Here is a 209,393-nt window from a genome sequence, read left to right as displayed (position 1 = left end):
CACAAAAGTAGTGCAGGCTCACAGTATTTAATACCTTCTTTAACCTTTTCCCCTGTTTTCACAGAAATATTTTACAGGATGAGAAGAAGGCAAAGATTTTTTCTCTCCATGAACGACACACCCAGTGCAGTTGAGCGCAACAGGCTCAGTGTCTCCATGCTAAACTGTTTAGGTATCAATCTTTGATGTTCAAGACCACTTCATGTGTATAGAAACATAAATATAGTCATCTCTAATACCTCGATTTAACCCAAAACTTCCTTTTGGTAGGAGGCTGCTCATTACTGTAGTGTTAGGGTGTTGTACTGTACACTACTGGTACACAGGCTACTTAAAGCTCAGCTGAGCTCACTGACTTCGAGGCAATTCAATATTTTCAGTATTACTTTCTCTCAAGTGTGCAAATGTGACAACTGAAAGAAATTGTGGTGACAAGCAGGTAAACTTCAAATCTGAAGTGATTAGGTTACGCTGATACTTTCCCACTCTTCTGCAATACGAAGTAGGTGTGCAAAGATGACAAAGAACAGAATCTATTCTTTACCCACCCTGCAATTTCTACAAATTTTCCGGAATAAAATCTACACTGGCTTCTGCCCCATGCAGTGCCACTGACTTCAGTTTAGACATTGGCTTGGAGCCCAGTATATTCCAGCAGAATTATGAGACAGGCACTTATTTCCTATCCAGTTGTCTCTATTCATAGTCTTCAAAAGCTGGCAGGTATTCTCACAACAGTCTTCATGCCTGGCAAAAAATACTGGCAGGCCCCTTCTGTACTTATCCTTAACTCAGGACCTGCTTGTGACTCTCATCACGGAAATGGGTAAGAGAGCTTGGACATCAATTCCTACTGGGATTCCAGTTACTCAAAATACAGTCTATAGTGAATAATATTTGGTGGGTCACCTGTGTCAGTATGTGCCTTTAAGAACAAGTGTTTGTTTCGCGAGGTATGGAAACTCCCAGTAAAACATACATGCATAACAGTAATACCCAAAGGAGTAATATGTGTCTGTCTATATATGTATATGCAAATATACAGATATAAATATGCATATCACACGTACAGCCCGTACATATAAATACACACCTTGCATGTCCTGGTGATAAAGCAGAAATATTCAACAATTCCAAAACATCCCAATTCTTAACTTTTCTAATTGTATTTTCATGATGGATAATTTTATCCGGCAGAGGAAGTTCACCAACTTTATACATATGCAGAAATAAAGAACTATGAACAAAACCTCACTTCATTGCTCTAAAGAAATTAATTCTGCCTTAGACAAAACGGTTTTGTTAAAACTAACAGTTATGTTACAGTGGAAAACAGGAAAAAGCCTGGCCAATGAATTACTAAGTGTAGAGCAAAATGCTCTCACTATATGCTTTTTTTATGGGTTCAAGATTGCAAATTCCATCCACATGCAGTATGTCTCCTGCACACTATTTTAGGAGGGGTGTTACTGAACTCAGTGGGGCTACTTTTCTTGGAGGCTACGACCAGGCGAGGTCGTTACTCTGCTGACACCTTCAGTGTTAGCAACCAGGGAAAACTTTTCAGTCATTAAACCTTATCCTAGAGCATGAATGTCTGAGTTTTCTACAGCGGCATGGGATTGATTAGGTAATATTTATTACCTATTTAAATTATTTTCCATAATGTAGAGATAGACAAGAATTCTCCAAGGTTCCTGCCAGGATGATGTGGGGAAGAGCTACCTGTTGTACCTTAGGGTTGCCAGTCACGGTGACTTCAAACATGTGAGCAAGACGGGTTCTAAGAAACAGGGTTGTCTTCTCCACCTCGGGAGTACACTCTTATCCAGATATGGACAGTTTCTGAAGCTTGAGAAGATAACACTGATCCCCAAGCTGTTACTAGCTAATAGGTAGTGAAGGAAAAACATCCTCTCCATCCCTGCAGGTAATGAGCTGAAGCGCTGCAGAAGGAGGTTTCCCTACAGTCATCGTCTGCCAGCAAAACTGTGGGTGTGTTGGGCACCTCTGGAGGGCAACGCAGACAAACCTCTTCCCTCCACACCTCCCAGGGGGAGGAAAAGAGCAGAAGCATTGAAATCCCTGCACGTATGAGCAGAGAATTTAAGTCAAAAGCTGCTTTAAAGCCTATTTACAATACGCATTCTGAAGCCTCTAATTGAGAGGCAAAACTTCATCTCTTCTGATGAAATTATGTCGGCAGTGCTTGGAAATTTAATCTCATATAGAGGTTGAATTCATTCGTTGGATCTTGTTATTAATTTGATACTGAGGTAGAAAAGCACCCTGATGTAAGTAACTGCTGTGTATAAGTACTGATACACAGCGATGAAGTAATTCCTCAGCCTTTTGACTTAAGGACTCCATTTCCCTGAAAGCCATATTTAAACACTTTGAGTTCATTAGCACTAGGAGTTTAATATTCTTACGTTGCTGTTGTTTTCCTCATTCCTATGGGCATAGTGTTAGAGTAGAATATGTATGATGATTCTTCGGTTTCTATCAAACAGTGCATTTTTACTTTTCTTTCATCAGTTTAGATACATCTTCAGCTTCTATCAAACAGTGCTTTTATACTTTTTTCCATCATTTTCAGATATAAAGTGTTACTGAAAAAAAAAAAAGCCCTTTTCCCCCCTTATTTTATTTTACCCCAAAGCCATTCCACATAAAAAAATGTGAACTGTCATTAAAACATAGTGTCTTTGCAATAAAAAGTTTGAAATGTTTTCTTCATCTGGGGACTATCTCTTTCATTCCAAAGCTTAAAAGAGGAGACCTTAATCTTCTTCGGAAAAGGGCGTATTCTGTACTGAAATATATGCAAACCGCCTGGAGGGCTTTCAGCTTGCAGGGTTGTTGCAGTTGCTTACTCAGCTCAGGAAGGTGCTTTGCTTTTGTCTGTGGTGGGGCTCAGCAGCGGTGTACCCTAGAGAAAACCAGCACATGATGCTCTGACGGTCTTGGGATGATGGTAGAAGGTCAGGACATGCGAGGTGCCTTCCTGGGGGTGTCACAGATGTGGTGCTGTGCCTTCAGCTCCTCCTTCACCCGATGCTAGTTGGCAACATACACCTTCTCTTGTGAAGGGTTTGAGGCCTACATGTGAAAGTACACAATGTTGTAAACGTGATTTGTTACTATAAAAAATGATACTCTATTGGAACACACAGATTGTGAGACAGAGGCAATGAGATACACTATTTTATTTCAGAATCACAGTATCATCTAGGTTGGAAAAGACCTTGGAGATCATCCAGTCCAACCATAAACTTAACACTGACCATTCTCAACTCCACCATATTCCTCAGCGCTGGGTCAACCCGACATATATATTTATTTAATTGTTGACTATGCTCTGTATTACAGAGAAAATTTACTTTTACATTAGATAGTATAGTGTGGAGCAAAACAGATGGTTGAAGCTGCTCTTATTTGTACTCTTACCCGGAGCCATAACATTATACTTCTCGGTACCAACTCAGAGTCTCAGGGTGACAGTCTAAGTCACAGTCCATGATGGGTGCAAGTGAGAAAGCTTTCATTCAGTTATAGCAAGGTCCCAAAGTACATTGCAGTGCCCTGCCCTCAGCTCACACTTCTCTCTTAGCTGTGGGTGATGCTTCCCATGCTGGGGCACCCCTTGGTGTCAGGGCTCTGGGTTTGTCCTTCCAGCTGTGCCAGGTGGTAGGTCGAGGCAGTGTGCCAGGCGGCGAGAGTCCCACTGCTGGTGCCACCAGCCCTTGGTACCCTCTCCTTGGTACCCACTTACCTCCAGCGTGGAGAAGCTCCCACATAAGCAGCAGAGTCTTAGACCGAGGTTTTTAATAGGAAGAACAGTTCTGCAGGTGGAGACCCAAGCAGCAGGGTCTAAAAATATAGTTTGACGTTAGAGGAGTAACTACAGGGGCTCCTGGTACAAGGTCAAAAATGTCACAGCCCCATGACATAGAGTCCATCATCAGCACAAGCTCATTCGATAATTTCAGATGGGGTCAACATTTTTTCCAGCTTACTTTCGCCCTGGCAGGCGCCATGCCAGATCAGGTATCACCCAGCACTCTGCAGCTGGCACGGAGGCGGCGTTAAAGCTGAAAGATGGTGCGGGCTCCAGAGCCCATGTCCTGGCTCAACCAGCTGCAACGTGACTGCGTGCCCACACATCTAATCCTGACCCAGCCTGTGCTGCTGGGGGATGTGGAGCTCAGCCCAAGGAGCACCTCTTCAGTGGGACTCGGCCCCGCTTTTCGGGCAGCTGGTGGGCAGCCCCCCTCTGAGATCCCAGGGGCTGAGCTGGGCATGTGGGTCATCTCTGCATGCACCCAAATAACCATTAGCCCTGCCCAGGAGCCAACAAGTGCCAAGAGAAAAGCTGGTCTGGCTTCTTGCATGGGGGCAGGTCAGGGCACTGCAGGAGCCGTTCTCTCTGGGAGCAAAATTCAGCATTACCTTCAGCGCAGAGGAAATGGCCCTTTCTGGCCCAAGGCTGATGGGCCAGTTTCATAAGCCTTAAGGATATATGCTCAATATGTGGTTTATTTTGTAAAAGCAAAGGGCTTTCTTGTTCTCTGTATAGTCAGGGAAAAATTTGCAGGGCTGGGAAGTAACATATTGGTAGCCATTAAAAAATGTACAAGAATTGAAGTGTATGGAGACCCTGGTTAACAACTAAAATTGTAACTTTTAAACTCATAAAATAAAAGAAACAGTTATTAAAGATTTATTAAAAGGTAAGGCTGGCTCTATAAAATTCACCATATTACATTACACAATTTCAAAACAAACCAAAAATAACAACTCTCTGCCTACATTTAAAAAGGAAAATAGAAACACCAGTTACCATTTCAGATTATCTAGAAGGAATGCAAAAATCTTTGAATGTTCAGATTTAGGAAATGTCTGAAATTGTAAGGTTCTGGTGACATTCCCAAATTCCAGCTTTTTATCTTGTTATTGTCCCCTTCCTAGGCTGTTTCTTGAGTGCTTTTTTACATCTCTTTCATAAAAATTCTTTTGTAATGTCAGGTTTGTTTCTGAGCAGATGATGCCTGTCATCCTTCCAGGACAATCCCCATTTTTACACCTCATTGCTTCTGAGGAGCTCTTAGTATCTCCCAGCACGATCTGCTTTTTATCGCTTCCTTTGTGTCATCCTGCAAACTCTGTTGCCTTCAGTAATGTCACTTTTTATTAACATTGGAGGAGAGATTAAAACTGACCATTGAGATTAAAGCAGCTAGAAATCTGGTCCCAACCCCGACCAGATGTCAATGTTTGTAACTTCCAACTGCTCTAATTTTTAATACAGGCAGTCAAAGTCTGTGGGCATTGTACACATGATACAATGAGTTACTGGTGTAAATTGTGAATATTTTGTCATCAAAAGCTGCCCAACGTGGGTCACACCAATTTAAAATACTTGTGTACTCCATACTCTCTAAGATTTACACTTTTATTGAAGTTGGTGCAAGAATAAGTCTTTTTTAGTATGTTCTTGATTTATAGACACTGTCTATGAAATCTCCTGTTGCCAACAGCACCAATCCAGAAGCCACCCTGAACCAATAATTGCTGATGGGGGCAGGGAGAGACCCAGAGCCGGAGCCACCTCCAGCCCCATCGAGGTGGGAAACGGGGTTTTGTACCGAGATAGCAGCCCCTGTGCCTGGGCCACAGCGAGTACCCACCACAAGGGTGGTGCAGTCATGGCCTCTCCTTCTTGGCCCCCAAGGATGCTTTAGGAGATAACCATTTTTCTTTGGAGCCCTTTTTCTAAGCCCTGCTGCCGTCAACAAGTACACCCAGGGCTGAACATGGATGGAATTCAACCGCTGCTGAAAATTATTTAACTGACAATGCGCCCAGCACCACTCCAGATATTGCTCTAGCTTGTCTGGCTTTTCAGCATTTCCTGTCTCTCCACAGATTTTCCACTCTTGCTAAAACCAGCTCCACTGGTTGTGGCAATAGCTTCAAGGGGTTGTGTAAACTGTAGCACTGCCAGGTCATCTGCACCTCTGCTCAGCCGGTGGCCATGCTGGCGTCTCTGCTCCCTGCAATCCCTCATCCTAAAGCAGACAGATGTTGACAGCTGTTCTCATGCCAAACGCTACCTTTGCCATCAAGTACCGTGCTCACCCAGCCATAATTTATCTGAGTTAACCAGGTGGCTTTATGTTTCAAAGATAGAGACCCTATTTCCAAGGTAAGCGGGTTGGATTTTTGTTTCTCCTGATATGGCAGCATTTCCAGAGGGTGTACTGGGCTGCTCTGTGACATTTTAAGATTTTTTCAATGATTATTCTGTAGGCAGCTGGGTGATGAAATACGTCAATCTTTTTATATGACTGAGTGCAATTCTTTTATTAATGATGAAAAGATGACTGGTTCTGTCAATCCTGTTTTGTCTTGGGGAAAATAAAACAGAACTAACTTGCCCTATGGATCATTTGGTAGGGTCCTCACACCTTGGAAACATTTAAAAGCAACTGTAATGGCATTGGCCACATATCTGACTGGGAATGACTTCACTACTATGAAAATACCTCTGGAGATGTTAAGTAATATTCTATGAACCAGTAACACAATGGTGAATTAAGATTAGAGAGGAGTAAGGTAGAGCTGATGCAGGGGAGAAAAGCTAAAATAAATATTTGATGGCAATTAAGATGCATATCTTTCTTTTTACAGAGATTAATTGAGTTATAGTTTTGTTAAAAGCATCTTTCAGTTTTGTTGAAAGCAATAAGAACCCAACAGAAGTATCTTATGGCCCTGTTCAGAATTAATTATTAACCAGCAAGAGTAATCAAAATAATTAAATAAATTTGGCTCTCTGTTTAAAGCATAGCAGCATGGTTTGCAGCAACAGACTATGGCCAGATCTGACATTTCTAAGGGAAAAAAGGGTGGGCAAAATAGAGCAGCTGGGTTTTGTGGCACGCACTGGGAGAGAGCAGAGGTGGACCTGTACTGGGGGGCAGCCCCGAGCCACGCTGGGGCACAAAATTTCCCCTTAGGGAACAGCCCTGCGGGGTGGCCTTATGTAGTTGCAAGTAATGGCACCCTTATCTACCAACCTTCGAGTCTGTAAATTGTTTTACAGTTTGAAGCTAGCGGATAAAAAAGTGTCCCATTCGCTTAACAGCAAACAGTTCCCTTGCTTGGAGTTATACTGTCATTTATTCCTTTTGTGCCTCTTGCGCTTGAGAAATTGATAACGATCGCTGCTGGTGACTGGGGAATGTCAGTGTTACTTCTCCTGGGTGAAGACTGGGAGCACGGTATGGAGATGGCTCTTGGATGTGCGGGAATGGTGGCACTCACACCGATGGGCACCAGCCCAGACTGGTGCCTGTCTGCTGGGGAAGCATCCTCCTCCTTTGATGCTAGGGAGCTGTCTGAGCACCAACTGCCCCTGGCTCCTATGCCCTTAATTTGAGTTGTTTAAATGAAGAGGCTCCTGTGAATGCTATAAAACTGCAGTTTACTGAGAAATCAAGGACCGGTGGGCTGTGATAGGAAGCCAGTTTAGGCCACAAAATGCAAGAGCCGTGATAAGGAAGAACAAAGGACAAAAGGAAAAAAGGCAGAAATCATGGCTAACAATTATATGACTAACCCACTCACTCCTCTGCCGCGATTAAACATTAAACTCCCACAAGCTAAGTAAACAAAAAAAAATACCCTCTGAATTCCCCTAAGGCTTTGTCTTCGTAGCAAGGTCTGAACTTGAGGGACGAGCGCAGCCACATCCTCTGCCGAGCTCCCCTCCACCCTGGCGGTGGGGGTGTCTGTAACGGGGGTGTCTCTGCCCGGGCTGGCCATAGCTTGGGGTGCTGAGCACCCAGTGTGTATAGCTCCCATACCATCCCTACAGATGCAGCAGGGTGTCAGAGGCTCTCTCCCTTTGCAGAAAAAGGGGCTCCACTTTATCTGCATGGGTTCTAGCCCAAGGAGGCAAAATGGCATCTGTTTTTCCTACAAAGGAATAATTCGGGTTTACCTCTCCTTAGCTGTATTAAACCCACTAGCTTGTCCTCCTTTAGCTTCATTTTATTCATCAGGAGCATCCCAGGCACATGCAGACTGCCTGTAGCCTGAAATTTGGCTTTTGCTACTTACTGCTTCCCTTGTTTGCCAGCACACCTTTAATCATTCTGACTAACTTCAAAAAGCAGAAAGAGATTTAAAATCTCTACCAAGCAAGGAACGGAATTTGCTTTTACAGAGCAGCCTTGCCAAAACAAAGACCGCAAAAGTGCTTCTCTCATAGGTGGACTCAACCACCACTTTATCAAAGAAAGGAACAGAGCAGCCGGCTTCCCACACAGCTCCCGTCCCGGCTCCAGCTCCTGTCCCCGCAGAAACCCAGCTTCTCTCGGGAATGCAGCGCAAGCATGCACAGGCATGTTGGAGCGAGCAGCACGCAAACCAATCTTTCTTTCCAGGGTCTCACAATGCGCTTGCTTAACGAAAAGCTCATCTTTCCACCTCTGCTTTGGTCGGCTGCCTGTGTTTGTGTTGCAGGCTGTAAATGGGGTCAGCAGCAGTTGCTGAGGTTGTGATTCATTTTTTTCCTATGGAAAGCAATGAGTCACTGGAAAGAGGGTAGGGGATGGATTACTGGCAGCGAAGGCTCTGAGGTGGGGTTATCCCAGAGGCAGGTGTCTGGGGGAGCTGGAGAAAGGGGATTGAAAGTCCTCAGTTGCTAGCAATGAAGACTTTCCCACTGGAGCATCTCCACTGCTGTCTGGGCAACGGTGCAGCCGTCGGGTACCCAGGAAGGTCTGGGGCCATGGTGAGACTCCGAGAAAGAGCTATAATATGATCCCAAGTCACCACTTCTAGGCAGTAGAGCAGGTAGACAGAGATGCCCTGGCTGCACACTTATTCACAAATACACCAACTTTGTTAAATCACCATGATAAATCAAGACACACAAAAGGTCAGGCGTGCAAAAGGGATTTCTGTTTGCAAAACCTGAAAACACCCCACTCCTGAATCTCATCTCTGAACACCATCATTTGGAAGGGAACGAGTTATCCAAAATCATAATTAGAAATACGTTATCATAAATGTTTGTTTCTTCGGTGCTGTGGCCAGGCCCATGTGGCACTTACAGTCTATGCCTGGCTGATATAAATGGGGCTGTAGTGTAATGGGACCATTCCTCAGCAGAACTAAAGGTAAGGCTAGGCAGTTGCAACTGGGCAAGTTATTGTGTCTAATAAATTAATTCAGCCACATGAAAGGGTAGCTTAAAATATCTATTTTCTTTTAAAATGTTTGCAATAGGCTATGGGCCTGTTTGCAGCTGGGGAGAATGATTCAGTGAATGAGAAGTGGCATATTAAGCTCAACTGCTTGAACAAATGTGTGTGCAAATAACAGTGGTGGATTAAGGACTTAGTTTTTAGGAGTAAAACTGTAGACCTCTAAGGGAGTTAGGGAGCTGAACAAAGGAAAAGTAAATTAAAATGGTAAAATGGGAGAGAAAAGCAAGAGAAGAGGGAGAAGTAAAAAAAAAAAAAAAAAAGAAAGAAAAAAAGAAAAGAAAAAAAAAGAAATTATGGAGCACACAAAACCAGAGGAGATTACTAGGAAGAAAACAAAACCGAGCAGAGACTGGCTTGTGTCCTTTCAGATGGTGATGGTGAAATGAAAAAACCTCACTGGAACCTAAAGTGGTCACTTCAGTTCAGCTCCCCCAGAGAGCCTCTCAAAACCAGCACGATGTACCCAAAGATACAGAAAACAGCAAGTACCGCAGCTGTGTAATCTGTTTTCTTTCATTTGATGGAGGTCATGGCTTTGATATTTTCCACCAGACTGGCCCAATTTGGGTGTCGGGCTGTTTGTTTGTTTACAAATAGAGAAATATCTCTGACATCTGTCTGCATTCTCCTAGCAGCTACCTCATGTTTCTTACACCTTCCCACCCTTGCCCACAAACCTTTCTTGGAAGGTTAGTTTGGTTTGAGTTCATTAAAACACCCTGTAGCTGAACTCACTTAACACAACACCAAAATGATGAAATTTCAACAGATGAAAACTGTCTTAGCCTTTACGGAATTTTTTGCTAATTTTAACAAACAGGTTGAGTGGTAGGAACTGGTAGGGATGCTGAGGAGCTGTGGAGAGATTACATAGTCAGATATTTCTGGAAACGTCTAGATTTCTAGAAACACAGATGAAATCATAACGAGATCAGAGCGCAGCTGTGCAGAGAAGACACAACTCTTTTTTCACCTCCATCGCCAGGCTATAATTAGTTCAACACCAGTTGGAGAAGTAATGTGGTCACTTGGCTTTACAGCAGCTAGAGCAGAAACCTGTGAAATGGCCACAAGCTGGGGCTGGGGCTGGGTAGTAACGAGTCCCTTGAGCCCTTGGAGCAGCTCCTGGCTCATCCCCGGGCGCATCCTGCAGCAGAGTCAACCTGCAGCTCACCTCCTGGGGCATCCCTTGGGGTTACCTGGTGCCACTGCAGGAAACAGAATTAATTTGGGAAGTACAGAGAAACCACAAGGTCAAAGCCATGCGCAGAAATTTTCTGAAGAAACAAGCTGTTCTCTGCACAGCCAAGTAATAACCTTGTGGATGTGTCTCTGACCCTTATCCCCACGCTGTGAAGCTCCCAGCTCCTTCCCATGTCCCGGCCGTCCCCTGGGGTGGGCTGGGGCTGTGGGCAGCTGCCCAGCAGGCAGGACTGCAGCCAAAACCCACGTGTCCTCTCCACCAGCATCCTGATACACGTCTCTCCTCCCTATCCCCTGGTAATTTTTATCTTATGGGCAGGGATATCATTATCTTTGGGATTTCTTAGGCTCTTGTAAATTTGATTTTAATTAGCCAGCAGGTTCTGAATTTTGACAAAATGAATTGTAGCCTTAATTCTCCTTTAAAATTGGATTCTGTGTAAGAATACTTGAAAAATTATATGTGTGAGCTTAGGAGCTTACTACCTATACAATTTATCTACTAACGGCTATCCCTAAATGTTTCACATTTCCTACAGTATGTCGGTGTTGCAATTGTACAACTAATTGAACAGGAGTTTTATTGAACTAGCTCTAGGAACAGTTTACTCTTAAATACTCAGCCAACTCTTAACTGCTAAAGCTTTTACAGAAATTATTGCCTTAAACTTCCTTTCAAAATTGTGATTTAGTGCAAGCATTTTTTTAGCCAGCAAAAAATAAACTTTATTCTGTAGAAATGTGCACATGGTCTCCGGCAGACTGTTTTCCTGACCTCAGAAAACTTTGAAATTACTATTACTAAAATATTACTATGAAACATGTATTTTAAATACTGAGAATCTTGAGAGTAAATGTATTTACAGGAATGAAAGCCTGCCCAGAATGATAAATGAATCTGGCGTAATCAGAAATAAACAGTGACCTATTCATAGCTGTTTCAAAAAGGCAAGAATTTTGCAGATGTTGTTAGGTCCAGTTATATAAAAAGACAGCTTATAACGAGCAGAAATGTGTGCTAAAGTCAAGAGAATTCTTCACAGACACATGTTTTTCCCATAGCTACGTGACTTTATTCCCCAGTGGCATGGCTTCGTTTTGATACATGCCTCTCTTCATCTCTGACCATTGCACCATCCCCTTGGTGGTGACATGGCTGGAGAGCACAGTGAGAACTTGGAGAGACACAGGAAACTGAAGTTTAGGCTTAAATCCCTTAAGACATCCCAATCCACGTTCACAGGACGCATGCCCAGTGCTGAGCAAAACCTGCCCCAGGAACCTGCACTGCCCAGATTTTAGGCAAGGTCAAACATGATTTTGACGTATCCATCAGTGCCCCCACGGGTGCCCCCTCCCTGTGCGTGGGAAATGCTTGCTCAGAAGGCAGCTCCGGCTCCCACGGGCAAGGCTTTGTGTGTCTGGAAATGTAATTTTAAGAGCCCTACGTCTGGAGTCCAGGAGGAGTAAAGAGCTCATCTAGAGCTGGAGCAGATTTTTGTCCCATCTCAAGTGATGGGAGAGTCAGGCAAAGGGCTGCAATTCAACTAGCAGTGGGGCTGGGGTGGAGCCAAGATGAGCTTTTAAAGCGCTCATGAGTCGACACTGATTTTCATTTGAAAACCGTGATTACAGAGTATCTGCACTGAAGCCCAGAACACCAGGACCTGTTCACTGGCATGGAGCCCAACACACGCTTCATTAAGCCACATTTCATTTATTCTAAATAAATAATCGGCATCCTTTATGGCACCATAATATATCTCAGGTAGTGTCTCTGCTGTTATTAAAGCAGAAGAAGAGGGGAAAGAGATTGATAGCTGAGTTTCATGTGCTGAAAGGCAGAATTAATCATAACCCAGGTACAGGATGGCACTGCTGCATCAGTTCTGGCCTGAGCCTGCCTTTCTGTATATCAGTGTTGCACAATATTTCAGCTGCAACACAGAAATTTTGGAATAGAGTCATCCTGGAAAGAACAATTTATACCCAAGATGTGGATCTCATGGCACTAAACAAGATGGAGCGAGTCTAGAGGAGGACATGAAGACACAGGAGGGGCTGGAGCCCCCCTGTGAGGACAGGCTGAGAGAGTTGGGGGGTTCAGCTGGAGAAGAGAAGGCTCCGGGGAGACCTTAGAGCGGCCTCCCAGGGCTGAAAGGGGCTGCGGGAAAGGGGGGAGGGACTCTGGATCAGGGGTGTGGGGATAGGACAAGGGGTCACGGGTTTAAACTGACAGAGGGGAGATTCAGATGAGACGTGAGGCAGAAATTCTTCCCTGTGAGGGGGTGAGGCCCTGGCACAGGCTGCCCAGAGAAGCTGTGGCTGCCCCCTCCCTGGAAGGGTTCAAGGCCAGGTTGGACGGGGCTTTGGGCAACGTGGGCTGGTGGAAGGTGGCCCTGCCCGTGGCAGGGGGATGAAATTGGATGATTTTGAAGGTCACTTCCAACCCAAACCAGTCTGTGATTCTATGAAGATCCCTTGTCTGAAACAGGCTGTATTTTGTCCCCTCTGAAGGCAGCAGGGCTGCATGGGTGGCTGTAGAAGTCAGACCTGCAGGGACCAGAGCCTGCCAAGAGTCATCTGTTAAAATACAGCGTGTAGAAGTGGCATAGGAGGAAGGGACACAGGCTGGAGGGTCAGAGAGGGCACAGAGTAGCATGCAAACTCATAAAGATTTACAGAAACAGTTGCACCAAGTGATATAGATTGAACTCAGTGGGTTTTGTAAAGTTAAAGCCCACTTGGAAAATATTCAATCAAAAAGAAATTAGAAAACCTGTGTGGAATTGTAGGAAAGCTGAGATGTGAACACCCCCAAACTTTCTCTTCCTATAATCCAGGGCCAGGTTTTGTCATCTGAGCCCATGCCTTAATACAGAGGAACTTGCCAATTTTCAGCAAGAACCTACAGTTAATAGAAACGGGCTGTTGATCAAATTTACCCTTCAAATGAGCATGACACAAGGAGAGGCTGCAGTTGCTCCGTGACAATTTTTACTCCGTGACAAACATGATTAGTGGGCTAAACTGATCACTTCCACTTCACCAACCCCATCAGGTGCTAAAATCAGTTCTTCAAGAGAGGAGACACTAGGACTGGCTGGAAGAAGAGAAGCGTGGGTCACGTGGCTTGGAACGGATGGTAGCCATGCTTCACCACCCACACCCAAACGCAAACCAGGATCCATATTGGAGGAACTGATCTAATTTATTAGTAATTTGAAATTCTCAGATGACTTCTGGCTAAGCATTTGGTTTGGTAAAATAACTGCAATCTCATCGCTTTGAGCTTTTAGCACAAAGTCGGTTTCTTTTTAAACGAGGAAGGGGTAGCTCTAGGCACTTTGTTTTCCTGCTGTGAAGCAGACAGGGTGTAATCTATACCTGAAATCTGAGTTTTGCAGACAAGGTGAAAAGAAACACGTTTGAGTTCTGAGTAACTATTCAAAAGTCCTGACATAGATGCACACAGAGGAACCACAGACAATGTCTCTTAAATAACTTTTTGCAAAAGCTACGCAAGTGATTCACAGGTCTTCACAGGAACTTGGTATTTTGCTGGGGAGCATAAGCTTTCCTAATACTGTTAATTTTAATAAGCCCTTTCTTGTCTGGTGGTTAAACCACACGTCTACAAGTCATAACACAGGCGTATCGTTCCTGCTCTTCGTTAGCCCTGTGTCTCACCTCAAGCAAGACACTTAGATCGTTACATTTCTCTGAACCTTCAGCTCTAAAACTATAAAATATTTGCCCATCTCTATTGCTCAACTGAAAAAACATTTGCAGAACACTTCGGGTTGTCAGAGGAGACACGTTATTTATTAGTGTAATTTCAAATTTCGGTTACGCCCACACAACCTGCTTGTTCATGTGGAACAGCGTCATTTCTCTGACTTCCTTTCTGTGCAAAGGCTTGGTGTTATCTGCGTTAGGAAGTATGATTAAGGAAAGAAGTATGCTTCTTTTTAAAGTTTTTTTAGCTATATCTACTTAGCATGTGCTTTTCCTTTCACAGAAGTGATTTTACGTTTTTTCTAAGCTGAAAATCTCGCTTCGGTGAGTTACTTTCCTGAAATAACCGATTAGCATTTTCCATGAGAGCTTGAGTCCATGTGCCACCAACATTTTCTTTGAAGTGCTGAGCATCTCCCTTTGTCAGTAAAAACTAAGGGAACTCTAATACTCCAGAACTGAATCTTGGGTAGAATGATTCTTGTGGAGACTGCACATGCTTGGGCATCCCTTGTAGAAAGCACTGGCACCGATGTACAAAGTTCTTTATTTATTCATCTATGCTTATCAACCATGACCCTTGAAACACTCTGCAGCTTCTAGAAAAAGCCAAGTTAGTTAATGGTCATATGTACGAGTGAGGATCAACGGGCAAAAGCTGAAGAAGTAAGTCTAGTGAAAAAAACATGTCGGCAGTCTGTTGAATCAGCTCTTTAAACAAACTGCTGGGTGTCAGTGTAGGATTTTGAAGTCTTACGTGCTGACAGGCCCTTGTACCTGCCTACTAATGGCAAAGGCATTATATTTGTCATCAGCTGAAGAGCAATAATTGGGGACAGCATTTTTGTCATGGACTCTATAGGTGTTGCAACAAGCCTAATGTTTCTCTGGTACTCCGCATCTGCCACCACATTTTAAAATTCATGAACTATGCCTATTATTTTTTTAAATTTTTTATATGTCATATATGTCCAAGCTCTTTTATGTGCAGTAAGCATTTACTGGCCACAAATCCCACATCGGTGTTTAGACATAACAAGAATAACTGTGGTAGAGTCTATCTTTTCCAAAAGCCTTTTGCAAGAGGATCATGCCACTCCGGATTTTGGTTGAGCTGATCAGTACCCATCGGTGTGTCTGACTCTCTAAAGGGGCAGTGAATAAAATTCAGGCAAAAATCTGTAATGTGTATGGGAAAAGTAACTGCTATGTATTATTTGTGTCAACTGGTAATTGCAATTTCGGTTGGGAGACTGTAGCCCGTGGTTATGTGTGGCTTTTTTGAGGTATAAACAGAGATAAAGTTCTCCAAGCTGTTTTCAGCAGGAGTGAAAATACCACGTCCCATGCCAAGATTTGCACAATGTGTTTGATTTCCCCTACCATTTTTGCTTTAGTTCAAGTTAATGGGATGCTGTAGAGTTTTGACCCGGGATCATGGAGTCTGCAAAATTGCTACAGGCAGGTTAAAGAAGAATGTGTTTCTGTCCAAAGTAAAGAGATTCTCTGTCAGGGATGGCCATCCCTGCCAGCAACGCTGGGAAACACATTGGAGAGGACCAGGCAAACACTTTGTGCTGTCCTGAGTGAGAGATGCACGTTCCAGACCTGGACACCTTGCCAGTGTTTCCAGTGTTTGTACCACACCCAGACTTGGCCCTGCAAATGTAAATTATTAAATGTTTGGGCAAGAAGGAAGATCAGTTTTGGTTCAAAATGTATCTCCTCCATGCTGCTTCGGTGTTTAGTTCCGAAGACTTTTGTTGAATTGCTCCTGTGTGAGCCCAGCCCTGTGAGCACAACGTTTGTCTCTGTGAGGGCTGAGACTGAGCCTGGTAAGTTCCAGAAGTTCTGGAAACCCCCGAGCAGCAGCAGGATAGCAGCATAACCTGTGTGCTGTGGAAAAAAAAAAAAAAAATATTCACCACCATCATCACCAATATTATTAATCGGCCCACGGTTTGCTCAGACAGGAAATTGTTACTGACCACTTTAATTTTACTAAACAAATGAAACCACCCCATTACTCATTCAAATCTAATAAACCACAGAACACAGAGGAGGAAGTGAGCACTTTAAAATGGCTTGGAGAAAAGTTCTCACTTTGTTTTGCCATTTAATTAAAGCCAGGCTCTTTACAGGAAAGGGAATAATTAAATGGCAACAACATGTGTACTATGATAATCTTCTCCATCGGTATCTCCACATGCAACTTGCTACCAAAGGCAGAGGGACTTTTTACTGTGCTGCTCTTTACATTCCCAGAGCTGCTCCTCAGAAAGAAGAGAATTAGAAAATACATTGAGCACCAGGACGGATCTCTTCTGTCATGACCTGTTGGGTGATACAGGGCTTCGTTAGAAAGAGAACGCTGAAATAAATTTCCTGACACTTACATGTCTGCAGATGTCCAGAAAGCAACTTCCTGAAGATGGGCCCTGCAAAACACCTGACGATCAGCTGTTTGATCAGTGCCTTGGCATTTCCTGATCGTCAAGTGTTTTAAAATATCAACAAAATATCATTGCAGTTTTAATGTTTGCAGTTCTAGCACTGGTTCAATATGGGATATGATTTGTGTGGATATGTAAATATTGTCTTTGCAGTCAGAAGGCAGAAAAAGCATGAATGTACTTGCACCGCAGAGAGCGATTGCTGTAATTGTTTGCCTTTCTTCTCAACATCAAATTACTACTTTAAATGAAGGCAATTTCACAAACAGGCAGAAACACCATTTTCGCTATGGGAATTCTTACTCCAGCATAAAAGCTGTATGATGAAGCTTCATGTTTAACTGCTTCTACCTGAAAGAAGAGTTCATAAATGGGAATTATTCCTCTGTGGTGTTTTGGCTCCTAAAAGATTATGAAAGAAGAAAAACACTGGTACGAGATAACCTCAATAATAAGGGCAAATATCACAAAGAAACTAACATGCAGCATGTTTTTGTAGCACTGCAAAGGCCATGAAGGCTTTTTCAAGTATATACAAGTTTGTTCCCGTCTGTACAACATGTGCTCTTTGGGACTGTTGGTGTTTGGCTCCTTCATGCTCAGAGGGACAGAGAGTGTTTGCTGGAAGGTCCTTGCCAACTTGGAGCCGGACTGAAAAATTCTCACCTGGTTTGCTGTAGGCATTCGGTCTACTGCAGCCTTAATCAACGCACACAGGAGCAAAGTCAACAGGAAGATACATTAATTGTAGTGCATATTAAAGAAGCCCACATACTTAGTAAAATTCCCTTTCAGTCATCATCAGAATGAGCTGGTGTCTGATAAGAGAAACCATCCTTGTTACCGTGCATCAGTCCCATGCAGGGACTGTGTTAGCTGCAGGGCGCTGGTGTGGAGCCGGCCCCTCTTCCCTTCCCCATCATGGATGCGCTGCAAAATGGGATGCAAACTCTACTTCCCATTCTTCAAAATATTCTCCCTGACAATTTAGTTAGTCTTACTTAATTTGTTTTGCTATTTGGAAGGAGTTACAGATTTGACATCCTAGAAAACAGATGTAATTTTTACAGGAAAAAAAGTATGTGATTCATAATTTTCCAGAAATATGCGCATTACACATGTGGCGTATTGGCACCTTCTAAAAAAACCACGCTAAATCTTGGGAGTTGTACCATATTGTTTCTGTTTCTTTGCTTAACGTACTTGTTCAAACACCACACCGAATCTCACAGCTCGCAACGAAAAATCTTTGTGGTCTCTTGAGCAATCACCATTCACCAGCTGAAAGGGAAGTGACTGCACCTTACAAAGAAAATTATTCAAAATGGTGCCATTTTGTAATGGCATTTTCAAGTGACACAAGGGAACTGTGGAAGATCCAAGGAGATGGAGTCTCAGGAGCTGTAGGACAGACCTTTTTGCTAAGCCAGAATATGCAAAAGAAGTCCATAATGCAGTTCTGATTCACTATTTAATTTCAGTAATCACTTTCTTTTCCTTTTTTTTATTTTTTTTTTTTTTTCACCCTTTTCTTTTTCAAAGCAGCATCCTCAGCTTGCCTCATCAGGAGCCATAGGTGGAAATGCTGTGACAAAACCAGACTGTCGTGACAAGGGTCCTGAGGGAGGTCAGCAAGAAATGCAATGGAAAGGTGTCATGGCCAAGATGACCCTCAGTTCCATCTTCCTGCTTGCCATTTTGAGAGGTCAACTTGCACGTGCTGTACAGAGTGGAAAAAACTCATAGATACTTGAAAAAATATTTATAATTAAACATGGTGTTGCATAAGAGGCCGGTGAACTCACTCAGTCTCCGAAGGAATGGCTGGATGTTTTGAATAATGCACTCTTCAGAAACCTCCAGAAAGTCAAAAAATTATTTATGAAGTGCATGTAAGGATAATAGTAGTCTATCCACTAAGCTAAAAATGTGTTTCTTTCTGTCCTCTAATTTTTAGCATCATTTGCAGAGTACCTTATATCCCAAGAGGTACCGCCAAAGCTATTTTATACATGTAACAGGCAAATAAAAGCTTTGCAGTTCAGACATTTTTTCTGACACCCTTTTTCTTGCCTAAATCTGTCCAGGACTTCAAAGCACTTTGTAAGGATGCAATACAAAAAAGTAGTAATATGAATTTCAAGGAATACCCTCCAACATTTTCTGTTTCTGTTCTGCAAGTGATTCTTCCATCTCAGTGCACGGCGATGCTTGGCTGGGACCCCACCAGCAGAGGCACTGGGAAGAACTCAGCCCCCTGCAAGAGTGCTTCAACAGCTCGATGCCACCCCAACAGCCCATGTTCTCATGCACGGTGTTATTAAGACAGTGGTATTTCCTGCTCTGAAACTGTACATTCCTATCATTTCCTCTGAAAGAATATCTTTGGAGTAAGTAAATAGCAGCCTTCAAAGGGAGATTCCACTGCAGCGCCGCTGAACCTGGCTTGCCGCAGCTCTGGAAGTTCCCAAGCACTCGGTGCCACTGAAGTTTTTCCCTGCAGATCCCCACCCAGCTGTGCTTCCAGCAAAGGGGGACGGGGGGAACCCCAGCCAGGGCTATTTTCCTCCTCTGCACACTCTTTTTCTACCCCTGGGCTGCAGGAGGCTTCAGGAGTAGAAGTTCCTTGCGAGGGCTCCCCAGCAGAGCAGGTACCAACAAAAAAACCTCATTATACAAGTGCTGAGGGTCCTCTTCCTCTCCCATCACTTCTCCAACAGTTCTAAGAAGTGATGGTATAGCCCTGTTAAACAAAAAAACCCCACCAAGCCCTCAAATTTCAGAGGACTTTCAGAATCCTTTCCAGTGTACCTCATCCTTCATGCTTGCTTAAACAATTGTTTAAACAGTTTGTGTTTGCTTAAGCAACTCGATTTATATCCTGGATCAGTAAATAAACCTGTAACTGTATGCTCTCCTACAGTTTATTCTACCCTGATTATTGCAAAATAAAAGTAGGAAAATTTACATGTATACAAAGAAAACTCATGTCTTTAATGAAAAAAAAAAAAAAAAAATTACAGATCTGGTTTGATGTATGCAAACAGACACACAGCCAGTCATGGCTGCTTAGCTCCAGGATTTAAGTTTAGAAGTGTCTCTCTAAGCAAAATGATGTCCAAGCAAAAATTTTAGGATAGATGATAAAATATGAGTCCAGAAAGTCTGTGGGTTAGATTTTACTTTGGCTGGAGTTGCTGGATTGAGGAGCTCTGTCTCCTCTGGCTTAGACATTACATAGCAGAGCTCATAATTTTTCATCTGTTCTGGAATGCAATTTTGCAATAAATACCAAATCTAACAACTAGGTGCAAAGGAATTTTTAAAAATAAACTTTTACATTGTCTACCTGTGTTCAGAGTAGGTTAAGAGTTTGGAAGGAAGGTGCCTCCCTACCTAGGAGAGAGGTGCTGCCAGGAGCTGGGCTGTGCACAGACCTGGTACTGGCACTTCAAATCTTTCCATCTGAAAATAGGAGCCGGTAAGGTTTAAATCACAAACACACGTACTTGAAATGAGTCCATGTAAACGAAGGGATTGAAAAACAGCTATGTATCTCTGTCCTATTTCCCTTTCCAGGAAGGAACATCTCTTGGGTAATCTAAAAACAAAACAAAGTAGCAGAAAACTTTACTTAACCTCTAGCTAATTTCCTATCCAGACTAAATTTAGCTGTTTGGATTTTGTTTGGTGTATGTGCCAACGTACTGACTTTCAGAGGGATGTTTTGCCATTTGCCTAAAGCAAAGTGTTGTAGCACTCCGGTTAAAACTGGCTGATTGAATTTCACATCTTTGCATTAATTTTTAACGTGAAAATGTCACTTTATGTTTGCAGACGGCAGTGCTAGAGTGGCAGCAGGAGTCTGGTAGAGCTGATGGCTGAATTTTGCTCACTGGAAAAGCCCAACCACCCACACAGCAAACAGCTGCTGGGAACTGACATCCAGCGTCTTCTGCCTCTCCAAGATCAGGCGAGGGAGAGAGCAAGAGGATAAAAACATTATCATAAAAGCTTCTCCACGCTTATTTTGAAACAGACAGTCATTAATTCAAGGAAGATCAAGTCAGGGACCAGCCCAAAACACTTAGATTATTTTTCCATGAGTCAAGAGTTATACTCAAAACAAAAATTAGCCTACAAATACCAAGGCCACGCTGGTGCACGAAGCATTTCCCAGCACAGGTCACTGCTGCCAGCCTCCTGCTACAGAAAAAAAATGATCTGACAAACGGTTTGGAAAGTTTTTAAAACTTTATTCATTCCGTCTGTTTCTGTCTTTCTAAAACCTTTAATTTTAAGGCCAGAAATTATTTGTACCGCTGTCAGCTCAAGGTGTATAATTTCTGGAAGGAGCATAAAAGAATGACAAGTACATATAGAAATTCTCTACAGTTGAGAGCAAGGAGTTCTTCTGGATGTAAGAATTTGAGGAAGTTGGAGACCATAACAAAGTGCTTCTTCCCATACCTAACTAAGAATGACATTGTCTTTGTGGTGCAAGTCTTTCCAGTGTAAGGAGATACCAAGTTACCAAACTGTCACTGAAACTATGACTAAGTAGTGTCTGCTGCTCACCTCAGTCCAGTGATACCAGAGGAAGAAGAGGAAGGAAAGAAAAGAAACGATTTTTAAGCAAGTGAATTTAAAAAAAAAAAAAAAATTACAGCAGCTTGTACAAGTAAAAAATAATTCCTTTATTAAAGTACTGCTTGAAGTTTATATTAGAACAAACACTGTCTTTGATCCTGAGCAAGTAAAATTATTGAAAGGGAATGACAAATGCATTGACAGACTGGCTAGAAAAGGTAATTTCAGGTTACATTCCTGCTTCACGTCACCTCCCAAGACCCACAGTGTCCCCCTGCCACAGCCCCTGCCCAGGCTCAGCCCGGCGGCTGTTTGGCTTTCCAGCCTGGCATCCAAGGTCCCTATTTTGTTACAAATCAGAATTTAAATGCTTGAAATGAAATAAAAAGCTTTGTGCGCTTATAAATCCAGTGGCACAGGCTTCAGACATCTTTTTCTGTCATGCTGGGAGGAGCAGCACCCGGCACAGGCATGTGCACCGTGATACCGGGCATCCCACTTTTGCCAGATCAGTCTTTTTTTTCTTGTTTGTGGTCAGAAAAAAATTAAAATTTAAAATTAAATTGCATAAACCACCCTTGTTAAATCAGACCTTAATTTTCTTCATTAACTGAAAGAGACATTTAAGATTTTGCTATTCACACTAATGAATTGTAGCAGCCTGAGATGTAAATGAAAAAAAAAAAGCTGCACTACATTTAATGCTGGCAGTTTAGTCTTCTGTAATCATTAACACTCTTTCCTAAGTCCATAGTTGATTCACTTTTTTTTTTTTTTTTGTTGGTGTGAGAATGTAGGTCCCTGTCTGATTTACAAAGTCATATAACCTCTGTGAGATGAATGAGACTGTGCCAGATGCAAGCCAGGACTGAAGATGATTTAAGATTATTTCCACTCTTACAGCAGTAGCTTGTCTTTCTATCTCTGCCATTAACAAATAAACACAATTACACGCAGGGCAAGATGCAGCAGCTGGTTACTAGTAGGAAATGAAGTGGAAAATAATTTAAACAATTAGCTTGAGGAAGGAAAAAAGTAAAAAAATTGGTTTACTGTAATAGTTATATTTTTCTTCCGGTGACACCTAGATCTGGCGGAGATCTGTGAAAGTGATTCAGGACTGGTTTTCAGAGTTAACTGCAGGTGGTGTCAACAACTTCAAAAAAAAGCTATGAATAATACATAACTAGACTTTGGTTGAGTAATTATTAATAGGAAACACCCGATTCAAGATAAAGAAGTCTCTCAGATGGCAGAATGTGGTAGAGATCACGGTAACACTGAAGTTATCAATCCATGGGGCTTAGATGGCACCCAGCAAAAAAGGAAATGTATTTTCCTTGCTAGTTCCCCAAATAGTTGTGAGTAGAGCAAATCAACATCCGCCGAAGGCAAGAGAAAAAAGTCTCTAATTCTGATGCAACTTCCCAGATGTTTTCAATCAGAATTTTCCATATGCTGCCTTTTGCTGATGCATTGTGAAGCGATGTAAATGCTCTGATTGCAAAGAATACTTAGAGATACGTATTTGTGGGACAGCTGAACACTGCCACTGCTACAGCTTCTGAAGGAAATGAAAGATCAGTCATTTGCTTCTCCGAGTAGCTGTGCATTCGTGGGTCCTGGAAACATAGGTACTATTTTGCAAAAGGATCATTACAGAAGAGAAACGAGCTGTAACTCCATCGTATCTCCTCCCTCAGGTTGTGAAAGGTCATGGTTGGCTGGGTCCTGTTGTAGCTCAGCTCAGAAATTGGTAAAGGAACTCAAAAGTTGTTTTTCCCACCAGAAAAAAAAAAAAAAAAAAAGAAAAGAAAGAAAAAAAGAACAATTGTACACCACTTCCATTTTCTGAAGAGGAAATGGTGATTTGTTTCAGCCATGCTATTGCCTGGGAATTCAGCAGCCTTTGGTAATAAAGGGGTTAAACACCAAGTTCATCTTAACTCTGGAAGAAAACATGTTGTTTGAGTTGCTCCTTTCCAGGGTAAATAAGCGTTACTGCTTCATAGCACCTTTTCTCTCTGAGGTGTCTCTGGCTTGGCTGGTTTTTATTGAATCCCACCTCAGGTCTCACACAACTAATGCGCCACACCTGAAAGATGCAGCCATGCTGCACAATCTCAGCCTAAGTAAAACAAGAAATGCACTGAAACGCTCTGAAATTCAATCTCCTGAGCAGATGTGAATTCCAAGGCTTAAATTAATTACATTATGTGGGTTAGCTCATCAGTGAGTCGTGGTGGACACCCAGACAAGTATCCAGCAAATGGGTACTTTACTGTGACTTTTAAAATGCAGTGAAGCCTCAGAGCCTCTTTCTCTTTTGTTCTGAACCAGCCCCTCCAAACCATGCTGTTAAATTTCACTCCAGGTCTCATCTCCAAATGCAAATCTGTTCTGTCTCCTCAGCATGAAATCCTATATAATAGCTGTCCTTTTGACAAGTCTTTTTCCATACTTACTCTTTTCAACCCAGAACGTGCACTCCCATCCCTCTGACAGGGGTGATGACACATGTACTAAAGCTGATCCAGTCCCTCTGGAGAGCATCTCCTCTCCTCCTGTGCTTATCACAACTAAACATAAGGGAAGTCATACACAAAGGCACATTAAAACATGAAAATAAGTTAAGACTACCCCAAAAGGCACTTGGGCAACCTTAGATCAGCCTCACATAAATCAGCCCAGTGAACAGCAGTTCCATGACACTACTTTCTCTTTTTACAATGTGACACCTGCCTGTTCCCCTGCAGAGGATGGACCTGTTCTGGGCACAAAATCAGGCTTGTTCAGGAAAAGAGGTTAGGTTGCTTCCAACACCTGGTACCTTAATCAATTCCCCACATAGTCACGGGTTACTAATAATCTACTTTCTGGACCCCTCTGATTCAGAGCTCCAGAGCTGTCAATAACTTCTTGTAACTGGGGTCAGCAAAAGTTTCACGTGAAATAAATGGAATGCTGAATATCTCTAAACCCTCTGAAAGAACCCCAAGTCCCAGGCAGCAGCTGAGCAGAGAAGGTGGACACATCTGATGTTCATTTCCCTCTGTCCTTGTTCCCCGAGAGGGTAATTCAGAGGAGTTGAATCTTCACACATCAAACTGATATGAAAGTACATTATTAATAAGCATCTGCAATGTTCACTGGGCAAGATTGGGATGAGAAACATCATAAACCTGATGGTGACATTAAATATCATGATTTCAAGAAAGTTTTTAAACACGGTATGGCAAGATGCATTAGGCAACAAGAGGACAGAACACGCCGACACCTCATTTTTGAATGCTTTTCCACTCTGCAACAGAGATGTGATGATAAAAATGGTTCTTCAATTATTTATTATAAGGCTTTATTATAAGGCTTATGCCAGAGGGCCCTGGATTAAGATTGCATAGGAAGTTTTAATCATGTCATTTCATTGTTTTTGTGGACCTGACTATGCCAGTCCAGTAGCATTCTTCCCTGAAATGTGCATCCTGTGCTTGCAGAGCATTTGCTTGTCGCCAACTGTTGGCTTTACGAAGAAAACTGTGTGAAAAGTCTTTATTTTTCCCTGCATTAACAATAAACAAAACCCCAGCTCACAGTAGCAATATATATATACTGTTCTACTCATTGTTTGTGTTCTGAAAAGGAAGAGGAATGGGGCCAGGCTCCTTAAGAAATGAGGCAGAAACGCCACTGAGATCTCGTTTCCTGTGCAGGAGCTTGGGAGAGTTTCAGTCACTGCAGTCCTATGTTGGGTTTGAGTAAGTCGGGCTTGTAAGATCTGCAACCTCTTCCCAAAATCACTATTCAAGATGAAAAAATGGGCCTGCTTTTAATTAGCGAAAGAGCCCTAACAGCTCGAGCAGATTGAGCTGAGGGCAGTCCCTTTGAATGGGGAGCAGAGATCCCCTCACCTCTACTCCTGATGAAGAGGAGGAGGGAAGCCTCAGACACCTCTGCAGCTAGAACAGCCTCAGTGTGCCTGGTAATTAAGAGATCATCCCTGACGTGTCCAGTGATGGTCAACAGGGCCCTGGTCTCCTCGCCACAAGCAGCACAGCATATGCCCAGTTGGACGTCAAACCCTTCTGAAGTAATTGTTTAAAGTAGCCGCAGCCAAGCAGAAATAGGAAAATGTTAGATGCTGTTTGTGTGCTGGTTGTACACGCCACCACTCAGACTCATTAATCAGACTCCAAAAATGGTGGGATGGCTTGAAATGTTGTTGTTTGTAATTATAGTTTAGGGGCTCTGGCTTTCTGTGATTTGAGAGGTTTTAAGGTGGTGCGTGCTGCTTTAGCTGCTTCCAGGGTGTGGGGCTTTTGAACCCATTCTCCCTCCCAACTCAACTTGTGAAAAAATTGCAAGTTGGCAACACTATGTCTATTGGGTGGCTTTTATGGGAGAAGAGGTCAGTGATAGTTTCTACTTTCCTCCATCTGTTTGCAGTCTCATTGCCACGCAATCTTATCACTACATGGTTGCAAGAGTGTAAGTTGAATCAGAAATGCCAGCTGCACTGTAAAAACCCATCTTCAAATCCAGAAGCTCTTCAGGGACAACAAAATGTATGTTCACTTCAACTGAGAGGAAACGTTCTGAACAATATTTTAGTTTCTTTTTTTATATATATATATTGTGGCCTTTTCTGGGAAATTAGTTTCCTCATCTCCTCTTCCTTTGCCTCCCCTCCCACCTGAAGTGATGGCCGCTGTAAAAGAGACTTCTTGATCCCAGATGTGTTCAATTTCCTGCAGTAAAAATTAAAACCATTGCCTTTTTCATAAATATCTGCCAAGGATGGAGATGCACTACTTAAGAACTTTCTGCAACTGCTTTAGTTTGAAATTAATAAATCAGTAGGATTTGATGAGCTAGCCAGCATTTTCTAATTTGTTTCTACTGGCAAAAGTGCCACAGTAAGTTATATCCAAACAAATTTGGTGGCAGCATCTGCTTTATAATGACCTAAATGTCTAAATCTAATTTTAGAAAGTGACTTGCAAAGGGTTCAAGCAAGGCTTTCAGAACTTTGTCCAGATTTCATTTTCACTCTTAAGTGAAGAGCTGATTCATGGCTTGTACACAGTTGCTGTTGATTTAGGGATCCATGGTGGGGTCCTGAGCCACGCCGAGCTGTGACCCATCAGCATGAGTCAAGACCCCCACATGTTCAGAGAAGCACATCAGCGCTGCTTGTGATAGAGATGGAGGAGGGTCAACCCCTCAAAGCCACAAATGGTTTGACATACTGAAAGGCAACCCTGTAGGGGGAAAGAATATGTCTCAATACTCTACCTGACAACGCTGAAGAAAAATGGGCAAACCTTTGTGCTTAGCAAACCTTCAGCAGTTGAATGGTTCAAGAAATCCTGTCTCTGGGCAGTCTGTGAATGTCTTTGATCCCAGGACCAACCTTTCCAGGTCCATTGGAAGTATCCCCACTACAGGCAGCAGTTGTTAGGTTTCACCACCTTGATTTCCAGGAGGATTTTGTTGGCTTGGCCTGGGCTGCCTTTGGGGTCTGCCTGTTGGGCTGGAGCTCAGGCAAACAGCACTGCTGGAATTGTCTGGCAACTGGAAACGGTTATAATTCAACTGGAGTTAATGCTAAAATACCCAAAAAATCCTTCTAATGAGAAGGCCTCTGCGTGTTCTTCCAATTCTAACCTTTTTTTGCTGGGGCCCTTCCATCTGTCCCCAATGGATGTGGCTTTAAGGGCTCTGCCTCTGGCTAGCGCATCGGATTTTGGTTGCCAGGTTCTGGTCTGATTTGTTCTTTTATCATCCGGAATTCTGTTTTATTCCAAATTTGGGTTTCTGAGTTTAGATGGGCTGTAGTGCCCATATCTGTTCTTTTTATATATATCTATGATTTTTACATCCAAGCTATACAGAAGTTTAAAAAGGTGCCTCATGGTGTTGTTTTATGCACACATAAAACAGTGTAAATGCATAAATAATACCATGTTTCCGAGCCGTATGAGAAAATATACACTTGAAGGGAATTTTAAATAACTAAGGTATCATTCTGGAATAAAATTTATCACATTAATAATCCTGATAAAAATAAAAAATCAACATCAAAAGATATAAAGGATTATTACTTTAGACAATGTAAAGAAACCACTGAAGAGCATGTTCAGCGTCTCGAGTCACATGTAGCTTTGATTATGTGCTGTAGGCATTGTATTGTATGATTTTCTTTTTTTCTAAAGCTAGTGGCCAAAACATGTCTCAGGACAAAATAGTAAATAATGAATCACCCACAAATTCAGCTCATTTCCTATCTCTCACTGAAAAAATGTTGATTCCAGGCATGGGAGCATAACTTTGAGCCAAACAGTAATTTCTTTATGGTGTGCATGACTCATAGGAAAGAATGCCTCATGGGGATAGCAGGAGAAAAAACTAAATTAAAAAAAAAAAACCATAAGTAAATTCGCTTTAAAGAAATAAGCAATCAAGTAAAGGGTAAAAGGTCAGAAAAGGCCCTCGGCTGTTTTTGCTTTGCTCCTGTGGTCTTCACGGTGTCCTCCATCTCCTCTGCCCTGCAAGGAGCTGCCGAGGCAGGGTGGGCATCGGTGGGACAGCACCCCAGAGAGGGAAGGTCTGTGGCACTGTGGGACAGCTCAAGGGCCAGCCTAGCTCATCAACTGGTTAAAGAAGCCAAAATCAGAATTAAGAATTAATTTCACACCATCTTACAAGACACTGAGACTAGATGCTTTGTTTTTGTCTTTTTTTTTAATATTCAATACCTTTTTAGTAAATTCACTTAAGTGTCTCTTTTGCATTACTCTGTCCTTATCCACAAATGTGAATAAAAAGCAGTTTATCCTCCTCCATCAGTTTCTTTGCAATCTCTTGATGGGCCTTTAATTATGACAAATATTACTTGCCTTCACTGGGAAGTGTCTCCTCCCTCAGGCAGATTTATTCAGCAGGGTAAATCGATATTCATCGCGCATATTTCATGAATGGTGATTGTGAAATGAAACAGAATTTCAACTCATCTTTCAGCAGCAATCTCTCATCTGATTTGCATTTCTTTTTTTTTTTTTTTTTTTTTCCCCCAGAGTGCTAATGGATGATTAATTTCAACAAGCATTGCTATGTACATTTACATAATTATTTATGAGTAATTAAAACATCTTGTCTCCTGTTCCAGAGTCAATATCACGTGGCCAGGAATACAAAATGAGACAATGATGCAACATTAAAATGTAAGGTAGCTTATTCCTGTATGGTACCTATGTGCTTCTTTAATGTCACATATTTAAAGCTGTGCTTAGGACCAATTAATTTCAGTCTGCGAAGACTAAGAAAATTATTTGTATTATCTCAGTACAGATCATTATTGTCTCCCACGCATTATAGGAGCTCTCAAAAAAATGTGATTCAGGTTCCAGCAAGATATAATTTGGGGCCTGAGGGTAATTTCCTGCTCAGGACCTTTTCTTCATAGAGGTGCTGCAACAAATGGACTATACATTTATTTGCTATAATCGCTATAAGAAATAAAACAGATTTGTCTGGTTCTCCATGAACACTTAAGAGATGAAATAAAAATGTGTACTTTGAAACACTTATTTAAGATTCTTGGTGATGTAGGAAAATGCATTAATAAAATAAAAATTTGCATTTCAGAGAGAGCATGAAATGGAATTGAATTCATTTCTTTCCAAGCAAATTCACTTCCTTACCTGCTAAATACAGCAGAACTGTTTCACGGTCTGGAATTGTCTGGGCAGTTGGTTTTATCATTAGGAAGAACCACCAGAGAGTTGTTTTCAGTAGGTGAAATTCGTGGAATGTAAATAACCTGCAGGAAGAAAAGATTTGTTAATAACAGATTGGCATAAGTTATTTATTCTATATTACCATGCCAGGGAGAGATCAGCCCTAAGACACCATTTCCAATCACAATATATTCGGAAGCATTGTGTGGGGAGTCGTAGACCGGACTTCTACAACTATTTGGGAAATCATAAGACTGTGGCTTTTGCTCTGGAAAATCTAATACAGCTGATCTCTCACTGCATCTCTGCTGGTGAAGGTCCCAGGGTAAGGGCTAGATCATCTAAAACACGCTTGCTGTTGGACACAAAGCTCTCCAGCCCCGAGCAGCTTCTCGCAGACCACAGGTGAGAGCCGAGTGCTTTCCTGGTTTGGGGTTGGCTTGGTTTTATGTGGCTTCAGGGGTGAAAGTGCCTGCTAGAAGACACCGAAAGAGCAATGATAACAAACCTTTCGTTTCAGAAAGCACTGCAGCAGCGTCACTTGTACCATCCCCTTGGTGCCCATGGCAGCACTGGCAACTCATCACTGTCCTGCATTAGAGCTTGCAAAGGGGTAAAATACTTGAGTCTTGAGTGCAGAAGCCTATTTCTTCACATGTCCTTATCAAAATTATAAATACAATAGATTTCTACTGTGTCTTCACAATTACTAGAGACATACCGGCCTTCCTTGTTTATTAAATTTTCCTTCAACATAAGAAACAATTTCTATTTTATATAGTGGCTACCTGATTAATAAGGAGAAGAAAAGTGACAGATGATTTACACATTCACAGACAAAGGGAGACAGTTGGACAGTTGGAGTGGTGAGACCTACACCATGACTTGCTGTAGGGCGTGAGGATTTCAGATCAGCTGGGGAGCACCGACACCCTGGAGGAAGAGTGAAGTTTATGGGTGATGCTTTTTGGCATCAGAGGGATACTGGGTACTGCAGAAAGGAGGTTCTGGAACAAGCTCAGGCTGGAGGAGATGAAATGCTAGGAGTCCTGTAGTCCATATCCAGCACTAACCTGAAAGGCAGAACCCAGGGAACTCATCCGAGCCTGAGCAAGCAGATTTTCTGAGTGAGCAGTTTCAAGCCAGAAGACAGAAAGAATCCCTGGCTGACCGTAAGGAAACCAAGCCTTGCCAGAGAAAACGTACACGTCAAGGACGTACCGCTCGAAAAGTGAGTGCGTGTGTGGAGGAATCCAGTGGCCACAGGTGTTTGTGATGACAGCCGGTGTAAAGGAAAAAGTACTGAATCTCCAGTGGAAAAGGCGACGTCATGATGAGTTACATCAGAAGTCAGAAAAGCAAGCTTTGTAGTGGAGGGGCCTAACAGGAACGAACAGCCATGTGTTTGTGTTTGTGCTCAACACTTGACGTTAAAATTGGAAAATTTGGGTTGAGAATGGAAAGACAATTAGTACAACTGGTAGCTAACGCGTTAAAATCCTGAAAGAAATGGCAGCCTCTGCAAAGGAAGGATCGGATGGTGCACAGCAAGTTCTAGATGAGAGTACAGGTCCTTTTGAATTAAACATCTGTCCCGTATTTGCCTGGATTACAGTAACCCACGCTTGACGCCTCCGGTGGAGCACAGGACGGCAGGACACCCCCACCCCTAATTGCAGCAAAGAAATGCGACGGCTGGTAAATAACAAATGTGAATGAGCAAAGGAGATAGATAACTTTGCTTTAGTATCAGTCTTCACTTGGGTGTCCCCGAGAAATCAGTGAGGATGCTGTATTACATTTCAGATAAAGTTCTACAGCCTACTATTTCATTTCGAGTTAATTAACATTAATGAGAATATTACATGGATTAGGGGGTGGTTCTTGTTTACCAAAGTGCTGGCTATGTTTATCTATCAAGACTATTCTCATTTAACTGACTTTCAGATCCTCATTAGATATTAAAATCAGGAACCTGAAGGGAAAAAGCCCTTCACCACATTTATCCTAAGTCAGTCTTTGTGATGAGCAGGTTACGGCACTCTCTAATCATTGCTAACTTTCATTAAGTTTGAGCTTCTTATTAGAACAGAATTAACCAGATGGGCTTCTGTTAGAGAGAAACTGCACCTAATATCAAAAAATTGCACTGCAGCTGAAGGTGGAAGAGCTTAGAAACAAAAGCGGGGGAGGTTAGACTGTCAATATTTTGAACGTTCTTACAAATCTACAGACTGTTTCATTTTAAAAGGGCAGCAACAACAAATCTTCCAGAAAATTAGCTTTCATGTTTTCATGCCCATCGTCATTTCTTTGCTGTTTGTTTGTTTTAAAATGCTCCACTCCATGGTATGCTATGTTACAACACAGTGTTTCCAGACATGGAAGAATGTTTATAAATCTGTGGGGAAAGATTTAGCTATCTTTTAAAAATAAGCTATTTATGTATCTGGGTGTAAAAGGCTGATGTTCAGTTCAAAGCCTCATCCCATCAGCCTTCCCTCTGCTCTGGATCCCTGTGGTCATGTTTACAGGGTAGACCTGGAACTATTTTTTTATGGTTGCCCTTGTAGCTGTTAAGACATGACGATGAATTTCAGAGCCTTCATAACAAGTAAACTCTTAATGATGCCAATATCACGCAGAATGGTTGCAAGAGTTTGAAATAGGTCTAGATAAAATAGCTAAACAGAAGGAGGAGGTTTTTAATATTTTTTTTTTTAGGTAAGATATTACAGTCAGTGCAGTGTAAGAGTTCTCACTTTGAGTACAATCCATTACACCTGCCTTACATATTGATCTTTTTATTGGCCACTCAACAGTGTATTTGCCTGAGTCTACTGCACTGGCATAAAGACAAAGTCATTCTGTGTAAGGGAATAACTAGAGCATAACCGGTCCACACACCAGCCTGGTGTCTCTGCAGAAAGCAGAAATTCTGAAAAAGAGCAGGAGAAAACTCACAAGCCAGTACTCACCCCATGGGGAAAGGCTGGTGTACATTCGCAGCACTGCTCCAGTGCTCTCCGACTGCATCCCCACAGACGTGCCATCCTTTCTGTCCTGGAGGCAGGGAGCTGAGGTGGGAATTAATGTCTAACAGATCTAGTATTTGCACACAGGGACATCTGGCAAGGGACGTGTAATAAAAACAAACCTGCAGGCACCTGGTTTGGGAAACAGGTCTTCTGATTTAACTTTTGCAAGAATGCTTGCAAGGTCACTCAAGGACAGAAGGAAATTGGTCGATTTGTGATGTAGCACATTATTATCATCCTAAAATAGCATGGACATCTCCAAGAGCGTTTTAGGATTTTCGTGTAGAAATGCAACTCGTGGGGAACTCGCTCCCGCGTTCTGGCCAGGATCATACTGGAGACTCAGCCCCGCCCTTTACATTTGTACAGCCCCAAACAGACCGAGGCCTGGAGGTGCCTGGCTCATCTCAGGCTGGCAGTGGTTGCGGTCATCGCACGGGTGAGGTGTGTGTTCAGCACATGATTGCTTTTGCAGGACGCAGCAGAAATGGCCAGTGCACAATGTAATATTTAGCAGGAAGCATTACTTTTGAGGACAGTAAAATAATGTCGCACCTGAAGTAGGGGACCTACAAGCCAGTCTGACCTCAGGGATGGAGTGTGCAAGGCACTAAACATTGGGGCAGTTTCCCTAGGCAGGTCTGTCAGGGGAGCTGAGGAACAAGGTTTGCTTCAACCATGTCCTGGGCTGCACCCAGAGCAGGGTGGGCAGCAGGGCGAGGGGGGGATTCTCCCCCTCTGCTCCGCTCTGTGAGACCCCCCTGCAGGGCTGGGTCCAGCTCTGGGGCACCAACAGCAGAAGGACACGGACCTGCACGAGCGGGGCCAGAGGAGGCCACGGAGATGCTGGGGGGCTGGAGCCCCCCTGTGAGGACAGGCTGAGAGAGTTGGGGGGTTCAGCTGGAGAAGAGAAGGCTCCGGGGAGACCTTAGAGCGGCCTCCCAGGGCTGAAAGGGGCTGCGGGAAAGGGGGGAGGGACTCTGGATCAGGGGTGTGGGGATAGGACAAGGGGTCACGGGTTTAAACTGACAGAGGGGAGATTTAGATGAGATGTGAGGCAGAAATTCTTCCCTGTGAGGGGGGTGAGGCCCTGGCACAGGCTGCCCACAGAAGCTGTGGCTGCCCCCTCCCTGGAAGGGTTCAAGGCCAGGTTGGACGGGGCTTTGGGCAACCTGGGCTGGTGGAAGGTGGCCCTGCCCGGGGCAGGGGGTGGGACTGGATGATCTTGAAGGTCCCCTCCAACCCAAACCATTCTGTGATTCAAGCCGTCTTTTGAGGTCTGCTGTGTTTGCTGGTTAAGCAACTAGGGGAGAGCCCAAGCCCCCGGGAAACCATTTATTTGTAAATCCCGGGTTCCATCTGCTGGTGGGCGCGGGGAGTGCGCGGGGCCGCCCGCCCGCCTGTAATTATTGTGATTTTATTATCATATTGATTTCATCACATTGTTTCATGCTTGTAACATTCAAACTCCACAGAAAAGAAATTCATCTACTTAAAAGACCTCACTGCAGATAGGCATAAACTGATGGGAGAATTATTCAGCATCTTAAATTTGGGTAGATGCTATAGTTAACAGATTTCAAGCCCAATTTTTCTCAAGTAACGTAATACAAAGACTCATACAAATGTTATGTGCAAGACAGTGCATGTGAAAGGATTTCTCCAAGGGCTTCGAGGTGTCTAACACCAGTCTGAAGGTTCCCGAGCTGGTTCCCAGTTTGGTCACCTTGAGACTTCCCACCCCAAGGAATGTTCCCAGGCCTCAGTGGTGTTTGTCTCACCTGGCTCAGACATAACTGAGCAAACTCCACGCTTCGTGATGGACTGACACCTGCAATACGGAGGAAAAAAAATATTTTTAAAGTTTATTACAAGAAATGGTTTTATTCTGTAATCAGAAGCCAAGAGATGTGAGTTAAAAGGTGATTTTAATAGTTAAATCGGAATAGGTTGAGAACTCTCATTACTAACAGCTGTTTGCCAATAAAACATTCTCTGGCATTTTTTTTGAGGAAACCTCGAAAGATCTTTTCACATTAACAGTCTCCAGAATGGGTGTTAAGTTTCCTAGTATTGTAAGCAGAGCATGGGAAGCCTGATACCCTGCGTGGGAGACAGCCACAGGGCCAAGGCGGGCAGCAGCTGAGCAACAGTTGAGAAGTCACAAAGCACCGTTGCCAGTTGGACGAAAGAAGGAATTCCTGGGAAAAAAAGAGTTTTCAGAAGGAATTTGAAAATGAGTTGGGGTGACGGGAGCATGAATAAGTGATAGCTCCATTATTTCAGTATATGGAGGAGAAAGAAAAGGGGAAAAAAAACGTTTTAGTGATTCTGAAGAGACCAGAGTGGCCAGGGGTGACAAGAGAGGAGCTGAGGAGAGGAAAGAGATGCAGCACTGCAGAGCAAGCCGGCTGCTAATGCCCTCCATAATTCTAGGGAGAACAGAGAAAGAGGGAAGAGAGAGTGTTTGAGAAAGTCTGAGGTAGAAGTGGGGTGCTCGTCTGAAGGGTTTCCAAAACCTCAGATGAAAGGTGCTTTAACTGTTGTATAACCTTATTTCTAAAAGATAATATTACATTCCCAGGACCACACATAAGACCCCTTGTAAAACATCTGTCTGATTTTGATATTGTCAGAATTTATTTGTTCAATTTTATTTTCATCAGTATGAAAAGATAACATATATACTCCAGTTCTTCAACCTGTTGGGTGGGTTTCAGTGGGTATCTATATTTGTACGTGTATCACTTGCATTTATATATGTTTCTCCAGAAGCACTGATTTCTTTTTACTTGACTTGAGCATGAAAGCTCCTCTAATACTTCTCCTGTTTGGAGAACATCAGGCAGCTGTGAAGTAATTTAATGAACAGAAAATAAGTGATTGCTGATGATCCTAATCAGTCAGTTCTCTATTGCTCTTTGATATGTTGCTCCATCAAAGGAACAAATGATGAATGCGCAAATTAAGTGCGATTTAAGGACACTTAAATATTAACAGAATGGGGCTACAGATGAAATTGTAGTGGCTTTGATTCTTAATTTTCAAAATTCCTGTCAATCACTGTCATTGCTGTCATTATTTTGGATGTGTAAAAATGAGGTTTCCAAGCCAGACGGCTGAATAAATCAGATAAGACAAATACAGACATATGAAAGAGACACTAATAATTTCTGTCTGTAAAAGAAGTTTATCTGGTTGCTGCTTGTTGAGAGGTTTTTGTACTCTGATAATCCAAGAAAAATACTAAGATTTTAAGTTTTTATGCATTACTTCTAATTAAAATACCAAACCAAGAGGACTTGTTTCATGCATGTGATCAACATTCATTTCCATGTACTGCATCAAGGTAATAGAGACAATAATTTTTTGCCATTCTCTCACTCTAGAGATGCTGTGGGTGAGGCTCTCCTGTCGAGAGACACAGAAAATAAACACCTGAAAAGGAAAGTGGAGTAAAATCCAGACTATGGGTCAAAATGCCGTTCGGTCACCAAGGTCACCACTGTGAGTAAACAGCAGCACAGAAGTGCTAGCAAAATTCGAGGAGCAGCAGCCTAACGTGCATCTGAGGGACAGTAATGTCTGAAAATTATCATGTGCTTTATCTGAATTTCATCACTGGATTCAGAGAGCACGGGAGCGTTTCCACTGATGCCTTCCCACTATGGGTCAGCTCATCCCCTTCCTTGTAATGAGATAACTACTGCAGATCAAGGTGATTTGACAATGTGCAGATTTTCCTTCTACTGCTGCTTTTTTTTTTTTTTTTTAAATTAAAAAAATTTTTCATTCAAAACATCCCCATCTTTCACAACCAAGATATCGCATCCCTACTATTCAGGGCATGAAATGCTGAGAGGAACACACACTATGTCAGGGATCACTCCTCCTGCCTGGGATATAGTTTTGTAGGCTGCTTTCATTCCCTGCTAGCTTTACCACTGTAACAGAGCTATTCTATATCATCGTATATATAAAATTATGTGCTTCAGCTATCTTGAGAGAACAGCTTGGCTTCAGAATTGGAAGTATTGCTAGGGAACCGGTCCAGCAAAAAGCATTTCACGGATGCTGAGCAGCAAATGGATGGCTAACACTGCTGCCTGCCAGCCCCGTCACAGTGATGGGTAAGTGAAAACTGCTTATTGCTGCCATAAACGTCCCTCTGTGGCTTTTTTTTTTTTTTTTGTGCGTATGCTGTTCCTTTGCCATCAGTGAGATTGTTTGACTTTTCACGGGTTAACACAGTGCTTTGTGTATACTTCTATTTTTGAAAGCAATTAAAAAGCTGAGCGATATCGCACAGCGTGCTCCCGTGAGTCTCTACTAATGAAGGTGGTTACCTTCATCTAACCTTAGCATTTTTGATTCCGCTGAGATATGCATTTCTACTTCAAGTAAGCATATCTGAACGACATTTTACAGTATAAAAAATACCACAAAACAAATAGCTCTTCCTGAGAAATACTTCACTTCAGCAGAGCCAGCGTGGCTGAAAGCTATTTTCATTTTGTCCTGTCTTGAAACCCTGATCACGATCTGTGAGGGCTGCAGCTTCTGTACCACCACCCTCCTTCCCAGCCCTTTTTTTTCCTGCTTTTTCGCAGCTCAGTGTTGAGGATTAGCAAATCAAACATGCAGCTAACACCTCTGGAAGTTTTTAGATGTACCCCGTCCTTCTGTAGGTGTGAGAAGCAGGGCAGCTCCCATTTCACTTGAAGATAATGCAGTACAGTGGGCAACAGCAGGTCTTTGAGATGGCTTGCAGCCAATATTCCAGGATAAGACACATCACAACCTGCCACAGCCAAACCTCCAGCAAAGCCACGCTTGAATGGGCCTTCCCAGACCACGGTGAGCTTTGTTAGACAAAACACATAGCGATTCCTTCGTATGGACATCTGTGCTCATCATGCAAATAAAATAGTGTAGGAAAGCCTATGGAGGTGTAGCTTTTATGGGTGGTCCTTTTTTCTCTGTCCTGTCCCCGCCCTGCTTTAGTCCCCTTTGAAATGCTTCAAGAAATTAAGCTGCCAAGCTTTTTTCCACTTTTGAGGAGTTAGTTTTCTGATGTGTTATCTCACTCCTGCAGAAGAGCAGAAAGGCAGCAGCAGGAGTAAGGCTGCTGGCAGAGGGAGGTTGGCAGTGGCCAGCCTTAGGTCACTTGGTCTGCAGTGTCCCATGTTCCCCATTCACTCCTGCCACTGCCCTAAGAAGCTGAGACTGAGTTCAAGCTTTCAGGAGCATCCAAAGAATGCAAGCAATGCAAAAAGCTCCAACAGTTTCTGGATTTAAATAAACAGACCCAATGAAGATTCCACAGGAAGCCCAACACTTCAAGGATACTTATAAGGAAAAAGTTAAAACATGCTTTAAAAACCTGCTACATGAATCAGGGAAAATAAAGTGCAATTCCCAAGGCACATCTCTCAGATGAAAGTTTCTGACTTGGACCAGCATCTTCTGTGATCTTCTGCATGTGGGCAAAAACAATTCCTTTGGATGGGGTTTCTGGGTGTATAACCTAAGAGAAGGAAAACTTAAATATTAAGAGTTTTCAGATATGCAGAAGGACTTTTGTGCCTGTTTCTCCTTCCAGTTTTCTTAGCTGGCCTCAGTGCAGACTTCCACCTCCTCCCAAACCTTCCCCCACCTCTGCCTTTAGTCTGTCACCCCTGCAAGAGCATTTTCCAAAGCTTGTATTTGTATTATATATTGTTCTATTGTAAATTTCTGTTGTTTCTATGTGTTTTTTTTTTTTTTTAATTTGTACACAAATAGCAAAACCATAAGATGTGTTTGTGTTACCTGTCCAGCGTGCCACCCTTTTTTGGAGGCCACGGTGGTACATAGATCTGAGGAGCTCATCCATCCTGTACGTCCCAGCCCAGACGCCAGAGCTTCTGTGCTGCCTGGGGACACCGGTGTGCCTCAGCTGAGGGCTTGAAGACAAGCTTTCTGTTGACTGAGTGGAATTACATTGATTAGGTGACACCCTAAGGAGTTTCTCTTGTAAATTATGCAGCAAAGCAATGAAGGTGATTTTACTGCAGAAAGAATCAAGAATGAGCGCACTGATGCTCAACAAAAACTCTATAAATGAGCCCCTGGTTTGGCACTGCAGCCTCTTTAGACTTTTCATGCCGAACTAGCAGAGTCTAATCCAATTTAAAATGCATCCAAATTCCCAGCAGCCACCGGCAGGAAAGCAGGACAAAGCTGACATCCAGACGGCCGGCTCTGAGAGGGGACCTGGAGCTGAGACAGAACTGAGACACCTGAGGGTGGGTGTCTGTCTGCAGGCAACTCGCCTCAACCAGGGCAAACTTCCAACAGCAGCAACATCGCTAAACCTTGTCCTAATTTCAGCCATCAGCTCCAATCCTATTTCCTCTGCCTGACTGGGGCTTGTGGATACCTTGACCTTAGTTTCCCAGGTATGAAAATAAAATAACGTGAATGAAAACACTTCTGTAGTTGCTGGGCAAATCTAGAGCAAAATTGTTTTTTTTTTAAAAAAAAAAGAAAAAAGAAAGAAAAAGAGAACTATCTTAAGAACTATTTTAAGCGCTGTGGCTGACTCTGTATTTCTCGAGACCAAAGCAGCCCGCAGGCCATCTGTCTCCTGGAGAACTGGTCTGTGAGACTGGGCACAGAAAGATCCTCATGCATACCATGACTTAGAAATCAGCTCCAAGACAGGGAGGACTGTTTTATTTGCTGGCTTGGAATACCCCATCCATGGGCTAGTAATCCTCTCTTCATTCTCCTGATGAGAGCAAGCTGAGAGGTCACCAGGATTTGCCCCAAATAGCTCCGGTTTGCAGTGTGGTCTGGAGCCAGTTTGGATAAGCATAAAAAGCTTTGGGTAAGCCATGTTAACGTAAAGGTCAGATGAGATCACTAGACTGCTGATCATTCATGACCGAAGTATTATTTTCAGTTTCCACAAGGGATCCTCATTTTTAAGCAGGCAGAAGATGGCTTTTTCAGGGACTGCTTCTCTCAAATGTTAACAGGAGGTGTCAGATCAAAGTTATGTTGTTTTTTTTTTTCCCCCTACCTGTCATCATCCTCAGAAGAGTCTCATCGAGGCCAGCTCTGAAAGCCTTATTGGCTTGCACAGTTCCTAAAATATCGCAGCTGAAATTGTCAGCAATTGGTGAAACCTGCTTAACTGCAAACCCACCCTCATTTCGAGAGCACCGCACCCTGAAAACACACAGATTTTTTTTTTTTTTTTCACACACATATCCATCTCAGGACCAGGGTTTTGACCCCATGACTGTGCTAGGATTCAGATCTACTAAATGTAGAAAAAGTCAACAGAGCAGAGCTGCGTCAGGAGGATGCTTTAGCAGAAGCTTCTCCCTGTCCTAAACCTTGGGGAGGATTAACCAGACCAACCCAGGGATAAGCCATTCGTTTTCATCTGCTGCACAAAAGCAAACCAGCCTGGTAGATATCTCCTCTTCATGAGCTCCTCTTATGCTTGATTACAGGAATGCTAATAAACCCACTGCCAATGCCCCACGGGCACAGCCCTGCTCGGATGACTTCCCGATGAACATTTTTCCTGGCTCAGTTAACTGCCACACTCATGGATTTGTTTCATCCTGGTAACTGATTTGCTCTTTCCAGAGTCATATTCATTGAAACTGAGTATTTAACAAAACCAGACATGTTTATCCAATATGAGGAGTCATAGCTGGCGGGGAGAATGTGGAAACTGAAGTGACGGAGGTTGCCAAATACTCATAAGCACTGTTAGCGGTGCAGTGCAAAAGAAATGTCCAAAAAGATGGCTCCTGAAAGTAAAGCTTAACCCCTAGAAAGACTAAATGGGGAGAGAGATGGGGATTGTCGCTAACTGCTCTTACCTGCCCACGTACAGCTGGTGGGAGCAGCTTTCACAGATGCAGTGAAATACAGAGGCGAGACCAAAAAAAGCACTGAGGACATTTGATACTGCAAAGGTGCTTATGTCTCTTCTGTGGCAGTGGATTGCTTTAAATGGGTGTCTTAACCCCCAGCTCTGCAGCCCCCGCAAGGCTCGATGCTCACAGCTGACCGTCATTTAAAGGGATCCTGCTTTAAACGCAGCTTCTGGGTGTCTGGCACCCCGTCCTGCTGGTGGGGCAGGGGTTTTCTCTGGAAATAGGCCTTAGCTATTAAATCTTCATATACCCAGCATAAAATAATATAGAGCAAATTCTATCATGCTGATAAAGACTGAAATCAGTAATCAGCGTAAGAGTTGGGAGACACAATTTAGAGATTATTATGCTATTAGAAATCTGAAGTCCCTTGACACCTACACATGAGAATTTGAAATTAATAAATACATCATTTTGGATATTTTCATTTGATAAAAGTCCTCCACAAGCTGCAAAGAGGGATAAGACCAAGTTACTAAAGGGAGGTAAAGAACATCCTCAAGATCGCAAAAGTTCTGTGAAGGATGGGAGAGCACAGGAGCAAAAAAACCCGCGTGAAAAAATTGTCTTTGAGCAAAATCAGGCCCTGACCTGGCCGAAGAGATGCCACGCAGTCTGTCTGAGCTCCAGGTCTCTTCTGCAGACTCTGACATTTTGCACTGAAAATCCGAAACTGAGGGTGACCAGCACTGCTTAAAATAAGATGACAGACATCTCTAATGAAGGCGGTAGGAATCAGTGACTGCATTTGAGCACCAGCCTTAATTTTTTGGCCAAGTCTTTGTCAGTGTCCAAACACCTCCCCCCTTGAGTGTTTAAAGCAAAAAATGAAAAACATTTTGGTGAGGATGAAGGGCAGGAAGACTTCAGAAAAGGGAAACAACTTCAAGTGAGAAATTGCCCTTCGCCTTTCAAATGATACCTCATACTTACAAGTCCTTTGAGCTAGCAGCTAAAAGGGTAGTTTTCGAAAGAAATACTGCCTGCTGGGCTAAAGCAGGTTGCTAGAAAAAGTGTAAGCAATTTTAGTAATAGTGTACTCCTTCACAGATTACTGGTGCTAAGTGTGGAGCAGAGGAGGGTTCGGTGGGTACAAATGCCTACAAAAAAAATGGGTACAAATGTGAAAATGCTCGACCCCATCCTCCCATTCTGGGCTTTAGTTTTGTCCCAGAAAAGTGCATTACCGGTCTCCCTTGGAAACCTGTCCCTATGGCAACATATAGGGTGACATATAGGACTATCTTGATGCAGACATGCTAGTACTTTGACAGCCCCTTCTTTTTGTGACACTTCTTACAGTAACATCCTGAGATTGTCAGAAAGATGATGTGAGATCACCCATGTCCAAGATAACATTTGGGTGCTTTTCTGCTGTGAACTTTTTTTTACAAGTCTTTCACTCTTCTGGCTCCTGAACTCTCAGTCTGCGTATCACGACTGCAATTTTATCTGAAATGTGTTGCAAAATCTATGTATTTGCCTTTATCAGCAAAAAATCCGTAACCTCAAATGAGATGTTTTTGACAAGACCTACTTTCCATAAAGTCACGCTGCCAAGTATCACGTGCTGCTTCTGTGTTTTTTTCTGAACTGAATCCCACATTGGCTTTTCCCTTGTTTTGTTCAGATGCTCACAAAGTTTACATGTACCTACCCCACCAACATGATGAATTTCGAGCTACACTCTTTATACACAGTTAATTGGATTAACACTGTTATAATTTTTTTTTCACTCGGTTGGGAATAAATATGCTACGTCTAAGCACATCATAAATTTACCAATTAAAAATAACCCGTGTGCTGCTGGCTTTGGATGATAAGAGGGAGTGTATGTGTATGCAGGGTGATAACCTTGATCCATGAATTGCAGTCAGGACTTCTGATTCCAAAATCATAAAACCCCTCCCCAGGGGCAGTCACCAGCCACAGCCAACAGTTCCGGGCTACGTCCTAAACATCTACAGACTTCAGAAAGGTTGAGACCCTTTGAGGTGATGCTCACGATGAAACCTGTCACAGTGGGGCTTCCACTGCACACAGAGGCGTGATAGCACAAGGCACAAGGGTGTTCGTTTGCATCCCTACTGAACAGAGCCAGATGACTAACATTTCACATTGAAAAAAAGGTTAAAAATAAAACTGTGGTCTGTGACACCAAGATGCAATTCAAATTTCTTCCATTAAATAGCAGCGCGGGTACTGAGGTAATCTTCTCTGGATTTTAAAGCTCACGAGCCTCCAGAATTCCTTATTCCTCACCAAGAACAAAGACAGCTTGGAACCTTGCTCTCACTGCAGGAAAAGTAGGAAAAGTCAGGTGTGGATGAATATTGACACAAATTAAGTCATACATTTGCATTTATGCTCTTTGAGAAAGTGCAGGGGCACTTTGATCAGATGTGCCCTCCTGGTAGGTCCCAGAGGCTCTTGTCTTTGAGAAGGCTGGGAAAATAAGAAAAAAGTGTCTGTACTGCCAAAAACAAGAGGATATAAAGCAATCATGGAGTTATTTGGGGCCATCTGTGAGACCAACAAGCTGTATTTTATAATTGAGAGTTTCATTTATAAATCAGAAATTAAGAATCTCTAGCTTTCAAGATCCTTCCTTGAAGGCGAGAGGTCCACATTAAACTCAAACCCGGTACTTACTCAGCTTATCCACTCCACAGCTCCAACTAATACACCAGACAAAAAAGAAGTCCTATCATTTTCAGCCGCAGCAGAAGGCATTTCATCATCAGTTTCTGCTCCCTTTGTCCCAACTGTCTGTCAACATTGAGGAAGACAGCAAGAGTGCACCACTACACCAGGATTAGACTTCAGAACAAGCAAGCTTTCCACAATTACTTTTTATTTTACATATGACTGGGAATAGTTCTGCAGAGTCATGGCAATGGAAACTTGAAAATATTTTCTGTATTTTTAATGGGGTTTTAAAAATATTCCTTCTGGTTTGTTCCATTTTTTTCTGTGCTTGTCTTCCTGTTAATGTTTGTGCCAAGAACCACTGTGAAGCCTCTCTGGTATCATCAGTCCATAAATATCGTTTATCAATTCTAGATATATACATGCATGCACACTTGGGCTTCATAATTAGGCAGGGAAAATGTCAGACCCATAAAAAGTAAAACACAGCCCGTTACGTGCTGGGTGGCAGAATCAAACGGAGGCAGTGGGAGGCTGTGAGCTGCCTGAAGCTCCGAGTCCTGGCTGTAGTCAGGAACAACAGATGGTGTTTGTCAAGAGGATAGAGCCTTACCTTCTTATTTTATCGTGGAAATAACACAGTAAGAAAACTATCAACATTCACTATTTTATCTAACAGATTTAAGAACTACATCCCACAGAAAAAAACCCAGAATTCCTGCTAGAATACAGAACACCAGATGCAACTGGAAATCCCAATTAAAAAATGCAGTTTTGTTTTATCGAGAGACATTGTCAACCATTGTATGTATTTTATTTTCTCATTAAGGAAATGCACTGAGCATATACAGAGATTACATTCAATACAGATTTATCATTACAGAACAATCAGCAAATAAAGATACAAACAATACATATTTCCTGTAGCAGAACAGATTGAAGGAACTGATTCAAGCTGAGAATGAAATGAGAAATACTTAAACCAACGTGATTTTTACACAGATGAGGTATTTAAGTCTAAATTAACATTCTCGGCCAAGATCTGTTGCATTGTTGCAACCTTTATAGTCAACAGCTTTATCAGACTTGTGCCTAGCAACTAAGCACAGACCAGAACCGCCTTGTCTGAGAGCCCAGTCTGAAGCCACAATCTACATACAATGATGAGAGGATCCATACTGAGGAAAGAGTACAATAAAACACGGAGACAGCTTGGTCCCTGTGCCAGGCAACAGCTACCAGGCAGGTTAGGGTTAAACTCTACAAGGAGGTTTCACTGATTTCACTTGAAGCAGCTATAGGGTTTGCAACCTTAATAAAATATTTGTGAATGTGCAGAATTCTATGACATGCTGCCTGGAATTGATTTTTCAAATAATTCTACTGAAAAAAAGTCACAACACGAAGCTAGTGGAAAAGCCACTTTGCCACATATTTTGTGAGTTCCATAAACTTAATGACCAAATCTTCCTCCAACTGTGCAACTAGAACTCTAAAGACCACCTCTACTTCATTTAAGCCAGTCCTACACATGTGTCATGCCAGAGATTCAATCAGACCATCACAGCTGGACATTAAAATCTACAAATATCACTCAGCTGCTTGTCTGTCCCTCTTGAGTTTTGAACCAAAGGAGGTACCACCCTGCTCTCTGGTACCATAGACCCTGCGTAGTGCGGTCACATCGTGCATTCTGTCACTCCTTGTCTCGCCTAGTTTCAACATATCCACTTCAAAGGCCCGTCTGCCTACTAGCCAGTGATGCACAATGCCTTCTACGATGTGGCCTGTTCTGGATCATTTACTTGGTAAAACTGCAATGAATGGGATTATTAAAAATGCTGATTTAGTTCCTTACATCTCTGAAGATCTCCAAGTAATTTCATTCACTTTGCAAAATGAAAAGGATACATAAACCACCACAGATCAACTCAATCATGTCACTGAAGGGGCAGATATATACTCTTACTCTCAAAGAATGAAGTTTAGGACAGTGAAGAATTAACTACAGTTGAAACAGCAAGAATTTGGATTAAAAATAAAAGTTATTACCGGAGTTATAATTTGCCTACAAAACAGGGATTAACCACTTGTTCTCAAATGGGCAGTAGAGGTAGAATGAGCTGATCTTTGGAGAGAGTTTACCAGTACAAAAGAACTTCCAAGCTTTTTTTTTTTTTCCTTCTTCCTCCAATGTTGTGGTAAGATTCTCAAAAGATCAGGAAAGAGGACTGGAAGGGCTTTTTGCAGCAAATATACATAACACACCTCCTTGCATTGTTCTTAATGACCTTCTGAGTTTGTAGTAATACTAAATCATCTTTATTTCAAGTTTTCTGGTTTTGTCAAGTTCGCAAATGTTCTCTGAAAGACTAATTTGCTTGCTAGAATTTTCTGTCACTTTGTGCTTGAAAATTCTAGCTTGCTTTTGAACGTCTGCCAACAGTAAACAGCATTTGGAAGATATTGATCCTTTACCCTACTATGGGGCTACTTGCAGCTAAGATTTCTTTTTCTCTTTATATGTACTATCTAAATTGTAGGAAAATGTTACATATTCACACAATCAACCCCTTACACACAAGAAGAGGGCAGCGTTACTTACGTATAGGTCAAGACATATTTTGTAGATGAAACAATTTTTATCTGAACACCTGTCAGGTCTGCCTACTGCTTTTTTGCCTGAGAAATATAGTACATGGAGCAATGTGATTAGGAAATACAATCATCCTTTTCTATAAAGGCAGACTTGTTGCTTCAGGACACTCTTCCCCCGACTCCTCCTCTTCATGTCAGCTTCAACAACGGGTGCCCCAACAATGTAAAGACAAGGAGAGAGAAGTAGCTCATGGAGCTGGTGACTCCTGAAGCCAAGCTTTTTGCATTGCAGTTGCTTGAGTAGCAGCAGTGAACGCTCACCCCAGGTGCTCTGGCCCCGTCCCTCCATGCCCGCTCGCAGAAGGACCTGAACGAACAGGACTTCATGATGCCACCTGCAACAGAGCCACAGTGAACCCAAAGGGCCCTGCACCTTCCCCATCACCCGCTCCTGCCCACCCACCCACCCCGCACGAACCTGGCCATCCAACACTCAGCAACATTAGGTTTGGCCGTTCCTCACAAGTGAATAAACGTAACTGCATCCGATTACAGCACACTAACAAGCTCCCACTTCAGCTGAATAATTGTAATGTATCTTAGACACAACTGATGCAGCTTAAGTATCTCTGAACATGCTCAAGTGCAGCACCTCTCATTAGCTTCTTTTCCTTCTTAATTTCCAGGTAAGCCATTTATGTTGAAAAGAACAGATTTAAGGATATATATATTAAAAATAACATATATATATATATATTAAAAATAATAGATTTAAGCAGGCCAATACTTAAAATGCTTTTTTACAGCTTTCACATAGTGTGGATCTGGCTCATCAATGCATACTGACAAATCAAACTCAGTGGGATTTTCCATAAGATTGCTGTTAAACCAATAAAATTAAGGACCGAGATTTATTAATAGGGTTTGGAAACATTTCCCTTTGTTTTTCTGCTTAGCTTACTATATACTCTTCTCTTTCCAACACTGATTCTTTCTTTCTACTATCAAAAATGGAGTGAGTCTGAACTGTTTGTGACCACTTACTTGCTTGTCCTCTAATGATCGCACACGCATCAGAGTACCCCGGACATTGCTGAGTCCCTTGTCTGTTACAGTCTTCATCACTAGAACCTACACAGGTGTAACACTGCAGTGCTTCGCCTGGCATTAAGGAAAAAAAGACCACTTATAACAGTCGTGTTTAGAGTTTACAAAGAATATTGTAAAATATCAGCTACACAGTCTCATTTTGTTTAAAGCACATGCAAAAAACAAACAAACAAAAAACCAAAGAGCTTTAAAAAAAATCTATAAAGATTCTGCAAATCCTATCAATTTTTTATTTTTTAGTAGTGGTCCGGATACTGATTTTAAAGATAAAAAAACAGCCACAAATTGTTATAATCTGCACTTAAAATAATCCAAGAACTGATGTTCTGTAATTGCATTCACACCTTCTTGTAACATTGTCAGAGCAGTCCGCTCCAACAGCTTGGGAGTATGATTTTTCCCCTCTCTGTCATGATCTTTGGTCCACAGTACCATGAAAAAGTACGTTGTAAACACATAAAATCTTACTATGACCCATATTTAATTTCTTTTCTCTAAAATACCGATTCAGCCGAAGGCACAACAGTGTACCTTAAGAGTTTTGCTTCGGTTTAAACATTACATTACAACCGTAACGCGATCCTCTTTCTTTTCCTTGGTTCCAACTACACGGTATTTTCTAAGGGATGCATGAATTTTAAATATATTTAAAATGCCATGCTTCAAACTTGCAGAGCAGAAGTCACGCTTGCTGTCCACAGGGACATTTCAATCTGTTAGCATACATATTTATGTTTACATTACATAGCAGAGGTGAAATTCTGTTAACCACATACACAAAATCATCTGAAACCAAACCAACCCAGGAGAGAAGCCCAAAACAGCAAAGAGGCTCGGCTATGCCTGAAGTCAGAAATTAAAAAGAAATAAATAAGGAAAGAAAAGGGAGTTGACTTACTTTTGAGTACAAAAAGGGAGCTGACAAGAACCAGGCTGAAGAGTGTCCACATCATGGAGATACAAGAGATGTACCATTAGCCAGAGAAAGCAGTTTGTTTGCTATTAAAGCCTTAATGCTTGTCTTACACACCTAATCCTCTGCAGAGGATAACTTACAGGATAAAGAGGTGTGCGAGAACGCTACTTATCTAGCTTATTCTGGTTGTACTTCTAATCACACATACTTTATCACCACAAACCCTGCAGGCAAATTCTTCCAGTAGCAGGAAGAAGAAAATAAATTCACCTTTCAGTGATAGACATGCTTCAAAACCACCACCCCACCATCGCACGTCGCAGGCTCCAACTCATGCAAACAGTCTCCTTACACTGGCCTACGGGATTTGCTGCATCGGGGTCAGAGTATTAAAGAGTTTGGAGGATTAAGACTATGCTTGAGACCTGAGTGGTCCAAATCTAGTGCATATATATATATATATATATATTTAGAGAGAGAGCAAGGTATAACGCGCACAAGTAGTATATTCTTGTGACCCACGGAGTGCTCCACGCAGAGACCCGTGAAGTGGTTTCTGTGAAGGAATTAGTTAATACAAGCTGCTGTGTCTGGCACTGCACATGGAGTAAGCAAGTGAAATGCATAAAAGAGCCATACTTATCTTCAACTTTCAACGAAAAAATTTATTTACAATAGAGAATTTCATTTAAGTGACATGCATTTTCTTTTTTTTTTTTTTCATTTTAAATTTTATTTTACAAATCAGCAAATGCAGATAAAGTTTACACTCCTTAAGGCAAGAGTCCCCATGCAAGTAATACATGTTTATATTAAATCCAAAAGACATCCAACATGGGAACTCATGTACAAAGGGAAGGCTAGGATCAGCAATTTGTAATTTCTTAGAGAACTTGACAATCTCCCTGATACAGGAACTTTGAGATCAACTTGCTATGAATTATACTATGAAAATGCAAACAATAGCAAGAAATTCTGATAGTCATCTTAGTACTGCATACAATTAAATCAACTTTATTTAGAAAGAAAATACAGTAGTGCATACGAAAAAGTGAAAATATAACCTGTCCACATAAATGTATGGACATCAGTGTGCCAATGGTCATATTGCACTCAATATCGAAGTCCAGAAATTTGGTTAAAAGTTAGCTTTTCCCCATTTTGGCAATCAGTTCATCACAAATCTTTGTTAATTCTTCTATCTCTTTATTCTGGAAAATAAAAGATAATATTAAGTATCATGAAAAATATGATTGAGTTAAGGTGAGGTTGTTTTTTAAATTATCCAACCCTTGGGAGAAGTGTTGGACAATTAAGTTTTCTCCAATACTGGTAACAGAATATCTATACATATAGCCAGATATATATATATAAATATGCATACATATACGTATAATGCATTCAAACAATATACTTATTTCCTCATACAGCTTCTCTGACTTCAATAAATACAATTTAGCACTAAAGCAGCCAGTTTTATAGCAGTCATTCCTAGCACATGATAATAAGATACAGTGTAAATTTGTTTCTAGGCTGCACTTTTACAGCATTATTTTCACCCTGTTTTCCAGGGGCTCTAAGCAAGGAAAAGCTGCACTATTTTGAAAGCAAGCTCCTCTGCCAAGCTAGAGAACACGGGATATAAACAGGGATTTCCTACAGTCACTTTTGCCCTAAGCTGTACAGATCGGTATCTGATCATTCTCTCTGTGTTAACAGTGGAGGCACATAAGCTAGCACTGCAATTACAGCTAAAATGAAAAGTGGAAACAAAAACTGAAAGAATTAAACCCGAGAACCAAAGCAAAGCAAGGGCCCTGCCTGGCACACAGATGCACATTGAGCTCTGAGCGAGCCTGGATGGGCCCGAGCGCAGGTCCAGGGCTGAGATCAAAGCCTGACAGAGGGGTCTGTTTGCCTGAACCACCCAGTGCAGGCAGCTGATTTTGTTCTAAGCTGATTTTGCTCTCCCGGGGCCGGGGAGCTGGACGTGAGGAGAAGATGGGTCCTCGAGCAGACCCTGGCTGCAGTATGAGCTCCAGAGGAGAGCTGGATGAAGTTCCCCTAACCCTGGGGAAGTTTCACCTAACTCTAGTTATCCCGTTGACTTCTGTGTTAAAAGAGCTGAATTGCTATTTACCTTTTGTTCCAGTGTTCTTTCCAACGCGTCCACCTTCAGCTGCTCTTTACGAAGGCTGGCCTGGTATGCTGCTTGCTCTTGCTGAGCCTTGCCTCTCACTTGTGCAATTTCAGCATTGGCTCTAGAAAAACACAGATTTTTGTCACGTCAGGTTCTCTACAGGAAAGGAGAGTGGGTACTGAAGGATGGACTGCATCTTAACAGATGGGTGCTGAGGGCAGGGCTACTTTCTGAACGTCTTTGAAAGTATTCTGAGATTTGTCCCTGGAGACTTCTCGTAACTCCTTCTCTTGCTCAGAGGAGGCTGCAAAGTTTTTTCTTAATGTCTGTGCTGCTCCCTTCATGCTTCTCTCAGACATCTGTGCTGGGGTCACAAATATCACTTTGGTAGAAGTGTTTTATGGCAGTTTTGAAACCTGATCTCCAGCTCTTACAGATTAGACTCACAGCTGGGATAACAGCTGGAAAGCAAATCCAAGTCTTACTTTGATTTAGGCACTGATCAATCCTAGCGACCCTTTGGAAACATCTCTTGGGTCTAGGGGACTGTAATACGAGTCCTGATAACCCCTAGAAATTATCACAGAATGGTTTGGGTTGGAAAGGACCTTAAAGCCCATCCAGTCCCATCCCCCTGCCATGAGCAGGGCAACCTTCCACCAGCCCAGGTTGCCCAAAGCCCCGTCCAACCTGGCCTTGAACCCTTCCAGGGAGGGGGCAGCCACAGCTTCTCTGGGCAGCCTGTGCCAGGGCCTCACCCCCCTCACAGGGAAGAATTTCTGCCTTACATCTAATCTGAATCTCCCCTCTTTCAGTTTAAAAGGGCTTAATTTCAGTTCAAATTCCATTTATATTCAGTTTAAAATGCTTAATTGGTCATTGCATGGAAGCATAGGACAAAAAAAAATAAAAATAAAAATCCAGAGATGCCTCTCTTAAGCCACAATCTCACCTTTGCTCCTTAACAGTGGCTTAAGGAGTTACTATGCATGGAACATGTGGCACAATCTTTTGTACAACTATTCCTTGTTGCCCTCAGCACAAGTTGGGCTGATCCCACTTAGGAAACTGGTGCTATGAGGGACAGATGGCCTGACTGACTCTGCACTGGAACAGCTGAGCAGCACTCACATGGTCAGTTCTGCTGACTGATACAGGGGCAATAACAGAGCACAGGGGCAACAGCACATGTCTGGGGGCAGGAATACTGGCTGCAGGTACAAATACCTGAGCACAGCTGCATAAACCTAGCTAATGGTTCCTTTCTTGATCTCCCCTAGAAAATATGTTAAAGAAACATGAAGACATTCAATAAAGATGGAAAATTAAGGTGTTCTATATGGTCAGGAACTAGAGGAAACACCTGCACATTACAGAAATTCTCAGTACAGCATTTCATTCCTCTCTCCATTATAGAGCAGCCTGTGCTCTGCACACTGAAGAAGCAGGTTTGGGAATTCTCCTGAAGCACAAATCCCCAAAAGATACGTGTACATACAATTACCTGTCCAGTTTTTCCTCAGCGTGAATTTTGAGCGCTTGATATCTCTGCTCTTCCTTCTTTACTCGTGACAAATATTCCTGCGCACATTTCTTCAACACTTCTTCATTCTTAAATGAGAAGATGACATTAAATTTAATCCAAGAGGTTGAAGTGTAGGACAGACACCTATTTGCAGGAGTGACATTCAGATATTTGAAGGGCTGCACTGCAGTCTAACACTGACACCCTGCACAGAGGCCATCTGAAGCAATATTGCACAGCTTTACAATTCTTCTGTTTGCATTTGATATATGGCTGCAATACTTCTTCAATCTATGCACTTCAGACATAACCTCGGACCCGAGGAGTTCACATTCTAGCTTTTAACAGAACACTCAGTCCAGAAGCCAGCCCTGACAGAATCACAGAATCATCTCAGTTGGAAAAAACCTTGCAGCTCCTCCAGTCAAACCACTGACCTCACACTGACCGTTCCCAGCTCCCCCAGATCCCTCAGCGCTGGCTCAACCCGACTCTCCAACCGCTCCAGGGATCCCAGGGACTCCCCCCTGCCCTGGGCAGCCCATTCCAACGCCCAACAGCCCCTTCTGCACAGAAATCCTTCCTCAGAGCCAGCCTGACCCTGCCCTGGGCAGCTTGAGGCCATTCCCTCGGGGCCTGGCGCTGGGGCCTTGGCTCCAGAGACTCATCCCCCCTCTCTGCCCCCTCCTGGCAGGGAGTTGCAGAGGGCCAGGAGGTCTCCCCTCAGCCTCCTCTTCTCCAGACTGAACCCCCCCAGTTCCCCCAGCCGCTCCCCAGCAGACCTGTGCTCCAGACCCTGCCCCAGCTCCGTTGCCCTTCTCTGGCCACGCTCGAGTCATTCAATGGCCTTTTTGGGGTGAGGGGCCCAAAACTGAACCCAGGAATCGAGGTGCAGCCTCACCAGCGCTGACATGTGCTCAAGTCCCGCAGTTCTACGACATCTACTGCGATCGCAGTGCCACAGATGGGAGCAAGTTACTCTTGATCAAAATCCTTTCAAATGTATTCCAAAATGAAAGCACAAATGTACTTTCATGCTCCCCTTCCCCCAGCACACTGCAGTCTAATGTAGTACATCGGATTTGACTGGAAACAAAGACGTGCCTTCTGTTTAGCAGCACCGGTACACACTAGCCTGCTCAGCTTCGCTCTTTGAAGAAGGAGACTTTAACTTGACTCACCTTCCGAAAGCCTTCCAGTACTTCTTTCATTTTTTCATATCTCCTGAAAAGATCTGCCAGTGATTTCTCCACTGAGTTCAGATCTGCCAAAGCTTGTTCCTTCTCCACTATCAGCTGCTGAACAGTGTGATGGGAGACAGATTTCTCTCTCTGTTCATCCTCTGTTAGAAATAAGAGAAGGGGAGGAAAAAAAAGCAATTTTCAGAAGGGTAACAGTAGTAAGAACACTGATTTCACTCTCATCTATAGTTTCTACTATACTGTGCTCTATGTTGTGTATTAGTAATTTTGTGGGATCCAGAAAAGGCCTTTTTATAAAAAGACACAATCCTGTTTTGGAAAAAGGGTGCTAAATACAGTGGTATTTAAATATTTTGATGTTAGGGGAAAATGGGAATATATCTCTGCACTGATGAATTTATTTCACTTGAACTCAGCTGTTCCCATGAAAAAGGCAGGTGTTGGCTTTTCCTTGTTTGACTGAAGATGCACTAGCTGAAGGAACATTATAGCACTAGCACTGGCAATATATTATTTGCCACTGCTGATAGATGCTTGTCATCTCTTGGCAGCTCTTCTAATCCTGTACAAACAAGGCTCTTTGTTTAAGGGAACTCAACTCAAATTCTTCCCTTGGAAATACAGTGTTTTGCAAACTCTCGTTCTTCGGATTACTGCAGCAAGTGCCAAAAAGGAAATCTAACATTAGACAGACTTTCTAAGTTCTGATCTGTAGATAACATCTTCCAACCTTCCCCTGTGTATAGTAAAATTTGAGGCAGGGATGGTGGGAAGAACATATTGGGAATCCAAACCCGTATGGAAGAGAACTTTGCAGAGGAATTGACCTAGTAATAAACCGGAATACCCGTATAACACTGGAAGAAAAGGTCTGGCATTGTCTTCCAAAGTGCTCTGTGGTTTGCTTCACGTCCTAAAATATGAATCCTGTTACCATGTTTTAAGGGCTACTTTGAATAATACTGAAATAAAAACCAACCCATTTTATATTACTGTTTCCCTTTGTGTATGATGGAAACTAAAATAAGGTACAAAGTTCTCCCATGTAAAAAGCATGGGGCATTTCAGAATCTGCAACTTTTCATTCAGGCCGTTTATATTTTGAAATACAAAGAAATAAACAAGAGTTTATTTTTTTTATTTGAATAGAAGCCTTCATCTAAATTACGAATTTCATAGTGCTGGTCAGCTCTGAAATGTCAAAGTTGATACTCTCAATTCCCAAACTGAGATTAATCTCTTCCTTTTGCATATTCAGTCCTTTCATACACGTTTTTGCTAACCTAACTAAGCCCGGAGCAGCACAGCTGCCACACCGTGCGTCAGCTCGTGTTGGCTGTTCTGTGCTCCTCTGCACACCTCGTGACTGCATCTCGCTGGGGCAGAGCCGGGCTGCAGGTTATTTTCTTCTGTGTGATGCACAGAGATCAAAAGAACCAGAGAAGCTCTCAGGTCCTGAGCTGAGTTTGCAGCACGAAGCTGTAACGCCTTTATTTTACTGGTGAAGCTTTGATGTGGCAGAACCGAGAAACCCAGAGCCCCGTAATGCCACATCAGTTTGATAATATTTAACATTTCATAAAAAATAAACATTCTTTTTTGGTTTGCCTTCTTGAAGAAACTCTGTGATCATCTGTAATGTCAAAATGTATTCTCAAGTAAAATGAGAAAAGCATTTGTCATCTTTCGTTTATTTTCCTAAATCTGAGAAGTTGTCACCTTGTGTTCCAGCACAAGATTTGTTTAACCACACTGGAGATTACACACTGTCTAGCTCAATTCCAAAACACTTACTGGCAGGATCCCGTTCTTTGGCAAAAACCTCTGCTGCTGCAACTCCATGCAGGGGAAGGGATCCATTTGCATGGCCACGTAACGTACTTGCATGGATTTCATGTCACAACTTTACTTTATCTGAGACTGCTGTCTGTGGTATTTTAGCGACTTCCTTCTTACTTGTTTCTAGGGCAATCTAGAAAGTTAGTAATTCGTGACTCGCTCCCTCACAGCTACGGAGCTCATCCTGGCCCTGCCAGTGCAGCGTGGTGCCCCCCTCTCTCCTCGGCCAGACCAGCTCCTCAAACACTCATCCCCAGCCCCACTTCTACTTCCACAAGGGAATTAGGGGCAAGTGATACCCAACGCTGCATTCCTCCTCTGCCTTCCACTACATGCTAGAGGTGCCCGTGGAGATTAAACCTGAGCCCTGCATTAAACTCCAAGGGGAAAACAGGAATTTATACCGGAGAAGGGAGTGACATATGAATGGAAAAGAGGGGAAGTTCCCAGTGAGCTTTAGGAAAGGGGCATCTGATAACCTCAGATAACAGTTAAGACACGTTTAAAACCAAAGTGGTTAAATACTACAGAAAACAGAACCTGGCATCTGGCTGGAAGGGCACTCGAAGATCTCTGTGGTATTTTCTAAAAGTGTGATTTAGCTTTAATGAAAAAGCTGCTTAGTGGAACTCTGCTGGTAATAGCCTGCCAGTCAAATCTTAGCTAAGGAGTTACTTATTTCTAAATGTATTTATGAGGTTATGTGATTAAAATATTTTAATTAAATGGCTTCCATGCCTGCAACACACACTGTCCACGGCTCACCAACAATAACAACAGTATGCTCGGGACTAACACTATCCAAATTGACAGAATCAGAGCACCCCCACAGCAGATCTGCTTTCAGGCTTAGCTCACTATTACTTACATTACTTCATGGGAATGCAGCAAACGGAGAACAAAAGCAAAAGAAACTAAAAATGCAAAATGCTGGTGTGAAAGTTGGTGAAAAGCTTTACTTACCAGGCTTGCCTGTTTTGTTTTTGCAAGCAAATAGCAAGAAGCAACAAAAACGGAAGCAAAACAGAAAATCAGGAATTGTTAGGAAAGCAGAAAACAAGTAATGCAACAACCTGTAATGCACAAAGCAGAACATCTGTTTGTTTTTCATAATGAGAATTTAATTATGTATTTAAACGTACAAGTATAAGGATACATTTTTAACAAGAAAAAAAACCCAACAAACCCAGCATTACAAATCCATCAATAAAAAGAAAATCCAGGACAGGGATTTTGGAAGGGAGCTGTGGATGGCTGTGATCAAGGTGTGTGTAGGGTGGGGTGCAGTGAACATCGGGGTCACGCAGGCTCCGTTCCATACAGCTGTCAGTGCCACGCATCGTGAGCTGCAAAACTTGGCCAACAAGTCAGCAAAGCAGCAGCACAAGCAGCAGGCTAGCCTGGGAAGCCTATTCTTTTTTTTTTTTTCCTCCTCCCCCCTCAGTATAAGCAAGAACGTGTTAGGGGCTGAGGCAAGTGTAAGAAAAAGGGAAAAAAAAAGCACCAGTAAAAAAAAATATGCAAAGAGACACTGACAGGGATCTATACACTGAAAGCTTGAAAACTCTGGCTGGACAGAGTGTGGCATGAAAATAATTGCATAAGCTAAGTCGGGTAATACTGGGTTCTGTATGCATATGACAGCAAATACTAGACCTGCCACAGCCCTTGAAATCAAAGGTAATTACTGCTTGCAATGCATGTGTTCAGTGCCTTTGTAGGCAAACATACACAATCGTGTATTGTTAACAGGGAATATTTTCAATATTCATTATACATACACAGGACAACCTACAAAAAGCTGAGCAGGACCTATCAGCCACACTGAATATTCATTAAAGGGATCTGTGAAATCGGTTCCACCTGTAATGCCCTCCTAACGGGGCTGTATAAACAGCTCGGAAGGGTTCAATCATACATAGAGACAGCACGGGCATTTCTTTTGTTAAAATGTCTATTTTGCATCAGCAGTAAGGCCTTATTGTGGTAATAGTTCAGGGAAGTATATGCAAATAGCACACAGACAATCACTTTCCCCTACAACATGGCATTTGGATGAGTGAATCCCTTTATCAAAAGGGATAGTAATTTACGACAAATGAAATGAGAAAGTGGGACAATTAGATCAAAAATTTACATTAAATGCAGGGAGAGGAAGTCTCACATCTAACGTATTACCATGCAGTAGAATTTGCATACTGCTCTAATTAACACATGCTTTCGGTGCCACTGTTGTTTCAGTTCCTTTGCAAATGGACAGCAAATAACATCATTTATAGCCATAGCTCTTAAAAACTTGCCACAGATCATTTGAAGGACGGACTGACACCCTGGATTTGAAGCTTAAAGATCTATTTCCTCAGTGGTCAATGGCCCAATGCTTTAATTATCTTTGCTTTCTTTGCAACAAGAGGAAATGGCAATTGTAGAATTTACTATGTACGCCACAGCTGTGCCTCTCCCTTAAGACCCCTATTCTATACCTTCTTGTTGCACTGTGCTCTCAAAATTAGAAGGTTTTTTTTTTAAAAAATGTGTTTCTAAAAAATATAATTTGAATTTTTTATCAAAAAGAAACTTCTCTTGCTAACCATATGCTTGTTTGGGAAAAAAGGACAGGTCCTGTGTCCGTACATATGAATGGCCAGGTTCAGGGACAATGTCTTATACGTTTAGTGTAAAGCAAAATGAATTAAGTTTTTTGCATACACTGGTCATTCCTATTTTAACACTTGTATGATGAGAACGACAGACGTTATGTCAGAAGGCAGGCAGATTTGCTCAGTTGTACATACAAAAAGGCAACGGAGGCATAACACCATAGAGAATGAAGCCAGGCATGTTGTTGTTATTATTATTATATATTATTCATTACTATATATTTTATTTAGTTTATTTATTATTATTGAAATAACTTTTATTTATTTATTTATAGCCCATTTTTCCCTTCACTTGAAAGGAGGCTGAGGTGTCTCCCAATGGCTGAGCAATGCAGGAAGGCAGCAAAACCACCCGACATTGAACCACTTCCCCCCACTCTCTTTGGTCAAAGATAAGCAAATTCACTACAAACGTATATAAACACAAATCAAGCATTAATTTAAAAAAACCCCAAAAACCCAACCAAACCCAATTTAAAAGAAACCAAAAATTTTGGAGTCACACCATACTGACTGCATATGAGGGGGCTGCCAGTTTTAAAAGGGGTGAAACAATATGATATGTTAATAGCTGTAATAAAAATCCTTCCCTGGTCAAAACCTGTTTAGAAAGATGCAGGGATGCCTGTTGTGCTCCTGGCACTCTGTGACAGTTCTCTCAGGGGTGTAAGGGGAATAATTTCTTTCTTTTTCAACAAAAACAGTGCAAACAGGCTGGATTCATACCACTAGCTAGGTCCAGGCCTTCCTCCTGCATCTCACAGCCCAGATCTAACTCCGAGGCTACTTCCACAGGCTTTTAACAATATTTCACAGTTCTCTGCTGCTTTACTCGAGCTTGTCCAGATAAGCCTGGTCCTGCTTTCTCATCAGCCCCTGCTCTTCCCAGCAATTTTGGCCACAGAGAACCCACGACCCTGCTCAGCCCGTCTGGGACACAGCTCCAGCTGAAGGAGGATGGGGCAGCACAAGCCACTGATGCTTTCTATAGCCAGACTAAGAAAAAGAGCTTTGGAAATCCTATGAGGAGTTTTGAAATCACATCCCAGGGGCCAGACCTCCTGTGCCAAGGAAACACACGAGTCCTGAAACCTTTGCTTTTGAAATGCTACTGCACGTAGCATTTTTCATTTGTGGGACATGCTGTTAACAAAGGTGGGTTTTAATTTTTGTGCAGCAAAACTTGTCATAATTTAGATCTTAAAGGAGACCCCTGTGTCAGTAAATAACTGGGAAGGTGGATTGGCCACTCATAATCTCTCAGCTGGGATGGCAGTTAATCTAGGTTTTGGTCTGACCCCTGTACTTAGCACAGATAATCCCTGTTGTTGTAATAAGCTAAGTTTGGTATCTCCTATTAATCAGTTGGGAGTGGATGGCTAAAGGATTTTTAGGTCACTGCAAGTCTCTCCTGGAGATACCCATGAATTCTGGGCAAAGCATTTGAACATGTTTCCTATGGGACAGTTTGCTTTGACACAGAAGGAAAAGCTCTGATCTTTCTGGGTTACCTGGACTGCCTCGGGGGCTACTTTCTGTAAAACGAAGCCCTAGCTTTTCATCACAACTGAGCAGCACACACTGGCGTCCTCAGATGCATTCACAATTCCCAGCAGCATCAGCAGATGTAGCTAGCATCAAAATGAAGCCCACAGACTTCAACCACGTTTCTAGGCTCTCTTCAGAAAAATCAGAGTGGAGAATAGCATCTTTCAGAGTAGAAACACCTACCTATCATCTGAGCAATCGTCTTCTCGTACTCTGAAACTATTTTCCTGTAAGAGGGAAAAAAAAAAAAGAAAAGCTTTTGGCAAACACCATAATTGGAAATGCTTACTTAGTAAATAATGCTACTCAGTAGCTGAACTACAGTATTTTGAAAGAGACACAGAGCCCCTTCACACTTTTATGTGCTCCTTATCACCTGGGTAACAAATAAAACTGACAGTTCAAACATTGCACCTGAATTTTAATCCTCCGTGTAAATCACTGTAGGTGCGTGGGGAGGGGGGGGAAGGCGAGGGATTGCTTCTAAACAAATTCTGTTATTTGAAATGCCCAAAGTACATTACCATTCATGATTTAAATATAAACATAATCACATTGGTCTCATTCAAGAGTTACAAAGAGTCTGATTTTTCCATTAGTTTCTCCCCTCTTCTCCATGTTTGTATTTGCTTATTTTTAATGTAAATGTTAAGTAAAGTTATAACTGGTAGCAAGTAAACCTAACAGGAGTGCAGCTGGCCCTCATCCAAACTATATCTAATCTTCCACTCTCCAAACGTGTCGAAATGATCCATTAGCACTTAAGAGAACAAGAACAAAATATTCGATTATGTAGCGCGAAATCCATTGTGTCCTATTTCCCAAATCTGTTTTTGAAACAGAGGTGGCAAAATCGTGCTTTTAAGACTATTTTATTTCATACACTCACGGTAGGCTTTGAATTTCCTTCTTGAAAAGAGGTTAGCCAAAATAAGCAGATTAAATGTGATTTAGAAAGATGATCCATCATTTCCCAGAGCCAAATAAAGCTAATGAAATGAGACTAGCTTGATCTGTGCTTTGATTCATGAGCCACGTAGGACTGTCTACAAAAAACAAAATTACCCCACACTTCAACTGAAGTGGATATTCAAAACAGCTCAATGGTATTTGAATAAATCTCTCTCTAAAATCTTAGCTCACTTTCACTTGCTCCATTTTAGAGAAATCTGCTGCAGTTGGTGAGGTTACAGAAAGGATGTGGGAAAATCCCAAGATAAAAGTCAGTAAGGGAAGGAGAAACTCGCGGAGCTCCCAAAAAACTAATGCAGTAACTCCTGTACTGCCTGTCTCAAATGTGAATCACAGAGCCCAGGAGCCCCTGGGAAGACCACTTGCCCCAAAGGTCAGCAACTCCTCGCTCGCCCTGGTCCTGCAGAGCTCTGGGCAGAGCAGGGGCTTTCCAGCTGCGCACCCCGCTGACCTCGCTCAGGCTTCAGCGAGGAACAATTTCCAGTACTGGGGCCAGAGACTGTCGCCTCCACTGGGATCTGCTTGGATGCTGCTTTCCCTTGCTGTCTGTCCTGTTGTTTTAATTGGCTTTTTACTTTTCTTTTTTTTTTTAAACAAAAAAAAACCCCAAACAGAAATTGCACTTTTGAGAGCAAAAACAGCTGCAAGGATTTTCCCCTAAAAGGAAGGGATTGGTTTCATGTCCAAAGAAGATTACCTCAAAAGCCTGCTGTAAGAAATAAGGATTTTAAAGCCATGTCATATCCTTGTAATGCCAAGCACCTTTAGGAAGCTTTATCATCCTAGAAAATGAAGTCAAGGACTCAGGGCAACGAACACATTAAACACTGTTACAACACTATAGCAATTCCGAGCCTAGGCTGCACCATGGAAGCTGGCAGCAAAGTGAAATAACATTATCTATCTCTTATTTTTACTGCCTGAGTCTAGTTCAAGTAGGTACCACATTCTCTGCATTATCCAGCCTTACGAATCATGTGGCAGCTGTTCAACAGAAGCGGGTACTGCAACGGCACATTAATTTTAATAATACTCAACCTGGAAAGCAAGTAGCCAAGTGAGATGGTGTTCCAGATTCACGGCAAAGGCCTCTTTCTGTCAAGAAGCCTAAATAACAGTCACTATGGCTGGGGGACCAAAGGATGCTGGTCACACCATTCATCTCTGGGATGGCACTTCTTAACTCCAGCTTGACATGCTGCATAGGCTTAACTTCTGGTATTTTAGACATTCAGTCTATGTATTAACTTCCTACAATTTCATCAAGTCATAAAAACACCAAAGTCCAGGGCTACAAAGGATCTTAGAGGTCACCTGCCTGACTTCTCTTTCTGAGTATAATCAATTAGACCCCAAATAACCGTATTTAAATATACCTTGCCTGCCTCTAGTTGTACCCTTGAATTATAGTATAGCCCACCCTGGTTTAGCTCTTCAATAGTAATTACGTTATTACAACTTCTCATCTTGGCTACTGTTCTCTGGAGAGGAATTTCCTCCAGTCTGACATTTTTCTGGAAACACAGCTGAACTCAGGATATTCCAGGTAGAGTATGCAGGACTTGGGTCAAGGAGCATTGCTTCTCCTTCTGTGGAAAGTGATGCTTTTGTGCTCGCAGCTCTAGACAATCCCTTCACTTCTTGCTTATCATTATGTCAGATTTAATTGCTGCATCTAATTTACCACACATGGACTGTTTCAACATTTAATCTTCCAAGAGAAATCTTTCTTTGTGCACACATGCATATTTTATCATTTTGTGACAATATTAGTCAGATTTGTTTTTTCACCCATGTGTTCCAGTGATGTGCCTGTGGGAAATTTGGCTGAGATAACATCGGGGTTTTTTTAAATCAAATTTTATTGAGGGTATAGACACACAAGCAAATTACTGTGAGGAAGATGAAGGTACAGATCTACAGTGTGCCAGCTGCTCTGTGTCACCCCCTGCTCTCCTTTCATGAAGGAATAAGCAACCTCTGTCAGTGCCCATTTGCAGCCAGCAGACACGTGCACCCAGGCACTTTCTAGAGAACGGACCAAGTACCGTGCCTGAGCGTGTGCTGAGCGCTGAGACATTCCTTACACAATTCCCAATTTTGTTCATTCCTTTTCTTGCATCCTTGGTTTGACTGCTTGCAGCAGCTCCTTTCCAATTTGCCTCATTATGCATTTGAGGGCCATGCCAGGGTTTTGTTTCCTTTCCCAAGCAGAGTGCAGAGAGGTGAGAGAACTCAGCTGGGCACTGGGAGATGCTTTTCTGAAAGAAATAAAGCCCCTGCCTTTTGCAGATGCTTCTCTTAAGATGCTTTGGCTCAAAGCCCTGTGCTGCCGCTATTCAAATCCGCCATGTGTGACTCTGGCATCCATGCTCGCATTTGCTGAGTTCTGCACCACAGTTCCCTTTTACCCTTACTCCCTAAGTACACTCTGCCTGGGTATAAGCAGGAATTACATATGCAGGTCATCTCCTCAAACAGCTCATTGACTTTAGCTTTAAATCACCGAGACATTTAATTTTAGGAAGAAGCTGGTGCTAGAAGTGGTTTTGAAGAAAATTCAGTCTCAGAAGCGATTGCAAAAATTACTACTCAAAAGAAGGATGCTAAAATAATCTGACAGTTTCCTTTTATTTATGAGTTAAGGAGAGGGATGGTTTTTCTGTTTGTCTGAAGGTAGTAAATAACAGGCCTTAGAGACTCCATGAAATATTTTCTCTCTTGCAACTGATCACCTTCTCAGATTCAGACTGATGAGCAGGTCAAGCTCATCAGTATGTCGTTCTTATGGTATTACCACTGTAAAAAAAGAAAGGCTGAAAATTTCAACTGACTAAAAGGAGAGTAATAATGATTCCTGGAGCAACACTGCTCACCTCATCCACTACAGTGATTTTGTTGTCACCTTTGCAAGTGGTAGAACCTGGGCTGGGAAGGAAGGCCAAACCAGTTATGTTCCAGTATACAGATATTTAATGTAATAGAGGCATGTTTGCAAGGAGAAATAGAAGAGATACAACCAGAATAAACTCAAAAATTCAGGGTCCTTCCGTCAGCTCTCAAATGGAGCAGCCAAATCCAACACAACAATTGCTTATCTAAGATCAAGCTGAGTGCGCGCAGTAATTAGAAAATCAGCTCAGTTCAAAGAAAAGAGTGTAGAATCTCCTTGAAAGTCAACACTCAGAGGACAGAGTGGTTTCTTTGCAAGAAATGTATTTCTACCACCACTGGGTTGTTTTCTTTTGTCCAAGAAACCTTTTACAGTCATGTCCTGGAGGGAGCCAGTACTACTCACACCTATCTGCAAACCTTCACTTTTTTTCTTCTCTTGGCAAAACTATTTGTGGAGAGTGAATTTTAAATTAGCCCATGCATACCTGTGCCAGCTCTGCTGGCAGACTCGTTCAGTCAGGCAACAGAAACCTCACTACGCAGTGCACGTGAGAATTCACAGCACAAACTGGAGGAAATTCTTCTCTTACATTAACCTAGATTAACATCTCTCTTATCTCAGTATTTTGACGATGCAAATGAGATTAGCAACATAGAAGTTTTCAATGATCACCCTGAACTGGGGTGCCCACCATGCAGAGCAAACACAAAATATCAGTTTAGGATCAATCCAAATCCTGCAGTTAAAAATAACCAAAACAGTTGTACAATTACGGTACTCTGTGTACCACCCACAGGCTGAAATGAGACTCTGTCAGTGTGATTAGTGACAAATTAATAACCCACCTCATTTCCATCACTTCCCTTCTGCTTTCTTCATATTTCTCTTTCCACTCGGATACTTCTCTTTCCTTGGCCACAATCTGAAACAAAGAAAGCAAAGGAAAAAAAAAACCAACAACAAAATAGTAAAACCAAGTGATCCATTAAAAAGGAAATTAAATAACTGTACAATATTTGATTTAATATCAAATCCTAATTAACAGAGGTATAGTTTTCAGGTGCATAACGTGTTCAAATATAAGCATCCTCAGCAACCTTTTTTTCTTCTTCAGACTGCAAAGTGCAATTAAAATGTTCAGATGTGAAATCGTACTCAAGTTTTGAAAAACTAAGTTAGGAAAGTAGATGCAATGTTCTTGTTTCATGTTTCATTCCTGATTATCAGAAGGAGACGTTTGACAAAATACTGTATTACACTACACTGCATCTGGTTTGTACCTCTGTACACGGGTTTGGAATGTGGTGCCCTGGTTTGTCCTCTAAGGGGGTTCTACTGGCTTCTGCCTGCATATTTAGGGCTGACTGTCCATGGAATTCTATACCCAAAGGACTGTGTTCCTTCATGCTCCTTGCATTCACACAAGCCATCATAAAGTTTGGAGTACCCTAACGCTAGATTGTACCTGTTTTTAAATTGTTATCATTAGCCAGACTAATCTTATATGTAGCTTTGGAAAACACGTAACTTTATTCCTATTTCTAGCATCTTACGATTTTTATGTAATTATACAGCAATGTCAAGATGTGCAGAGTACACCTGAGGTTAAAACCAATGAAGATTTATTTCATATAACGCCTGCTTTTCACTTATGCCAACAATAGTAAAACTGACAGTATGGCACCTTTTGCTCTGGTAACCTCTAGCATGGCTTTAGCACGGCTGAGGATGGTGACAAGAACAGAACAAGTATTCATCACATGAATCATCTGGGAAAAAAACAGGAAAGAAGGAACCCACAAGGAGCACATATTTCCTTTTCCAAATTCTGAAGAAAATTACCTCTGCTCTGGCAAGTCGTAGTGCAGCGTCTAAGTCTTGCTGAGGGTAGAGGAGACCTGTGGTGTTTTCCACATCTGAGGTGCCGATCCGGGAGTACAGTGCACTTTTAGAGATGGAAACATCTGCTGGGATAGCAGGTTCTCTCTGTGTGTTTTGTTTTTTTAAATACAAAGAAATGAACCATTAAATACGTGTTTATTTCATATGTCTTCTGGGTGTAGTGCTAGGCACCAGGGTCCTGAGCTAAGACTAGAATCATGTGTACCACTAAATTGTAACAGCAATTAACACTAACAAAAAACTTTGAATTTAGCAATCATAAAATACATATTTAAGATCCACAGTAAGCACCAAGAGAGCCATATTACCCTTACAGTGAGAAAATAAAGACATCACTTCACCACCAACATCTTAAGGTCCTATATTAGAATATTTTCTACTTTCTGATGCAGAAATTCCACCAAAACATCCACAAGAAATACACGTCAGCAGAGGAAATTAGAACTGGAGGCAGAGAGCTTGTTAAGGGAAATTCTGCTTCCATAAAAAAAGATCAAGAAACCAGTAGCAAGAGGACAGCTTGCTTTCTTAGGTCTGACCTGCCAATATACTGTATCTATCATAAATTACATGTAAAGTGTGGAGATACGAGTGACGCTGCTGCCCCACTGGTGTTCAGCATGCGATTAGTACGTTAAATGAGGTTTTATTTGCAGCTGCCAATTTTGCTCATGTCAGCAGCCCAGATTAAAGCAGGAGGAGAGCAGCACGTGAAATGAGGACGAGAGCAAACAAGAGGTATGTGACACCGAGATGCATGAGCTGTCTTGCAGACAACTCTGGATACAAACACTACAAGTTACAGCGCATTAAAACCAAGGAGATGATAAAAGACAGTTTGGAAGATACTAAAAAAAACCCCAAAACAAAACACCCCATTTTTAGGCACCATCCGTAGCCACCCCCTGAGAGCAGACCCCTCTGCAGCAGATGTCCCTGTGACCCCAACCTACGCTTTGCATCTCGCCATCACCCAGCTAACACACACGTGCGGACCGCCTGCCCGGCTGGGCGCTGCCTCTGGAGGTCTGGGAAACAAAATGTTCCTTCTCTCGGCTGCTGGCGGGTCACAAAATAATGCTGGGGTTGGATGTGACATTATCCCTGTTGTTGGGGTTTAAACTCACACTCCTCTGTGAAATATGGACAAAATTGGCCAAAGGAATCGGGATTACTGGTGACTGGGGAGGAAAGGGGCAGACAGTACAGACACAATGGCCATCGCCAAAACACTCTCCTTACAACACTGGACTAAGGCTGGAGAATCAAAATGTTACAAAAAAGTAAAATAAAGCTTTATTTTTAAAGCGGAAACCCTCACAGAAACCAAATGGGATAGCAAGTTAATGGTAAGAGGCATCTCTATGAACTCTGTTATGTTTCCAGGCTCCAGAGCAGAGAACACGGATCCCCTCTGCCCGCGCAGTGCTGGGACGCTACACTGCACAGGCACGGGCTACATGGGGATGATTCTGTGAGACAGAGCAGCTCCACTTCACGGGCTGAGGATCCACGCTGGTCTCTGCATTGCCCAGAGCAGCCCCATCTCGGGGAGCACCGTGGGGGAAGACGGGCTTAGCCCCAGCCAGGGATGTGCTCTTGCACTTATGAAGTATTTCCTTTTCTTTTACTCTTTATGTGAAACCCTTCTACCAAAAGAAGTTTCATAGGGAAGATCCTGTATCTGAGTATGGCTGAAATTCCTTGAATTTCTGTGACCCAAGAAGACACTTCACGTGGTACAGAACATTCAAACACACTGACTTCAGTGGGGAGGGCACGAACGCCCAGAAATCCCTCTCTCACTGTGTATGCATACACACACCACTTGCTAAGCCAGTATCAAACCTACATTTCAAAATATGGAATTATTTTAATTTTTTTTTTAATTTACCCTGCAGATTCAGTAGCATTTTTTTCCAGTGGGCTCTCACGACAATTAAAATTGTCTCTGATGTAGCCACAGGGAGGGCTGGACCATGGCCCACAGTTTGTATGGGTGAGGAGGGAAGTCAAGCTGATCAATGCCTTTTCCCATCCACTGATGGAAATGGATATTCACATACAGATTTTCTGGTACAGCACTCCCTTGCTGCTGAAAAGGGGATAACATATTTTTCCAGTTCACTTGTTACCTTTGGGCATAAATCAATATATTCTGTTCCTTTAAGTACCACAATGCAGTACCATAGTTTTTAGGCTTTATCTGCCATAATTAAGAGTAGTAATCAAGACTTTTCAATGAGTTTTTTACATAAAAGAGAGAAAAAGATATTATTTTATTGAAAAGAAGGTTGGTGGGTTTTTAGCTGGTTTTGATTTTGTTTTTAAATAAAATAGCAGAGCCACACTCTACTGCTTGAAGCACAGGAATATGAAAGCGAGTAGATAACATCTGAATCAAGGTTCTGTCCTCCTCTCCACAACGTGCACCCAAACAGACCTCATTAATTTCAACACCACATGCTCTTGTTTCAACACAGTTAAAGGAAATTTTGTCAGATGCCACTCCATAAATCATTCACTTGCTCACAGTTCTTCTCGCATAGCCTAGAATAATGGAAAGGATCCAAACCCACTGTTAATTTTGTTGCAATCTTTCTGAGTTCTCACATCACACCTTACTGGAGAAGCTCTATTAAAAATTACATACAATGTTCACTTGAGATAAATACAGGACTAGATAGATGTTCTGGATATCACATCTGTAGACAGCATGAAGAAACCACACCAGCAACATTAAAAGACTGGGCAAGAAAATTTCACTAGAGCAAGAATAAGCTAAACAGTACTTATAAAACACCTCAGTGCATCGTTATTTATGTAAGTCTCACTAATTTGCTTTCTATTTTTTGTTCATTTTTAAGCACGGGAGTCAACTGACTATTGCCTCTAGCATTTATGGAGCAGGCCATACTTTCTCTTTTTTGCTACATTTAACCATGAACACACAAAATAATAATCAATTCTGATATAATTAGGAGATGCAACCTCAAATCCAGCAGATTTTCCTACCTGAGCAAAAATCTATCAAAATTACATAGCCTGTATTCTTGAAAGTATCTCCCAATATACAACAACTATGCAGGAAAAAATACGTCTGGGACACAAGCTCAGACATCTATGTAAATGCATAAATAAAAAACACATGCTGTACACACGTGTGAGTAAAGGTAAAACAATGATTAAGACTACTGCTGCCTCAACTCAGTATCCCAACTTCAAAAAATTGTACTTTAGTTCCTCCTCAAACACAAGGCAAGAACAACTGAGAGATAAAAAAGAGCCATTAGATCATCAAAGCTGTCCTCAAAAGAAAGGCAATCCTGAAGATCAATCTGCTAAACTCTATGTATCATATTTCAAAAGCCTCCTGCGGCTTAATTTGCTGAATCTCATAAAGAGATTGCCTGAAAATATTAATTGTGGCAAAAGAAACACAAATTTCCTCAAGCTCATATAAAAATAAGTCAAAGTAACCGCCTGGATGATAAAAATTTTTAAAGAAAAAAGAACATTTAAAGGATCTAATACATACTTATGTGTATTTCTATATAGTGCTTAACACCATACTAATATAGTTATGTTTTCTCTAGTACTCCCTTGCATCTCAGTAAATTGTACAAAAGAATAGTAATAACGACATGCAAAACAACTTAAAATTGCCAAAGATGACTGTAAAAACTCTTGGAATTTAACCACTGAGCAGAAATGCTTGCAGTAGTGGTCTGACCAGTATTGTCCAAACTCTTCAAACACCTCACACGAGTCGTAACTGGGTTCTTTGGCGGGAGCAACCAGTACAAGTCCTTGTGGTTTTACTTCAAAAGCCAATTTTACAGAGCTCCAAACTGATGCATAATTCAGTAACTGTTATTTCATGCCTCCAAATATTCCTATCCTGAGAAAATAATATAGCCTGACCAACAGGATGATGGTCTTACTCAAAGTAACTCTGTCAATGCTTCAACAAGGTTCAACACCCAATTGCTGAGAAGGTAAGCAGTTAATTGGGGTAATAATAACTGTAGGGATTTGTGTCACTGAACTTCGCACAGAAAGAGTCTGCTGGGGAACTACTACTAAATGTAGGTCACTGCAATCTTACTGTAAATATGTGAAAGCCCAACACACTTCTCTTTCCAGCATCTTTCACAGAAACCAGATATCTGACCAGAAAGGCAATAAATGCACATTGATTAACCAGCTGCCTCAAGGTCAAAGTGAAAGAAAATAGAGAAAGACACTGGAATGAAAACAAAAACCAGTTTTTATCATGCTGTTTAGAGGAATATGTATTTAGCCCTGCTGAAAATGAGCTTGCCCCTTACAAGCACTCAAATACTGCTCGGCTGCGTATCAAATGACCTGCTGTTTTAACTAATTGATGTGCGTGCAGGCAGGTCAATGGAGGCAAAACAAGATCTACTTGTGCTTGCAAATATACTGAAAAGCAAGTAAAATCCAAGCATAATTTATCTGCTTGTAAAGTTCTACTAGAAAAAATGGTATCCCTGTTTGAAGGCAATATTCATCCTTCACCACCATGACAGCCCCCCAAAGCTGTGAAGGACTAATCCCGTTTCTGCCAATGCTTTTCCTTTCAGTTTCTCTCCTTTCCGTGGATCTTATTTCAACACCCAACTCTACATCACCTCGGCACCTGCAAGGTGGTGGGCACAAATACTATCAGCTTTCTGTTCCAAGTTGCACCTATCAAAAAAATGGCCACAAGACATTGTAACGGCATCTCTTGAATAGAGAAGTGTTAATTCATCTCAGTGCTGGAAAACAAAACTCTTTGGCAATGTAAGAGTAGAAGACTAGTCCTAATGTTGCTGACGTCTGTGACAAGAAGTTTGGGAGTGGGCAAACAACTTCCCTCTGTCTGAGAACAAGAAACTGCACATCCTTATTCTCAACCCTAGTACTAGCAGAAAATGTCTGCATTTAATCTTTATTTTAGGTGATCTAACTTATCATAACAAGTGCCTGTGTCTTTATTTAGCATTTAGCATAGATTCTTGCTACCCATCCTGTAATGGTTTACCAAATGTTAAACGCAATTATACCACATTAAGAAAAGAACTGAGGCCAGCCAACCAGCAGGGAATGCTGGTTAGCATCCAAACAAGTCACTGCAGTCATCTGGTGGATCCCATTATACTTAATCCAGGCCATCAGTCACTGCAGGTCACAAGGGTTGTCATCATAGGCTAATTTAACATTAGCAACCTCCCACTGAAATAGTAAAGTTACGCAAGGACAAGAGTCCTTCCCAGCCCAACATGACACCCACAGTATTCAGCTAAAAGCATTCCAATGACTGGACCAACACAGGGCTTTGAGAATGTGAAAATGCTATCAATTCTCGGTCAGAGGGTGGAGTTCTGCTTATTTTTCTCTCCTCATTTCTGCTTATTGTTTTTGTTATCTTTGTTATACAGATTAATGGCATTTTCTAAAAAATCCCAAGAAATCCATTCCTCACTTCTAAGTTCTAAAGAGTTAATAAACTTGTTCTGGACAAAATAAAATGCTGCAATGATGTTTAAAAGCATCTTTAAAATATAACTCCACACAACTGAATACATACTACAGCATTTTTGCAGCTCAGAATCTACCCTGGGTTACACACAAGAATTCACAAACGGATAAACCTATTGTCTTCCATCTAAAATAGTACAATTTGTGAGTTTCTGAATTGCTGGCTGGTAGCAAAAATGAAGATGTTTAACAGAAGTTTTTTGTACAACCTATGAAGAGCATCTAGGTATTATTATGTGTTTCATCTCAAGTGCTTCCTGGTGCTGGAGCCTGACTGCTGCTGTTACAGCAAAGAGCTGGGAGGGCAAGGAGGTAGAGAGAGTAAGGAAGTGGAGAGGATGGGAAGAGGATCCCACCTCACCCTCTTCTGACACCCTCCACTCAGGGCAACAGGGCAAGGGGACACCGTCACACACAGGCTAGAACTCAAACAGGAAAATGGTTATTTATCCCTGTACCGTAAGAACTGTATCTTACCCCTGGGCTCGGCACTGGTGAGGCCGCCCCTCGATTCCTGGGTTCAGTGTTGGGCCCCTCACCCCAAAAAGGCCATTGAATGACTTGAGCGTGGCCAGAGAAGGGCAACGGAGCTGGGGCAGGGTCTGGAGCACAGGTCTGCTGGGGAGCGGCTGGGGGAACTGGGGGGGTTCAGTCTGGAGCAGAGGAGGCTGAGGGGAGACCTCCTGGCCCTCTGCAACTCCCTGCCAGGAGGGGGCAGAGAGGGGGGATGAGTCTCTGGAGCCAAGGACCAGCGCCAGGCCCCGAGGGAATGGCCTCAAGCTGCCCAGGGCAGGGTCAGGCTGGCTCTGAGGAAGGATTTCTTTGCAGAAGGGGCTGTTGGGCGTTGGAATGGGCTGCCCAGGGCAGGGGGGAGTCCCCGGGATCCCTGGAGGGGTTGAAGAGTCGGGCTGAGCCAGCGCTGAGGGATCTGGGGGAGTTGGGAACTGTTAGGATATGTTAGGATAATGGTTGGACTAGGTGATCTTCAAGGTCTTTTCCAACCTAGATGATACTGTGATATTTATTTTTTCATTCCTTTAATTAGAAGGTTAATATTGGTTTCTAAATGAAGACAACGGCATGTTTTTCTTGATTAAATAAAAGATTATAGCCACACACGTTAAAACACACATAAATCTCCAAGGAATGAGTTTACTTTGGCAAGCATATGTGCACTATAGAAACAGTTAGCTTGTGGGCTATTTAAGGTAAGAAATAAATCAAATACCTTTTTTGTTTTTCATAAAAGTACAGTTAATCTAAAAAAATTTATTTACATTTAAGAACTAGCTACCTTATGACTGATCTTTAAAGCACCAAGAAATTCTCCGCTATACCCAGCACAAATGTTGTTATAATGTAATGAACTCAGGATTATGCAGGATCAGAAAAAAGACTTCCCACTGACTTATTAATGGACAGTATAAGAAAAGAAAGGTCACTGGAGAAGGACTGGCCAGAAGCACATTCTCCTCATTTGGAATAAAATGTCCCACTGCAGCAAGACACTGCCATCCCATCAGCATCTCATTCACTGATACCACCTCCCAAGAAAGCCACTAACATTTCTGGCTTGACTTTTTTGTTAAAAGTACCATGAAGGTCATCATAAACTGGCTGTGCAACTGGCTAACCACCAAACTCAGTGCATCACAGCAAGCTTTTCCAACCAATGTTCCACACACAGTGAAGATCACGTGCATCCCTAGAGCAGTGCAGCGTCACTCTGAGGCAGAACTAGGCAACGCAACCTGGAACTAGCAATTAAAAAAAAAAAAAAAAAAAGGTTTAGATCTTCATTAATAAAGACACATAGTGTTGGGAAGCCTTTTTTCCTTGGGAGATCTATAGCCCTTTCAAACCTCCTGTAGTCCCTTTCTTCAGACACCTGAAGGCAGGATTGACAGAATATCCTTCTTCTAAACTCTGAGAGTCAAGGTGTGTGATTTCAAGCTGAAAATACCAACAAAAGGCAAAATGTCTCTGCAGTCAAAATCTAGAGCATCTTTGTAAGAAGCAGGTTTGGTATTGGTTTGCCATCAAACCTTTTAGGACAAATCTTGCTGTGGACATATGACAAATCATAGAATCACAGAATCATAGAATTATTTAGGTTGGAAAAGACCTTTAAGATCGAGTCCAACCGATAACCTAGCACTGCCAAGGCCACCACTAAACCATGTCCCTAAGCACCACATCTACAAACCGTTTAAATACCCCCAGGGATGGTGAATCCACCACTTTCTGGGGCAGCCTGTTCCAATGCTTGACAGCCCTTTTGGTGAAGAAATTTTTCCTAATATCCAATCTAAACCTCCCCTGGTGCAACTTGAGGTCATTTCCTATCACGTGTTACTTGGGAGAACAGACCGACACCCACCTCTCTGCTTTCTCTCCTTTCAGGTAGTTGTAGAGAGCACTAAGGTCTCGTGCTCCAGACCCTTCACCATCTTCGTTGTCCTTCTCTGGACACGCTCCAGCACCTCAATGTCTTTCTTGCAGTGAGGGACCCAAAACTGAACCCAGTGTTCAAGATGTGGCCTCACCAGTGCTGAGTACAGGGGGACAATCACTGCCCTAGTCCTGCTGGCCACACTATTGCTGATACACGCCAGGATGCCATTGGCCTTCTTGGCCACCTGGGCACACTGCTGGCTCATGTTCAGCTGCTGTCGACCAACACCCCCAGGTCCTTTTCCATCTGGCAGCTTTCCAGCTGCTCTTCCCCAAGCCTGTAGCACAGCATGGGATTGTTGTGACCTAAATTCAGGACCTGGCACTCAGCTTGTTGAACCTTGTACAGCTGGCCTCAGCCCGTTGATACAGCCTGTCCAGTCCTCCTTCCCACCCTCCAGCAGAGCAACACTCCCGCCCAACTTGGTGTCATCTGCAAACTTACTGAAGGTGCACTCGATCTCCTTGTCCAGATCTGATAAAGATATTAAACAGAACTGACCCAAATACTGAGCCCTGGGGAACACCACTTGTGACCGGCCACCAACTGAATTTCACCCCATTCACCACAACACTTTGGGCTTGGCCATGCAGCCAGTTTTTTACCCAGTGAAGAGTACATTTGTCCAAGCCATGAGCAGCCAGTTTCTCCAGGCAAATGCTGTGGGAAATGGTGACAAACTAAAGTCCAGGTAAACAACATCCACAGCCCTTCTCTCATCCACTAAGCAGGATAGAATATCAGGTTTGTCAGGCAGGACCTGCCTTTCATAAAACCATGTTGACTGGGCCTGATCATCTGGTTGCACAAGCTGTGTGATGGCACTCAAGATGATCTGCTCCACAGCCTTCCCCAGCATTGAGATCATGCTGACAGGCCTGTAGTTCCCTGGATCCCCCTTCCAACCCTTCCTGTAGATGGGCATCACATTTGCAAACTTCCAGCCAACTGGGACCTCCCCGGTTAGCCAGGACTGCTGACAGATGATGGAAAGCGTCTCAGTGAGCACCTCCACCAGCTCCCTCAGTACCCTTGGGTGGATCCCGTCCAGCTCATGGACTCGTGTGTGTCTAAGTGGTGTAGCAGGTCACTAACCATTTCCCCTTGGGTTATGGGGGATTCATTCTGCTCCACATCCCGGTCTCCCAGCTCAGGGGGCTGGGTACCCCGAGAACAACTGGTCTTACTGTTAAAGACCGACGGCCACCTGGATTGCAGAACCTGTCTCCTGCGACAGGCACGTGCCAGCTTCTTGGCGTTGAATTTGCCTTTTGTTAATTTGGCTGTAGCAGTACTCTGTGAGTGGAGCAGGTGACAGCATTTCTGTGTGCAGCACTGCTTCCAGCATGCTCTTTGGTGTCACACTGAGGTGCGCACAACTCAGCACTGCACTCCGAGAGCCTTAGTTACCTTGTTAAAGAAAAAGCATCACTCAGTTTCTTAGTCTGTGCAGACTCACACACACATGGCAGGCACAAACCAGATACCTCGGAGCGGAAAGAAGACAGGGTAATCTGCCTGGCTAACTTCAGTGCTTCTATCCTCATTGCAGCAAACTCTAACTCCTCCTGTCAAGTGTTTGGTTGTGGTGAGCAATCCACAGAAAAAAATGTATTAAGAACATAGCAGAAATGTTTAACACATTCAAAAATGGAATATTATCTTTTAATGTATAATTCTGACAATTCCTGGGTGACAAACACATCCCATATGCCTTTCACGACTAGAACACTGATACAAAACTCCAGTTTTAGTTTTGAGGTAGCTGTAAAGACAAACAATTTTTATTAGGGGTTAAGCATGAACAATGCTTTGGGTAAAATAAATGTTTTCTAAAGCTAAAGATGCTTTTGACAGAATTCTCTCATTTTTATTTTATGTGAATGTATGCCAGCTGCCGCTCTCAATTCAACATTTACTGTTTTAAAATGTCACTATAAATATTCTAGAAAATATGTCCTGACATACAGAACTGGTCTGCAGATCAATATGCTTTTCCTAGAAGAAGCCATGCCAAATTCTGCATTAGATAGATTACTAGAAAAACAAAGCCTCATTTTCATTTCAGCAGAATTAGGGCTGAAATCTCTCAAAATGAATCTATACATATAGACCTACTAAGGCAAGGTGTCAAGACAGCTCTCCACACATCAAGTCCTGTGTTCAAGCTTAAAAGATTTGCTTTACAAAGACTTCTGCAAAATATATACACCAGTGGTATAGCTGTAAGGATAGCTGAAAGTGCTGGTGAAATTTATGTATTACATGAATGAAATTAAAATATCTCTGTTCATTAAGTTCCTGAAAGGCCAAATGGAAAATATTCTTTCTTTGGAAAAAATTAAATCATTGTTTTGCTTCTTTCCCACCTCCCCTCCAAGTCTCCCCCCACCCTTTTCAGATGAGGCAAAGCATTCCTCTACCTCTGTATAGACAGACTTAAAGAAAAGTGACATTCATATTTCTGCTACGAACCTGAAGTTTCTGAGCAAATACTGGGGGGTTCTTTTCTGCTAAGTCAGGATCTAGATATTCAGGCTGATCACATATTGAGGTTTTCTTAGATATCCTATTAAGAAGAGCATCAGCAGAGACAAAGGAGTCTTCAGGAGATGTCTGAAGGGTAAGGAGGATACAGAATAAGCAACAGAGTACTTTGCTCAAGTAGTTCAGGCCAAAAGCAACATTCGTGTCTGCGTATCTTTGATTCCGAGTTATCTCATGCCCCACTGAAGATTACTTTTGCATACACGATTCATAGGTGTAACGATAAATACCAAGAACAATTTTCCTAATTTAAAAGCTGAGTCAATTTTCCAAGACTAACATGAAGTAAGTAATTCTAGCACCTCTAAAGCAATGGCTCTCAAACCATGAACCACAGCCCACTCTTGATATTTCTACAATAGTCTTCATAGGTTTTGTTCATACCACAGCTTATGTTCAGTTCAGGCGTCTCTAAGGCAGTCCAAAAGCTTCGAAGACCACCAAACTGAGGGGGGGAACCTCAGCAAGACTTTTTTTTGCAGTCTTTACAAAGTCTTTTAGCTGCTTACTGGGGATGAACTATGTTATGTTCACAATTATGATCAGGATAAACACACAATATGAGGGTGGACAGAATCGGAATGACAAAACCAAGATCACTGGAATGTGAATACCCAGAAGTCCCTGCAATGAGAGAAGTATTCAAGCTCATAAAAAAAAAAAAAGTTTTGCAAGATGGTATCAACAGCATCATTAACACAAATTAAGCATAGTATTAAAGTGAGCTGCTTCTTGTTTTGACTCCTCAGTAAATATATTGTCATACAGCTTAGCATGCCTAGTGCTGTAGGCATTTATGAAACTAGTTTGCCTGGAAAAGTGGAGGCCTTGAGGAAACCTTCATGAATTTGAGAACCAATGCTCTGAAGTCTGTACGCAGCGCAGGCTGGAAGCAAGGAAGGGCTCACTACTAATTCAAATCCAATCCAGAGAAGCCATGAAAAGAAGTGATTTAACTAGAAGGTGGAATGAGTTCTAATGATCAAAAAAGTGAATTTTACATTATTAGTATCAGATGACAACAATACGGTTAACAGTTTACACAAGAATTTTTACCAACAAAATTTTGAAATTTCACAGTACATGCAACAGAACAAAACATGTCTCTATGTCTGTATCAAACCCCTGATTTTATATATAAAATATTTCTTCAAATATTGCGTTAAAACACACTGTAAGAAGGCCTGTGTGAGAAAAAAATCACTTCAAAGTGTCAACTTGGCATAAGTTATTACAGGAACACGGTGAGCTACGATAAGAATTCAGTAAATGATTCTGAATTCCATCAGTTGCATCATCCTACCTCCCTCATTTGGGTCCTACCGCATCTTTAAGTACCAGGTTGAGTTTCACTCTACTTTTGAGATCCACCTTTGCTACCTCTTATATGAAATGAGAAATTTCTGCGGGAAAATTATTCCCAAACTCTTATCATAAATCACTTACTATTTCAATAGCCTCTGGAGTTGTTCCTAGGGTCATGGGCTCTAGGTCTTTCTGCTTTGACTTGTCAGGTGACTGTAAGTGTGCCTCTTGGCTGGCAGCTAGGACTCGGGAAGCTGGGTGTTGTATTTTAATTCCAGAGGTTTGCTGGGCTTCAGGGTCTTCAAAACTTGACCTGAGAAAAGATTGTGTACATGCTTTCAGGGTGACTGCGAGGCCCTTACAATTCTGCTTCTGGTAACAACTAAGCAAGTACTCTTCATTATTTTCATGGGAGTGTGTGTATATATATACATATATATACACACACACACACACTCACACATTGTTTCAGCTCAACTTTATATCATTATATCTCATAACACTTTGCAATATCCTTTCAAAGCACTGCACTGGAGTCATCTACACAAAGCCAGTTCTATCAGAAATGTTAGGCACATTCCTTAAATATTTCTCACTTGCCTTTTTACCCCTGTCTCATTGTGACCTACATCTCTCCCAGCAATCAACTTTTACTAACAAGAACAGATGTCCTTAACAACTAAAATTTTTGGAAGTAAATACAACCCCCACATCCTGTTCTTATGAACTAGACGCCTTGTTCAGAAAATATATCTGGGAAAGGCCAAGTGAAAAGTTGCAATTAGATTTCCAGATTGACATGAAAATAACCTCAATATCTGAGAAAAACCCTGCAAGTAGAAAGCCATTGTCTAGTGAAACAGTTGCCACACTGACTCTAGTAAGAATATGAAGGAGAAATAAATGTCCTTATCCCCTCCCTTCATAAAACTTCTGTATCTTTGTCCTTTATTCTCTATCAATATGTGTACACAGATGTGAATCTATTTTTAAACAAACAATTCGGCAACACAGAGGCAGAGAGAGGAAGAATTGCCTGTGTACATGCTATGACGGTGACCCATTTCCCCGACATCCTTTTCCATTGCTGAATTTACTTGCAGTGACATACCCTGAGCATGGTGTTGTGGAATCAGACAGTCTGATGGGCGGTGATTTGACTGGGCTTTCCTGCTGTGCATCAAACATTAGATATAAAGATTGTTTCTTCGGGGTGCTATCATCCTGCTGGCAACAGGAAAAGAAAGACTCATTAAGCAACTCAACCATTCTCCATTAAAGCTAATTCAGGTCACTGAAGCCTTAAGTGACCAAATTACTTGACAGAAAACTAATAATATAGGATGTAATATATATGCTAACTGGTACTGAGAAGATTCCTTTAAGGAAGAAACCATTAAAGAACAAAACCTAAACAGTTCACTCTTTGTAATGGCTCTTCTTCTACAACTTTGGGGTTAATCAGATTTCTGGTCCTGTCAGGCAGGAGGCATCCCTTGACTGCAAGTGTTACTAAAATATTCATTGAAACTTCTCATCAGTTTAAGCACTTGACATACATGCTTGATTTTTCTAACTTCCCTTGTGGATATACCCCCACTGGATCTAGTCAGGCTATCATGAATTAAATAGAAGTAAGGCAAAACAACTGATAACGTATAGTACTGCATTCCATATTTCACATTCGTTCTGCATTCTCTCCTGATCCCCTCCATCTTCTTCAAAGCTTTACTCTCAGTTTCTTAAAATAGTTCAATAGCTGGTGGAGACAGCTCTGTACTCTACACTGCTGGAAATACTGATTTGCTTTTAATCTCCAGAAAGAACCACTATGATGCTAGCTTAAAAATAAAGTAGTAAAATGGAACAAGCTCTACAGGATACAGGACAACAAAGCACATGCAATTTACTCCAGTTATGCCAATTTAAAGGAACTGGTTTTGCAAATCTGCTGCAGGCACATTATAATTAATTTAAGGGGTAGTGAGGCTGATGGCATTATCAAGGTAGTATATTATGACAAGGGAATGCAAATGAATGGAAATGAAAGTGAGGACTTACAGGCACAGAAGAGCCTATTTTCTCCATATATTCTATTTCATATGAGTTGCCATATTCCAATTCTGCAACAGAAAAAAACAAACAAAAAAGAGCCATTAAATACATGCCATGAAATTATTTTTGCAGAAGTAAATGAGATCTGTTCTCATTTACAAGGGCCATTCCCATTCTGCTTAATACTTTTCTATGAGGTATTAAAAATAGAATATACAGAGAGAAAGCAGAAGGTGCACTGATTTTCAACAGTGAACCTATGACACATTTCAGGCAAATTAATTTGCCTGAAAAATTTCAGCTTTGCTAATTTGCTGAAGATTCTTCCCCAGAGGCCAGAATATTAAGAAAGTTTCAGAGTGCTTTCAGAGTGCAGATAACTCTCCTCTATCATGTTAACTTATCACAGAAAACACATTTTTCAATAACTGGTAATGCCGATATCAGTTTCCTTTAATGTATGCTAAAATATTTTAAAAGCTGTTGAGAAATGAAATAATTTCTGTTTCTTAATGTTTATCACAAAATTCTTAATTAAGAAGGATTACTGTGGTATCACTTAACATAAAAAGATACATAAAATACTTGTATGCTCATTGAATAACGGGTAAGAAAACAGTCCAGCTTACTGGGCTGTTTCCAAATTTTAGTTTCAGAGAAAAAGCCTAAGGCAGGAAGATTCATAAAGAACCCTAAATCTAAACCCTGATAAAAATGCAAATCTTTACTGCTTCTCTACTTCTAATCTCCTAATTACACTGGAGGGAATAACATCATTTCTTTCCAATCCATGGTCACTCAGTAGCTGATATAGAGGCAGACAGAGAAAATACAGCCAAATGGAAGAGAGAGCATACCTTCCTGCCCCCAAATAAAAGCAAAAACTTTGTCCAATTACATCTTAATTTAAAAATTAAAAACGTAATTAATTTGTCCTAATGCTGTATTTTTACTGTTTCCACAAATTAATTCAATAAACCACTTGTATAATTTAATCTCCTTTACAGATAAATTTTAATAAAGGGCACACTAGCATTTACATTATGATAGAAGTATGTGCTATGATTTGCACAGCTTTTAAAAAGCAGGGCTTGTATCAGAAAGATGGTAACCATCATTGAAACGTTTGTTCTTTAAAAACAAACCCACCCTATGACAATCTCTTACCTGTTTTGTTAAAAAAAAAAAAAAGTTTCAGAAGGTGCAGTGTGAGTTTACAATGCTTGAAATTTTTGTGTAATAAAAAGCACCATAGAGTACAAGCACTGCAATTCCACAAGTCTATGTATTTTGTCAAACAAGCACTGAAGAGGAACAGAAACATACTCTCAGTACCTGACACGTGGGAGATATTAATAGTAAAACGCCTAAGTGAAGAGAATGCTGTAACAGCAGCCTCCTCGCGTTTAAATTCCTAGCATCATATGTTTGTTAGTAATAGGGAGCCAGGCAAGATGGACAACGTCCTGGTATCAGATACAAGCTTCTTCCTACTGAAAGCAAAACCAAAACCCAAAGGATGAGATTCAAACCACCTACTAGATGCAGAATTGCAGGAGAAAGCATGAAACAGCAAGTAACAGCATCCAGTGTTTAGTAACTGCCTTTCTGCATTTCGTTTATCTTCACGCTGCCCAACGAAGTGCACCACAAAGGTTTGTGGGGCAGCTTTACGACCCCAGAGAGCAATCTGTGAGTGAGCACGAAGGGATCCTCACGGGTCGGGCAGGGGATGTGCTGGCACTGTCCTCTGCTGGCACAGCCGGCAGCGAGCTTCCACCTGCCTGTGGGGCTGGCAGCAGCTTTGCAGTTCCAATGCAAACTGGGGACAATGCATACTTAACTTTACTGATTAAAAAAAAAGGCAGGAGAGACAGATGGAAATACTTCAGCTAGAAACAAAAGGAATAACATGGCTCGATAAACACAGTTTGTTTTGTCTCATTGCTCCCAGGAATTTCCAGCACAATTAGACTCTACCTCCTCTAAGACATCATCTCCCCTCCAAAATCTTAAGGCTCCGGTTATCTCTATACATTCAAAATTACAAATGCCCAGGATATCCCACGAAGATAATTATCTTTTATAAATACATACAACAGACTTACTAAGTGATGTCCTCCAACTCCTCCTACAAATAGCTGCAAGATAACATCAGAATTTTCTGCTAATAATTACTGCTTATTTCTGGTCTGTGCAACACGAAAATGGCAGCAGTTATAAGCAGCGCATGCAACAGATGAGAGCTGGATGTATTGGCTGACTCAGTAGTTGGGCTGTATCTGTACAAAAGCCGTGTTAGGTTACAGGATAGCACTCATACTAGTATCTCAGAGGGGTAAAAATATTCGCGCTGAGAAACAGCCCTGAAATGACTCAAAAATTTCTCAATCCCACAGGAACAAGACTGTTAAGGGGGAAAAAATTATTATTTTTGAGAGATCTGAAAAGCGGAAGCATTGTTGATTATAATTATCATGTAATCTGAAACTCCGACTATACCATGCAGCACACATGAGACAAGACAATTAGCATTTAATTAGGAGCTTTGCTCACTTTCTTCTACTCACTTTGATAGCTAAAATGATTGCCTTAGAGTATCTCTCACTATTCTTTTGTTCCACGTCCTTCCCTTATTTTCTAAAAAGTATTTCTTTTAAGTTAATTTTTTTTTTAATACAAATGAAGTGAAGCTGATGTCTAAAATTTGCAATTTGACAATAAAGCTAAATGGATTTATCCAGACTGAAATACTTTTCTGTACAGAAGACTCAACAGATTTCCAAAAAGCCCAGGCCACGCAAACTCATAAGCACGTCCATATGAACATGTGCAGTGCCATTAAAACCACTATGATTATCTGTGCCTTTTAAATGTCAAACACATTTGACCTAAAAGCTTAGCAGTTCCCAATTAGACAAATTAGGCAAAAACTTCTCAGATCCAGTGTAAAATGGCATAAAGTAGCTTTAATGGTAGATTGAGACCTGGGTTGAAAGGTTAGGAAAAAAAAATAAATTCTGATCAAGAAGAAAAAGTTTAAGCCAAGTTAAACTCATACATTCTTCCCACCCACAAAGCTGAAAATCTGCCCTTGGAGCAGATGTTGCAAAGCAGTATTCCCTCTGGTAACCCCAAGGAAGGCCACATGCAAATTTTCTAAATTCTGTCTCTCCCACATTTCACAGACCTGGAATGACAGTTCTCTTAACAGAAACTTCCAGCTTTAGCTCGCAACTGCTTATAGGAAGGTATTACAGGAAAAATCTTAATAAACTGATCTAGAATGAAATTTTATCTGGCACGTGAATGATAACCATCTTATGCAGGAGATATCTTGGACATTTTTATACATAAAGATACCTGGACCCTAGGAACTTGGAGGAGAGACGCCATGTTACGGGTTTCAATGCAATACACAAACGTTGAGCAGAATTTGAACCTGTGACCTCCTCCCATTCAGGTCAGAGGAAGGGGCAGAGGCAAAAATCAGTAGTTCAGTGCCTCTGGATCCAAGAGCACTAACCGCGAGCAGTGTCAGACCCCAGTCTCCCGTGAAGGCACAGAGAGAACAGGTAGCATGCACAGAGCATGTCTACAATCGCCATACAAAGGAAGCAAAACCCTTCCTCTGAAGGCCCCTTTCATTTTACTTTAAGCTTTCTTTTTACTATTTCTTGAAAACTCAAGGTTGGACTATTGGGCTCTTACATTCAGCTTAAGCACCAAGTTCCCCAGACTGGTCCAAAGAGCATCATTTTTAAGGGATCCCAAATAATACGGTTTGCATTCAGCAAAGTACATGCCAACATCCTGGAACAAAGCAAAACCCCTCTCACAATAAATACAACGTTAGCTGGATGCAGACAGTCCTTTTAAAAGCATACCCTCTGTAGGAGAGCTGAACTTAGTCTCATTAACAAATGTAGACAGATCGGACGGCTGCGGGTAATCCTGCTTATCCGTGTTCAGGTCCACAGTCATGCAGGTCCACTTCTGACTGGTCACTGAAGATGCCAGTTTCTCCTCATCTGTCGCATGAACCACCGTGGATATGACGGGAGGTGTTTCTGGAGTAGGCAGTGGAGTGGGATCCTGCAGAAAACAAGTGCCAATTAATTCTATTATCTTTCATTAACACATTGAGTAGTTAACTCTCTGAATTCCTTTTCATGACCAGAGTAATCTTTTTAATTCCGTACTCTTTACTGCAGTTCTGCATAAAATACTTAATGAAAAATATTGAAGTAGTTCACTTAGGACTCTACTAGCAGCACGTTTTCCCAGTGTAACTAAACTCTTTGATGATAAACACTCGCATTGCAAAGCTTCCTTGATAACAAGGAAGAAAGAAATTCCCGTGCCGCTTAAATCTGTTAGGCACTTGACATAAATGGCACACATCACCCATGGCTGAAATCTTTGACCACCAAATCTGACTTTTTAGGTTTCCCTCATAGGGGCAAACCTTCGTAGGTCTGCGAGGTCATGAACCCTTTTTTCTTCGCTTCTAGGCTGCCAAGCAGCACAAATAAAAGGGTAGGATGGATAACAGGAAGATGAACAGCAGCATGGAAGGAGCTGTGCCACATCAAAGCAGTGAGGCCTTTGTAGGCAGAACAGTTTTTGTTAACTTCTCTGCCAAGAAAACCACCTGCTGGCAGTTTACAACGAGGAATAAAACCATCCAAGCACATGTTCCTGGTAGATCAGCCCACTTGTTTTATTTCTACTTCCCTTCCAGCCCAGCAATTTGATGCATTTAGTGTCTTACTTTCTGATCTAAAAATTCCAGGGTGGATAGTTACGTCTAGTTTTTCAGACAACTGATTGAAGATATTTATTCATATTGTCGCTCCATTGTAAGATAGGACTTTCCAGGAGAGTACATTTACTCCTAACTGGAATTCCCAGAGCAAACACTAGATCTAATACACGTTGTATACACGCTTCTAGAGACCAGAAGGTTAATACCTTATGATCATAGCCCAGTGTGCTATATTTGGACACAATACGCTTATATTCTTTATAAAAACCTCTTCTATTAGTAAATGTACAATTCTATAATTAAATAAATCAGATTTCCCTTTTTTGCCCCTACGAGAACACAAATTACATGCATCAAAATAAGGCAGTACTTTACCTGAGAAGGAGGATCAGATAGTGGGGATCTTTTTGGTGATTTTTTCACCCTAAATGTATCACTGAAAACAAAGTTAAAACAGTTAATATGGTAATACCAGCAATAAATAGGTCATTGCACACTAGGTAAGAGACAGCCACAGACAGTGCAACCTCTGTAAGCCCTCTGCTTTAAAATCCCATCCCTTAGGCAGCAGCACCACAGAGGAACATGCCACAGGTACATAATCTTGTCATGCACTTGGAACAGGCCTCAATTCCCCAAAAGCTGAGAAAAGCAGGATTGCCATATTTTTCATGCTGACTCCTGACACATTTACAGAACAGAGCTGCTGCTCAATCGCATTTCAAATCCCTGCTCCACCACAGACATCCTCAGTGGCCTTAAGCAAATTATTTAGCTTCTGTCTGCTTCAGTTTCCCATTTGAAAATTAGGACTAAGCCACAACTTTACCTGAGAATTAAAACTTGGGCAGTAAGCTCCAATGATCCCGTAAATCATTGAGAAAAAAATTGGTATGCTTTCATTGATCTACATGAAAACAGCTGAAGCAGATGCTGTTCCCAAGATGCCAGAACAAAGCTCGATCGTTACAAATGTGCACAATGGAACCTCTTTAAAACATATACAACAAATATGGCAATTCTGCTTCCAGTTCCCCTGACAGCTCACAGTGCACACTGACACTGTAGCCCTTCAAATCCCACAGGTTTCAGTCAGGCAAAAGGAAGGAGGAACATACGTTATGTCTTGGTGTATAATTATGAATGTTGCCTTTATGTTTATTCACAACTCGTTAAAAACATTTTCTAAACCGGGAAATAATTGGTTTAATTATCTACTTGTTCTCTCAATGCATATTGGCAGAGTTATTCAAGCACAATTTATGTTCTAGGAGAGGAAGAAAAATATCACAGCAAACCCACTGATAAAGACTTAAAGTTTGAGATGCAGTGGCAAAAATTACTGCCCACCAGCTCATCCCTGATCAGTGATGGCAAGATCAACACTAGAAATTGTAATGGTAGGTTTCAATCAGTAGAGGGTAAATCAATACCACATCTAGAAGGGAAAATAAATTGGACAGCTGAATATTGGTGTGTTCGATGCTACTAATTATCCAGTTATGCTTCAGAAGTAATTAGGATAATTTATTCCTTTAAGAAGGAGAAAGGCTGCATGCAGTATTTACAAAAGACATTGTACAGTGTTGTTGTACAATGGTAGAAATACAATTTTCATATTTTAGCTCAAGGGTAAAAAAAAAAAATCTATATATTTTTTAAAAGAGGATCTTCTTTGATAGGCAAACAGATAATGAGGCAATAGATTCCTCAAACTCATTCACAGCCAGGCATTTTACTTAAAATAGCTTTCATATGTGCCAGTGAGGTGAATTAGTTAACATAAAAGCTTCATGCTGAATCATAACTGATCATGCTGCAAAATAAATAAGTAAAATTAAAAAGCCCATAAATCAAAGAGGAAACTCGAATTGTTAGCTTAGAATTACTTACAACAGAGAACATACAGACATCACATCTTCTACCATCCTAAGACAAATAAGACAAAGAAAAGAGAGACAGACAGAAGGAACTGACAAAAAAGATAAACCTACAAATACTGTTAATGTGTTAAGGCAATCTGATCATGCATATTTTCTACCTGTATGATCTTAACCACTACTTTTTATTGTGAAATAGATGCGGAGAGAAAAAATATTAATCAAGTCCTTCAATGTTTTCAAATTCAGTGTTACATTTTTAACACACTTTCATCTTACAAAACACATTTTTCAAAGCTGATGCCTCCAAGTTCCTCTGAACATACTAACTGTCCTTGCCTTCCCTGATGGTAGCCACCTGCTTTCTTTTCAAAACACCGTAATTGTTATTTTATGGGATGTAAAACTGTTCTTGAATGGCAGTTAAACTTAAGGAAAGAGCACAGTTATGCAAGGTTTCTTCACATCTGCTGATTTGTTATAACAGTACAGTAAAAGCTACTTGACCATTTCAAATCATTTACCTAACTCAAGAAAGAAAATGACTTTTCTTTAAATCTCATCTACCTTGGCTCTTACTGAAACCTAACTTTGTGTTCGGACAGAACAAATTGACTGCCCCCAAACCAGAAGAATTAATTGCCAAACAATTAAGGCTAAGAAAAGGTTTCATCTACTCATATGCTTGACAGATTCTGCTCGGCTCTTCTCACGTGCAATGCTCCCGAAATCTGGCACCTTGAGTTTCTAAACACAGCCTCCAATCATCCAACAGTTTTGAGAGCAATGTCTGCAAAAGCCACCTATTTTTACTCATCACTATAAGCAGGCATGTGGGATGCATCAGCTGCTCCTTGTTCAGCATTATCTGAGCCATATGATCTACCTCAAAGCAGCTCAGCACTTAGGTATACGGCCAGAGAGTAATTTGCGTCGAGCTGGCATCTCGTCTAAAAATCTCGTCTTTTCACTTGGAGGTCATTGCTTAGACGGATGCAGGTTTCGAGAATAAAAACTGATTATTTTTTATTGATTTAACACAGGTAAGACCCAGCATATGGCACAAATTCAAAGTAGTACAGCTTAGCAATGGCTTAAACTCATGCCTGGTTTCTTCACCTCCCATAGGTCTAATCTAGAAATCACTGTCTTTCCATATGGGGAACACATTTTCAAACTGCTCCACAGAGGTTTATTTCTGCACCCCTCAATAGTGCTAATAAAATCACCCAGCTTTGTAAAATTGGCCATTAATTAGGTTTTAGATGTCCTGGTATATGACAGTATCATTTCCTAACATAAGCAACCTCCTTTCTGCCCCTTGGAGCTGAAGCATTTTGCCCTGGCTTCTCTCTCGTGTCCCACCATGGGAGCATTGCCAAGGAGGGTCCTACACCCCATCTCCCTGCCCGGCCAGGGCTTCTCCTGCACCGGAGCCCATGGAGGAACCACGCCGTGGGCCCTTTCATGGAGAACAGAGAGAGGCAAAGACGAATGAAACCACTGTTTCCCCTGACATCCCCCAACAAGCCTGAGGTTAATTTTCTTCCAGAAATATTATGGCTGGAGGCCGCGCTGTGTATTAATATGCAGATTCTCCTTTTTGTTAGAAACCACTTGCAAAAGTAGGTTACGGGGCTGCAGCGAGCAGACACGTAGCACAAGGCAGTGAAAGCAGTCCCAAGCAAGGGCTGGGAATTCCCACAGCCTCCTGACCCAAGCACCTGTAAGCTTGGCTCTAGGGTAGTTTCACTCCTTCCACCATGATAAAGACCAGCCCTGAACTTTGTGACTGTGGGACAGGGCCTTCCAGTGATGAATTTTCCCAAGGACAAAGGCGGTTTAGCGAACTGTTTGTAACCTCATGTTGCCCCTAAATTAACAACTTTGGAATTCATTCTAATATTCACAGCGGAGTGGACTGATCCAGGTTTATGCCAGGGGTCTGTCAGCTCCACTGCAGCTACTGGAAGACAGAGGGAGACTGGCTGGCTGCAAGTATCAGACTTAAGGATCTGGTGATATTAAAATTCCCCTCCCTCCCTCGGCACTTTCCCAGTAAGATTCAATTTGTTGTCTTTTAAGTCTTCTTGGTTTGGACCAAACCCGTTTGGACTGTAGGCTTGGAAAATATTTCAGCTTCAGCTTACTGTGCATCTTAATTCCCACCTTAATTTCAGCTGCATTTCAGGCATACCTCAAAAAGAAACAACAGCAGAAAAACTAGACTACTTCCTCAAAAAACCACTCAACTATACAGTGGTCTATACTTTCCATAAATCAGAAATGCTCCTAAAAAGAAAAAAATGGCACAAGCTTCCTCAAATGTGGCAAGGGACCGGAATAAGAAGCCTAGAGGGCAGCAGGCTGCTCAGAAAAAGCTGAATAATCTCCATCTCACTCTCTAAGGGAGGTCATCTTCTCTACTGTTTTACATTTACCATGTTATCTTCAAATTGCCAGACTTTTAAAATTTTTTAGTCACATTTTTGTTAGCCAGCTGAAACACTGAAACCATAAAGGGACATGCACCGAGATACTTTCTTACGGATACACACCAGATATCAGTTTCAGATAAATGGGATATAAACTTACTGATTACCAACTCAAAATATTCGAGTCTGAACAGATAAGGCAACAGGCATACCAGCAAGTTAACCATGGAATCAATGCAACTAGCCATTGAGATTTTTAACCAAATATCTAAATACAACAAGTTAGAGAATTTACCCCTCAATTTATCAAGTGTGTCTAAAAGCTGGATATTTCCCTAACATGTAGCCGTCTGGGAAGTTTAAACCCTTCTGCAGAATTGTAAGCTCTTTCACAGAGAGGGAATTTTTCACATTTTGTAGTCTTGTATTTTAAAAAACTTATTTCAATACTGCAGTCTTCTGTTTTTCTTTTAAATGCCGTAAGTCACTGAATAAAACCATCTTCTTGCTGTGTGCAATAGGAGATTTGTCATTGCCCTACTATTTCACATCCCACTCAAAAACTATGATTCATAAAATAGTCTTTACTGGTGTGAACACTTTGATCATCCTCAACAGTATCAAATTCCCAAAGATGAGGTCACAGAAAATTTGGCACAAAATTGATTAAACTGGGACTTAATCAGATTCAAAGCTACGCTGAGCCCCAAGACTTCAAAAGATCTAATTGCCAGACTGGTGGCCTAACCGGGCTTGATGTAGCCCTGATTCTCCCCTTCGGTCTGGAAACATCAAGCTATTGAGGAAACAGGTTGAGGGAGAACACATCCAGTCCTTTCTCTATCCAGATATAAACCAGGTTTAACTGCGCTAAGGGGTAGGAACGTGCTTCTTCTAATTTAGAAATATCTGTGCCCTTTAAACTTACGTTTTTAGTGGCGTCTTCTTCTTTTTTGCAGGTTTATTCGAGTTGTCTCCTTCAGTTCCGTTTGTTTCATTGGCACTGGCTGGTATCTCAAAGGAAGCTGGAGATTTAGAGGGCGAGCTGGCTATCTTAGAAGAAGACTTGAAAGGGTCAATAGAGTCCTCACACATGTCTGGCTCAAAACTGTACGTTTGTTGAGGCAGTTTGGGTGATTCTTGCATTTTTGTACTAGAGGAGAACGGGTTAAAATTGGGATCATCCCACTTGTCAATATCAAAAGTGTAAGAGCCTTTTGTGATAGGGATTTCATTTGGATCTGTGGGTGACTTGGTTGGTGTGGTTGGAGCATTGTCAAGCTTCTCCACTGACTTTTTAGTCTTTGGCCTCCGTAGTGGCATTTTAGCACCAGGCTTTTTACCTGCTTTTTTGGGAGGAGGAGTACTCTCCTGCTGGTCTTCACTCACCCCTTTTTCTTCAGAATAATCAAACTCCAGCCTCACCGCAATGCCTTTGACCGGAGGGTCTTCTTGTCCTCCAGTGTCAGGCGGAGTCACCTCCACAGCCTCTGGTGCCGTTGTAAGAGGTAGTGTTTTCTTATTGGCAGGGGGAGAGTTTTGTACTTTGCTGCCTCCAGTGCTAAATGCACTAATCCCTTCAAAACTCTCTGGATCCAAAGGGCAGGATCCTTCAGGCACAGGTGGGGCCTCCTGTTTCTCAGCAGAGATTTTAGAAGGTTCAGTACATTCGGGCTTTACTGAGTCAGCCTTTGCTTCGGACACTGTTTTATCCTCACCTGGGGCACAAGCTGCTTGGCCAAGGTCAGATGGTTCTTGTGGTGTTTCCTTCACCGGTGGAGCATCCAGAGATTTTTTTGCTGACTGCTTCTTTTTTAAGGAAGCTGGTCTGGACTTCTTTGTTCTCTTAAGGGTACTAGAAGCACTACTTGAACCAGTACCATACACATCTGCTGCCGGTGCTAATGTCTCGCTGTTGCCAAGATAAGATGCTCCATCAAAATCACTAGCTTGCAAGCTAAGAGATCGAGACAATGTAGATTTGGAAACTGGGACTGAATCAGTAGATTTTCTTCGAACATTCGCTTTGGGGTCACGATTCTTCGATTCTGGAGAGCTCGGTCCTAAGGCATGGAGAGAATCAACTAACTCAATGTTATCGAAGTCCAAGTTGTAAGTTCCACTGCTGGCTATTGGCTTGTCCTCATCGAAGACGGTGGAAAAAGAATGGGAAGGGGGACGGAAAGGGCTTTCTTCAGCTGATTCGCTGTGTGACACATCAGTTACGGGTACAGTTTCTGAACATAATCCTGTGGAAAAGAACAGAAAACTCAGTGAATTTTAAACATATTTTTAAAACTGGATCTTAATTGGTTTTTACTGTAATCTAATATTACTACAAGTAAAAAAAAATAAAATCATACAAATGGACTAATCAATGATTAAAGGACATACAAACCAAAGTGGCATTTCCAATATATGAACTAGATGAGGGGAAAAGAAAAATAGTTCTGTTCTGCTCTCCCCAGAAAAGGATTCAAGGCAAGTTTCACGAAAACACAAAATATGCATTTGCAATAGCCTCTAGAGCATCTCTTCTAAAGTAATTATCACTTAGTTAAAGAGATGGCTATTACTATAACATGCTAAATAAGCCAAATACCAGAAAATCTGAACATCAAGCACGTTATTACTCACATTTTCTACTATTCTAAAATGACTTCACAGCATTCTGTCAGAGCTCTTATGCAGAAAATTCCCTGTAAATTGACTGGTGCTTCACCAATTACATGATGATCTTAAGTTTTGTTTCACATGTGCTATTTTTACCAATTTCCCAGAGGAACATGGCTTCCTCTCCACAACCCATCAACGCTACTCCTCTCTCTGCCCCAAGCAGTCAATACACTCCACTTTGACCTCATAATTCCAAGTTTATAATGAGACATGAATCACTGAGTACTTGATATGAAATATATTATGGTAGAGATAAGAAAATTAGGCAATTAGAGTACTGTACAAATATTCTCCATTGAAAATCTTCCTTAAAAAGACTGCTAGAAGCTCCCTACAAATAATTTAAAACAGATTTCTCAAAGTGTAGTTCTAACTCAGCAACGAAAATTTCACAGAGAATTAATGCTAAAACTGTTAAACCGAGAAGCTTTTCTTTGCAATTAAAGATTTGCTTATTGAATGGAATCCTAAACAAAACTTCTAGAAGCCTCTTGACTTGAGATATAATAACTATATTGTACAAAGTATAAAAATATACAGTGTATATCAAAAACAGAGAAAATACATAGGTAGGATTGAGATTAAGCATTAAGGCAATGGTCCTTTATGCCTTCCAGCTCATGAAAGTCCATTACTAAGATGTTTTGAAAAAATATGGTTTGTTCCTGCTGTCACTGTACTGCTCCCTACCTCAGTGCAGCACAGACACCTCCATCTATTGTGTGTGTGTCCCAGTCAGGGTACCAGAGACCTGAGAAATCTCTCTCCAGCTCACAGTTCAAACTGTGGTAAACCAGCTCCTCCGAGCTCTCACCAATATGTACTGGAGCAAAACGCACCGACGTTCCCTCTTGAAGCAACGCAGCGTTCTTCATGTTGTCAATTTTTTAAATTATGCAATTATAATATAAAGTCAGACAAAAATGAATGTTTTTCTCAGCCTTAAATGACTTCAGAGAAATTTCTACACCTCTTTTCCATGCTAATCTTGACATGTTTTGCAAAGTAACTCCCACTTTGCCCAGCGACATTCAGTAATGTTCATAAAAAGCAATACAGATAGAGAATCAATAATTACTTTTAGTTAGAAGCTACAAATGGGCTAAGAATGGAAAAAACCAGTTTTGCTTTGTTTCAGAGGAAATTGTATTTCTGCATGAAGATTACAAGAATTATTATTTACGGATGTAGAGGACAGAAGATAGAAGGAAATCAGACACTTTTCCCAGAGCGACAGCAGGCATTTCCAGAGATTGTCAAAGGAATGACAGCTACACAGTTTCTCTTTTAAGACTGTGGAAATTTACTAAGTTACATCAATTAAAATGCTAGTTTAATGTGTTTTTCCTGCTAAATGAATGCTAACAATATGGCAGGACTTGAGGACAGTTTATTTTTCTCCTTACTCTCCACTGGGTTGGGCTTGGTTTCAGCCTGGCCGAGTGGTCATTAATTAGACTTGATTTGCCAGCTGAGCTGGTCCTCGCTTCACACACACACACACACACACACACACACATCACTTTCTGACACTGCTGGGACTTGTGCTAAGGGGCCTCAGAGAGTGCCATCAAACTCCAGCCTTACGCTGATCTGTGCATTTTACACTGAAACGGGAATGGAAGACACTGAACGGGAACACATTACAATAAACGCTCACGTAGCTCTAGTATGTCAGCAGAGTACAAATGTAGGTCAGCGTGAAATGAAAGGGGGAAATCTTCTGCAATTGTGTGTTTTCATTCCAGCATGCGCCAAAGGCCTCAACAGGATTGAGGCCCCTCGTTCAAAGTCAGTACAAACATGCATTTAAACAAAATAAAAGAAAATAAAAGAAACCCGATGGCCTGCAGGGTTTGGACTGTAAATGACAGGCGTGGTAGGGCTGAGGTTAGGGATGCATCACAGCAGCAAAGAGACCCTACAAGGCTTTCCAGCTCTTCAGAGCAAAACAGCATTCAAATCTGCTGTGCTCCACATAGTGCAGAGCTTTAATCTTCTTTAATTGCTTATTTCACAACTTCCTCCTAATCAAATCCTTGACTGAAGAGTATGGATTTCTGCAGAGTGGCGCTCGACTCGCTACTATGATATTTTTCTTGTTTCTGTATGAAACAATAGGTGAAACTGTCTCAGAAAACATGGCTTTTGATAAATCTGAAATGCTGCTGTTAGCCTCTTCTGGCATTACAACAGAATTGGCTCAGTACTAGTAAGAGCAGAAATGCTGGAGAAGAAGGTATGAACGGTGGAGAAAAGAGATACAAATCTCTTTTCATGATCCCCTGACATGAACAGCATATTCAGAGAGCAGTGCTATTTGTTCTTTTACACCACAGCATTAAGCAAATCAATATTACTAATTACAGTATTTTATTAAAATGCAATCTGATCGCAAAGGAACGTACTAAAACGCAAGCTATGAAAATTAAGTCAGGACTTGCCCTAGAGAGAGGCCAGATTTTAAATAAGGTTTATGCCTTTTATTGGCTCTGACAGTCACCCACAGAATTATACTGGTAAGAGCTGCCCACAGGTAGATATTAGGTTTTATACAGCATTCCAAGAACATGAACAATAGCGGGGAAACTTATGTTGCCATAAAAAACAGGTAATCCCCAACAGAAATCTTCCATTTCATTCATTAAAAAAGGTGGTCCAAGTTCTGCTCGTTCCACAAGGGAATTTCTCTGCTTTCAGAGAGTTTTTGCCTGGATCAGATACAAAAAAACCATAAACAAATGCAGAATGAAAACCAACAACAGAAACCACCAGATTTTTTGTATCCAGGTGATGAGACCTCTAAATGAGAGCTCCATGACATGTTTAATGCTTGGTGTTTTCACCTGTCACCTATTACAGAAGAGACAAAAGTTGCTAGAAAGGTATTGGAAAGCTGTTTGCATTAATAAACAAATTTCTGTTGTTAGTATCAACAAAAAGGAAGCAAAAGAATAAAAAAACCCTTTCTGGTCAACTACAGGAATCCTTTTTTTGTACGTTACAAAATACCAAGATTTTGATGGCGCTTCAGGTGCTCATAAAGCTTCAACTCCCCACAAGACCAGGCAGGCAGACACGTACCTCGCTTAACTCCACCTTCTTTAAATAAAGATCCATAAATGATCTGAGCAGTAACAAATCCCATGCATGTGCTCCAAACTGTCCACTGATGAAAATATCAAATTTTAATTAAACTGCTACCACTGATTTATATTGAATATGAAAAGATAGGAGACATTCGTAGGTTTTGATCAGGATGGGTGTTAGGATTTACATCTTTTTACAGCCTTAGGAGAGAAATGAAAAAACTTGGTGGCAGAAGTTGCACAAGGAGCTACAGAAGCAGCCAAGGCAAGGGTAGATGTGTTTGATTTTGATGCACTATCACCTGCAGAGCTCCCCGTGCCTTCCCCGCTCCCAGCACTGCGGTACCAGCAGGACAGGATGCGGCACCCCGGGGCATCCCCTACCACAGCACAGGGCTGTGCTCTCCCAGGACATGTCCACAAAAAGAAACATTTCCAAAAACTCTGGAGGCAACTTCAGATTTATTTTAAAGATATTCTGAAGAAGAAAATTAAGTATCCGCACCAGCTATGAGCTTACTGAATCTAAATCTGAATTATTTATTTGCAAATAATGAAAATATATTAAGGGGTTAGAACATATAAAGTACTTCCAGCTATTTAAAAATATTTTTCCCTTTAAATCACAACAAATTCTTCTAGCAGTGGAGCTGCACTAAGACAGCTGAGCATCTTCTTCTTTGTTGAAGTGCCTCTAAAATAGAGGGAAATCCAACAAGCTGAAAATAGAAGGCCTTAACACTGCTGAGCTGGAAAACAAAATTAAACCCTATTTTAAAAGGCTTAGAAACAAAATTTAACCCAATCTAATAAATCAAATACAGAAGAAATGAAATTCTAATTCTTTTTTCTAGAGAAAAACAAAGAGAAGCCCTTGGAAAATGCATACAGCATGCTCACATACTCCATTATAATGAAGTAATCCAAAAAACAACACTTTGCCCATAGCATAAAGGAACTGAATTACCCAATACTAGAAATTTTGAAACAAAGTTTACTTCAAGTTCCTGCTTGTTATGAGAAGCCTTTGAAGTTACAAAATCAATTAGTAACGCTATTTTAAAAATGAGTGCAAAAATACTTTTGCCATTTATCCTGAGAGAAAACTTTGGATATAAAGTTTATTTTCAATTTTTCTGTGTTGGGTTTCAAGAGGCAAAAGAGTGAAGAAGAATATGTTCCATCCAAAAAATTTAGTTTGTTTTTGTCAGGGTCATCATCGCTCTACTGGAAAGCCTGACCTCAATTTCCCTGGCACAAGAAGGCCCCGAACAGAGGTCTCCCACATCCTGACCAGCAGGCTGTAATGCACAGAGGGGACTCCAGCTCTCGCATCTCCTTCTGTGTATACTCTGAATTCATTACTTAATTGGGGAAGGTGGCAGGGGGGCAGAAGAAACACCCCTGCCTAGGCAGGAATTCCTGGCCAGGAACAGAAAGGTATTTGGGAGAAAGATCTTGGGGCACCTTCTGGTGCTCAGCTGGCTGGAACAAGGGACAAGAGGACACTGCTATGAGAAGCTGATGAGACCTGTCTCATCAACAATAATGTAAAATACTACAAGAATAATAAAAAACTAAGAGCGTAACCAACATTCCCCACAACAAATGAAGTATTTACAGAGGAACGGGAGGGCTCATTAGTGACACGTTCTGGGGTTCAGAGGGAGTTTCCATACGTGCTCTGTTACTCCTCTTCCCCTCCTTGCCCGCAGACTGACCCCCCTCTCCTGCTCTACTGCTGATGGACTGGAGCCATGCAGCAGGTTTTACCCCACCAGGAGCTGGCACAAACCCAGGATGAATCTAGCTGTATTTCACTTTCATCATAAGCTAGCACTGAAGTCAAACTAATTAAACACTCTCCTCTTGGCTTTCCAGCAGTGGGGTCCAGCTGTTGTGCTAATGATACCATGCAGCACAACTGCAGCCGTCTGCATAAGTAATTATTGTCAGATATAGAGGAAACAATCCTTTGAACACTTACTAGGCTTCATCCTTCCATTCAAACACACACCGACCTCATGTAGGAGACAAAGCCATGCAGCTGGTGAACCAGACACCCAGCTGGACATCGCTGCCTCTCCCTGCGTGTTCGTCAGGCTCTCTGTTTGCCCGTATTCCTCACTCCTCTTTTACTGAAACCGATTTATTTAGCTGTATGGTACCAACGAGGAACTCTGCTTCAACTGCCCATAACCCCCAAGGAAGAGGCTCATTCGCTTTGTGTGCAGCCACATGTGTAACCTATGATGTAAGTAAACTTACAAGATAAGTGTTACTCAAGTGGTTTATAAAGTACAAAACGTTTAACTGTTCGCATTTCTGAAGAAGCATGCAAACACCTAAGCTATGGTCGTAGTATTATTCCTTCTAAAGATTTCCAAAACAAATGAACTCTTTGTGTTGCCCTCCTACATTTGAATACTTTCTGCATTACACATCTTCCTTCCCTCACATAAATTACCCTGTTGTACAACTTCATTTCGCATGATTTTGGAATGCTGAACTCTGTTAGTTTGTGGTAACTTGCCTCCCATGGACAAATCTTATTTACAAATGAAATGTTTTCATCTCTGCCTTGGCGTTCAGTATAATTCACATCGGTTGTGAATATAGATATATTCAGTTTTCCACCTTTCTTCAGAAATATCTGAAAGAAAGGAGGGGCAGATCTGGGACGTACGGAGAAAAGAATCACATGTGCCAGGGAAGCACATGTGTAATCAAGGGTTTGAAGATAATCTACTGCAGTAATTAAAAACACACTCCAATTCCTGTTTAGCTTAGGAGTTCTTTTGTTCTCTCAGCACTTATTTTGTAATCATTAGATTGCAAAAGGTTAGAAAAAGGAAAGAAGATGGAGAAAGAGTAATGTTGTTTGCTACAATGAAGAGGGAACTGTAACAGCAGAGAGGAAAAAGTATCTCAGCACTTCATTTTTATCTTGTGGAATCAGTTTGTCGGGACATCTTTCTAGCTTCTTCTAAACTTGTATCATAAATCATGACCTTAAAGAGCATTCCTTAACCTGTAACTCCCAGAAATACTTTAGGTGGCTTGAGACATTTGCAAGACTTTCCTAAAGGTTTAAAACAAAGCTGGACAGCCTTTATAGTACACATGCCAGCCTTGGACATTTCTTTGCCCACTGCTAAACCCAGTCACTTCTAGAGTGGAAATGGAAGCTTTAAAACACTGCCTGGCAATGCTATACATCTTTCCAAATGAAACACAAGTGAGCTTTAGTCTGCTGAGAGTAAAATTACCTTCACACAATTTAGCCAGGTGATCAAGATGACTTGACTTTCAGATGGGAAAGAAGGCAGCATAATGAGGAATTCAATCTTAAACTGTTGAGCTGTCATCTAACAGCCCAAACAAAGCTATTTTGGGCTAACGGAGTGCTTTCTACTCCCCCGTATTCCATTACTCAATTTGGAGAACAAAGAACACATTTTTTTGGGGAAAAGATTTATTTGGGTTTTTTAAACACGATGCTCCCTTTGTAAAGGTTATATTCCCAGTATGTACTCATTTTTATATATGTATATTACACATACATTGCCACATACTCCCATCTTCCTCCTATAAAGTTAGTATCAGTATTTCTATTGTTCTAATGGGCTTTTTGTTCACCTTCTGTTTCAGGTGACAATCCATTTAAAAATAACATTTTGTTAACTGTCACAGTTAACAGTGCTCACCCAGGTACCTGCATTTGTATCTCATACCTCCTTTTTCTACTCCTCCGACTCTATAAAGATCCTACAAATTCAAGTTTGATTCTAAATAAAGGTTTATCTAGAAAGCTCCTCTTTTCTTCAATACTTGTCAAATGTTACAGACTCTCCAATACTTTATTCCAGAAGGTGACAGGGCTTTTCCTCCCAGCATGGATAATGCCCAGCATACATTAACTAATCTTCCAGAAGACATTTTATTAGCATCAACTCCTTGCCTGTGCTTACACAAACACCTCCCTGCAGCTTCACCTTCCTCAGTAACCTGTCCCACACATTACATGCTCCTTACCTGTGTCTTCCAAGGGCAGCTGGGGTTTTAGTTCTTGTTCTGCTACGTCTGCTACAACTGCTGCTGCCGCCGCCGCTTCGGGGGGTGGCTGTGGAGGCGAAGGTGGTGCCTTTACCGGTGTGGTGGACTCTGGGGTCTCAAATGCTTCTTCAGAGTCAGAGCTCCTGGTGAAAATCAAAGGAGAAACTAGTGAGCAGAGTGAGGATTCACATTTGCAGGTCATACTGGGAAATACGAGGCTTTCTGAACTGATGGCACAGACCTCAGCTATCAGGCTACCTCAGCATTTCCCAAAGGAGATTTTACATTGCAGTATGGTTCCCAGAGCAGAATATCATGGCTATGGTCTTCTCCATATGTAAGTATTTATGTCACTTGAGACTTCTTTGTGTTACAAAAGTGAACACACACTTGGAAATAAAACCATCCTGCAAAGCCTGCTTTCCAGTGTGAAGGTGGCTCAACAACACAGACGTGACACCCCTGTGATAGTCTCTAAAACTCTCCTCAAGTGTACCTAAATCAGTCTAAAAAAAGAAAAAAAAAAAGGATCTTCTCAAGAGAATTTCATAACTTCATTAAAAAAAAATAAAAAAAATCTAAAATAGCCTCAAATTTCTGTGTGTGCTTCTACAGGTGAGAAAGCTGACATGGCGATACCTGAGGTGCAGCAAATCCTTGTGCATCCTGCTCTCATGGAAATACTACATCCTATTTTCAGCAGAATTTTACCACAGGCGTTTTCAAGCAGGAAGTGTATGGCTTTGTTACACAAGGTAAAACAACCTGTAAAATGCACAGAATCCTGGTATTACCAGTAATCCTTCTGTAGCACCATGTGGTCACAGAGACACAAAAATCATAGGGACCACAATGGGTTGGTGCCAGCCCAGCAAGGACACAGCAGCACCCGAAACGGAGCCATTCAGATGATATGCAAGCTTGAAAGGCAGCAACTGTACAAAATGATGGGTAACTAAATACTGAGTGAATATCTCAACCATACAAGGACACACCATTTGCTCTTACAGTACAGCCTTAGGAGACTACCCTTCTAGATCTGAAAACTATAGATCTTACTTGTTCTTAAACCAAACTGAAACCAAATTTTAGCTTTTAAACATTTATTCTTGAAGGCTTTTTTTGGGAGCAAGGAATGCAGTAACAATGGTGTTATATTCAACATGCACTGAACATACGTTCAATATACGTTCAGTAAGAACTTCTGGTGGTCAGATGCAGATTTTTACTGCTGGTCTGTAATAAAGTGAATTGAATATGACAGTTTCCTAAAGGACAGGGCTGATTTGCCTATTTCCAGGGATTCTGTGCAGGGCTGTAGTCTCCACTGCTCCTCACAGCTGTCCACACCCTGCACGCCAATGCAGCGAGGACAAAACCTGCCATGAAATGAAAAGCCATTTCATCCTCCAGAAGCACTCTACAAGCCATCCTGAACCAAGGACTTCTCTCATTTTGTTCAAGTTATAAGATAACTCTGAGCTGCCAGATGCTGTTTGGTTTCTTGAAGCTTGTGATTATTTTAAGCAGCTCGATGTCAGACGTACAAGTACAGGATTTGCATTTGATTACATTTGCCTAAATCTATCTCAGCGTGAAGCCTTCGGCGAGCTGGGGAAGAAAAGAAGCCGGTGTCACCCCTGACAGCTTGAGGAGCACAATGGACCCGATTCTCCCAGCTGCCTCCACAGATCCCAGTGAGAGCTCCCACATCCTCACACACCACAGCCCGGTGCTGATCCCAGTCTCCCCTGTCTCATCACCTCGACTCCTTTGCATAGCAAAAGGATTTCTACTAGCTAGTAGCTTTGGATGTTTGCATTACTCGAGGATTTTTGGAGTGTTGTTTGTTTTTTTTTTCCCCAAAACCTATGTCACTCCCTGGGGAACTGCTCAAAAATAGTGCACCTGGCTTTTGATTATACCTATTGCTGCAGCTCCTCAAAATACCTTCTTTGTGTCATTGCTTAAACCATCCTCATTCATCAGGCCACAGAGCAGTCAAACTGGAAGAGGTAGGCTGCAGCATTTTAAATTATATCTCTTCAAACATGCACCATGTTTTAAGTTCCAAATATTTTAAGCTTAAGGACAGCTGCAAACAAAGAGCTTCTGTAAATAAAGCTGCACAATAGGTATTTAAGAAAATAACACTTTCTCTTCCTTCCACAGAGCTGGTTCAGGAAACTTTTAAGTTAAGTTGAATCTCCAAATCAAAGAGAAACAGAGTCCTGTGCTATTTTCCCAGCACAGAAATGTTTCTTGTGTCATAAAAATAAGCCTAGAAAGTTATCATCTAAACCAACAAAATGAAAGGTAATTCCTATCTCTCGGGCTTTCACATAACTCTGCATTGCGCTGTACTTAATGCTTTACTCTCTTTTCTAAAACCCAAAGTGTTTCAAACCCAAAGTGTTGCTCTGTAATACTGAAACAGTAACAGCTGCACACATTTAGACCCCTTTTTCCAAACTGTCTGTATAGCACATGTAACATATACAGTAAATATACAGACATATATAATATGACTGAAATGGTAAAGTCTCTGTTTTCAAGTCCTGCTCATATTTGTAACTGCTTTGTTAAAACTGACTTTATGGTACAGTTCTGTGTCCTCCCTTACTTAAAGGATGGAAAGACTCTGTGCATGTTCGTCTCCCTTTTAAACGAGCTACCTTGGATAAGGTGGGCATAAGCATTTGAAGTAAAAAGAAATGCCTGTTTGTTTCTGTTCCCTGTATGACCTTCCACTCTGGAGAACCTCTGAGTCCTTGGACAGGTAGCCGTGGTGCCTGAGCTCCAGCACAAGGCTTTGTTTCGCTAATATTTAATCATCCCCAAAAGATTCTGATGCAATACTCCTAATTTTCAGCTGTACCCCTCCATAAGCAGCAGTATAATCAAGTAAGAACTGTCTTAACTGTACATAAATGCAGCTGAGTTTGTTATGAGAAGCAATCGTGCTGACAAAATATGGTATTTAACAAAGAAATATGAAGGGAAGCTGAATACCAGAAAAACATCCTTTGTCATAGCCTGGGATCTGGGAGAGAGCATAAAGCCTGGAAGCACATACCAGGACTATGCTCCAAGGTCTACATTACCTACATCCTGGAAAAATTAGATCTTGTGTTCAGTTTTCCTTAGAGAAAATACGGATGGTCTCTCTTGCGTAGGATTTTTTTTTTTTAAGACCAGTCCTACTTTCAAACTGTAAGAAGAGATTTTCCCAGAACAACAGGATTTCCTGTGAAAAGGAAATTACATATTCCAGCCAGTTCTATTCATAATGTCTTTTCTCTGAGAAATACAGAGAATACACAGAACAACAACAACAACAAAAATTAAAATGCCGCGAGTAAAGTTTGTGCTGTAAATCAGATTGCCAAATTGTGATAGCCCGTGAGAATCGGCACCAGTTCAACACTGCACAAGGAGCAGCCACCACGAATCCAGCTGTGGGCAGGCTCTCACGAAAGGAAGAGCCCTTCCATCATCCAGAATATTATTCTGAAGTTCCAGGCAAGGATGAAGCAGGATGAGATGTGACGCATGGGTTTTAGAGACGGAGAACCCATTTGCTTGCACCAGCTCATAACATTGTGGAAATGGGGTGTGCAAATACAGACTCTGAGTTTTCAGGACTAGTCTGATGAAGTCAAAGCTACAGGAAGGAACATACATTCATGTGTCCGTTTAGCCAGCTTGGGAAATTATAATGTATGTCACATCTTTCCATCTGTATCCTTTGTTTTTTGTACATAATGGGCAAACCAGTATGAATGTAGAAGCCACAAGATGATTAGGTGATAGTAACAGAGTACAGAATTACTAGAACTATTCTTTCAGTCCATCTCTTTTCATCTCCCTTCTCAAAAGAGCCAGTAAACAGCAACTCTAACACATAGAGATGGGGAGAGAAAGAGGGGACAACCAAGAAATCCAAGAGTCATACTAGACCAATACAAATCTGGCAGCACTGCATCAACGTGTGGAGCAGGAGCACTCCCACTCTCATCTGGAAACTTTGAGGTCTTGCCCAGCCTGTTACATAAATCTCCAGAGAAAATACCGAAGGGAGTCACTAGGGTTGACTTTTCTTCACCTTTGGCCCTGCGGAAATCCAACCTCGTAAGTTACATTGCCTTTTTTTGTAAACCACAGATGCTTATAATTTTAAGTCCTCCTCTATTTCTGAATGAAAAATTGCCTTTTTGTCACTGTAGCTGGAAATCACTCAGCAAGCAAGAACGAGGTTTCTTCATTCCGCTGCCTCTCTGCACAGACGGCACTGTTTGCCGTCTTCAAGCACAGCAGCCACTGAAGTGAGGTCATCCCAGTTGTCACTTGGAAACTTGATTCATTAAAAGGTAGTTTGCAACAGAGCTGTGGCCTGCAGCCACGTTGGGAACCCTGCCATGTCTCTTGGGTTCTTTTAATATTTACGCTAAAGCAGTATAACCGATGCAAGTGTGCACTCCGGTTTTATTTTACAGGAATGAAAGGGATACATATATCTATATATATCTAAATGATATGTATGATATATAAAAGAAACTGAAAAGCAGGGCTTTGACACAAGGACTGAGGTCAGCAGCATCACTACCTACGGAAGGGCATAAGGGAGCAAATGTGGAACTAGTATGTGCCAAGGGAGCTCCACAGCCTTTTGTAGAGTTACTTCACTTGAAGTCAAACTATATAGTTTTTATTTAGCGTATAGCCCGCTTCAGGAAAAAAAAACCAACATGCACCTAACTATTTTATGGAGCACTGATCTATTAGCGTGCAATCTGGAGAAGAATGGGTGTTGTGATATTTGGAAGTTTTGAAGCCAGGAGCTGGAGTTGCATTATGAGAAGTGCTGCCCGTGCTGGGCGTAGGGAGAGGTGAATGGAGCCAAAGGAGCTGCCCGCCACCACCCAGGGCTGCGGAATCACAACATCGAGACCAGCTTCAGAGGGATCTGCTCCATCAGAGCTAAGGTGAACAGCCTCTGTCCACCTGTATGTAATTCTGTATATTTTCTTCCAAACTTTGCACTTAGTAAAAACTTCGTTAATTTTGCCTTATTAGTGGAACATGTCCCACATTAATGGAGGTCTCATACCTGTCAGCGATACCACTGATGCCCAGCTAGCACTCCTTAAACTCATCCTTCTCGCTGGTACTCAAAGAGCTCTATTTGCTAATTGTTTTGTCTCTAAGTACCTTTGTTTTATTGACATGAGACCAGAGGTGACAATTTTATTCTCATGGTGTATTTGGAAATGACATATGGGGAGGAAAAAACTCGGGTAATCTTACAACATGGACACAACACCACCAACACCAAACTGTGCTCCGTTACCACCAAAGAGTGCTTGAAGGGAACGAAACAAAAGCAAGGACTGCACAGCTTTCTTGGAGAGCTGTTGTTTACAGATTGCCCTCTAACTGTAGTTTGCAGGATGTTGGAACCGTACAGAGAAGACTGTCTGAGGTGATGAGCAATTCCCAACTGATCAATTTTAAGAGGCAATAACTTCTAAAGTCTTTTCCTGAGATAATAGCTGTGCTCCCTGAGGAGGAGGAGACAGAAATGGATATTTTGTCTTTTTTTCCATCTTATCTGTGGATCTACGCGTTCTTTACAACTGGCTAGAGCTGCAGTTCTAGGGGAGAGCAGCTGCCCAACTACATCTATCACCTCTAGGCCACATAAAACCACACCAGACCTGTCTGTAGATCTGTTTCCTTGGGCCTTAAGAATCAAATAACAAATAAGAGGACACAAGGCACATATATCTGTGACCAGAAGGACATCATGCAGTGCTTGGTCCCTGTACTGAGATTTCTGTGTGCCAGAGGTACTATAGCATGGCTCCAAGTCAAACAGGGAATCTGAAGCCGTGTGATGGAAGGACCCAAATGAACAACTACCTGTGGCAACACCTAAAGGCAACACACAGATTCCATCAGACCTGGCCCTCCAAAGCATCTGTAGCTGTTATATCATAAAGTTAAGGTATAAATTTCACATGGATATTTACCAAACAATTTATAATCTGCTGTGAGAGGAATCTAAGGAAAAAAAAAAAAAAAGCACAACTTCTTACAATGTCCAATTCAGTACTGAAGATGAATTTTGTTTTTCATTCTTGTAAATCCCACTGGAAGATGAGCTGGAAGTAAAGAGGAGAAATAAATTCTGTGGTCTCACCTCCATCAATCATTTTCAGAGATTATCCTCATAAAACCTGTATGAATAATTCCGGCCTGGTTTAACGATGAGATCAGAACCAAGGTTGCAGGACTGGCTGAACACTTCTGAGGTCAAACTGGTTTACACGTTACTTAAGCAGGCACATACACTGCCCTGGCAAGACCCACACAGATTGACAGATTGGAAAAGACAGTAACTCTAAGCTTCAGAGTTTCTAAAGTCAGAGAGGCAAGGCGCTCAGAGATGAACATTAATTTCAGTCAAAGCTCTTTCACTGTAAACAGTCCGATAAAATCTTTTCAGACTTCCTGGTGCCATTTTCAATGGTTAAACTGATTTTTCCATACAGTTCTTAGGAAAAAAAAAAAAAAATCAACAAAAAAAAGAACACTGAGGCAGGATGCTTCAGCAGTATGCCTCTCCAAAGATCTCAGCTTAGCTCTGCCACTGGACTGCTGCTCATACACGGTCATGGTGAGTTCAATTCTGTATCCACCTCAAATCTGCTCCATCCACTCAGGCTGGGATATCTCAACGGCATGAACAGCTTCTTCCTGTGGATGTGTGCAGAGTCCAGAGGGGGAAAAAGAACTGCTCGGTACACATTATATTTGAGAGGTTTTTTTCCTCCTGTTTATATAAAATTCAATAACTGACAACCTCTTATAATTCATCTTGTGGTATCACTCATGTTGCACTTACACCGCTCTGCAACACAGAGATACATACAATCTTTCTTTTTTTTTTTTTTTTTTTCTTCCCTTCAGACTCTTAGAAACACAGCTCTGGATCGTAATTCAAAATCACCAAGAGAGCCCAAATGGCAATTCCTTTTCTGGAGATCAAGTTACCAATTTAGGCCAGCAGCCATTAGCTGACCCAAGGGCCTACTCACAAGGACCAAGAATATTCTATAGCTACAACAAAAGGTCAATTTTTTTCATCCCAGCACTAGGCTAGAATAATATCAAAGATGTGTCAACTCTGTATGCTATCATTTTTGTACAGTATTTACCTACTCAGTGACTTCCAGCTAACATGACATCCCAGAATAATTAGCTTCTTTTAACATGATGATTATTAGCTATATCATTGTTCACCTACGTGTTTTAAATACGAAACACCCCTACAGATTATAGGTTTTAATATTAAATTTGATTAGTAACATTATGGAAAACATTATGGACACAATTCATCTGGTTATTTTAGATACGAAATTACTATTTGGTGTCTGAATTAGTCTACCTATCAAACCTAGCATCCAAGGATCTGCTAAACACATGGTATTAAAAAACAACACAAATATAAATGGTGATAGGCATAAACCTCACAAAAAATTCTTCCCTTCTCTCTGATAAAATACACCACCGAAATGATAGAACTTCTCAAAGAATTCAACAGTACAGACAGCTTTGAAAACATTTTGCCCAGAGAAAAGCAAACCCAGTAACCTTAGCCTAGCCTACCAAAGCTCAAGGGTGGGTGACTTTCCAGGGACACTGAAAGCCATCTGCCTTGCTCCTCTCCCCCCACAGGGAATGTTTTCAGTGCTGGATCTGAGGTTTATATTGAGGCAGGAGCTGGGGGAGGTACAAACATGTCACTTATGTGTCACCGGACTTTATTTACAAGACAGTTCCTTTAGGGACACATTTCTGACCATTAACTATTAATGGACTTCTCTCACTGCTGTAAGGGTATTCAGTGACAAGATCATCTATACTATGGTTAAATAAATTCACAACAAACCTATAGTGTGAGGAGACAAACCGCAGAACAAGTCACAAGAGGAGGACGCTGAGAGGGAACGAGTCAGACAACTAACCTTGTCTTCAGCTCACATCCTGCTCCTACTGGAATGATACCATTGTCCCACTGGAACACTGATTTGTGCACACAAGAATGAAGCCTCACAAATAAAATAATGTTTGGTACCCCCAAGGTAGCCACAGGAAAACCAGATTGTATTTTCTCTGAGGATCTGCTCCAGTGAAATGCAGAATGCCCCAGACTACACCAAAAGTCAGTGGGAATTCACAGCTTTCTAGTGCTGAGTCTGTACTAAGCACGTACATCACCTTACGGGGGAATGCTTTTGTCTGCTATCTGATATGTATGGCATATGTACAGAATATCTATCATATGCATACCAGAAAAGGCAATTATGGCTTGTGCTACTCACTGCATCGCAATACTGGTACCATACTTTACAGGTTTCTGACTTGCAAGGTCTGATGATCCAAACAAAACCATAATTTCATCACAGGATTATTCCAGTGATCCCGGAGAGTAATTTTAGCCTTACTTAGCCTAACACCATTGCTGCCCTATATAAATCTTCTCTCTTTATTTTTACTTTAAAACTGGATATGGCTCAATGAAAACCAGGAACAATTCTAGCTTTTTTAATCATAGCAATATAAAATAATTTTATACAAGAAACCCCTGAACTGGGATGAAGTTAATTTCCCAGGTATTTTCATTCTTTATCCCTCTTTCTGATGCATTAAAAAACAGTACTGTAGGAAAGAAAAACAAACAGTAATTTTTTTTAGAAAGGTTTTTGTGAAAGAACATATCCGAAGTTGAGAGGTTTAAATAGGAATTATGTTTTGCATTCATGGGTTTCTGCAGCAGAAGTAATATTCCACAAAATCATCCACAGTTTCTTCCTCAGCAGAGGTATTCTGCCCATCATAAGGGCAGGGATAAATGTCACGTGTTCATTTTATGGCCTGAGCTACGACGCAGCAGAGGAGCATCCTCTGCAGTTCTCACTTAATAAAGCTTTTATCAAATAAATCCTATTACACTGGAACGACAAAGACCTACTTTAGTGCAACGCAATTACACAAGAACTCATATTGACACTGATGTGTGCAGAAAGCAGAGCAGGCACTCCTCTCCAGAGAAGGACTGTAATATTATTTCAGCATAAAGAGCCCTACAAGACCCATGGAAAACACGGCTCCCTGGTAAAACAACCACTGTTACACCGAAGGTGGTACTTCCTGGCCCATAAGTGATGTGTCATGACAGGCACAATGTTTAATTTAGGAACACAAGGGAGGAAGATCATTCTGCGTCGTGCGCAGCAGCAGCCGGTCGGTCGGTCCCCCGCCTTGTGCAGCTTTCTGCTTCTCCTCCACGCCGGGAGCCCAAGGGTGTAATGTCCTCTGCTGCCCAGCGCATCTCACACGGTTCAGCTGAAGTATTAATGATTTATACCAGTGTAAATTCGGTGTGAGTAGGTAAATATGTCTCAGTTACCTACTGCTACTGATGTAAAACTACTGAGCGGCTTCGCTGCTCTTCCACTAACATTTGACCCCCAACCTCGAGTCCTTGGGCAACTTAGTGTCCGAGATGAGATACAAGATGAGATACAAAAGATACAAGAATCCAGATTTTCTTTCTTTAGGTAGGTGAGATAACAGAAATGGCTTCCCTCTTCAGATCATTATGTGGGACTTTCACAATAGAAAATAATACCTTGTGTGTTATCCAAACCACAGAGAACAGTTTGGAAATGTCTCTTCTAGAATAGATTGCAAAAGGAAACTGATGAATCCCTTAAACACTTACTATAAAAAGGCCAATTTTTCCCCTCACAGGATGGTTATATTTAGCGAACAGGATTAGGACTGCAGTGAAGGAGAATTAAAAGGGCATAATCATCTTTAAAATAATGTTGACTTTTGTTTTTTTAGCCTATTGTATTATAAGTAATCTTCCTACCATAACTGATATGGAAAAAAGGAACTATTTTTTCCTGCTTTTTTCTGCTTCGTTATTCAGCAATTTTGAGAACATTTTGTGCAGAAGCCAAATTCACACACACACCCCCCAACAAAAGCCATTTCCTGCTTTCACACAGCAACCAGAAAGAAATGTCTCGAGCTGTGGGAAGCCACATCTGAAGGAAAAAAGACTGAGTGATACAACATGGCATACTCGCAGCAGCACTTCAAACTACTTAAATCGTTTTTCTAACTGATTAGCAAGAAGTTCCCCATATTGCTTTAAATCATATTAAATTTTTCCTTTTTATTGCTTTTCCTGAGATTTAACAGGGTACGTTTTTCAACACTACTGATACAAATGAATAATGAAACAAACCTCCATCCATTCTAGTCTGCTTTCCCTTTACTGGCTTCAGACTGAATAATGAAAACATCTATGACACAGAAACAGGACTCAGAATTGAATTATTTTTTTTTAATCCCTATGCTCTTTTGAGGCAGATGCTTTATTCTCAGAACAGGAAAATATCATTTAATAAAAGGCACTCATCTTCAGATATCACAACAGCAAATAGATACTAACATGTTCCTACATCACCAGAGGCTGCTAAATATTCAAACATATAAATCGCCTAAGAGATGAGAAGAAACAGTACAGATGCAGGTTACCCCAATATCCAAGGTAGAACATACCACAAATGCAGTTATAAGCAGTTAATACATAATAATCCCAGTCAGTGCTGCACTTTGTTCACCCTAGTAGGTCAGCAACTGGTATTTGAATCAGTATAGTTGATGTTTAAGTATTTAATACCCACAGTAAATATCTTTCCTCTGCCTTTAGTACCGAGCTCTAGAGTTTTAATCCAGGCAACAACATCCTGTTAACTATCTTGTCGGAAGGTATGTATGTGCCTGTGCTCGCTGCTATACAGCATCATGCAACGGCTTCAAGGGAAAACAATCAATAATTCATTGGGAGCCAGAGCCATAGGTTCAAAATTGCTTTGTTTATTGGAACTACCTTTTAAATGCAACAAGGCTTTCCAGAGCCACCTCTCAAAAGCAGGACTCAGGGACAAAACAGCAACTGTGAAGTGTAAAGATGAGTTTATGACACCCGGAATCCCTGGGGGACCAGCTGATCTTGAAAGACATGGAGATTTGTGAAAATAGCGAGATGTGGAAATAAGACTGTGCTCTGTAACGCTTACAGTCCTTCCTTTCAGAAGGGAGATAAGGACTACACGGAGGGTGGAGAAGGGAGGTGGGGAGGTGCTAAAAGAGAATGAGGAGAGGAAAGAGCCCCTCTGTCCCCAACCTGCTCCATATTCTGCCTCTTCAGCCTCCGTACAGCTGCGCAGAGCATCACACAGATCCTCACTGACACTTATTCCTCGACTTCAACACGTGAAGCAGCTGCGTGTGTAGAAACACGGTCAGGAAGTGATGGGAGCAAAGGACAAAAAACATCTCAACCCCTTAACAACAAAATATCTCTCATATAGAGATAATAATATATAATATTATAATAATATTATATATAATTTTATTCTAATAATAATAGATAGGCTGTAATAATTTCATCTGCTGACTCGGGCGTCGGCATGATCCTGCTGCTGCTGCTCCAGCCCTGTGTGGCTCTGGGAGTTCAGCAGAGCCACAGCTTTACCTCTCCCGCAGGCACACTGTGCTGCTCCAGCTCCCAGCACAATGAAACCGTCCCTTTCGGTAGGTGCTGCATGAACGCCCAGCTCGGGAAACTGCCAACTCAGCACAACAGCCAGCTGGAAAAAGCAATCCCAGCTCTGCAGTGGCACCTCCCCAGCTGGCACCCAGCTGTAGGGCCCACAGCTCTGCCAGGTGAGGAACAGCGGCGCTGGACCTTCCCTTCCCTTCCCAGGCTCCCGCTTTGGAAGGCAACAGTCCTGCATTTGGGAAGTTAAACAAAGGGATTCCAATTCCTTGGTCATCCTCCCCCTCCTTTAGCAACCAAACCCTTTTCCCAGTACACCACTGGACTCATCTCTAATGAGAGCAATGAACTGTTATTAACAAGACCAATAAACGCAGGTTTCTATGCTGAAGGAAATCAAAACTCAAAAGCAGGAGCTTACACGATTCTAACTACTGTTAGTTTCAGATACAATCTGGTCTATATTTAGCCCTAGCAACAAGCTTCTTTTGTTTAGGAAACTCTATCATGTAAACTCGAACATAATTCTAAGGATTCTGTTTAATCAAAATCAAATAATCTTGAAATGGAAAGCCCCAGATTTTCCCAAAGTTTACATTTCATCCCAACAGAACCAATGGCCCCAGTTCTTCCTCTGGAAAGGAGGAGGCTTCCCAAGCACCCCTTCACCTCCTCAATCAGTCCTCGCAGCAGAGGGAGAGGAGTTGTAGCAAAAAGTACTGCGGGGAAGCAACAAACAAAATTAATGGAGCTCTACAACTACCCTGAGGTCTGTCTCAGACATACCTACAATTGCTTTAGCCAAAATCCAGTTCACATGCCATACGTTTAGACAGCCTGCACTGCAAACTCCACTTTAGTTTCTAGAGCTAAGGAGGGATCTTACCATCTTGTCTATTATCACCATTAGTGAAGACTCTCAGGCCAAAACATGCCTTAAAAGAAACCTTTGAAACCTCAGACTGTGGTGGAAAAAGGAAACTAATTCCATTTCCTTCCCATTTAAGCTGTCTCTCTGGTGCTAATGGGAGTATAAAACATGATATCCAGTCTGCTACTACATTCAGATGGTTGCTTCAGAGCGTTTCAGGATCTGAAGGGAAATGACACCTTTTTTTCTTAGAAGTTTTTCCACAGTAATGTATGTTTGTTTCTTTCTTACAGCAAACACGCCCACTTTCTCAAAGAAAATGCAAGCCGCATTGAAATCCTAGCTGTAATTAAAACTCTGCCTTTTGCCACTGAAAAGCCTGCTTACCTGGACTAAGTTAGAAGGTTGTTACATAGCTGAATCCTTAGAAAGCATCAGAGGTGGATAAGGAAATGGTACCTAAGATATGAGCAAATACAAAAACTCTCCATGGGTGTAAGGTCTTGAAACAAAGGAAATGTGTTTATAATAGACAGAACAGCTTTTCTATGTACTATAATCATAATAGAGAAACATTAAAAGCACCCAGACTATTACCTCTTGAAACACACCGGACTGAAATGCATCTTTGATTTAAATTTAACAAGCAGTTACTTTCACTGCTGGGTCAAGCAAAGCAAGAAGCAAAAGCAGACAGGGAAACAGTTCTGACTGTAAGTGACAGCCCCGATGCATGTGCAGGAATGCCTTTTCATTCATGTTTTTCCTACCTCACATCAGTTTGTATTTTCCAATTTGCCCGTATGTCTTAATACATAATAGATGACAGCAGCTCCATTATGCATGGCACAGGGCACACCATTCAGTGTGGAGAGCTTTATAATATACACGTATTTGCCAGATGTGTGGCATGCCTTGCTAATAGAAGGGTGAGTGATTCTGGGGTCCTTTTATTTTGTTTTCAAGTCTAAACGTGACCTGCCTACTTTTAGTGACAGATGTAGCAGTTGATGTAGTAACCTCTCATATCAAAGGAAGCGCTGTCATTGACTTCAGAGATGAGATCCTTTGGACTCAAATAATGGAGGCTGGAATAAAAGACAGGGGAGCTTGACAGAAGAATTTTCTTGTTACTTCTGGTCCATTTTCTCTTAAGTAAAACACCCCCATGTCTTCCAGCAATTCACCCTATTCAGTAGACCAATCTAGAGATATGTAGAGTACACTCTACTTACTGATGGGGATGCTTACTGACGACTGTCAATAAGAGGAAGAAGAAAACAAATTCACCTAGAAGACAGACAATAGGCAGAACTATCTGTCAAGGGATTAACTCAGACAAAATACTAATTCCATAACAGAAGCCTCCCCTCCTCCCAAGACCCAAATTCTTTTCAATGCTTTCAATATATATGTGTATATATATCCCACTCTTCCATGTGGATATTCGTTAAAATTATTTTCCTATGTATGAGCACATAAAACTGTGCAAATATCTTACCAAACAAATTTCTTTCCAACTTTTAAGAACCATACAGTAGATTCTTTTAAGTCTGGGAGACAGAAAAATACAAAATGTGGTAGCAAGCAAGGGCTGCGTGTTTGTACATATGCACAGATAACTTTTATATATACACACCTATGGATACACACTTACACACAGAACAGCTGCTCGCATCTCTTATGTACAAGGCTGAGTCAATCCAGTTTGAGTTTTTCTGAGTCTTTCCAGCAACCAACCAACAAATGAAAAGACCATGCAGCAGAAGAAATATTGAAAAACAACCCACAAGGGCACCAACGTCTTGGCCTGCTACCAACGATCAGTAACATTCAATTTCTTTCTTGGAGCCTGATCCAGCTCCCACTGAAGTCAGTGGGCATTTCACCATCAACTTCAGTGGGAGCTGGCTCAGTCTTCAGTCATTTTCCTCTTGGACTGGCAAGGGATGAAAATGTTAGAGACACAGCATGTCGAGCTCCTGATGGGAGGAAATAACACATCATCAGCCCTTTGGCTGATCAAGGAATGGGCACTGAATATGAATCCTGCCCAGTTACTGCAAGGACAGCAACCACAATGCTCCACAAAAGGAAGGTGTGGTTCATGCTCAGGAGAAAGGGACCCTTTCCATTGGAGAGAAAAAAAAAAAAAAAAGATTCAGAGATGACAACTGGCTACAAGCTACCAACATTTCCAGTTTTCTAATACTTAAAAAAATATTGCTGAGATAGAAATATTTTACTATTAAAAAGAAAACTACTGATATACAGGCAATAGCGCTTGGCAAGCTGAATTCTTTTCACATCCTCAGTGGGTCAGAAGTGGCGTCTCACCGTAGCACAAGCAGCGCACAAGGATATTGCCACAAGTGCCCGAGATGTAAGTGCGTGCCCACCTGAACAAATTCATGCACACTAAACATCATCATATTGTCATCTGCTTTTCTTTCGACTGAGTCCATTCCTATTATCTGACTGAAACGTGCCCTTGATTTAACTAAATCTGTGACCACCAGGGTGCCTGCTGCAATTTGCAAAGCACATGGCAGCGCTTATAATGTCAATAGAGAGGTCTGAACCACACCACTTTTATCTGCAGTTAACTTTTATTGTCGAGGGCTTCCCATGGGCTTTCCCTTTTTTATCATTCAAAATTGACTTTTTTTTTTCTTTAAATGAAAGGACAATTGTCTACTGTCAATGACTGAGTCCCTAACAATCCACAGTGAACAACAGAGTACCCCAGGCTGTCACTATCAATACTGGGTTTATTATAAATACTTTTATCCTGGCTGAAACAAATTTACATTAAAATTGGGAATTTGGCATAGACATGCAAAAAGAGCATATTTAATCATGGACACAAGCTAAAATCTTCACCTAAGACCCCTTTGCAGCATCAATTCTACCATCAATTTCTTTCTCTGACTCTCCCCAGTGTCCAACATAGGACACTTTGGAGGAACTCCTAAACCAGCAGCTATTTAAGGAATTTGTTTGTCTCTCTTTTTGATGCTAACATAAATCTATTCCAGTAATGATTTCTGATTTACACCCCTCTGATCTAATGAACTCAGGGCAGCCAAAGCCAAGCCCCTTTCCCTTTGTTAAGAAGCCGTCTCCATTAGCAGTCAGCCTCTGCTGATGGCTCCAGTGACTTCAGGGATACTGTAACTGCATGGGCAGTTACCCAGCTTGCCTGGGACACAGCCAAATGTTTTTGTCTCTGAACTATCACTGCCATTAAGGAATTTGCTTGTGTGTGCAAAGTAAGTTAAATGTAACTTCATTTAAAAAGTGTTGGTAAAAGTTAGAGTGATTAGGGTATAAAGTCAAAACCTCTGACCAGAACTGATTACCATGACATCCTCTGAGGACGTTCTTGTTTTCAGAAAACAGACCCGTACTTTCTCAAGGATAAAGAAGCATCCCCGTTCTTATCTCATTTTAAAGCGTATTTAGTTGGTGTGAAGAAAATGGCACACTCTCCTATGATTTATTTAGTACAAGATTAGTAATATCTCTCACAAACTCTCCCCAGGGACATCAACAGTCACTGAATGATGCTCGTGCTGAAGGTACATCTGTTGATTATGTTGGGCCTTAAAAAATCATATTGAAACCCCACAAGAATGACTAACTGCAAAAGATGAGTGTGTGTGTATATATATATATATATAAAAGGAGTTATTGAAAGAGATGACAATGTACTCATGTGCCCTCAAAACATATACACACACACACACACCTTGATCAATATGTTCTTCAACAGAATGCATTCCTAAAAGGCTGTGAAAATTGTAGATAGAACACACTGAACTCTGCTTTAGCTACATCTTTTAGTGCCCAGTCCTTTGATCACTGTTAAAAATCAACACCAGTTTGCGCAGATGAAATTGTAATTTACATTACTTAAAGATAATGAGGCATCAGTTTATTCCACTGTATCATTAAAATAGATGCTGTATATAGGAATGTCAGTACTATACAAGATGTACCTATATAGAAAAAAATCTCAGTTGGTGAAGCTATACATCAAAGGAACAAAGGATGCAGAAATGCTGTTAGGCCTGTACCTTACAAATATAACAAAACAGTTCCAGGCAAAGCTATCTGCTGGTGTACTGGAATATGACAATAGGGAGCATATACCTACTTGTAAGGCCAAAACTATCAGTTACTGCTCTATCATTCCCCAATGACACTCTAGCACTTATCTCAAACATACAAACAATGTCTCAACTATAATCAGATCTACCTTAATAAGCAGACATTACATTAAAAAAAAAATTAAGAGACCTATATAGACCAGCCCTAGTGGATAAATAGCTAAAACTCACCAAAATACATGATCAGAAATAACTCGGATGTTCAGACACGTTAGATAAATGTGATTTATGTAACTGAAATTACAATAGGAGACAAGGCAGTTCTTCTAAAATCCATTCAGAGGCAAGGTCCATGCTTCAGCATGCCAGCTAAGGAGTTTGAGGTGGAGGGTTAGGGAGAAAAGACTGTTGGCTAAGTAAACTGATAAATCCTCAACCAATAAATGACAAAATCCTATTTACAGATGGGAAATGACTCTGCTATTTCTGCATGCACACACACATTTGTGCACTTTCAAATATGATTTATCCATCTGAAAAAGTGATAACTTGTTCTGGACAAGCACTAATTGTTTTATTTTTCCTCCCTCCCCCAGTGAATCTTTCAGAGTTGGCCTTCTGTGAGAAGAGATCTAAGGACACCTTGCTTATGATTCATCAGAAGATATAATACTGTGACAGGGATGGATGCTGACAAGGGTGATGTGACCTGAAAAACAGTATCTTTATAGAGAAAAAGCAAAAAGAAGCTCTGAAAAAAACAGTGAAATGCAGCTCCACGCTGTGCATTTTAAATAGAAAACACAGAGGTGGTGGGTTTGGGAGGGAGAAGGGGTTGGTTTTTTTGTTTGCTGGAAATGGTCGTTGTGTTTGATTGATTACGCATCCAAAACATAAAAAGACAAAACATATGGTACACAGCTATGGCTCAACACAACCGCACCGAGGTGGTCAGCCCAAGCCTTCAATGGAGGTGCCTTCGGTGCTAGGAAAGCATTATAAAACGCAACTCGCAATAATCAGCAAAAGCTTAACGACGTCTCCAGCTGAACGCAATTAGCATTAAACAAAGGCCTGAGACACAGAAGTCAGCTCCTGAACGCACCGCACAGGTTAAGCGCGGAGAGGCTGCGGGCCTGGCAGCACTGGGGGAAAAAAGAGGAGAGAGCAAAGGGAATCCACACTTACATGGCCTCTGACGGTTCCCGGTTGAGGCTACCTGTCTGCGCCTGCTGCAGAGACTGCGACCCTCCCATCCTCAGCGTGCCCTTGGGCTGAAGCTAGCTGCGAGCAGGGCCAGGTTCCTCCGTAATTCCACCAGCGAGGAGCCCGGCGAGCTCTGCCTGTGTAGAGGCTGCAATACTGCAGTGCAGATGGAAACAGCTGCTTGCATCAGTGGCAGCACAAGCAGAAACACTTTAGCAGCAGCTTCTCTTCTCTGAACTGTTGCCAGTTATTTTTTTTTTTTTTCTGGGTCCAGATGAACACTATTTATAAAATAAAATCAAATCCCATCCACTGCGACAGGCTAATCATCTGCTAAACATCAGTGGTCCAAGCAGCTACAGTGCAAGCGCCTCTAACACAGGACTACTGGCTTCAAGAAAAAAAAAAAAAAAGGAAAAAAAAAAAAAAAAAAAAAAAGAAAAGCAGACCCTCCCTTTAAGCACACATTGTCAGCTACTGTGGCTCCCTAAGGACCTACAGGCAGGACCATTATATTGTGTTGACTCAGCTGATTTGAAATGCAAATGCACGTGTGCAGTGGATGCCGTGCATACATTTCCCTCTAATAACAGGCAAGTTGTGCATATCGGGATGATTGCAGAGAGGATTAATAAGCAGAACGGCTGCTTTTTTTTCTTTTTTTTTTTTTCTCCATTTAAACAAATGAGCTCATCCCTCTTGCAAAAAAAAAAATGGAATCTTCCATGAGGAACGTAGGGAGAATATCATGAGCAGCCAAGGTAAACAAGACAATGTGGGAGCCGACCCTACCCCGCGCAGCTCCATCCAACACATCGGTGCACTTAACCATTTTGCTTCTGCCTGCGCAGACCCCCTTGCTGGATGGGGAGGTGGAGAGCCGTGGGGATGCTCATCATCTAACACGGACCTGATTCGTGGTCAGGATCTTTAAGCCCAGAAAGTACAAGCCCAAGCAAACAGGATTTCAAGCTTATCCTTTTGCTACCGCGGAGGTAGGTACCAGGGTACTGGGAATTCACGTGCCTAACAAGCCGAAGGGGCCGGGCACTCTTCACATCACTCTCTTTAGCAAGTAACAGATGCTCCACATACAAGTTATGTTTCACATCACTAAAGGAGAAAAAAAAAAAATAAAATCAGCAGCACTACCATCTAAACTAGGAATTAAGGGACACAAATGGCTTGAAGCTATGTAACAATTCCGGATATGTGACAGGGCAGAGAGGTCAAAAGGATCAGATAAATTTAACAGAAATATTAAAACATACTAACTTCCAAGCACCTATCACAGCATGGCTTTCATGCTTCAGTAAGGTCTCACTAGGCTCACACCTTGAACAGCTTCTGGGTTTTTTTCCTCTGTTTGCATAAAGGGAAATCCAGTAGGGTTTGCTTACTTTACAAAACCAAGGGCTGATGTATGTTACATGTGCAAGGTTCTGCCTCTCTGGGTGCACCTACAACAAATTGTTCGTGGGATAAGAACAAAGAAAGATGCTTAGCGAACACGAAGCATATTTCCTTTCCAGAGACTGCCTAAAATTAAATTCTGTTTTATGAACAGCATCAAAATAAGTGTGCTTTGTTGTCTTTACTTTTTTTAAAAAAAAAAAAAAAACTAAGGGGAAAAGCTAGTGAGCCAGCACTTTGTTTAGCCACAAACTTCCAAGCAAGTTACAATTTTGGGGTTGTTTTGATTGTGATGAAAGCCAAACCCTCATTTCTAGTGTCTCATTGCTCAACACTCATCTCAAGTCCCCCAGAGAAACACTGGCACTGAATCACTTGGGACTGAGTTTTACAATTTCTGGCACCCAGCTGTGTGCCTGAGCCACGGTTAACCCCTGAGCTCAGCAGCAGAGCCCAGCTCTGATGCTCCCTTATCAAGGTGGTGGCAGTTCATTACACCATCAATATTTGCCAGCTCTCAGGAAAGGCCTCTTGCTGCCTGGGCAGCCTGACCCAACCAAAGAGCCATTTCCAGTCATCACCAGACACAAGATGAGGAACCAGACTTGTTCCAGGCACCACCACAACTGTACAGCTCTCAGATAAGTTGAAAATACAGGACAGGTTTGCACTTCTTCTGTGCTAGAGAACCAAAACTGCTTTTTAGCCCTTTCACAGCAGTGTTTACTTCACCAGACATTTACCGGGAGAAGCATAAAATGCCATAAACTGGATAAAATGCCACAAACTGACCAATTTTGTTAATGACAGTAAATCTGGAGAGCCAAATAAAAACACAACTCCGTGTGCTAAATTTTTACGTAGCATCAGGAGCATTCCCAAATAAGTAAAACACAGAATTTGAAGAGAGTGTATGTAAAGCCCCATGTACACTCTGGCAGTAGATTTGAAATGGTTAAGTCCAGTATTTCCATCCAGTATGGGAAATGAATGGTATCAGCCAACAGACTAAAATTACACAGCTGTATTCAGAGACCCTATTAGGTTGAGGTTACAGCTTGGCTACAGTTTTGCATGTGGTAGCTCTGAACTACAGAGGACTGGTCATTTGAATATCTCCCTACTAGATTTCATTTGTGAGAGAGAAAAGGAAGACACGGAGAAAACTAAATTTCCTTAGAAAGACAAACACCATATTGAGGAAGTAAAGCCCTAGCAGGTACCTGGAAGCCAAAAGGCAGAACACAGGCACTGTTCGTCCTGCCAGTGGGCGAAATGGGAATATTGTGGCATCTTCCTAACAAGTGTAAAGAATACAGTGAAAATGCCTGTGTCAACTCCCTCAAGTTTCATATGTACATCTATTAAACAAAAGCCCAATTAAAAAAGGCTTGAATTCTGTTCTGAGGTAGCACGGTCCTGTCAGGAGCTGTATAGTGGAGAAAGTTTTTATTCTATTCTCCAACACTTCTATGCAACAGACTTTCGAGTTCCACTAGAAATTACAGGTCTTGGCTAACATGTTCACTGACATTCTGCAGAATCAAGGGCTTCAGCCTTTGGAACCCAACTATGTCCCTGGCCTCTCTGCACACACCTACTGTCCGGGTTAGCAGGGGGCTCCGGTCTGTCATGAGGGGTGTCACGGACAAGGTATTGCCTCCTCCTTCCCTCCCTCTCACCTCAGTCTGTGTGCATAGCTCAGAGATTCACCACGAGGACAGCTCACCCCCTCTAAGACACTCCTGCTTATAAAGGAGACAGGATTTAACTCTCCTCTTTGAAAAATAATCGTCCGAACAGCTCAATTACAGCAACGTGAACTGGAGCACTGGTAAAAGAAGAACATGGGCTGTAACACAAGCGAGAACTTGACGCATGTGTTTCTGTCAGTTTACTGTCAATACTTCATTGCCTGACCAGAAGAGAGTTGCTTGGTGCCTCAGGAAAATGTTTCAGACCAAAAATGAAGGAACTCAGCCCATTACACCCAAAGGCACCTGCACAGAGAAGTTACACGCTCAAAAGCAGTGGCAGCTCTGACCAAGTACTACATCAAGATCCAGTGAGAGCAACTACAACTAGGAAAACATAATCAAATCAACCATTACATGCAAATTCCTATACTGAGTACAGTTACCTCAGGGGGAGGGAACACACTTAATAATCTTGAAACTCCAGACTGCGATGGTCTTTCAAAAAAAGATGTCCTGTTACTGAGCTTGCAAGTGTTTGCTGACTAAGGGATGCAAGCGTAACAAATAATAGACTGCAGTCTCTGGCCAACACTGTGCAAGAAGCCAGACTGTAGATTTACTTTTGATTTGGCCATAAAATCTGTTACACCACAAAGCTGTCGGTAGACCAACCAACCCTAGGCTGAGGTTTGGGGAGGATCTGTCATTTTGATGGTTGCTACCTTCACCTAAACCCACGTGTTACTTTAAACTACTCTAGATGCTTAGAGGATCTCACCACTCACTTCTTGCACTTCAGAGAGCGAGGCCGTGTAATTAACCATCATGTAACTACAGCACCAAGCTTGCAAACTGGCTTTGGCCTTTGATTTTTCTGTGGGGCAGCAGCACAGAGTCGGAGAGACCTGGAGACTGAGCACAAACGTGGTGTGATCGGCAGCAATGGAAGATTTTTCCCTGCAGCCCGCCCTGATCTGTAAGAAAGACCTCGGATGAGAGGGGAGCTCTCCCTCTCCTGCCTGGCTCCAATCCATCCTCCGGGCCTGCCAAGAAGCATCAATTTAGTACTAAATTTAGTGCTGGCTTTTAAAAATATAAGAACTGTTTTGACACTCTAAGTACATTTTGTAAGAACTTCTCTGGAACCTGAAAAACACACAGATATAGCTCAAAAAGAAAAAGAATTTTTTAAAAATCCCACTGTGGCTTCAAACGACTTAAAGATGCCCCAGGCATTTCAGCCTAGGGATGAACAGCCACATAACAGCTTACTGTGATTCCGCTGCTGGAAAAGGCTATTTAAGTATTCTGTACCATCCTTTAAAATTTATCATTTTCTCTTCCTGCCCGTTTCATCCATTTAAGCAAGAGCCATATTTGGGGCTATACTAAATTAATGTTTTATTGAGATGTAACGTTTATTGGTTAGTTGTTTAAAATGCTGTGCAGGCTCCTAACTATTTGGTCTTATTACATTTCATGTTTATATATAAATTCAGACTTGTGTCACTTGCACTCAATTTGAAATTTTTGGCTTTCATTGAAAAACAGTGCTGGACAGGACTGTGATAAGGTTTATGATATACTGAAATTTATGTTCTGTTTCTTTGCTCTTGGCTTCACTGTCCATTGTGCTAGATGTTTATGCCAGTTATAACCGTACACACACACAGAAACATCAAACAGCCTAGTGAAAGAAAACCCTCCCTCACACATCTATCCCCCTTGGGAAGGAGTGGGTGAATATTAAGCTGTACCTCCTAGCTGCAATGCATTATTGAGGTACTGTGCAGAAATGAGCACCATATAAAGCAAAACGCATAGACAGGGCAAAACCAAACATCCCAGTACAAAAAGGGGTTTCTCTAGTACCCTGAAGGCTGCTGCCAAAGCTTGGAGGAACAGTACTGTCTATAAAAAAAACAAATAGAAAAAAATGAGAAAATGTTAAAAAAAAGAAGATAGATTAATAATTTCCCTCCGCCAGTATTTTTTTTTTTTTTTTGTAATATTTAGATGATACTGCCTTTGGATCCTAAAGCCTTGAATTCAGCCTGGGAAGAAGTTTTGACCCCAAGGACTCCCTTATTTGTAGGCTGCCCGGTATCAAAGGACTCATAGGCTAGGGCATCCACAACATCAGACTGCTAAGAAACAGCAACATCTTCCCTAAAGGACTAAAAGGACCAAACTGCTCAAAAAAACAACACTGTTCTGTACAGACACAGTTGCAAGGCAAACCAGTGCCTCCGGGAGGCTGGCTGGTACCTTTGAGAACACATTAGCACATAAATGCATTGACATCTTTTGAAGTGCAGTGGTGACAGCCTTTCTAGGACACCCAAGGCTGGAGACTCCTGTACTCTAAAACCCTTCCAGGAGCACCAGCCCTCCTCAGCCTTTGCTGATAAGCCACAGGCTGGTCTGCTAAGTCCTTCCCAGAAACAGAGGTGTCCCAGACCAGTGTTGATCCTTATGTTACAGAGAAGGTGACAGCAGACTGTTTTCAACCACGTGGGCACTTAAGGTTTGGAGTTCATCTTTTTAAAGGTTATACAGGAAGCAGTTTTACAGGCTTTTAAAGAATTCAAGCATTCTTCATTATAGGCTGCACAAAAAACCATGGCTCTAAACATGTTATGCACATTTCTGTGCTTCTTTACTCACCATGCATTTTTTCTGTCTTGGGACACGTAGGATTTCCTTTTTGTTGTTGTTGTTGTTTAACCAGTCTGTCTTGCTTCTGTAGCCAGATTTTTGCTCCTTAGTCTTACCTCCATCTCTAAGTGATCAAGAGAGGATCTGTCTTATAACTTCTACTTGCCTTGAGGAGAGTCACTTAAAAGGCCTCAAGCTGCTGAAGCTGTCAGTTAAACACTATAAGGCGTTTGCTATCCTTCACTTTGGTTCTTCACTTTATCTGGTTAACTCTAGTCTTACATTATGCCTAGAGATGGGCCACAAGGAATCTTGATGAGACCACATGGATCTTGCATTTGTTTTTCCAGCCAGGTTATTCCACGATCCAGCTCCCTGCCTGCACTCCTGCACTGCTGTGGAATAGGGACAGTGCAAATACTGACCACTGCTAACCAAATCCTTCCGAAAGTCCCACCTAAGCACAGAAACCAACCCTAACTCCTTCAATCTCTCCCTCCCCAGAGGTGCAATTCTAATTTTTTTTTTTTTTTTTTTTTTTGCTTTAGGGAGTAGCTACTGTATTACATGTAAATAGACCACCATTTAAAATTAAAAATCTTTACTTTTCACCTTTAAGCACAACATCAGTAACTCAAGAAGCCACTACTAATGCTGAGTGCAAGCAGCAGCAAAAATTAAGCACTAATGACTTCCAAGGTAGGGTGTCCATAAAATGAGTGGATACCTCTGAGGTCATCTGTACCAACTGAATGTAAGCGATGGACAACGGTGCCATCAGCTCAGCGTTTCACCAGCTGCACATTTCTAAAAAACATCACTGATGCCAAGGGTGGTTATACAGACGGCAGGTGAGTTGCTATGAAGAAAAGTTCAAGTTATTTTGAAAGAGGATAGCCCAAAGAGAGAACCTAAGCACATGCCACCTCCTGGAGAGCCATGCAAATTGTCAGAGAGGAATGACCTCTCGCTGCTATCAGGTAGCAAGAGCAGTGGAAGAAAAGCAGATTTCTTTCCTTCTCTCCCTTAGGTTTATAGACAAACTTTGTGCTACAAAGGAAAGAGTAAGTATGAAAAGTTACTTGAAATACACAACAAATCCCATTTTGATTTTCTGGCATAAACCAATGAAGTGTTAACATAAATTGTAACACTTATGCTTTAGTGGTGCCTAATAAATAGGCATTTAGTGCAGTTCATGTCCACAGTATAATTAAGATAGGATTATAGTCTATAATTAGCAATTTAAAGGCACATTCATCACCATCCTTCAAAGATCCAGTTATCCCTAATTTAATCACATTTCAGTACAGAGAAATCAGAAATTCAGCCCTAAAGTAAGAATGACAGACCTTTAGATTGAAATCACAGTCTTGTTGGGCTTTGGCTTTTTTTGTAGCTGTTTCTTTTTTCTTTTCTTTTTTTTTTTTTTAATCTACTTAGTGTGGGGTAAGGGTTCATGACTAGAGAGTATAAATGAAATCTGAGCAGTACAATAATTAGGGAGTGTTGAATCAGTTGGATATTCTTCAATATTCTTTTCAAGAAAAATAACAGCAATTCATTCGATTGTCTCTGCATAATACCTGGCATAACACAGCCCTATCTGTGTTACCACGATATAAAATAATACACCACTAAATAATATGAGGAGATAAGGCATAAAGCTTCAGAGATTTAACTTACTGTCGTAGATTAAATACTTTGATAAACACATTGCCTGCTCCACCACTTAACTAGATTAACACGGTGTGAGGGCTTTATTTGCATTGATACATTGTTAGTTCATTAAAAAAAAAAAAAAAAAAGCAAGCACTGTCTCAGAATTTAAAGCCTGAGCACACTCAGAATATTTCCATCTGACAACTCAAAGACAGATGGAATGACCTGCGATGATGCGCCCAGGATGGACTCACAGGAAACAAACACTTGAATGGGATTCTTAAAAAAAAATAAATTAAAAAAATAAAAATAGATGAGTAACTGTGTCCCCCACCCCCACTGATTGCTGTTTGGTTGCTAAGGTCGCTGCTTAATCTAAATTGCAAGTGAGATTAATGGCATTAAGAGTTATGAATAACCAAGATGCCTGCTTAGTTATTGAAATTTCCTGCATGGGAAACCCACTGCAAAGATAACAAAAGGGGCCTCTGCACGGTGCTATTCAGGATGCCAGGGGGGACTACAGTCTTTCAGAGGTCGGCAGTGAATTACAATCAGTAACGTGAGAACGAAACACACCAGAAGACTCCGTGTACAAAAGCTGTTTTATGAAATTAAGAAGCCATACAAACAGGGAGATGAGGTTCCCGAGAGCTGAGCACACCCTCAAGTGTGGACGCCTCTGTGGTGGCTCTGCAGAGATTTCACTGAAGGAACAAGGGGCTCTGTCCACCACGCCGATCTACAGAGGAGACACAAGTTACAGCTTTTCCCTGTGGAAAGCTCTTCACCGCATCATTTTGGGCAGGTTCTGGCCTGTCATTTGCTCCTTGGCTTTCCCCTCCTGCTGAGGCACAGCTACTTCAATTTTGGGTTCCATTTGTATCATGCTACTACTGGTATCAACCAGGCCTGAATTCACTGAATCGCAAACAAAACTTTAAACCCATTTTCCAAATTTCTGGCCCAGCCTTCAGACTGGGACCACAAGCATAACCACACCAAAGGAGGGAGTTTATTTTACTGCTGAATATGCCTCTGCAGACCACGTCCATGAGCGAAATGCCCAAAGCTCTGTTTTCATTTCAGTGCACTGGAGTTTCAAAACCACTGTCAAGAGACCATGGGATCTTTTCTTGCTTCCATGCTTCTTTCTAAGCCTTTAAACAACCTGAGGTGTAAGATCCCTAAGACAGCTGGTGCCAAGCTTGTTAGGAAAGGAGCTGTGTAACACCGGGAGGGGACTGACACTTTTAAGGGTTTTCATGCACGTGCCCCCAAGTGACAGTATCAGCACAAATAACGCTCTCCAGGGCATCTTGTTGCAGGAGATTTCAGGAGGCAGAATCCAAAGGTCTCTTGCCCTCAGGGAAGAATTTGGTTATGAAAATGCAGGATGAAGAAATCAGACAAGAACAGTATTCCCGCCTGGTGCAAGTCTTTGCCGTGACAGCCAACGATGGGTGGTGAAATGACGACTAGGTAACGTCTAAAAGAAGTTAGCTGACAGCTTCAAGTTGATTTTCAAAAAGTTAACAGAAAACTGAAGTATTTTCAGTATTTTTCAGGCGTTTCTTTTTGCTTTTGTTGTTAAAAGATTTAATATTAGAGGTAGAGTGCCCCAGAAGAACAGGCCGTGTTTAAGCACAACACTGATTATTGAGAAATACAAAATACACCTGACTCAATAGATTAAACTCATGCATTACCTATTCCAGGACAAGAGGTGATCCCCTGCAAGTCCTCCCTGCTCCTGGCAGCACCAGGCTCCTCTGGTGCCCTGGGAGTTGTCACCATGGGTGCCACCGTGGCAGGGCACAGCAACCCCAGCCAGGTGTATAATCTCCATCTCGAATCTGTACTGCCAGTTTCGTAAGGGGGATGCAAGATGATTAATGCCATTCTAAAATTCCTTGTGGATGGATTAATTAGTGTAATGACATATTCATTTTCATGCTGCTGAACCTGTTCTAGCAGCAAGGAAATTACCATATATCGCCTGAGGGAACCTGTAAAATGCACAGTAATAACAAGCAAACAGAGGGCAACGGTAGCCCTTTTGTCCACTGCCACATACAGAGAGAAGCTTTACAACACACATAAATAATTGCTCTCTTTGAGCATAAACACGCAGACCGAACGCACCCCAGAGACACCAAATTCTGAACAAAGACATGGTTAGAAAACCAGCGACATTCCCCACTTCTGTCAAGCATTTTGCCTTTTCAAAATGCAGTTACTGGAAGCTATTTATTAAATTAGTGCTGTTTTATGGAAGCTGTCCTCTTCCAGCACACAACACGGGGGTCCCCAGGCACCCTGCCCATCACACACAGGACTGTCGTCCCCCACCCACCTCCTCCCTGAGCCATGGGTTCACCCAGAGGAGCCTGCAGGATCCAGTCCCTGGTCTGGGGATCCCACCATACCAGTCCCACAATGAGCTACAAGAGAATGCACTTAGTCCACAACAGTTCTGGCTTGAAACACAGCAGACATCCCTGTCTGTAACAGACTGAAGACATCTACAGTGAGCAACACAAAGCATCCTCCTGCATGGGGCTGAGCAGTTCTGAACACATCACTCAGGAGACAGAGCCTCTTTTTAAAACTTTTAAATGGATGAAATGAAGGAAGAGCAGGACTATGGCTCATTCCCATCCATTTGTTACAGACTGGCTGTTTACATATGTTCTGCTTCAGAAGACAGTGAATGGGTTTTGGAATTGGCCACAAAGCCTCAAGAAAAATTACAGAATCACAGAACGGTTTGGGTTGGAAGGGACTTTAAAGCCCATCCAGTCCCACCCCTTGCCATGGGCAGGGCCACCTTCCACTAGCCCAGTTGCCCAAAGCCCCGTCCAACCTGGCCTTGAACCCTTCCAGGGAGGGGGCAGCCACAGCTTCTCTGGGCAGCCTGTGCCAGGGCCTCACCCCCCTCACAGGGAAGAATTTCTGCCTCACATCTCATCTGAATCTGCCCTCTGTCAGTGTAAACCCGTGACCCCTTGTCCTATCCCCACACCCCTGATCCAGAGTCCCTCCCCCCTTTCCCGCAGCCCCTTTCAGCCCTGGGAGGCCGCTCTAAGGTCTCCCCGGAGCCTTCTCTTCTCCAGCTGAACCCCCCGACTCTCTCAGCCTGTCCTCACAGGGGGTGCTCCAGCCCCGCCGGCATCTCCGTGGCCTCCTCTGGCCCCGCTCGAGCAGGTCCGTGTCCTTCTGCTGTTGGTGCCCCAGAGCTGGACCCAGCCCTGCAGGGGGGTCTCACAGAGCGGAGCAGAGGGGAGAATCCCCCCCTCGCCCTGCTGCCCACCCTGCTCTGGGTGCAGCCCAGCACACGGGGCCTTTCTGGGCTGCCAGCGCACGTTGCTGGCTCACAGTCAGTTTTCCATCCACTGATACCCCCAAGTCCTTCTCCTCGGGGCTGCTCTCCAGCCACTCCTCGCCCAGCCTGGATTTGTGCTGGGGATTGCCCCGACCCACGGGCAGGACCTTGCCCTTGGCCTTGTTGAACTCCATGGGGTTTGCATGTCCCACCTCTCCAGCCTGTCCAGGTCCCTCTGGATGGCACATCCCTTCCCTCCGGGGTGTCACCGCCCCACACAGCTCGGGGTCGTTGGTGAACTTGCTGAGGGTGCCTCAATCCCACTGCCCATGTCGCTGACAAAGATGTTAAACAGCGCCGGTCCCAACACCCACCCCTGAGGAACAGCGCTCATCACTGGTCTCGTCTTGGACATCGAGCTGTTGACCAAAACTCTTTGAGTGCGACCATCCAGCCAATTCCTTATCCACCATGTGCGCCATCCCTCAACAACATGTCTCTCCAATTTAGAGTCAAGGATGTCATGCAGGACAGTGTCAAAAGCTTTCACAAGTCCAGGCAGATCTTGGGTTTTAGTTTCCAGGACCCAAGCAACTTCATTGCAATGCCTTCATTTTGTTGCTATTATAAAAAGATATCACTTCACTTGTGAAGCAGACACACATTAGAGGTACACTATTACCCAGTTCATGTAATACACATAAAAAAGATAATGTCTCACACCCTCTCTCCCACCAAAAAAATCAAAAAACCTCAGCCTTTCAAAAGGGTTAAATTCATTCAAGGAAAAAGCCTCGTGTTTTTCAATCCCATTTAATCCCTTCTTGGTTTTGATTACATCATTAAAAGCAACTCAGGCTAGGATTATCAGTATAGGTCATAAATAAAGGCAATGCATTGATTTTTATTTACTTAGTTTTACACCAAGCTTCTTCAACGATGAACAAAAGGAGAAAACTTGTTTTCAACATGTGATCAGCAAGTAAAACCCAGAAGTCATAAAGCTTACCCTGTTTTTCTGTGTGACACCAGTAACTCAGCTTTGCTTCCTCCCGGGGAAGTAATATGAAACCACCTTTTGGAAACCAACACCACAGTATGTGGAGCTTTCTGTAAAACCTGTTGTAACTTTTTGCTTTTGGATAGAAAGATTTGTTGCTATCCTTCCTATTGGTTCCAGGCTCATCTCAAGTCAGAGATCTGTATTGAATTTCAGGGATTCAGCGATCAGTAGAAGTTCCCCATCCATCCAGAGTCTCTCTAAATGATCTGACTCCATTCTGGTTTAGCTTCTGAAAGAAAACTGACCCTATATCTAGCAACAAGGAGGACACACCTCTCCAATCACACCAGCCACATGTAACATCACAGGTGTGGCTTTCAAAGCAGGTAGTGGGGCTACAGGTGAGGACTTGCACAAAGACTGCATTTGCTTTTTGCTCTACAGAACGCATTAAACCCATCTCTCTTCCTCACAGGACCATCAAAGGGATGCATCAGCTCTGAAGAGCCTTTCCAGCTCTACCTGCAGGGCTTCCATAAAGGACAAGTCACACTCCCTAGCAATATCTCAGCACTTCTCCCAAATTATGAAGTGTCTGTGACACAGTTCATAACGTGACCATCTTAATCACAGAGGGGACTGAAACGCCTCAAGGATCCATTCTGCAGAAAACCGTGCAGTGGCACATCATTTGCAGAAGTTTAGCACCTTACCATCCAGGTAGTTGCCATAAATGTGACAAACTGAAACATAACTCAATTTGCATGCTTTAATCTTCCATGGCTGATTTGACTTGATACACATGAATCACATAAAAAATGCAAGATAGTCCAAGAAAGTATTTACATAAGGGGCTGTTCATAACAGCAAAGAGCTATTTCAACAGTAATATATTTGCTTTTCAAGAGGATGCAAGAATTATCTTTCATCCCACAGATATCTAATTCTCACCTCTGCATGCATCTTAATTTCCATTAAGATCTATGAAAGTCTGTTCCTGTTACAAAAAGAACGAACACGCAAGTTCAGCTGTAGGGAAAGAAGGCTGTGGGTGATAAGACTGCTATTCTCGAGGTACAACGAGGATGCCTGCCAGTGTTCATTTGACATCCTAGGCTGGATTTTGATTCTGTGCTAAGCAGTTCTACTAATATTACTTAATTACACCATTGTTTACCCTATCCGAGAGATTCTTACACACACATAGACATTTACATTATTAAACACAAAATTAAAAATTAAACATCATTATCAAACCCAAACTAACTTCAGAGGCACAAGCCAATCTAAATACGTGAGCACAGCAGCTCTGCTTGTCTGCTGAGTTCTAAAATTGTTTCTCCTCTCTTTGATGCTGAATTCTAGTGAAAAGGGAAAAAAAACCCAAATCATCTGTTTTGGTGGTTTCAATTTGGATTTGTAAACAGGAGTCATCTGTGATTACACTAAAGCACTCACAGAATGTGAAATTCAGTCCAGGGTATCCATAAAGTTCAAACAGTTTTTGATGATTTTCTGGAAAGAGCCAACATCTTGGGGTGTATATTTTCTAATTTACAACCTCACCTGACCATTTCGCTCCATTTTTAGGGAGTGACCATGGTATCTACCCTTCATGCAGAAAACTCCACACTGGTGCAAAACATTTCTTTGAGCACTTGTTTCCTACCAACTATACACGGGTGAGAAAGTGTGGGTCCAGTACAGTACCATGGAGGAAGATTACACAGAAGACTTGACCTTCCAGCAAGCACATACACTAGAGTTGAGGACACCATTTTCTGATTAAAATCATTAGAACTTTAGTACAAAGAGTTAACCGATGTGTTTCCTAGATATTATACCGTGGATGGTTTTTTGAAAAGCATTTGCTGATAGCTATTCATTGACTGTTCCACAGCAGAACATGTATATTGTGTACGTTTTCATCTGTGATTAAGAGCATCCTCCTGCTGACGCCAGCATCTTTTGACATTTCTGAACAGAGCTTTAGTGGAATAACTGTATTTCCCATGGTGTCTCCTGTCTTGTATCGTACTTACCGCAAGCTGCCAGTCTGTATCTGTGGGGTGGAGAACGCTATTCTCCAGAGAATGGCCATTTAATATTCTCAGCTGTGCTGTGACCTTTTCCATTAATAGATGTCACAATAAGGGCATGCCTTTATTGTCGAGCTACAAAAGCATACTGGTTAATCACCCACAAGGCAGGCGTCATCTGAAGCTCTGTCATGAATATCCAAGCACATGTCTTGTCTTGACTATATCTGAGATGGGAGGAGTCATGTTTGAGGGTTTCCCAAGCAAAAATGCCCTAGGCCATCTATCAAACACTATGGCACCAATCAGTGCAAATCTGAAGGAGAGAAACACTTAACTCGGAAATTACAGTAATTCAACCTTTCTTAGCAAGGGCAAAACCAAGCTGAACTTCTTCCTTTAGTACTGACAACTACAGTGCAAACCAGTTGTGTGAGGAAGATGCCGGGAGCATCTGAAAGGGAATGAATATAACAGTCCTCCTGAACATGACCTGATTTTGCACAGTTTCACAAACACTCCCCACACCACCCCCCCCAAAAAAAACAACCAACAAACCAAATCCTAAACCTGAACTTCAAGAAAGGAAAACATTTGGAAAAACTCCTAAAAACTTGTTAATTTAAAAATAGTAGGAAGATCAGCATAGTGATAACCAGTGTAGTCCAAGCTCCCTCTTCTGGTCTTTTGGAGTAAATATACTGGAAATAGCAGGTCTCCATAGTCGACTATTTGGTTTCAAAATCCAGCAACAAACTATATAACTTAGACAGAACACCTGTTAAAGCCATTCAGCCTGTTTCACACTTTATATTTTCTTAAGCAAAGGATGTATAGACACGGAAATGTATTGTAATGTATGAAATAACATTGCACAATACCTCTTTTTTTCCCTTGTGAAACCTTCAGTTTCTTGAGCAGGCAGTTCTACACCATCACCAGGGGCCGCAGCCAAAGGTACATCTCCAGAAATGAGGTAATCAACTTCTTTGCAGCTATCAGGCTTGGAAGTGCTGCAAAACAGTTATTAAAAATAAGCCGACAAATTTCAGAAGTGTTCATGAAGCTTTACTGAAGTCTCCTTAAAAGACAGAACTTTGGCTGGATTCAAACTAAGGAGCTCTAAGGAGCACACCACACCCTCCCCAATTCCTTCTCTCTTCCACCTCCCACAAATTACTTCTTCCTACAAACCCTATTTCACTTAATTTCTCAGATGACCACGCAACCAGTAATATTGCAAAGTTCTGACGGGTCTTACAGACCATAACGTTAACTGCCAGAGGAATTTAACTGTATATGAAATTAGTAAAATAAATTAATGACTAATGACTACTTTGTAGTTCTCACGCAGTCCTATCTCCTCAGAGTACAATACAAACATTCAATTAAGTGACTTGCGGTTTAGAAAAAAAACAAAATCCGGGACTGAAAAATTCTCTTACTTTAAAAACTCTCTCTGTGCTGTAAAGCTAAAAGCACAATAATCCCTGAACTCATGACATGAATGTTAAGATTACAGGACTGTAATACTGCTGTATTTGTTAATTCCTACAAGTCCCTCTGCTCGGCAAAGCCCCGCAAGACCCAGCTCAGAAGCATGACAGTCATGTAATGATTTCCAGAGCATGTAAATATGGATTGGAAAGACTTGAGTTTCTTCATAGCAAGGGAAGGCACTGTGGGGGCACTACGAGGAGGCACGCCTGCTCCTGGCCCCTGCGCAAGAGGAGCGCTTGCACAGACACGGAGCAGAGCACAGGAGGAACCCCCTCATCTGCCCAAACCCCTGGCACTGAGGGAGGGCAGTCCTGCCATTCCCTCTCCTCAAGGCAGAACACACCGGTACAGCTCCATTGACTTTCTGTTTTCATGAGCAAAACCCAAATTAGAAAAATAGCTTTTGACAGCAGCACAAATAAAACACCTCTCCTGAGCTTTCTCATGGTTTTTAAGAGCATAAATCACCCGTGTATCCAAAGAGGCGGCTTGCTTGCATTTTCCCTCACCTAAAGCAGACTAGTAACCACACTGCTACCCCTGCTCTTGGCCACACTCATTAAACTAATGACAGAAAAGCAACTAAATAACCCGTGACCTCCTATCTCAAAGCAGGAGCAGCATAGGGTCTTGTCAGGCCACGCTGTCCTTCCCAGGGCACCTCCGACGTCCTGGGGTAGCAGCCACACACACCAGCCTCCCCTCCTGCCACCTCCTGCTTGTAGAGATCCAGACGCTTAAGGAAACGGTGGTGGAACTAGGCCTTGGCTGAGAAGATTCTTTTAGGTTTCCTGAACTAAATATAAACAGCTATCTTAGCCATTCCTTTTAAAATTTCCTCTCCCCTCCCCTCCAGTAATTATACTGTAATTGTAGAAGGTAGATTAAATTGTGTTACTGAATGAGTTGGTGAAGTTCAGGGACAGATTGTTCCTTTCTTTAGAAACATGTATACAAACAGAGGACAAACATAAATCACGGCCCTAACTTTAGTTACCATACACGTGAGCGCGAGAACAGTTATTTCCCAAAGTGTTTATCCACCAACCTACAAAGATAACGAAAGCTCTTTCTGAGTGGTTTACCTTGATTAGCTGATATCAAAGGAGTTGCTTTGTGCCATATAGGATAACTACTCAGTTACTCCTCCTGCAAAATTATCTCTGCTTTACGCACTGCTTCCTTCCTTTCTTCCTTCCTTCCCTTCCCCCGGTTTGTCTAAACTGGTCTGACACTGACATAAACTTTCTAAATTTTCAGTCACATCAAGTGAAAATAAATTAATAAATAAATAAAAATTAAAAAGCAAGCTGTTTCCTTTTTCATGCAAAGGACTTTTTCCTTCGCTAAAAATGTCTTTGTCCTAATATAGTAATAGCATCAAATATATACAAAGGCGATGTGACTATATAGGGTCACACGAAGATTAGAGAAAGTTAAGATTTTAAAGCAAAAAGTAAACTGCTAAAAATAAAGCGAATGCTGAACATCTGTTTGGAGAGTAAACAAAGAATTGCAAAACCCAAACAATTCACAAGAGGGCCCAGCCAAGCAAGAATATCAAACACACGTAAAATTATGGACCTTATGTTACGCACACATAAAACCCTCCCAGTTAATTGCTTATAGTAGCACCTGTTCCCCCTCACCCACACCCTTTCACCGGCCACCCTGCCCATCTGCAGCCCTTCAGCTTCCCCCCTTCCAGTCCTCCCACATAAAATGAAATTATTTTCAGGGATACACTTTGACTAATGTCATTCCAACGCTCTCTGCAAAGCAAAACTAGACATCAAAATAGAGGCGTTTTTAGAAGAGCTCTGCTCCCTGGCCTTCAAAAAGCACAGGGCTTACTTTTACAAGCTCTAGTATCTATACATGTTAAAACCCACAAATAATTTCCCTTCAGCTTTCCAAGCTTCATCTAAACCATCAAATACTGGATTCCCAGAAGGACCACGCCTGCCAAGTGTCAGCTGCCTTACTTGTGCAAGGAACACAGCAGAAATGCGGTTGGTACTTGCATTTTCTGTGAAGTCTGGCACCAACACAAGCACCAGGAGGCATCCACCTGCATGTGGTGGGAAGGACTGTAGGACAGGGTGCCACGGGCAGCCTCACCCCTTTTCCCCACTGCTGTCACTCTGACGAGGGGTCCAAAGTACCAAGGAGTGTTGAGCAAGGCCATGAAAAGCAGATTGCAAGACTAATCACACCAGGGCTGGGGCTAATATCGTCACATCACGATTTTGCCACGGTTGGGTACTGTTGGCAGGTAGAATTGCAACAGCTCAGTGCTACTGGTCGTTGCCTATCCCCAGGCAGGTGCTACGTGCAGATGGGTGCTGCCCGCTGGGGGCACAATAAGCTCACAAGGGACAAAACAGAAGCAGAACAGCTCAGAAATGGTACAGACTGCACAAAACTGAGGCAGGGTAGCACAGCACAGCAACCCTGTCCAGAACACAGACCCTGTGTCTGCTCTAAACTCTCCAGCTGAAGTCTACATCAACACAGGTACGTGTATCAACTCATGGTAGCAACTCACAGTACTTGGATCAGCTCAGACATAAAGCGGCTACATTAAAACCTCTGCCTCTCCACAGCTCTTACTAAAAGATTGGACATTAAACTTATTTTCCAACTAATGGTTGTAGCAAGGATCCTACCAAAAGGACCAAGTCTCAGTGCACAATAAACTATACATTGGCCAGCCTTTACCCTGTAGAGTCGAGCTGATTAGAAAACAAACATTTTTCAAGCTCCACCTCTTAAGTAATTCTCGAAAGTCACCTTCTGACCATCTGTGTATACAGATAACCCTGGGTATTCCTGCCTGCTTGTGCTTCTAACACCAAGAAGCACACCCTGAGAGCATCACAGAGCCCCAGGCTGTGAACTATGCAACCAGGGAAGGTCCATCTGCAGATAAAGCACAGCTTTCAGTACATCCAACATCACCTATCACAAATTTCCTTGTAACAGCTTAACGTGCCCACCGCGTAACAGGAACACAATGTTTTCCAACACCAACTCAAGCTCAGAACAGCTCATTCCCTAGTTCACACCAGAGCTGCGACAGCTCTGTCTGGTCTGGACTAAATGCTGTGCTGCAGCTCTGCAACCTCAGCCAGAGATTAAATGCAAGAGCTGCTTGCCTTAGCATGTGAAAGAGACCAGATTGGGTTGTCCTGCCTGTTACCTATGGCCTGACCCTAAAGACAACTCATGCAGCAAATTCTTTCCAAGCTGCCCTTTTTTCCTGGGCGTTTCCAGGGGTTTTTTTCCCACAAGACAGGCAGCAAGTTGAAGGGAACAGACAGACACTGCTCAGAAACGTTTAACGTCTCTAATCATGGACCCAGCTAAACTGTAGTCCTGTGCAGCCAGGGCACTGATCTGCCTTCTCTGCCTTTCCAATCCAAACATTTCTCATCTAAAACAGAAGTCCTGTTGCAGAGCTCTGCACCTGCAGCATAAAGAGATGTGTCTGGCCAAAATTTCTCCTAGTGCAACGTGTACTGGCAAATCACAGTGAACTTGGCCTTTCGGTTTCATTGCTAAACAAAAATGCTTGGCAGAACAGCCAGTGAACTTTTTACCTAATTCTTTTCAGGGCACTCCTCTGTAGATACAGTAAATAAAAATCTACTTACTGAGCAGATGATACCATGCTGTCACTGATCAATATGTTATCAGCAGGGCAGGAGAGAGGCAGACACTCATCCTCAAGAAGCAAAACAAAGATACAGTTTCTTGACTGGACAGATGGAGAGACAACCTGATCTCTTATTACACACTGCCATCTGGAAGACATTAGCACAAACTGACCCCTACCTTACCCGCACCATTATTTTTCCCCTGTCAAAGTGTACACCATGTGCATTCTGTGACACCCTGATGGGAAAATACATGGAAGTAAAAGGAACTTATTAGTAAATAACTAAATATATTGGGGAAAAAACCACTTTATAACTGTACTTTACTGCAGACAGACTGGAAGAGCATCATGCCATCCAGTAAGCCCTGGTGACATTTCAAAGGAACAGCACAGAGGTATAATCAGTAGGCATTGACACAAGAGACATCACATGTGTGTGCATTATTTTTTTGCAGTCATATTGAAAAACAGCGGTGCAGTATTTCTACATAAAATGCCAAAAGAGCAGTGGCTTTAATACAGTCACCTTACTTATACAGGCAAGAATCTGCTCCACGTCACAGATGGAAACAAGATGAGGGATAAGGCAATGACACGAAACAACAAACATCACTGAAATTCTTCCCTTGGCTAAGAAAAGCCCAGTCCTGCTGTTACTGATCCTCACTGTGAGTGTAATCCCATGCACTTTTAACAGTACTACTTTCATTTGCTACTAACATGTTGGTATCAGTTTAGGTCTGACCAAACCCCAGGGAAGTCGGGCGTGTTTGTTACTGCTGGAATAGAGTTGCACCATGCCTGTTTCACACAGGAGCTAAAAGCAGGGGCCCAGCTGCGTTGATATTAACCCCTTTTCTGCCCACCAGCTGCATCTGCGGGTGGGCACACGTGGGAGCTGCTTTGTTTCTTCTATGGGGACACCAAGGAACACCTCTGCAAGGCTCACAGAGAAGCTGGCAAGCAACAACAGCCTGGACAGGAAAGACAGGTACAAGGAGAACAGGTAGGCTTTTATGTCTAAAGCTGAACAAGGATGCAAAATAAAAGAGTAACAAAAACAATTCTGACAAGAGTAAAAGAAAAAAAAAAAAAGTGTACAAAAAAATTCAAACCAACAAACACAGGAGAACCACCTGCAAGCAGCTTCACTCCAGTTGACCACAGCACATTTCTCTCTTTCCTTTGTTCCAGGAACTGAAAAAAACTACCTACTTCCACACTGAATATACCTGGTTTGCAACTTTTTACACCGAACCCTTGCAAAATCCTTGCACCTTCCTCAAAGTCAGGATATGGAAACAAGAGACAGATCCTGTGGTTGATGCAACAGCCTGTGTGCCCTCAGCCCTACTGGGCTCAGCCACCCCGTATGGGCTAACTACAGCTCAGCACCAGCACTCGCAACTGGGATGAAGCAAGGAACCCCGAGACTCACTTTTGGACATTAACAATAAAAATATTTTAAAGGCAGAAGTTATGAAGTAGAACAAAAGAAAAGGTATAATATAATTAACTTGAAAATCCAGATCCAAATGAGAATGTGAACAGTGTGAACTCATGAGGTTTGTAAATTAAAACACTCGACTGCTCTTCCTAAATGTTTCCTAAGGTGACATTTAATCATAGCTTCTGTGCCTTTTCCCCTACAAACAGCAAACTATCACCCCAAGGGCAAGAGAGTCTTCTATTTCAGACTGTAGTCCAGAGACCATATATACATCTTCCTGGCACTTCTGGTGTTAGTCTTTCTCCATTTGTCCGCATTCAGAAAGTAGCTCATAGCTCCACCTCAATTACTGCTCACTCTTTTCTAACTGCCTTGCTACTACGGCCAACAACCCATTAGCAAGAAAAAACAGAATCCACAAAAACCCATCAGTAACCCAATTACATTTGTTAAAAAACAAAGAAACACAACTCTGAGTAAAAACTTACAAGAACTGGAAGAAATCCACATCATTAGCTTCCGGTTGTAAACTTCTCTAGATCATCTTACCCCAATTGTAGGAAAAAACTTGTTTCTCACAGATTCACTCAGCCAGCCTCTTGGGGACGGATGGAAGACAAGTATGGGCTAAACAGCAAAGTCACCCAGCTTTTAAGGTGGATTGAGCAAACCACACAAGCTCCTTTCTCCCTTTGATAGCATATTATTACTACTTCAGCTAACCAATTTAATGCTAGCTTAAATATATTGTGTATGTTTACACTCCACTGAATTCACAACGATTGAAGGGTAAACACACCCGACAAGGCTTCCTCTACTGTTGGCAGTTAAGGCAAACTCAGACACCCTCAGATCCTGATAATCCAACGGCCACCAGCACAAATAAAGCAACACTTTCCCTTCTCAGGGCAAGTAAAAGCAGACAAAAAGCCCAGAGTCCAACAGAGATATCTGAATGCTTTATAATCGGCATTATACTATCAAGGAACTTCTCAAAATTAAAGAAAATGCCCAAAGGATCAGTTACCTTGTACTAATAAAAAAAAAAATAAATTATAAGCATCTCAAAAAATATAAGGTAGCTGTTGCACCTTCACATGTGCCAAAGTGATTCCATCCCAGGGAAAGGTAAACGGCATCTTCCTTTGAAGGTTTTGACAGAAGGAGATTTAAATCCTGGTAAAGATTTCCACTAACAGATGCTCCACTGACTAGAGACAGACTCAACAAACCCACCAGCAACCGGCCATACCAGACATATATCCATCCAAGGAGAGTGATAGCAGTTTCTTGGCTAGCACAGGCCGCCGTGGTCCTCCACCCGCCCGCACCAGCGAGCAGCCTGCAGCTGCTTCCCGCCGCTCCAGCTGCAATGGCTCTGTACAATACCTTGCTGCAGTCAGCTCAGCAGCATCCACGGGGTCAACATTTCCATTCGCCGCAGAAACAGCTAAGGGTTGCTCAGAAGGATCGAGGAGAGGAGCCAACTGTATATCATCACCTGGCCCAGAAGGGCTGTGGAGAGAAAAGACATGGAAAAAGGCAGCCTTAGAGGTCTGAGTTATTGCAGAACTATTGTCATCTGGCTGTCTGAACCCCTGGACTTCAGCATGTGTATGCTAACTTGTGTGTTCGGGAACGCAGAGAAAGTCGGTGGGTTTAATTTAAGTTGGTTTTGTGCACAGCTCTACCGGTCCCATTGGCCTGAAGTCACTGGATTTCTGTCTTGTGTTACAACCGCAGGAGCAATGAGATCCTACGATCCAACAGCAAATCAACCGCATTTTGATTCTGATTTTAAAAAGCACATGAGAAAACGAGCTACTGCTTGAACAACAGCAACAGCAAGACTCCCTTGCTCAGAAACCACGTAACACACAGGGAGCTTGAGTCTGGCTTTCACCTGCCACGGAGCTGCGTGGGGGCTCCTCAGCGGGAGCCCCGACTCAGAGCAAGGTGTCCCGGGTGCTGCAGGGAGCACAGGCGGGGAGACCCCCAGCCCTGTCCCAGAGCCGGGAAAGCAGGGCGCAGCCGAGTGTCAGCACTACACGGCTAAAAGAAAACAACTCAGAAACACACCCTTGAATCAATAAGGATTAAAGTTTGTTTTTAACAGGCACCCTGAAAACAACGTTTCTGTTGCCTACCGCAGCCTGACTTTCCCACGTGGCCACCCAGAGACCAGAGCCCTGGAAGCGTCAGTTCTCCCTGGAACTCACTGAAATCCTCATGGTTTTTGTAAAACATAAAATAAGACTTTTAATTGGGGTTCCAATTTCACCCAACTGGCTCAGTTCTGAGGTGCTGCTTTCCTGAACACCCTTCTGCCCATGCTGTTTCCAGTACTACCAAGTGAATACAACCCCGTACACTGATGGATGGTGTCTCACACAGACAGATTTGAGCAGAGGTGTGTAAACTTTGGGATTTCAGCTTAAAAATAAAAGTCCCTAAATCACAGACAATTTAACACTAGACAATTACTTCCTTACCTAACTGAAAATTCAGTGGATCAGTATGATTCTCTATTATAAACTAATTTTGTTTCAAAGAACAAAGAGTTAAACTGCACTATAATAATGTCAGTATTATTTCAGTAACTTCACACTTCACATATCTTATTTGAAGGATTCTGTAACACATTCATATGGAAATAATAATTTGTCAAGTTTGTTTTCTATTTTATTTTTAATTAATTACACCTGCGATCCTTTGTAAGCCAGTATTTCTGCTTTTCATTTCCAGTGTTTTCACAGCATCATTCCACACTCAGTGCAGTCTGTTTGTCCATGGCATCCCTGACAAGCCAAGTGGCATTCTCCCCTCCGTTACACCGACACTAAGCCACCGCACCGAGTGCAGTTCTCAGATGATGACCTAGAACGTTTGATTATTTTTTAAACTTACAGTATTATTTTTATCTAATTACAATACTAAGCAATTACCTGTCCACATGTTCTCTGGTTTAACCACACCTGAGGACTCAGCCTGTTGTAGGAAGCTTTGAGCAAAGATGTCTACAAGCTCTGAAGTCCTCTGGCTTATTAGTATAAAAAGACCCGTTTCCACTCATCGCTAAGAGTTGCATGGACTTATAGCAAAAGCTATGTTCACTTTGCCTTAAAATTAAGGGTTTAGACTTTGACGACAGGACATTGCAACTTCCTTACATACCTGAGGAGTAAACCGCAGATTTTGTTCTTATTCTGGCTACTGACCGCGCATGAAGGGTCTTTCCTGTGATCATAAAGTACAGCAAAAGCTAAAATTTCAACTGAAGCTGTTGTACTGGTGTGCTCCAACCCGGTGAGCAGCAAAGTGTTTGCCCACCACTACCCACGTCTGCTGCAGGACGAACTCCCAGACAGCGATTTTCATAGTCTACGGACAACGTAACTCGAAACTCGGGCTTGGGGAGGTGATGGCGAAGCTGCTCACTGCCAAGCCACCCTGCTCTGTGCGGCACAAACAATGAAGCTATCCAAAAGCTGCTCAAACTAGTTCCACAACTGACATTCCTGGGCATCACAACCGCCTTCGCCTCGCAGGCGCCTGCCACCAAGGTCCCTGCTGTAAGGCCTCGGCAGCAAGTCACTTTTCGGGCCAATTTGTTTCAAGAATCGAGCTCTGTAAAAAGGCCATGAGCTTTTTCCATTCCATTGCCTGAGTTCTGGGTCAAGCCTGGAGGAGGATATACTTAAAATGACTTCCAAGTTCTACTTATGACAAGCATGACTGAAATACTTCTCAAAGGAAAATACCTCACAGTTTAACAAGCAGTTGCTTACTAACAGCTGCGGCGAGCTCACTAAATTCAGCCCAAAGACCAAGGGGTTCAGGCTGTTATTAGCGTGTCGCAAGTGAAAGATGTTGCCCATCCAGCCTCTTCAGTTTCATAATTTCACTTTTAAAGTCTCTATTTACGCTTGCAAAGAGATTTTTCCGAGTCACTGTTAGAAAACACGTACGCAAACAGCAAGTTTCAAAGCCTGACCCATACTTGTCACTAAATATCAATGAATGAAAGAGAAATTACTGCATAAAACTATGGAATTTCTTCTGTTTAAACACAGAAGGTCTGATCTCCTCCGTCTATGTAAGGAGCTTTCAAACCAAGGCACAAAATGTATTTAAAACATGTAGAAAAGCACAGCTTTACACACGGGGACACAGAGGCAAGCAGGGTCAGCTCCTCGGCACCAACCCAGCAAGGGCTACGTCCTCCAGTGGTTCCGTTTGTTGCTCTCCTACTGACATCACTGAGATGCCAACCTCAAAAACCTAATTTTATCCTGAAGGTTTAAAATGTTTTGACACTGGTGCTGGAGACAGAAGGCAGCTACGGGTCTTGGCATACTCTCCCCGCCCACGTTTTTCCAATCAGGAGAGTTGGATGTGGCTCCCTTTGAACAGTCAACAACAGCTCCAAGTGTACTCCAAGGGAAACCAATAAGCATTTCAAGCCCTGCTATCTCCTACTCCCAAACATTTGGTTGCTTTTAATGAGATAACGGTAAGATTTATAGATCCTGCTCATGCTCCAGAAATCTCTGGAAAATGACACCAACCACCACAAGGCAGGACTGAGCTCTCAGCACTATCATCACCCATTATTTTGTTTTCTTCAAGAAACGAGATGTGGCTCACAGGGTACAGCAAGGCTGATAGACAAAATCCTGTAGATTTCATACTTGGCTCTGTAATAACTTGGACCAAATAATCAATTTTTTGAGCCTCAGTTTACACATGCATAAGAAAGTATTAATTAATCACATCATAAAAATATTGAGAGCATTTGCTATTTCCAGTAAGTTCTTACACTGCAATTCTTTGCAAGAGAAAGAGATCTAGCAGCATCTACAAGAGCTCAAATTCATTCATTCAAACACACTGTACCTCATAAAATTTCATCCATTTTATTAAGTAATTCCTTCATAATATTCATTTTTACCTTTTCATACTTTATTTTGTATCTTATCTCATGTTAGCTACATTCATGGAAATAAATTTCATGTGTAGAAAATCCAACAATAACCTGCTATATTAACTCTACGCACCTCTGGTATTTCCGTTCTTTTAAAGTATTTTCATGATTATTGGGACTCCTTTCAATATGATTTAGCAAAGCAGGAGGTAAGAAGCTATTTCTCAGATTAGAAATCAACACAACTCGTATCAGAAACTAAAACTAATCTTGCTCAGGAAACAACTCATAAATGCTGCATAAAATACCAGCACAGGATTAAAAACAAAGCCCTTTAGTGTTGGGTTTTTTTTCCATACTACTTCTTGTAAGGTAATTTTAAAATATTTAAATATTAATAGAAATGTAGGACAAATATGAGCTGCTAAGATTGAAACGGAAAGTCTTTGTCTCCCAAAGTCTGGCTTTGTTTCCCAATGGATGAAGGGGACATCCACACCACCAAATGATGTCCCCACAGGGCAAGCCCATACACCAGCAATAGCTTTAAAAGCTCAGGCACAGCAGTGTCTGAGGGTCACTGGTTACTTTCCCCGGTCACTACACACAGCTATAACCAAGGCTTTACATTTTACCCGCTAAACACACGCTCACAGTCAAAAGTTCCAAGTTCTGGGAAACGTGCTGCCCTTTGTAAACCCAACAAAGACTTCCTTACGCATGTAAGTGTGTGATTTGGGAAAAATCTCTCAAATTCTTTCTGTACTCGGAAGGAGAAACTATGCCTTAAGTGCCTTTATATTTACGCTGCAGGACCTGCATGCCTCAGCCAGGCTGAGTCTTGCTGAGCTGGGCGCTGTACAAACACAGTAATGAAGGTATCCAAGAGATGAACTGGCATGCGTTAATTAAACAAATAAAGTCACCGTCATACAGGGGACACGCGAGTTTGATGTACAGGACTGTGCATGGCAGCATTTCCACACTTACAGAAAAAAAGGCACTGCCACCAAGATACCAGAACTGGCTCCTGGGGGAATTATTCCAGTGTCTGAGATTTAGATAAGCCGGACCCAAGCAATCAGCAGAACAGGTCTGGACGCGGGGTGGCCGTGCTCGGCGTGCCCAGGGAGAGCCAAACCCAGCCCAGGGGGTCACACGTGTCCCCGAGGAAGGGGACAGCCATCACCCTGTGTGAGCAACAGGAACCAGCTGCATCTCCCACAGGCTGCCCAGGTGTGAACACACGACGCCCGGCTCCCGACACAAGGCTGCGCTTCCAGCCACGAGGCATCCCTGCTCCTACCGCGGATTTCTGTGCGAAGAAAGTTAAGAAAGGAAAACAAACGCAGAAACTGCATTCTGGAGGGGTGAAAGCATCTTCCAAAAGACTTCCTGAAAGCAGTACCCCACCTATGAAAAGCAACTCCAGGAACCCAGCTGCAGAGCAGCCGGCAAAACCTGCGGGTAACTCCAAGTGAGCGGCCGGACCAGAGCGCTGTGCCCGTCAGGCGACCCGCACGCGTGACGATGGAGAAGAATTTTCGGAAGCCGTACTTTTCTGGCAGTGCTCGTGGAAATCCTGACAAGATAGAGGAGTTATCTTGGCAGGGGAGGGTGTTTAGTCACACGTTACCTGCGGGCCCTGGACTTCCTCTCTCACCCAACCCTTCTTGCTTAGAGATCCCTTTTTCTAACACGTGTATCCAGATCGATCATCAATGTGACAAGTCGTAACCGTAAAATAGATTTTTTTTTTTTTTTCCCGCCGAGTATTCAACATCACTGTGTTCACATTAAAACCTAAAAGTTATGGTAAATTATTAAACAAATACAATTATTTTAGATTAAAATACTGAAGGGGACTGAAACACGTGCCACATTATTACTTCCTCTGCAAGCTAGAAGAGGGACAACAGAAAGCCACATTAAAGTGTTAGAAGTATAAATCATGCCTGCCCAGGATGAATAAGCATATTTGCAGCAATAACTGTCAACCATTATAAAAAGCCCATAACGTCACCACCGTGCAGCTTTTCGAACGGCTCCCAGTCACGTCCTGATGTCACTGCTGCAGAATTTAAAAAGTTTCCAAATTCCAGCTTGGTAAACCTGAACCAGAAGTTTCTCAGGGCGATCAACCACGCACATACAAAGTCTCCTCACTGCCTGACACTCCGGCTGAGTAGAAACCCAACCACAAACCATGGCAGAAGCCACAAAAACATTCAGGTTGTGGGGTTTTTTTTGTTTTTCTTGGGGGTAAAGGGAGTTAATCCTCTGCCGGGGTTGCAGGCAGCGCTGTGAGAGTAGGAGGGTATTTTGCTGGATAGAAGTGTTACTTTTTAAAGAGTTGTTGAAAGGGGGGAAATTAAGAAAAATAAAAAAAGAGGGAAAAAAAAAAAAAAGATGAAAAAAAGTGCGATAATCGCTTGAGAGAGAAAAGCAGTGGCAAACAACAGCTAGCTTTTAATTTCTGATACTGACTCCACCAGCACACTGCTTTTGTTATTTCCTTGGCTAACTTTCCCCTCACAAGTGTCTACTTACCAAGGCCAGGAAACAATCACCAGCTTTGCTCTTCCCCGTCATCCTCGGTTCCACCGCAACAGCCCCCTCCGTTCAACACGAATTTCCTCCGTTTCCACCATCCCTCCCCCCCCACCCCCCCCCACAAGCGGCTTTTCCCGCCCGCTAAACCCGACCCCCGGCAGCTTAGGCGAAGGCTGGAGCTTTACAAAAGGCCGAGGAGTAGGAGCCTGGAGCTACTTCTCGGAGGCTCCTCCCATGAGGCTCCCTGAGGAAAGGCCGTGGCGACCGACACTGCCGCGCCCCGCGTCCCCCCCCCGTCGGGGGTCGGATGCCTCCGGGGCGGCGGAGCCGCCCCGGAGGCATCCGACCCCCGACGGGGGGGGGGGGGGGTGGACGCGGGGCTCAGCTTTTTACCAGCGCGCTTACAGGTAAGACACACAGAGGACCCCCCTCCCCAAAGCCGTGGCTCCCCCGTGTGTTTTTTTGTTTTTTGTTTTTTGTTTTTTCCTCCTGGTTTGCGGTGGAATTTCTGCCGCGTCTTTTTTTTTTTTTTTTTTTTTTTTTTGCAGTCCCGCCGAGATGGGCGATCTCGGGCAGATGAAAATGAGGGATGGGATGTAAGCGCTGCGGAAAATAACCTCCCACCGTTTTCAAAACCACTTGGTGGCGGTTGGCAAGTTGGTAAAAGTTTCGGGATGCAGGAGTGGCGTTTGGCCCAACTTTTAAGATGGCTTTTCCTAAAGTTTCGGAAAAAAAAAAAAAAAAATTAACAACTTCCCCTGAAACTTTTATCTGTTTAGAGCTGTAAATCTAAACCAACAACCCCAATTCTCATGTTAACTTCCAGCTCCTAAAGTCACACCGGTTTTCTTACAGGTTTCTTTACCTGTAAGAAAATGGAGCAGTTTTAATTAGTTGTGTGCCCTTATTCATCTTTTAGGTTTCCTATGGGTTTATTACAACACAAAAGAATGGCTTCACGGGTTAATTAAGTCTTTGCATTGAGATACACCAAATTGCATATACAAGCTGCCAGCACCCAAGGAATTAATTGAGTCTCTACCCAGGGAGATGATTATCATGTTTAGAACATGCCATACAATAACTATAGACTAAATGTCTATAATATCTATCCCACAGCAAGACAGTTGGTAGGTTCATTGCTTCCCAACTGCCCAATCGAGATATTTCTGATAAAATACTGGGGCTACAGAGGCTTAATTTAGCAGAGTTAGTTTCCCAGCTGATCCCATGCACACTCTGCCTAAACTCTGGACATTCAACTGCGGTGCCAGCTGGGGCAACAAAACGTTTCCTCTTCTTCAGAACTCAGTCCAGCTCTTAGCAGGACTGTGCATCTCCTTTTAATGTTAGGGTACAGTAATGATACCAGTTGGACCTCTCAAAGCATCAATTCAGAACTGAGCCTGAAGTAAAAGAAGCTATTAATCAATTTTTAGTTCTTTTAATCTTTATTTTTTTTTACTCTTTTCTCCTTCTAGCCCTTATTCAATTTTCTGTGAGCAAAAGGAGGGAACAGATTTCTGACCAGGTAAATACTGTGTTGCAGGAGAATTTCACATCTAGTCTGAAAGCAGTGATAGGGATTTCTCCTAGATATGCTGGTTGATGCTTTTAGATACCTGTACAGGAAAAAGAAGACTATACCAAATAGACCAAATCACATACTGTAATGGGCGAAAATGCACAAAAACACGTAGACTACCAACACCACCTGGGCTGCAAGGTATGGCTCCTCGAGGGGTAAACAGCACGTACAGTACACTACGCTGTGGAGAGTTCACTTAGTTGCAGGACCAGGAGCCAGTAGCATCCACTCTGACAGCAAGGATTAAGATCAAGCAGTGAGTTTATGTTTCTGTGGAGAGCAGCTCTCTCATATCCTGCCTCCCAAGCAGCAGGAAACCAGGCATGGAAAAAGTTACCGTGATTTCTGATACAGGTACAGGCATTCAGCCACCCTCTCATTTAGGCGGGGAATTAAACTCTTTTGTCATCTGGAAACCATTTCACAAATAGCTTCTCCAGGTATAACAGCCCTGAGGAGGAGGGAGACCCCCGAGAGAATAAGATTCATTAAAATAATTTTTTTTTTTCTCCTTGCAAGAGCACTTCAGTTTGGTGCACAGCCGTGGACATAGGCTAGCTACGTTCCTGCTAATAAACCCAAATTTAGCATTTTTGGAATAAAATGGTCATTTAGCTCAAATAACATGCCTCTCCCTGTTTATTCATTAGCCTCTTGCTGTACCAAAACCCTTTCACCTACTGCTAAGCAATCTCAATCCACCTTTGTCACAAAAACATTTCCACTTTCCTCCCAGCAGCCTCTGCCACTTAAACATAGGAAAACTGATATGCGGTAACACCAGGAACACAGTCCTAAGGTGTGCTTGATTATCTGATTTCCCTGTGAGAATTAATTGATCTGCGTTAATAGAAGGCTTGAGGGAGGAGAAAGGAAACAAGCTGAAAAGCAACAGGAAAACAAGAGATAAGCAACCTCCCAGCAAGGCTCGGGAGACAATTACAGGACAGGGGCTGACTTTCAGGCTGCAGCCCGCAGTGACACGCTGTCTGGCTGAGGCTGGGAGCCCGCAGATCAAAGAGCCGCAAAAGAACGTGTTGCAAAATATTTCTCTGGAGGGCTGGAGCTGGGTAGGAGCGGTGAGTGTGCCGATGAGAGGGACTCGGTGGCGGGAGGCATCCTGCAGGATGGCCTCGCTGGAGTCCGGGCCCTTCCCTAGCTCCCAGGGAACAGTTGGCCTTAAGGAAAGGCCAGAAAGCATCAGGATGGCTTATACTGGGGGGATTGTTGGAGTTTTTTGTTGTTTTGTTTGTTTGTTTTTTTACTGTAGATCCCAAAAGTTTTTTGAAGAACACCAGTATTGTTCATTTAGGTGAAGGATTTTATCTTTGCTAGAGCCCCACTTTTTCCTGTTCTACATGTCTGTGTGCCCATGAAGATAATATTTACCAAACTATATGTGAGAAGTTAGGTTGCAATCTTAAAGGAGGAGGAAACCCTAAAAGAAATACTCATCTTTTTGATTTGGCTGTGCCAAGTACACAGGTACAGTGACGTTCCCATGGTAACACTACAGTTACCTGACATTACATAGGCACATGGTGATGGAAAGCAGAGAGTATATGTATATATATATTTCAACCCAGCTTCCACATCCCACACTGCTCCTAACTGCGGGACAAAGACATGGTCCTCATGAGACCCCCCTGCAGGGCTGGGTCCAGCTCTGGGGCACCAACAGCAGAAGGACACGGACCTGCTCGAGCGGCGCCAGAGGAGGCCACGAAGATGCTCAGGGGGCTGGAACCCCCCCTGTGAGGACAGGCTGAGAGAGTTGGGGGGTTCAGCTGGAGAAGAGAAGGCTCCGGGGAGACCTTAGAGCGGCCTCCCAGGGCTGAAAGGGGCTGCGGGAAAGGGGGGAGGGACTCTGGATCAGGGGTGTGGGGATAGGACAAGGGGTCACGGGTTTAAACTGACAGAGGGCAGATTTAGATGAGATGTGAGGCAGAAATTCTTCCCTGTGAGGGGGGTGAGGCCCTGGCACAGGCTGCCCAGAGAAGCTGTGGCTGCCCCCTCCCTGGAAGGGTTCAAGGCCAGGTTGGACGGGGCTTTGGGCAACCTGGGCTAGTGGAAGGTGGCCCTGCCCAGGGCAGGGGGGTGGGACTGGATGGTCTTTAAAGTCCCTTCCAACACAAACCGTTCTGTGATTCTGTGAATATTCTCCTCAGGCACACAACATTTTAACTCCACACTTGGGAAGATGGGTAACTGAATTACAGAAAAATTACAGGTACTTAAATTCAGTATGTCCAGAAGTGCTGGATTCCAGGACATCATTTTTTAGGTTGTGTTTTCAGAAGTCTGGACTTGAGAAATGTTGTCAGAGTCCTCGTCATCCAGGCTGTGCTCCATGGTCAGGATGCTTTAAGACTGTGAGTGGACACCTGGTGAAAGCACCCGATGGACACGGTACTGCTAGTGGTGACCCACTCTGCCCAGGTCCTGTGAATTCAGTCTGAGGGTTTTTCCCATAAACCATGTCACTTTTGCCAAACCAAAGCACTTGAGGGGGGGAAATGAGTCAGCCCTTGAAAAACCTATGAAAAACCCATTAAATTGGCTTGGAAAGAATGTTACATTAAATAAATGTAAAAACCAAAACAAACCAAACCAAAACCCAACAAGTAAAAACCAACACAGTTTTCCTTTTAAATTTGCATTCTGTTTTTTGAGAATACAGGATGAACTCAGATGAGATTGTCAGTTTTTTTCCCTGTAAGCTTGAAAACTCGGCTTGCTCTTCTCCAGCTCTTTAAACTGAGGTTAACTAGTCTATAAGCAAATACAGATACTACAATATTTGTGAAAAACTTGCAAAAAAGCTGACAAACCAGCAATGCCTGTGTTTGTTCTGAAAGGTAAGGCTGCATCATGTGAGTAATCTTTCAGAAAAGGGGGGTGTGTGATTTTAAATTGTTCTTTGTAAAAACTTAGTGCCCATTTTTAAGGCCATTAGCAAATAAAACCATATAATTATATTTCAGTCTGATTAAAATTAAAGAGGGGTTTCTCTTCTGCATTTCCTGATCAGAGGTTCATACTCATACACTCTGCAAAACCACAGACCCAATTAACTGCAGAGCAGTCTGGCTGAGATACCCAAGCCACTTCTGTAACAAACACCTGAACCTTGTATTTCCACTACTTTCCACATACCAGTTGCCCGCAACCATAATTTGTGGTGGTTGGAAATTAAGTTGTGCAATTCCCAGCAATTTTTACTGGCCAGGCTTTGGGAGGGCCATCTCTTTAAATTCCCAGAGTTTTACCCTAACCTTCTGCTTTGAAAAAAGGGGAAGTTTAATGTTAACCCGTTATATTTTGGAGGGTCAAAGTGATGGGAAACTGCAATTTTATGAATTTCCAGATAAGTAAGATTGATTTTTAGAAAACCCTAGGCTACACTCAAAGCCTCACAAATTCCCGTGATAACTTCTCTAGCAAACCAAGTTTACTGGGAGTTCCTACCAGAATAACAAGATTCGAAGAATGATGTATGCAACAGAAGTTTCACGTACAATCGCAGCATTCAAAAAAAAAAAAAAAAAAAAGATGTGGAAAATCTTGGAGACTGTTAAATGTCCAGTAAAACTAACTCTATATTTTGACTCATTTAACGACATTGTTAAGAAGGGGACATGGGAGTTTTAAGTGTCCATTTATTTTCATGACAGCTAAAATTTTTTTCTTAGTTGTTAAAAACTGAGCAATGCATATATGCTTTTTGCTTTCATTCCAGGAAACAAATCCAATCTCCTCTGTCTGCTGCAGAGTTATTCTTAGCTGGCTTTGATATTTCTATCAGCTAGGAGAGCATAACAATGTTATCATGCTAACAAATTCCAAAGATTTTACATAAGCTCTTGAGTGCCTTTAAAAAAAAAGAGAAGGCTTTATTGATTACACTGTTTGTATTTCGTTAGCCAAAGGAGCTAGGAAAACCAGGATGAAAATGAATAAAAAAGTGGTTTGATGAGTTACAGTTTGATGAAGCAAATGCTCCGTGTTTTACAGAGTATCGTTTACAAAGAGAAGCCAAGCTTTACAGCTCTGAGGTTGGAAAACACCAGGTAGTTCAGGCCAATGGATCATTTAAATCCTACTTGTCTACATACAGCCTATTTTCCTAATTTGATTTTTTACCTGTTGAAACAACTAGACACCCCCCTTATATAAGCAAAGCAGGATAACTGGAAGTATAGTGTTTGTAGGATGGTCTGGGTGAAAAAGGATCACAAGACTGTGCAGCGTTCTCCCTGGCTTATCTGTTAGAGGCTCGGGGCCAAATTCTTTGCTGATATCACCCTGCTAGAACAGAGATTTTGGCCCAACCTAAAGGTAGGCTGCAGCTGTAGCCCTCTCTCACACAGCTGTCTTGAAAGGAATGTACCAAAAGGTAAAGAATGTACATTAGTGAAATTTAGTTGGAAACAACCTTGCAGAGTCTTAGGGCACTTTTGGACAGCTGGTTATTTTACTGAGGACCGTGGATGAGTGGGGCAGGTAGGGAACAGAGTAGGGAAGAGGAAGGATTAAGCCTGGGTGAACAAAGAAGGGTTCATCAGGAAAAGCTTAGACTGGGAGGAGATCCCAAGCACTTTTCAGCAAGGAGAACAAGATTAACATATCATACTAGGGCTGGTTCTTGACAACAGCATAGAATGGTGGCACTCTGCATTTCACAGGGAGCTTAGAATCCACAACAATTAAGCTTTTGATTGTAGCAATTAACATTTCTACACTTATTGCAATTTCAGATGCAGAGCTTCTTCCAGGCCAAAGAGACTCTACTATAAGAATTAACCTGTCAAGCTGAGTGTAGATGAACAGGCCTAAATAGATCCATATAATATTTTTTTAGTTTTCCAGAGTACCCAAATATTAAGGAATAGCAATATCTAAATAATCCCCACCTGCTATTAGCAACACAGACGTGGGCTTCCATAGACCTGGATCAATATTGATAAGACTGGCTCCAAGAAAACAACATAAAAGACAGCAGGAGGAAAAACAGAAAGCGAAGGATGAGGCAAGTGGAGTTCTGGCTCTTCAGACATGTCTCCAGAGGAGCCTCTATTGAGAAGCAGTAGTGCAACGCAAGCATGCCAAGATGCAGAAAAACTGGAAGGAAGCCACATCCAAGTCATGGAGAATATGCCTGTGTCTGTAATTGCTGTTCTCAGAGCTGCCCTCGGCAGGGTTCAAAGCTGGGGCTAATCCTACTTTGCATATTCTATTAGAAACAGGGACAGTGGAGCTAGCTCCACGGTATCCGATTTTGCAAGAAGCCAGAAGATTGGAAGAATTTTTGCAAGAAAAACTCTTTTGGAAAAAAAAAAAAAAATCTCTTTTGGAAGAGATTTTGCAAGAAGCCAGAAGATTGGAAGAGCCAGAAGAGTTGGAATAGAGAAAATATGGGGATCTGTAGAATATGCAAAACCAGTTTTGAGAAAATAGGCAGCTCACTTGGAAGAAGCAAGGTTGAAATATATATCTGGGAAAAGGTAATCAGAAAAAAAAAAAAAAAGCTAAAAGTAATTCTTAATTAGAAGATAAAAAATGCTAAAGTGCCTGTCCAGGTATTGGACAAAGTATTACAGTGTACATGCTGGATTCCTTCAGCAAATGCCTGTATTTGATTGAATAAATGTAATTTCTTAAGAAACATAGAAGGATGTGTGAAAAAAGCAGCTCGTGTAGCACTCATCCGAGTCAATACCTACCTTGTGAACACATGGCTAAGTTTCTCAAGAGTGTTACAGAATGTTTTCAGTACAGCAAGAAGTACCAGAGATTTTGCAGGACCTTCTCTACATTTGTGTAGCAGAAACATACGTAAATGAAATAAAAAAATAACCAGCATGGTATCACATACCTAGTTTCCCACTGGTATGTGCTTTGAGTAGAACAGGGTATACTATTAAATCAGCATTTTAGAAATATTTTACCCTGACTTAGAGGCTGCCTAAAACAGTTTGGTCAACGGCATCTATTAGAATAGATGGCAAAACTCTCTCTCACTTGTTAGAAAGCAGTGTGAGATGTCCGTTGGGTAAGAGCGAAGAGGGAAGGTTTTATTCTTCCATGAATAGAAAAATACCAAACAAATATCACAGACTTCACACAGACAAAATTCCCAGAGAACTCCCCATCCAGTTAGTTTAGTTAAGGACTGAGGCTGAGCTCCTTGATCTCCAAAAGCCCAACTGCACTAACAGTTGCACCTGCTGGGGATAACAATGACAGTAAGATTGGAGGGAAAGAAGGAGAAATAATTCAGATGCAAAGAGAGGAGGGCAGGAGAGAGAGACACATAGCCTGGTTAACTTCGTGCATTTCATCTTCAGTTATTTTTCTTTTTGTTTTGTGATCTTGAGATGCTGCTCACCTGAGCTAGTTTTGAAGTTTGAAAAAACAGGGAAATAAAGCAGGCTGCATAATCACTGTTTTGCTAAGTTTCCTTTTAACTCCAAATTCTTGTTTTCAGATGCTAAGGACACAAAGCCTTAGTGCTTAAAACCCACTTGACTGATGTGAAAAGCAGCTCTACATTCCATACCTCATCCAGCGAGACTGTTAAAATATTTAGTACTCTATTTGTTATGAAGGCAAAAAAAAAAGACCAAGACAGTATTTACTAAGGAGTGAACATTCTTTTTGGAACTATTGAACGTGCCAATTTTTGATGGCAAGAACAAAGCATGAAGCAAATCCAAAAGCATGTCTGGACCAGCTTCAGTGATCTTGTCTGACCTATGCATAGGACATAAGAAGATTTTTCAAATAGCTTTGCTGATGCCAGCTGCTGCAATGTACTCTCCATATAAGAATATTGTTTAGATTTCTAAGTGATGTGAGTCAATGCAGCAGAACTCTCCATTCTCTACAAACCAATGGCAGCAATAGGAGAGCGCCGACAGTATGGTGCCATAGCTGGGAAAGGGCCCTCCTGGTGGAGTTTCTTACAGTGTCAAAACCTGTCAGGAAACACTTGTCCTGGAAGCAGTGCAGTGCCACAGCCTCCTCGCCCTTTATGACTAGCTTTCTGTGCCGCTCATTGAAATGCTGGGGTTTCAACCCCAAGGCCCAAATTAAGGTTGACATCTGGGTGATTCCCACAGCCCTTCCCAAAGGGGGGTGAGTTTCCCTTTAGGCTTCCCCCCAGGGTGGGGCCTTGCAGACAGAGCCATTGGGTAAAGGAGCCCCAGGGGTCCCGCAGTGAGTAACCCAAGGTCAGGGCTCCCCCTGAGGGATAAAAGCTGGGACCATTGCAGGAGGGGCAGTGTCTGTGTGTGAGGGGGATGCCCTGTGCAGAGTTCCCTGTTGGGAAGGACCTCCCGCCTCCCTGGGACTGGGCTCCACTCAGGTCTGGCTTTTGTAAACGCGGGCTGTGGAGAGATTCAGTGTGTGGCTTCCTCAGTCTGATGTGTTTGGGTGGTTGACTCGGTTGTCTCCCGTCCCTTCTATGGCAGACTGCATGTCACCATTTATCCCACCCGTTGTTGGTCGTGCGGTGTCGTTGTTGGGGTCAGTGGGATTGATGTCGATTATGTATAATCTGACTGACTTGTTTGTACCCCCAGCGCTCCCCCATGGACTGACCCTTGTGTATCAAACACAATTTGGTTATTGGTTCATCTTTATGCTGGCTGTGTCCTCTATGCTAGGCCGGATAATTGGCAAAACAATCATACAGCGAGGAGCGGGTCAAGGTCCAGCCAACAAGGAAGGTTCAGGCACCTGCATCAATAGAGCTATGAAAACACTGCACCTTGTCTATTGATTTGCACAGAATCCTTACGCAGAAGAATAAGATTGCTCCTGCAGCACAGGCTCCAGAAGAAGTCAGCTCACTCTGCAGTAGCATCAGAAGCTCTGGGAAGGCCAAGTCTGCACGGTGCCCTCCTGCATTTGAGGCAGGTGAAGGTACCGGGCGTGTTGCTCAGCACTGCAGCGAGCACAGCCCAAGCTGCTCTGCCCAGCAAACCGGTTCTGCTGAGAGGTGCAGAGGAGAACCTCACCTTCCTGCAAAATGAGTGTCGCTGCTTGCAGTGTGCTTACAGCTCCTCGTGCTCTTCCTTCACTAGCACACCCAGCCTCAAGCCAAGTCTGAGAGCATCTCCTCAACCCTGGAACACCCAAAGGCCTCTTAACAAGCCCAGCATTTTGCCAAACCAACAAATCAGCAGATGATACAATCTGTTCTCCGTACCGTACAGATGCACATCTGGGAGTGACTTCACAGCCTCCACTTCAGAAAGCTCCCTCGGCACTTTTTTCCAAGAGACAATGGCAGTTTGCACGTACCAACCAGCTGAATTCTGGGAAGTTATCAAAAAACTCCACGCCACCTCTAAACACCCCTAAAATTTTGCCATTGGTTCTGATTCTGTTCTGTGCTCTGCTCAACATCTGCCATAGTCCATGATGCAAACAGGAGCATTTCAGTGGCATAAGGTATAACTACTGCACGTACATACATAAACTTCTTTTCTCCCTCCATAAAAGAATGAAGATGTGTGGTTGTGGACATTACAAAAGGAGAAAAAAAGCCCACCCTCAAGTCCTCTTTTTCCATCCCAAGTAAAACTCAGACAGCAAAATGGAGCATCCGAGTGCTCTAAGTGGGAAGGAGGACATTTTGATGCCCAGATGTGGCCATCACGAACACAGGTTTTCAGTCACAGATTCAGTAGACAGAAATTGTCAAAACCATCAAAGAAAGGGTTATTTTTATTTCTTTTCAGTGCTGACAGTCAGGTTTGCCAAAATCCAACCCTTCCCTACTTCTGCTAATAGCACAGCTGTACTTCCACAAGGAAATGGGGCTAATGCTTCAGCCACCACCTCCTTTCCAAAAATAATTGTCCTTTTTACTAAAGATTTGAAGGTGCTGTCCTATTGTCTACAGAGGCTCTTCTTAATAGTTGACCACTGTCCCGCTCCTGGTGGGGGAGGTGGGGGCAGGAGTGACTGCAGACAGTTCTTGGATCTAATGTTCACCACCAGACCACCCTCCTCCCAGTGCCATAGCCACGAAGGAAAGAAATTCCTCTGTTCCTTCTACGGGAAGAAATCCTAACAAGAATTTAGAAGTCAGATCACACAACTTTGCCCCCTCACCCACACTTCAGTGGTGTTTCAACATAAGAGACCTTGTAAGAGATGGAGCTATACAGAAGCAGTGGAGGGGGGACAAAACAGTGCTGACATAATTTAGAACATGCCATTTCCTTTTCCTAAATATAATATACTTCTTATTACTATTGATTTTGAGAGCTGGGGAGGATTCTTTCTCCCTAGAGTTCTTTCCATCAGGCCCAAATCCCCACAGTCAGCTCTTAGAAATGTGCACCTTTTTTTTTTTTTTTTTTTTTTGCACGGCTATAGCAGTATATCCTCTGTAAGGATTATAGGGCAATAAACAACTGGAAACCGCTCTGCAGCAACTTGAGTTGTGAGCAGAGTACACCGAGTATGGAATACAGCCTGAAATTTAACAACGCAAAACCAGCTGCTCAACGAACGCTTTCTTACTTCTCTTTTGCATTGTAAAGATTAGATAACTTTTGCCTCTTAAGAAATGAGCCGGTTCAAAAGCAGAGATTCCTCTCTGCCTCTGAGAGTCCCCAGTGTTTAAGCCCACAACGCTGCGCTGGCGTCCAGCTCTGCACGGCGCATCTCCCGCCTGCGCACGCACCCTCGGTATGTGTGCGACACCCCTTACAGCTGCAGTCCAAAAGTAGCAGTTGCCTGTTGATACAAACCCTCACGCTGGAAAAAACAGGTGATAATGAATTCTTAAAGCATATGTAAGTATTAAGCAACCACTCCATGAATTGCCAGCAGCTGTTTCAAGAACCCTGCCCTGCTTGCCACAGGTATTTATTTAAAGTATGATACCCGCCCTGATATAAAACACACGCGTAGACACATGCATGAACTGCCCATTAGTCCCTTAAGGCTTCTGAACCAGGCCATGCCAGCAATTTGGTGATTTCGAAGCTACCCACTGTGAAGCTTCCCATCATATAAAGGGAAATGAAAAAGAAAGGAAAGGAGCTAAAGAGACATAACAGGGTCTAATTCCCTTGTCATTTTACAGACAGATCCTTAAAGAGAAAGTCATATAGCTGTTCAGAATTCCAACACTTCTAATATTCTTCTAATGTACATTTTGCTCAGACAATTAGATCATACTCAATCTCTGTCCCAGACTCACATACAAGAGGAAGAACTCCCCCATATTTTCACATCAGAAACACTTCAGGTATTTTCACTTACGGTTTTATCATTTTAACCTTTAAGGAATGTGGCAATGAAACATTTTTCCCCTCCTTATTCAGTCAGTATAATCTAATTTTATTTTTTTTTTTAATATTTAGAAAGAATCCATCTATGTAGACCATTCATTGATGTTGCCTGAAATAGTTCAGTTTTTCACTGTACCCTTCTGCTCTGCTGCTGCCTGTAACCAGTTACAGCTATAGCTGCCTCCTCCAGCACAGAATGGAGAGGGACAGTGTGCAAGAAAGTTGCTGAGGTTACAGAGGAAGCAATGACATGACTAGATAAAGGGAAAGCACCTGCTCTAAGATCATAGTTCTTTTGAATTAACTGCACATCAAACTGAGAATTCAGACAGTAAAGCAGAAACAAAAAAAAAAACCAAAACAAAACAAAAAAAAGGTCTTAACTTTATTAAAGCAGTTACTGCTAGGTTTGGAAAATAAAACAACTCAGGCTCTGCAGATCCCAAGAATTCCCCTCTGAAACAGCTCCATGTCATTAGAAACACTGAATAACACAGTGATCAAAGGCACTGTCAATACAATTATATTATAAGGGAGGATAAGAGGGAGGCCTAGACAACTACCAGTGTGAGTAATTGGGTTATACTGTAGGCTTGTTTTTAAATACTGCAATCCACCGTGTGAATGCTGCTGGTCTCATTTAACTGGGTCACCAAAACTTAGGCAAAACCCTACTAACTTAAGGCTAGGAAGTGCTGTTTGTTTGCCTAACTTTAGGCTACGAGATGTGAACGCTGGGAAGTGTAAGCAAATCCACACAGGTAAGGGCAGGAATCCAGACCAGCAGATGGAACAGGTAAGAATCGTGCTCCTCAGTTTTCGGGACCCCTCTGCCCTTACAAATTATTTCAAATTTCTTCCACATAGCCCACATTTAGAAACAACAGAAATTTAATAGGAATTTAAGAACAGAGTAAGTGCCATGCCCTCCCAAACTGCCCAGACAGTGGGTATCCGCCTTGAAAATTGTATCCCTATCAAGCCCCAGGGTCCTGACAACCGTTTCACATAGTAATTTAAAGTAAGTACCTTTCAGTAGGTAATCCTGCCACAGCCGTGTCTTGAAGTTCACTGAGGTCAAGGTTCTTAGGCTCAGCTGACGCAAGCGGTGATAGCTTTCTTTTGGCATCCTGAAGTGAGCTTTCATGTTCCAAATTCATCTTGCTCGGCTGATTTTCAGCAACAGTGAGATCTGTACATGCAGAATGCTCACCCTGCTCCATCACAGAAAAGCTTGGAGAGTGATTTTTGCACAAGTCTGCCTCCTGCTCTTCAGTGCCTGTGTTAATAGCTAAGTCGCCTTCACCAGTGACTAACATCCTTGCAGTACCTGTTTCAGGGATGTCTCCATTTTTTTCGTTACCTGTCTTTGCTGTGCTTAACACTGTATCACTGTTCTCTTTTACATCTCCCTCAGTTGTATGGCTAGATTCTAGTTTAGAGTCAGTTTGCAAGCAATCATCCTGGCTTACTTCGGTTTTTAAGTAATCTATTAACCCATGCATGGTCACTTTCTTTTCCCGCTGTGCATCTTGTGAATTTTCCAATGTTTCCAAGCAGTTCCTATTTACTGGATCGTCTTGTATCATCTGTATGTCATTCTGAGACTTAACTTCATGCATAAAATTGCTCTGAATGTGTGTCTCCTGATTTTCCCCAGGTGACACTTTAAAATTGTCTGGCAATTTTCCATGATTGTAAGATCCTTCCGGGACAAGTGTTGAAGCTGCTGTGTCAGAGATGCTCTTGGCAATGTCTGGATCCCCGTACTCACTTTTCTCCTGTTCATTTGGCTCAGGATCCTGGCACTGTTCAGTAGGAAGATTTACATCCTCTTCAGATGAAACTGGTTCTGCATGACACTCTGTAATTAAGTTATTTCCCTCTGCTATAGCAGCATCTTCTAAGTCCCTCTTCTGTACATCGCCTGTGGTGGTAACAGCTACACTGTGTTGTTGCTTATTGTCAGAATATGCAGGGAAGTTCTCAGCTGCTGCCCCATCAAATGAAGCCGGTCCTTGCTTCTTTATCTCTAAGCTTATTAGCGATTCAGGATCAACGCCACTAGCACACACACCTTCCTTCCCTTCCATCTCACTGCTCTCTGGATGCTCAGTGGTTTTGTCCAGCTTTTGCAGATTTTTCAGAGCACATTCAGCAGGTGTAGAGCCATCCAATCTAGGGACCATTTCTAAACAGCTACTGGGTGGCCCATCTTTCTCAGTATCCTGGAGACTTTCTGGTGGCAGCTCTGCCACTCTGTCTTCTTGTTGCAGAGGTTTGCCCTGGGCAGCTTTGCAGGAAGCCTCCGTAGCTAAAGAGAACTCCTTCCCCTCTGCTTCTGAGGTGCCCTTGGGAGGTTCCTTGCCCACCTTGTTTGGTTCTGAAGAGTTCTCAGCACCGCACAGTTCTGCTGTATCCTTGGCCACTGGGCTCTGCTTGAAGCCTGCATGGTTTTCAGACAAAAGTTGGGGCAATTCAGCACTCAGGGTGCTGTGGACAGTTTTTTTAAATATCTGACTGATATGCTCCCTAAAGTCTGGGAGGCTGGAGCCAATATCCAGAGAGCTGCAAGTCAGAGCCTCATGCTCCCTTCCAGAGTCCTCTGCAGACTGCTCGGAAATAATGATCTCTGCCCTGGTTGTGTTGTTATTGTCTTTTGAAAGCTCTTCCATTTTTTCTGAATTCCCAGCTTTCTCTAAGATCTTACCGTACTTGTCATCTACGCAGATACTGGTTGCAATTTCCTCATTACAGGCTTCTTGTTTAACAACAGATGAAAGGCTCAGCAGCTTCCCTTCTAGAGTAGGGAGAGCTAACAGAGACTCCGCTGAACTGTCACTTTGCTGTTCTTTGAAGTTTGCCTCACTTTGTCTTTCTTTGGATTTAACTGCAGATATCTCTTTCTTCAGCTTCTCAGCATTGAACTGTGCTAAGTTTCCAGTACTCTGCCCCACATTTAAAGGCTCTGGCGGGGATAAATTCCTGTCTCCATCACCCTCAAAACTTTGGTCTGGAACATCTTTTTCATTCACACGCATACTCCCCGCAGAGCTGTTTTCTGAATTTGCTGGTTTACCTGTGCTTACCCTGGGTGAAGAACCTATGTGCTCAGACACCTGAGAACCTGCAGCCATCTGCAAATTAGAGTTAACTTCTAAGGCATTTTGGCATGCTACAACTTCCAGCTCATTATTTAGTAATACCCCCCCAGTACCATTGTTCGTATTGTTTCCAGGTTGCTGGCTAGGATGGCTGAGTGCAGAGGTCTGTGTAGAGAGGGCTGTAAAATTTGCTTGACAATAACCAGGCTCCTCTGGTGTTTTTTGAATGCAGCTGGATTTATATGACTGATCAGCGGGCACTACCTCCCCGTGTGCTGGTGATGGTGAAGGAGATCCTTGTGCTCCTGGACTTTTATCACTTTTCATGCTGCTTGTTTCTGTGACAGAAGCACTGTCCTCAAAACTTATCTCCATGTTGCCATCTTTCTGGATGATTTCCCTGTCAGCAGTCAGATCTTCAATCTTTTCCAAGTTTTTTGCCATTAATGGCATTTTCCCTTGAGTTTCTGGATGAGATATTTGAGGATCATTTTTCTCAGAATTATCAGAAGTATGTGCTATTTCTGTATCACTTGGCAAAGCCTGTGATATGTTAGTGGCACTTGCTGAATTCTCTGTCCCTGGAAGAGTGTTTATAGCAGCGGCATGGCTTTCACCAGTATTATCCTTTATCCCACATACGCTGCCTGGCTGTTCATTCTTGTCAGATTCTTTAGAAAACGTATCGCTATGACATGCTGCTTCATGCTGACTAGCTGAGATCAAAGAATTATTATCCTGCTCAGGCTTGTTTGAGTTTTGCTTACTTTGGCAGTTTTTTTCTGCCTTGAGATCAGTTTTGTTTTGCTCATTGCAATCTTGCAAATTAAGCATGGTCACACTAGAAATATTTTGCCTGTGTTTGTGGCTGCACATATCCTCTGACACCAGGGCACTGCTTTCATCCTTGTCCTTTTCTTTTGCTGTGTCAGAGTCGCATTGGATCTGTGCTGTACCTAGCACAGAAGACTCTTTATGAAGGTTGTTTGAAATGTTTAGAGGTATTTCTGGTATGTTGCTGTGATTATTTAGGTCCAATGGCCGTTCAGGTTTCAGAGCCCTTTCTTTGTGTTCTTGATCATCTGCTCTTGTGACAGTTGTCAGACTGCTTTGCTGCTTCTGTTGTGCAAGTCCTGCATTTGAAACCCAGTCACTGTCACTAGCAACAGGCACTGAATTCTGCATTTGCTCTGCTTGGAGAAGAGCAGCTGGAACATCTGCATTTTCCCGCAGTTCTCTGATACTGCACTCCAGGGTCTCCGAAGAGCTGCACGTGTCACTCTCAGAGGGGCAGTTGTTTTCCCTGACAGGGCTGTCACCCCCTTCCTCCACCTGAACTTGCTGAGGAGTGAGTCCTGAAGTACCGACTACAGCTTGGGAGATTTCTGAACAAGCCACCTGTGTATTTCTGTGACTTTCTGCAGCCGCTTGCTCCAGCTGAGTTTGCATCAGCACATCCGATTTACATTCACTTTTCAGTGCTAAAATTTTGTCCTCTGTCAAACTTTTCACCACAGTTTGGTGCTTTTCCTGTTGGATACCATCCACAGCAGTGCTCTGTGCAGCTGCGGCTGCGCGTCCTTGCTCTGGATTGCTGCAAAACACTTCAGTGATGTGACCGGTCTGTCCTTTGGTTTCTGAAACCCGTGAGGCCTCCTCAGTTTGTGCAGCCGTAGTCCCTGCCAACTCACTGAAGCCCTGGAGCTCAAGTTTTGAGTTGGACATTTTTGCACTTTCTTCTGACGTGCTATAGCTCTCAGGCTTTCCTTGACTCTCAGCTTTGCATTCAGATTCTAACACAGTTTCTGTAGCAAAAGCCTTTTCCCAGGATTCATCCTGCTTACTCTGCTTAATATTATTGTTCTCAGCGTGGAGGAGCAGTGAACTGTGTGCACCAGCTAAACAAACCTTTTCAGTCTCATTACAGCCTGGTTGGCCCAAAGTTTTGTCTTCTGCCTCAGTGTTAAAGTAGTCAAAACTCAGTGGTGCTTCCTTTGGAAACTGTGGTGAAGCCACAAGCTTATTCTCCAGGTCATCTGTGGCATCTGTTTGCTCTTTACTCATTTGTTGTTCAGGTTTATAAACAAGAGAGTGATAATTGTCTTTGGACAATTTAAAGATACTGTCTAAATTGAGAGGCTTTCCCCCAGTTTTTTCCCCTAGGTCACCTGTTGAAGTCTTTTCACAAAGACTGAATTCTTCGGGATTGTGTCCCAAATGAGCATTTTCCACGTCCTGCGGGTGGCTACTAACAGAGTCCAATAGTTGTCTTTCTGCCCCTGTTGACCCCTCAGCTAATTCACTGGTTTCTGTCTCTTGTGCCTCCTCTATTCTGATTTCATTTTTTTCTCCTGTTAGACTTGCCTCAGTTTCTTTTTGATTCAGCTCTGTGGATCTGCTCAGAGAAATACTTAATGCATATTCTTCCAGTAATAATCTTTTATCTACCAGGGAATTTTCCTTGGTGGGACTGATAATACTGTCTGTTTCAGAAAGTGTGGTGCTTTCTCTAGACACATCATCAGCTTTTATAATTTCATTGCTACTGGCTTCATCTTTTGGGCTTTCAGTTGTGACAGCTGATTTTTGTTCTTCCTCTTGCTTAAATGATAAAGGCACACTGAAATGCTCGGCGCTAACAAGCTCATCCTCCTTTTGAAGCTCTCTTTGAAAAATGGGTTCAGTTTTTTCAGAGCCTGTTGTCACTGCTTCATTCTTCATTGGCTCTTGAGAGTCATTTCCAGGCACATCTTCCCTCCAAGGCTCTTCAGGCTTTGGTACCAGGAAGACATTTGGAGGGTTAGAAGGCAACTCTGACATTAGAGCTGTACAGGCTTCTGTTTGCTCCCCTTTGCTTCCAGATAGAGGTGGATTTGCCTCATTGCCTTTAGCTGTTGTTACAGCCCCCATCTGTAGATTACAGACTTCACTGATCTCAGTGAAGCCCTGAGCATTCACAATTGCTCCAAATTTTTCACTCTCTGAGCCTCCTGTTGCTGGATAATTTAGGATTAAGGTTTCCTTTTTCATTAGCAGACCCTCTCCACCATCTGTGTTCTGTCTACCTTGCTGCATTACAGTCTGTGGCTGACCTACTTCCAAAACTCCTCGCTCCTGCTTGGCCTCCTGAGCAGTAAAATAATCCCCTGCTTCTTTACCCCGGGGAAACGTGCTGACATGTGGTTCCCTCATGCCACCCAGCTGTTCACTCTGCCAGAGCGATCCTAATTCACTCAAACTCATTTGTGTGACTCCTTGCATTTCTGTAATTGCTGCAGGAGGGCTGGGCTCCAAGCTTGGCTTTCTGGGGTCATTCTCACTGTTTTTCACAGAAGCGGCAGCAATATTGTGACTATTTGGGCCTCTGTCCACAGATTTGGCATGTGCTATTCCCTCTTCTTTGTCTTTCACTGGAGCGGGTGATGGCAGTGCTTCATTGCAATTTGAGGTTGGTAACTTGTCATTGCTGCTTGTAAGATCTGCTGTGACATGTTCTTTGGCACAGTCTGCAAAAGGCATTGAGATAGGCAGACTTCTCTCTCGTGTTTCTGAATCCTGCTTTAAGAAATGAGAGTCTGTTTGTCCTCCTTGCTCTTGCAAGATAGTGTTCTGTCCTGTCACCTCTGAAGACACCACACTTGAATTTGGATTGGATAAGTCTTCGGTACTGTAGCTACTGATGCCTTCATTACTGTTGCTGCCAACAATGGAAATGTTTATTTGTTTCATGTCAATAAAGAAGCAAAGAATATGAAACAACTGAAGCAAAGAATAAAACCAGTTTTTGCCATTGATGTTTCAAAGCCATGCAGTACATGCACTGAGAAGCTGATAATCTGCTTTCAGGAGCTAAACCATCACACACGTTGCAGTGATTTAAATGCTCATTACTCTGGAAATTATGTCCCCAGTCTTACCTGACAGCCAGCACGCTCATGGCATGCATTTTAACCGTTCCAAAATCTTAAAGTGTGGGGAGAGGGGACACACATCTAACAGACTAACTGAGCAACATAAGAAAAAGTGAAAAAAAAAAATACTGGAAAACCACCAGTACCTCAAAGAAAGGTTTTCCATTTCTTTTTCTGTGAGATTACTTTGTGCAAAGCTAAAGGCCGTGCAATCCACAGTAACTGCTGTTATCTGGCTACACTTTTATTGCATAGCCGAAGACTAAGAAGGGCCCATCTGTTGAATGTTTTCTCCAACTAATCAGCACAGTTGATTCTCATCAAAAGGTCAAAGGTCTCACCCTGTCGACCGACTTTGCCATACAATGATACACGCCCTATGAGGTCATTTTATTGCAGTGTTTGATTTCAGTGCATATAAGCTATAACCGTTTGCATAACCTCACTCCCACCCATTGAAGAGAAGATAGAAAAAAACAGAAACACAGATGATGTGGGTGCACTAACCACAGAAAAGAAGTTGCTTTAACTATTTTTCACGTACATTGTGTGGTCTTCAGTCGCCACACCTAGGTTGGTAAGTGATGAAATATGTTAACCTTGTTCTCTCCCTCACCTCCCCTGGGAAGCCTGGGCATATTTTCACTACCTTAGGGAACATGGAATGAAATACAAACTCAAAACCTGAACGTAGAACTGTACCTAGGAGCAAGGGGCATTATTTACTTCACATGAAATAATAAATCTTCCCCCCACCCCCATCCAAAGCAAGATACGCTGACAGCATGTTTTCAAATGCTTGGAGGTCAGCGAGGCAGCAGCACGCTCTGGTTCTGTTGCTGATTGTTACTGATTTAGTATCAATTTGAGCTGATGATTTTTGGTGGTTTTGATAAGAAATTATTAGGACTAATCAACTAAACGGAATCTCACAGAAATATAGTTTTTTATAAAACATAGTGGTGTAATGTTTTAAGTAGTCCTAGAGATGTGTTTAGTTTAAAGTAACCATACAACCAGTTACGCCGCTGGACGAGGCACCACTGTTAGACTGTTTGGTGAGGATGATTTATAGCCCTGTAGACTGTTTTCAAAGTTGTATTGTGAAAGGGCCTCGAAGCATGTTAAAATTGCCACGTGAGCCAAAGTCCTTGAGTCAGGGACATTGGAGGGTCTTTCTTTTGAGTCAGTAGTCTGCGTTGGTCGCAAAAGCAGCCCCCTGACTCATTTCAGGACTCAAGTGTGCATGACCAGAAAGAGGTGGGGATATGAAAATGAGTTACAGGAATTAGCGTGTTTATGTACAAGGACTTGATTAATATGTATTACTGTATCCAATATAATCAGCACGCTACACGAGTGAGGTGTGCATTGTTGGTGAGACACTCCCCTGCACACCCAGCCGTTAATAAAGGAGTGTCTGCTTATCTACATCAAATTGGTGTCGATAAGTTCTTTTATCCTGTTTTGGTGACAGTTCCATAGCTGCACAGAGAGGGGTCGTTCACAGTGAGCCCATCACCAGAGCTTTGCCACAGCTTAGCGGTAACATGCTATGTTTTAGAAATTCAAAGTGCCCAACAGACTGGAGCCATAAAACACCTTCTGTAAGGCCAAGCCTAGATTGGATTTTAAATCATCTTAAGAAGTCTGAGAAGCGCCTCTCCCCTTCTCTGCCCAAGTTTTAAGCACAGAATACTTGATGGAGAAGTGAGTCAGTGACCAGCTCTCAGGTCCCTGCAGTTTAGTCTGTGTTTAGACAAACACCGGCCCGTCAGTAACCTCTGGAGCAGCGCTGAAGCCCCACGCTCTCGGGGCGTGCTGCAGTGCACGAAAAGCACTCCCCAGTGGGGACAAACCCCCTCCTTATCTGCCCAATGAAACAACTGCTTTCTTTATGAGATGGCTGCACGTAAAACTGAACATGAGTCTGTCTTAGATCCCCAAAACCTTCTTCAGAGTCATTGCAGTGGAAAATAAACAAGGCTCTAAAAAGCTATTGAAATTTGCCTGTATTAAGGGTAAGCCTGAATTCTGAAGTAAAATATCGGTAACATACAATTCATATAGAGCTTATACAAGTTTCTGTGATGCTTGGCATCAGTTTGAATATTTAATTTATAACACCAATACATTTTATTTAAACTTTTTAAAAGTTTTTTTCCCCAAAGGAATTTTTCTTTTCCTGGCACACTGAAAACACTTATCCGTATAAAACTGACACTGGGAACAACAGAGATGGCAATGCAGTATTTGGTGCCTGCTGGATCACTGACAGCATGGGGGCATGACGGGACGTGAACAACAAGGAGATGCCAGAAGGCTTTCCCTAAGGAAGGAATACACTTTATCATTTGACATTAATTTTGCACTCATGGAAGCTTAATTAGAACAGGAGGGGCAGAAACCACAACACTGAAATGGGGAGAGGATGGAGGAGTGGGTGTTAATTGCCACTCCAGCTTTTTGCTCGTGTTGCAGGTTTATCTTCTTGCTGATTAAACTGCTCATTAGCAGCTGTGTGTCTGGGGTATTTCAACCTGGAAGCATGTTCCTGTCAGAGACAGGGTGGTCAGGGGAAGAAGAGACAGGGGTGGAGGGCTAGGGAGGAGAAGCTCTCTAACCTCTGTGTTGGAAAAAGTAGAAAACACTGCCTACAGTTACAGTTTCTCCTTATCGTTTATCTCAAACCTCAGATTCTTTACTCATTGTTAATCCCATTTGTTAACTGAGTTGGGAAAAGCATGGTAATAAATCTGGAATCAAAATGTTGGTAATGTTCATCGAACAGACCATACATCATTATATATTTGCGTTTTACAGATTTTGGCTGACTGAAATTTCTCGTAGACATTACAGACATGACCTTTTTGTTACATTAGATTCCCATTTGCAACTATCAAATAGGAAACGGTTCCAAACATGTCTGAAGTGGTTAAATTTTCCTGAATACAGTTGCTAAATCCATGAACTATCTACTGCCATGCTGGTAGCCACTTTGCAGAGAGTCGTAGTAATAAACCTGTGACTTAGCAGGTTCAAGGGCAGATGACAATCCTATGAAATAAGCTATTCAGCATTATAAATCGACTAAACCAATTTTTCTGATGTTTGATAATGCTGAAAACTTGTTCATTTTACTCAGGAGTAGATGAAAGAGTTGGGACAATTTCGTAATTAATGTATGCCGAACAGAATTAAAATGATAGTGCTGGCACATGCTGTGACAGCAACTTAAACTATCACTTTTAGAATGAAGTAGGACACATTCATCATCTGTGCTACTACAGCTTCCTTTAATGTTTTATTCAGGACATAACGTAGCATCGAAAATTTCGAGTTTTCAGTCAAAATAAGGTATGTCCAGACTGACCTGTTTGGATATCTCCATTTATGTTGCTCTTTCTGATGTAGGTAGTAAGGAAGCCTATATAGGGAACGTATCCTACATCTTACTTTTCATTTTTTGTAATCTTGCTTTTCTGTCTGCAAGACACTGTTGGGGTTGAAAAACATGTGTTGGGAATGACTTAAGAACAGTTGATCCTGCTTTAGGGCAGAAGGATGGACTAGATGACCTCTTAAGATCACACCTAGTCCCATTATCTTCCACTCTTTTTAAAGGAATAAAACTACAGGGAAATGACACCACATGCTGAAGATAATTCCCCTGAGTAAAACCCACTCGGCATGAAAATGTATTAGCCATCAATAATTACCTGCAGGGAGCATGTATTTTGAGACAAGCCATTCAATACAATCAAGACAATGACCCTAAAAATTGTTGGGTTTTGTTGTTGTTTTTTTTTAATACAGGAAAATAAAATGTGTTCTCTTTTGTGGTTACTTGATGTCTTTTGTTTGTAATCTGAACTAGCTTGATATTATTAAAGGAAAAATTCATTCATATGTAAAACAAAACATGCAAATGACAAAGCATGAAAGAACATTAGAGTTCCTCATAGTTTGTGTAGAGCTTAGGGCAGAAAAAGTCATTTTGCTAGGAATAATTGCTGCATGTAATTGATGATACGTTAAAAAAAAAAAAAAAAAAAAAGAATATGCAGGCATGCAAAGACCTGAGTGCATGTGTAACTTGAAATAGGCAAGTGTCCCACTGCACTCAAGAGTTATCAAAGGGAAATTTCCTTTTGTCTTTGAAGTTAAGCACAAAATTAAGGATTTGCAAGTTCAAGGCCCTAACATACTGTCCATATGAATGTTATCCTTCCAGTTACAACATTAAATAACAATGAGTTAAATCTTTATATGTCTAAAAGCTTTGCATAAGTAATTACTGAGAAATTGCTTGTTTGGTAGCACATTGCAAATTCACCAATTAATTTTTAATACCTGTAGTTAACCTCTTTCACCTTCAGAATATATTGTGGCAGGTTTGAATAATCTCAGAACAATTTAAAGAGTATTGCCCAAGAATTTACTAAGAAGGTGTTTATTAAGACAGACCTGCCTGGTTTGTGTTTAGTGTGAAGCTATAAAGGATGTTAAGAAATCTTATGGTGTACCTCCCGAAAATACCTCCTGATTAAGAGCCACACTCAATCTACCAGCCATTAACACTTGGAGTTGTGACTTCTATGACTGATTTGCCATCCACAGCAAAGGCTAGGGGACAGGAGATAAAAGCAGCAGCAGCTAGACAAAGGCTCTCTGGTGTTTGCTATCTGAGGAGGGGCGTGGAGGGGTGGAGGGTAGACATGCCCAAGTATGTTAAGCCTATTTGATAAACAAAAAACGATGATCCAACAACAGAAAATCATAGACAATTTAAATTTTCCCTTTGCTTCCCTTCTAAAACATGCAGTAGCTGTTGAAAGGACAGGCAGCCTTTCCAAGCCAGTCACATTTGTGAGGGAAAAACTCCCAAGTGCTGAAGCCTGTGAAACCCAAAGGTCACACGCGGTTGCCATCCAACTCATGTAACTCAGAGCCTCAGTGATTATATTCCCAGGAGTGTAAGAGCCTGAAATCTGAGGATGAATTTAGAAAGCCCTGAAGGCGACAAATGCACAGCCAGCTCTGCAACCACGGCACACATATAGCTGCTTCTCAAACGGTTCTGTTCTGTTTCCCCTGACACATGAGAGATCAGCATCTACATTTTGAGTTTATATATTTGGACACACTGCACTGGAGGACTTGAGTTAACTTTAAAAATCCTGCATATTTATCTGTCCCTAAGAGATATTGAATGTTAATTAGGAACATGGAAATAATTTCCACATTCACTTAAAAAAAAAAAAAAAAAAGGGTTTTAGAGGCAGTGTAAGTCACTGTTTGAACTTTTCAGTGTAAACAAACACATGAGAAATCCATCATGGCTAAAGGGCTGCTAACAGCAGCCAGCTTCCCCCACCCTCCCAGTATAACTAAGCTTTCAGGAAAAACTGAAGCAGGAATAATGATCTATAGGACCCTCCTGGGAACTGTCCTCCCTTTCTCCCCCATCCCCTACCCCCCCTCAATCACTTTTCACCTCCTTGTTCCATACAAAGAATAAAACGCAGGGCCTGCAATAATTTAAGTATGCAATGTTTTAAGTATGACAGAACTAAATGATTCTAACATTAAAAAAGCAGGCTGAACTACTCCTACAGCAAGCAAATCATGGCCAGATCTTCAGTTCCAGTTCCAGAAGTGGCTTCTGGTCTCCAAGCGAGTTACCTGGAGAAGCAGCAGGAAGGGTCCCACAGGACACCTGGCAGCTCCAGGGTGTCATTCTGCCACGGGTGGCCCTGTGGGTCCCACGGGATCTGTGCTCCAGGTGGGAGAGCAGCCAAGTTCATCCCTACTTCGGGGTGTGTACCTTTTAAACTGCTGTATCTGCTTCTTCCTAAAACTACTGGAAAAAATGCCTCTCTGGGGTAGAGTTGTCCAGCCAAGGATTCCCCAGACATTTTCCCCTGTGTGTGCACCAGGAGGAAGGCATGATTACATCCCACGCAGACATCAATGCAAAGCCTAAGGCTTGTTAACTATTCTAGTTGTTCAGCACTTTTATTTCACGTGGAAAGTTTACAGGTTGATTTCTGACAGTTACTTTTCAGCATACAGGGCTAGTGAGAAACACGTAAAAAAAAAAAAAAAAGGACTGAAACAGAGTATTTTAAAATTGAGTGTTACAGACGTTTGGAATTCCAAAACATAAGAATTTAAAAGTGACTGAGACAATTTGTGAAGGATGGAAGAAAGCCACCCAGAAGACTGGAAAAAGCAAACATGGTAGTTTTCCACACAGCGATATTCCATCCGAGGATGGCAGGTCATATGCTCTTAAGAGTTTAAGAGTTCACTTCAGGGTGGAAAAGATGCGTTCAAAGCAGCATAGGGGAGCGAGTTAAAAATAAACAGCCTGGAATCTGAAACTTCAAAGATTTTCCGTTTATTGTCTTCTTTCTTTTTTGGCAGGATATAACTTAGAAGCCACCCAAAACAGGCATGTGCCAGCAGTTTCAGGAGTAAGGCTACATAAAAAGTAATTGCCTGAGCTCCTGCCCATCTAATATGTTTCCTGAAACAAGAATCTTATGAATCCCTTCAAGCTGACTCATCCATGTAACATTCCTCTCACAAGAGTCATAATTTTGCATGCTGAAGCATAAAGCTGTTCTAGCCAGCTAGAATAAGTCTACGTGTTCTTGGTACTCATATTTTAAAAAGGAACCCCTAAAGAACAGCAGCTGTGCCATTTTTGAGCAATGCATTTCAAAAAAAAAAAAAAAAGCAAATTGGTCGGAGAACAGTATAACATGCCTACGCTAATATTAAAAAAAAAAAAAAAAAAAAAAAGGCAAGAGTGCACTTGCAGCAGCCAAACCACAAATATTGAAAACTCAAGATAAGAGACCCCACCCCACAGTCTGTGTTATTACCACTGCCCCGTTCTGACAGCAGTTTGGACAGCTCTAATGCGCTGGGTGGGCGACAGCGTAGCCTTGTGTTAATTAGCTGTACTCAGCCCATTGTTTTTCAGCGTGGAACTACTTGCTTTTTCGGTTAACACAGTCTTCCAATAGGCCACATGATAATGTAAACCACCACATACCCCACCTCAGCTCGTGCGTTTGTTATTTTTCCATTCATGCTTAATAGTCCTATACCTGCTTGTGGCTGGAGCCTGAACTTGTGCCTCCACTAAAATCCAGACCCACAGAGAGAAAATTATCTAGCCCACTTCCTTGTTGGATGACTTCTGGCTTCAAAGCAGATTCTATTAACCAGTTATCTTTACCATCACTACAGTAGGAAGAGCAGAGATGCTTGCTACTTTGAGATTTAAAAAGAAATATTTGGAAAAGCTCCTGTTCTGAGTCCTACAGTGTAGAGAAGTTTTTGGAAGATAACGGCCACCTGGTCCTTGATACCGACATGAGAAACTCTCTGCTAGCTGCCTCTGTGTAAGAACTCACTGTTCAATGTTCTTCTCTGGCTTGCCACTGCATAGAGAGCTATTGTTTAGCAAATTCCTTAACTAGAGATATGGAGTGAAGTTGAAACATTGAGTAGGAGGTCCATAGGCTCGTGCTTCTTGCGTGTGCTTCTCGCGTTGTACCAATGAGATATGAGTTATATTGTGTGGACAGTAGCTTAGAACCAATCACAGCTTGTTTAGCTGTATGCGATTACGCCTTAATAGTATATAAGATGCTCTGTACTTAATAAAATGGGATCAAGCTGACAAATCATATTGGTGTTATTCTTGATACCCGGGCTTTATCCGTCGACACTACAGCATGCTAAAGCATCGTTATGAAGAACGTCCAGTTTTGAAAAAGAATAACATGGATACAACAACTTGAGGGTTAAATTCTGCTCCACCAATCTCACCAAACAAATGAAAGAACAGAACTTGCTTATAAGTTTTTCAACATGTTTAATAAATTCCACCAGGAGTCTCCACCAGTAAGACAGGCCATGCCCTGTTGTGTTTAAAGCCAAGACCCTGTAGCTTTGTTTTCCACACAGGCTATTTTCAGTGGCAGGACTGCCCAACTCTGCCCACAGGATGAAGATACAAAGGTCCACCCCTACGAAGACGCACGACCAATGATAAGTTCTACAGGTCTGAGGTCAAATGCTCAGGTGCTGAGGCTCTGGGAAGTTTACCATGTCCTTCCAGTATCAACAGTGGTACAGATCTGTCTGCAGGCTGTACTAAATGGTCTCCCATATTGACCAACAAGAGCAACTTGAAGCCGACACTTTCTCCTTCACACCACCAAAACCCCCCCCAAATGTTCATCCCTCTTTCCTAGCTGCAGCCACACTCACATTTCATCAAGAATGGCTTTCACCAGATGATTGGGTGAGCGTGACAAAATCCTGCTGCATGGATATTCATTCCTGGCTGTTTGATATGATTTTGTCACCTATTGTTTTTTCCTTGGAGTCAAAAGTAGAGGAAGATATCGCTGACCAGGGTAAAAACTGTCCTCCCCCAAGTCCCCTCCTCGATTTTATGTATTTTGAACTTTAAAAATGAACCAAACATCACAGAAGTGATAGAAGGCTCTTAGGTGGGGCCCTGCTGATCTCATGTACCTGAATTCCTTACAATTCCACAAATGCAAACATGTCAGAAAGTTTAAGTCTCTGCATACTTCCAGGTGCTTTCTGGCAACATCTAAGAATCTCTTACTCTTTAGTGTACTACACCATGCATATTCTATACCCGTTTTGCAGGTGCAGAAAATTAAATTCAGAGAGATTAATTGCTTTGATAAGCTTCGCTCCTGGGGGTTAGTGTTAGGTCAGGGAGTGGAAAACACATTTTCCATTTCGAGCATTTCGCAGTGGTACTGTCCCTGACAGTTTCCTAACCCTAGTTAGAAGGGTCGTTCTAGGCAGCCATCAGAGAAAGTTGTGTGTGCATCTTCCTTAAAAGGTGAACAAAAAAGTAACTGTACAGAGATGCCTTATGAGAGGCAAAAAGAAAATATGCAGTTAAAGCCCTCTGAGGTAAGTTCTGCTGATGTTTCATTGACAGGATAGAGGCACTGCAGAAGCAGCTGGCACAGACACTGCATTAGGGGGATGCTGGTACAAATGCTGCCAGTCAGAGGGTGTATGGGTGTGTGGAACTGAAGGAGTAATGCCTCCAACATTCATGAGCTGTTTGCTGCACTGATCTTCTAAGGTAAATATTTGCTCTACTATTTAAGTTTGACACTTTGAATAGACCATACAGGCCTTGCGAGCACTATGCCCTTGAAGAAGAGCTACAGGAATGGGAAGAGGGAAACATCTGCCCCAGAAGGAGCCAGAGGTTGGAGGCTGGCCAAGAAGCATGAAGTCAGTGAAAACCAGTTACTGGGGGAAAGGTAAAGGTGGCAGTGGAGATCACAACCACAACACCAAAGGGTTAATGCATCCCACCCCTCCTCAACACACGTGCAGAACCCATGCCCCACCTTTCCTTGTCTCTCATGCTAATGAGCTCATGGAAACCCCACCTCTCCTTGTCTAGTATGCAAATCGGCTGAAGAAGAACTTAAAAGATGACAGAAAACATTGCTGGGTGTGCACCCACCACTCAAGATTACTGGACCTGAGATAACGCTGGAACCCAGGGTGGTGATACAGATTCTTTAGCTCTCTCTCCCTTCCTTTCCTTTATTTTCTTTCTTATAGGTTTATCAATAAGAAGCCACATCACTTACTATCCTTTGCTAAGTTTAAGTTTTTTCTACCTCAAGTAAAACATTTTAACCAGTTGTTTGGTGTCATTTCACCTTAATTTAACCCGAGGGGATCATGAAACCTTTACAACTCCCAGGGCTCCCAATCTGGGTGGTAACAGAAGGTGTTGCACTTCTAAGTACACAGTCTAATACCCGTCATTCTGCAGTTTCAGAAAGAACTCTAATTTTCAGGAATGGTAGTCATGACAGGCCTATTACAAAATTCAGCACTTAGTAATACTCATCATTCCCTCTCTAACTTTTTCCCCCTTCCCATAATATAACCGTACTGATAACAATAGCAAAAAATCACAATGTTACTGTCACAAAACAGAATGCATCATGTTTTAGGTAGCTTACAAGAAATTATATTTTCTTCAGTAGAACGGCAGGGTTACTCACCATTACACACACATACAATATAGGGATTATGCACAATACTGCCAAGAGAAACTAGAAGCTAGAGGATACATGTAGTATTTGTTAACTGAAATAACAAATGAACAAAATATGCATCTAAAATTCTCACCCTGTCCAAGTTTACATCACAACTCCAAACTCAATTTTTTCTGACTAGCGTGAATGACATCTATGGCTTTCCTAATTTGACATGAAAATGGAGAGACGTTGTCAAAGACATGAGGAACTCATCCATGGAAGAGCTGTTTCATGTATAAACCCACTGCTAGACAGCAAAGTGATGCCACGTTAGAAAAGAAATAGTCATACGTCTCTAGGAAAGAAGTGCAACATTTCTTCGCTTCAAGCCTAAATACCTTTATCATTGTAAATTGGCTTTGCAGTCTTGCTCAGACTTTATGATTTTCAGTAGATGATTAAGATGTGTTAGTGGCAATCAGAAGAAATCAAATTAACAGTAAATATATTCCTGTGTGTGTACAACCTACTGAACTGTAAGAGCTCCACAGCACAGCCAAACTGTCCCTTTTCAGAAAGTAAGCTGCTTTTTCTTGGTAAATCTTTTTAGATTATGTCATGTCTCTAAGTTTCCCTGATGGGGTCAATTATTATCTTACTTAATACCTGCGTTTGGACTTGAACTGCCACAAACTGTTCCATGATGTCAGTAATTTTAGAATAGAATAGAATAGAATAGAATAGAATAGAATAGAATAGAATAGAATAGAATAATTGGAAGGGACCTACCATAACCATCTAGTCCAATTGCCTGACCACTTCAGGGATGACCAAAATTCCACACATGCTATTAAGGGCATTATCCAAAAGACTCTTAAACACTGACAGGCCTGGGGCATTGACCACCTCTCTAGGAAGCCCGTTCCAGTGTTTGACCCCCCTCTCGGTAAAGAAATGCTTAATCTTCATAATTTCACATTAAAAAAAAAAGGAGAAGAGATTATCGCCTGGGGTAGCATTTACTTAACAGCATTTGAAATATTTTGTTTGACTATCATTTGGTTTTGTTTTTAATTTCTCAAGTTTACATCTTTCAAAGACAGTGTCAATGAAAAATGGTACCCAGGGGTGGTAGAAACAGAAAAAGACCCAAATCTCACATGCTCCACTTAAAAAGGATGTGGCAAATCTTTCCGCAGTGAATTCTTCAATCTTAAAGAAAATTCACGAAAACACTTTAAAAGGTACACACAGCCAACAACCCTACACATTTAACAGCAAGTTACTGCCTCTCCTTCTAAGTTGTATTTATCATTCTGTCCCAGGTAACATTGATGATCTCAAAAGTATTCAGCCCTATGTTGAAACATGCTGGTATCAGATAATTTCTTCATTGCAGGAGATGAAAACCCGAGTAGCATAGGAAAATTCAGGTATTCAAGTGAAAAGGGTTAATGCTTCAGACAGAATATTCCCTTTGGAATATTTAATAAAATCGAGATTACGTTACCTCCTGCCATCCTTAACAGCAACTGAAGAATATCTTAACTCTGAAAGTAATCCTATTTATTTAATCAGGTGAATTTTAAGATGTTTAGAAGAGTGCAAGGCTAATAAATATTAGCTGAGTTGGTACTTTTTAGTAGGATTGTTATACAGAGCTGAGCACGGCATTTTGCAATTGCTTACAGTTATATCTTACTTCACAGTCACATATGACTACAAAAGACTCCTCAGTGTTTCTCTGTCTCAGATGAGAGTTTATTAGTATGAGCAAAAAGCATAGGAAGTTTAGGTCAAGGGTTACTACAACAGCTGGAGTCTAGTTTGTAGTTATGCAGTAAGGCGAGAAAGTCAGTGTGGGAAACAGTCAGTTGTCTTGTTTTGTCAGGTTATTTTAAAGACTTCATCATCATCATCATCCATCGGGATGATAGATTTTGAAAATCAGTTACACAAGAACAGAAACTTAATGAACAGCCTCCAGCTATCAACAGCAGCAGGGCTTCAATTCTATTCAGAGGAAGAAACCTCATTTCTTACCTTGTACGTTCTGGAATTGATGGGGATATGCTCTCAGGCAGTTGCACAGCAGCAGGAAGAAGATCTGAGATGTCCTGCCCTCCACATCTTTCTATGCTGTTTTCCTGAGGGCTTCTTTTTAAACCGTGCCCATTACCAGGAGGTTCACCTAATTCTGAATCTTGTGGAGCGCTCTGGAATGAAAAAAGAACAATTTAAATAGCTACTGCTATTTTGGAGAATACATAAACGTAAGGAGTTTTGTTCTGCCTACTGACGGACAACTTCTGTGGTAGATTTCACTACTTTGATGGAACTTGCAGGTTCCAAAGCCAAGCCATTTTTTTTTCTTAACGACAGAAAAACAGAAGGAAGTGGTTGAGCCATAAATAAATACTAGGAAAAGAACAGGGAGAGAAGAATGCAACAATTGTTCTAAAGCAGCCAGGGCCTTTACTGACCCAAGGAGGGTATCATCTTCTCTTTTTCCAAGCCTGGCAAATGCTTCCTTGCTAAGCAAGTTTAAAATGAGAAAGGATGGAAACAGGCTATAAACATTGACATTCATAATATTATCAGTATCTCTGGAGTCAAGTTAGAGATAAAGCCAACGTCAGTCAAGACCCAGCACTTGAATCCAAGTCCAGATTCTTTCCCTCCCACTTCAACAAAGCTCCAAATGCCTCTGAACTAAAAGGGAGGGCCTGATTCTTCACCAGGCTGCCTTTCTATAATAATAGCTACAGGAAATCCTGCAGTTTCTGTAGTAAATGTCTACAGAAGTGCTGTTACACAAATGTGGTAATGCTGCATCACCTCTTCACAAAGGTAAATATTTACTCAGGATCTCCATCCATGACAACATGCCTTTACATGAGTGGGGTTTTGTTTTGTTTTGTTTCTATTGCAAACTATTGATTTTGCTCCAGGGAGGAAAAGAGTCCTGTGCAAGTGCCAGGCTGTGACCCGTGGTGTGCCAGCAAATCCCTGGGACTCTACAACACTTACGGGGCTGCTTACAACAGGTAGTGACACTTTCCTACTGAATTTTTCAAGGGGCAGAAGTATCTTGAGAAGGCAAAGAAAAGCTGGTAAGAGCTGCTTGGAACAGTAGCTGAGAATGTTAAGTGTAACAAAAAAAAAAAAAAAAAAAAGGGAGAGAAACAAGTGTAAAGCAAAAATAACATCTGAATGAAGAAGCTAATTTTCAAATCCTCTGACACATCAAGCAATAGTGAAAGAGAAGGAAAACTGCTTCATCAGATCACCCTCAACATACAGCCACTGTTGTTTTAATTCTGAACTGTAATTGTAAAAAGCCTAAGGCAGACTTAAAGTAGACACATAAGTATATGTACTGACAACCAGAGAACCACTTCAGAATAATGTCATAGATGAAAAGCACAGTACACAATTCCAACTAATCTCTTGGGGTTTTTTTCCTCTCAGTTTTTTGGTTTATTTTGTTCTAGAAGTAGTCAATAAATTGCAGAAAGCTGTTGTTTACAAAATTACACTTCTCTGAACATGGCGTGCTCTCAAGAAGCAAAGGCTTCTTGTGATCAGAGCCAGGAATGAGAGACACCCAGTGGACAAGAAAAGCCTATGTAATGAGCAATTGAAAAGGTCAGGGCAGACTGAAAATATAAAAAGACTTCCTTTAGACTTAAGGCAAATTTGATTAACTCTCATATCCTCTGCCTCTCCCTGGAGGAACCCCTTCTCTACAGCTTTGTTTGCAGAAGTCTTCTTTATCACACCGCTTTCCGCTGGGATAGACCAAGGGCTCTTGGTTTCATGATTATTAAGCACTTACCCAGCATGTGCTGACATCTGGCATTTGGAATATTCATCTAAGTATGTATGTTGGCCCCAAAACCACAGTATATGGCAAAAAAATACTAGAACATCAAGATTTATAAAAGGAAATTTGTTTCTTCCAGACAGAAAAAAAAAATATAAAAATAGAGTTTAGTTATCTTACAGGGCTCTGTTTTGCTTTTGGTGCTACGTTTTGGGCAGCCTTGCTTTTGTTTGCATGAGAAAGTTTGCACGGAGAATTTATTTCGGCATGCGTACACGTGTGCAGATAGAAAGAACTATGAAAAAATTGCATGATTAAATTAATTATCAGGGAAAAAAAGTCCAACCAACCAAAAGAGTGACTTCTGCCGCCATACGGGATCATGCTGGAGCACATCCACAGCCCAGTTGCCACTCACAGACCACCACTGTGCCCACACCCCAGAGCCTGCCCCACTTGCCAGTTAGTGTTTAGAAAACACAGCAAGCCGAGGTGGGGGTAGTAATATCTTGGCGGAAGAGAAACTCCTTCAACTAGATGGGCCCAACCCCACGGAGGGTCAGTCTGCAGAGCATGCACTGGCCTTGACCCACCAGGAAAGCAGGCCAAGAGCAAGGCAGCGGGTTGTTAAACTCAGAACAAGCCATGTGAGGTGCTGCGGTGCCGTGCTCTGTCAATGGATTATTGCGAGAGCTGCAGCTGGGTCAGTCTGGGAGATGGGCCTCACAGTAGCAGACAAATGGAAAATAATTTTGAAGCCACTTGCAGACAAAAATTACCTCCATTCCGTTCCCAGCAGGGCAGGGAGGGTAGGGAGAACCACACAAAGAACCCCAAGAAATTAGGCCAATTTACAAATTTGTCCAGGTGCCTCCAGCAGTTGGCAAGAGCAGTGAGAACTAATTCTTTATTTTTCTTCCTTTCTGCTACCACCACAGCAAATTTTCTTCAGCTGATTTGGGTGCTAGGCAGGAGGAATACCTCAGAGGTCTCTTCAGAAGATGAAGAGCTGCCTGTTTTGCCTCCTTCTTCTAAAGCCTCTGTCATCTTCCCTAGCAGAAAGGAACACGGGAAAGAATTAAGTCATTAACCTACTGCACTCTTAGTACCCGCACATTGCTTCTAATTAATCTCTCTTTCACAAGATCAGCCGCTTAACTCAAAGGGCTCCTTTAGGTTACAATCCTCTGTTCTACTGACCTGCAGTCATCCCACTTGTGGAGCCACAGCGTAATAGGGATGCCTCTTGCACACAAATCTCTCAAGTAAAACCCCTTTCCGTGCAGAGAACCAGTCTCCTTTGGATTGCCACGCAGAGCCACGCATCCCACGAGCCACGTGATAACCAGTAATGAATCAGCAATGTGGGCTCAGTTATGGCATTAGAAAGAAACGCTATTCTCCAGCCTGTCAGATAATAAATCCGATCGCACATTCTAGGAACGCTCTACTAGCACTAACAAATACAAGGAGACCTAACGCAGTGGTTACATCTGCTGGGTACTTGCAACCCAGCAGTACAATTATTTCAGGACAGTTTGAAACTGTAACATGGAGTCAGGCTAATTTGTCATTGACTCCCTGTGTCTGACACTTCCCAGAACACTTTGGGGCCAGAATAATTTTGGTAGAAGTTTGCTGGGTTTTGCTTTTACTATTAATCTCCATACTTCACAAGTTAACTACACAATATAGACATTTATGTGCCTGCTGTACCTGTACACCTCATCTCATCCAAACTAGGATGTTTCCACATTAGACACAGAGAAGGGCCCATGTCCCAGTGATTTTATCAGTGTTACACCAAGTCCTAACATCTAAACAACAACACACTGGGAGGGGCAGATCGAGATGGCAAGGAGAACCATCACAACAAAACAGGTTAGTTATGTGCACTATTTTGAAGACTACTTTTAACATTTTCCATAGGTTGTTGGGTGGGGTCGGGGTGTTTCATGTGTTGGTTGAGTTTGACTTTTTTTGACTTTAACTAGCTTTGTGCTTTCAGGGATCTAATGTTTAAGAAGTTATAGCTCATCTCCCAGCTATCCCTAAGCAACTGTCACTGGCCACAGAAAAATCTGACTCTTTTTCTTCCAGTTATGAACATGCACAAATTTAAAATACATTAAACCAATCTTTGAAGCGTAGCTCCTGTTAGAGCCGAGAGGAGTTTCAATTGTTGACGCTCTCTTTCTTTCCAGGCTGTCAGGTGTTTGAATGGTCAAAACCCAAAGTTGCCCTCTTGTAAGGCAAGAACACACATGGCCAGGAAAGTATATTTTCAAAAGAAGCCCAAAGAAAGACTTTAACAATAGTCTAAAATAAATAGTAAAGTAGATATTTAAATTAAATAGTAATGTAGATATTTAAATTAAAAGGAACTACTAATATTCCAAGATATAGGAAAGCTTTATATATCGACCTTCTCCATTTAACATATTAATCATCACAAAAGAACATACTCTGTGAATCTATGCCAGCCAGCAGAAAAACATAATTCAATTTCTCTATCAAGTTTTAAAAATTTAAGCTAGCTATGCAAATCAGGTGCTGAACCAGCTTTGCAGAGCATGCTTTTTTATTTTTAATTAACATCTGTGAAAACAATTAGAAAGACTATGTTTTGTTCAAAAGTATCACCAGAAAGCTGCTGTTAAATAAATTACTTTTGAGGTTTCAACACATACAGCCTCTGAAGTGATTTACTACAGAAGCTTGCAGTTAAATTTGCTTTATATCCGTTTCAAATGTAGCATACTCCTTTGCGAAAAGGATTCTGAAAAAGTTACATAATTGAAAGACTTAAAGAAATAATTATATTAAAAATGATATTAAAAATCAGAATACAGATGTTCTCTGCAATTTTTTCCTTTAAGTCTAGGTTAATTAAAAAACCCCAACAACAAACAAACCAAGTTTGTCACAGAGAGCATACAAACAACAGAAGGAAAACAAAACAGCTTATACTTTTTTCCTTGAAGCCAGCATGGTATTTAAATGAATAAAACTGATTCTCCTGAATGTAATTTGCATTAAAACTTTCCACAAGCATTGAACTCCACAAGAACACAAAGTAAATCTACAGAATTGCTTTGTTTTCCTGATGACTTTGAACAGGACCTTAAAAATTAAAAAAAAAAAGAAAAAAGAACTCCATTAAGACCATAGCCAAAAGGATTATTTGCACTGCTGTACACTGGCTAAAGTTATCACACCAGAAAGAAATTCCTTTAACGCTACATGGGAGCCTGTTCACAGCTCAGCTCCCAAACCCCTGACTCTCCCCTCCTGGTTCAAAGCCACAGCAACAGCGTCGGGCACTGCCACAACCTTGTGTTACAGCCAGTCAGGAAGCCTCGTGTTTCTCCACGAGCCACCAGGCTCCTGATCACAAAACACAAAATGAGTCTGGTTTTAAAACCTCCCATTCATACTCAAACCCCTCCAAATAAGCGAACTTCGTTTGATTCTCCTTTCTCTCGATAAAAGTTGCTTCCTTTCCCATCTGTCCTCTGCAACATTCCTCCATTAAACACACATCCTTTTATAGCCGTTGTGGGAACATGCCATAGCTCTGACTAGCTGGAAGCAATCTTTGAAGAGTTACATTAAGTTTCCATTCTCACTAACTCCCTCTGGTTATTGGGGGGGAAGCAGGAACAAGCCTTTACAAGTCCCAATCAATAAACCAGAACGTACCTTTTATTTTTCTCCACGTCTTCCATTACCAATCAGGGTTTTTTTACTAGGGTTTTTTACAGTCTGCCTACTAGAAGTGTTGGTCCATTCCCTCCCAGCCACCACCTCCTCCACGGGGATGGGGCTCAGGCTGCGGCGGTGCAGGTGAACGCCGGGACGCAGAGCAAAGGTCAGCCCTGCAGCACCCGGGCTCTGGTTTCAGCATCCTCCGCCAAGCTGACCGCATCGGGAGGACGGACCCATGGTCCCCGTTAGGGACAGTGGCCCACACACGGCCTCAGCCAAACGCCTCGCACATGTGTGGCCGGGCAGAAAGGCATCGAAAAGCGTGCACGTGGCGCTCTGTGGGAATCCGCACCCCAATACTCTGCAGCAATTCCTCGTTTCGCTGCAGGACTGGCTGCAGAGAAAAGGAGTGAAAAGATGTTCACCCACAGCCTTCGTCAGGTGGCTGTTCTCGTTATTTTTATTGTACTTCAGCATTAAATCCAGTCCTTGAAAATGGAATGGAGACGCCAGAAAACGGCTTGCTGCGATGCTTAAAACAAGCAAGTTAGCAGTTCCTGAATGAGTTTGCCTAACACCCCGGTTCCTACTGGACCTCAATACCAATGAAATATGGTATTGATTTCTAGAACCCAGTCTGTGTCAGAAAAGTGGATAGAAGAACAATTTTAAAGCTTACCTTTTTCTAAACCCAGAATTGCACAGGTTATATGGTTGGGAAATCATATTTTTGAAATGGCTGTTGCAATTTTTTAAGACAGAGTGGGTCTTAGGAGCTACTTGTTTGCTTTTTGTTTTTCTTGCTGTTCTGCAGGTACAGTAACTGAGTAGTATATTAGATTTTTCAATCTTTATATCCTTGGAGAACCATTGTTTCTCCATCGTTTGGAGAAATGGTACCAAAAATAGATAAAAATTAGATAATGAGTGGATATTGCTTTAACAACCAGCAATTCAATCAAATCAGCAAAGACTGCCCAGAAAAACTACTGATCACGGGACAGTAACAAATTGGTACCTGACATACTGAGTCAGACTTGAACTCCATGTGCCAGTTAAGATTTGAAGAATTACACTAAAAGATGGTTTTGTCATATCACAAGGGGACTCAATTTTAATAAACAGCTTGTGCAGCAATCTGCACTATTCAGGGCCTGCCCTTGTTGAGAGTGGCTGGAATACAGCAGTTTAGAGAAGGGGATGACCATCATGACCACTTCTTGGTTTTTTTTTTACCAAACATCACAACAACTTAATTAGTTGGATGTAATTATGACATAATCAGATGCAAAAAGCAGACTCTTTCCTTAAGGGAGATTCCATATAGAATTTTGCAATTGCAGCAATTTTTATTTATTTTTTTAATCAGGGTGTAATTTGCTATTGCTTCTGGCTTGGTTTATTTGTCTCTCGCAGGAGTTGAACTTTAAGTTCATGCCTTTTCTAATTAAAATCCCGAAAGAGAAAGGAATGCAAAAATTCACATTTGATGGAAATCTCATTTAATCTGCTTCTAACAAATACAAGAAGCAGAGCAAAGTGTCATATGGTAACAATAGCATTTGAAAAATTCCAGTGACAACATTCTATTTTAAGTACCTATGACTTTTTCTTAGAGAAAAAGGGTTGTTTTCCCTCCTGAGAAATACCTGCTGAAATGATTTGGGCTGCAAATGTAAAAATAAACACGGGGATGTGTGTGGTGTGCGTGCATGTATGTGTGTATTGTTATATATAATCACCATCTTATCCTTGGTTTAGCATTCTTCACAGAATACACAACTTCCTCTTGGCTACAGCAAGAGCAATTCAAACCTTCAGGCTTCATTGTTCGTGTTTATGACTCTTCCAACCCACTGAGGGCACTCAACTGTTTATCTTCAGATCCTTGTAATGTCAACATAAGTATCTTCTCAACAACTTGCTGCTATGTTTGAGCCTTAGGTCTGTTTGAACATATGTAGCATGAGTCTGCGCTGGGCGAAATGAAGCATAGCTGTGTAACCGGCTTCATGGTTCTGGTTAACCTAATCTTCCCATCTGTTTATGTGATCTGTGTTCAGTAGGCAAAGGAAAATTCACAGTTATCCTTGTAACTCCACTAGTCTTGCTGCAGCTTATTTTCCTTTGTCCCTTTCCTGACAGTTGGATGAAGGCCTGTTGAGTACCTACATTATTTTCTTAAGGATGGCAGGTGTATGAGATACAGCAGGAGAGAGAGAGAATAAAGTTGGTGATCATGGGGAAAAAAGTCTTCAGCACATAACTTGCAATTTTCAGTCAATATAATTTTAGCTAAAGCAGCTTTCTGATGAGTGGTTCTTAGCAGCCTGACGATAAAACACTTGAGAAGATGCTGTTAGAGTCATCTGAAGTATTATTGGTAAAATTATTTCCAAGCTGAGTTCTAAACTCTGTTGTGCTCCCCAGCCAACAGTGTTTGCTTGCCTAGTAATTTCTAACTACCCATAGCTGTGGAAAATGTAGGTCCAACATTTTCACCCTATTTCTAATTGGAGAAATAGGGGAAATAATTATAGAGGCTCTTTATAAATATAAAATATTTTTCCTTTTCATCTGTACCCATAAATGTACATTTCTCATTAGAAATGGTGGTGGCTTTACAGATCCAAAGAAAGCTTTAACCTTTAATTCAGAAGAGAAGGAATAGTCATCTAACTTCCTTTTCACTGCACTTTCAAATTAAGAACCCCATCACAACTTTGAATCTTTATTCTTCTTTCATCCTCCTTGCTTCACAGGGAAGATGAGAACAAGTATAATTATTCACTGCAGTGAGAAGTGTCCCAGAGTTTGCTGCATTTGCATAAATGGACGTATAAATTATCTGAAAACAGACAATGTTCTTTTTGTGTTAATTCAAACAAATCTTTGGCATTATTCACCATAGAATATTGGACCAGTTGGAATTATCATTGGAAGTAAGCATGAGTGAATGTGGTGGCTGAAGCTATGCTAGAACTACATAAGCATCAGTATGGGCATGCTGGCCTGCGGCCACCTGCCATCGACACCCTGTTGTGAGCAAATGCTGACTGGAAGGATGTGGAATGATTCTGCTGTTCCTGTGCGCTCCTAGTGTGCAAGGGATGAAACAGAAGGAAAAACGAAAGAAAATAATAATTCAAAGAGTAAAAATGGTGAGTCACATGGACAGAACAAACTCAAAGGAAAGCCCGTGTAGGGTAACAGCATACCTCATTAAATTGCTATAGGCAAAATTATTATGCAGAAAATTGGGAATGTATTTTTGTTCCCAACTGAACAATGTTTACAGATGTTATTTCACTATTCAAAAAGTATGTAAACACACAGTATGAGCACCAGAGCTCAGAGGAGTTTGCCTGGTTGTCATCATTGGGAACGGAGACTGAAGGCTGGGAAGCTGCTAATGTGCCCAGTGCATTCTCCGCTGATCCCCATAATCTGAAAGAAGAACCGTGCCAATAAACTAAATCCATCCTTTCGCTTAGGCATAAGGAAGTTGAAATATGGGGAAAGTAATGACGCAGAATATTAACTGCAGAATGTGCAGCAGTCAGATTTGTTCGTAACAATTAAATGGAGAAACCCCAGCAGGAACACAGCGTGATGCTTCAGACAAACAAATAGACTCTTCAGAAGTTATGGCCCCTCTGGCAAGTATGCATGTGTTGCCTATCTTACACATTTCAGAGGAGAAAATAAACAAGAACAAAAAAGATAACCAGACGTTAAAATTTATGTTTAAAGAGAAACGGACAATAACATAGATGTGGAATAACCAGCTTTGTCTGGCTACTTATTCAGAAAACAAAGAGCAAGAAAGGATAAAGCAAAATATATAGAAATAACTTATGTGTAACTGACTTTGAAATTCCCTCTTCAACTGTGGGGCAAAATACGTGCTGCTAGAATTTCAATTCAGCAGCAGTTTTCACCTTCAAAGAGCTTTACAATTACTTGGTAACTTCAACTTTTCTGTAATCACAAGAGAGGCTGTGAAAGATGACAGCTCTCCTCTTCAGAACTCTGAGTGGCAAGAATTAAAAACCTGAGTTAAAATTATTACATGTTAGAAAATCCAGCCTATTCAAGCTTTAGAAAATGTTGTGCTTATGTTTCCAATGATAGAGAACTCCTCATGTTTTTTACATCCTCCAACCACCCCTTTAAAATGAAAGTGAAGATGTCCTGTTAATAGCATAATTCTAGTAGGCCATGATAAAAAACAGCCATGAAAGTCAGTAATGATTCTGTAACGTACAGTCACTTTGGGAACTGGTCGCTGAGTTATCTGCACAAACCCCTGGAGCAGCGTGGGCCAGGCTGGGCTGCAGGGCTGGGCTCCTTCCCACAGCCCATGGGCCTCACATTGTCAGACTTTTTGGGTAGCAGATTTGTTGGTCCTAGTCAGCTTGGTTTTGTTGGTAAGTGTGGCTTTATTAGCTGGCATCTGAGCCCAGACTATCAAGAGGTCTAGGGCTGAGGAAGTGCACTGATACACCAGTCTCTATGAAACTAGGAGCCTTTTCGTTTTATTACAGCCATGGACATGATTTTTGAACATTTGGCTGTCCAGAAAAGTCAGGAAAAAGCCTGAGAACAGACCTTGCCATTCCTCTATACTAAACATCCCTGCAAAAACTATTCCTCTACACTAAACATCCCTACAAAATGGATGTGGGTTTGGATGGATGAAGAAAGTTGTGTCTAATAGGCAGCACAGTGGCTGAGACCTTCTCCAGTTCCATAAACTGTAGTGCTTTTCATAGCTTCCCATTAAAGAATACCTCCTTTACTTCCCCCATATTTTCCCTGCTAAAGGCTGGATCTCAAGAGTTAAGCTGAGACAAAATATCTCTTCTTCTAGATTACTTCTTTTGCAATTTACACACATTTCATGTGGAGTTTTGCTTTTCAGGGAAAATTTGTCTTGAAAATAGCTTCTATTTAATTCAGCATAAGCCAAACAAGCTGTGTCACTGCCAGAGACCCTTGTTTGGAAGCAAGCTTTGCCATTCTAATAGGGCAGGGCACAAAACTAACATTTCTCAGCAGTTTGGACTTTGTGTTCCATTACAGCAAAGCAGAACATGGTTAGTGTATGTAAAATCACTTTGTTATATACCCTGCTGGTCCCAGCCTTGTTTTATCCAAGCATTATCTTTGTTCATTTCTACTAAATTCAGGTTATATTTTCCTCAGAGGCTGGTCTTTACAAGACAGATTGGGTATTTACTTTTTCTCTAAATGCCTACTACGTTCTTCATAGTAGCACATTCATTCCACAGATCTTCCCGCTTATTAAATGATTTCTAAACTTAGCAGAGGCTCTCCCATCTTTAATGCAAACCATGCGTACAGCTTCCAGATGACTCAGCTGAGAGCTAGAGCTGGGCAGTGGTGTTCTCTGATAAACACATAAACAAAAACAGCAACCCATGTCAATTGGTACTGCCTGTAAGAACACCCACTGAGCTCTTTTGATTGTGTTAGAGTTGGAAGGGAAGGCAGCATGCAAAGGGGGTCAAATACAGGCTGTTTCTCTAAAGCATAGATTGCTACCAAAGAAAAAAGTTAAAAGAAACCAGATTATTTTTTTTATAGCTTGCTGAAAACTTAATGTAGCTGCCTTGCAAATTTGCAGTCAGTGTCAAAAAAAAAAAAAAAGCAGCCAGAAGCAGATGCGTAAGAAAAAGAACAGCCAAGCTTGATGCTAACATTCTGCAATGCAAACCATGCAAACTGGTTTCATCATCCACTACCTGCTGTGTTGCTTGGCTTGGTGGTGTAAGGATGACTTTATTTACATTTGGAACTTCTGACTAAAAATGAACATATTTAACGTTTCAGGGGCTGGATGAATGTTCGCTATTCACCAAGCAATACTTTTCCAATAGCTGTTCAGCAGCTTAAGTGGCTTTTAAGATTTTATTACTACTTCTTGTTATTTCTCTGTTAATAGTGACTTCTAAAGTAATTTGTATTTCTATTATTTATTTTGTTTTGCTTTGTGGTTTGTTGTTGTTCTTTTTTTGGGGGGTGTTTTGTTTTGTTTTACAGCCTGAAAAGGAGACCAGAAGCTTACTTTCCTTATTAGAAAAGAAGAGCTTTTTATTACATTTCTTAATAAATTCAATACCTTTTAAGTAAAGTCTTATCAGCCTCAGGAGGACTCCTGAAGAAATTAATTTGACTTTCAAATACTTTCTAAGTGAAAGTTGTACACAATGGAAAAGAAATTCTCATTACTTAGCTATAAGAATTAACACATTCCCCTCTTCTCAAGTCCTGAAAAGGGGAACAAATATTGGGCTAACAATACAATTTGGCTAGAAAACCCAAGAATTATAGAAGATTTTTCTTCTAAAAATTTTTTGATGAAAAAATCTGTCTGACTTGCAGTACTGATTCCCTTGAGAGTCTCCACTTCGCAATGCACAAGGTACAGCAGATCTGCTGAGACCTGAAGTGGAAGAAAAATGAACCCTAATGCATATTATCATCTACCAAATCATATGGAAGAAGAGAGGATGAAACATGTCCTGGTGTTTCAACTGTTGAAATGAATGAATTACAACTTTTGTTAAAGCTTATATCAACATAATAACTTTTAATGTAATTGTACACCACTAGCCATAGCTTTGTGGTTCCCTTCATTTCAAGAATTTAAAAATAAATCACCAAACACCAACATGCATTAACCACGCACCCTTCTAAAATGGGTGTAAATTCCTGGATCAGCACATATACGTAGCAAGGTCATTTCTGAACAGGGAGAAGCTATTGTGTGGCCGGGCTCTGAGGGCACCAGAGGCACTGCCGGCCTCCCAGGGGCTCTCCCCACCCTGCCCATGGCCCAGGACCCCACTGCATCCCCCCTGGGGACGTTATCCCCAGCGATGCCATAAGATGTTGGTCTCCTGCTCTGTCACAGTCCTGCCCTGCCTGGCCATCGGCCCCGCTGAGCTGGGCTGACATCCCGGACCTTTCTTGGCCTGTCTCTTTCTCCAGAGACACGCAGGATGCCTGGAGCTGGGGCTGCCCCTGGCTGCTCCCCAGATGCCCCCCGAAGTTCCCCGCTCCCCGGCTGGAGAGGTGGGATGAGCCAGCCCTGCTCACCCCGTGGGGATCCTCCCTGGCTCCTGTGCCCCCGGGAGCACCCACCTCCCCAGTGCCCTGATGCCACAGAGCAGTGTCACTGCCAAAGAAAACAAACAAAAAGTTGCCTTCAATTACCCTTAATGGCACTTAAATTGGAGCGTAACGGGGAGCAGAAGATAAATGTGGGGTGAGCGGCTGTGAAAGCATTTTCTGTAAGGTTTGCTCTAGGCTAGTAGGGAAATAAAATGCCATCACACTGTCACACTCACCTGATTTTCCACGCTACTGTTCTCATTGCCCATTTCGATGCTGGCGTCCAGTATCACACAGCAAATAAAAAAAGATCACTAGAAGAAAAGAAAAAGCTCTAAGTCTTCCATTAAAAAACCCCAACAAAACAACAACAACAAAACCCCCTGGAAATCTTGGAGGAATATCATCTCACTCACTCTATCAGCGGCCTCTCCCAACATTTAGTCTCACAATGATTTTAAGTCATAAATCAGGGGAAGAGACCTCCTAATGCTTTCATTTCATGTCTCTGCTGTCTGACCTAACACTTACGCATGAAAGACACTCCTTGAAACTGGGATTTGTTATTCTGTTTCTGGATTATCCCCTGTCATTTGAGCAGAAAAGCATTTTTCTTGCCAAAGTTACTCTGGATGGACAGCCCATATGAAAACCTTACTGTTTTAACTGTATTCAAGCCACCTGTAGTTCTTGGAGATCCTGGGCTGAGCTGCATGATCATTGTCAGAACTGCAATGTTAAACTTGACTGTTACTGTAAGCGAAACAATTTTCCACATATGCACTCAGCTTTAAGAAAGAGCAAATGGATTTTCTATCCTCATCACTGGAGTCGTACCCTGCTTTTCTTAGGCATTATTCTACTTACAATATTATTATCTAAACACATTTTCTTTACACTTAACAGGATCTGCCCATCTTATTTACTATTGATTTTACACTTGTTCAACACTAATTATTTAATTTTAAAAAAAATCCTCTGAGTATTAGAACTGTAACCAGCAGCTCTAGAATTAGTGTCTCTCCAGGCATCATTCATTTGTGTGTTTTTTTGAACAGGACACTCGATAGTAAAAGTACTCAACAGAGGTAGACTTATAGATGTTTACTTCTTGTTCTAGACATTTTATTTTGGGGCTCAGACATTTAAATTCACTGTATTTATGGTATTACTGGATAGGTGAAAATTACACACTCTTCAGGGTTTTTTTTTCCAAAGAATGTGAAATTGGTCTGTGGCATAAGTCAAGAAAAACTCCATTAAAGTCAGGCTGTAAAAGAAAGATTGCACTTTGTTAGCCAAGGAAACCATATAAGCTTTTAAGGAATGCTATTACTTGTTACTACAGTACACTTTTTTAAACTTGAAAGATTATTTTTGTTCACAGGAGGCTTGGAGAGAGAGAGAGAAGTTTGGTATTGTGCTTTTAAGCTATGCTCTGTTTAAACTTGAGTGTCTTCAGGGGATATATTGGTGCTTGAACTTGCTCCCGTTGAAATCACTGGGGCTGGGATTGCACTTTTAGTGATTAATTAGCAACACTAGGTTTTATCTGCTGAGATTACTGCCAAATCTCTACTGTTTTAAAATAGTATTGAACTGAACTGACGACTGTATGTAATATTTCCAAAATCACTATTCCCCAAGTATGAAGTACTCCATCATGAAGTGATGGTGTTTTCAGGCCCAGTTCAGTGAAATGTTCCAAGAAAACAGATTAAGATTATAATATTTTAAGTATGTATTCATATAAAAAAAAAATTCTCACACTGTTAGAGTAACTAACTAAGCTTTCAATGCACAGGGGAGAAATAATAACTTTGCTATAGCAATATGCTTCCCTCAACAGCCAGCAGGAGGGAATATATTGGCATTTCTGTGCCCCCGACCTAAGAAGCTTTTCTCTTCCCAGCTCCTTCTCTGTTTCCAGACATCATGTGAAAACACCAGGAAATTTAAAGCTCTCTGAACTGTCCCCTCAGAAGCACTTACAGTAATAACATAAGATGGGGTATGAAGGAAATTCTCTGAGTCTCCATGGAGCTGTTTGGTTAATTGAGGAGGTGTCTTCTATATCAGTTGTAGAAAATGGAAATTTTGCTTATCGAGTTCTTAAATAGATTAGCCAGTGTATGACATAATGTTGCTCTGCTTTAGAGTAAATTCACTTCAGAGCATAATACACTCTCAACGCTTCTGCACCAGTTCTGCAATATTGACCATTAAGAACAGCAGCTGCTAATTAGAGGCCAAATTTGTAATATTAATTTTAAAGAAAAACCACTTTATTTACTGTGATTTATTAAAATGTACAGTAATCAAAGTAGAAAATTACAAAAGGACAGCAAAAGTGCTATCACAAATCTCCACTAACATATCACATCACGCTACTTACTCTTTTCTTTCCCTAGAGCATGATGTATCACAATTGTCACGCAATTCTCACATTACCATCAGCTTAATAATGAAGATACATGTCATAAACAAGGAATAAAGTCGTTATAGATTCTGCAATAATGAGACAAGTGATAATAATAAGGCATGAATTGCATTGCAGAGTAACAAAGATAATTTTTCAGATTACAATGTTATTGTAATCCTTTTTACATACATTATTTCTAAAACATTTTCTCAGTGCACAAGCATTATTTAGGTTGCAAACTACAAGTGCTTTATCATATGTATAGAATTTCAAATAAACATTAAAAACATGCTAAAAATCCATTCATTAAATAAACATAGGTTAACCAAAAGATAATCTTTCCAATCTTTCTATACTATCTTTTACAATTTACATATCATGATTAAAATTATTTTAACACTACATATCTGAAAAATTGCTCACTAGTACCAAATTGGTCTGATCAGCCCATAGAGACATTTGTACATGTACAGTAAAACAACTACTTTCCTGAAAATAAGCGACCAACAGAATATTTAACTTTACACTTACATTTCCAGGATTAATCTGGCAGTTTTGGATTCACTGACACTTAGAGCATGTCTTCAAACCATTCCTTCCATCTTCACCTCACAAGTTTTCACCTTATTTTCCTCCTACTTCTCCTCAGACTGACATGAAATGTAGGCTTTCTTTCAGGGACCCACCTTCATAACCTGCTGAACAACCAACTTGCCTCCACCCCAGGCAAAAAAGAAAACGAGTTATACTTCCTCCACCCAGGCCCCCCCCTGCTCCTGGGAGACTGCTATGGCTCTGCATGTCATGAATTGACTACTAAAGTTTTTCACAAAAGCCACCCCAGAGAAGATGGATTTTGGTTAAAATATATTTCTCTTCTACTGTTTCTTGGCTTATGGTATAAGCAGCGCTTCTTGCGCTACAAAAATTGTTCAGTGAAACAGTATCAGCAATACATCGAAGTTACGCATGTGTTTTTAAGGGAAAATTAATATTGGGGGAATATCTATTCAGCATTTTGTTTTCAAGTTCGTTTATGTGTTTAATTTTGCCTTTCATTTTCTTGTATTAATCTTGAAAACTCTCAGAAATACCTGCTACCAAATGTTGATGTTCCTGTTCAGGTTATGCTGAAATCATTTCCCACTTAATCATCTTGAAGGGTGGAGACAAAACCTCTTTGAAATGTGATGTTGCAAGAAGTACAGGTTTATGGGTGAGCTAATTGTTATTATTAATGCTCATTGTCCGTTCCAGCATTGCTTCCACAAAGGGGTGCTCATAAAGACAGCTGATAACAAAAGACGGTGTATTTATCATTAGTGGCAACTAGGAGTGATGAACAAGTTACTATGAACACTAGTGGTGCTTGCTGGTGCCACACAGCAAAGGAACTGTCTACTGCTGGTTTACTGCACCCTGACGAGCTGCTAGGCAGGGTTACTGACTCTGGAATGGAAAATTCATTTCTGACATGATTGAGAAGCAGAATTTCATAGGGTATCTATATTCTGTCTGCTGGCTTTCCTGTTCCACAGCGTCTTGGTCTACAAACATCTGGGTGGAAGAAACATTTGGCATATAAAGGGCTGGAATGAACAGTTGAAATGTCAGGGACTGCATGAATAGCCCTGCCTTTTCAACTTTTCTTTTTTTTTTTAATGAAGTTGGTGATCCAGCAATCCAAGCTTCCAAGCATTACTATACCACCTTAAGCCACTGTTACGGATCAAAGAAGAATTCCACACATCAGAAATAAACTACCTGTATTCCCTGAGCTTTTTCAGGTTGTAAACTGAATTACATACAAGTGGGTTTGGTGGTGTGTGGGTGTTACAGTACGTCAAATAAATCTGTGCTATACCTCTAAGAGTTCAAGATGGAAAAGATCTACAGTGAAGCTCAAAAACTAAAGGATGTGAAAGTGGCTGTCACATCGCCTTTTCGCTGGTCTCCCCAGCCTACTTCAGGATCCAGAAAAGCTAAAGTTCATAAAATCAATGTTTTAGTGTGCTGTTCCTCAGAAAACAAAATAAGGCCACTGTAAAATTCATTGCCTATAGGCAACAAATTATGCAACATTTTTGTTTAGGCTCTCTGTGGTGAATTTAAGACCAGGGATCCTGTGGGAAACTCAGGAAAACAGAAGCCTGGTAATATATATCCTCAGTTCTGCTAGCCACATTATTGCCTTGTAAACAGAAACTGAACTCATACTTGGTGCTGTTCCATTTCTAAAGCTAAGGCCAGAAAATGCCACAAAGTGAGAGTGAAGAAGCTGCCTTGAAAAACAACTGTCTGGCACACACTGCGGAGAAGTTCTGGTAGTTGATAATAATTTCTGATATATATTTTTATTTTTTATCAACATGTGTGAAAAGGAGAATCCCTCTGGCTAACCTTGTGTAAGGTTTTCAAAGCCACGCAGACAACTTAATTACTGCCAGAGCCAGGAATCACGTGAAATGAGGGGGGCAACATACGTGGTAATAGAGCAGCCATGTTCTCTATCTCTGGACCTAGAACACCTCTGTCTGACAACGCTGACATTGTATCTTTGGGTCAGTTTTCTGACCCACTCTCATGTCAGAATTAGGATACGCTCCGGTCCTCTCCCAAACAACACCTATTCACTGCAAGTAATTCCCATCTGAGCAGATGCTGCTCTTCTGCTCCGTTCCAGTATGAAGCCAAATCAGTTTGCATAAGCCACTAACTGTGACAGCATTCCTCATCCTCTGATGTCTTGATTTATTCTCTTTGATTTTATGAGAGAACTGGTGGGAGAAGAAGTACTCACATCAGGCTGCTTTACTGTTATTTCCTGGAATTCCCCTGTGCTGCTTCATCCACGCTTCCCGCTCATCCAGGGAGACTGTCTGTTCTCGATCAAAAGAGGATCTAACCCAGGAGGACTGAGAGACTCAAACTAGGGACAAACACAGCTAAGACTTAAAGATAAGCTATGTAGTGGGTTAACAAGTTAGGCATTTCAGTAAGATCCAAATAATTTGTCACGAGTGATTAAATTTAATCCTTGTATATACAGTGTTTGGTATACTTACCAACCACCCACTACTCAGATGCATTAGCTTCTCATATATTGAATACATGCTACCTTAGGTATTTACATAAGACAATTTAGTTTGAACTCATTTTACTTCATGGTATAAACACTGCCAAAATAAGACAAAATGGTTTTATGTTTCTTACCTTCACGTGATTGATACTACACATAAAGCATTGCAAAGCTCTGCTGAAGCACTGAGAATACTATTATGCATCAGCTATTCTTATAGGTAAGAGAAGAAAGAGGGGGTGTTCAGAATTTTGCTCTTCTCTGATCTTAATGTAGCTAATGCAAAATCATTCTTAGTTTCTGCATATTAGAACAATATTGCAGAAATCCGCAAGAACGACTAAGCTATGATAGTCCTTCAGCCCTTGTTTTCTCACAAATTCTAGCAGCAAATATCAAGATCCGGGAGGGAAAACATAATCCTGTAATAAGAATTAATAAACACGTAATGATTTAAAAGTGCACAGGTTGATGGGAAAGATGTTGCTTAGTAACATCAGCAGCTGGAACTGCTGTAAAATCCTGATGTTGCTTGGCAACAAAAAGCTGAGCTGGTGTTTTGTGAGAGTTGTGGAATGGTATATTGCTGCACTTCCCCCAGCTATAACCAAAATTGCCCATTGGGATCCCACCACCAAATACAGGGTAGGACTGAGGATTTAAAGGACAGTGAAGGAGACAGTTCTTTGATGCAGCCCAGCCTTGGCTGATTTGTTCGGCTTAATGTACAAGTACAAAAGAAAGGAAACAGAGAGACTCTGAATATCTGCTCCTAAGAGACAAAGGATTTCTTTAAAAAACAGATTAAGAAAGTTAAAAATTATTCTTCCAATTTCTGGCTAATTTGCAATCAGTACAACTACCTGGCCTGGAAAAAAATCTGATTTATGGCACCATTCCATTGCTTCTGGTGACACCACTGCAGCACTTCAGGCACTCCTGGGCCACGGATGTGGGTACACCCTGGAGGTCTGACTGTGGCACCGGGGGTGGCCAGGCTGCAAAATCAGTGTTCAGGCAGAAAGTGAAAAGGAATTATTTTGCTACAGTCTGAAATCTGGAAAAAACCATTGTGATCCAAAAGTCTTTTGACTTCTGACAGGATTCAACCTCTTCATTTAGTTGAGGTATTTGGAAATGTTTTATTCATGCTCACAGTAATGAAGTACTTAGATATGGCACTGCTAACAGTTAAAGAAAATGTGAAGGCCTTATTTATACATAATATTGTTAGAAGTGATTTTAGAAAGTAGTGAGAGACATCAAGTGCCTGCAAGGCTTTACCTGTCATCTTTGTACAGATAGTCCCTCCTCCCTCCTTCAGATCTTTTAGTCTAGATATTCATGGCACAAAAGGTTTAGAAGACAACGTCTGTTTCTTTGGAGATTAATTGATTTGCCCAAGGTAAAAATAAAAACAACACTAAGGAGCAGAATTAGGATGTCAGCACGGGCTTCCTCAGCAAGCTCCAGTTTTCCAGACTACACTGGAATTTTACTTCCTTTCATTCCTAAAGCGACATGAGGGGTGCTAATTAATTTTATTTTACATTCTACACAGGAATATTTTCCCAGCTGAAAAAAAGGAAGTCTGCCATTTCATCTTTTAATGGCACCTTCATAATATTATATTATTTCATGCAATAATAAATAAAAGTGATCCTGGATATCTTAGGTGTGATTCTATTGCATAAAGAGACAGCTAGTGTCACACTGGACTCCCAGGGTATCCTTCTTATCCCTTAACTGCCCGCCTGGAAGACATGGGTCTCAGGTAAGTTTTGTGTTTTAGCTGCCAGTCCCACAAGGATGCCACAACCACCTCAGCATGTCTAAAATGGTGCTCTGTAGATCTAAATAATCCTGCTCTTGTGCCTTGAGCGTTACATGTTTTGAGCTCGTGTATATTCCCTTTTTGCACTGATTGCAGATGTCAAAGTAATGCAGAGGACCTAGCCTTTCAAATTGATGCCAGAAGTATTTCATAAAATATATATGATCCAAAAAATAACATTCAAGTATTGGAGCATTTATCTTTCCAAACCACATTTATACCAGCAGTTTTTCACCAGTTTCCATATGTAGCACTTAAGTCAGTGGGAAGGCTGTTGTTCCAGATGAAACACCCAGCTCTGCGCAGTGGCACTGACTCTCTCCCTGTCCTCATGCAGCCTCATCTGGCTATGGAGAGCTGGATAAAGGCTTCATATTTGAGTTCCTAATGTCACAACCACCTAACAGGGCTTGGGAGCTACAGGGGAGGCTGACCTACATAGCTCACCTGGTCAATCTGTGCTTATTATTGCACAGGACTGCAAATTACTTCCTTATTATTACTGCCTGCCTTTTATAAACAGCTGATTATGATCTATGAAAAATATCTCCCCCATACTTGTATTATGAAACATGTATGACTGTATAATTCAGGTCCATAGCCAACTTGGCAGAGTGCACATGTGTTTTCACACTCTAAATGCACACAGTCGTTCACTCAGAGTGAAGCATCCTCGTTCCTGAAACTCAAAGCTGAGGCAGGAAGAACATTTACTTGGACTTGGGGCAAAGTCTTGGAAGCCGTGGTGGGAGGTCTGAGGTGAAGGATGGATTTTCGGAACCCGCTGGCTCTCTGCTCCCCAAGCTGCTCTGCCTGCTGTGGTGTCCACTCACAGCACTGGAGATATGGGACAGGACACAGAGAGACAAAAATCCACGTTATGTCGAGGCAGAAAAGGAAACATAAGCAAGGTGGGGACCAGCTGGTTTAACATGTCTCTAGAGGCACATATAAAGCATGGGAAGAATGCATCCCAAGGCAAATTATTCCTTGCCTCTTTTCAGGTCCTTCCTCCTTCAAACTATTTTTCTTGCTTTCCCCTCTGTAGAGTTTACCTGTTTCTTCTGTCTCTTTGGCTCCTCCCTTTGGCCAAGAGACTCAGTGGAAATACAAGGGAGAAGAGTTGCCATAAGGTCTGGTGTTCTGAGCTGATGAGAATGGCAGGGAAGAGGCAGGGCGTAAAGCTGCTCAGGAGGTAAGAGAGTTCTTCCTTCTTGTTCTCCTTTAGCTGTGGAGCCTGAACCAGCTGTCAGCAGCTGTCTCTCGCCAATTGTGGATGGCAGCAGTATTTCATCTCCCTCTTTCTTGGCCTGAGGTGTGTGCTGACATGTCAGAGTTGGCAGGTTGCAGCTGCTCTCTGGGCTAACACACCCTTCATGCCCACACAAATATCACAGGAGAGGAAGACTTGTTGTTGTGCTTCTAGAAAGCCTCCAACATGCAGAGACTGTCCTTGGGCTGAGGGGTGGTCGCTTATTGATTTTTAGTGCTGGCCCAACAGAGGTACATAATCACGTACATGCACACACACATGTATATGTTATATACGACGTGTATATAAATGCATATATCCTATACAGGTTATATCCTCATCTTCAGTTAGAGATCATTTAGCCTGAAGCTGTTTTTCAATGTTTTATGATAGCTGATCACTGGGTGAGAATAAATTAGTTTATAAGCTCAGCTACTGGATAAGTGAATAATATTGTCACTCCAGATGTGCTGTATTTTATCAATAGTGAGGGCAAGCTGTGAAAATAAGTGTCTCAGGAGACTTGCACCTCAAGACAGCTTGTTAATAGCCAGCCAGGGTTAGGTTTCAGATTGTAGTCCAAGACGTTGTACTAAATCTTTGCGGGACTAACTCTGGGAACTGAGTCACTGATGCTGAAATAATTTTGTAGTCAAGATAGTGTTCATAAAGCCATGAATCCTGGTTTACAAAGAAGTTGGCTGAAAAAATATTTTCTTGGAAAGTAATCTTGTCAAGTTTCTTCAGTCTTCTGCACCTTGAAAATGGTTACACTAAGGAAGCACAACACTTATATTCATGTACTGAAGTATTTAGGTAGGATTACTCGTGCAAATTCCTCACTGATTTACAAAGCAGGATAACACTGCTGACATTTTACAAAGGCAGAAACTGAGTCACAGAGAGCTTGAGTGATTAGGCCATTAATATATTGTGTGATCCTGGACTAAGCAGGAAACTAGGGCTAGTGTTCAGCCCTCAAAATATCAATACAGAATAAAAGAGATTACTGGTTTGATATGTCATTGCTGTTCTAAAAGAATAGTTTATCTTTTACATGGAATAGGGACTTTCCTCAAGGATGTTACACTGATTTAGCCCTGCACAAAAAGACCCCATGACATTTCAAGGCTAATCAGGACTGAAACGCTTCCTTACGCTTATTTGTAAGGGCCAGCCAAGAACACTTTTGTGCACAGTAACATCACAGAGGTATCACTAAAGTTATCATAAATAAAGAAGGAAAGACAACCAGTAAGTCTAAAAGTATTTTACATGCTTTTTTTCCGAACAATAATAATTACATAATAATGAGAATGCTTCCTTACTGTCATTACCATTGTTTCATCACTGTTATAACATATAAAATTAATGTAATGAATAAATGTTTAAGATAAATGTGAATGTAAATTATAAAACTATTTTCCCCCTTGACTGCTTTGATTCAACTAAGCAGACATGCAAAACAAGATGGAGAAGTCAGTTAAAGACAGTCCTTAAGGTTTTTATGATGATCTGTTGATGATGACTGGCACTTAAACTGCATTTCCGACTCTAAATTGGAGGACTTGATGTTTGCCTTTGTGGTAGTGGCTTTTTTAAAAGATGATCTAATGCCATGTTGGCAGGAAGTGGTCCTAGTGATCCATGGTGGTTGGTGGAGATAAAGTTAACGAAGCTGCTCGCTGTTGTTACAGATGGCACAAGCCTTCATCGTTTTGACAGACATAAACCTAATCAGCTTCTCCTAACGACAGATTTAAACTCATATAACACATTGCCTTGTCCAGATGGGTGGGTCTACACTATTTATATTCATGTTATCATTTTCCACTAATATAAACAATATCCAGTTTCAGAAGTTCACTCTTAATTTACAGGTGTATTTTTCCATCGGCATTTCTTCACCATTAGTGAATGTGTTAGGTGCAGACTTTGCAGTACTTGACCTCAGTCTCAGTTTCAATTTGGGGAACGTTCCTTGGAGATCAGGATCGCAAAGTAATTGTTGTTATACATAATTAGGCACTATATTTACATTTTTAAATGGGGATTGTAATACTGGATGAAAATTTGGGAAAAAAGAATCATTGTAGATCATCTGCAAATGGCTGTAATATCCGCTTCCTGAGTCTGCAAACAGCCTGGTTCTTAAAGATGTGAATTTCCCCTTTCAGCTCAGTAAGATTTTAATATCATAATCTAATTAAGCTTTTTGAACATTGGTTATATAGTGATTTTGGTTTTGGTCATTGCAACAGATGGAACTTGACAGAGGAACAGATGAAATTTGATTTTGCAGTTTGTTTCTATTTATCTACTATTTAGCTATTTCTTGACTGTCATCAAGCTGTTCTTTTCATCCCCAAGAAAAAAACAAAGGTAATAAAGTGAATGGAAATAAGCAACATTGCCCTTGTTCTCCTCCAGCTGTACCTGTGATGTCTATAACCTTTGCACAGCGCTATCACTGCAGTCCAGTGACTGGATTCATAGTTGCATGTGGACTCAAAAGTAAAAATGGTAATTTATTGGGGGGCAAAATCCCAAGAGTCTGCACTGATATCTTAAATGATGGCAGAAGACTAGTTCAATGGGAAACACAGCACTCAAGATTTTCAGCTTGACAGATTTTTTGATGAGATTTCATCTTTCAGGTAGAAATATTACATGTTTATGCAAGCCTTATGACTCTCTCTTTTAGATATTAAAGACTCAAGTGCCTTTTTGTACTGCATGTCCTTGACTTGCTGGCAAAAAATGCCTTTTCCTGTTAGAGCAGGAATTAATATTAAAAAGAATGCCTAGGCTGGTGCTATATGGGAGTTCACAGATGGCGTTTTTTTTCTCCCAGTTACACTGATTGTTTTTAATCACAAAGCACTTTGAGATATTCATAAATGAAAAAATATAAAACTTCTACACTTTACATCAAACTATGACAGAATGTAGGGAACTACGTATCAGTCACTAGTACCCAAAAAGTGGATACCAACCATCTTTCAACTCAATGGAATGGGCACAAAATAAGGCCTACAGTTTGTCCAGTTTGAAGTTCATGTATGGTTGAAGTATATACAGTACCACTTTCTGTAATTAAAGGACTGAAGTGAATCAAGGTTGGGATCTTCTTGTATCCAGATGTGATTCTTTTTTTTTGTTGTATGAGCAAACTCTTAAAGGTTACTTGGTCAAGTCCTGTACGTCTAGAAGGGAATAACATTTTTTGAAAAGCCTATAGGTTGCATCAAACCTCTTTAAACTTCAGATATAAGAACAGAACTTACCACAAAAAGATAGGAGACTGTAGGATATGTTGATGCAAAAGGCTTAAGCATAATTTCCCAAACTCTTTAAATCTCTTTACCAATAGAAATAGTTTAATAGTGCTATGGTTTGAAATTTGGTTTTGGGTTAGCAGCTCTTCATGTAGGGTACTAAATATTGCATGCATGACAATTAAGAAATGTTAAGGCTAGTTTATGACAATGCAAGCCTATCTGCATGCTCAACAATCCTGACACACATCACTTTTTGATATAAACAGTGCAATGAGTTGAGTCCACCAGAGAAAACGAAAAAAAGACCAAACCCAACTTTATGTAGACCATGAATTTAAACCTCCTGCCCCCTTGCCTCATGCAGAGATTTTCATATGGGTTCAATAAAATTGTGCAATGATTCAAATTTGTGGGTAAAAGCAGCTATTTCTCATAAAGAAAGTGGTTAAGTGTAATTTTCAGTTTACGGTTGGAAGTGGTATGGAAACTGTGAGTAACAGACAATGTAACAAGTAGACATGGAACTTATTCTAACAGCTAATAATAATCACTGTTGTTCCAACTGTATCAATATGCTGTATGTATAATACACAGACACACACAGAAGTATAAAACCAAAATCTTTATGGTCTAATCAAAAGCTTTTTCATGAGGATGAAAAGTAGGTCAACAGCTCACATTATACTAGGCTAAGAGTAACAGAAGTGAAAGACAGCTATGTATAATACATCACACATATCCCTCCGAAGTGTCGGAGAATTCACAGTCTATACATTGCTAAAACCAAAATGAAACACATTCAGATATAGGCATCTAAGATCCAAACCTGCAGATTTATTGAGCTGTGCTGTAAAAATTAGGATTTTGATACTCATTAACTGCTTTTTTTCGGTTCATTTTTCCCCTTCCTTTACTGCAGCAATCTTTGTGCTTTTGGCTTCAACTGGGAGTTGCTCACAATGTCAGAGTTTGTTAACATCACAAATTGTTTGTGCTCAAGAAGATCTAGAAGCCTCCTCTCTGCCTCTTTTGGACAGTGAGAGAAAACCTGACATTGAAACTTAAGTGCATGGAAATGGTGCTGTTTGGCTGACACTTTATAGAATCATAGAAAACACGGCTGAGGGACATACCCTTCCTCTATTTTAGGGTGTGTATCCCAAAAATATTTATATTTTTTACAGGTCTGTTGGAGGAAGCACATTTTGGGAATGGGAGAAAATGTTCTGAAATTGTATTTCCCAAAGAATTCCTCTGAAAATATATGCCATTTTGTAATTTGATCAATTCCTCAGTCAGATCTATTCTGCAGAAACAGCTCCAGTGTTAATTTACTAATAAAGTTTCCTGTTTTCTTTCATTGCCTCTAGGGACATTATCTCATGGTCCTGCTTTCTTACAGTTATACTGATCCTGTCTCCTTCTAAAATATTTGTGTTGCAAATATGGCAACCGTTCATATATTAAAAAAAAAAAAAAGCATCATATTTATCACATTATGTTTTGATAGCAAGAAAAAGTGTTTATACATCCGCCACAAGTCATCTTGCCATGAATCAGCGAATCTTTCCTGATTACTTATATTCAGAAAAGCGCATCTCACCTAGGTAGCAAAACAAATCGTTCTTACCTTTTATCTATGCCCAGTCCTCTTACAGTCCTACAGAATTCCCCACAGCACACCACTGTTTATACATGAAGCAAACAAACATCCTAATCCATTTGCAAGGTCTCAAAGCTGGTTGAGTCTTGGGTTTGACCAAGACCCAAGAGTGGTAGCTGGATCATATGCTTGCTGTGAAACCAGAGAAGTAAATGAGTCTGTCAAGTCCTAACTAGCATTTTATGACAAATTTAATTTGGCAAGAATATGTGGTTCACTATTTTGTCAAACTTGCTGAGCCTTGTATATTCTGTATATGTATCTTGATCAGCTGAACTATTTTCATAATATCCTGCATTCAGGAGCTTACATACAAAAATTAAATCGAACTGTGTTTCACCATGTGATTTTTAGAAGCCAGTACTTAAAAAGGATTATGTCAATAAAAAGAAAAACTAATCTGTGATGGCTTTACTCTTACACTGGCTGTCAGCAGTGCAAATCTTCAAACCATTAGTTGCTGCAATTCAATATAGAATCAACTGTATTTAAGCTATTAATTTAGCTTCAAGCTTAGATCATAGGTGTAGGGTAAAATTTTACTCTTTTCAGGCTTGTTATAGACTTAAGGGGCTTCTATAAACGTTCCACTGGCATCAGAAAACACAAAAGCTGATCTGAATGACTTCTGCAGCCTGAGCAGTAGCTCCCACCTCCCCCAGAATGAAGGCTCATCTTTCCAGAAAAAAGGTCAGTGGTCAGGCTGAAAGCTTGATTTGACTTCCCTCACGTAAAGAAGCAGCACAGCACTCATTAAAAGCTGCCCAGTATTACAGGTCAATCCTTCTCCAATACTGCCATAAAAGATGATTTTAAAGAAAGCTTCAAGTGGCGAGAAAGGGTTATCCTCAATATTCTACAAAAATACCTTCCTCCCCTCCAGCTGAATGGAAGTTGCTCATGAAAACAGGGACCCTGCTGCAGCCTGTAGGAGATTTCACAACCTGAACCTTCACAGTGATGTTTCTCCCTCTGCCCCCCTCCACTGCTTGCTCTGGAAGCGCTCCAAACTATTGCTTCTATTTCTATTTCTATCCTGCTTGCTTTGTATCAAGCCCCACAGAATAACTAGCAAGCATTTTACAATGTACATTATTTTTTGTAGAAGCAGGAAACGGTCTGCAGGCATACCTGTGAGTATGAAGTATAAGGTTGGAACTGGGGGCATTTATTTTATTTCTTCTTTGCTGTAGGCTGTTTGACTGGCTTTGAACAGGAGTCTTTTTCCATCAGTCCCACAAACCAGTGCCCATGTGACAATCCAAGCACATCCAGTCACTGACAACTTGCTTTACTGATAAAATAACCAAGCTATAATATAACTTAGATCAGCTTTTTTCTGGGCTAGGTTGCTTTCCACAGCTTGCTCTGGTATTGTCAAAACGCTTGATGAAAATACAAACTAGATAATTCTGGAGCATGTGCAAAGTGATTACTGATCTCCCTAAGCCAGGGTATTCAAGCCTGTCATTGTCAAAGATCTGTGTTTTAAAGATGGAAAAATGCATGGATGTAGATGTAAATGATGCAGAAGCAGTTGCAGATGGCAGGGTACTGAAAACTAAGTGAGAATTAGATCTTCCATCCACAGGCCCATCTGACATTTCTGGCCAACTACCAGCCCTTCTACTTTTCTCATCTCCAAAATGCCTTTAAAATAAGATTTATGTATATATGTATTAGCATCTACTTAATTAATCTCTGAATCTATAATTAAAAAGTTTTGACATGGAGGGATGGAGTTTTTTTTCTTAACTCCTACGTGTATAGGTGGTTTCTAACCCATCTCTTGGGCTGTGTAAAGGGAAAAAGCTCTACTCCTAGATAATTAGCAGCTTGATCCTGAATACTGAGTCATGAGAAACAAATTCAAGCTATAAGAACTCTCTATTTTGGATTAAATCAGATTTTGGAGGAAATACCAACTTTATAATACAGATAGAAGCATTATCATTCTGTGTCTGTCAATATGATTGCTAGGTTTTGCCTGAAGATAAACACATCTTTTTAAAGACATATTACTTGAAAAATAGCTTCCGAAACATACAAAACATATCAAAACATTGTGGTAATACAAACCTCTTACCTTAAAAAAATCCAGAAATAATTGAAGTGGCCACGGTCTTATATGCTGACAACATAATTCCATATAATGTTGTCAAGGTGCAAAATAATAACCTATTATATATAATCATATATATTATTATATTAATAATCAAATTCCTGTTAATCTCAAACTAGTGAAGTATTATTTTAATCTGATCAGTTCTCCTAGTGGTTAAGGCTAGAACTGACTTCAACTACCTGAAGATCTATGAAAGGTTTACCTCACCAGGAGCAATATTCTACCTACAGATGTTCAGTGTTTGCAGCCTGCAGCAAACTTCATTATGCATGAAAGGACAAACACAGTCAGTTCTCACTTAAGAACATCTTTAAACATCTGCATAATCTTTCCAGGGACTAGCCAGCTAATTTTATCTCTCAAATTCTGCATGAGAAACACGCATTCTTGTCGTTACATGGCAACTTAAAATCAACAAGCAATCCTTTCTGAAACAAATCCTTAAAACTATGTCGGAAAAAAAAAAAAGGAACAACGGTGGAAGAGAGCCATATTTTAAAACTCCAGCATTTGCAAATAGCTGTTACAGTCTGTAATGTTGTAACATGTTTTTTAAAACTGCTCTTTTAGGACATGCACATTTAACGATCAGTCTTTTGGTCTTAGAAAGATACTGACTAAATAGTCATCATCCTGTAGACTATAGGTTATGTGGATTGTAAAACAAGTTACACAAGAGATCATGAAACTATAGAACCTCAAAGGAGCCACTGGTTTGGTTTTTTTTTTTTTTTTTTTTTTTCTGGTAAGGAGAAAAGTTTCTGTTACTTATAAGACACTCCATTTGCCTTTTTGTAATGTCTAAAACATAATTAGTAAACTGTTTTGAGTCTAGACATTTTTAAATTTAAAGAACTAATAAAAAAATTACTTACCCAATTTTCCTCTAGACTAAAAATGAAAATGCCCCACCCTGTCCCTGATTTGTATAATCTTCTGCACTCCTGCACTCCTAGCTGGTGTATGGATCCCCTTTCTCCCTGGATCACATGAAAGTGTTCTATTAATGTGAACTGGCTTCTGTTGGAGAACACTATGCTGGATCGCTATGAAGTGTAAGGAATCTGACCCAGGGAGCTGTAGGGCTGTGACACATCAGTTCTTCACAGGAATTCTCGGTTGCTGGATGAGAATAACATGAGATAGGTCCTGCACACTGGGTGCAGACTGCTGTTGTTGTTGTTAGTATACTGTCTGCTTAAGGCAGTGAGACAAGTTCTATGATACACCACTGCAACTGGAATTTTACTCTCTGCCTTTTCACTCCAGGACTATAATTACTAAGCATCGGCTGTCTCTCTCACCTGACTAATTTAGTAAGGGAAGGTTGGGAAAATGAATCCGTTTAGCACGTGACAAATGCATATAACCACAGCATGGCTAAAAGAGATAGCTGCTTTAAGAAGACCATTGCAGTTAGTTAGCACTGCTCTGCATATTTCATGAGGAGTGCTTTGCTGGAGATCAGAATAAACATTCCAAGTCTGGGAATGCTAGTAGGTTACCTGGCAGGGGGCAGAGAAGGAAAAGGAAGTCTCCCACCTCTGTTCCAGTCTTCATCCTTTTGACTGCGTTCAGTCTTCTCTTGTCCATGAGGTCAGAGAAGAGGGAAAGCATCTTGTCTCGTCTCACCATGGCTAAAATGGAACTTTGAGCCCACTTGTTTGAATGTTGTGGTTGAAGTTAGAGCGTTACATCTGTGAGCCTTTCAGGGAAAAAAACAAGCCACTTCAGCGTAGAGTTGTCTTAACTATAAACCCGCAAAGCACATGTCACTGGAATAGGAAACCCACACCAGTCATAGAAATGACTTTTAAATACAGCATGTTTTCAGTTACATGGTACTTTTGGAAAATCCTCCCTTGGAATACATTATTTCAGAGAGGAAAAAATTATTTCTTTTATAATAGGTCGTGAGTTACAGGCCTTTAAACACATGTAATAATATATTCACATTATTACAAATGATTGCTGTTATAGGATTAAACCTATCACAAAAGCGCTTAGGTTTAAGTTGTTTGCATGGTGCTGGTAATGTCTAATAGGTGATAACTTATAGAGCCTGCTATAAAGAAAAGCGAATTCTTATGAATTTTCTGGGAATATAGAAATTATCGGCATATTAAAATTTCAATGTGAAAAAAATTGCCATGCAGTTATGCAAAATATGGACACAACTCTATAGAGCAATAATTGGCTTTTTCTTTCACAAAAATCTGACATTGTTCTGCATTTGCTTTTAATTTCTTTGTTCCTCCATTAGAAATGTACTGGATGGACCACCAAGGCTGCAGCTGTCTGGCTATTCTCTGCTCTGAGGCATCACTGATGTATGTATGTATATATTGCCTGCTCCTTCTTGCAAAGATTTTTTCTTTTTGTTTTCCTAAACTAAATTGCTGTTTGATTGTAGGGATAAAGTGGAAGGTTTTAAGCATTTTAGTCTCTGCCACTGTGATTTCCACATGTTGTCGTAGCAACCTTGTGTCAGTCTTACACTTAATGAAACTTCCCAAGTCATCAAAGAGTTCCTGGTGCCAACGAGGGTTTGATCCTGTCAGGGTTTTTTCCCTGACATCCCATCAGATCGGGCCCCAGGTTTTTCTCAGAGTTCTATTAATAATTGTTCTTTCATATTCCTCTGTATATACCTTCTTAGACAATGTACACTGTGATTTGACGGGCTGTAATCTAGTCTACTCTGTTGAAAGAGTATCTGGTATCAGATTTTTACCTCCCACAGGTTTATCAGTAAATATGGAAATAAAAGCTGCTCCAAGAACCAAGTATATGAATTTACACTTCTACATTGCTAAAACAATTTTTTAAAGTTAGCTACACTCATTAAAAGAAATTCATCTGTGTTTGCTTGCAGAGCTCTCAGCTGAATGGTAAGTATCTCAGATGGCTTTTTTCTGATGTTTTCAATTAGTCTAGGCCCCACTTCAGATTACCAGGATTATCTTTATGTCATGAACAGCCATCGCAGGGCAACAGGTCCTGTGGTGCCATGTTCTTAGACAATTAATTTCTTCTTTTATCTCCTCATCCCGATTAGTAGCATTTATTTTGGTGTATTAAATGGAAATGAAAAAGTTTATGATTTAAAGTCATAGGCAACACTCCTGGGCAGTGACTGAACTGTCTCATTTAAAACCATGTCTTTTTCCATTAGTGCCTAGGAACATCTGCTAGCAGATTGGGGATGTTCACATCAGGAGACCAATCTTTCAGAACTGGACAAATTATTAGATTTTATATTAAACTGAATGGTGGTAGATCACCAGTTTATTGGCTCTAGATGAGAGCACCTGCATGCTGGGCAGCTCTGGAGCTATTTGGGATGCACAGTGAACACCACTGGTAATTCACTTCTCAGCACCATAAAAAAACCCCATTATTGCTCTTACTTGATGACAATGGAGACTGCCTATTGCTTGCTGAAATACAGTATCCGTGGGAGCTGCTGTGTATCATGATATATAAAAAATCTGCAGCGTTAACAATTAGAATTCAGTTGGAGATCCTCTGCTAAATGCCAGAAACTTTATGTGTGTTTCTGCACTCTGAGAGGAGTCAAAAGAGGGAACAGTGAAATCTGCACATGGTGAATCTGTGCTAATAAATTTGAAATATTTATTTTAGGATTCCTCTACGTAAGTCTTCTCATTTCAATCAAAATAAGGTTTTGCAAATATGCATGTATGAAAACTGAATGAACATCAGATGAAAAAGTAGTCTCGGTGAGTAAAAACAATTTGAAAATACCATAATCTGCTGAACATAGACCATTTTCTTAAGTTACTGTTTTCACTGGTGACAGTAACAATTGGCACAACAATAGTCAGGAAAATGGAGATCTGATCACCTGGGCAAGCAGAACTCTCAAAATAAAAATGCAGAGGAATGTCTGGCAATATTGCAAGATATTTAGTTCATATTAAGCAGAGTCAGATGATATTAAAAAATCTGTAACTCACATACACTTACATTTGTTAAGACTAAATTTTTCATCCCAACATCTGGACTCACTGGGAGGAGAAAGTCTGCATACATTAAGAGCATTTATGGTAGTTTTTTAATAATATCCCCCTATATTTCCCTTTTTTCCAAAGCCGTGTGTTGTGAGTCAGCTTACAGAAGGCAACAGCATTATTCTGGAAGAGGAGGTCTGGGACAGGAGGTCTGGGACACGAGAAGTGATATTGCATGTGTTGTAAATTAATTTTCAGATAAATAATGTAATTCTTGAACAGAGTTAGTGGCATAGGAGGCAGAATCTGCTGGTTTCATGATGCCACTTCTGGCTTCCAGCTGTTAAACTATGTTTGAAAATCAGTTTACTGCATAGTGCTCATGTTTTCCTAAGAAAATAATTGTCAGTGGGATGCCGTATCACTGTGGATGGGAGGGAACACCGCTGCAAATTCTCTTGAATCGTGCACAATATGCCCTTGCTATAGCTGGGATTGGTAAGAGTTCCTCACAACCTGTCGTATAGCCTGAAATGCTGGTTCTGGCCCTCATTCTGCTTCTCTGTGCCTTTTGCTGTCTGTATCAGGAACCTGCTGCGCACAATACTGCTACAGCACAGATCAAAAATAATTTATTCACTTGGTAAGAGAGTTTATGGACAACTGTTACAGCAAGAGCTGGAAATAGGGGATCTAGTTACTGCACAATTTAGGCACTTCTTCCCACTGAAATTAACAGGACTCAAGAACGTAAACATCTTTGTAGATCTAAGGCAGGCCTGCAGAACGTATGTGCCTACCGACATGGAGGATAATCCCTGCTGGCACAATGGCTCTGTGTCACCCTCCAGTCATGAGACAGCACACCAAGGGCTGAGCTGGCTGACGCTTCTACCCCTGAAATTCTGTCCTCCTGCCCCTCGGTGCTCCCAGATTCAGTTTCTCCAGACGACCCGAGCTGACGTGACACATGGTGATGCTCTCTGAAACCGCCGGTCTGTTCCTTGCAACCAGAAGATGGAACAGGAATTACGAGTCCCGAGAGCATCCACCTTCTGTCTCACACACAACTGTGTGTGCTGTGCCAGGCTGCACCACCCGACAAGAAGCAGCAGGCTTTTCCTCTCGTTTCCCTCCCAAGTGGCACGTGTAGCTTCAGTGAAAGAGGTGAAAGTGATGAAAGTGAAAACTAAACTCAGATTAAACGCCACTAATCTATGCGGAGTGGTTTTATTTCACATATAAAGATAAGCTACTGTAGGATTGTGACGGTAATTGTCGAAATCCTTTTATAGTGCACAATATTCTTGTTAAAAGTGAATTTATACGCTGCATGTTATTTGCTGTAGTACTGCGCTTTTTAGAGTTTAATTTCTGGTTAATTTGGGCTGTCTCTTTAAGAACACTTTCTGCTACTATGTTGCGTATTTGGGACAAAGAGCAGTCTGTGGGAGATTTTGCTCTTGTATCCACTGAGTAAAAGGCCCTGTTTGTCTAAGCACCAGAAAGGTCAAACACAGATTTCCAGAAAGCAAGCATCACCTTCAGAAACACAAGATTAGTGTTTGGATGAGACTGGATACAACAGGATTTCCTCAGCAAGGTATTGAACCTTTCATCTCTTATCAAACCTTTCACCGTTTTGCCTCCCACCCAGCTCAGCATTTTGCATTTTGTACTGTCTCACAAAGTCTCTGAAAGAGGGAATATTTCTCACTATGTGATTGCGTACTGCATTGTACAATGGGCCCAAGTCTTGTTTGGACCCTCTCTTGAGACTTTTCATGTTAGGGTACAAAAGCATCCTACTCATGATGAATTTGCAATGCAAATTGGACAGCACTATACTAGTCACACAAAGTATAAGAATAGAAAATTGTTCAAGAGTCCAAACCATAATTCAGTAAATTTGCAGTGGAAAATGAAACATTTAAAACATATATTTTGAAAGATAGCTTTGTCTGTAGTCTGGCAGAAGTACTGGGAGACAAGGTAGTTTTGACTGTATACTGGATCAGTCTGATCTATGAAGATGTTTTAGAACTCCTGCTAAAAATACTCTAACACCACAATAATTAGACCAACACAATAGTTTTAATCACAGAATGAAGTACTAAGTGTTATGTATTTATATTTTGCAGGATTAATCTGAATTTGAAAATTAAGCTGAGAAAGCTGCAAAAAAATTTACCTAGATTCCTCACAACAATTTTTAAAAAGTCATTAAGAAAGTTTCTAGAAATCAACATTTAATGTACTATATTGTTATTCTAATCATGTATTTAATAAAACCCTCATTGATAATTTGGAATATTTTAAGTGGCATCTGTCGTCCTTGAAATTTGGTTAAAATCATCCTTTAGCACAGCTTTTCTGGAGTCAATGGATTCACACGAGGAATTAATTTTGACAGGCAATATCTTTGCATGGATCAGAGCTTTTGCAAACTTGTAAAAAGTTTCATACTAATCGCATTGACCAGCAGTAAGTCATGCATTTAAATTTTGCCTCAAGTTTCACAAGTATGTCAAGTTCTCAGGAGAACCTAATGCGCCTCTGGATTAATGCTCAACTAAACTATGACCAAGAAAATTTGGAAGTTGTCTGCCATGCACTATGAAAAGAAGATTGTGTTTTGGGACTTCAGGGGGATGGAAATCCCTGCTACTGAATGTGTTCTTTGTAAAAAATCTGGGTTTTTTCAATGCAAGTAACAATATGTTTTTGTTGATATGTTATCTTTAATGACTTTTAGTTTCTGTTAAAATTACAGAATACTTCATCCCAATGCCTTTTCTCTAATACAAAGTGTATTTTATTCTGCAACAATAACATGAAAGATTCCCAAATTTGAAAATCTCTTCTAATGCTAGCGTTCATTACACCTAGAATGCTTTATTTTTCTAACTGGTTATGTGAATATATATTAACAGTGAAGGAAGAGTCAGTCGGAAGATGCAGTTTTGTAGCTGTGAATCTGTGTAAGAGCACTTGCTTTACAATCAGTACAAAATTGGACTTAAATTATCTGAATGATCACGAAGCTACTTCTTTTTGCCTCTCTGGCTGCTTTACCAGACCATTTCCAGCCTGCTGAAGCCCTCAGGAAGTCACTGTGAAAGCGTGAAGGTTCTCAACTCTTGCCTCCTGTTTCACAGTTTACTGAAATTGTAAAAATTTCTAGGCGATCATGTCACTACGTTTGAACACTACACAGTACACTGAAGGAGAGAGCATACATGTTACTGCAACGTTATGAGCTCTGTGATTAAGGGCTTACATGCTGTAACCAGGAATTAAGCCTATAACATATATGGCTGTTTTAAATTTCTTACAGATCACAGCAACTTGGTATTATTACATTTTCTTTTATACTCTTTTCATCAGAATCTTGTGCAAACTCTCTACTCACAACTGAAATAGATTACTAAGGCTTGTTTTATCTGATTGGTGTGATGATGTAGAAGAATTTTAAATATAACTCTGGTATATTTGAAATACATTTTAAAGCCTAGTAAAATGTGTTCAGGATTTAGCTGTCTTCTAATATTACCAAAGCAACCAGAATGCTGCTCAACAGGCCTGAAAAGTGTTCTTAGCCTGCTTCTTATATAGTCCCAACTCAAG

At 41.7% G+C, this 209,393-nt stretch overlaps 1 protein-coding gene across 8 annotated transcripts; it reads right to left on the bottom strand.

Moving 5' to 3' along the window:
- Positions 1–47,891: 47,891 nt before the first annotated feature.
- TACC2 (transforming acidic coiled-coil containing protein 2) lies at positions 47,892–186,420 on the bottom strand. 8 transcript variants are annotated; one of them, XM_074907890.1, is made up of 21 exons: positions 186,373–186,420; positions 173,506–173,678; positions 155,398–161,169; positions 136,380–136,505; positions 129,261–129,392; positions 96,729–96,892; positions 87,857–89,177; positions 82,989–83,049; positions 81,733–81,940; positions 77,852–77,913; positions 76,902–77,017; positions 75,932–76,103; positions 74,414–74,554; positions 73,426–73,506; positions 63,877–64,020; positions 62,880–62,956; positions 58,350–58,393; positions 52,099–52,259; positions 50,897–51,003; positions 49,393–49,513; positions 47,892–48,463 (listed from the first exon to the last, which is right to left on the bottom strand). In XM_074907890.1, exons 1-21 carry the CDS (start codon positions 186,403–186,405, stop codon positions 48,398–48,400), a joined length of 9,282 nt encoding a protein of 3,093 aa, XP_074763991.1. In that variant the 5' UTR covers positions 186,406–186,420; the 3' UTR covers positions 47,892–48,397. The 8 variants fall into 8 exon arrangements, with proteins under 8 accessions (XP_074763991.1, XP_074763994.1, XP_074763992.1 ...); XM_074907893.1 differs by lacking the exons at positions 173,506–173,678; positions 186,373–186,420 and having other exon boundaries at positions 82,989–83,037; positions 155,398–156,631; XM_074907891.1 differs by lacking the exons at positions 173,506–173,678; positions 186,373–186,420 and having other exon boundaries at positions 76,902–77,014; positions 155,398–156,629.
- Between the last annotated feature and the right edge of the window lie 22,973 nt (positions 186,421–209,393).

Source organism: Athene noctua, chromosome 5, assembly GCF_965140245.1.
Source record: "Athene noctua chromosome 5, bAthNoc1.hap1.1, whole genome shotgun sequence".
NCBI classification, from domain to species: Eukaryota; Metazoa; Chordata; class Aves; order Strigiformes; family Strigidae; genus Athene; species Athene noctua.
The sequence above is the reverse complement of the archived record's forward strand: the minus strand, read 5'-3'. Positions and strand labels throughout refer to the sequence as shown.

Coding starts and splice junctions, on each gene's coding strand:
- TACC2 (XM_074907890.1), bottom strand. CDS start 186,405: ATGGGCAATGAGAACAGTAGCGTGGAAAATCAG. Junction 173,679..186,372: donor ACAGTAGCGTGGAAAATCAG/GTGAGTGTGACA, acceptor TTTTCATTCCAG/AGCGCTCCACAAGATTCAGA. Junction 83,050..87,856: donor AAGAAGACGCCACTAAAAAC/GTAAGTTTAAAG, acceptor CTTTGTTTTCAG/TGATACATTTAGGGTGAAAA.